This window comes from Podarcis raffonei, chromosome 3 (genome assembly GCF_027172205.1).
Source record: "Podarcis raffonei isolate rPodRaf1 chromosome 3, rPodRaf1.pri, whole genome shotgun sequence".
NCBI classification, from domain to species: domain Eukaryota; kingdom Metazoa; phylum Chordata; class Lepidosauria; order Squamata; family Lacertidae; genus Podarcis; species Podarcis raffonei.
The window spans coordinates 74,751,799-75,040,156 of NC_070604.1; the positions used below are offsets into that span (position 1 = coordinate 74,751,799).

The following is a 288,358-nucleotide window of genomic DNA, read 5'->3' on the forward strand; positions in this document are numbered from 1 at the left end:
GTGCCCAAGGATTAAGGTCTTCTGGGAAATGATCTATAATGAAATTAAGAAGGTTCTTAAGTGTACCTTTCATAAGAAACCAGAGGCTTTTCTCCTGGGCATGGTGGGCCAATTGGTGTCAAGGAAAGATAGGACGTTCTTTATGTATGCTACAACAGCAGCAAGAGTTCTTTTAGCAAAGTATTGGAAGACACAGGAACTACCCACGCTGGAAGAGTGGCAGACGAAGGTGATAGACTACATGGGACTGGCTGAGATGACTGGCAGAATCCGTGACCAAGGAAAAGAGACGGTGGAAGAAGATTGGAAGAAATATAAAGTTTATCTTAAGAACTGTTGTAAAATTAATGAGTGCTAAAATGTCATGGGTAATGTAAAACAGAATTGCAGTGGTAAATGATTGGGTAAGAGAAGAAGGATTAAAGAAAGTGAATTATAAGTTAATTGAAATCAGGGGTTGCTGGAAAATTTTAAAACAGGGATGCAGAAAAGGGAGGCATGGGGAAATCGGTGAAATAAGGCTTAAGAAAAAGAGGTTATGAAATTATACGTGTTTATATGTTTGTTTGTCTATGTATTGTGAGTTGTAATGTGTTTAATTCATGTTGGAAAACTAATAAAAAATTTATTAAAAAAAAAAAAGAAACCTCTTGCTTTCTCACAAATGAGTAATGGGGCAAAAAGCTCTGCACTGCAATATTAACCCACTGCAGTAGACAGGAAAATGAAACTTCAGTTGGTTATTATGGTTTCCTGTTGTGGCTTTCACTTGTGCATTGATTTATTCTTGTCTGAAAATTTCGAAGGCAATCTGGATTGCTTACTTGACGTTATCATTTACCTCTTCTTTTCAGTTGATTCAAAAGCGCCATGAACTAAATGGTTTTAATGGCAAATGGAAACAGAGAAGATGCCGTTCTCATTTAGTTATTCCTTATACACATGTGCACATATTACAATCCATAAACTTATTCTAATAGCATGATTGGGTAACCTTGCATTCCTTACTGTCAGAATTGCTGAAGACAGTGGTGGGCAAAGCTATATTATTCTGCACTAAGAAAATAAATTTTTAAGTCCACTTCATCTGTATTCTGACTCCTGTATAAATTGCAAATCTGCATATATTTCCATATTTTGCATAATTTATTCTCTGCTTATAAGAAGGAACACTGAGTTATGCAGGTTACTGAAGCCCCACTTCTGAACACTGCATAACTTGTTCAACTTCCCATGCAAGATTCTGAGATTCCATTGCCCATACACTCTCCCTCCAACCCTATGGGCTTGAAACAGATCTTTATAAAATGAAAGTGGATCTTTTTGGATGTTCAGTCCTGTGCCTGGAACCAAATTACAGTGGAACCTCTGGTTGCGGACGTAATCCATGACGGAGGCACGTCCGCAACCCGCAGTGTTCACATCCTGAAGCGCCACATCTGTGCAGGTGCCGGTGCAATTCGGCGCTTTGGCGCACGCAGCAAAACCCGGAAGTAACCTGTTCCGGTACTTCTGGGTTTCCCACGGTCCGTAACCCCAAAACACGTAACCTGAAGCGTCCGTAACATGAGGTATGACTGTATGTGATTATGTTTACATTGAATACATGGCATCTTAATGGCAGAAGTGTCTGGGCGCTGATGGCGCAGAAATTCTTTTTCATCTGTGTAATTTTGTCCCATGTATCCAATGGACAGCCTGGTCCTACAGCTGAAGTGAAGAGAGGTAGGTTTGTGCATAAGCATGGAGAGTCCTGAAAGAAAAGGAATTTGCATATTACTTTACAGGGAACACTTAGTTTTGCTTAGTTTTTTATGGGTTCAATGCCCGTTTTTACATTGAAATACTCAAAACAGAAAGTGAAGATTTGGAGAAGCTCGCAAAATGCACGATTCATTAATCATGTTTATTTAGAATTTGATTACCTTGGGTTACAGCCGCTTCAGGTTGCGTTTTTCGGGTTGTGGACTGCCAAAACCCGGAAGTACTGGAACGGGTTACATCTGGGTTTCGGTGTTCATGCATGTGAAGAAGCGCCGAATCGCAACCTGCGCGTGCGCAGACGTGGGTTGCGAACGTGCATCCCGCATGGATCACGTTCGCAACGCGAGCGTCCACTGTATTAAAAATTTTACATTAAAATTAGAAAGTTGATTTAAAATCTAAGAGCACATTTCTTAAGATTACAAATAATTTACTATTTTAATACAAAAGGAACTGACTATACAAGAGATTCCTCAGCCACATAAATTTGTATCTCATGCCAGCTTTATAGTCTGTCATGTTAATCCAGATAGCTAAATTCTGCTTCCTCAATGGTTCCTGGCAGATTTCAACACGTTGTGAACTATTGGTTTTATATATTCCAGATTTAGAAGACAGTGGGAAGGAGGACCACATCTAGGATGTCCTTATCAGGCTGCTGCTATTGATACTGTGAAGCAAGCCTTGCAAAAGGAAGTCCATTAGATGCTAGGAAACTTGGGAATATATGGATAGTAGCTTTATTAGCGCATAATCAAAGAACTGCAGTCTATTCTAAAAGACAATCTATCCTTCTCACATGACTTGAATATCCTTACTTAAAGACAATTGCCCAAACTGAAGAAACTATGTACCAGCAACAATGGCCCACTCAACAGGGATGCATATTTAGGCCCAGCAATTGCTCCTGTAATAAGGAGGTGGCAGCAGCGGGGGTAAGGAATGGAGATGGACCATTTTCTGTTCTGCCTCAAGTGTCAGAAACATCCTGGGCCAGCCCTGTATATGCCCACTTGAAACTATCAGATTTAGGATCAGTAGAGACTGGGAGGAGCAAGCTCAATATGGAAAGTAACTGTTCCTTGTTAATGTTTATATGTTAATCTGGGCTACCAGTTCAATACCAGTACTGAGTGATCAACTCTGCACATGCTCTGATCAGCGGCGGAGCATATGCCCTCGCTGCACAGGGTGGGCATGCTCCCGAGGGGGGTGGGGTGCTGAGGGTGCCCTCCCAGGCGCGGGATAGCCGCTCAGGTGCCCAGAGCAGTGCACTCACCCTGCAGCCAGAGGCAGAGCAAGCCACCCATGGGGCGGAGCCAGCCGCCAATGACGGACATTCGGCGCACCACCTGCCCGCGACTCCCAAGCCTCCCCCAGCTGTCAAAATGAAGGGGGAAGGGGGGAATGCCGCCGGCAAAGTGGCACAGCTCCCCCCTTCCTCCGACAGCTCGGGGTAGGCTTGGGAGTCGCGGGTGGGTGGTGCGCTGAATGTCCCCCCCCCCCCCAGGGCTGACACCTGGGGCGGACTGCTCCCACTGCACCTCCCTTCCTCCATCACTGGCTCTGATTGGATCTTTTGCCTCCTGGCAGTCCTCCTCTGCCCAGTCTCCTGTCTAGACATGTATGCGTAAAATTTGCCAATGGACAACAGGCACAAAAGCTGATGATAGAAATGTATTTGTTTTAAAGGTTCCATTAAGCTCTTTATTGTATTAGTAAATAAACAAGAGTTATGGTTTTTAGGAACTAAAAAGGCCAACATTTAAATTGAATGTACACATTTCCCTCCCCCCTTCAAAACTTTACAAATAAGTACATTAAAAAATAACCAAACCTTTTATATCATATGTGCTTGAGACAAACAGCCTGGTTCCAAATTTCTAGATTTCAAGCACATAGAAAAAGAAGGTGTACTTACAGGTCAGGCTGCACAATGTGGTGAAGCATGATTTTATTTTATGCTGACATGGCAGGGTCATCATAAAAGAATCACAACAGGATATGCTGAGGCAAAAGTCAGGAATTGAGATGCCACGGATGAATCCTGACATCAGCTTTTTGCAGGTGTTGTAAGCACTATGGTAGGTGAGTGTCTCGCAAACTGATTCAGACTAGTGAACACCAACAAACCAAGCAATCAAGGGGAAAGATGGGGTTGATCTGTTTCAATGTGGACTACTAACAGGGTAACATAGGGCAGAGGGAATTAGGAGAGCTACTGCATCTAAACAGAAATGGTAGCCCAAAATCCCTGCAACAGGGATTTGTTCAGTATTTTCTGTTTTAGACACTACTAGCTACTGCTGCTCCTAGTAGCAATGTTTGGAAGCTCCAGTGTCAGAAATTCTGTTCTATATCTTTGTTGCAGTGATGAGCAATCTCAGCTGGCATTAGAATGGAGGTGCAAGAGTTAAGTACACTGATTTTAAGTGGTACTGTGATTCCCAGATTAAATGGTGGGCTGCAAATTAATAGTGCCTGTGAAAGCCTTCTCACGAGCTGAATGTGTCATGCTGCCAGCAGAGGATACCGGCAATTTTGCAGCATAATGAGCTAAAGAAGTTTCACTTCTGGTCAAAGGTTTGAACGGGCAGGTATGTCAGGATCATCCAAAAATGTACATCATACCAAGACACTGGTGAGGTGCAAAATGAGGCCCTTAATGAACATAGCTACCAGTTGTTTTACAAATGGGAAAAATCAAACAGAAAACATATAGCTCTTTGGTTATGTCAATTCTTCATCTAGCTAATAATTTAACTTCGTTTTTTAAAAAAACCTTTTCTTTTAAAAGGAATTGCTTTTAACTGCACAAACACATATTTCATGAACTACTCCGAAACTGATATTTTAAACAGCAAAAATCAATAAAACTTGGAAGCATGCACTAGCAACAAAATACTTTCTGGCTATTTGTACTAATTGCCTAGTAAGGCATCCCCACCCTCTCATGGCTTGTTACCAGAAATAGACCTTACTATGCCTTAGTTGCTTTATAAAGGGGGGTGCAGGAAGAAGCAACATTTACATTTATTTGTCTCAGAGGGCTGCTGAGCCGTAATTAATTAATTCTTGGTGGGGACTTTTCGTTCTTCAAAAACCAGGTGCCTTACATATGCCTGCATATTTTGAAGATTTTCATATCAGCTAATTAGAACAGTGGGACACATACTATGCTACTGGTTCTAAATATCATTTTTTGATCATACATTACTGTCATTAAACTAAATGTTTAGCTTGAATCAATTTAGAAATCATCCTACATTTGGTGAAATAAAATTACTTTGGGTAGAGTATTTACTTTCCCAGTGTTATCAGTATCATAGAAATCCCAAATGGTATATTATATATCTGCAACTCTGTTGCAGGGTGCTTTATTTTTGAGCAGTTAATATACTTTTGAGTGAAGTGAAATGAGCTATTCACATACATCTGGGGCTGGTTCAACTAAATTGTTGAATGAGCAGAACAAGGTCCGCTCACACAACTGGCCTTTTTGTCCTGTCCTTCCCCCACGCCCCCTAAATCTCCTCTGGTGGGTTGAGGGAAAACCCAGAACAGGCAGGGTGGGGGGTGTGGAGTCCCACTGCATGAGCAGAACTTTTTGCTCCTGTACACTCCATTGAACATTATGCTGAGTTCCTCCCAGGGATATGCACAAGTAGCTTGATGAACTGAAGCCAAGGCTTGTCAGGAACATTTTGAAACCATAAAAACAGCATCTATGGCTGTGTACATATTACTGTACTGTCTTAAAATGCAGTGAAGTTGTTCATTTTTCTCAAAACACAGTATTTAATAAGAAAGAACAGGATATGGGGTGGATATGAATTGCTACTAACATCATGGGTTCACCATTTCTCAAACAAGTCATGGAAGTACACTGGAGGCAAAGTAGTATGTATTTTGAATCCCAGTTCACTTTTTTTGGGGGGGGGGGCTCTGGAAACTGACCTATACTGAGTCAGACTATTGGTCTGTCATCTTCAATTGCTATTTTATAATTTTGCTTTTTTTTGCAGTTGGTAAATAAATCTACTTGAATTAGGCTGGAATCCTAACTCCACTTAACTGAGAGTTAACTCCACTGGATTCAAAAGGACTTAATTCTGAGCATACATGGTTAGGATTGTGCTGTAAGTTGTGATTCTTTTGGCATACCATTATATAATTGTTTGCAACTCATGGGAATGGGCGTGAAATGAGAAATAACTAAATTTAAAACCCCAGGGCTTTTTATAGCTGGCCCATTAATTTCAACAGGCTTAGGCTGCAATCCAATACTCAATTTTAAGTGAAGGATGCTCTACTCAACTCAATGGCCCTTCTTATTACTCATGTCAGTGACTGCGCTTTAGGCATCTAACTTTGCATAGGATTTATATGGCTCTAAACACATACCGTATATAGGGTCTCAATGCAATTGATATGAATTACACGTGTAGAGTTAGGAAGCTGAAGGCCATCAAATATATTAGTTATATAATTCTCATTGGTGTAATAAAGCTCACCCCCCCCCATATTGGAAAACCACATGTTAAATCTAATTAGCTGGCTTAAATGATACTTTGATGCATGTAATCTACACAACAAAGGAGGATGGGTTAATTTTGCAAGGGCAAGTTTTTATTTCCTAGTTTGTGTTAACACTGTCCAAACATGTCAGTCTTTTACTTCAACAGGTGTTTTCCCTAGTACAGAGAGCAACAGCAGAATTAAATGTATTTTTCTCCCTTTCCTGAAAAATCTAACTTCTCTTTTAAACTGATTGAGGGGATGGAACGGGGAAAGTTCACAGAAGCTGAGGAGTATCTGGTTGGGAACAAACTATCCCCCAGATATGAGGATTTTTTTTTATGACTGACCAAATGAGAAAGGGAAAGACATTGGCAAAAGTGCAGGAGCACACCATAACAATTCAAAGTAGACAAAGCACTGAGGGTAAAAAATGAAAGTGACATATGGAGAGAAATACTGCGCATAGATGTATATATGCTAGTATAGCAACATCTGAAGCAAGATAGACAACTGTTTTTTTTAAAAAAAGTATATTGTGGGTACAACAGAAAACTGGTATAATTGAGAGAACTGTTATCTCTAGATACAAATGCTATGGGAAAAACAGGGAAGTTGTTGCTTCTTCATCCCAGAATCATAGTGTGTAACCTGGGAGGGATTTACTCAGCCTGCAATCTCCTTCTTGTAACTGTGTCTACAAGCTGACCTCATCAATACTGTATTTATGTAATACTGTTTTATGTAATATTTAGTCTGATGAGTTATGGAGAAAACAAAAGCTTGTCACACTTTAGTGACAATTTTGGTTGGTTCTAATAAAGATTATGTGGATTTTGGAGTTTTATTCTTTTCGTGAACCAACATGGCAACATTTGCTTTTTAGGTGCAGTGAGGACTATAAACAAAGCCCCCCCCCCATCTTACCCATTTACTATGCCCGACTGCAAGGGAGATCACAGGACATTGGCACAAAGCAAAACAGTAAGAGAGTTTGTAAGTTATTTCAGGTGTACTGCTGACTCTAATTCCAGAAAACCTGTTGAGTGAGTATCTATCTTTGAAAGGTACTTTCTGGCCTTTAAATTCAGTGACCCAGAAATCTGATCCTGATCCGAGTTCTGAAGTCATTTCATTGTACATGTTAACATTACAAATGTGCAACATTTATTCTGGTTGTAAGATTACTGAGAAATTATGCAGGCACTGAATAGCAGAGGAAAATTAGTTGTGACGACCAGTGAGAGCCAGTGGTAAGTTGAAGCTATATTACAGAATTATGGAAATGATTGGAAGTAGCTGACACATCCTTCAGGTGAGAGTAGGGTATGAAAAAATAGTTGAGGAGCAAAATTACTGACAATGCTGCAGACCCCGTAAGACCCAGTCATGTGTCTACTGAAGCTGTTAAGTTTCTGGATAAGCAGACGATCATTTTTTCAAGTTTATCTCTACACCAATGAGGACTAGGGCCTGACCTTTATATTTGGCACAAGATATTCTGTCACCACACCATGTACTAGAAAATAAGTTCCAGTACTGTATAGTGTTGGCAAAGGAATTCAATAAATTTTAGATATGAGCCTACCTCAGCTAAGCTTAAGTGGATCCTTTTAGAGCACTGTGGCAGTTGGTTAAATACATATATAAATAGCAAATAACTAAAAGGACAGGCCCTCAACTCATCCTTTCCTTGATTTTATATTGGCTTTCAGATACTTCTGATTATTTGAACTATCCCTTCCAGCCGTTATGGATTTTATGGTAATTTCTGCATCTTTTAGAAATGAAATTCCTTAAAAAGAAAACAAGGTATAACTTTACAGATTATAATAGTGCAATAAAATCTACATAAGCCTTAGAGTAGTGGTGGGAATCTGTGGCCCTTCAGATGTTGCTGGACAACAACTCTTGTTATCCCTGGCTAGTGGCTGGGGATGAAGTCCAGCAACATCTGCAGGGCCACAGATTTTCCTCCCCTTGGGTTAGAAGTATCCTACAAACATGCAACTTTCTTGCATAAAAGTTCAGGAGAAGCTTTGGATCAGATTAGTTATCTATTATAGGACGTCAGCAAGTAAGTGTAAGCTCTGGACTTTCTAACCACAGATGAATGCACATGGAACAGTGACTATAATAGGCTTTTGTGCATGGCTTTAAGAATGCTAAGGGCTTTGTTTATTTTTTGCTGTTACCACATTTGCAAAGCTGCAATCTGAGTACCCTTTCCCCACCTTATTTTACAAAAGTAAATGAGAAAAAAATGTAACCAAAAAAGTACAAAGATAAGGTCCACCCAACTGTTGAGATAGCTCACAGTTGGAACAAGTACCGGTAACTTGTACCAATGACAGGGTAGGTATTGTAGGAGGAAAATATAAAGCCCTGTGGCCCATGTGTATGGGGTAAATAACAAAAGAATCTGCTGGGCACCTGGATTCAAAACGTGGGGCTAAACAGACTCTCCAGCAGGAGAGAACCCTTGGTAACAGAGTTTAAATTCACATAAGTCAAACAGCAGTGTAGTATGGAAATGCAGACTGTTAAATCTTTTTATCCTGTTTAGTTCGATTGCAAAGTATTCCCCTCTTTCTATCCCTTGCAATGAACAGACCACACACTTTTAAGTAAATTTAAAATGCTTTACTTACAAAACGTTCAAAAGGTCAGATTCATGCATTTATCCAAGCAGCAGCAAGGAGAACACAGGCAAAATACCCTTGGCTAGAAAATACAGAAAGTTAGCTTCAAACATATGCTCTAAAGTTGCTGTTTGCTTAGACACGTCTTCCTTAATCAGTTACATGGCACGGAGAGAGATGTAACAGGAAGAGAATACTTCACTTCCTCCCTCATCAGAGAAGGGGGCCAAGTCTAGAAATCCAGCTCTATTATCTTAACCCCTTCTTGCACTAACTAGCACTCATGCATGGTTATGCTTGACAGCAATTTCCCAAAGGTATTACATGAGCTTGATACATTTGTGGTTTCTGATTCTTGACATGCATATGAGAATGCTAGCTAAATACCGTCTTGTGGCCTCTTCAGAGGCACATGAACATATCCAAAGCTTTTGTGCAAAACTCTCATGGAACGGGAGGCCCCCAATAACTGAATTATAAAGTTTATTAAAATAATTCTATTACGCCTTTTACATTGGCTGATGATACACATTTTTGAAACCCATATTTAAATACAACTAAAGCACTCAAGTAAAAAAACAGAAATCCAATCAAAACATGTACTGAATTATTAACTTTTGGATTTTCCTACCCCCAAAAAATAATGAATGGGTTATCTGGGGGAAAGGCCTGAATTTTCTTTGTGCAAAGATATCCCTGTAACAGAAACACAGATTTAAAAGACTACAAGAGGATAATGACCAAGAAAAGGAAGTAAAATTTATGTATTTTTACAGTTCAGTGATTGTATAATAAAGCTACAAGAAACAGACTAAAAATAGTGTTCCTGAAGAGTCAGTATTATTTTCCCCATTTTTAAAAACAAGGCTTTTCAAAGAGTTTCCTGGAATAACTACTTCATATACTTGCAAAGAGTGTGCAACTAAAAGGGTTGGCACTGCAAGAAAGATGAACAGAGAAAAACCAAGTGGCATAAAAAACCATATATACTCCTATGCCCTGACCCCTGCATTAAGAGGAGCACCAGTCACTAGAGGAAATTGGGTAAGCCTGGCTGCATGGAAGACAATGTTGGGGAACACACAGAGCTCACTGGATCCTGACCAGGGTTTTTTTAGGGATAGAAAACCCTCCTATACCCACAGCAGTTCTTTGCTAATCTTGACACTGGGGTCAAATAAAGCAATAGCTTTAAAAATGCCAATGTACTTGAGACATAAATGGGAGATAGTATGGATTGAACCCAAGAGGTTATGCACATGCTCTATTATGGAGTCCTTGATTAATGGAGGAACTTAAGTGACTAGAACTACAATCCCGTGGGAATACTCTTAGGGAAAGACCAACCATTAACAAACTGAGGCATACCTCTTATCTGAGTTGACAATCAATTTATTTAATTTACTAATTCCCTCCCACTTTTATTATGCTTTACTGTATTTCCTAGGGCTCAGCACAGCTCAACACTTAGAAACATGTTATCCAAACACTTAAATATACGTAGACTAAAAGTTATCCTCAAAAAATCCTCTAATACCCAGCCACAAAATGCTTGCCCTGAACACTGAAGGCTTATGGTACTCCCAGAAAATTGGCAAGCTTAGCATTTTTCTGGTATCTGGGAAAGCAAGTTCCAAAACTGGAGAGCTTTATTATGAAACAAATGAGAATGGAGAGAATGTGTATGAAAACATTGCCTAAGGACAGATGAATATTGTACAATGAGCAGAGATCTATTCTCCCCCCTACTTTTATCTACTTCCCTTGCTCCAAGAGATGACTCATTCCCCAAACCGGTCTGATGGGCATGGCCTCTCTTGCTTTTTCTCCATACCAATCACAGTCTCTCAGCTGCTCTGTAAAGTCTTTACATGCTTATCTTGTTTGCATGCATGTGCCCATGTACACCTCCACTCAGTTCCCTGCTTCAAGACACCTGCTATCTCTCCTAGCCTCTCACCACCAGACTAGTGTAAACCTAAGAGTAGTCCATGCATCTGGATAAACTAATTTATTTCAATCAGCTTAATACATTTTTAGCTGTCCTCTGGGGAAATGGTAAAATCTTCAATTTTAGACAGAAGCCAGGCTTATTCATTCTCACAAGCACATAATGTGAACAGGGAACTGCATTTTACAATATCCTGATGCCAACCCTCCCCCTTGTGTCACTCAACAGAGATTCTTACTGTGCAGTTTTCATCCTAAGTGCTGTTGGCGGATTCTGCAAGGAAGCAACAACTTTGGCAGGGCCTACTTTGCCAGGGCTGTGCCAGGTCCCTGTGCTTAGAAGTACTATCATTCCTTGGGAAGTATTTCCCTGTGGCACTTCCAGTCCTAGTGCAAGAGCTGCTGGAGGCAACTGTGCAGCACAACCCACCTGCGATCAATGGGCCTTACTCCTAATAAGTGATCTTGAACAAGGAAATACTATGCCCGTCTACAGAGAAGGCAGCCTCGCTGATTTCCATGGGACCAACTCTCAGTGCATAGGATTACTGCAAAGATGACCTATTTCAACACTACCTTCTCAAACCTTACCCAGTTAAATATTGTGGGTAACCCTACTCTCAAACTGCTGTCCTAAACATAATTTCTGAGGAGAAATTATACCTATTATACTTCCCAGCAAAACTTGCATAGCAATTCGCTGTGCATAGATTTCCCTATTATTCCAATTTTAAACATGAAGCATTGCAGGTGGGTGACCGGGACTTGCCAAAACTCTCGCAGGCAGAGAAGAGAGGGTTTATTTTAGCAAGTTCCACCCTGCTTTTATTTACATTTTTTTTGGGGGGGGGGAAGAAAATATAATTATATACACGCACACGCTTAGTAAGGCTGCAATCCTCCCTTCTGAGTCCCCAGAGAGCACCATGGCTAAACAACAATTAATCCCTTCACGCGATTGCCATCCTCCGCAGCCCGCCGCCACGCACAAACCCAGCCCCCTTTAGCCGCCACCCTTCATTGTTCTTGCCGCCACGGCAGGCTACCGCGCGGCTCTCTACCCGTCCTCGCTTAGTTCAAACCAAAACGCCCTCAACTGCTAATTTCCCCCTCACACACGGGGGGGGGGAGAGAGAGAATCGGGAGGAGGAGGAGGTGGCGCGAGCACTGTGCGCTCGGCCCTCTTTCCGCGCGCGCGCTCGCCGGGCTGTTGACCTGACACCCGAGCATTAGAAGCACAGAGGAGGCGCGCACGCGCGCAAGGAAGGATGGGTGGGGGGAGGAGGAGGAGAGCGGCGTTTGTGACGCGCTCGCGAAAGAACGGCTGAGCGGCCGCGCGCACGGAACGGTGTTTCTCCCTCCCTCTCTCTGTGTGTGTGTGTGTGTGAGAGAGAGAGAAAAGGCGGGGAGGGAGGAAAGGAGACAACCGGGGCGGGGAAGGAGGCGGCGGCGACGGCTTTCCGCGAGGCGGAGGACTGAGAGACGCTACCGAACAGGAAGCGCTGCCACCGAGCCAGGAGCCGCTCCGCGCTTCCCTCAGCAAGCGAGAAGAGGGCAAAGTCTAGGCTGGTGAGAGCGAGGAGGGGCGGCACCGGCGACCGGATTCCTCCCTCCTTCGGACCCCTCCGCCCCCTTACAAATCCGCCGGGAACTCCGCGCGGCCCTCCCGCCGTGTAGCTCCTGGCTCCGGGAGCCCCGGAGGGCTGCTGAGGAGGATGTCGGGCGGCGGCGGCGGCGGCAGCCGGGAAGAGGAGCGGCGCAAGCTGGCCGACATCATCAACCACTGGAACGCGAACCGGCTGGACCTGTTCGAGATCAGCCCCCCCACCGAGGTGAGCGCCCGCCCGGCCGGCATTCTCCCCTTTCTCCCTCCCCGGAGCCGAAAGCGGGCGGAGGGGGAGGGGATCAACGTCTGCACACGCAGCCCCACACGGACATATCTCCCGGCCAGCTACTGCCCCCCCTTCCCTTCCTTTCCTTACGGAGGTGAGGCCGGCGGTGGCGGTGCTTCCTACCGACGCCTCCATCCTCGCGGAGGGGAGGCTCCGCCCCTTTCCGAGGTGAGGGACCCGGCAGCCCCCCGCTCGCCCCCCTTCCGGGAAAAGAGATCCTTCATTACAGTATTGCCTTCCGACCTTCCTCGTGCCCACTTCACTGGCACGATCACATGGAGGGAGATTATGTCCAGCGCCCCCTAAAATCCCCTTTGGATGCGGAGCAGGCAGGCAGGCCGGCCGACCTGCACGGGCCCTCATTTGCTCTGGGCGACGAGATAAGCCTCCCGTACCTGCACCCGCCGTGTCTCCCTTTTGTAAAGGCAGTATCCCTCCCCCCGCCCCAATCTGACTATTTACACCCTACGAGGAAGAGGCGCTGCTCTCGTGTTTCTCTTTGATATGAGCTCCCCCCCATGCCTTGCAGCTCCTACGATTGCGCCCCCAGCCCGGCAAGGTACAGGGCTCGCCCACCCCGCCCCCTCCAGGGCTTGGCTCAGCCTTTCTTTCTAGTGATTGCTAATGTTTGCTGAACCCTCCCCGTCATCCTCACTATCACCGCTGGTCGTCGACCCCCCCCCCCAAAGTACTCCTTTGATTCGAAGTGGTCTCGCGGACTAGGGGCATTTATGGAAACAGGCTGCCCCTTTTGCCGTGCCCTGAAACATCGTGGCTTAGTTTAGGAGGAAATGTCGCAGGGGATCGTTTGTTTGTTTCTCTCTGTGTGTGTGTTTGGCGGGGAAAACATTGGCGTGTATCGAATAAGAATAGGCTTGTTGTGTAGGAATCCGGGGTGAAAGGAGAGGGAGGGTTATCAGGGAATTACTCTTAATTGAAAGGGATGGTGTGGTATAGAGATCAAGACCTGGAAAAGAGATGTAATTATTATCATCTAACCGAAATAAAGGAGTACAAAAATCGTCTACTTTATCCGAACCCGTTTTGGAAACTAACCTGTAAAAAGTGTTGCATCTGTCCACAAATAATTTTCTTAAAATGAGCCGCTGAGCTTTAAAAGGGGAGGGGAGCTTTCCTTTCCTATGATATTAGCAGAATAGTTTTGAAAATGCTCATAAAACTAGTATTATGAGCAAGTCTCACAATTATGGGAACAAGTTCTACAGGAAAAACTTAGATTTCCTACTAAAACTTTTTTAATGAAAAAGATTGGATACTTTTTTAAAATTTAAAAAGTTAAAGCCACACCCCATCAGGTTGTTGTCAACATTTTTTTTGGCTGGTCAGTCTGTATGCTTGAGTTAAGTATGAAAGGTGGTGTGGGGGAAGTTTTGATAGGTAGATTGTTCTCTGCTGGCAGAACAAGACTGTGCTCTCTGCTTATTGGGTGGAGGCTGATCATGTGCCTGTTCCCAAGGAAAAGAAGGAAATTTACACTTGATTTTGGCTCCGGTTTGTCTTTAGTTGTTAACAAAAGCCCAGTGATGAATAATTGATTTATTTTCTTTAGTGTTAAATAGTTAACATCTAGAGAGAATTATTTCAGATTTATTTTCAAAGATCCTGAACTCATTTTAGCTTTAAAAGAAATACCCTTATGTTCCCTTACACATTTGTGCAATGTTTAAATTTACATTTTATGTAATAATAAGGCTTCCGTGGTTTTCTGCTGAAACAAAAATGTATGTGATCTATCTCCATTTCAAAAAGTGTTAGCACTAATATAGTTGGAAGTGGCTTGTTATTAGAGTTCTTTTTATATCTGATCATTTGGCTCTCCTCATTTTATGACAGGTTAGAGTTGTGCAGTCACGTTGTTGATAGCTGCCAACATAGGAGCTTGAAGATCCAGTTGTCTTAGATTAGCTATTCAAATCTATTGTGATATTCCTGTTCAAGTCTGTTTTAGATAATGGGACTGGTAGAACTAGAAAAATGACCTGTCAAATGGGCCAGGGCTCAGTCATTTGTAGACTTATTTTGATTCTTATCTTACTACACATAATGCTAAAATATCTATGCTTCTGACTGGAGCATTGAGACCTACATGTTCCTCTGATGGCTTCTTAGTCTAATTTCATTATTTATTATTTTGGAGCTTGTTTTAAGCTTCATCTTTAATGCAATATAATGCCTTTTTATCAACCTTCCATGTTTAAATGAACACACACACACACAATTCCAGGTGCAGGCAGAACTTTGTTGTGGTTGTTGGGTGTGCCATGAGATGACTTCTGGTGAGCCTTTGTGCATGTTTGAACTATTTAAAAAAAGCTTTGCTTTGGCAATACAGAAATGTTTCTTGGATGAGTGTGTCCAGTAAGGCTTCCACCTGAGCCATGTTGTGACTTTCTTCTCATTTCCTCCAAACTGCCATTTACACACAAGCCTTGCACTTCCTTCACAGTGGTTCCACCATCTCCTCCTGTCTGACTGTGGTGCAGTAGTGTCTCCACCACTGTGGCAACTGGACTGCTCATTGTGTACCCCCTCTACCTCCTTCCCCACAGCTCTACTTTTTTATGCTCTACTACACTTTTATATGTCATGGGTGGTATAATTGCTGGTCTGCTACAGGCAAACATCATGTATCCAGTTAATTGGGCATAAGTTGTGAAAATGGGCATGTTGTGAAAGCATAGTTTAGCTGAAATATCCCAGATAGGTGTCGGAAAGGTGTTTCAGAGAAGACTTCACAATTACGCTCAGTGCTGAACTATTTTACAGAAACAACTAAGTTATAAACTGAAGTAGTAACAATTTAGTGATTCATACTGCATGCCACACTAAGGTGAATGGTGAATTGTTTACTTCGATTTCAACTAAGAGGTCAATTTAAATTCTTCCCTCTCCCCCTACCCCCCCCCCAAGTGCTGGAGGAAGCAAACCATAATCCCTGGATTTGTGTTATGTCCGAAACAGGAATTCACTCACAAGAAACAATGATATGTAGCCAAGGTTTGTTATTGGCGTACTGTTTGCAGTTTGTTGGCATGAAATAAATCATGATCCCAGGTATAGACATGGCACGAAGCCAGGGAATCATGCCCTGTTTTCTCTGTATACTAGTAAGAAGGAGTGAAAGAATATTCTTAGATGTCATCACTGTAAATTATTAACTGTGATGTGCAATCCGGGGCAGTGCTCTTCAAGTTTTCAAAGTATTTTACAAATACTACCTCAGTAATTCTTACAACAGTCTGAAAAAGCATAATTATCTGTATATTGCAGACGGGCTGAGACGGAAAGTGGCTTCCCTAATGCCTCTTAGTAAGTTCACAGCTGATGTATGGTTTGATGCTACTAGGAAGTACATTTGACTCACAATAATGACTAGATAATGTAGCCAGATTCCTTTTATGGGAATCACTTCTGTAATATATAGTTCATAAGGGCCCAAATTTTGCATTGCTTTTTATGCTATCTTTTCATGGACTTTCTTGTGAGAGTTATTCCTTGACTGGAAAATGAAGTGTGTTGATCTGTGTAAGTCAGGAGCAGAAAAATGACAATCCAAATTCAGAATGAGCAGAAGTTTTGCCCTCAGAAAACATGAGAGGCAAAATAAGTAGAATTTCTTGAACCCCAGTGAGTGTCATATGTTGCTACAGTTTGCAACCTGCCCTGCCCTGCTTCTACTTTAGTACAGTGGTACCTCGGGTTACATACGCTTCAGGTTACATATGCTTCAGGTTACAGACTCCGCTAACCCAGAAATAATACCTTGGGTTAAGAACTTTGCTTCAGGATGAGAACAGAACTTGTGCTCCGGCGGCGCAGCAGCAGCAGGAGGAGGCCCCATTAGCTAAAGTGGTGCTTCAGGTTAAGAACAGTTTCAGGTTAAGAACAGACCTCCAGAACGAATTAAGTACTTAACCCACGGTACCACTCTACCTTTTTTCTGTGGCTAGTCTTTTTTCTACCCCTGAGTGAGCCCAACCAATCAGGAATAGTTTGGGAGTGTGATAATGTCATAAAGCGAATCAGATCTGGACATGTAGTGATGTGCTTCCAGACCCAAAAAGGTTGTGGAGCCTGATATAAGCAAATAGTATATAACGGACTAAAGATGTCTACTGGGAGAATGCTGTTGTGTTCAGGTCTTGCTTGTGTGCTTCTTATGGGCATGTTGTTGGCCACTATGAGAACAGGATACTAGACAATAGGGGCCTTTGGTCTGATCCAGCAAGACTCTTGTGTTCTTATGATATGAATACTTCATTTATATGCCATAGCCTCTCATAATAGCTTGCCTTTCCCTTACTCTCATTTATTCTTCTGGAAAAATGTGCATGGCCAGTCAAGAAGAGAATGCTGGTAGTGCTATCAGATTGTGAGAATTGGGTCTATAGAATTTTCACCATTGTGTTACATTACATTTTTGATGTGGGCATGCTTGATCAAATAGTTCAAGCATATAAATTGAAAGTTTTTTGGGAGAGGGGAAATCACAAGTATATGGTTGCCTAAGGAGAAACAACTTTATTTCATAAATGTTATTCATTCATTTGATAACATTTATGTACCACTTGATTGTAAAAAAAATCCACAAGGTGGTTCACAAAAAGAACAAAACAATAAAATTATTGATAAAAGCTGTTAAAACAACTATTTGAATCCTTCAAAAAAATAAAACTTGCAACAAACTAAATCACACCCTATAAGTTTGTTCTTGGAAGTATACTTTTCTCTCTGCTTTGTTTAGGTCTGGCTTCTAATTATTTGAAAGATTCTTTTAGGTATGTTTGGTCATGTGGGCTATGCAATTTATTTGTCCTTCACATAAAGATTAATAGCAGTGGGGCTACTTTTTGTATGACCATAAAACTTGCATGTAAGTATTTTCAGGAGTTGTTGGGGACCTTTGTTTACTGGAATCTTTTTCACATTCCCAGAGCTATGTGTGTGATTTCACTAAGCTCTGAGCAGTGAAGCCATTGAGGAAAGCCCCTGTGGTTCAAGCCAGGGCTGATTTAAGCATGTAACAGCCATAATCAGGAAGTTCCAATTGCCCTAATTAGTTGCAGAACCCCAAGTCTTATCTAATGCAAGTTACATTTATAAGTTAGCTATTAATCAAATCACACCTTGTGAAGGAATGGTGTCAGCTGGTAAGCATACTCCACCATAATTGAACTCATTACTCTTTTTGCACATCTTGAAAAGTCCAAGCTCGCCACTCTTTTATCAAGAGCAAGACCACCTTATTAGAATAAGGTTTGAGGAGTGGAAATGCTCCTATGACTTGGCTTTTGCTGTGTGGCATAGCATGTAATGGATGTCACTTGGGATTGTCTCAGAAACACTACTATATAGGTAATGATATTCTGGTCCAAACCAGAGGAAAGGCTGTAGTTCCATGGTAGAACATCTGCTTTTTATGCAGAAGGCCACAGTTCCAGTCCCTGGCATCTCCAGGTACAGGTATGAGAGACCTCTTCAGGAAACCCTGGAGAGCTGCTGCCAGTCAGTGTAGGCAGTACTGAGCTATATGTACCAACAGTGATTTTTTATAAGGTGACTGCTTTTTATGTTGGATTTCTGTGAAAAGGCCTTTTTGAGAGTGAGGTAATATGATAGGTTTTTCCTATAACTGAGGGTGCACCACATCCTCATTTCTTTAGCTTTTTGGAACCATCCCTGAAGTCTTCTTTGTGCCATTCTTTCAAACAGTCTACACTGCAGGATTTGGCTTTTCTCCCTCATCTTGGTTAGACCCCTTCCTTGCCTCTACATCCCCTACCCACATTCTTTGTTTCTGAAACATGTACAGTGGTACCTCGGGTTAAGAACTTAATTCGTTCTGGAGGTCTGTTCTTAACCTGAAATGGTTCTTAACTTGAAGACCACTTTAGCTCATGGGGCCTCCTGCTGCTGCCGCGCAATTTCTGTTCTCATCCTGAAGCAAAGTTCTTAACCTGAGGTAATATTTCTGGGTTAGCGGAGTCTGTAACCTGAAGCGTATGTAACCCGAGGTACCACTGTACCTTGTTTTGCATCAGGAGTAGGCAGGACACTCACCAGTATCTTTCTAAAAAGGGGGGAAAATGTTTATTCTTGTGTTGCCACCCTTTGGACCTCTTGTGGGGCATCATGATGATCACAGGGTCTGGGTTGATGATCTTTATATGATTAGCACTGATTTTAAATATATTTTTATCTGTTGCACCTGAATTCTTTTATGTTTTGCTATTTAATGTTCTTTTAAAAAATATTGTAAGGTAGCCTGAGCGATTCAAATACATAGACATAAATTGAAAGAATGGGGTATACATTCCATAAATAATAATAAAATCATCTCTAAAAGTAAATACTTGAGATTGCCCGTGACATTTGCATCATGTAAGTGCTATATCAAAGATTGAAAGAGGAATGCTTTTATTGTATTCCATACAATAAGCAGTACATGATACAAAGAGCCTATCATTTAACAGTCTGATTATATGAATCTATGACCGCTTTTGAATATTGCATATGAAATAAGAGGATGTCTTGTATCCCTTGTTCTAGATCTAAAAGTGTGACTGTGACACAACAGTCCCATTTTCTGCTTTTGCCTCTTTCTATTGTGTCATTAGGGACGCGGGTGGCGCTGTGGGTAAAACCTCAGTGCCTAGGACTTGCCGATCGCATGGTCGGCGGTTCGAATCCCCGTGGCAGGGTGAACTCCCGTCTTTCGGTCCCAGCTCCTGCCCACCTAGCAGTTCGAAAGCACCCCTAAGTGCAAGTAGATAAATAGGTACCGCTTTATAGCAGGAAGGTAAACGGCGTTTCCGTGTGCTGTGCTGGTGCTGGCTTGCCAGAGCAGCTTCGTCACGCTGGCCACGTGACCCGGAAGTGTCTCCGGACAGCGCTGGCCCCCGGCCTCTTAAGTGAGATGGGCGCATAACCCTAGAGTCGGACACGACTGGCCCGTATGGGCAGGGGTACCTTTACCTTTATTGTGTCATTATATAGGCTCTGTGGCCAAAGAGATGGGCACAAGGCTGTTCTCACTAAAATTAATAAGAAGTTTTTGGAGAAACAGGTTGATTCCTGCACCCCTCTGACCTGGTTCACAGACATTGATTTGCTGTTTATCTGCAGTATCACAAGCTCATAATTGTGCTGCTACACATTATGCCCAAGATAACATTTCAATGCAAATATTATTAGTAACTAAGAAGTAAGAGTTTGGCTGATGCCTTAGTGATCTGTATTGCTTATATCACTCAGTTATTTCTAATATAGGGGATGGTACTTTGGCCTTTTAAACATGATTGGGGGGGTGAAAATTGGGTTTTTTGTGTTATGTATATTGTGCTCTCATTTTGTTTTTTTATTTTGTGAACTGCCCTGTGATCTTCGTATGAATTAAAATAAGTAAGTAAGTAAGTTCTACTGAGTTTGGCGGGATTTATTCTCTGAAATGTCTGTGTAGGATACATCTGTACAAGATTGCAGCGTTAATCAAGTAATCATTTTAAATGTGAATATGAAAGAAATTGTAGCTCCTCTGAAGTAAAAAAGGACATTTGTTATATTTTCAGATTGTGCATGCATGTTGTAGCAGCCGCCATAGGGGTGAATGCCTCTTTTAAGATGATGCTTGTCATTCATAGTGTTTATATGTAAGTCTAATAACAGCTTTTTAAAATAGGCAGCAGATGTTTATACATTGGGACTCCCCTGCATATCAATCAGATGTTGCTGTTTCTTTTAAAACTAGGCTAATCTAACTGATTAAACACTGCATACAGGGATAATGTGTGATTCAGAGATTCAGATACCTATTGTTACTGGCAAGCAGAAACTTCTACAATTGCCTGACCCTCCTGAAATTATTGGGCAGAACAATCCTAATGGAGTGGGGGAAGGAAAACCTGTGGCCAAAGCAACTGCCAAATCTGACTTGTAATTACTGGGTGGATGGTGAGGGAAGAGAAAATGAGGGCACCATCTCCAGGGCTGGCATATTTTCCCTCCTGTGTCAAGTGAATAGGAGCCCTCAGGTCCAAAGCCTCCCTAGATCTACTCTTGACGTACCCTTTTAATCTTGAGGAGGCCTCTGGAGGTGGACCTCCCTCTCTCCCTGTGGACAGGTAGATTTGTAATATCCTATGGCAGCTGCAAAGGGTCATAGGATTGTGTCCTGACTAATTTTTAGTAATTATTCATTGAAAGGATCACACTTTGAAAATGTTTATGGAGTGATGCTAACTGATGCTTCTTTTTAAGTAAATTGGTAATCTATGAAAACTAAGGTATGTTTCAAGTTTTCTGAACCTATAAGGATAGAGCTTGTGGTTAGAATAGTAAAAGTTTTGGGCTTAGAAATAAAGGAACTATTGTGTATCTTTGTTTATAAGATGGGAAACCTTAAGAGATTGTAAGATGCCAGTGTATCTGAAATGTTGTATGTGCTTTGCTGTAGTTTATCTATCAGAATAACAGTAGGGAATCAGTAGGGAGGGAATCAAATTGACTCAAAGCCAAAGGCCAGGCGGAACAACTCTTACAGGCCCTGCGGAAAGAAATCAGATCCTGCAGGGCCCTGGTCTCATGAGAGAGAGAGCGTTCCACCAGGCTGGAGCCAGTGTTGAAAAAGCCCTGGCTTTGGTTGAGGCTAATCTAATTTCCTTAGGGCCCGGGACCTCTAGGGTGTTGCTGTTTATGGACCTTAAGGTCTTTTGTGGGGCATACCGGGAGAGGCGGTCCCATAGGTACGAGGGTCCTAGGCTGTGAAGGGCTTTAAAGGTCAAAACCAGCACCTTAAATCTGACCCTGTACTCCACCGGGAGCCAGTGCAGCTGGAAAAGCACTGGGTGAATATGCTCCCATGGCAGAGACCCCGTGAAGAGCCTCACTGAGGCATTCTGCACCCGCTGGAGTTTCTGGGACAGCTTCAAGGGCAGCCCTGCGTAGAGCAAATTACAGTAGTCAAGCCAGGAGGTGACCATCGCATGGATCACTGTGGCCAGGTCGGGGAGGGAAAGGTAAGGGACCAACTGCTTGACGCAGCGAAGGTGGAAAAATGTCGCCTTGGCTGTTGCTGTAACCTGCGCCTCCATGGAAAGGGAGGTGTCAAGGATTACACCCAAACTCTTAACGGAAGGCAATGGCACTAATTGGGCCCCCGCAAGAGAAGGGAGTTGGTCCCTCATCCCCATACCATCCCAACCCAGCCAGAGGACCTCTGTCTTCTAAGGATTTAGTTTCATTCGGCTCCCACGAAACCATCCAGCCACAGCTTCCAAGCATCTGGTCAGTGTGTCTGGGGCCGAGTTGGTGTGGCCATCCATCAGCAGATAGAGCTGAGTGTCATCAGCATATTGGTGACAGCCCAGCCCAAAGCTCCGGACAATCCGGACAATCTGGGCAAGGGGGCGCATAAAGATGTTAAAAAGAATCGGGGAGAGGATTGCACCCTGCGGCACTCCACACACTAAGGAGTGGCGCGACGATATCTCCTTCCTTAGCGTCACCCTCTGTTCCTGATAAAAGAGCACAGCCATTTATGGGCTATGCCCAGTTATCCCCATTGTCAGTGAAGCTGTGGTCCAGAAGATCATGATCGACCATGTCAAAGGCTGCTGACAAATCTAAAAGAATCAGCAGTCCCGAACCGCCTCAATCCAGTTGTCTACGGAGATCATCTGTTAGGACAACCAGAGCCGTCTTGGATTGTGATTGAAATCTTGGCTGTATATTGTATTTATATCATAGCCTGTCCTGACACTAGATCTTAGAAGACAAGTACTGTAACAGCAATGTGACCAAGACAAAAGGATCCCTCATACTTCAGCACTGTGAAAATTCTTCAGCAGGTAGTAACCTATATCCTGCTCCACCTACCTGAGCTTCCTCCCACTTTGTTTTTTTCTGTTGCTGCTGCTAAGATGCATAAGAATCATCTTGAAAAATATACATTGGGTTTTTGTATTAGTTTATTATGTCAGTTAGAAAAAACTTTCACAATTCAGTCTAATATAAACAGGTTAAATTTCAAATTTATTAACTAAAATCCATTGTCCTCCTGTTAAACAGGAGTAAGACAGCTTTCTATGTAAAAGAATAAACAATGGGGGAAATATCTGACTTCAGGATCAAACAAAGGTGATTTATTAGTTCAAGGATGTGTTGTGAACTTTCTAGTGGAACCAGGGGCTGCACGTCATCAAAGGTATTAAATAAGATCCAAGATATGTCATTTTGGATCTCATTAGGGTCATCTGCTGACATCCTGCCCCCGGAAATCTTTTATTCCTATTTTATGGCATCCAACTACAATGGTACCTCGGGTTACATACGCTTCAGGTTACATATGCTTCAGGTTACAGACTCCGCTAACCCAGAAATATTACCTCGGGTTAAGAACTTTGCTTCAGGATGAGAACAGAAATCGTGCAGCGGCAGCAGGAGGCCCCGTTAGCTAAATTGGTCTTCAGGTTAAGAACCATTTCAGGTTAAGAACAGACCTCCAGAACGAATTAAGTTCTTAACCTGAGGAACCACTGTACCTGAGTTCTGTAGTATGTTGATTTCTCAAATTATAAATAAATACGGGTTAGTCACAGTATAGTCTTATTGACATTTTCAGTTAGTAAATGATCTTACTGCAGGGGTAGGGAACTTGTTCCAGCTCAGGGGCAAACTTCGCGGGGCCACCTGCCAGAGGTGCTGGTTTTGCCCGAAGCAAAAATGGGTGAAGCAACAAATAACAGTTTTTAAAATCTTTGTGCAGTAGGCTAGTTTCTCTCCGTCTCTATTAGAGGTTGAAAGGATAAGTGTGGGCCAGCTTCAAAGAACAGTACTGGGAGAAACAGTTTACTTTGAATGGAAACTGCTTTCCCAGCAATTAGGCTAAAAATGTGTTTTAGCTTTTTCAATCCTTTTTTGTCTTTTTGCAGGGTGGGGGAGTGGTCTTCAACAAGAGTTGCTGGGACAGGAAGGGTTGGACATTTCTGGATCTAGCCCTTAGACTCAAAATGGTATCCCACCCCCATTCTTATGCATTAATATTTTCTTGTGGCAAAATGCATCATAGCTGTTACCTTAATATTTTTGTTGAATATTTATGAAAGAAGAAAAACTTTTGAGAAAGCAGTTTTGTCCTGAATAACTTAATAGTTAGCTTCTCATTTGGGTTGATAATTTCAAAGTTTGCATTCTGTTTTGCCACAATAAACTGGCTTAGCAAATTCCCTATTAAAGGTGGCTACTGTGGTCTCTGATCTGAAGGAAAACATAGGTTCATTGAGTGTTATCTGTTTTAAATCTGAGCAGCTGTTTTGATTGTGTTATAAAAGGAAGTAAGATGATGACTCATACAACCCAGAGAGGTGTTATAAAAAATAGTTTCTGGTTTGGCCTGTGTAACTGAAGGTGGGGTAGGAAGCTGTGTAATGAAGTAATAACTTTGAGACTGGTATGCTGTGATGCTGTAGAGATCTAGAGAATTGAGAGACTGATGTATGGAGATGGTGTTAACTGGTTTTCATTATGATAATTTTAAGATTTCTTATCAGTAAAACATTTTATGAGTAATGCTCAAATAAACCCTCTCCCTGATTCTTGAGATTGAAAGTTTAATGTTTGCTCCTTTTTGATTCATTGGTACCTCCTCTTCCAAAATAAATTGAAGTGTTATCAATAGCATGCTGAGGATATCCATTCCATCTGAATAAGGAGAGGCAGTGCAGGTGCTGAATCAGTGTTAGGAGACAGTATTGCATTGTTGCCATTGGCATTTTGACCTGGCTTAAGGTGCTCATGATGACGTATAAAACCCTACATGATTTAAGTCACCAATACCTGAAAAAAACACCTTCTTCCCCTGTGCTTGCTTGCCTTGCCTGCCTGTTAAAATCTGCAGAGGAGGCGCTCTTCGTCCCCACCCCCCATTGCAGAGGTGTGGAGGAAGGTTTTCTCTTTTGAAAACTCTGTACCATTTTCAAGGGCAGCCCCTCATAGAATATATTACTGTAGTCTAGATTATCCTTCCTATTCTTGGTTCAGGCCTGGATATAGGATTGAATCAGCCTTTGTTGCCCTAATTTCTTGATTGAGGGTGGGACATGGGGAATGTTACTGTTCTTGATTTTTCTGTGGCTTTTGGTACCATTTACCATTGCATCTTCCCGGACCCACTCTGAGATTGCTATTGGAGACACTGTACTGTAGTGATTGTGATCCTCTCTGTAGGGGCAAGTCTTGAGAGTAGCATTGGGAGAGTGCTTATTGCTTATTGGCCACTGAAGCCATGTTGACTTTAAGTGACAAATATGGCTCATGCAGTACCCACAAGCTACACACTTATTTAGGGGAATGCAACATTATCTAGATCAGGCTGTTCCTTCAAACCCCAGAGAAAGAGTTGAGTGTCACCATTGTACTGACAACACATCACCCCAAGTTCTCTGATAACCCCTCCTGGTGGCTTCATATAGGTGTTAAAAAGTATGGGAGACAAAATCAAACTCTGTGGGACAACACATGTGCTCCTCTGGGGCATCATATGAACAGGTCATTATATGAACAGGATGCAACTTTAAATGTGCAGTAGTTGAAGTTTTTTTTTTAAAAAAAATTCCTGGGCTTCAGTAGGTTAGAAAGAATCACTCTCAGCCAGGATTTAATCTTGTATGTGTCCAAAAGTAAATAAGCTTTCATAATCCTTATGAGCATTCTGTGGTTTTGTGGCCTGCCTTTGTATACCACTGCACTTGAATTAATGATTGAATAAACTGTTACATTCAGTAGATAGTTGTATTGCTACTCCATGGAATTGCAGACATGTTATAGAACAATAGACTTCAGTTCAAGGCTGTAGAAATAAATCTGTTGCAAGCTTCAAAACGATGCTATTTGTGCTGCTTCTGGCCTTCTGGTCTGGAGTGGAAACAGGTATAAGAGAGGTTTGTGTGATTGGCCATCAAGAAGTGGCAGGTAAAGGGAAAGGAAGGGAGGCTCTCCCCGCTTCAGCAATTATGGGCAGATTTGGCCTTTGGCTTTCAGTCAGAATACCCTGACCTAGTGATCTGAAAATGAGATTGAAATTCTTGCATTGCATATTATTAGAATGGATGAAACATATTTAAGATGACCTGCATTATTACTGATATGTCATGGTATTTCTGCCTGTGGAATGTGGTATGGTAGAATGCTGTTCATTCAAATTTTATTTAAGGCAGCGTGCTGATTCATCTGAGGCAAGTGACAGCATTTCCTTCTGAGTATGTACCGGAGCTGACCAGAGTTGCCACACAAGTTTTCTTGTCATACACAGGATATGCATATATATTTATTCAGAGAAGTGTTGGTGAAAGGGTGTTGAGAGAAAGTGGCTTTTTCACCCCCTTATCCCTTCCTGAATCCCTAAATAGGATGGGCTATATCACAACAGGAGAAAGGGGGAGATGGTCAAAATTTGGGCAGAAACACCTTTCATTGAACATGCCATGGTGGTATTAATTATATGTGACTTAATTAGGTGAATCCCAACATGCTAGCCATAGTCATGAAGAAGTATTTCCTTGAGAAAATCTGATTTTGGTTCATTAGAACATTAAAAATCACATCCATGCAAATTGTGACAAGTTTGTTAGCTTGTACAACTGAATTACTGTCTAAGCAATAAAGCGCTCAGAGTGGTTTATGTATGTAATTCTCTTTGTATAGTAATATACTTGATTGCTTTTCTTTTTAGTTTTATTTATTTAAAACTTGCTGCCTTTCAGTTTAAATATTTTTCAGGCTAACTTATAAAATTAAAATTAAACAAATATAACGAGATTAAATAGCGAACTATGAACTCTCAAAATACCATTACAGCAGTGATTTTTTAAAGTTGTATTGTGGTGGTTTGCTTGTTTTTTGCAAGCCGCAATACAAATGGAACATGTTGTAGCCTGCAAATAATAAGCAAACAAAGCAGTATAGTAAGCATGAATATAAAAATTCAAAGGTGTGTTGATTTGTTCAAGCTCTGTCAAATAATCAGTGTGCATAAGAAGTTGACTTTGAATTCATGGGCTTTACAAGCACAATCCTGTTGTCATTCCCTCTGGGATCAATGTTCAGGTTGTGAGCGCAGTGTCTTGTGTAACCAACTTGACATAAAGAAAGGTGGATCAAAAGACAATTGGGCACAGTGGGCTCTTGTATCTCTTGCTCTTGACCAGGGTTTCCCCAACTTTGGTCTCCAGCTGTTTTTGGACTACAACTCGCACCATCCCTAGCTAGCATGACCAGTGGTCAGGGATGATGGGAATTGTAATTCAAAAACAGTTGGAGACTCAAGTTTTGGAAACCCTGCTCTAGAAAAAACACAAACTGTAACCGAGATTTGTTTTGTGGTTTGCAGCTCGTGGTTTGTTTGGAGAAGACAATGCACAAACCTGGGTTTGGATAACATGCTTGGCCAAACCATGGCTTAGTTCGCAGCAGTGCAGGAGGAGGTCTGGGCCAGGAATGCAACAGCTGCAGTCTCCTCTCTGGGATCCCTTACTGTCATATCAAACTGTTTCTTTCTTGCTCTTTTTTGTAATCAGATGGCAGGAATGTGTGTTCAAAGCAAACATGGATAAGCTTAGATTCTTATGATCCTTAACACATTTGTAGGGTTTTCATAACAACCAAAGCACTGAATAAATTATTGGTTTATGGAATATTTCATTGGCACTATTTCTCAACAATACAATGGATGCTCGGGTTGCGAACATGATCCTTTTGGGATGCATGTTCACAACCCGCAGCGTTCGCAACCCACAGTGGCGCGTCTGCTCACGCGCGGGTTGCGATTCAGCACTTCTGTGCATGCGTGACCGCCGAAACCCGGAAGTAACCTGTTCTGGTATTTCCAGGTTTCGGCGGTCTGTGACCCGAAAAAACGCAACCTGAAGCGCCTGTAACCTGAGGTATGACTGTACTGTTTTTTGTCTCTCTGCAGACTATTGTTGCTTTTACTTGAAATTAATTTTCAAATATTTTATCATTTCTCTCATTGCTGTTAGCCCTTCTGTAACTAAATCTGTACATACAGTAGACTTTTGGCATTTAATATGAATTTTATGTTTGTCCGATTTAAAAACTTAATGTTATAAAGCAATGTAACTGAACATGTCTTTGCTTTCAGCTTGATTAATGGGGGACAATGCAAGTTCTCACACATGCTTCTGTGATTCTGGGACATTTTCATGGAGTTTCCCATGTTGTGTCCTGTAATGATAAGAAATGCTTTTGTAAGAGATACCCACAATTCTTTGCTTTCCCCCTTGTCTGTTTTTGTTATATATTCAGTAGCATATATTTTGTCATTGTTACTCTTGTGTTCTGTTGGGCATAATATTAATATATGTTATTGTTTGATGGCAAGAAGAAAACAGAAACATCACCTTCTAGATGCTAGCATTTAGTAGGGGGAAAAGCTGGTCCAGTAATAAAATGGAATATAGTTAACCCAGGTTCTGAAGAAGGGTTAGGCAACAAGAAGATAAGTAGCCCAGGAAAACTGTAGGCTATCTCCCTAGTTAAAAGGTAGCTTTTATATAAGGCTGAATGTGAGGGCTACTGTATCCTTTCATAAGGAAATGGTAGACCTGCTGACTCTGACAATTCATTCTTGTCTTAAGTCTATATCAGACTACTTTTTAATGTATTAATACACTTTTGTAGGCTTTGGTAATAATTGTACCACTTACACTGAAGCTGAATTGCCAACAATATTGTGAGCACTCATTTTAAATTTGTGTTGAACAGAGTCTAATGTTATATGGGAGATAAAAATCTAGAGAAGATGGAGAAGGACTCTGAACTCCAAATGGGACCTGTGAAGTTAGGGCTTGGCTCAGTTCTATTTGTGTCCTGTTTAACTCTGCTTGGTGGTGGTGACTGGTAGTAATTCTGGTAGTGGTGAGTAAATTGTCTGGAACACAATCGAGAAGGTACATAAAACAATCTTTATCGCAAATAATGGGTTGGAAATGGGAGGTAACAGACTCATGAAGTTTTAAATGTGTGACACAGATGAATGTGTTGTGATTAACCCCTCACTTTACCTGAGATGTATTATTTGCATTTTAGGGGTCCTTGTACAGCCCAGCGATCACAGTGTTAAGTCGTTTTGCTTGTCTGTGTTTAATGGGAGATTAGACAACTTTATTGAAGATAAAGATATCAGTGACTACTAGGAACAAGTGGGAGAGGAATGTTGCCTTCATGTTCTGCTTTTGAGCTTCCCATATGCATTTGGTTGGTCGCCGAGAGCAGAGAGCAAAAGGGTGTTAGAGAAGAGAGTCTTTTTTATGATCTTCCATGGCTCTTCTTTATGTCTATCTACTCAATCTAAAAAGCCAGTTCCCAACATTTCATTGCACTCTACCAAAAAATAGAATTCAGAATAGTGCTGTCTAAATAGCAACAGGCATTTTTTTTATTATTGCTGTCCTTGGTGACCACTTCAGGTTTAGCCTAATGTACCCTTTCCCTTCCCCTTCATGGATCACTGCCTTGCCGTGGCAAAGGGGCTTGAAGAACTCAGAGAATCTATGAACTATGCCGAGCAGGGCACCCAAGATGAACAGGTCATAGTGGAGAGTTTTGATCAAACGTGATCCACCTGGAGGAGGAACCGGCAAGCCACTCCAGTATCCCTGCCAAGAAAACTCCATGGACAAAGAAAACAAGTTATGACGCTGGAAGATGAGCCCCTCAGGTCGGAAGGCGTCCAACATGCTACTGGGGAAGAGCGGAGGACAAGTACAAGTAGATCCAGAGCTGATGAAGCGGCTGGGCTAAAGCCGAAAGGACACTCAGTTGCGGATATGCCTGGAAGCGAAAGGAAAGTCCAATGCTGTAAAGAATTATGGTGCTGGAGGAGACTCTTGAGAGTTCCATGGACTGCAAGAAGATCAAATGTATCCATTCTTAAGGAAATCAGCCCTGAGTGCTCACTGGAAGGACAGATCATGAAGCTGAGGCTCCAATACTTTGGCCACCTCATGAGAAGAGAAGACTCCCTGGAAAAGACCCTGATGTTGGGAAAGATGGAGGACACAAGGAGAAGGGGACGACAGAGGATGAGATGGTTGGATAGCGTCTTCGAAGCTACAAACATGAGTCTGACCAAACTGCGGGCGGCAGTGGAAGACAGGAGTGTCTGGCGTGCTCTGGTTCATGGGGTCACGAAGAGTCGGACACGACTAAATGACTAAACAACAACAACAAACCCTTTCCCTTGCATGCCAATTAATGGTTGTCATACAATTTTATGATAAAGCATTGTATTTAGGACTGGAAAAAATTGTGATGAGAGCCCCTTCTTCCTAACAGTGGGTATTCAGCCTTCATTGACAGAGATTCCACAGGGGGATCTTTCTGCAGAAGGCCTGAGTAGCCTTTACAATATGCAGAAGTTCTTTGTGCATGCAACTTAGCTATTGAAACAATAGGCATTTTGGGTAGTCCTTAAGACATTCAAATTGGAACCTTTGCTCATAACTCTGCATTGTATATATAAACACAAAACTTTATAACAGTGATTCACACAATTCCTAATGCCAATGGAGAAAATAGAGCCATAATTTAAATGGAACTCCCTGCCACAGGAGGTTAGGTTATCGCCTCCTTTGCTGGTGTTCATTCAACTAGAAAGTTCTTTTATAAAAAGCTTTTGACTTTTGTGGTTTTAGGGGGTTTTATAGTCTGGCTCTCTTGTGTTCATTTCTTGGATGTTTTGTTGTGGTGGAGATTTTTTAAAATGAAATATCATTGCTATGTTGTTGGTGTATTGCTTTAGCTGTTTTGGGCATCTCTATTCAGAGAGGAAATGTGAGTTATAAATTATAAATGTTCAGCTTTTGCCACACCTTTTCTGTTGTGGAATGCTCTCCCCTGAGAGTCCTATGTGCCTAGATCTGTTCTTGCCTTTTAGAAAGTAGATGAAGACTAGGGCAGAGAGCCAATGAGTCTTCCTGCATTTGCGTATCTGAATTTGGTTTAGTGAATTGCAGGGAGAGAGATCAAGAGAAAGTACTTGCTTAGTTTCTGAAGAGCTGCTCACATACCACAACATTTTCTCTCTGACCCCTGAAAAAATGTTGGCATTCATAACTTGGATGGGGTGGTGAGGACTAGTGGGAGGGACTGCTGTGAGTACTGCACTGTAAAACAGCACAGTGTAAATCAGGGGTAGACAACCTAAGGCCCGTGGGCCAGATGCGGCCCAGTCACCTTCTCAATCCGGCCCGCGGACGGTCCGGGAATCAGCATGTTTTTACATGAGTACAATGTGTCCTTTATTTAAAATACATCTCTGGATTATTTGTGGGGCATAGGAATTTGTTCATTCCCCCCCCCAAAAAAATAATAATGGTTTGAGGGACGATGGACCGGCCCATGGCTGAAAAAGGTTGCTGACCCCCTGGTGTAAATGATGATTTCTCTTTTTACTCCTGGAAGTATGTGGGGTATGTGGTGAGCAAATGGGGTAAGTTATGGAGTGAGCAAATCACATGAGTAGATAGGTAGGTGGGGATCATTTCTTGATTATTATTTTTGCAAGGCTAACCAGTCTGTTTTTACATACAATTTATGAGTGGCTCCCATATTTATTTATTTAATTAGTTAGTTCTCACTTTGACCCTCCAGGTTTCACAAGTCTCAGGAGGACTTCTGCCCCCTCCCTTCTTCCGTGCTCCTTCCCCTGGCTAGGGCACTACTCCTCGGTGGAAGGGGGCATATATGTGAGTGCATATCTTGTTGCTGAGCTGCTGAGTTAGCACTTATGCATTAGTTTTGTACTGTGGAGAAAATGTGGAGGTTTCCATTGTACTCTAGCAAGTAAGACCTAGAGATTCCTGTCATGGCTTTTAGTATGTTGTTTGTTGCTTAGTGCTTGGATGTTCACAAGATGCTTGTGGATTTAAGTAGGATATCATTATCCTAGTTACGATAAACATTCCTGTGAAACCATGAAAGTCCTGTGTTGTGCATGTATATGAACTATCTCACATTCCCTTTATCAGATAATTCCCTAGAATTTCGCATGGCAACCACTTCGATAACTTGAATTTAGGGCTCTAAAGGTTAAAGCTAGCACTTTGAATTGAGCCCAGAAGTGGAGGGGGAGCAGTGCAGATGATGAAGCACTGGTGTAATGGGATGGTATTTATCGATCGTGCTCAAATAATGTGGCCACCTTAGTTTGGACCAACTGAAGAGATTCTGGACTGTTTTCAGAGGCAGACCCACACATTATAGTAATCGAACTGAGAGGTTACAAGAACTGGGTGAACTCCAACAAGCCTTTATTTGTCCATGTAGGGTCACAGTTGTTACATCAGCCCAAGTTGATAAATGCATAGTGCATTAATGTAGGAATGCAGCTATTGCAGATCATGTACCTTGGCTGTCTGAAGAAGATAGACTGTTTTGTGAGGGTAATGCTTCTTTAAGAGATGAGCTAGAAATAACCACTTGAAATATACTAGAAGTGAAGGGATGTTGCCAGTAGCAGTCCGAGTGTGTGAGAGAACTAAGATGGACTGATATTGTACTAAAGCATGTAACAAGTTTCTAGCATTGTGGAATAATGCAGGGATCTATTTTCATAACTACGATTTTTTTGGTGGACATTCTAAATATTTCAGGATACATAATTTTGAAAATATAAAAAATAACCCTGCTGCATTTGCCTGAAGTTTTTTCTCCTTTCTGTACTTACTCATGGTTTATGAAGCTTAGGATGATCACAATACAATTAACCTGTTGTAATAAAACCTGAAGCAGTGGTGCAGTTAATACACTGTGTTTAAACACCAGTCTATAAAGTCAATATATACCTTGTGTATTGTTTTCAAATAATTCAGATTTCATTCGTGAAATTTTATAGCACGGACTCCAGTTGAGTCTCCCTTGGGGGGGTGGATTCCATAAGTGGGGAATCATCACTAAGAAGGCCCTTTCTCTGGTTGACACCACTTCATGTCATGTGGGGAAACCTGAAAAAAGAGCCTCTGGTGAAAATCTCAAGGTAAAGGTAGATATATATGGCAGAAGACATAATTTGGAACTATTACGATACAGATCATCCAGTTGTGGAATCTTAATGTGATGCATATACCATGATAAATGTTGTTTTAGGATCAGTAAACATGCTCTTCATGAAAAGTGCTAAAATTTAAAACATTGCAGTAGTCAAGTTTCAAATGCAGCTCACTTGGAGTTATTTGTTTAAACTGTTTCTGATAAAGAACTAAGCATATTTAAAATCAAAGCACTCCAGTTTATATAGGTGTATGGGTATGAAGAAGAGTTATTTGCTATAGGCAGTTACCTGCTATTTCCAGTTGTAGGGAAAGTAAACATAAGAGACTATTTCTTCCACTCATACACTTTTTTTTCTTGGAGTGTGTTGAATATGTAAGAATAACTTGGTGTATTGGAGAGGCAAAATCATTGATAAATGTATAGAAATAAATTATTACATAAGAAAGCAAGTGAATTGACAAAATGTCATTGATTCTATTTTATTTCATTACAGGATCTGGAATTCCATGGAGTTATGAGATTTTATTTTCAAGACAAAGCAGCTGGGAATTTTGCAACAAAATGTATCCGTGTGTCTAGCACTGCTACAACTCAGGATGTGATAGAAACACTTGCGGAGAAATTTCGGCCGGATATGCGGATGTTATCATCCCCTAAATACTCACTTTATGAAGTGCACGTCAGTGGAGGTTAGTGTATTAAGTTTGAGACTACTCAAAACTTAAAACTGTATCTATATTAATTGCAGAGAGCGAGGGAGAAAAATTTGGCTTAGAAGATTAAGTAATTTCCAATCACTGCTTGGCAGTTACATTGCTTGGCAGTTTCCCTTGGCAGTTACATTGATTAGAGACAACAAAATTGTCAGTTAAAATGACATATTGAAAACTTGCAACATAAAAACATAACAAAGACACACACTCACAAATTACAATATAAGAAAATTCAGATTCAAAATGTAAGACCTCAAGATGTGGCCTCAAAAAAGTCTCCCAATGCCTTAATGAAGAGAAAGATCTTGCATTGGTTTTTGAAGGCTTGGAGACTTGTTCTGAGATTTATTTTTTAAAGAAGCATGTCCACAGTGCTGGGTTTACAGTAGTGTAGAATGATTTTTCATTAACTGATGCCAGCTATTAGTCCACACAGTAATGATAATATGAATTATTGTATTCTCAAGGATTGATTAATTAATAGAATGCTTTTGAACATGGATTGTAAATTTCAGCTGGCTCAGAATGTGGTACTTCACCTCTTAAAGAGAGTTGGTATTAAGCAATATACACAACTACTTTCTTTCATTTGCACTGGCTACTGATTTCTCTCTAGGGCCCTGCTTGCGAGAAACAATGTGTAATCTTAATATAATCATACAGGAAAATGGTTTCTACAGAAAGCTCAGAATTGCACATCTGAACAGAATAACCAATCATTGTCTTAGAAACAACAGTAGAATGATTGTTAAGCCAAACTCTGAAATAGTCCTTAATGCTCTCTTCCATTTACATCTTTTTCTTCAGGCTGTAATATACCAAGCAGTACATGTACATAAAGCGTACAGACATTGCCTTTCATAATTATTTTAAAGTATTTTACTCATTTGTGTATTTCTCTTTTGCAAATTATACAAATTTTCTAGAAAAGAAAAACTGAAGTTTTTCTTCAGGCTTCATGTCAGGATTTGATTCTAACATTGTATACCAGCTGATAGTTAGGAACTTCATTGGGTTTTCTAGGACTGCTTGTAATAAGTGTTTTTGTGTGTGCATATCTGCTTTTCTGTGGGTTCTGCTTATTCTTGACTGGTTGGAACTGTTAAGTGTCTACTGTTTCAGCTTTTAAGAAGTAACCGTGACATAAAATGCTTTGGGCTTCTGTCTTGTTAGTACTGTTTTTAATTTTTTTTATAATCTGTTAGATGTTGATGTCTGGATATCTGGAGTTTGGTATCATCACTGTGTTTATGACACTCCATTTTCTTTCATTCTTGACTGGTTTAGGAATGTGAATATTGACTATGAACTAGTTTGTGTTTTGATTTGGTAGTGGATTGGATATGTCTTGGTAAACTGAAGCTGAATTGAGAGTCAGCATGGTCTAGGGAAAGTGCTGTTTTGTTTTATTGATTTTAAAAGCTGTTTCAGGTTTACAAATTTATCTTAATCTCTTATGATAAAATTTTAATCCGCATTCCCCATTTCTTATAGAGATGTTCAAAAAGTGTCTTACAAAATTTAACAGAACATCCAGAATTTTAAAAAGCTATATCACATGTTCTTGAATTTAAATTGGATATTTCCTAAATATGTTTTTGTAACTATATCTTGAGAGGCTACTTCTTAGCAGAAGGATGACTTTAAAAATGAAGTAATGGCTAACTTGTCAGTTTCTAGCTTTGGCTGTGTGAGCAATATTTATCTGAAATGGTAGTGAGGATATGGCTTTAATAACTGTTGTTTAAAAAAATTAAAAATAGGAGCCATAGAGGAGCCCCCCCCCCTTTCACTTATGGAAGGAACTTTGAAATAAATAAATATTAGTATCGTCTGAGTAGCCTGTTGGCACAGTTTGCCAGTGGTTCATATTCTGCTCTGATTTTAAAACAGGGCAGCTAACCAGGTATCCTCCAAATGTTATGGACTGCTGCTCCCATCAGCTCCAACCCACATGACCAATGAGTAGGAATGATGGGAGCTGACATACAACATCTGGAGGGTACCATGTCAGCTACTACTGCTTTGAAAGATCTGATATGCTCTTCTGCTTTAGAAGTGCAATAAATTAAATCTTGTTGTTTGGCTAATAAGTTAACAGTCAATGTACTGCAATCGTTGATCTTGAAATAGTAAGTAACCACTAGTTATGCTTTATTTCATATTTTGAAGAAGAAAGAAGATTGGATATAGACGAGAAACCTTTAGTTGTACAATTAAATTGGAACAAAGATGATCGAGAAGGAAGATTTGTACTCAAGAATGAAAATGATGCACTTCCTCCAAAGGTAAAAGAAAGCAATATTACTGTATATTTTTGACACTACTGTAAATGCGTTTGAGTTTTCATAAATTGCCTTTGGGCTTGCAACAACAAATCTGGCAATGTATTATGGGTAGATATGACAGAGTTTTGGATAATCCTTCTCCGTTATATTCACATCCTACAGCCTATTAGTGTGTGTCATCAGACAGTCTGCTCTGATTTATTGTCACTGCTGGGCAGCCAGCAGGGATCACAACTCTGCTAGCTACAGACTTGACTGATGAGGCTAGGCAGTTGATTGCGAAATGGTTCTGGGGTATCTTCCATGGTCAACAAAGTAAGTTAAAATATCATAGTATTGCTCACAGTCAATGAATTTTCAACCGACACTTGCAGAGGTGGCCAGTTGTTCAGATTACTCCAGAGGTCCTGGTTGATGCAAGTGATTTTACCCTTAAAATTCTTTGCAAAGAAATTACAGTGAGCCACCATTAGTTCTGCCTATTGCTTTGGGTCAGGCTGTAAAAGAACCATGCTATGCGGAAAAGCTCTGGTGGACAGCACACTGAGGCTGCAATGGAGGCAGCTAAGTATGCCCTCTTTGCTGCTTTCACTGCCACTCAGTAGGCTTGATACTGAGCATTCAGCATTCCCTCCTCTTGCATTGAAGCTTGTTTTATTGCCTTAAGCTGTGGTGTACACCAAGGAGCCAAACTGGTGCTATCAAGCAGATAGGGCGCTCAGGGACACACATCAACAGCCTGAGCTATTTGCATATTCCACACTTCAGTTGGGGCTTCAATGGGAACACCAGTCATATCAGCCAGAAGATCACCCAGGCTGCCAGGAGACCAATTGGATCCATTGCCTCCAAGGGCAGACTATCCTAATACGTCGCCTGACTCTGCATCATGTTTCAAATAAGATAAAATAAGTTTTTATTTGGAAATTAATGTGGTCAGAGTTGCAGTAGATCATAATACTAAACACTGTTTGTTTCAGAAGGCTCAAAGCAATGGCCCTGAAAAACAAGAGAAAGAAGGAGTGATTCAGAACTTCAAACGGACTTTATCAAAAAAAGAAAAGAAGGAAAAAAAGAGGCGGGATAAAGAAGCATCACGGCAAGCTTTAGATGGTGATGGGCTGTTTCATGGGGATGATATGTGAGTATCAGTGCATCAAATAGTACAATGTCTAATCTGCACATAGATGAATACTTTAACTTGGGGAGACAAGTCTCTTAAAATATATGAATAGTTTTTGTATTGTACTTCCTTCAGGGTTGGTGTATACAAGTTCTTCAATACTGTCACATAACTTAAGGGTTATAAATTGCATCCAAAGGTAGTTTACATAATCAGAGAGAATGAGTTAACTATTCTCTTCCAGAGCTAGTGTGTGAGGGAAATGCAGATTGGCAGGCTAATGTGACCATTAATGCTTTTTTAAAAAAATGCGGCCAAACTACAGTGGTACCTCGCAAGACGAATGCCTCGCAAGACGGAAAACTCGCAAGAAGAAAGAGTTTTCCGTTTTTCGAGGTGCTTCGCCAGACGAATTTCCCTATGGGCTTGCTTCGCAAGAAGAAATGCTTTTAAAATGCTGGCGGTCGGGAGCAAAGACTTTCGCCCACCGCCGGCCTTCAGAAGAGGTCCTTCTCCGCTGTCCCGGGACGATCTTAAAATGCTGTCGGGCGGCAGCAAAGCCTTCGCTGCCGACCCCCAGCATTTTAAACGCCCCCGGGACAGTGGAGACTTCTCCGCTGTCCCGGGGGCTTTTAAAATGCTGGCGGTCGGCAGCAAAGCCCTCCTGTCCCCGGAGCTTGTGGGGCGGGAGGTGGGGAGAAGGGCTTTTCTTCCCACCGCCAGCCTTCAGAACAGCCTTCTGAAGGCTGGCGGTGGGAAGAAAAGCCCTTGTCCCCCCCCCCCAGCCTTCAGAAGAGGTCGGGGGACAGACTGTCCCCTGACCTGGTCTGAAGGCGGTTTCCATAGGAACGCATTGATTGATTTTCGATGCATTCCTATGGGAAGCCATGCTTCGCAAGACAAAAAACTTGCAAGAAGAAAAAACTCGCGGAACGAATTAATTTCGTCTTGCGAGGTACCACTGTACACATTGTATTAGACATGCACAGGTAAACAATCAGGCTTAACCTGGTCACTTCTATTTTGGGGGAATGCAGGCATAGGGTCCCAATCCAGAATGTGTTCCTGATCCTGGCAGTGTTTTTCACTGTAGATGCCAGTAAAAGCAAAAGCAGTCAAGAGAAAGTGATTTTCAGTAGAAACTAGTGTGGACTCCCAATCCAGACCAGGCCACCACACCAGGATAAGCATGCTTGTTTCACTACATATGAATGGGCCTGAATAACACAGTTTTCAGATTCTCAGGAATGTCTCTTTTCATTTTGACAAAATTCCTTTATCTGGTTCTGTAAATTGCCCGTTGAATGTATGCATGTCATCTGGTCAAATACAGTGGTGCCTCGCAAGACGAAAAGAATCCGTTCTGCGAGTCTCTTCGTTTTGCGGTTTCTTCGTCTTGCGAAGCAAGCCCATTAGCGGCTTAGCGGATTAGCGCTATTAGCGGCTTAGCGGATCAGCTGATAAGCGGCTTAGTGGATCAGCTGATAAGCGGCTTAGCGGATCAGCCATTAAGCGGCTTAGCGGATCAGCTGATAAGCGGCTTAGCGATCAGCTGTTAAGCGGCTTAGCGGATCAGCTGATAAGCGGCTTAGCGGCTTGGGAAAAAGGGGGGGAAGGAAAAAACCCCCGCAGGAACTCGGAAGACATTTTTGTCTTGCGAAGCAAGCCCATAGGAAATTCGTTTTGCGAAGCACCTCCAAAACGGAAAACCCTTTCGTCTAGCGGGTTTTCTGTCTTGCGAGGCATTCGTCTTGCGGGGCACCACTGTATGACTTCTCCCAAATGGGGAGATGCAGTTTAGTGTTACTTTTCTGTTTAAAGCCTATAGTTACAGCAACAAAGAAAAGATGATTCTATGTAGGTTCCCTTTTCTAGGTAGTATATGTATATTTGTGTGCATGAACATGCACAGGCAAAAATTGAATTTGGGACACTATGGGAAATCCATCTCAAGCTTTCTGAAGGAGGTTGGGAATATTAAATCTCCTTGATTATAATCAGCAGAGACTTTTTTCTTCTGTAGATGACAGATGCCTAACACTGTAAGCATGTCATCAATCCTCTGCTGGATAGAAATAGCCCTTTTGTTCATGGAAGACTTAAGTTTGGCTCTACCCCAATATGTAGATGTTTACTACAGGGTATAGAATTGTTGGAGGTTGTGTTTTATGTATGTTTTATGTTTCTTGTTTTGTACCTTTTAAGTGATGTGCACTTGTATGCTTCAAGAGCAGGTTCATTGTTTAGGGTTGCTCCTGGATCCATCTTTGTTACTGGAGGCTTGGTTAGCCTTAGTAACTAGGAGTACCTTTTACCAGCTACAGCTGGTATACCAACTATAGCTGTTTTGGGACAGGAAAAGCCTGACCACAGTGATTCATGTATGGGTCACCTCAAGATTCAATTATTGCAGTGCACTCTGTAGAGTAGGAATGACAAACTCCAGCCCTCCAGATGTTTGGGACTACAATTCCCATCATCCCTAGCTAATGGGACCAATGGTCAGGGATGATGGGAATTGTAGTCCCAAACATCTGGAGGGCCGGAGTTTGCCTATGCCTGCTGTAGAGCAAGTTGCAAGCCTGTTCTGGAAGCACCAGCTTGTGCAAACAAACTGTAGCTAGACTTTTGGTTCAAACTGACCATATGCTGCTAGGTCAAATTCAAGGCTCTTGTTTTAATTTACATGTTTTAACAGCTTTGATCTGGGAAACCTTAAGGAGTGCCTGACTCTCTATATCCCTGACCAGTCACTGAGGTCTCAAGGGGGTCACTGTTAGTGGTGCCCCATGGCTTGTATCCACGAAAAGTGTGCATTCAGTCTTGTGGGCCCAACTCTGTGGAACTCCCTCCTAGCTGAGATTAGAGAAACCACCCTCCCTTTTTGTTGAACTTGCAGCTCCTAGTAAAGACCTTTTTATTTCAGCAGTCATTTTAAGTATGTTAGATTTAACTGAATAATATTTATTGTACAGTAAGGTTATAAGGATACAGCCTATCTTAGACTATGGTGTTAGGCGGTATAAAAATTGCTGAAATAAATAAGCCATTTCATTTTTACCTTAAATTACTCTTGGCAGTGAGAATTCTCGCCTTGCCGCAGAGGTCTACAAAGATATGCCTGAGACCAGTTTCACACGAACAATATCTAATCCAGAGGTGGTAATGAAACGACGGAGACAGCAAAAGCTAGAAAAGAGAATGCAAGAGTTCCGGAGCTCTGATGGCAGACCAGATTCAGGTGGTAATTTAGAGTAAATCAATAATATTCATTGGATGGGTGGAACTTACAGAATGTGCGCTGGCTTCCATTAGTCTTCCTGGGGACACTTCAGGGGCTTTTGAAGTATAAATACGCAAATACCTAAGTTCCTTCTTTTTGCTGTTTTAGTGGATACTGAAAATCAGTTCAAGTGCTTAGGTTGTGTGACTTACGTTTCATTATTTTTTTAATTTAAGTTACAAATTATGTATTTTTCAGGTGGTACATTAAGGATTTATGCAGACAGTTTGAAACCAAATATACCATACAAGACAATCCTGCTATCTACCACAGATACAGCAGACTTTGCAGTTATTGAAGCACTGGAGAAGTATGGTCTCGAAAAGGAAAACCCCAAGGACTACTGTATTGCTCGTGTGAGTAAATTGGTTAAAGAAAATAGTTTTTGAAAAAATCCTGCTGCTTGGGTTTTTAAAATGATGATGTTCTGGTGGGGAGATTCCCCACTCAGCTTATTTATAATTTATTGTCTGTATCTACATAAGTTGGTTCCTCAGGCTCTTCAGATCTTAGGGTTGGTATGGTTGGGCTGTAATCTTAGTTTTAGCGTCATATAACTTTATTATCCTGTCAAGTGATTTTATCTGTTGGGTTCTTGGCTATCTTGGTTGGCGACTTGCCCTGAAGAAAGTAGCAGAAATTAGTGAAAGCTAACAGTGCTGAATAGTATTTGCCATCTGTTTTTAAAGCAAACTAAGCTTTTGATTAAAAGGCCTAAAGTTCCAGTCAGATGCCAACACAGCCTCAGACAGCTGTTATTGTTAGCACATGCTGACATTCAGCTGTAGTACCATGAGCAAAAGTGGTATAGTCCTGTTGACTGGCATGGATAGACATCTCTGTGGGCTTTATTTTGACGGTAGATTAAAGTTCTTGTTGCTTAACTCATTGCAGTATGGGCAAAAGCTAAAATGGGTGGTCAAGAGGAACTCTTGTTGCAATCTCAGACAATTCTAAGATTGAATACTTGAAGTACCTTACATACTATGAACATAGTTTATCAGACTTCTGGAAACATAGTACAAAAATTCCTGAGTATGGATTGACTTTTTTCACCAGATCATTGGCAGATATCTCTTTAAAGGTTTGTGTATGTAGCCAATTATTTTTCACTGTCAGTGCCATTTTCTCTAAAGTTTCTGGTTTTCCCATCTAGTAGATGCCCTGAATTGTAGTAGTACTGTTCTCTCTGTTAAAAGTTGCAAGGGCTGTTTCATTCCTATAAGAAGCCTGAATTTAGGCCTGTAGGCACTGGAGCTAGGGTTTTCCTTGATATCGATATCGACTATGGCAGGAAAGAGGAAAGTTTGCTGTCTAGCAGCATTCTGAATTGTTGCCTTTACGAAGTGAAGGTGGAAGGAAGATAGGGTGCCTATCGTTTATCAGAAAGAAGATGCACAGGTAAAAACTAATTTCACTGTAACCCTGAGTAACCTGAAGTGAGGTGACCGGTGTTAGAGTCTTCTGTATTGTGGTCACTTGGGTGCTGATTTCCTTTCCGTGCTAGTTAGTAAAATCTTTTTATTTATGGTTCGATTTATTATTTGGTGGTAGAATTCATATACCGTATATCTAGCCAAATCTTAGATTTGTGGAAGCATATTATTGTATTTGTGTACATCTTTTTCTGGCATATTGAAGCAGAAGTCATAAAGTTATTTGTGTCATTCCTAAATTGTCAGCCATGGTCTCCCCCACACCTTCTTGATCATGATACATAACTTGGCAGGTATTTCAGAGTTTAGTCTTGTTTAAATGTAAACATGAAACCATGGTTTTCTGTTCTGTGAATGTCTCACAGCAAGCCTGGGCATTCAGTCCTTCTTTCTTGTGATAGGGAGGAAAGCATTGAGAGCTTTTGCATTTGAATAAGTAACCCTTCCCCATTACATCTGAGTTTGGCAAACTATGATTAGTTAACATCAGATTATGGTTTCATAATCCTGGTTTGTTAACTAGTCACATTTATAACAGATTGCAGTTGATCAAATTAAGATGCAATGGGGAATGGTGATTGGTTAAAAAAATGAAAACTTTCCATCTTCTGTTGTACAAAGGATCATGGGAGCCCAAGGTTTCTGCAGTCTTGTTCCCACAACAGAAAAACCATGATTTCTCATTATGGCTGAACAGGGCCACTGTGATACTATCCTACCAGCCATGATTTCACTACGTACTTTGTAATATCAGAGTCATAAAACTTGAAAGCATGCATTCTTACTACCTTTTGGTTGAGCACAGGTAATATAATAATAATAATAATAATAATAATAATAATAATAATAATAATAATAATTAATAATTTATTTGTATTCCCCCCTCCCAAATAATATGGCATGGTATACTTTGTACCAACAGAATTATGTACTGCATATGTTTGGAGAAAGGAGAGGGTGGTTTGGCCTTTGAGTGTTTATCCTTGGGTAACTGCTCTGTTCAAACTCATAGTTTATCTTTTCTGTAGGTCATGCTTCCTCCTGGTGCTCAACATTCTGATGATAAAGGTGCTAAAGAATCTATTCTTGATGATGATGAGTGCCCACTTCAGATATTCAGGGAATGGCCAAGTGACAAAGGTAATTTTAGTTGTTCATAATATGTAATAAAACCCAATGGTCACATACTGGCAAGGCACTGTGAGCAAGCCAGGAGGAGGAGTGGGTTATTAGCCTTAAACCTAAAACGTGTGCACTTTGTTTCTCCCCTTGGGCATGGATGAGTCCCTGTTGTCCGATCCTGTTATGGTTTGCCTCAGTGTCTGAATGATCAGGCTATTGTTTGTATGATCTTGTCAATCAGGATTTGAAACAATTGTTTGTTGACAGGCAGTCATTATGCATGAGGGGAGAAAGGAGTCATGAGCCCAAGGCTCCTCCAGGTATATTCATGAAGCACCAAACAATGGCTGATGGAAAGTCATAAAACTTGGCTTACATTGCAGAAGTTAATCGCTTCCACTTTGCTCCTTTCTGCTCACCTGGGAGGAAACAAACCATGATCTCTGGCTTAGCATTACATTTGAACCAGGAGTTCATGGTTTGTTTTGCTCCAACAATCCATTATTTGTACCCAAGGCTTTGTATCCAGTAGTGTTGCTCAGTGAATGGTGTGGCTTCAGTCAGCAGGATGCAAAGGAAAGCAGGTTTTTCCCCCTGTGATCCTCTCTCCTGCCCCTGGGCTGCAAAGACTTGTTATTGGCTTACTGATTGTGGTTTGTTTAGAATGAAAAAGGCTATCCATTGAATATAAAATATGATCTAATGTACTCTAGAGCACTGGATTCTGGAGAACAGTAATAAATTATGTTGAATAGAAAATATTATAGTTCTTTAATCCTCATATTTAATCCTAATTTTCAATTTGATAATTACTGTTTAGGAGAGCACAGTCAAATCAGTATAGTTAATAATGTACAATTTAATATGAATTTAATTTATTCATACCTTGAGGACAGGACAGACCTCAGATGTTTTGTTTGTGGTTTTGTGTTTAGGGATACTGGTCTTTCAGTTGAAAAGGCGACCACCTGATTATGTTCCAAAGAAGTTGAAGAAACAATTTGATGGAAAGCCATTAAAGGGGAAGGAAAGAGTTGACGGGTCTGGTTATGGCTCTTCCCTTCCTCCAGAGAAGCTACCTTATCTGGTTGAACTAAGTCCCGGTAAGAATTTCTTTTACAATAATGTTCATCCATTTTTTGAATCACTTGCTTTCAGGTCAACCCTGATGGACTCTAATACTTTAGAGTTCACTATCCTCCATTTATTGTGCTTTATAGAATAGAATTGGTAGGGATGGGTTATTTTGATTGCAGTTTCCAACGAAGTTTTAAGATTTCGGGATCTTTAGTCTTGAGTAATTTTGGATAAGTTGGATAAAGCAGCTCCATCAGATAGTTTTTGAAGCAAGAAGAGGCTTCGTTTGATATAGTCATCCATGAAATCACTGAGGTAACAAAAACATACATAATAGTAAAGAAAATAACAGACTTATATTTCAATATTCCATTAGAATAAACCTGCATAGATTTTCACTTTTGAAGTCTTTTGTTTCAAATTGTATACATAGGGACCTAAAGATAAATGTATATGAAGATAGATTTGCACCACGGAAAAAAAGTTTGCACAAGGATTCACAGGGTGCTGTAATAAGTAGCTTCTGTGTTGGATCTCAGGCTTCTGCTTCCGTAACAACATCTTTTGGCTTTTGTTTCACATTTCTTACACAACACTTTAGAGTGAGGTATAATATTTCTGGGAGGGGTTGAGATTTTGACTCTCATGTTGTTATTGCCTGCTTAATATGTTATTGATGCTGTGCTTTTATTAATGTGGTATTTTATTATATAGCATTTGTATTTTTATGAGTTTTTATGATGTATTTGCCCTGAGACCAGATGATAAAGGGCAGGGCGAAAATAAGATGAGTAAGTTAAACAGAATAGTCCTTCCCAGAGTGGAGTGCACCTTTTACATAAATTTGGCCATATTTGTATCTAAACTGTTGTTTTTAGTAATGGGAGCATAGGAAGCTGCTTATACAGTGGTACCTCAGTTTAAGAACAGTCTTGTTTACAAATGATTCGGTTTACGAACTCTGCAAAACCGAAAGTAGTGTTCCAGTTTGAGAACTTTACCTCCGTCTAAGGACAGAATCTGAACGGTGGAAGGGCACCGGCAGCGGGAGGCCTCATTAGGGAAAGCGCACCTTGGTTTAAGAACAGTTTCGGTTTAAGAACGGACTACCAGAATGGATTAAGTTTGTAAACCAAGGTACCACTGTACTTAGTCAGTCCAATGGTCAGTATAGCTCAGAAATGTCTCCACTGACTGGCAACAGCTCTGCAAGGTTTTGGATCAGGAATCCCCCCCCCCCGTCCTACCTGGAAATGACAGGAATTGAACCTGGGACCCTCTGCATGCAAAGCAGGTGCTCAACCACTGATGCTACAATGCTTCCTATATATTACAGCCCTTTCTATAAGCTACTGTCCTTATTTCTCTATCTTATTTCTACCAAATGCTCACACTGTTCTCACAGACGCTAATATCAGTCTGTGAAAGCAAATCTTCTCTAACCAGTATTTGGAAAAAATAGCTTTTAACAGCATTTATAGGCAAATGCTTCATATTAAGGATTGCTGCAAGTTTTCCCCAGGTTTTTTAGGAATATGAACAGCCAAAGCCAGCTTCTCCACCCTTGCATTCTCACCTTTGCACCCCCACAAGTCCAAAAGCCACAAGAAGCATGGGGTTCCTTATGATCAAGGTATAAACTTATATGACCTTGCTAATATAGACTTGGCAACAGATAAGTGCGGGGCGCAGAAGAGTATATGACTTACAAAGCTGATACTATTTGATTTGAGGATTTTCAGATTGGGGGCACAAATCCACTCTTACATTTGCAAAGGTTTACTTTTGCAATGTGTAAGATAACTATTTGTCCTCAGAGGAGCTCACCCCTTATTTTAGTAATAATTGTAATAGTAATAATTGCTGATTAGAACAAGCCTTATAAGAAGGAGGGAATTCAGTGATTCATTCACAGTGTTAATGGGCAGCTACTTCTAAAGGCAGATAGTTTTGTGCATCAGGAGTGATTGATCCAGTTGCACCAAATGCAGAGATGTGGCAGAATGACTTGCTGTGGTGGAGGTAAAGCCAAAACAATGAATCCTGCAGGCATAGTGTTGACAGACTTTTCTGTGGGTGAGTAGTTTAGGTTCATGTAATTTAATTAATTCCTGTAATTTAATTAATTCCTGGTGACACAACACAGTAGTTGTTCTCTTGTGATGCACTAGTGTACAACTTACGGCTTATTGTTGCCTGAGGGCCAGTGTTGCATCAGGAATAATGTTGTTGTTAGACCTGGGTTCACATCCTTGTTCAAGCATAAGTCTCATTGGGTAAACCTTAAAAAAGGTAAAGGGACCCCTGACCATTAAGTCCAGTTGCGGACGACTCTGGGGTTGCGACGCTCATCTTGCTTTACTGGCCGAGGGAGCCGGCGTTTGTCCAGAGACAGCTTCCGGGTCATGTGGCCAGCATGACTAAGCCGCTTCTGGCGAACCAGAGCAGCACACAGATATTCCATTTACCTTCCTGTCGGAGCGGTACCTATTTATCTACTTGCCCTGTGTGCTTTTGAACTGCTAGGTTGGCAGGAGCTGGGACCAAACAATGGGAGCTCACCCCGTCGTGGGGATTTGAACTGCCGACCTTCTGATCAGCAAGCCCTAAGCTCAGTGGTTTAGACCACAGTGCCACCCGTGTCCCTTGCGTAAACCTTAGGCCGTCACTAATTCTTAGGCTTCCCTATGTCACATGATGCATGTTAAGTCAAAATGGTGCTATGCATGCTGCCCCTAGCTTGCTAACTGAGATTTCACTAAAATTATATTTCTAAATCAAGATTTTATTCTAATAACTTTCCTTGAATATGCTGACAAATACAGAGCACATAAACTGTTTAGTATATCAGTTTTTACTGTATGCTTGATTTCTGTTCTTTTAAAATAACACAAAGTTTGGTATAGCAGGGAAGCACAAAAAGAAAGCTTTTTTAAAAAATGAAATGCCAAGTTGTGTTCTGAAACTGTAGCTGCTTGGTTGCTAATTGCTGTCACACAATGGAAATGCATCATGCCAGTGCTACGTAAACAACTGAACTGGCTCCTGGTTTGTTTCCTGGGGCCTGTTTCTAAACCCCTAAATATCTTGGGGCCTGGATACTTAAAGGATTACCTTCTCCGATTGTAGCCTGGCCTGTACTCTTGAGATCATCTTCTGATGCCCCTTGGGAGGGGAGGGGAGGGGAGGTGGGGTGAGTGGGTGAGTGCTATTCACTGGTGTCACCCTGCATGTGGAATGCTCTCCCTAGGGAGACTTGCCTGGTTCCTATTCTGATAATTTGTCAGCACTAGGCAAAAATTTTTATTTCCTTTTCAATTCTCAGTCTTATCTGTACTGTTTTGTGCTGCTTTTACCTGCTGCTTTTTGCTGTTTTATCATGTGATTTATTTGTAAGCCAGCCTGAAAATATTATTATTAAGGGTGGCATATAAATAAGCATGCCACTATATATAAACCGCAGGTGGAAAATATATTCTGGGTTTACAGTGTGGAAAACAAAGCGCACAGAAATGTCTGCAGTGATGGGTCAATGGTGTAGTAATTGTGACTAGTAGACTTTTGGAGTCTCACCACCTATCAGCCATGTATGGAAATGTTCCGTTGTAGAACTGGATTCAGGTTATGCTGAAGGATGTAATCAGGAAATATTGAAACCAGCCTCTGTCATTGTAAACACATATAGTTTGGAGTTCTAGATTGTAGCTTGAATTTTATGATAATATGAAATGTGATCTTTATACTTGGAGTTATTTGTTATGTGGCTTTTGTGTCACAAGTAGAATACGGTAAATACAACAAAAGTAGTACCACTGTTCTAATCCTTTAAGAGTATGTGTCAAGTGTATTCTGATTTTCATATAGTTTGCCTCTGCTTGGGAACCATAGGGAGCAGTTTTTTATCCTTTGAAAACAAGTTTTGCTCCAACCTCCTGACAGTGAATATAGATTTCTTCCTAAAAGAGGATATTTTTTTCTTGTGGTTCTTTCACTATTATTCACTTTCATTTGTCTGAAATTAAGGTATGGGAGAGGAGGGTTGAGGCAGTCACAGTGTTTCCAACAAGAACTCTTCTTACCAGAAGGAATATGCAGTTTTGAATGTGCAAGATACTGAGGGCTGCTGCTTCATTTGCACTATCTTTCATATGGGGATAATACGTGTGGAGGTTTTGTACAGAAACCAGTTATAATGTGGGGTGCCCAGTTCATATACTGGCAACAAAATAAAACTTAACCTCCAGCATATGTGATAGTGCACATGATTGTATTTGCACACAGATTGTCTGGATATAGGGAAAATATTTCACATGACAGCATATTGGTGGACTGCTACTCTGCCATTTAATTCCAGCTTTACTTAATATTTGAAAGCAGAGTTGTGAGTGGACGTACCTTGGCATCATATTCTGTGCGTTTGTAATGGGTATGATGGTACCCCAGTACATCCACCCATAGACAGTGAATGAATAGAAGTCACAATATTTCTAAATTAAAATGGAAGTCTTATATGAATTAAGGTTTTAGTTTGTGTACAGCTAATGATGGCCTTTCCACTTTGCTTGGTGATTTTTCTGTGCTTTCTTCTAGCAGCTTGCTGCCAACTACTTAACAATCGTATTAATCCATCCACAACACCAATGTCTCTATATTCTGTGCAGTATTTAAAGTTGAAAGCGTTAAAAGCACTTCATCCTTTTAAATTGAGTAAGTGTTGTTGGCTTACAGTTTCACTCTTTCCTATCTTTTCTTTTCTCTGCCCTCCTCCGCATGTTCTGCATGGTATCTGTTCTGCTGATGCTGCCTTCACCTGGGTCCTGTGCATGTGTTTTCTAATCCCAGGGAGAAGGAATCACTTTGCCTACTTCAACTATCACACTTATGAAGGTAATGCTGTTATTTAATTCTGTTCTTTCTCACTAGTCACTAAAATCTGTGCTAGCAAAAAAGGCTTTTGTCAGTTTTGAAAACAGATCTTGCATTTTTCTTCCTTAATGAACAGAAGCTCAGATCTAACCTTATTTCTAGTCTATATCTTCAGGTGTGGAGGAAAGGAATAATTCAAAGTTAAACTTTTTAAAAATCCCTAGTATGCTCTAAACAATATCATCTTGGGGCCACATATATCAATATTCGTACTTCTGTAAAATTTGGGTACTCGTATATCTAGTAGGGCCATGTGAGGGTTTGGGATCACACATCTAAGTTCAATTTCTACATGCACATGTACCATCCACTGAGATAACTGACAGTTTATAATCTGAGACTGGACAGCGTGGGCTGGATTCAGCTTCCAGGAAGCTGCCTTCTCCCAAATAGATGGATGAGCATTGTTAAAAATCCTCTGATCAAGGTTATACACATGTAGCAGCCCACTACTGCATATTCATGCAGTTGGCTTGTGGCCAATAACTTGAACAATATGCTTTACATTTCTAATTGCAATTAGAAACCTCTTTCACAAATCAGAAGATGACATTGTTTTTCTTTGACTACCTAGAGTTTTAGTTTGAACAAGCGGCAGTGTATGTGTGTCTGTAGAGAATGAACACAATTTCTTTTGTAACAGTTGTTAATGAAAAATGTTTATGAATCCTTTGTTTCCCAGTTATGTTGGTAGCTAACCTGTTTTTGTTTTTTGCAAAAGAGAAACAGTGGTAATATACTTAGTTAAACATGGTGTTTGAAATATAGTAGTGTTGCATCTTCTTCTGAAATACCACCCATTTCTGTAAGTTGGCTGCCAGCTGCAGTGTTTTCATAAACTTGTTCTGTGGGCGGGCGGGGAGAGAATGTATTTGTGTACCAGCAGAAAATGTAAACTCTTAGGCTTAATCTCAGTTAAAGCAGCAGACTGTTTTCTTGCTGCTACTAAGGTATTCAATCCATTATGAAGCATACTTAATGCCTGTTCTGTCAATTCTTGCTTTTTTAAACCACTTTTAAAATAATGCATGAATCCTTTTTGGTGGTACAGGAAAAGCCCTAAAGCTCTTGAGTTCTCTTAAGTAGGTCACATAATTTTATATACATCTTTATAATGTGGAATTGTCAAGAGTTGTCTGTAGTTTCCAAGATGTCATTGCATTGGCAGTTCTATTAAGCTTTAATTCATGAGTGGGCAATTTACACCCCCCAACCCCATATCGTTGGGCTCCCAGCTCACATTGGTTCCAACCAGCATGTCACAAGTTTCCCCGGCCCTTATTTAGGCCATCTGTTCATAAGTAAAAATAAGAAAGCTACTGATAGTTCTCAGTTATTGTTGAGCTAGTAAAGAGTTTGCAGTAGATAATTCCTCTTCAGATCAGTTGTCAGGGCTATAACAGTTGTTACTTCTGGAGAGAAGGCTCATTTCTGGCTCAGCTTTTGTCCAGGAAGCAGGGCTGCTGCTATTCCTTAGCCTCTGTCTGGGAGCACAGCCTACATTTCAAATTTTATTTATTAACAACATTTGTAGCCATAATATAAAGCCCTCAGGGAGGCTTACAATAAATAAGTAATAAAAAATTAAATGAAAAATAAAAGGAACCTGAATATAAGGAAAAAGAAACTTGTCAGAACCCCAAAGTTAGAAATGCAGATTTAAAAACTGAGAGGGCCAGTGTATATAAAGGCCTAGGTGAACAAAGGTCTTCACCTGGTGTCAAAAAACCATAAGGATGGCACCAAGTGGATGTTCCTGGGAAGGCTGTTGGATATAGAATGAGAGAGACAAAGAGGAACCACGATGATAAGTGATTCTAGATCTTGTAACGCTCATCTTGTTGAGCATAGGGATGGGCTTCCCACGGCTAGACCTGCAGGACTGCTGGAGATAATAATTGGGTGCAGACAAACACATGGTCATGGTGAAGGAAATGCTCTGCTTCAATTTCATTGCGTTAATAAAGTAGATTGTAGTGCTTATTGAAAATGCAAGGCCTGCAGAAGAGGGAGCTTTTAGCTACTTCTAATGCCATCATCTAGCCTTTTTTAAAAAAGTAGAATGGCCAGAGGTGATGTGCTAGTGTATGGGAGGTATGCCTCTCCCATGTCCCTCTCTAGTTTCCACTTTACTGGCTGTGCTTGGGGAAGGGGTGTATGCTTGTATGTTCAGGTTGCTGAGAAGATGTGCATCTGCTGTGTGAACAGGTCAGCCTGTGTTGTCATCAGTTATAGGGCTGGCGTCAGGTATCTGCATGGTTGGACACATCCCAGCAGAATGCCCACTGGCAAGAGTCCCCTGGACCTGCTCCTTCTCTTCACCACTGCACCCTGCTTATTCAGCTGCTGCTTGCTTTTCTGCATGGTGCAGACTGAGGTCTTCTCTATTAAGACAGTTATTGTTAACTTTTACCTTTCTCCATGGTCTTAGTGGTCTTAGAGCCAATTTAGCATGATTAATTTAGAGATCAGAGTTTTGAGAAACTGAAAAATAAAGTGCGAGATAGGCTTCATTATTATCAGATAATGGAGGCATATAATTTGGACAAGAAAATTGGCTTCCAGGTGGAAAAATCAAAATTAGAAACAGAACTGTTAGAACCCAAAACTAAGATTTTGTCAAAGATGTATAACTTGCTGTTGAAATGGAATACTCAGGATGAGACGGTGAAATCTGCTATGATTAAATGGGCACAAGATGTTGGACATAACATTATGTTTGCTGACTGGGAACAGTTGTGGACCACCGGTATGAAATTTACGGCATGTAATGCCTCAAGAGAGAATATTATGAAAATGATATACAGGTGGTACATGACACCAGTCAAGCTTGCAAAAATTTATCACTTGCCCGATAATAAATGTTGGAAATGTAAAGAGAATGAAGGTACATTCTTTCACCTTTGGTGGACGTGCCCAAGGATTAAGGTTTTCTGGGAAATTATTTATAATGAAATGAAAAAGGTATTTAAATATACCTTCCTGAAGAAACCAGAGGCCTTTCTCCTGGGCATGGTCGGCCAATTGGTGCTAAAGAAGGATAGAACTTTCTTTATGTATGCTACAACAGCAGCAAGGATACTTATAGCAAAGTACTGGAAGACACAGGAACTACCCACTCTGGAAGAATGGCAGATGAAGATGATTGACTATATGGGATTGGCAGAAATGACTGGCAGAATCCGTGACCAGGGAGAAGAGTTGGCGGAAGAAGATTGGAGGAAATTTAAAGACTATTTACAGAAATATTGCAAAATTAATGAATGTTAGAATGATGTCGGATAGAAATTAAGTGGTTTCCAGCTGTATGATTTAAGAGAACTCGGGGGGGGGAAGGGTTTAGAAATAGGTTAAAATTTATTGATAAGGATTTGCTGAACTAATATTTGGAATTGGAATACAAAAAAGGGAGGTATGAGGAGGTCGGGGAAATATGTTAATGAAAATAAGCATTGGAAACTATGTGTGTTTTTAATTATTTTTTTTATTCTTGTATTTTTGTTATTCCTTTTTTCTTTTTTCTTTTTGATTCTCTTTTTGTATTAATATTGAAAACTTTAATAAATATCTTTTTTAAAAAAATAGCATGATTAATTTAGTACAAACAACTTTAATAATTAAAAAGCCATGTTAATATTTTGTGTCACTTACATATCTGAAGAGTTTTCCCAATAGCTAAGAGTAGTTTAGCTGTTAAATTTAAACAAATGCAAAGCTTTGGTTGAATGTTATTTGTACCTGAATACAAGTAAATAATTTAAGGCCTCTCAGTTCATTAGCATACTCTTCCCTTATGTTATTTACCTTTTTAAGGGAAAAAATGGAGGTCCAGAAAGCTGTTAACATACTAATCTTATCCTACCTGAAGAGTTGTGTGCATGAATATATATACTTCTTATAAAAAGACATTTTTTAAAAAACCAAAAGTTAATTGCAACCTTTTTTGTATTTGAGTAGCACTGTGTCAATCCCAGTTGGGCAATTTGACTTATGTTGTAATCATTCATTATGCTTCTAATTAATTTTATGCAGCAGTGCATTTCTAAAATTGGAGCATTACTGTGGCAAAATATAGCACTTCGCTGTTTAGAAGCTCTTTTCCAAAGAGTGTTGCGTAACAACACATCATAGGAATGGCTTTGTTTTTCTTTGCAGCATAATCTGGGGTAACCAACATGGTGCCTGCCAGATATTGTTGGACTACAGTTCTTATCAACCCAAGTCAGCATGACCAGTGGTCAGGTGGAGGACACAATGTTAACTACCCCTTTTGTAATCTTATGCCTGTCTGTTCTGGAGCAAGTCCTACTATTTTCTATAGGAGTAAATGTTTGTTTGTTTATTTTTTGTAATAAATTTATACTCCGCCTTTCACAAAAAATTCCTCACAAGGTGGGAAGCGTATATAGACTGAGCAACATACAACTGCAACATGTAAGCACATAATATTAAAACATTTAAGTTAAAAGCAACAAATAACATCACAATAGCCAGCACACCGAAGCAGCAAGCAGCCCAATAAGACCCTGCAATGCAGTATTCAATGGTTCCTTGGTACTCAAATGGCTTGGCTCCCGAACAAATCAGCTCCTGAAAGCTGCAAACCCAGAAGTAAGTGCTCCGGTTTGCAAACATTTTTCGGAAGCCAAATGTCCAACGCAGCTTCTGTGGCTTCCGATTGAGTGCAAGAAGCTCCTGCAGCTGATCGGAAGCTGCGCCTTGGTTTTTTGAACGGTTTTGGGAGTCGAACGGACTCCTGGAACGGATTAAGTTCGAGAACCCAAGGCACCACTGTAATAAGAATAAATGACCCTCTCTGCAACAGCGCCCTGTCTCTGGAATGCCCTCCCCTTAGAGGTATGTCCAACACCAGCACTGCTTGCTTTTTGTCGCTTGGTGAAGACATAGCTCTGTGCCCAGGCCTTTGTTGAGGGGTGAGAACTGTAATGAGCCACGCAATATGCAGCTCATTGTCACCTGCTGCTGGTTGATTTTCTGTACTATAAGGGTGTTTTATGATGAATGACTTATTCGTATTTTTGGTTATTGTTTTTCTGATGTCTTCGATGTTGTGTTGGGAATCATCTGTAACATTGTAGCATTTGGTGCTGGGGCTGCAGTGGGCAGGTGGGATGTGAAATGTGCAAAACAACAACAGACCTCCCTTTCTCCACTGTAATGATTAAATACACAGCTGGAAGAATGATTCACACACCCGACCGTCACCTAACTAGGAACTGCCTATTGAGGGATGATGAGGACCATGGCATGAACAAACCCTTCTCCCCACTTAGGCTGTTTCTTCAGTGTAAATTGTCCTTCCCCCTCATTTGCCCCAGGAAAGTTAGCATGAGCACAAATAGCAGTTATGGGGTGACTTTCATGGGTGAGGAAAAGTATGGAGAAAGGAGAGATAAACCTCCCTTTTTTCCTGTCCTCTGTCTCCAACCAGATCAGGTTGTCATTCACTGCTGTTTTTAAACAACATTTTCTTATTACATTCTCTCCTTTTAAAAAATCTCCTGCCACCAGCTGTCTCTGTTCCAGCTCCTCAGTTTGTTGTCTTTTGGTTTGCTCTTCCTTCAAACAATTGCATAGCACACCACAAGCTGACAGTAGATAAAAGCTTATTATAGCCCAGCTAAATGATTTAAAAATAATTTTCCCCATCTCTCATTTTCCTTCCTGTTTCTGTCATCCCTTCACCACCAAGAGCTTGCGAAATAGCTTTTGAAAGCCTGCCACATGACCTCTGGTCTGAACATTATAGGTAGCATTCAACTAAGTTTTACTCAGAGTAGACCTGTTGAAATTACCGGACAAACTCATGGACATTGATTTCAATGGGTCAGTTCTGAGTAAAACTTAGTTTAATAGCACCCTTATACAGTAAGGGAGCAGGGTACATCTGGCATGTGCTATATAGCACAGTTATATTTGAAACCTTTTAAAAAACGGAATTGTCTCCGTTGGTTCCCGCCCCTCATTTTTTTTGTACTAGTGCATACCTTGGGATTGATCCAAGCATGCTGTTATTTCCCTCTTATTGCTCAGTGAGCCTATTTTGGCTATAATGATGTTGGTGCACTGGGACTGAGTAATTCAGCATTAGAAGGAACAATGCTCCTTAGTTTTGCTGTTGCTCTTATAAGTAGAAATCACACACACACACACACACACACACACACACACACACACACACTGCCCTTCCTCCAAGTACCTAAAGTGTGTACATAAAATGATATTGAACTACCTTTTATATAATCAGGTTAAACGTGTTTGTTTCTCTTAAGGGAAATTCAGTATTTATATTAAAAGTTCTTCTTTTAATGTAGGTTTTATCTGGGCAGGTCTTTGTGGTCTCTCCACTGCCTCCTGTGACTGCTTAGTTAGTACATATTGTTGCTTATGCTTATGTATTGAATGCAGTAAGAGTGAGAACTCTGCTTAATAACTGAAACAAAGTCTCATGTTGAAGCAGCTACTTGTGTAAGTGCTTCAGCAAGAATAGATAAACATAAGAGCATCTTAATATTACTTCCCTAAACTGGAATTAATCAGGATTGTTCTTAATGAATACTGCTTTACTATGTAACTATATGGTTGGTGTGAATGTTCAGTGGAATCCAGTGAATGCTCAGTTGGGGAAAAGAAATTTAACATGTATGGGAAAATGCTACATCAGGGGTGGGGAACCTCTGGCCCACAGTAGCATTTGGAATGCCATGCTGTTTTCACCCAACCATCAGCTGGGATCACTGGTGGTGTCAGGCAGTGGGTGGAAGGACAGGATTTAATCTTGTATTGGCTGCACAGCATGGAGAAAAGTAAAGTATTTCTGCACAGCATATTTATCCCTTTTTCAAGGGCTTTCAGACACTGCCCCCCACCAGTTTGAGCTTCAAATGGGCATAGAGGGTGTTAAAAGCAGTGCCTTTTGCAAACAATGGCTACTTGCGCACAGGCAATGCTTTCAAAAGACAGCTTTCTTTTGAAATCATTGCCTGCACATGGGATTTCTAACTTTCACAAAGGGCTCTCTCTTTCTCTCATGAGCGCTCTCTCTCTCTCTCTCTCACACACACACACAGAGAGAGAGAGAGAGAGAGAGAGAGAGATGTTTGAGCTCTGTCAAATCTTGCTGCGCTAGCTTTGAAGTCCCAACAATCCTGATTTTAAAGCCCACTGTCAGTTGATTGCCCACCTGTCAAATTTGGCCTGCCAGGGGGGTAAGGAGATAAGGATCTGGCCTGTTGTGTCGCTAGAAGCACCCCTCTGCTACATTTCTTTTCACCTGTACCAGTAGCCTCAAAATACTTCTGACAGTCTCTCAGGATAATTGATCCATGAATTACACTTTTAGATATGTGTACAATTCTCCCCAGCAGCCAAGTTCGGAGGTATGGTGCACATCACCACTACTTATATGCAATTAGTGTGAGAACTGAGAAACCATGAACAGTAATATATTAAAATGTGAAGAACATTTTAAAAAAGAAAGAAAATCCACTAAATGGAATATTTTATTTGTTTATTTATGATATTTCTAACTTGCCCTTTATCCATAGATCCTAAGGAAGGGAAATATGCACATCAGCAGCTACTGAAAGATAAAATCAGGGATAATTTAGTGCACAAACCCAATGTTTCTTTTTTGAGGCAGTGGGAGGCAGCACTTATTAAAACATTTTGTTTGTACTCTTTAAATTCTATGTATGTATGTATGTATGTATGTATGTACATTCGTGCATTCTATACTGCCCTTCATTCAAAAATCACAGGGCGGTTTACAATATATATATAATATATTGTATATACCGTATTTTTCGCCCTATAGGACGCACTTTTCCCCCTCCAAAAATGAAGGGGGAAAGTGTGTGCGTCCTATGGGGCGAATGCAGGCTTTTGCTGAAGCCTGGAGAGCGAGAGGCATCGGTGCGCACCGACCCCTCTCGCTCTCCAGGCTTCAGGAAGCTATTCGCAAGGCTTGCGGGCAGCAGCCCGAAGCACGGGGCGCCCTCCGGAGGGCGCCCCGTGCTTCGCGCAGATGTCCGCAAGCCTTGCGAGCCCAGCAGGAGTTGCCGCCAGGCTCACAAGGCTTGCGGATAGCAGCCTGTTCTGGGGGCTGGGGTCGGGGGAAACTCAGGCTTCCCCAGCCCCGCGGCGGGGGGGGAATAATTTTTTTTAAAATTCATTTCCCCCCAAAAACCCGAGGTCCATCCTATGGGCCGGTGCGCCCTATAGGGCGAAAAATACGGTACAAATTGGAAATTGTGGTAAGGAAAACAATTGGATTCTATCATACCAACTTATACTCAGGGTAGACACGTTGAAATCAAGTCCATTGATTAAAATGGTATACTCCAAGCATCACTTAATTTGATACAACCAGGTAATGATATCTAGTTCAGAGTGGACCAGTTGAAATAAAGGGATTTAACTTAACTTGATTGATTTCATTGTATCTACTTTAAGTGTGACTTAGTCGGATGTCATCCAGTATATTTAATGTTTCTTCCTGTATTATCTCAAATTTCCCAGTGCTAGTTTGTCTTTATATGTTTTTAGTATTAGTTATTTGAAGACCTCCTGGATTTATGTATAATAACATAAACATAACTACTGAAATAAATACTTTTTTAAAGCTTAATTGAAATATGCTTTGGAATTCCAGCAATGGTATTTTGTTATGCAATGTCCTTGTGTATATTCATTTTTTTAAAAATTACATGCTTTAATTACTTTTGCAAACAAAATAACTTGTTCTTACTTGCAGATGGCTCTGACTCAAGAGATAAACCAAAGCTCTATCGTCTGCAGTTAAGTGTGACAGAAGTTGGTACAGAAAAATTTGATGACAACTCCATACAGGTAGGAAACGTTTATTGAGTCAAGAAAGAGAGTTTGGTTTATGCAAGCTGCAGTCTCCCATATTTGGATCAGACAAAAAAATTGGTTTATTATTAAGAGCAACTTTAGACCCCCGACCCCAGGGGGGAAGGAGAGTGCACAATCCTAAAGCCATTGGAACCATGATCATAGCCAAGGGGAGCAGGGAGGGGCAGCTGCCCCTCATCAATAAACATCAATAAAAATACATAGCAAACTGAGGTTCTGGGGCCCCCTCTAAACAAAATGTCTGTACCCCCTAATAAAAATCCTGGTTACCCCCATGAATTTGCAACACGTTATCATTGCAACAACCCATCATTTGTTTTGACATTGAATTGTGCTGAAACCTTTGTGTGACCGTGGGAAGAGGAATGGTATACTTTCCAGACTTTCAGAACCTAGACAGTTTGTTGATCTGGGTGGTTGACTGTATCCAGTTGCTTGTATTCAATGTTAGTCCCACTCAAAGTACATACAGGCAATGACCAATTTATGTGTGACGACCTGGAAGTAGCCGGAAAAGGAGGTGGGCCAGGGGCAGAACTGGGTGGAGAGGGCTTATGCTAATTCTTCCAAAGCGCGGGTGTCAGGAACGTAACCGCCATACAATTGGTAGTTGCCTGTGCTCCCATTTAAATTAATCGACATGACTACCTTATGTTAATTAATTTCAATGGGATCTTTTCTGAGCATGATACAGCCCAATATTTTTAAATGCTACTGGTCAACCCTTTCTATCATAACTACTTAGCTTCATGTTCAGTTGTGTACTGAAAAATATTAATGAAGTGGGAACCAGGAAAAATATAATAAAAAAGGCTTCAGTTTTGAAAGTTGTAAACGTATGTGTGTGGACTAGCACGGATGCTAGATGGTGTTGTATTTTTCTACAAGATAACATAGTTATTCTTCAGTTAATGTTGCTATTACCCAATCATTATACTCATCACCTTACATGCATTCACAGATGGCAGCTTTTGGTGGTTTCTGAAAGATACTTGATCCCATCACTCATGGTACATTTTGAGGAAACTGATGCTGAACTAATGCAATTAATATTGAAAAAAAGTACTTTGCTTATTTAAACCAAAACACATATGTACATATTAGCATAGGTTTTATTTTATTTTATTTTTTAAAAAACCTGGTATCAGTTTTGCTGCTTCTAAATTTTGGTTATTTATTTTCAGTTGTTTGGTCCAGGAATTCAGCCTCATCATTGTGACCTCACTAATATGGATGGAGTTGTTACAGTTACCCCAAGAAGCATTGATGCCGAGACTTATGTAGAAGGTCAGCGGATCTCAGAGACCACTATGCTGCAAAGTGGTATGAAGGTTCAGTTTGGGACCTCTCATGTATTTAAATTTGTGGATCCCATTCAAGATCACATTCCTAAAGGACGTCTAGATGCAGGACACATGGTGAAAAGTTCACGACTCAAAGCTGGGTAAATCACCATTTTCAAGCAATAATCCCAAACTCAGGAAATTATTTAAGATGGTGATGGCATAGCAGTGTTTCATTTTTCAAGTGGCAACTCTGATAAGAATAATACAATTATCTTCTTACTAATGTTTAATACTCTTGCTCCATCTTGTGAAATCTTTTGGAATTTCCAGTTGCTTAATTCATACTTAAAACTAATGTTGTGTTGTAGAGTTCCATTAATAAAAGAGCAAAGTCAACATAGCTAAAGGCACCATGCTATACTATAATAATTTTATAAATGTTATAATTATATAAAACCAAGGATACTTGGAAGAAAATGCTGCAAACCTTTCATATTACATGCATTTAAATGTATTCTTTATATGTCATGAGGTAAGGCATGATGGAAATCACAGTGGTCCCTGAACTGTAGTAGCATGAAGAAACAAGTGTTGAACTATCTTTGTATTTGCAAGAGAGAGAGAGAGAGAGAGAGAGAGAGAGAGAGAGTTTTGTTTATAACATTTCTGCACTGCCTTTCCATAAAATGACTATGAGAGCCAACAATAAGTACAACAAATAAAATAATGGCAAGAATATCAATGAGCAGAACAGATTAAAATGTGGAAGTTTTGAAGTAACTTCCTAAATTTCTTTTAGTGACCTTTCTATAGTGTCATTTCTATAGTGTCTCCTGCCAACCTAGCAGTTTGCCGCTCCCTAGGCCAATAAAGCGAGATGAGCACCGCAACCCCAGAGTCAGCCATGACTGGACCTAATGGTCAGGGTCCCTTTACCTTTACCTATAGTGTCATTCTTTGAAAATGAGATAAAATCTTTCTGTGTGTAAACATAATGTATATTTGCAGCTACTAACAAATTCCAGAAGCGATTAGTCGAAACATTGTTGTGCTGTGTGTCTGGATATTATATGTTGCTAATAATTAGTTCTTGAATGTATGTTGTCTTTTTAGAGCTGTACAGGAAACTACATTTGATTTGGAAGGAGATGTCCATAGTGGAACAGGATTGCCTGCAAGCAAGGTAACAAATTGTCACCAGACCTAGAAATGTGCTAAGTCATTTTACAACTGATAATTTAAAAACGTTTTAGTAATATATACTGAAAATCTGGCTGTGAAGTCAGTCAGTCAGTCAGTCAGTCAGTCAGTAAGCTTTCTTTAGAGAGTAGTAAGCCTCTACTCTTTGGAAGAAAGCTTACTGACTGACTTCATGGCCAGATTTTTAGTATATATTACTAAAACGTATTTAGGGCTTCATGTGTTATTATAGTTTTATTTTATATGCACAAGCCGTTCATATTTCCTCCTTTTTCTTTCCTCTTCGGATGTATATATACAAGAGAAGGAGATTGAAAGCTTCTGATGGGATATTATGACACTTCCCTGTGACATCCAAACTTGGAACTTTGGTCAGTTTAAACTATGGCTAGTCAGAACTAGGCAGGATCAGAACAAGGTTTCATAACTTCATTAATCATAGCTTACCAAACCACATTTCCCTAGGTTTAGCCATCATAGGAAGTTTTGCTTAATTTAAAGTATGGTTTCTCATTCTATATGAACTTCGCTTAGGTCTTGTAAAACAAAGCATTTTTTAACTGAAAATCAACCTTTTCAGATAGTTTTATCAAGGAACCTCTTTATTGAATTTCTGTACCTGTCAAAATAGTATTGGATCACTGTCCTGGAGTGCATTGTTGGAACTCACTTCTCACATGAATAGAGAGTACACTCTAAAATGTGTCCAACATTAACTTACAGTTGCAGAGAAAGGGTGGGCAAGGCAAATCTCTTATATGTTTTGTGATAAATGCTTCTAATCTTGTATGGAACAGAGTACCAACAGATTGGATAGTGACAGAATGTCGGCATCCAGCACAGCTGAACGAGGCATGGTCAAGCCCATGATCAGAATAGAACAGCAGGATTACCACAGGCAGGATGGCAGGTACCAAATAACATTTTTCAATTTCTAAGGTTGATATGGGTAGACTGTATATTTTGATAATCAACTTCATTTTACTACAAAAGCAGGACAGAATATGGTAGGATGTAGATGTAAGATGCAGAATTGTTTAATATATATATTTTTAAGGCAAAATATTTGATTTCAAAGGATTCCATGGGTGTTGGTTTTTTTGAATAAAGCAAGACATGGTGCATTTCATTTTTAGCAAAAGAGCATTAAAATATGTATAAATATCAGGCTGTCTGGCAAATCTTTAGATGCAGGTGTGGTAATAGGATAATACAACTTTTCAGAAACAAGTGGGCCTTTTGCATTATTTGGATTGGGGAAAGCCTTTGCACTTTCAGAACTACATTTGCCATAGATAGCATTACATGTTTTGAATAATGTACTGTATTAGGTTTCAAACCACTTCAGGAATTTCTCATGTAAAAGAGATAGCAAAACATGAATCACAATTTCATAGTCCTGCCAATAGTCATGATTCAGATTGTATTCAAGTTTACTGTGAAATCTGTCTGAGCTAAGGCAGTCATTATATTGCTTTAAAAGTGGGGGGTGGGGAGTTGTGCAACTCAGACATATATTTAAGTGTAACTGGCAGCAGAATAGCTGGGGAAGCCATTGCCATATTAAATTATGGTCAAAAGAGGGAATGAAGGCAGATCTAATTAAATGTTCCCAAGTACAAATTTAACTGAGTTGAAAGAGGTTAGTGAGCAGAGAGCATGATGATAAACGACTTGCTGCATCTATTTTCAAATGGGCATTTTCAGGTTGTCAGTTTCTTATGCAATGTCAAGAGAAATATATGCTTATTTCTGATTTAAACTCAGTACATATTTTGAAATGGCTGGCAATAGGCTTGTGTTACTGGAGAAAATGGGGCAACCTTTACTGGTAATGGAAAAGTATGACCACATAAGGTTTCAAGTTGCAGGGTAGTACTGTTGGATTGATTTTTTTAAAATAGTACAGTGGTGCCCCGCAAGACAAATGCCTTGCAAGACGCAAAACGCGCAAGACGAAAGGGTTTTTCGGTTTTTGCGTTGCTTTGCAAGACGATTTTCCCTATGGGCTTGCTTTGCAAGACGAAAACGTCTTGCGAGTTTGTTCGCTTTTTTCTTAAAGCCGCTTGAAGAGGCGCAGTTGCGACGGACCGTGCTTCGCAAGACGAAAAACATCGCAAGACGAAAAGACTCGCGGAACGAATTAATTTCGTCTTGCGAGGCACCACTGTAATTTTTATTAGTTTTCAATTACAAATCAATAATAGCCTCATTATAACAATACCAATTTATAATACAATTATTACCAATCATTTGAATACTGAATTATATAATTTAGATAAAGTTGCTTCCCGCATGCTTGGATTGATGGCTTGATTATTTACTTTATTTCTGTGTTCCAAAATCTTATTAATCTCCATGACATTCCAGTCATCATAATAATCCCTTATACAGCAACTGTAATATTAATAACTTCTGTTCATGTGGAGCTGTTCGATTGATTTGAAAAAAATGGCTTGCCCTCCAGTCAGTAGACCATAGTAAATGTCGCTTCCGTAATAGACACATACTTCATCTTGTAACCAGAGACTCTCTGGTTTACACATTTGAAAGTGATAACGGGCTGCTTAAAGTATAAAACCATAGTTAATTTTCCCTGTCACTTTATGTCACATTAGTTCACATATTAAGCTATTAGTCATTCATTAAGTGACCTACTTGCATATGACCCAGCCTTCCGGGTCTCATAAAAACATAGTTTTCGGAATGGTTGTATCTATTACATTGTAGTAGCACCTGTGGATTTAGTGTGGTGCTAGTAAGCTAACCTCTCGTTCTTCTTTTATGTAGCCTCATGCAGGGGTCTGTGTGTGTAACATGAGCTGTTTACAGCAGCTGACAGGCTGCCTTGTGCACTGCAAATTCATTAAAATTTCATATTCATCTATAATGCAGACCTTCAGTTCATGATCTATCTTGTTAATGATCAAGTAGAACTTGAGAGTGAATCTAACAAGAAGAGGGGAGAATCAATATTCCCCCCCCCGTACTGTATTTTTCAGTTCATGTGAACAAAAATGGTGTATAAAGTCCCAGAAGTGAAGCCTTTGGAAAAGTCTGTATCTTTTGATAGTGGAATTAATTTTCACTCTTTAAACTGGACTTTTAAAGATCTGCTTTCTGTCTGTAGACCTCAGGACGCACATGGACCTGAATTGATATTACCTGCAAGCATTGAATTCAGGGAAAGCTGTAAGTATTAACATTTCAAACAAAATCTGGTTAGGTGTGACATTTTTTTATTAACAATTTTTATTTCATTCTTATAGATAACTTCAAATATGCAAGCAGTTCAAAAAGTTACAGTGGTCACATTTTCCCCTCAGTCCCAGTCATACTCCTTACAAAAGCCAGTGAAATGCTACAAAGTGTAATAGTTGTTAAAGGTTATAGCTATCAATCCTATGCCTTTCCCACGGGACCACAAAGTAGAAGTAAGAGATGAAGTCAGAAATAGAAGCAGCTCTCGCGCTAAATAAAGGCACTGGTTTTATCAATAATTTTAAACTACTTTGGAAGTTTAACTGCTTAGGTATTACTAAGTAAACTTATAAACTACTTAGGTTTTACTAAAATCAACCGGTATATAAATTTTGTTGAAAATAATAATTAAAAAAAATTAAGAGAAAAAAATCCTGAAGTTGTATATTTGCAGAGCCATTTGTCGGAAGGTTCCTTTATGTACCTTCAAAATATTTCTACACCCTCCCCCAAAGGTTACAAGAATCACTCCCAGGTATTTTTCTTAGTTCAGATAAGTCACACTTTCTTTGGCATAAAGATCTCAACCTATTAAAAAGTTAGCCTCATGCAAATCAGTATACTGTAGTGGCCCATATTCTTCAGTGGCCTGCTCTGCAAATTACAGCAACATCTGGCCACTCTACACTTCGCAGTAGGCCAGTGTGTTCTATATGGACTGCCCTGCAAGACAATTTAAGATAATCAACTGATCCAAAATATAGCAGCCAGATTACTGGTTGGGGTTCATATAACCCCTGTTTTGAAATAGCTGCACTAGTTGCCAGTTTGTTTCCAAACCCAATTCAAGGTGTTCACATTGCAGTTTAAAGCAATAAACAACTTAGGCCCCAAGTATCTGCAAAACCATCTTCAGAGGTCTTTGGATATGCAGAGAGAGCTCTCAGAACTTCTTGCTACCCTTAGAAATGGAGGGTATGATGTCCCAGGAGAGTGCTTTCTCTGTAGCAGCCCCTGAATTGTGGACCTTCCTCCCCACAGAAATGTGTCCAGCATCTTCCTTGTACACCTTTTGCTGTATGTTGAAGATGCACCTCTTTACCTTGGCCTTTGACAGTTAAGGTATTTTGTACTGAGGGACCAACCTCTTTTGCTGAATCTATATTGTTCTGTTCCACTTGGAACAGTTTTATGTGTTTTATAATTGAAATGATTTAAGCTGTTTATATAATTGTATATTCTGTGACCCATCCTGGGACTTGGTGGTGAAGGGCATGGAATAAACCTTGCTTATAAATAGAACAAGTTAGAAATCATCTGATCTTGGTTTATCTTGTTTTTGCAGCTGAAGATTCCTTTTTGTCTGCCATTATAAATTACACCAATAGCTCAACAGTTCATTTTAAGCTGTCTCCTACATACGTTTTGTATATGGCATGTCGGTATGTATTGTCAAGCCAGTACAGACCTGACATCAGTCCTGCTGAACGTACTCACAAAGTCATTGCAATAGTCAACAAGATGGTGAGCATGATGGAAGGAGTTATACAGGTGAGCTGCAGTTTTAAGAGAATTTCTGTGAATACATTTTCATAGCTTAACTTTTTTTTATTACCAAAAATACTTCGCTTTTAGCAGGCTTGTTTAACTTGATAGCTGTGGCTGCAATCACATAGCCAATATGATAATGGATATCACAGGGCAGTTTATAAATGCCACACAAAATGATTTCAATTGTAGTGTAAAACAAACAAACAAAAAACTAATCAAGGTCCTCTAAAACAAAAATAGGATCAGTAACAGGATTCTCTTACTTGTGTATAGATCTTTATGTCAGATATTTTAGAAAACTAGAAAGCACCTGTATTTAAGCTTTTTAATTGGCATTTAGCTAGGTTCTACTCAGAGTAAATTAATAAACCTTAGTCTTTTCCATTAACTTCCATTGGTCTACTCTTGAGTAGGACTAGTGTTGTATACCAACCTTTAGGTTTCATTTGTTGCCTAAGTCCATTAATTTCAATAGGTTTAATCTGAGTAGGACTCAGATTGGGTAACCTTCTTTGCCAGCATGGGTCTTGAGCTCAAAATTTGGTTCCATGCTGTTGTCTACAGGAGGGGTAGTCAACATGATGCTTTCAGGTAGTGGTGGACTACAACTCCAGTCATCCCTGACCACCATACATACAGGCTAGAGTTGGAGTCCAGCAACATTTGGAAGGCCCCACATTGGCTACACCTCTTTTTTATGTATTGAATCCAGAATTCTCATGGATGGAGCTCTGTTGGAGGAAGACACTTTTTATGGAATCCTCCTTCCCCTTGCAGCCTTGTGTATGCCTTGTAAACTACTGTGAAGAGTTAAGAAAACCTCAGTGTGGGAAGTGGCATGTGGATTGTAGGGGAGCTCCTCTGGTTCGCAATTACTTTCAGGAACAGAAAGAGGGGGAATGGAGGGGGAACTGGATCCAACCCACTGTCTCCTATATATGCTCATTTATGCATTCATATTAAAAACAGTTGTTTTTTGAATGATTGGAAGTAATTATATTTAAAAGAAATTCAGGGGTTCAATTGCAAATAGCTTGCTCGTCACTCAGTTTTTATTTTTTATTTTTGGTACATGTGGTGCCAAAGTGAGCAGCAGCAGCAGCATCACTCAGGGTTTTTATTTTTTATTTTTTTGTGTCCAAGTCTTAATTTTTCAATTAAAACATACTTGTCTGTGAAAGCAATTCATTTATTATGGCTCCACTTGTATTTTCCTTTAAATGGTCCTATTTCTGTCTTCACCTGTCTCCCTGTTATGTTAGTAGTGCTATAGATTTGGCACGCAGTTCTGCCTGTCCTACACTCTCTGAATAATATGGAGATCTATCCCATTGAAGCCAGTAGAACCTTCCAGGCAGCAGCAGCGATTGAGGGTTGTATGGGGCGGTAGCAGCACCTTCCTGGTGGTGGTGGTCTTGTGCACTGGTATGCGGCAGGGCAGTGGTGAGGTCAGGGGAGCTCTGGGTTGGTGTCATCAGCATCTCACAGGTGCATGTACCTACAAGACACTAATGTCAACCTGGAATGCCCTCAGTCTATCCCTGTTGTGAGCGCAGTGCTGCTGGGAGTTAGGATTCCCTCTTCCAAGCAACATGCTACTGCTGCCTCCTGGCACTAGGCTATCACTCTTCCAGACAGTGTATTGTGCCACACCATGCATTTTGAGGCAGACAATTCCACACCTTCCTTTACAAGATTGTAGCATCTAGGTTTCTTGGAATGGCAGTCCCTACCATCATTTAGCAATTTTGAGTGCATATCTGCAAATCTCACAGTAGATTGTGGAATAGTTTGTGATAGATTGAATGTTATCAGTTTGGCTTTGATTGCAAAAATCTGATCAGCCCTTTATTTAACAGAAATGTAATACAAAACGTAATTATTTTTAAGTTCAAAAATATACACCTATCATATTCCCTTTGGCCTCTGTTAAATTTAGGCTGTAATTCTATATTCCTACATGGGAGTAAGCTCCAATGAATACAATAGTAATTATTTGTGAGGAAACATGCATAGGATTGTACTGTATAGTTTTCAAGCTGATCGTTGCATGGAAATTCTATAGTTTCCATGGAGCTTGAGCCAAACTTTTATTATAATTATGTTTATGCTTCTCTTCAATCATATTTCCAGGGTAGTAGGCAAAAAGTCAAATGTGAATCCATTCTTAAATATGAAGTACAGTCGTACCTCTACTTACGTATCCCTCTGGATATGGAATCTTCGGGTTACGGTTACAGCAAACCCGGTAGTGTATACTTGCATGTTTTGCTGCATGCGCAGAAGCGCTTAATTGCGCTGTGCGCATGCCCAAAAGCATGCCTCTAGCGAACAGACCCCCGGAACGAATTAAGTTCGTATTTGGAGGGTCCACTGTAAAATAGAAGGAAGAACTTCAGAATTTCAATTAATCACTGGAGTTCTGTTTGCAGAGACCCTCCTAGATAGTAATTCAAGTAATTAGATTCAAAGCATTTTTAAAATAAGCTATTGTACAAGCAGTATCTATCTCAGTGAAAATCCAGAAAAGACAGCCAATTTTATAGGTTTTTGTGGGTGATATAATAAAACACATATTGAGGGTATACATATGTCCAAACTTAGAAAGGAAATTCATGATACAACACTCCATGAGAGTCCATTAAGAAGCACTGTAAGATTATTTAACAAATTTTGTAAAAGGAGTGTAGGTATCAGATGGATTAATTGTCACTTAACAAATTCTAGTGGCGAAATTACTGGAAATAAAACACTCACAACCATAGAAGAGTGCTCTTAAACTGGCATTTCTACTAGTTCTGTTTAATATATGAAAACTGAACTGACCTGGCTACAGTGCTACATGTCTGGCAGTCTGGTATAAAGCTGCCTTCTCATGGAAAGGAAAGGCTCTGTTGTCTTCTGTGGAGCAGATCTCCATATTACTCTTTGCAGGATTGCACAAAGTTTTCTCAGTTGTATCACATCTGGTGGTGAAACGTTTTAATGTGACTGAGCATAAGTCTTGTGCCTTCATATTTAGTGTTTGATTTCGAAAACTACCATGAATGTTCACAAGTTTCTTTCTTCTGTTTGATTTCCTTCGTTTTTCTCCAGGAGGTAGACCAGGTTGATCAGGTAGGATATATTGCTGGGAACTGATCCTAGCTGTGTTGGCTTAGCTCAGTTTCTCATGCTGCTTCCATGTAAAAATACAGTATTTCTACAGCTGGATTGAACAGTTCATAACCCTCATTCAGCAGCTGGAACATGCAGTACTAAAATCCTTTTTTGACTGCGCAGCCTATCAGCATTCCATAATTTCTGCTTAACGCACTTCAGTATGGAGACATAATGACAAAAGTTCTTTTTCTTCCCTTTTTTTGTTTTGTCTGTGGTTCTGTTCTTTGGATCTCATCTGAGGTTGCCTGGCCTAGCATTTGTGGTCGGGAAATGGTGAGATAGATCAGTACTCGATACTGAGTTGCTTGGTGTCAAAGCCAGTGGCTAGCAGTATCTGGGTGACAATGGGCATTAGTCAACATGTGCTTGCGCACATACAGATTACCAGATAATGCATACATCTAAGCTTTCCGCATTTCATGACAACATGCTAACTCCATTTCACAAATGGCATTTGGAATATTTAATAATTTATCATTAAAATATCACTTGTAATTTTAAGCAATTGCAAGATGTCCAGCATATATTACTTACAGTTTCATAGAAATTCTTTGCAAATATCTGGTAACTGAGTTATATTTGGTAATATGGAGGGGGTACTGGTCTATCTAAACAGAGCCTTTTGATAATGAATGCAAGCTGAATTGCCAGAGGAAGACTTCCTTTTGATGTTTACACGACTTTTCGAAAAATATTTTCAGAAACAGAAGAATATTGCAGGGTCACTTGCTTTCTGGATGGCAAATGCATCTGAGCTGCTAAACTTCATTAAGCAGGATCGAGAGCTTAGCCGAATCACCTTAGATGCGCAAGATGTTTTGGCACACCTAGTTCAAATGGCATTCAAGTAAGATAATCAGATTTCTGTATATAGTACGTTCATCAAGTTTTTCTTTATTCAGGAAAAGTTATACATTCTTATTTCCAAATGTCTTTAAAAGCAGATATTGAGTGTTATCCAATGTTAGTCATACCCAGAGTAAGCTCATTGAAATCAATGAACTTTATTGCACTTATTTCAGTGGGTCTACTCAGAGTATAATTAATTGGCTATCACCAGTGTTTTCATTTTAAAAAAATTAAAGTTGGTTAATTCATTTGTTTATTATATCTGTTAGTTGCTCTATCTACTGGTGCAGTGTGCATCTTATTATGCTCTAAGTGAGGAGGAGTTTATCCTCATACTTGGGCACAGTAAAAATTCTGAAGATTCTTTATTAGAATTAATTTATATTAAGAGTGAAATGTACAAGCGACCTGTGTAATTAGAAATAAAAAAAAACTCCTTTTGGTGTTATTTTTCCAGATTCAAGCAATCTGCGTTGTGTAATTGAGCTAGTAGATTATATGTTAGTATTCCACTGGAAAGGGGGGGGGGAATGTGACACACCCCATCAAAACATGCATACCCCGCCTTTTTCCTTAACAGTTTTGGGTTGAATCTGGAGGAAGTCACGTTGTAGTCCCACTGAAATCTGTGGGACAAGTAATTCATCACTAGCTTAAGTCTCATTGTAACTATTTCCAGTGTCAGTTGCAACAAAACAATAAAGTGCCATAAGATTGTTGTTTATCTCTGTTCTTCTCCTAACATCCCCTGGGTACAATCCCATAAAAATCATAGTCAATTTCAAAATATAACAGGAATTGACTTGGCACAGTTTGGTTGTTTTAATTCAGTATTAGTGCAGCAATAGTTCTTAATGCATCTGTTTCTTGGGAAATTGCTCAGGAAACTTTGTGAATAATAGGTAGTGAGGATGCAGTCCTAAGCACACTGAGGAGTAAGGCCTGGTAAACTCTGGGACACTGAGATATGTGCAGGATTGTGCTGAGTGTTGAATTGTTGACACTTAGGTAAATTCATTTTTTCCATGGCTGCAGGTTTTCATCAGCCTAATTTCTATGTTCATGAATCTAAATATTCTTTAAATGGGTGGAAGCCTTAATATTAATATTTATACAAAATTTTATTTTTTTCAGATATTTGGTTCATTGTCTTCAGTCAGAGCTTAACAACTACATGCCTGCATTTCTTGATGATCCAGAAGAAAATAATCCTCAAAGGCCTAAAATAGGTTAGATCACTTTATGATGTAATGTACTAAGCATAAGGCCTACTGTCATGAGAGGAGCACGGTAGGAGACCTTATATATTGCAGGGAAATGCAGTGTGTTTTTGCCCGTACAATAAGACATACTGTACTTTGTGAGGAGTTCCTCATCAGCAAGCTGCATGGCAGCCATTGACATCTAATCCACCTTTCCCGATATTGTATGTTAGAATGTAACCGTGCGTGTATTTGTGTGTAATAATACACTATTTGTGTGTAATAATGCATGACCTTTCCCACTTGGATAACTCCAGTAACAGCCCTAGGCAGTTTCTTTAAGCCATGTTCTGTGGCAGTGCCCAACAATATAAATATAATATTTGTGCTAAAGACATTACCAATTATGCATATCTATTGGACCCATTAACCATTTACAGTGGTACCTTGGTTGTCAAACTTAATCCGTTCTGGGAGTTCGTTCAAAAACCAAGGCACGGCTTCTGATTGGCTTCAGGAGCTTCCTGCATTCAATCAGAAGCCGTGTCGGATGTTCGGCTTCTGATAAATGTTCACAAACTGGAACACTCACTTCCCGGTTTGCGGCGTTCAGGAGCTGATTTGTTCAGGAGCCAAGCTGTTTGACAACCAAGGTACCACTGTATAAAAATTCTAGAAAAGAAAGGTGCAGACAGGTAACCTTGAATTTATTGTAAATTTTCTATGTGCAGTCATGCTGCAAATAGGAAGAATGCTGCTGCTCCTATGCTTAAGGGCTGGCTTGTCTGGAAGGAATATGTGAAATAGCTCACATTATATAATACGCAAATTGTTATACCTCTTCCTGAACCTAAAAACAAGTCTGTCCATCCTCACATTCTCTTAATTTATTGATGAAGATTGACATTACCTTTGTTTCTCCTTTTTCTTTGGTTTTCCTATGACAGTTGCTGCTTTTTACTCTATGCATTGGGAAATTAAAAAAATAATGGAGCACAAGTATTACTTCATTATGCAGATAAATACATCATTCTTATTAATGTCTTCCAGTCATAATGTAATATTTAACACTGAGTAACTCAACCTGGAATGCATAGCAGAGTAAACTATTGTATTTTTTCTTCTAGATGATGTCTTGCATACGCTGACTGGCGCCATGTCCCTGCTGCGGCGATGTAGAGTGAACGCCGCACTGACCATACAGCTCTTTTCCCAGCTGTTCCACTTTATCAACATGTGGCTTTTCAACCGATTGGTTACTGATCCAGATTCAGGATTGTGTTCACATTACTGGGGAGCCATCATCCGGCAGCAGCTGGGGCACATTGAAGCTTGGGCAGAAAAACAGGGCTTGGAACTGGCTGCTGATTGTCATCTCAGTAGGATAGTACAAGTAGGTATTTGGTAGTAATAGGAAAAATAAGTGCTTACCTTGCATGATCTTGGAAGATTTTCCTCTACTAATTTAACAATGGAAATTCAGACTTAGCCACCTGTATGAAGTCATATGAAACCAGTGTCTGCAAAGTAGGGTTGGGGTGTACAGTTGCTTAATTGCTTCAATGTGGTTTTCCTCAGAGAGGTCTGTTTTCTTGCCATACTGAGGAGAGCTGTTTTGTACCAACTGCCTTATTTTTTAAAACCTGTGCTAAGAGTTTCAAACACAAAATGTGTACTCATTCAAGAGCAGGGTTCCACTCCCCAATTTGGTGTGTAGGGTCCACTGTAATGTTTCTTAATAAAATAAAGGTGATTCTACTAATTGTGCTTCTTTTTCAGGCAACTACTTTACTTACTATGGATAAGTATTCACGTGAAGACATTCCAAATATCAACAGTACCTGCTTTAAACTCAATTCTCTACAACTGCATGCCTTGCTACAAAATTATCATTGTGCCCCAGATGAGCCATTTATTCCAACAGTGAGTTAATCTTGACATTCATTCATTCATTCATTCATTCATTTATAACGTAATTTCCCTATAAATTTTTATATAGTGAATGTTACGGGGTAGCGTATGAAAAAAATAATGCTAACTCTATGAAATAATAAAAAGTTGGAGACATCTGAACCCCATTTTTTAAATAGTGATAGTAATTCTTTGCTTGAGTAGCCTATTCTGTCTCACATAGAAAAGGAAGAAAACACAGGCACCCCCCGTTTTTCATGGGGGTTGTGTTCCAGGTCATTGTGTATGACAGTGCTCTGCCCCATTACACCCCCTTTTCCATCCATTTCCAGGTTGCTGCAGTGCTCGCATGCACAATCACATATCAATTGGATGCACATAAATCTGCTTCATTGTTTTGAGTGCATTTTCAGTGCTCTTGGACTTATTTGTGTTTCCAATTTTGGGACACATTGCAGTATTCTATTTATGAAACTTTCTTATTTTTCTTAGGAATACATCTGTGGAGTAGCTTGCTAGAAGTTCTTGAATTGTAGGTGGGAGGGTGGCGAGAGCAAAAAAACTATTAGAGCTAAATAGTCAAACTGTAGGTTAAAAACCTAACGTTTCCCTTCATTATTTTTCCTGCTTTTCAAAATACAGATTTAATCAAATATGTAGCATCCAGTATAAATCAATTTCATCCTATTGCAAAAATGAATGCCTGCAATTCTTGTTTTGGTATCAGTATAATAATCCCCTTTGTATTACTCGTTGATCATAGATGTTTAATATATTTCTAATAATTTGAAGAATTTCATTTAAAGGGCACCTGCGGGTGGGGTGGGATGAAACTAAAGTTAAAGCTCACAGCTACAGTTGAACGAAAGCTTTTGCCTCTTGTATCTGCTTCAGACAACATCAACCTAAACATATCACATACATCTTTTGCATTTGCTAATTTGGGGTGGCTAAAGTATAAAATGAAAACTTTATATTATTGGATTCTCATGTACAGCATTATTTACTCTCTCTCCCCCCCCCCCCCCGCTAAACTAGGAGTTAATAGAAAATGTTGTAGCAGTGGCAGAAAACACCGCAGATGAGCTGGCTCGAAGTGATGGTAGAGAAGTACAGTTAGAAGAGGACCCTGATCTACAGCTACCCTTTCTTCTGCCAGAAGATGGTTACTCATGTGATGTTGTCAGAAACATCCCAAATGGGCTGCAAGAATTTTTAGATCCACTTTGCCAAAGAGGTTAGTCCTTTCAGTCTTGTACTGGGACAAAAAATGCTTCCTCTGCTGTAGTTCAGCTAAGAAAAATTCATTTTGTCTTTAGATGTTTGGAAATCTCTTCTTGCCATTATTTTTATGCAGGATTTCAGCAACTTTTGTTGCCATGGAGATTTTATTTGGGCATCCCTTAAATCAAGAAAAGGAGTGTCTTCTTTCCAGATTTGTATTATCATGTGATGCACATTCTGTGTTGCCTCCTTCATCTTTTAAAAGCACTTGTCACATTTATGATCAACACTGTTTTTAGTAATGAACCATTTGTTTGCATGGTTGTTGTTTTTTGTGGACTCTCAAATTACCTCTCAAATTGTCTCCCCCACCCTACCCCTTCTAGGTTTCTGCAGATTGACGCCTCATCCACGTTCACCAGGAACTTGGACAATATATTTTGAAGGTGCAGATTATGAAAGTCATCTGTTGCAAGATAATGCTGACCTGGCAAGTACTTATCTTCTGGACATTATGGTAGAGGACATAAACTGTAGTTTAACCATATGCAATTTGTTATTTAGGGTGGCATTAGAGAGTTAAAATGCAGATGATTGCATTTACTATATTTTTCCTGCAGCATAGCATATTAGTGCTTTACTTAAGCTATTCAAAGTGTTTTATTTTGCAACGTAGAAGTAAGCTAAGAGCAGAATTACCTGTAAGTGTATTAAAATACCCAGAAGGAATTCTTACTGCTGTGCTCAGTGTCGTGGAATACAGAGTTTAATCTGTGCTTTGTTTCTGTAGGCTCATCCCTTAAGGAAGGAACCTGAGATAATCACTGTGACACTAAAGAAACAAAATGGGATGGGTCTGAGCATTGTGGCTGCTAAGGTATGAATATATAAATATACTAGAAAGCTCTGTCCTCCTGCTTGCTCCACTCACCCCCCCCCCCAGCAAGGCACATTACTTGCTGAATTGTCTGCCCTATCAATATGTTTTGTAGCCCTTTTTTTACCTTCACCCCCATGCCCATGCCTTCTCTCTGTAACCCTTCTCGCACACAGACCACCCTCATCTTCCTCCACACGTTGCAACTACTAAGCACCCCTTTCACCTTCCACCCAATTTTGAAGTCGCTATTTCCTCCTGTTTTGCAGCCCCTTTCGTGCCCTCACTTTCATATTCATTCCTATTTTCGTACCTCCCCCCCCCTGCTTCTGCAGATAAATGTTACTGTACCTTTAAGAATAGAATTTTGAAGACTGCCAGCTGATTCAGTTAGGGATGGTTAAGTGATGGATGTTGTAAACATATATGGTGTTTGCTTGTTAATAAAATACTTGTACAGTACTAAATTACTGCATTGAATCTGTACATACATGGTACCAGGAGTGAAGTAATATTTGAGGGCTCCTTTATCTCATACATGAGGTAGCTGAGGAATGAAAGAGGGAGACAACAATGGAGAGACGTAGCGGGGGGAAAGTGGTGATTTAAAACAAGCCTTGAGTACTGTAAGAAGGGAGTTGTGAAAGGCTTTGTTGTGTTAGCTTTTTCATGTTGACCTCTGTGTTGTACCCATTTCCATTATTTCTCCTTGTTTTTTCCCCAATCCTCAGTGTTCCTCCCTTCACATATCCTCCCATTGTCTTAAACCATCCCTTTCCCCCCTCCCAGTGTCCCTCTCTTCTCGTTTTGATTTTGTCCACGATAGCCATAAAGTGAGTAACGGAATTGCATCTCATCCTATTGACTGAGGTGTGGGGAGTGAACAGGCAGCAGAGAGACTCACCCTGATGACTTTTCATTCTAATGTGAATTATTGTGCCACCAGTTTCCAACCACCAGATGGTGCACTCTACCAGTATTGTAAAGCTGCCACATATTTAACAAATGTAAAGAGCTAGTTGGTAGGTGGCAGTGTTCTAAAACAGCATTTATATTTCAGGGAAGAAATTTTAAGATCTGTACTGTTGAATTAAATAATGATCTTGCATCATTTAAGCCAGAAGCAAGTCATTCACTTTTGTGTTCTGCTATTAAGATACAAATGAACAGCTTGCTATGTCAGCACTGACCACTGTCATAAGTGACATTGCCTAGTTTGAAAGAGTCTCTGGCAGGAATACAGGTGTAGCAGCCTTCCCCGCCGCCTTCTGCAGTCATAATTCATCTTGAAAAGAATTAAACCTATTCAAGCTAGGTGGTTGCAAGAGGGAAATGACAATTTTTAATGGGAGTAATCTGCGACCTCAGTGGTGGTATTTTAAAGTCTCTTTAAATGTATATAGCATTTTTGACTATTAAGGTGCTTCTTGTTTCCAAAGTATTATATCTTTGCTTGGTTTCAGAAGGGAAGAAAGAACTGGCTCTTCTGAGTGGTTTATATGTATCGAGTGTAAAAGAATGAGAGTGATCTTCATAGCTTTATTATTAATCATATTTTAGAAGATGTGCAAATATCTGGCAATTTTAATTGGTGACTACTTCAGACTATTCTTATGCACCTTTAGTGATATTTTTGCTGATTGATTCATTTTTACTTTGGACATGGTTAGTTACCCCAGAGTATGAATGTGGGCAGGGCTGTTTCTGGCAGGTGCAAGACACAGGGCAAATTTGCACACTAGGAATCTCTAGAGGGGAGACTTTCAATTTTTTAAGGGCTCTGGACAGATTTAGATTTTTGAGCAAGTGCTGTGGACATCACACCCTCTGGCCACTTCTTTTCTACCTTCCCTGAATCAGGAAATCACACAATCTATCTCTCCGTAGAGAGAGTGAGTGCATGCACACACTTCACTTTTTCAGCGAATCTCTGTAAAAGTCATATTCAGTAGAAAATCACTTAGAGCAGAAAGAGGTGAGAAAATACACCATTTTTCTAACTTTCTCCTTTGGCTCTGTATACTTTTCAAGGGAGAAAAAGAAAATCTACCTCATGGTGAAAGGGTTGCTGAATGGGAGGAATGCCTCAGAGGCTTGGTGAGCCCTAGGGGAAGACCTCAAGGGCACCACTGTGCCCATGGTCACAATTCTGGCAACCTCCACTCAAGCGTTCCCTCTGGATGGTCATGGTTGCTACCACTACTATTCCCATGCCTCTTCCTCACCTCAACTCCCAAATTGCTTTGCCATTTTAACACAGCATCAGTGCTGGTGCACTTTCCTCCCCTTTATCTGAAGAAGGGGTTGCTTCCTCAGAAGCTAAGCAACCAGGGTAAGGTGGCCCAGGAAAGGGACTGTGTTGGTCATGTGTGTGGCCTTCCAAAGGATTGAGTTCCAGAGCAATTTGCTGGGGATGGTCCTGAATTCCTATGCATGTCCAAATTACACTCACAAATTATCCCAGTAGGAATGCGTTCTTAAGCCTGCTTCCACATAAAGGTTGTGTTCTCTGGATCCAGGCAAATAGAAAAGTTCTGGTCATCTCATCTGCAATGGAGAAAGCAAAAGCCCCAAATATAGACTTTTAAACTTGTATGAGTTTCAGCTTCACATTATTAATGATTTTCATTTTTTTGAGGTGATAAAATCTTATATTGTTGCTGTTAACATCTTATGGTGTTGTGAAATAGCCAGTTGTCTTATCAGTGGTAGTCTGGCCTCTTGACTAGAGTGCTGGCTTGACAGATCCCTGGAGCCATGACCCAGAATTAGTTCTAGGAACAGCCCGAGGTAAATCAGTATAAATTAGTTTCTAGAGGAATTTAGTGATTCCCTAGGAACTTCAAATTATCTGATAGGCATGGTTCCAGAGGGCAAACAGAAACCATTCACCTATTGCCAAGAGATTGGGACTTCCAGTTCAAATCTTGTCTGTGTTTTCCAGGAGGTGTAGTAATAATCCTTCTAGCTGTTAGCATGTAGTTAGGAACATGAGCTGTTCTCTGTCATAGTACCAGTGAGCATAGCCACACTGGCTTGAAAAGGCAATAGCCACGTTTCCAGTACCGCATTAGGAACAGAATAAATTACCTACCATTGATGTAATGGTTTCCAGTAGTGGTCTCGCTGATGCTTCATTTCTGTTGCAAGACTTTTCTATAGCAGGAGTACTTTTTTGGTGGTAGTGGCTGGATTGCTCAGGGGGTCAGGGGGCAGTAATACTAAGAGACTAAGGGCAGAATTTAGTGCTCTAAGCCTGAAAGATGTTTCGATGTTAAATGCTGCCTGACTTCCAACCACACTGTGGTTACATTTTATGAAATCCAGATGATTTGGAAGCAGTGTGTGCATGCAGTTTACTTTAAAAATATATCACGGGGTGGGATGGGGAGTGAGGGGAGGGGTTAGCATACGACTTCTTCCCATCTGTGGGCCAGCACTTACTTCCTGTTTAATTTGGATTTTCTGTATCTTACTGAAAAGGCCGCCTTGATTTTTCTAGGCAGTGCCTATAGTTTAATAAAGCTCTTAATGATAAACTAAAGGCAGAGTAGCATAACTGATTGTGCAAAGAGTTGGAATATTGTATTGGTTGTAACTAGTGTTGATAAATGCTATGCTATATCAGTGTCCAGTTCGGAGCTGTCTTGCTGGGTGTTTTGGAAAATCTGGCAGACTGATGTTTGGGTTGTAGTCGAAGGCTGAGAAAGGATTGAAGAGTTGTATTTCTGGAGTTAAAATGTGGTTTTCTGTCGTTGGAAGAACAGAATCCTCGGTAAGTCTGTTCAAAAAGTGCTTTTCTATAAACGTTTAAAGTTGTCGGTGACTACTTCATTTGGCACTACTTGTTGTTGCATGCAGCTAAGTGATGTGCTTTTTAAAGGCTAGCACAATAATTTTTTTACCTTAAGCCAGTTCCTTTTCTGTGCTTTTTAATGACAAACATAGTGAGAAGTTTTAATCTACTGTAGTCTGCCAAGTGAACAACTGCTTCATTTACTATTGAAAGATTATGAATAATGTAAGATGTGCGCTTTTCCTTTTATCCATAATCCAGAAATATCTTTATAAATCTTGTGATTTTGCTGTGTGAAGAATGCTAAAACATATTAAAATTGACATTCTAAATACTAAATAAGAATAAAATTAACTGACTTCAATATATTTATTTCTGTAGAGGTTCCTTTAGCTAATTTACATGTCATTTCAATTGCTCTAAGTATTGATATTGAACTACTTGATGGCATAATTGAGCTAAACACAATCATGGTTGAAACACACATTTTTCTCAGTGTCAGTCACCACTTTTCACAAGGAAAAGTCAAAACATTTGCTATAAAGCAGTGTTTTGTTTTTATGCCTGTACTTTGATATTGGAAAGGAAAGCTCAATAACTCTTTCAAGTAATGATGGAGAAAATATCTATTATCAATGACAATAGTAGAAAGAAAATCATTGCACTAGAAAAGGGCAATACAGCATTAAACCACTGATTTATGTAAAAATGGATTTTTCAACAAACGGCTTTCGTCTAACCTTTAATGTATTGTTGATGTTCACAGTCTAACAGTTCTGCATACTTACAAGCAATCCTATGCATGTTTACTTAAAAGTAATATGTTAAAGTAATGATAGTAATGTAAAGTAATGATAGCTGCATTTTGGATTGCAGCCTCAAGCACCTAATTCTTTTATGAATTGTAACTAATATAGCTACCGTTATTCTGGATTCCGAAGCTTATGTTAAGATGGGATAAAAGAAGAACGAAGCTTGAGTTGGAAGGGACCCTGAGGATCATCTAGTCCACCCCCTGCAGGAATATGCAGCTGTCCCATATGGGGAGCAAACCTGCAACCTTGGTGTTATCAGCACCATGCTCTCACCAACTCCAGCTTCCACTACTTCAGATTTTCAAATAAGATTAGTGGCTGATAATTGTCACATCATACTGTTTAGCAGTTTCTTGAAGAAGAATGTATAGAAAGAATGGGAAAAGCTTTATATCATTCTCACTTTCTGTTCTGCTATGTCTCAGAAACAAGCTTTTATGAGAGCTGCTATAGCCCAAATGGGAAAAGTAAATGGCCTGATTACAGTGTGAATTTGAGTGCCTTTGATCCAAAGATCTATGAGCAGTGTTACACTCACAGAAGAAAGGTGGTTTTCCCCAGTTCCCCTTTCCCTCACTGACTTTGAACATTTGTGTCAGGCCTGGTCGTTGTCCTCTTCAGATCACCACACAAACGCTTCTTGTTCTTTTATAACTTTTTATTGTGTATTAACAAAATAATCTTATAAACAGTTCTTAACTATTATTCCTCAGAGTCACTTCTTTCAGATACCTTCTGAGCTCTGCTTCTCCGTGACCAGCCACCCTCAAAATGGCGAAGGCGCCCTTCCCTTCGCTTTCCCGCTCTTTTTTCTAACCTCCTGGCTAGAGCTGGCCTGTATCCCCTCCTCCCAATCTGAGCTAGAACTTAACCCTTGCCTTTCCTGGGAACAGCCGGTCCCTCCCTGTTGTTCCTCTTGCTCCCTTCTATTAGATTCACTGCTCCCCTCCCCCCCCTTGGGGAATGCTTTCTCCCTCTGATAAACTGAAAACTTCTAACTCTTCCCTGACAATTTGTTCTGGAGAATAGCAGTGAGACAGGGAATTTGCAAAAAATCACAAACCACTTCCATGAGTGGGAGCCTCCACTGAATTGCAACTCCTTTCCATGAATGGAAGGATTTGTAACATTTACAGGACATCAGGCTACTCTTCTCTGACACTTGAGAGATCACTCAGAGTTCTATTTTCCACATGAAGATTTAAAAAATGGACAAAACATACAAGTGCCCCTCTGACAGTTAGATGCACAGTCCTTTCTACCTTCTATGTAGACAAAAGTTATGCAGCAAATTGAGCATGCATATATTGTGGAGGAAGGTTCCTAGCTAGGTAAAGTCAATAGTCCAGTGGTTGAGCACATGCTTTGCATGCAAATAATCCCACATTCAATCCCCAGCATTTCCAGGTAGGGCTGTGATGGAGTCTGCCTGAAGTTCCACTGACAGTTGGGTGTCTACAGTATTGTGCTAAAGAGACCAGTGGTCTGACATACATATAGTACATATGGAACTATATGTATATGTATGCCTATACTTATACCACATGTATACATGTATGTATGGAAATAAATTTGTTACAGATGAGTTCTCTTGCTTTAGAATCTATTTTAATACTTATAAAGTGTAAAAAGTGTTCTAAGTGCTGTATAGATATTAAAGATAAGATTGGTATATTGAGGGTTGGCGCTAATAATAATAATAATAATTTTATTATTTATACCCTGCCCATCTGTCTGGGTTTCCCCAGCCACTCTGGGTGGCTCCCAACTGAATGTTAAAAAACACAATACAGCATTAAACATTAAAAACTTCCCTAAACAAGGCTGCCTTCAGATGTCTTTTAAAAGTAAGATAGTTGCTTATTTCCTTGACATCTGATGGGAGGGCATTCCACAGGGTAGGCGCCACTACTGAGAAGGTCCTCTGTCTGGTTCCCTGTAACTTCACTTTTCGCAGTGAGGGAACCTTCATAACATATATTTTATTGAAATCACCTGGTGTGGCTAAAGTCTGTTTAGATAAGCAGACACACATCTACTTGGCTGCCCTATCATCAACTCACATTGTGTCTTCTGGAAGAAGGGCAGCATTGGTGTCCTGTCATGATTTTACAACTTCAAAGAATTAGGTTTGATCAAGAATGCTATGCAAGATGCAACTAGTTCAAATCAAGGCACTTTTTACCTCACCTTCCGCAACTTCTTCCTTCTGCTTCACATTTCTTAACAAAGCCTTTACTTCTGCCACACTTATTGCGGTTTATGAAATCAAAGGTTCTGTTAAGGAATTTGAAGCAAAAGGAAGAAGCTGTGGAAAGTTGGGATTAATACTGGTTGCAAATGTACCATTCACAGAAGTATATTCTTGCATTTCAGCTTTAGAAGCCATTGAACAATACACATGCTATGCAACTCACATAAATTCAGCAGGGCTTCTGTTTAAGAAATTGCAAGCTAACAAATAATCAGGGATTTAGTGTGATGTAGCTGTTGAAGAGTCTGAATTAAGAGTTGGCAGTACTTGTTCTCCTCACAGTTCAACTATGAACTTGCATTGTCTTGCCCTGGACCACCTAATATCTTCCCTTCAGTTCCTCTGCCCACCAGCCAATCAGTAATATAAGTATTGTGATACTGGCTGCCCTTACAGAGATGGTCATAGAGGTCAGTGAGATACTCCTATATTTCTATTTGTATAATAAAACAAAATGTAAAGAATGTCATCACACAGCCCCTGTTGGAGGATTTGTAGTTTTGCGTCCCAATCCTGAATGCGCATTAATTCGGGATGGGATAGGGGAGCAAATATGAAGTGGTGGTTTAAAGCAACAGAAGTTTGAGTAAAGCAAGGTAGGAGGGAGCTGACAGGAAAATGGGGTATTTAATCAAGCAAACACTCATATGTGTGCAATATCAATCAACTGAACTTAACATTCTCCATCTGACAGGCTTAAGATTCTGTTCATCTTAAAGGTACAGTAACATACATCATCATGGAGGAGGGGGAAACACAAAGGGGGCTGTTAACTAGGAGAATGCATGGAAATGGGGTGATCTATGTGCAAAGGAGAGTTGAGAAAAGGAGGAAGAGGGAGACAGGAAAAAGAAGATGAAGGTGAAAATGGGAATGCAGAGAGCTGCAAAAAGGGGAATAAGAGGTGTGGGAATGCAGGTGAAAGCATTTGCACGAAAGGTCTGTGGAATAGGAGGGGATGATGGCTTCATAATGGGGTGGGAAGCGAAAAGGGTGCTTAGTAGTTGCAATGTGTGGGAAGAGGAAGATGCAGGTTAGCAGGATGTGTTGCACTAATGGAGGGGGAAGAGGAGGATGCATGGATCTGGGAGTGAAGATGAAAATGGTTGCAAAGCAGAACTGCAGAACAGAAGAGAGTGGCTTCATAAGTGTGGTTGGGAAGGTGAAAAGCAAGCTTAGTAGTTGCATGGGGTGGGAAGGGATTAATGTGGGGAGAATTGCAGGATTTGCAACTTGTCAGAAAAAGCAACCTTTATTGTGCATTTGTAATAAGAATTGTTTTATCTCTTTCTAGGGCGCTGGTCAAGATAAACTTGGAATCTATGTCAAGTCTGTGGTCAAAGGTGGTGCTGCAGATGTGGTTAGTAGTACCTTTAATTATTAAATTACTAAAATTTCAGTGATTAATTTTGAATAGTTATCATCTACATAGCTTAGTTTGGCTAATCTCCTACTGTATACTGTACCTTTGTCTTATGAAACATTTAACAGGATGGCCGACTGGCTGCAGGGGATCAGTTACTTAGTGTGGATGGACGCAGTTTGGTTGGACTATCCCAAGAGAGGTATGTCATGCTTTTATGTGTTTGTAGAAGAGTGGTGTGGTTATAAATCACATAGGACTTTTCCTCTCATCTTTTACACCCCTTGATTTGATTGACATATATTCCATTCTCAACCTCCTCTGTCTTTAATCACTGGTCATGCCATAGATGTTGAGACACATTTGCTCACCCAAACTTGTGTAGTGTAGTGCTGTGACTTGCAATGGCTCTGGATTTTTTGAATTGTAGGAGGCATTTGGTGTTTCCTGAGAAAAGTGACTGCGCTTTTCATCTTTATGCTATCTGGTCTGCCAGACTGTTTCACAGACTTGTAGCACTTCTATTAGAGCCATACGGGGAAAATTGAGCCCTTTTGCCGCAGTTGCAGAAGTGGGATTGCACAGATTGGCAACCCAGCCAATCAAAACAACAATAACACTAGTGTACCCTTTTCTACTGCAGTACCACTGATAGTAGCTCAGAGTGTCTCATCAAAGAAAATTCTGATTCCCAAAGTCTGTGATTAAATCCTGTATTCGATTTAAAGCTTGCAGTCCTTGCAGTTTTAAAGACAGTCATTTGTGCCATTTCTACTTTAGAAAATAAACTGGCAGTTTTTTGTGTGGTGTGTGGGGTTTTTTTACTTAGAGAAAGTTTGGATGAGTTGTTTAGCGTGCAAGACATTAAATGAAATTTTATTCTACTCATGGTTCATAAAGAGGCCCTTTTTCCAAATATTACTATTTTAAACAAATTAGTTTTATCTTTTATCTGGAAAACTGTGTACTTTCTCTTTGATCTTTAGTACTATCTTGCTATTGTCAATTATAGTATTTTAAATTAATTTTATTTAACTCTCACCTCAGGGCAGCAGAGCTGATGACAAGAACAGGATCAGTAGTGACGCTGGAAGTAGCAAAACAAGGAGCAATTTATCATGGTTTAGCAACTTTGCTTAACCAGCCGTCTCCAATGATGCAAAGAGGTAAACAACTTGAAATATTTTTGTCCGCATACATTCCATGCTTTCTAGAAATTGTGTTTGAATAAACATAGTACAGCCTAATTCACTCATTATTCTTTCTCTGAAGGAGAGGCTTATAAAATCCTTAAAGTCTAGTACAATGCAGTCCTGTGGATGTCTACTCAGAAAGTCTCACTAATGGGGCTTACTGTTGGACGAATTTGCATTGGACTGCAGTGTTAAGTGTGTGGAAGGTTGTTCCCCAGAAGTAATGAGAGCACAGACTATTTCTTAATCTGTTTCCTTCTGTGTTAAATTTGAGGAATGATAGTAACCTGTTGAAAGGACAAAACAGTCAAGATTGTCAAGCGTTTTGAAGATTAGATTAAAACATTTTCTATGGGTTGGTACTGTTTGGCAAACGTATATTGAGTCTGACCTCTGATCCATCTGGCCTAGTACTGCCTGCTCTGACTGGCAGCAACTCTGCAGATACCCGCTGCATAATATCCTTTTAGCTGGAGATGCTGGGGTTGAACATAGAACACAATGCATGCAAAACCTGTGCTTTTGCCATGACTATGTACTTCCTCAACCTGGATAGGAGTGAGAATACTGCATTTCATTTCTTTTGGCCCAGTAAATACCGATTGTGTGGCAACTCTGTTCATTTGTTAATTTCACTGGCTTGGAAGGAGCTGTAATTCAAGTGATTCCTGATTCATCTCTCATTTAGAAGCCACTTTCATTTCGCGTGAGATACTACCACCTCAGTATTAATTCACCTTAAGAAGGAAGCAGGAGGTGCTTCATAGTTTAGCCTCTGTCTGAGCTTGTCTTCAAAGAACCTTCCTCCTAGTAATAGAAAGGAGAGTGTCCAGTGGCTAAAGCCCCATTTGACCAGCACACAGCAGGCAAATTCACAGTTAAGTCCAAATTCTCAATTCACTTCCCTTCACCCAATTTCATTCATCTGGGATTAGGGGAATGACTTCAAGATCACATACCAGGTTCCGGCAGCTTTGAATCCAAGCAGTAATCATATGAGAAGTTAAGCAATGATTGTTCTCATACAACTTCTCTCTCTTTCTGGAGTTTCAGACCGCCGTGGCTCAGGTAAACCCCGACCAAAGAGTGAAGGATTTGAGCTATATAACAACTCTGCTCAGAATGGATCCCCTGAGAGCCCCCAGTTGCCTTGGACAGAATATAATGAACCAAAGAAATTGCCAGGGGATGACAGACTGATGAAAAACCGAGCTGATCACCGATCTAGTCCCAATGTAGCAAGTAAGCAGGAAATGGTTTAAAGATGTTTATATGGACCATGTTTCTGTAGAGGACTGAAATGCTCTGAAAATGAATGGAATAAAAATTTGATAGTTAGCTACAGGGGCTAAATTCTAAAGAAGGTAGGCCTCCACAGATGTTATGAAACGCCCAACGCATTACATCAGATTGTGAGTCCTCACAGGCCATCATTCAGCTTGTAAGTGCCTGGGACAAGAGGTGAGCCAAAGAAGAAATCAGAGGTTTTCAGGAACCTGCTGTAGTGGGTATATGTTTATGTAAAATTATGTACAGTGGTACCTCAGGTTACAAACGCTTTGGGTTACAAATGCTTCAGGTTACAGACTCTGCTAACCCAGAAATAGTACCTCGGATTAAGAACTTTACTTCAGGATGAGAACAGAAATCGGGCAGCAGCGGGAGGCTCCATTAGCTAAAGTGGTACCTCAGGTTAAGAACAGTTTCAGGTTAAGAACAGACCTGAACAAATTAAGTTCTTAACCCGAGGTACCACTGTACTGAGTACATGCATACATCATTTGATTTGTATGTTGCTTTTCCATAGTTAAAACTATGCTCAAGGCAGCTTACAACATGAAGAAATATACATAATATAACAAAAATACAGTAGTCATAAATATGTACAGTAGGCTAGTTATTCCACCCCTGAATAGCTAGCTGTGAAACAAATTATATATACTATTTTTCTTACATTATTTAAGAGGAGCAAACAAGTTTATCAGCCTTGTTATTTCTCTTAGTTTGAATTAGTTCTCTTGTGTAGGCAACAAAGGTGGTTTAATTTTTTTCCCCCCTCAACAGACCAGCCTCCAAGTCCTGGGACCAAGAATGCATATGCAGCTGGAACCACTAACAAGATAACATCAGTGTCTACTGGAAATCTTTGCACAGAGGTTAGAAGTAGCAAGCAAAAAAATTTTTACCATATATATATATATATATATATATATATATATATATAAATAAAATCACAGTGTGGTGTGTTTTAATAGGTACAAAAGTGTAAATGATCTTTATATTTATACAGGAACAGATACTACCATCCAGACCTGAAGCATATCCTATCCCAACACAAACTTACACCAGAGAATATTTCACATTCCCAGCCTCCAAATCCCAGGATCGAATGGGTCCTGCTCAGAATCAGTGGTCGAGTTATGAAGAGAAACCCCAAATTCCACCTGAAAGTAATCATTATATCAGTGTTGCAATGCAGGTTAGAAATTTGCTTTTATCAACTAAGTTAACTGAATGGTTTTGGTGTTGTGGTATGGAATAATAAGATTATTGGTCCCCTAATATTTAGTACTTGTAAAAAATATCTCTGGTTCGTTACAGCTGCTATTTGTTATTTGGTTAGCTTTAAAATTAGAAATTAAAGGTTCACAGTATATCTAAATTGCTAAGAAAGGTTCCATACATACTGGCATCTTGTATGAAAACTTGACAATATATATTTAGAGTTGATGTTTGAAACATAGCAATAGTAAACAATATTGGGAACATTACTTTTGCCAAAGGTTTGTGTCTTAAGAGTGACTGTAAATGCAGTTTAGTATTCAAAGACTGCATTAACTATTGTCAAATCATAAAATGCCTGTTTAAGTTGTGTTCGCTTTTAAATACCCAAGTCATTAGCAATCTGCTAGTAGCGTTTTCACAGTGCATCTTACACAAGCTGCTTTGTGTTCAGTGCTTCTGGACTAATAGAGCATAAGAAATGCTTTCATTCCAAACAATGCATTCTTTCTAGGTCATGGTTAAGGTCATTGATAGAGAAGCACCAAATAAGTTGCCTTTGTTCATAGTTTCTAACTACGATTCTTTTGCATCTGGTCAACTTTGTGCCTAAAATAAATATTGGAAGGAACACTTAAGGAATTTTGAATTAAAATTAAAATTTATAGATGGTTTCATTGGAGCTTCTAAGGTATGTGGTGCCTTATTATCAAATGGTGTTACATGCTGTGCAGTGGTTGTGTTTTTCACTTAATGCTAGAGAACTTCACAGTGATCTAATCAAAATGCAGCATATCTGTGAAGATGGAATATTTTACCAGGGATTTAATGATCAGATGTTTTCCTGCCCTATATAACTATGAGAAGGAGTGGGGAAATAAAGTAAAGTGAACAGATGGTTCCACTTCCTGTGCTGCTCTTAGGGTTAATTGTGATTATAATAAAAGCTTGTCACAGCAGTTGGGGGCAGGACTAGATAAGTTACTGTGCTTCAGTTATTCTTGTAAGTTGCTAGCCCCACATCTTCTGTGGGAATACGTTTCAGAGCTGGAAGTAGTTTCAGTTTGGCATTGTTGTGAGTTCTGTGTGAGAATGGGTATACAGCCTAAATTAGGTTGCTGTTCTTTCTCCTCCCAAAGTATTTTCGTAATCGTGTATCAAAGCTCACAGACCTCTAGAGCTTGCATAACTTGTTTGGAATGAAAGCCTGTATGCAGTACTTGGAACTGTTGCAACATGCTGTTTATGAAAGTGTTGATTTTACAGGAAAGTGAGTAAGCATTTCATCATCACTCTAGAATGCTATAAACTGTCATTTAGTAATTTTTTTCTGTATATGAATTCTAACATGTGAAAACTTTTTTTCCTTCTTCAAGCGTGTAACACGTTCTCAGGAGGAACTACGAGATGATAAAGTTTATCAGCCAGAAAGGAGTCGACTAGAAGTTGCCATACGAAAAGATGTGGAATATATTGATCGCAAATCAGACAGTGATCCATGGATGAATTCTTCTGTGGATTCTAGCACATCAAGCCAAGAGCATCTAAACCATTCTTCTAAATCTATTCCCCCTGGTTCTTCTTTAACCAAAACTGGACCTGGTCGCTGGAAAACTCCTATTGTTTCTCAACCAGTATCACTAGTGACTTCCCAGTCCACCAGAACAGACCTCCCTCCCCCTCCCCCTCCTCCACCAGTGCACTATGCAACTGACTTTGATGGGCTGCAAATGGATTTGCCTCTTCCGCCCCCGCCGCCACCTCCAAGCCAGTTGGGGCCACAGTCATCATCTCAGGTTGCTGCTGCAGAACGCAAAAAGAGAGAAGAACATCAAAGGTGGTATGAAAAAGAGAAAGCCCGTTTAGAGGAAGAGCGAGACAGGAAGCGTCGGGAGCAGGAAAGAAAACTGGGGCAAATGCGTTCTCAGCCACTAATTCCTGCGCAGTCCCTACTTCCTCCAGTTTCAGTTCAGCAGGTGAAACCAGAAAAGCCTTCAACATTGCAGAGACCCCAGGAAACCGTCATTAGAGAATTACAGCCCCAGCAGCAACCCCGAACCATTGAGCGAAGAGATCTGCAGTACATCACTATCAGCAAAGAAGAGTTGTCCTCTACTGATAGTTTATCTCCTGACCCTTGGAAACGAGATGCGAAGGAGAAGCTGGAGAAGCAGCAGCAGATGCACATTGCAGACATGCTGAGCAAAGAGATTCAGGATCTTCAGAATAAGCCAGATAGAACAGCTGAAGAGAATGACCGCCTGCGCAAGCTTATGCTGGAGTGGCAGTTCCAGAAACGACTCCAAGAGTCAAAGCAAAAAGATGATGATGAGGACGATGAAGAAGATGATGATATTGATACTATGCTGATTATGCAGCGACTGGAAGCTGAGAGAAGAGCAAGGGTAAAATGAGAGAATCCTTTTAATAAGCTGTTTGTATTCTAAAATGTCTGTTAGCCTAAAAAAAACACCTTAGATATCACCACAGGATAAAGGAGGACTGGACTCTCTTATTGTCCCTGTCTTTCATTGTATATAATGAAGTTTGGTCTAATCTGTTTTGACTTTGTCCAAGTAAGTGGTGTATTATAAGCTACTAACTGGAAAGCTTGAGCTGAAGATAGCTCTATTTCCAGTTCCCTTCCTACCCCCAGCCCCCCAAATAGCAAGGGAATGACAGGAAAATTAGACATCCTTTCTAATAAATAGATGTTGATCCCTGCTTCGTTTAATTCTAGCATATGATTGCATACATATATAGTTGTCCATAAGGGCAAAAAGTGAAGGACTGTCACCTGTATTTTTTTTAAGTAAGCCTAGTTTTAATTCTGCTTGATTTTTGTACAATCATGAAGCCAATGCCACAACATATTTTATGTTCATGTTTCATCTGTCAAAATGCATAGCATGATTTGGATTTTTAATTCCACAAGAGTGATGATGTGGTTCTTTCATTGGTGAAAACACAAAACTACAGAAACTGATTAAAAACGTACAGAAACTTTTTTCATGCAGCAGCATATAAACTAACTCAAGGATTGTGTACTTGACAGTGATGAAAGTTAAAAGTGGCGCAATTCTTTAAAGATTTGTAAATAATTGGTCTATAAATTATGCTGCTTTTGCCACAGTGAAAAGCATTTGCTTTCCAAGGCAACCATTTTATGCATTTTCTCAATGAAAGCGTTCCTTTATTTTTATTTTTCTGCTGTGGCTCACTTTTCTACACTGCAACTTAAATCAGTTTCTTAAAGCTAAGTGTGTCCTCGACAGATTCATTATATGGTATCTTGTGGTTGCTGCCTCTTTTTTTGTCACACAGCTTTATTAACTACATTAATATATCATTTAAAAACAAAATTGTTTATTTTGGGTTATCTAACACATTAATCTTGTTCTTTTAAAATCTGCATTATAATTCTTTGTTAGGTGGTCATCTCTGTTGCATAACATCTGCTAAATCATTCCTTTCCACTAGGACTGATAAATTTACATTTTGTACGTTTTAGAAATATTATCCCCCATCTCTAATAACCAAATATTTTTAAAATGAGGTAACTAATTGGCTGGTTTTTTTGCAATAAAAATTGTATAGCTCTTTATCCACTTATAGATGGACTGTGTGTTCTATCTTAAAGGACACAGTTTACAGAAATAACTTGCTTTTTAAAACTATTTTTTACTGATTTATTTAGAAATGTTCACCAATTCCACATTAGCTTATCAAACAGTGCTTTTCATTTTTCCTTTTATACAGCTGTAGTAACAAATCAAAGTGCTTTTGGCATAGTGCAAATCTAAATTTATCTTTATTTTCACTGAGCATCTTTCTTTTTCCTTCTCTTATTACCTGCAGCAGACTGCTATGCCAGCAATCTCTGTTCTAGATTTGGTATGTTCTTATTTCTTTCTCTTCAATGCCTTTTTCTTACTGCTTTTTATCCTTTTCTTCTTTTTAATTAATAATGATCCAATATGCATTGGATATTGCTTTCTAAGTGCTTTATGGCAGGGTGTAATGTGTTAAAGGGCTGTAAGCAAGCACACAGCCGTTGCTTGAGGTATGTTCCTAGCTTTTCCCCACTCCTGCCTTTATTCTTTAAAAGTTGTGTTCTGTTTGCATCTTTGAATTGTTTGCAGCTGTGTCCGACCATTTATAGGAATAATATATCTAACATTTTCCAAAAATAACCCTTAGCTTTGACAAACATTATATGTAGCTGGGACTGAATGGCTCCCTTCTTTTTTATTGTTGTTACTCCCTTGTCCCGCAAACCATAGATTTAATTAAATTTATTCTAACCATTTCAATATTCAACTTCTAAACCATTTATCGTTTCTTGCTCCCATGATGGATAGTTTGGCATTCACATTAATTTCCTAGAAACTATTTGCTTTAGTGCTTTGCTTTTTGGAATGCTACCTTGAAGTAAAAAGTTTGGAACTCATTTATAGTTATTCTAAATATCTATATAAAAATAACCCCTTAGTTGATCAGTAAGGGATATGCTGCTAGTAAGTAACAATATTGTGTCAGAAGCTAACAGCATTATAATACAGACAGAATTATGCATCTCAGCAGGCTTTCCATGATATATAGCTGTTTTATGAGGCAGAAATGAGGTTCTCTGTACCCTGATCACCTGATCATTTCTTACTTCTGTTTGCCCTGTGATACAGCTTGTGATCTGGCTGGCACATTGTAGTTTCCTTTCACCAGCAATTTTATTTTTTATTTTTCCTCAAACAAAACCAGTGTATAGATGTTAAAATAACTCTCAAGCTATAGAAAATTTTCTGTTTCTGGATTTTTGAACACAATCTAACCTATGTCACTCCACATATTTAAAGGGAAGAGATGAAGGATATAAAATAGAATTATAGTTAAAAACTTTTGTCTCCCTATCCCATTTAATTTCTTTTGAAGCTTCTCTTTAGAGTAACACCACTATGACATTTTGGCATTCACAATTTGAGTCTCTTCAGCAGTGTGGGACATAGTCCAGTAGTTCTCCTTTATTCTTTCATGACATTTTCTGACAGGTTCTTAACTAGATAATATCCACATATCTCTTCAAGGACACTTTCTGAAATCATTTTACTTCTGTAAAATCTTCCCAGTAATGTAAGATGATCTGTTGTGCAGAAATAGGCCCTCCTTGAACATGAGTGAATACTTTTGCACTTACCATGCACTTTATTCACATGATTTTTTCCATGTTAAATGACTGCAAATGGTTCCTTCAGTATGGAAATCCTTATGCAATGTCAAGAAGAACCAAAGATATTACTCTAAATAGCTATTCACTTGGGCAGGCTGTCAAGGCCAGATCGATTCTAGTGCCATTTTTTAAAACTAAATGGGCAAAGGGATCTTTGCCTTTTGACTTGCATACCTGGTGGACAAACACATGTAATTCTTGTTTTTTAAACAAGTTTTTTTCCCCTAATTTACACTGTAAAGTACATAGCTGGGTTTTTTTTAGTAGGATTAGTGCCATTTTCAAAAGCTGAGTAGAGCTAGAAGCAAACCTTCCCTCCAACACTGTATGCCTGCTGACCCACAGACCAGTTGGAGAGGGGGGAGGCAAGTGAGAGGAAAGAGATAGATTTACCAAAATATTGTACACGTCTACATTTACACTATAAATGTATTTCACTGCTCATTCAGTTAGCTCATCAGCACTTTAGGAAAGGGGTTGCTAATCTTCTGTGCTCCAGATGTTGTTGAATTGCAGCTCCCATCATTTGTACCCATTAGCCACACTGGCCGAGGCTGATGGAGGTGTAATCCAGCAACATCTGGTAGACCATAGTCTAGCAATCCCTGGTTTAAATTGAGGTGAAATGAGGGGATGAAAAAGTTGAGAGGGAATTTTTTGAATTATTATATATAATAAATATATAGAGAGAATGGGCCTTTTCTGTGGTGGCTCCTCAGTTGTGGAATGCTCTCTCCAGAGAGGCTCTTCTAGTGCTATCTTTACATGTCTTTAGACACCAGGCAAATTCCTCTTTACCCAGGCCTATGGCTATTAAATAATCTGTGGCCTGTAAAAGTGTGGGGAAGAGGACTGTTAGTATTATGTTTATTTTACTATTAGGTGCCTGTCAGTATGCTTTTTACTATGTTTTATTATGTTTTTACCATTGGTGTTTTGTAATGTGTTTCTAATACTGTACACTGCCCTGAGATCTTTTGATGAAGGGTGGTATAGATATTGACATTATGATGATGATCACTACAGCATTTGTGTGCCTTTTGAACCTTCCAAATCCACATTGATTTAAAAGTCCTAAATTTCCCCTGTCCTTTGTTCTACTTTCAAGTGGACCAGCAATTTCACAAAGAGATGTTGATTTCGAACTGAGATTAGCTCTAAGAATTTCACCATTGCAAACGAGTAAAAAACAGCAAGTGCCTGGTTCTTCTTGTGTTTGTATCATTGTGCTCTCCAACATGGACCTTTGGTATCTTCTTTAGTGGGGAGCAGAAACTTGCCCCACATTAGATGTTTGTTTGGGTGGGGAGATGCTGCAAACATCCAGCCATCACAGCAATGTAATGGTATAGGTGTAAGTTGCTTGCATTCCCTTCCCACAGATGTAGCCAAAGTGCTGCTCTCCAGATGCTGTTGGACTTCAACTCCCATCATGCCTAATTGTGGCCATGCTGCCTGGGGTTGATGGCAATTGTAGTGTAATGACACCTGAAGGGCATCACATTAACAACCTTCACAAATGACTGAAGTTAAACTGTGGAGAAGAAACATGCATGTTCTCTAGGGACAGGGAGAAGAAAAGAAATTCCTCTGCACATTTCTTTTCTCTCAGTAAAAAACAGTAGTAATTTTCCAGAATTTTAAGATGAAATACTGATCCTCATCCCATGACCAAAATTTTCTGCTTTAGCAGTGACAAAATAACACCTGTGTTGGACTATGGGTTTTTTAAAAATGAACAAACCAACAGTTTCTCTTCAGAATTTCTGTCCTGAGGATTCATTTGCCCTTATTTGGGGGGAAAAAATTGAAGACAGATCTTTGTTAGCTACAGGATGAAGAGCGTAGACGGCAGCAGCAGTTGGAAGAAATGCGTAAAAGGGAAGCAGAAGACAGGGCCAGGCAAGAAGAAGAACGCCGGCGCCAAGAGGAGGAGCGGACAAAGCGAGAGGCTGAACAAAAGGTTATGACCCCCTTGAGTGAAGCAAAAAATATTTGTATGCTTGACTGCTAAGAATTCAATTTTTAATCAATGGTGGATGGACACCCTATTTTATGCTACTGTAGAACAGGTTAGCTCTGTGTGCACAAACCTTGAGAGTTACTGCATTGCTTGCTACTTTTATAGTGCTTAACAAGTATTGGATGCCGTATGCTAGCTAAAACCAGGAAGCAGACCCCATTGGCAGGCTTAATAAATGGCAAGATATATAGGACAAATGCAAAAATAAATATATTACGAGGTTGTTGAATATTTAGCACAATGAGAGAGATTCAAGATGAAATTCAGTCCAGGTGGTTAGAACAAAAGAATGAAAGTGGCAAAAAGGTTAAAGATGATTTAAAAATTAAGAGAAAAAATATTTTTAAGCTTTTCAAAGGAGGGAAGAGCCATCAGGCAAGGTATGAAGTTTTAGAATTCCATGCGAAGGGCACATAGGTGCTCTTTTCTTCACCGTTCACCTCCCTCTTGTGTGCAAGTTCTCCATAACCACCCACTGCCAATATGATTCAGAATCTTGTTGGTCCATTCTCACCATAGCTAACAGGATCCTTAACCATGTGGTTTCACTGATTAAAAGTTTTGAGCTGTTAGCAACAATCTCATAAGGAGCAGTGCAGATGTAACAACCATGATTTAGGGAGTAGGCTGAATTCCTATTTATATATGAACAGCTCTTTCCCATCTCAAAAAACGTTCACTGAATCGGCCTGTAGTTAACCATGATTAGCAATGAATTGACAAATGTAAAATTGAACCATGGTTGAATAGTACTGCTTCAATGGCTCCCTTTACTGTTCCAAAGAATGATTGAGAGAGATGGGGGATTTTTGTATTAGAAAGGAATGAATGGGTATGGGCTCTTGCCAGGTCCTCAGTCCATTGTGTGGATTGTCTCTTAAAAGAATGCAGGTAACAAAGCTCATTAAGTATAAAACTTCTCACTATCAGTTGAATGGTAAACTGAATCGTAATGTTTGTTTTCATTGGTCTGGTATGTATGTGCAAGTTAAAGTTTGGCATTAACTTTCACTCTATATTGAATATATGTTCAGTATGTTATTTGTCAATAGAGACAGGAAATACTATTTCCCTTCAGTATCAGCTTAAATAAGGGAGTAATATCTGTTCAATCATTTAAATTCAAAGAAGTTGTACTGTATATACAGTGCTTCAGACACCTTAGAATACAGTTCAAGAAGCTGTATAGAATTGGCAGGGTAGAGCGATACCTAATTTCTAGAGCAGTATACTGTCAAAACAATGAATGCCAATACAATTTTAAAGTGATAACTTGAAAAGGATGGGTAAACTTTAGTGAGCTACTGGTTTTCTTCTCATTAAAAGCAAGGTAGAATTCTACATCAGTTGTATTTAGCCTTATGTGTGCACCATTCCTTTAAACTCTATGCAATGTTTGGTAATGTTTAAGTTTAATTTTCTCCGTGAAAATATGTACCATGTCTTAAGTGCAAAGATTACTCAACATTTGACGAAGCTTGTAAATAATTTATAATAGTAAGCATTGAAAATTTACTGGGTATAAGAAACTGAGTTTTATTTTGTCGGTATAAAAATGGCCTTCTCCGACGTTTGTTTGACCATTTGTTTCCTTTGGGCCCACAGAGGCGACAAGAAGAAGAATATTACAATCGCTTGGAAGCTGAAAGGCGCCGTCAGCATGATGAGGCAGAACGGAGATTGCTGGAGCCCGATGAGCCTGGTCTGTACAGACCTCCGCTTCCACGGGAATATGAATTCCCACCCTTGCCCCCTTCATCTAATGCTCCTCCTCCCCCACCTCAGCGAAACACCTCTTACCTCAAAACACAGGTCCTCTCCCCAGATACGCTTTATACTGCCAAGTTTGTTTCATACAATGATGAGGAGGAGGAGGACTCCTGTCTAGCAGCAGGTCAGGATAAGTACTCCAGTACAAGAAAGTCTTATGGTGACCTTCCTCCTGCCAGCCTTAAGCCACAGCAGCCCTCACGCCAGCCACGCCCAGCCTCAGATGGCATATTTCTTTCCAACTCATTCCAGCCATCCTCGGTCAATGCCAACAGTACTGCTTTCAAAACGAGCCAGCCCCCTCCCCTACCAAACAAACCGAGTTTCATCAATCCCAGCAGCTCAAAAGGTAGACGCAAAATTTTAATTAAGAATCTTTTCTGTATGAAACTCTCTCCACATTTCACGCTATGGTGTTCTGAACAAAATCACTTCATGATTATATCTCACTTGATCACTGTCCTAAGCATGGTGGTCCGACTTCAGTGCTGATGTGCTACTGTAAATCCTATTTTTAAATGTGTGTGGTCTTTCCATTTTCTTACCAAACTCTCTGTAATTCCTACTTTCATATAATGAAAGAAAAGTGATTTTTTTTATTGAAAAAAATCCCCATCCAACCAGCTAAAAGTACTGTTGGTTTTGGCTTTTGTTCTGTATCTCTTTTCAGCTACTGTTTCTTATTTTCACTGGGTCCATGGTGCTTTCACATTTCTGAGCCACATGTTTCTCATGATAATAGGACATGTGTGTCTGGTTTGTTAGTAATGGGAAGATGTTTTCCTTCTGCTTATTTGGCATGTATCTCATGTGCAAATGGCTTTAAGAGTATACTACCCAACAACAGTATTTGAAATGTTAGGGGTGTGTATTTGAAGATTCAGGGGAGAGAGGTAAATTAACTTATAAACAATATCAATAAGCATATATTGATGCTTCTAGCACTGGCTGCCTAGAGTTGAAGCAGAAGCCTATTTTTCCATTTCTAGTGCTTCCTCCCTAACTTTCTTCCATAAGTTACTTTTCCTGACTTTATTCTCATTCACATAAATGAATAAACCTAATAACCTTGGCAGAAAATAGTTCCATTATCTGCAGAGCACGACAATTCTAGTGTAAAAGAATTGGGGTGCCACACTGACAGAAGGTTGTGGTTGGTTTAGCTTTTGATAATTTGGAAGATGAAAACCAATTTATTAAAACAGTTACTTTTCTAAGTATTCTCCCAATTTAATTTTGGTAAGCAGGGCTCTTTGAATGTTTTGCCCTTTAAACCACCATGTGTAGTGAGAAGCGGGAGGTCAGCAAGGCTTCTTCAGTTGCTCTTAATGTTATAATAGCAGTAACCCAAAATAGACACCCACCCACTGATGTTATGTACTTCTTTGAGTACCAATAGGAAACCTATTTTTGAACCTCCAATTTATGTGAACTGGTTACTAGATTGTGTTGCTATGTAGCCGCCACACCTGTCTCTATTTATGTTACACAGTGCTCACCTACTACATACACTGTAAGAGTTGAGTGCAAACTTAATTAACAAATAGGTAGCTATAATATTTGCTAAAATGAGGGATACAGTATTCCAGCCCTGATGCCATTTAATAAAAATGAATTATTAAAGTAGTTTTTTGTACTTCCTCTACTGATACTAATTTAACAGAAACTGAACACATCTGCTTGAGTAATTTAATTCATGCAAATGATCAGTTGCCAAGTTCCAGAATAAAATTTGTTTGAATATTATAGTGTACATATAAATACTTAATTTCAGCCTGAAAGTGGTCAGTTGGTGGCCATCTTTTTCTAATGGTCAGTTGGTGGCCATCTTTTTCTAATGGTCAGTTGGTGGCCATCTTTTTCTAATGGTTGACAGGGAGTCAGTGTAGCACAACATAATTAAACTGAGTTGTTTAAAAAAATACTGCCAATCTTAATCCTTACCCAACCCTTTTCATATTTGTGAGAGGCAGCTACAGCCTCCAATAAACTATTAGCATCACATTTTAAGATACAAATAAATGTGGGTACATTTTGGTAATATTGAGGAATGCTATGTAATATGATTCTTCACCTTCATTTCAGCACATTCTTAAAATCCTATAAAACAGGTCACACATTTCTCTGAAATGTTTAGTCAATACTGCCTGCATAAAATACAAAGCTCTTTGCACAAATGCAGAATTCACTATACAGCTTGTCATCTCACCATCTCACTAACACATTTCTGTCCTTTAATGAACACTACTAACATATGGCAAATTGTGCTTCTGCAAAACTCCAGTTCTTAAGCTCCTTCCACTGGATCATTTGGAATCACTTCAAACATTGGTGGTCACAAATTTGGGAATAAAGCTTGATCAGCCTTGACTAAATATACAAATGTAGGTTAGGTGCATTTTTCTGCTGTGCAGATCTTTCAACATTGAAAAAAATGTTTTTAGGCTTTAAAATTTGGCAGAGGACAGAATAATTGTTTGTTATAAATATTTAGTTAACATGCATGGTAGATTCTCTGCATTTTTATTCAAACTGCACTCTTAGTTTATTGGAGAATCTATAGAGTTGAATTAAAAATACTATTGGAAGGAGCATGCATTTGTTTTTGTGTAGATTAAGGCTCACAAGACACAACACAGATTATCAAGAGACTTAAAAAAATATCAGTGGAAAACGGACAAGGATTTGTGGGGACTCGAGTGTTTTTCTTAACAGAACAAAAAGCAAAAGTGAGGGGGACCTTAAAATGTGGGCATGGTGTTGATATTTCACATATAAATTATGTGTTTTGTCTTGTGGCCTTTGGAGAAGATCAGTCTACTTTGTGGGAATTTTATGTGTGAGAACTAAATATAAAGGTGCAGTGCTGTAAAACATATAGAAACTTAGAGAAAGATAGGACAAATTCCCCATCTCTGAATATATTCTATAAAATTACTAAATAATTTTGCAGCCTTAGAATACCAGAAAAGTGTCCACACCTTTACAATCCATATATTCTTACATGTCATAAAGCTGGTCAGTGGGTAATATTTAAGCACAAAAAAGCAATAATTCTAGTTCTTTGCCCTCCCTTGAAACTGGAGAGATAATAATCTTGCACCACAGGCTGCTTAAATTCGTAAGCTTAATTGGGGTTTAAGCAGTCTAACTGTATACTGAATTTCCACATTTCAATTTGGAATTCTTAGTTGATTTTGTTGCTTTGTGATGATCATTCAAATGTGCATTTGATTTGATTTTATCACAATCGTATTTAAAAAGTAAAGTCTTAAGGCAAAAGCATTTGACAATTATTTGTTTTAGTAGGATATGTCTTTCATTTTAGTAATCAAGACAGAAATGTATGCTTTGAATCATCTTAAAGGATAGAAAGCACAGATTGAGCCATCTTACTCTATCGAAAAAGCACTGCAGCTTTGTGTGTGTTTGTGGTGATGGAGAGTAATATTGCCTTGTGGCACTGAACAGAGATTTCATTTGGCCTTGTACTTTTTCTTGCATAAGGCTCAAACTACACTGGATCTACTGGAGCAATTGCAGGCCCACATGAACCCTTCCGGGACCTGAGAGAGAAAAAAGCAAAAAGGTGAAATGAAAAATGCCTTAAATAATAATGGTGAATGTATGTAAGCAGTTTATGTAATCTTGGTTTGAATATTAGATCCTTGAAGTCTCAAAAGCGTTTGAACATAAACTTGGTAGTCCCTCCTGTTAAAGGAAATTATTATTTGAAACTTAGAGAATGCCTGACATTTTCTAAATGCTATACATTTATGTGTAAGGACTAAATATAAAGTTGCATTGCCGTAAAACATAGAAACCCCTGCAGCTAAGCTGGTATTGCTCTGCTTTCCTTTGGACCACATCAGTGAGGCTGAAAGGGGGGTTCTTGTCATCTGGGCAGGCCAGGAACTCCATACACACTGCCCAGGTTTGCTCCCCCAAAGAGGTAATTTGAGTGCTGCTAATGTAGTGGTTTGACTTCACCCCCAGGGGCGCACTCCATTGTCTCTAAAGACAGGCAGATGTAAACAACCATACATTTGTCAAAAGATAAGACGGCCTGTGTCCACAGCCTCACTACAAAAGGAAAAAGGAGGCCGTGGTAAAATCATTCCTCAAGAAACCTTCCCTGAATTCAGAAAATCTTAAGTAATTACAAGCCAGTGGCAAGTCTCACCTTCTTGGGCCAAGATTCTTGATTGGGATAGTTGCAGACCAGATCCAGGCACTTTTGGCGGAAACTTATTTTCTAGATCCATTTCATTTGGGGTTTAGGCCCAGTTTTGGTCTCCCTGTATGATGATATCGGTTGGGAGAGTGACCTTTCAGCAGCTTTTGATACGATTGATCATGTTATCTTTCTGCAGCAGCTATCCCAGTTAGGGGTGGTGGCACCGCTTTGTGGTGGCTCTGGTCCTACTTGGATGGTCTCTTCCAGAGAGCAATACTTGCGTAGTGCGCTTCAGTCCTGTGGAGCCTTCAATGTGGGGTTACTCAGGGTTCCATTTTAACCCTCATGCTGTTTAACATCTATATGAAGCAACTGACTGGGGACATCTGGAGCTTTGGAGTACATTGTCAGCAATATGCTGATGAAACACAGCCCTATTTTACTACATCTGCAGATGTGGCAGTGGATGTGTTGGACCGTTGTCTTGCCTTGGTAATGGACTGGATGAGAGCCAACAAACTGAAGCTCAATCCGCATAATACTGAGGCAATGTTGCTTGGCCAGATGGATGGGAGATTGCCTGCTCTTAAAGGGGTTATACTCCCTTTGAAGTAGCGAGTTTCATAGCTTGGGAGTTCCATCTGTTCCATAGCTTCCACTTGAGGCTCTGGTGGCCTCAGTGGTGCTGAGTTCCTTCCACCAGCTTCAGCTGGTGGCCCAACTCTGTCCCTATCTGAACAGGGATATCTATGGACTTTTAAACTCTGGAGAGGGTCATTGGTTTGTTTGTTTTTGTTGCTATAGTATGTATTATTGTGTTTTATATTATAAACCACCCTGTGATCTTTGGATGAGGTGTGGTATAGAATTTTTAATAACAATAATAACAACAATAAAGTATGAACTAATTTTGTATAAAACATTGTAGCAGTCTTTACAACAGGACTGACATTTGTACATAATCTGATACAATGTGGACAAAATTGTCCATGCAAAAATAAAGACTTAACAACCCAATCCTAATCTGGTTTACTTGGAAATAGGCTTCTTTTATTTCTATGGGATTTACAAATACATATGCAAGTGATTGCAGACCCTAGCAAAAAAAATATGCAAAGCATCTAGATTTCTGGCAATGTAATACTTATGTAACATTGAGATATTTATTTCTTTGCAGTCAAGATGCAGATTTACCTGGTGCACCAGAAAACTTGACTTTTCGGGAACGTCAGAGACTCTTTTCCCAGGGTCAGGATGTGTCCAACAAAGTTAAGGCATCTAGGAAATTAATGGAATTGGAAAATGAATTAAACACAAAATAGGATTAAAGGCACCTTATGAAACATAATCCGAAGAATATCTGTGGGACTAGGGAAGGGGCTGTTCAAGAAGGAAGACGTGTCCTCTGACAATTGAGATGGAATCTCAACATCTGGATGGTTGAGATTTAGATATGTTGCAATAGCAAGAAAAACATTTTTTTCCCCAAGAGCTTGTGTTTATACAATGAAAGCACTGTAAAATGTATTTTAATTATATGAATCAAGTGTCATTATGTCCTTTCTCCACACCCTTTCCTTTCTTTGAGGGTTTAACTACTTCTGCAAAGGTCCTGGGTCACACTTACTGAAGAATTGTTGCTTCCTTCTCTTACAAAAAATACTTTGTTAGCTGCTAAACAGAAAAAAGTGGCTATAGCTTGAACTGCCTAAACTAAACTCTGCACTGGCTTGTTGCACTCTAGATTGTTTGATTCAAAGTATGAGGTGGTAAACAAACTGTTTACTAGCATATCACTGAAAACTTGTGGTTCGAGTCTGGGTTTCCTTGGATATTCTCTTGCAGTAAAAACAGAATTGAATACTCTGAACCTAAAAGGGCTGTGTTAGCACATTTAATCCTTAGACACAGAGTGATATCTATATTCATACAGTTATGGGGACATGAAATACTTGACTTGATTTATATTGGTGGCAGTCCAGTGATGTGATAAAACGTGCACCCTGGATTTTCCAGCTCTTCTTCCTTCACTACATTTGAGCTGTAAACCACTTTTAAAACTTGAGTTGTGAAATCCTTGGTAAGAGCTGAAGGAAGAGATTGGTAAAATATAGATGGACGCATAGGAATGGTGTGTGTGTGTGTGTGTGTGTGTGTGTGTGTGTGTGTACACGTGTAGATTGAGAATACAGTGTTTTAAAACTATGTAGAAATTCCAGACTTAAGCAATAGGGAATAAGTTTCTTCTGGTAGCTCCCGTTGTAGCTAAGACAAAACCAAAGTTAGATGTTAAAAGGACTAGAAGATTTCCAGTGCTAATAGATAGCATATTAACTACTACTTGCAGAGGGACATGGTTACTATTACTGTGATGAGAAACATGAAAGTATTGTCTGCCAAAAATAGTTTTACTGCAGTGGCCTGGCAGTGCATCACTTGGTCCTTCATGTTGAGAAGTGCTAGTCAAGCAGCCTTTGGTTTACTAGCATCCTCTTTCTATATATTGTAGAAAATATTGGCAGTTCAAGCTATCTTTCACACTATATTGCAGCATTATTTAATTTTTAAGCAGTTGAAATCTTTTTTTCTCCCACTGTTCCTGTATGGCTGATGTTGAGAATAAGGACCTCATTAGAGTTTGTTTCTCATTGTGTGATGTTTAAAACAATATATTATATTGTGATTCTAAGCAAATTTTCTATTTGATAAAGCCCTTAACTGGGTTTTAGATGATTTTTCTGTATAATATGTTATCTTATAAATATATATTTAGGGAATTATGCACACTTCCAAATGCAGAGGGTAGACTTTCACTGCCTTAGAAATCACTTTTAATAAGAGTTGTATGATAAATAAATGCAAGTTAATGATATTAAAATTGGAGTGTAAATATTTTTTTTACATATTTCAGGTTTCTTATTTGAAAGTGTGCTTTTACCGTTCACCTGTTAAATATGAAGTAGGAGATGAAATTGGTTGAAAGTGTTAATGAAGGATTTGCATGCTTGCTATATCTGTTAATCAGGAAAAGCAAGCCTCCCCCAATTTATCTTGAGAACACTAGATATTCTGTGGCTGGAATACTGTTGCTGCTAGAACCTAAGCAAAGAAATATCACTTACCGTGGAGTGGATTTGACTGCTACTGGGCATTCAGGCCACATGTGAATATGAGTAAAAGTGCTTTTCATAACTGTCTGTGCATTATTATGAAAAAAAAGAAACATCAAAACTGCTGTAGTTTCCCATTTCTACTGTATTTCACTTGCAACCTATTTTTAATAAACTTTGTATTGTATTTAACTTTGCACTGCATAATGTCTGTATCAAGAGTATTTGTTCAAATCACAAATGTCAATATCTAATTATTTTGTTACACATTTACCTAAAATATAATCAGAGACACAAAGTGTGTAATTGAACTTTAGCTTTTGATAACGCTATAGAATCTATAGCATAGTATAGATGAATGTCTGTTCAGTAAACTAGATTGGCAGTGAGCTGTTTTTGCCACTTAAAGGTAAAGAGTGACCGACTCTGGGGTTGCCGCACTCATCTCGCTTTATTGGCCGAGGGAGCCAGCATACAGCTTCCGGGTCATGTGGCCAGCATGACTAAGCCGCTTCTGGCGAACCAGAGCAACACACGGAAACGCCGTTTACCTTCCCGCCGGAGCAGTACCTATTTATCTACTTGCACTTTGATGTGCTTTCAAACTGCTAGGTTGGCAGGAGCAGGGACCGAGCAACGGGAGCTCACCCCGTCGCGGGGATTTGAACCGCCAACCTTCTGATCGGCAAGTCCTAGGCTCTGTGGTTTTTAACCCACAGTTCCACCTGCGTCCCTTTTTTTCTACTTAAGAACTTGTAAAATACCAAATTATTGGTTTACATATTAGAGCAGGGGTGGGGAACTGGGTAAAGCAAGTGGCCAGATCCTGGGTTCCTTAACTGTCTGCGGGCCATATTGGATGAGTGAGTTCTGCCCACCTGTCAATCCCCTGGTGTCACTATGTCATTTTTTTTCCCATTTGTAGCCTGACAAGCTGCACCACAAAGGAAAATCCAGGCCCAGCAAAGTGGGCTTAAAGTTACCACTGATAGGTGCAGACTTCAAGCTCTACTTTCTACTGGGATTGGCTGAACTGCAGAGTTTCTCATGGTGAACTCTATAGTGCAGCCAATCTCAGCTAGCGGGCTCACAGTGCCAGTCAGCTAATTGACAAGGGAGGCTTGCCAATGCATAATGAAGAGGGCACTTTAAGGCTTCTGATATGCATTGGCAGCCACATCTCCACCTGCCCCATCACCTGACATCATATAATGACATCAGGTGTGGTGTAGGTGGCCACAGTTGAAGAAATTGGCCTCACAGACCAAATTCTGCTGGACCTAATATGGCTCATGGGCTAAAGGTTTCCCACCTCTGAATTCAGAGGTGGGAAATTCTTATATACAGCAGATTTAATTGCAGTTTGGCTATAAACCAGGGGTGGAGACCAGGGAGCCTCCAACCTGCAGACCAAATTTGGCCTTCGAGGCCGTTTTTCCTGGTGATATCAGCTGAGGTACTTCGTCCTTCAAGCAAGCAAGGGACAAGCAAGTGGAGAGAATATTAAAGGAGCCAGTACAATATGCCTCAGTCTCTTTCTTTTCCCCCATCCAGTGCCTGGTTCAAAGAAGTATTTTAAGGAGGTCCGTGCTCAGATGGAAGAGTGGGGAATGAATTGAAGCTAACAGTGTTTGAGGCAATCTCTACCCACACATATACCTTAAAGATAGCTCTGAACTGGAGGTTCTAAGAATCGGCATGGGGCAGGCTTTGAAAGCAGGAGGGATTTGGGCAGGTGAGCAGGGTAACCCACATGTCATGTGATTGATAGGTGACTTGTTTGCATCCACCTGTCCAAGTTAAGTCCACCACTGAAAATTTTGCTTTCGAAAAATAAGTGTGTGCACATCTTTGGACAGAAAGTATGGGGGAAGCTATAGGGGCTTCAGGGCAGTTCTATCAAGCATTGGGAGTTGCCAAGAAAGTTCTACTCCTAGTTATCTAGTCTCAATAGAAGATAGAATCTGGGAGATCTCAAAGTGCTGGAGGATCTTAAGGCAGAAACAAACTCCAAGATCCACATAAAGTCATTTTCATGCACATTTAAATAACCCAGCAGGCATAAAAAAAAGCCTCTGGCAATCTAAAATGTGTAGATGACCTTAATCTCTGACAGGTTGTTTCATTCCTGGTTAGTTCTGTGATACAGATTAGTGCTTGCCTAACTACGATCTTGTTTTATGCAGAACTCAGTGCTACACTGTCTCATGCCTACCTGATCTAGGCTTTAGTAACGGGAGGTGTGAAACTAGCCCCCTGTGCCTCACATTCTACTCATTCCTTTTTTTATATAAGATATTTATTATGATTTTTTTAAATATTACAATAAAAATGAAAAAAATAACAAAAATACAAAATAAAAATAGTTAAAAACACACAAAGTTTCCATTGCTTATTTTCCTTTAGCTTGTTTCCCGGACCTCCTCATACCTTCCTTTTTTGTATTCCACTTCAAATTATTGGTTCAGCAAATCCTTACCATTAGATTTTTACCTATTTATATCCCTTTTTTCACATTCTCTTAAAGCCTTACAGCTGGAAATCACTTAATTTCTATCCAACATCATTCTAACATTCATTAATTTTACAATATTTCTGTAGATAGTCTTTAAATTTCTTCCAATCTTCCACCGACTCTTCTCCCTGGTCTCGGATTCTGCCAGTCATTTCTGCCAGTCCCATGTAGTCTATCACCTTCGTCTGCCATTCTTCCAAAGTGGGTAGATCTTGTGTCTTCCAATACTTTGCAATAAGTATTCTTGCTGCTGTAGTAGCGTACATAAAAAAAGTTCTGTCCTTCTTTAACACCAATTGGCCGACAATGCCCAGAAGAAAGGCCTCTGGTTTCTTCAGGAAGGTATATTTAAATACCTTTTTCATTTCATTATAGATCATTTCCCAGAAAGCCTTAATCCTTGGGCACGTCCACCAAAGGTGAAAGAATGTACCTTCAGTTTCTTTACATTTCCAACATTTATTATCGGGCGCACATTCTACTCATTCCTTTATCAACTTCCTGGCTGGGCTTAAGCTTTTGCTAGAACGAGGGGAAATCCGAACTGAACAAGCGTGGAGAAGAATCCTCTTCTCATTGTCCTGCTACCTGCCCACTGCCAGCTATTGCTCAAGGGGAGAAGGGTTGAAGCAGGCACAGGCAAACTTGGCCCTCCAGATGTTTTGAGACTACAACTCCCATCATGCCTGACCCCTGGTCCTGTTAGGGATGATGGGAGTTGTAGTCCCAAAACATCTGGCGGGCCGAGTTTGCCTATGCCTGGGTTAAAGGATTGAGAGCCTATTTTGCCTAGTTGAAAAAAAAATGAGGTAAAATGCAGGAGGCAGCTGCTTCCTCACGCTTTGCAGGCACCACCCTCCTCATTATATTTTAAACACAAGTATTGACAATATCCTTGAAATGCAAACGCTGCTCCGGCGCGGCCGATGCCTCTCTCTGTGCCTCCTGGGCAAAGGGTCTCCGCTGGAATCACCAGCAGAGAAATCACAAGCAGCTTCTTTAATCCCCACTCGGCTGAGTCCCTCCCATTTCCAAGCCCGGCCAATCGCGACGCTCTCCCTTCCTGGAAGCGGAGACGGGTAACCGTGGCAACCGCGGCGAAGCTATGTCCTTGGCTGCAATTGGTCGATTCAAACTGGCTTGCCAGAAAGAGTGCGGCAGGGTGAAGAGGCTTTCGCCTCTCTCCTGGACCAGCAAACTTGCAGGATGCGGCCCGGGGATGGGATAAGCCTGAGCTTTGCGTCGCAGCAGCGGATCCGGCAGCTGGAGCAGAAGCTGCGCGTGAGTCTCTGGGAAAGGGGTGCTTGGCAAGGGCGAAACTGCTCCGGCTTAGAGAGGGGGGTGACCAACTTGTCCTTGTGGCTAATACACCCTGGGTTTAGCTCCATCATCCCTTCCTTCCTTCTTTCCTTCCTTCCCTCCCTCCCTTCTTTTACATAATAAATATCGCAGTGAGATGAGAGAGGGCAAGAACTCCTGCAGCAGCTCCCTGCCTGCATAATGCCGGATTTACTTATAAGCTAAACAAGCTATAGTTTAGGGCCCCACTCTCTTGGGGGCCCCCAAAAAATGTAAAGGAAAAAACAACTGCATGTACGTTTCCAAAATATAAAAACAAACTTTTGTTATTGCCAAACGCCAATGTGTTTGCATTATTAAGTTTGTTATGAATAAAAAATCATTTTAAGTTAGGGATTAATAATTATTTCACTATTAATATACTTCTTCTTAATTGTATTTCAGTTCAACAATTACTTTGATAAAATACATATTTTGTTATATGCAAATGGCTTTAGATGCCAATAAGGTCCATAAATTACCATATAGCATATATTCAACACAAAAAACAGCGACAATTTGTTGTTGACAAAGAACAGCTGGACATATAAAGGGCCCCATTGCCTTCAGTAGCTTCGTGCCTTATCAAACCTAAATCTGGCCCTGCCTGCATTTGCTCATTTTTGAAGGGAAAATGAACCATAGCATGCTGATCTTTCAAATGGAGAGCTGAGTTCTGGATCCTGGTTAAGGCGCAAGTGTACTGAGGCTTGTGTGTCAGAGAAACAGAGTTTATATTGAAGAGTTTTGTCTGCTTCATTTTAGTACACCAATTATGACCTGCGACAAAATGTTGCAATGTGGATCGCTCCTGTTCGGCTTTCTAGCCTGCTATTCTTGCCCCATTCTAGGATATTCCATTTGCACCCCTGCTGCCAACACAGACACATTTTGTGGCCACTGAACAGGCTCAGTCCTTATTGGGTTAATGCCGTGGGGTGCCTCCTTAAAGGTCCCCCCTCCTAAATATTTTTTTTGTACCTCTGTCTCTTTGGGTCCCCCCTGGGCATTTTGATACTCCCTTCTTGCTTTCAAATGACCCTCTCTGGACTACACTGTTGCTGGCAGTCTCATAGAATCATAATGTTGGGAGGTACCCTGAGGATCATCTAGTCCAACCCCCTGCAATGCAAGAATATGCAGCTGATCGAACTTGTAACCTTGGCATTGTCAGCACCACGCTATCCAGTCAGTAGCTTAGTTCACGATTGGAAGAGGTATCGCTTTGAAGGGGTTCACGGTTCCTCTAGCTGTAGTTAGTGTGCTGCTCACACAACCGTTTCATATAACATATTGAGTGGAGAGTGAGTTTGCACTTGTTGGTAGCACCCTCTTCATGCTAATCTGAGCAAAGTTTGTGTTCATACAAGCTGTGTGCATAGACTCTCCTTGTGTGATCTGCACCCTGCTTGATGAAGATATTCAATATCTGCAGGTCAGGAAGCTGGGCATCAGATGCATTCCTCTTCCATATGTTAAGGGTATGTGGTATTGCTGTGCAGAAAGGACTCGTGGAAAGCTGCAACAAGACCCCAGTATCATGCCAAACACTTTTGGAACAATGACGTGCACATTTCAATGTGATTCTGACATCTTTTAGACAGAGACAATGAGGATGAACACACTTTTTCCTACCCCATCCATGTATGCTTTTGAAGTTGTTACATTTTAAATACACAAATGAGTGGATATTTCCTCTTTGGAGTAGAACTGAACAAATCTGCTGACAATCTAATCAATTCCCTTTTGTAATCCCTTCATATTTTCTGGGGCTACCATTCCAGAATCCTAAAGGGCAATGCAATTAAATAGATGGGGCCCATTGAGGCTATTTTCCACACTTCCTTCTCCAATATGTTGTACAGTTGCCAGTGGCAGTTCAGAAATAATATTACTGAAAAAGGGGAAAGCACAAAGAGGTGGATGCAGTGATTGCACACACATTTTTATGGGGAAAGATTTTTAATAATGATTTAGAGCTGTTGTGATTTTTGTTATTAAAATGTTCTGCGAAAGTAGTGACTTAAATCAATGCAGAATAATACTTGGCCCCTGTCTTAAATTGTTTCCATGTTACAGGTGTCAGTTAATGCCCCCCCCAATACTCCCTTCCCAAATTGTGTGATAAGAGCTGAGCTTTAAACTACATATCAAATAGCTGATTCTTAGTGTATACCAAAGGGTTCCTCATACAAATTGTCCCTGAGGCAAGGATGACCAGATAGTTTGGTGTATTGTAATGTGTGGCTTGGCTCTTAGAGTGAGAAACAGATACAGTTTGGGATCAGAGGAGTTGCTAGCAGTAAATTAAATTGGCTTCTTGTATAACTTACTCTATCCATTTAAGTTCAGGCTTACCATGTTTTCCCAGACAAAGCAAGAACGGATCATAGTGCTAGAAACAGAAAATGCCCTTCTGCATCTCAAGCTGGCAAAAGTAAGTACAGCATAATGTACTCCATTTCCCCATCCCACTGTAGTATATACATCCCCCCCCCAGCTTTCAATTTCAACTTATTAATGGGTCAGACCTATGTAAATAAACACACTGATCCAGGAAGCATAGTTCCACAATCTGAGTTCACTTTACAAATGACTTCCATCTGATATCCATTGACCAGGAAGATGTGCCAAAAGAGAGTTACTGACAGGTTGCTGGGGAATGGCCATATCTCCAGGTAGGGCTGGGAGACACCCCAGTCTGAAATTGTGAAAAGCTGCTGCCAGTTAGTGGAGACAATCCTGGACTAGATGAATGAGTGGTTTGATTCAGCATAAAGCACCTTCTGATGTTCCCAGGTTTCTGAAAAATGTGTATCCTGCATCTAGTTCCTGATATTAGATCAGGTATCCAGCTGATGGGGACTGAATGTGCTACAACAGGTGATCTGACTGGTGCAATTCAGCATAATACAACTTGAATGGAGATGTATCTTCTTATCCATCTTGCAGCATAGATTTGAAAGTATATTCTCATCAGTTCCCCTGGGTTGCTATGCATATGTGTGTGTATTACTACATCTTTCAGTTTAAGCAGAGTAAAAGCCATCTGTCAACCTACAGGCACAACTAAAACATTAATTACTGTAATTATCACCTGACACAGCTCTTCCTGAACAGTTGCTGCTACCTAGAATAGACAAGGGCCTAACTCACAAGTCTTTGGATTTATCTACGAACATTATAATACTGGCTGTTTCGTTTTCACTCCCTTCCTCATTATCTCCAGCGTAGAATAGGCATTTTTTTTCACTGCCAGTTCTGTGAGTTGTAATTTAAATAAATGCTTGTTAAGTGTTTTGGCAATCTAATCCAAATCAACCACCTTATTTTCAACATTATGCTCCCTTTTTCTCCTCATAAGGGCAAGACACCTACTTTTTACAGAAAGTGCTCCTGCCTTTTATAGATAGCTACCTTGAGCCTTCTCATTAACCATATTGGCATCCTCTTGAATTCATTTGTATGTTTTCTTACATGTGGAACACATTTTACCTGACATTCTATTAAAGAGAATTCAAGGCTACTGGAAATTATTTTATATTTGATCCTCCCCTTTAATTAATACTGTCATTTTTAGGAAGTGCAACATTTCAACATTTTCTGCTATGCTGGTGCAAATGAAAATCTGTGGAGCTACATGGGAAGACACTATTAATGCAAACATTTTGCCATGTGGCGTAGCTTCTTTGCAGCTGTGTTTCAAGTGATTGCTTGCAAGAATGAATAAGTGATGGGCCACATGTTACAGATTTTGCATGTACCCTCTTCTACCGGAAAACACATGAGGCAGATTATCCATGTTTATTTCGCTATGGAAAAACAATTTGGCTATGAAAACACATTGTAGTGCGCTGGTGCTAAGCATGGGTCTCTGCAGTAAAGTTTCTCTATGTTCGCATGATGTAATAAATACCTGCTTCCTAGGTTACCAGGTTCAGATTATATAACTATTATAATGGTAACTTATGCAGTGGTCCACTGATCTGAAGTAGTAATCTTAATTGTCTCATTCAGCATAGTATTTTTGCTGTTCTTGTTAAGTGGAAGAGGAAGAAAAGGTCTAGTGGAAACCACCAGTGTCTGAGAAACCTTTAAAAGATGACAATATGTTGCTTCTTTTTTATAGCTGCCTTAATTTAATTTTCAAGCCATTGTTGAGCATAGTTGACACTTATCCTTGCTGAGGGATTTTGCATCTTGCACTGCAACACTGCTAGAGATTTAGAAAACTTTGAACAGTTGGAGGCTGGGCCTGCATTAGGGCAGACTGCAGGGATTAGTGCTAATAGCAACTGCCAGCCAACAGGTTCTAATCTAATATGAGACTGTAAATTGCTGGGTGACCTCATGAAAGTCTCTTGCCCTTGTGGAGGCTTGGTTAACTCTTTAAGGATAAAAACGGGGATCAACTGAAACAAAATAGAACTTGACTGAAAACCAGATGTTGCCTTTTGAGCTCAGCTTCCCTGCGAGTACTTACCAGAATAACGTGCTGGAGAAATATGATGACTGCAGTGCTTCGAAGTCTTCACATGTATCTCTTCAGGAGCTTACAATTTTATCTCAGATGAAACCATTTGTGACATGGACTGCCTGCATCTTGATACTTAGCTTGCAAGAAACAACCATCAAAGGCAGGTTGCAGCTCTGGCGCACACCAAAGAGCACTGACTGGCCTAGCCAGAAAAGGATGGTGAGCAGCTGAAGAAATGACTTGTGCTTGTATCTGGATACTAAGAGGTTGCATTTAGCTGTCATGGCAATAGATCTAGTTTATTGGGGGGGTGATTTAAACCATAATTTCCCCCCCGCTGCCTTCTCTCATTACAACCTCTTGTTTTAATGCATATGTTGTGTAACATAATACTTCCTTTCTGTCCCTTTTGAACCTGCTGTCAATCATTTTCACCCAATTGCCTACAGCAGTGGTTCCCAACTGGTGGTGCACAGACCCCAGGGGGTCTGTGACACCATTCACAAAGCAAAAACTACCATAGAGGTATCAATCTTTTCAAAAGTAGGGGGCTTCATTTTTTAAAAACAGGAAGTCCGCAATACTTAGCTAATTGTGAACTACTGGCCTACAGCATTTACTCTGGTTTTGATCATAGCCAGTCACCTTACTGAAAAAACAAACACACACCAGAACCTTTTATTTGATCTTCAGCTGTAATCCACAGACCACTTCAGAAAAAGAACAATATCAGATCCGTTGGCCTTTTCAGCAGTAGGGTATGCAGGGGGTAGCAGAGGCTTACCATGGCTTACAGCTGTCATAAATGCCTGCATCTCATCAGATTTGTTACATGAAACTTAAAAAAGAAATTGTCAGGGGATTGACACAGATGCACCTCACAGAGGGCACGGGAGCTATGCAATAGAAACAATTTTGTGCGCAGCTGCATATATCTTGATGGAAATCTACCAGAAAAAATTAATGTATGTATTGAGCATGAGAGTTTCTACATATTGGGAAATATACCAACCTTCATTGTCCATGATAATGTGGAGTAAAAGATTAAATGACAACAGACACTTGGAAAGTGGCAAGAATGTTAGAGTTAAATGAACTCATCTGCTCTCAAAATTGATTTTCATTTCCCCTCTCTTATGAATAGAAATGGGATTTCAGAACTTTTTAATATAAGAAGTCAAATGTTAATCAATTCATTGTGTCTACAGCTATAATCTCCCACTGCTTACTTAAGTGGAAGACTGTCATTCATTCAAATAGACAACCTTTTGTGAGAACCTAGTTAGAAGCTGAAGGTGATCAAACATTTCATGCATAAAGGAAAATAGAAAAACTAGGGGTGGTAGAAAACCATTGCTTCATGTGAAAAATTTCAATTCCTCACATCCAGCCTTTGCATAAAAATACAGTGAACCTTTGTGGGTTATAACACTTGACTTTCTGAATGTTTACATTTTATGTTGTTGGGCTTTGTAGAAATTGCCAGTCTATTTGTCTTTTTGAACCATCTGGGTTTTTTATTTTTATTTTTAAACAGAATCAAGGAATTATTGGGAAAATCTCAGGCAAAGAAGCAAATGATAGCTTTGCTTATTACAAGCAGCAGAGGTGTCATGGAAGTGTCAGATCCGTTATAATCCAGCTGCATGAAGCCATACAGGTAAAAGCACTCAGACTGCAGTCCTAGCCCTACTTACAAGCAAGCTTGTTTTCTGCTGCTCCAGAGGGTAGTACCCAAACCAATGCATTCAAATTACAAGAAATGAGATTCTGACTAAACTTCAGGAAGAACTTTCTGGCAGTAGGAACTGTTCAACAAGGGAATGGACTTCCTCAGGAGGTGGTGGACTCTCCTTCCTTGGAGGTTTTTAAGCAGAATTTGGATGGCCATCTGTCATGGATGCTTTAGTTGAGATTCCTACATTGCAAGGGAGTTGGGCTAGATGACCCACAGTGTGTCTTCCAACTCAACAATTCTATTCCACTTGGGAGTAAGCCCCATGGAATTCAATAGAGCTTACCTTCTGAGTACACATACAAATGCTGCACCATCAGAATTTGAAAGACTCTGTACGCAGAGAATTTTTAAAATGTAACTTGACCTTTAGGAGCCTCTTATTATTTTGTTTTTCTTATTTTCTAAAGGTCTTGGGTTTGGGTGCAGGTGATTTAATTGATTGATTAGACATTTCTATACCACAAAGCAGTTTACATGAAACGTCAGTAAATTATTATTTAATCTGAACGTAGACCAAAATGGGTCCAGATAATTCTGCTGGAAGAAGCCCAGTGTAAATAGTCCCCAGTGGGAAATCATATTGCTTGTGAAACACCTGGACGGAGGATAGGTTACAGTTATAATAAATAATACATGCCCCCACAGCTTACCTTGGGAATCATTGGCATGCAGTTCCAATATATGCTCACGCTGGGAATCCTAGTGCAGTGATATTCTGTGAAAGGTCGTATAAATCCCATCTGAGTTAGTAGGAATTAAATTAGTGTAGAACTGCAGCCATAGGAAGGAATTAAAAGTTGCACCAAGGTAAGTGTTCTGTCAGTGCGGGAATTTCAGCTTGCCAGACAGAATGATCTCCCCTCTCCTCTCCATGTGCTGTTCTGGGGGCTATCCTACCCCATTCCTATATATATATATATATATATATATAATATATGGTGATGCTGATGATGCTGTGGTCTAAATCACTGAGCCTCTTGGGCTTGCTGATCAGAAGGTTGGCGGTTTGAATCCCCACAATGGAGTGAGCTCCTGTTGCTCTGTCCCAGCTCCTGCCAACCTAGCAGTTTGAAAGCACACCAGTGCAAGTAGATAAATAGGTACCACTGCGACGGGAAGGTAAACGGCGTTTCCGTGTGCTCTGGCTTCCATCATGGTGTTTCATTGTGCCAGAAGCGGTTTAGTCATGCTGGTCACATGACCCGGAAAGCTATCTGGACAAATGTCGGCTCCCTCGGCCTGAAAGCGAGATGAGCACTACAACCCCGTAGTCGCCTTTGACTGGACTTAACCATGCAGGGGTCCTTTACCTTAAATACTGTTCTTTCTGTTTCTTAAATAGAACTTAAAGCAAGAAGTGAAGAATCTCCGTTTGTCTGCCCTCACATTCTCCAGAGATGTCCAGCATCAGAGCAAAACTTACCTTGGTCAGATTTTGGCTGCTGTCCAAAGGCTTCAGATGCATAATGAGGCTATGCAAAGTAAGAGATGAGTACCTTTGAAAGCTTATCAGGCTGGCATCTAAGGTGCTTGAACCATATGAGCAGTGCCACCGTTGGTAGCAGCTCGCAGAATTTGCAATGAAAGTTCTGGCTTTGGGTTGAGAGGCAACTTTTTGCTGCTGCCAGGACTTCACACGAAGCAGATGTACTGCACCAAGAGCATACTACATCTCTGGTCCACTCAGAGAGTGGATGCGTTGTCTTCCTGTCCCCTTGGAATAAGAGTTACAGGGGTTAGGCAAAAGCACCTAGCCATAACTAAAAGTAGTGATAAGGTTAAAACTTACTGGGAAATGATATATAATGAAATAAAAAGGATGTTTAAAATAACCTTTGTAAAAAACCCAGAAGCTTTTCTTTTGGGAATTATAGGGGCAGAACTTCCTAAACTATATAGAAGCGTATTCATGTATGCTACTACAGCGGCAAGAAGGTTACTTGCCCCAAAATGGAAAGAGGCAGAAGTCCCAGCAAAGGAAGAATGGATACAAAAACTTATAGAATATGCAGAAATGGCAAAACTTAGCAGAAGAATAAGAAATCAAGATAACATTTTTTTTAATATAAAAAAATGGAAATGGTTTATTGAATATTTACAGATAAACAGATAAAAACATTGGCAGGATTATTGTAATAACCTGCAGTTTAATAAGAGTGTATATTTAAAGAAGATGAATAAATTAGCAAAGTAAGTTAATTTGGATATGTAGAAGATATTAAAAACAAATTTAAGGAACCGCAGGAAGGGGGAAGGAAGTCAGGTTTTGAAATGCCAAAATGATTGTAAAATTAGTGAAATGTATAAAATTAGTGAAATGTATAAACTTTAAAAGTAGGAATTTGAAAAAATTAATTTTTTTAATGAAGGTAGTGATGAGGTGGAGCATGTTTCTATGGAAACTGAGCAATGAAAATACAAGCACAGGTCTGGACAGCCTGTGGTTTTTGAAATGATGCTGGAGAACACTGTCTATGGCTGCCAGTCACAATGGCAATGGTCTTCCTTCACTGTCAGAGGCAGTAGGCCTCTGAAAACCAGTTGCACAAGTTGTCACAAGTGAGGAGAGGGCTGTTGCATTCTTGTCCTGCTTATGACCAGCTGCTGTGAGAACCGGATGCTAGCTAGATGGGCCTTTTGCCGGATTGAGCAGGGCTCTTTTTATGGCCTTCCATTAGACTCAAATTCCCAGTTGTCCCAATCAGAATTGCCAATAGTCTAGGATGATGGGAGTTGTAGTCCAGTGACATCTGAAGGACCACAGCTGCCCTACCTTTAATATAAACATTGCCCAGGTACTTCGGTTCAAGGTCCATCTTGCCCAGCACTCTGTTCCCAGCAGCAGCTGACTGAATACCCCTGGACGCTCCCAAGCAAGGCACAAAGCAGCAGCAAAGTGCAATTTGGGTAGAGCTATGGCATACCACCATGATGCACTCATGGCAGAGCTTCTCTACCCATGGACCATACAGATGTTTTCAGTGCAGAGAACAAAGTCTCAAATGAGAGTGCTGGACTTGAGGCTCTCTGTGATAATATTTGCATATTCCATTTTTATATGGCTTCTTGCTTGGAGGCATCAGTGTGCAGATGCTCTCAGGTCCATGCCTGAGGGGGAAATAGCCTAACAGTTCTGTGAACATTTGTGAAAATGTCTTTTCAGCCTTTCAGACCAGAGCCTTTGAACTTGAGCAGTCCTTGCATGAAGTAAACGAGCGATACCAGAAAGAAAAACAAAGGAGAAAAGTACTTCATAACAGTTTAATTGTAAGTGTCCTGGTAATTGAGTCTGCAATGTCTTTTAAAAGATCTGCATAAATATCATAGCTGCCAGTGTGCAACTTGAGATGACTTTCCAGTTCCTTTTTATCAGTTCCTGTATCTGCATGGGAGGCTGTGCTCATGGCTTCTCTTGTCTGCTCTTTCCAAGGCCTGTTGCCTTCCCTTTATTCCCAGCTGCCGTGGGACAAAATGAAACAGCCTCTTCAAACTGTGGGCCTTTTCCAAGAAACGGTTGGGTTGTCTGAATTGCAACCTTTTAAAATATGCCTTGACTTCATGTGCTGTGTAATAACATTTACTTTCACTACTGCATCAGTCAGATTACAGTGTCTTAAAAATGGGGAAAGAAAGGCAGACTAAGGAGATTAAGACCATCATCTTTCATCAAAATCCTGGTCTGGGGTAAAACTACCTTGGACACTTTTTCACTCTCTGTGGTAATTTAATGAGGCAGAGCTTCAATAGTCATGAGGCAAGATAGCAACACCACAACTTTCTGTATTTTCTTACCGCATCTGATTCACACCATTTCATTCACGAGTTTTTAAAACTGCTGACTATGTTTCTGCGTTGCATCCTCAGGAACTAAGGGGAAATATCAGAGTCCATTGCAGGATCCGCCCATTGTTACCATTTGATACACCTCCTGGAGAGTCAGACTTAAAAGACAGGTAATTTATTTCATGAATATAGTTATGTTAACTGACACTCGGATGTCTTTCCGGCGCCAGGAAAAGACCTTTTTATTTTCCTAGGCTTTTAAACTTTTGTTGGTCTGTTTTATTTGGGTGTTGCTTTAATAGAGTTGCTGTTTTTGGCTGAATTTATGAGTGTTAGATATTTATTGTAAGCCACGCAGATAATGTGTTTGAAAGCTTGGGTACAAATCTGAATCATAAACAGTCTAATTGTTCTCCTTCTATTTGAATATGTTGGTTAGATTCTGCATTTTTACATATTTTGGAAGATATTTTCACTTTACAAGTGGAATCTGCCACAAACTTGCATTGTATCCTACACCCTAACAAGAATGTTCCTGTTTAGAATTCCAGCCAGTCAGATATGTTCTCCTCCAAGGCTGTAGTGGGATCAAGCAAGCCAGTTTACTCCTCTGTCTTCTAGTTGTCCATGTTTCCTCGACCAACATTCAACATTCTTTAGCTCTTGCAAGCCATTGAGCACGATGAATCCTCTTTTGACTGAGGAGGGTTTTGGGGGGTGGAGGCGGATGTTGTCATGTCCCTTTTGGTTTTTTATAAATGTTTTGTATTTTTCTGCGCTCATGGGCTCATCCAGGCATATTAATGGTTCCCTCTTGCTTCTCCAATTCTGTTGGCACTCAACCATCTGAATTCTCTGTTAGAGGAAATTAGGGTGATTTTTACTCATGTCTCCTTTTATAGCCTTCCAGCTTCTTAGATCTGGAGGATTCTGACATCACCATTGTCGGGTTCAGATTACAGGAGGTAACAACGTGCTTGGGCCCTGACATGCACGCCCTGCCCCCAGCATCCCCATACCTGTGGCCCTCCCCACTCCATCCCCAACCTTCCTCAGGCTGAGCAAGGAAGCTGCAAGAGGGCTTTTATTTGCCTTTCCTTGGAATGCCATGCATGACTGGGGACCCTGTTTCATGCCCCTGTCTCCATTCATTGATTCAACGTTTTGTCTTTATCTTCTGATTAGCTTTCATGAAGGTGGACGCGCCTCTGAAACATCCTTTTGTATCCTCTGAGCTTGGCAGATCTTGTGCATAACTCAGTATGGAAGATGCTGTGAGGGCAGAAAAGAAAGCCGAGATGCTTTCTGCCTGGCTTGCTCGCATAATCCTCCCCGTACTCCAGGCATGGTGGGGCCCCAGGAAACAGTTTGGGGGCTAAACAAAGCCCTTTCCAGACTGCTAGCTATCCTTTTTCCTTTAAAGAAAGTAATGGGACTTTTCTTCCCAATGAATCTGTGAGTACACTATCAACACAGACAATGAAAGATGGAGCCACAAAAGTGATATTGAAAGTAGGCAATTCCCCTTCCTTATTGGCTCTTCCAGGTGACCTGCTTGTTGAGCATGTATCCTGATGTAAATGAAAGCTACATCATAACTGGTCTTTTGTTCTGATTTGTTTATGGTCTGGTTAGATGACAGTGATCAATCATCCCACATTCATCCTGATTTCCTTACAGGGTGCTTGTACATCTTCCATTAATCATGTCTTCCTTTCACACACCTTAATGCACATCCTTGTCACTTTGCAAACTGCAAGAAGTCCCATTCTTTTCAAAAGTGGATCTCTTGGGTGACAGAGCACTTTAATACACTTTAATTGTGCAAACTTGAATCCCTCCTGCAAAACATTGACAGTCTGGAGGCACCCAGAATGACTATTGAGTTTTTCTTACGTTGCTCACCAAACTGTCTTGCTGTTCAGGTTCCATTAACTCAGACACCCTTTTCCCATGTCACATCCTTCTCGAAGGCTGAAAGAAAAGAAAGGATAGGCTGATGTAGCAAGCCTATACTGCTACTTTATAATCTGTTGCTTTGTAATCAACCCTGATGTAGGGAAATCAATCCCAGAAAGCCACAAGAAGTGTCTCTTTATGTTTGCTTGTATATGGGTTTAAGAAGGTTGTATTTATTTCTGTTTGCTAAGGTTTGGGAAGGGGGGAGGAATAAAATACTGCTGCGATTTGAAAAGCAATTACAACTGTGTAATCTAGGATTTTTATGGCTCCAAGGAACACAATTGTTTTTCTGAGGCTCTCCAAATAGCGGTACATTTATCTACAAAACTGCAGAGCAAAGCAGAGTGGTCAGTGCTCCAGCACAGGTCTAAGCATCCTGTGTTTCTCTGCTCTCCCCATACATTTCTCAGCAAAACTTCCTTTTCTTCCAGCACTTACACAGGTAGGTCCACACAGCTACAGCTGCAAACTCACACGTCCATTTCCTTTAATATAGTGCTCTGTTCTTCATGTTGTCCAAGTTGCTAGCTCTCACACTGTGTTACGAGCTGAGGGTGGAATTCAGTGTGGCGCTAAGGGGTATGCATGTGAGGAACGAGGTCTGCTGGCACCACAGGATTGTCCCCTCTCTTCTCCCTGTGCCACCTAAACCTGTCCTGGGCATTCCCCCACATCTTCAGGAGCAGATTTAGGGGGGAAGGATAGGGGAGAGTGGACCTTGTTTTCCATATGCAACAATTAGTTGAATCCTGCCCATAGTTTGAGCCTGCATGTTTATTATTTTTCATTCGGAAATAGCAGCTGGGGGTGGGCATTGATCAGAATTGGGATCCCAATAGTAGAGGAGCTTTGTGAGTAAATTCTGAGACGGTTGCTGATGACCCAAATGGGTTGGGTAACGTCTCTCTTCACGTCATGGTGGCAGGAAAAAAACATCTATACCCCACACTTCAGCCTGAAAAGCTCTCAGGGTGGCTTGCATATCAATAAAAACAACACAGCCCCTGCCCTCTGTCTAAAAAGACACAGCACATAAGGAAAAAGGAATGGGGAAGGAAGAGGAAAACATGCATACTCCGGCACCAAATTCTTAATGTTGCAAGGTTCTTATAATGACTAGCTTGGATGGGAAGAGACTGCTTAGAGTACAAAAGCAGACCTTGGTGACCCCTAAGAAATACTCTTCCTAGAAGTGACTATAATGCTGGAAGTTGTTGACCTTATAGGGTGGGGTCTTCACTTGGCCTAGCTGGAATTGCTTCTTGTAAGTCGCATCATGACAGGGAGACTCATACTGGCCCAGCTGATGCCACCATTCTCAGAGGAGATGGTCCTCTCTTTCTCCTCAGAGGACAGCTGGACCTGATAGTCTCTGGGGGAAGCAGCAGCAAATGAAGGTGGCTGTTCTTGTTTGGATACCATCTGCGTATTTTATTACCAGGAATATGGCCTCTGCTTTCCTCTGTTCTGGCGAGGCAGTCACAGTATTCAGAGCTCTAGGGAATTTTATTATGTAAGGAACAGGAAAGGGTGGTGTTTGCACATGGTATCACAACTATTTGGCAATTTCCACACCTGGGGTCACAGTCTGAGCTCAAGACCATTCCTGCAGCTTGCTTATCTTTGTGGTTATTCTAGCCCTGACTGTGTCTCTGCCTCCTGGTTGTCAGGTTCACTCCAAGGGTGGGTAGCAGTCAACGTGAGCCTAGGAGAACAGTGGCGTAGCGTGGGTTGTCAGCACCCGGGGCAAGGCAAGTAATTTGCGCCCCCTAACCTATGGATTTTAGCAGGGGGCAGAGAGCTGCAAGTGCGAGCGTGCCCCCCCCCAGATGTTGCGCCCGGTGCGGCCGGCCCCCCCTGCACCCCCCACGCTACGCCACTGTAGGAGAATAATCAGAAAACTCTTCCCCATCTAGCCAGAAGGCCACATAGGTTCTACAGGGAGAAGCAAGGGGCACACATTTTGCCATTAACCTGTGGCATATCATTGGGTCTTAGGCCCCTAGGTTTCTTGGGCATTTGTGCAATTGGCTGTTTTGTTAAAGTTTATGCAAATTGCTGGTTGTGTTCTTCTTGAATGTTTTGTAAGTTAATACATTTTGTTGTCAAAAAGGCAGAGAAACATCCCAGAAAATGTGGTGTGTGAAGCTGATGATGTGAGTATATTTAAGTTTCTATTGCTTTTAATGCTTGTGTCCCTTGTGGGATAAGAATGAGTGGACCGTGATATCTTCACTTTCCAAGAGCTTTGCATCCTCACATGCAGCATTCACTTTATGACTGACTCCCCATCCCCATGTTACCCTCCCCATTTCTCCATCACACTGTATAGCCTCCTTAGTGACTGTGGCTAGGAAGTTATTTCTGGCACTGTGAAGTGAGTTCTGGCTGTCCCTTGTTAATCATTTTCTTCTAGCATATCAATGTGCAAAAGGCTTTGTTTGCCCTCACTGTAACTCTGCGTGTGCATCTGTGTAAGTGTAAGGGGTTACAGTCGTACCTTGGAAGTTGGAGGGAATCCATTCTGGAAGTCTGTTCGACTTCCAAAACGTTCAGAAACCAAGGTGCAGTTTCTGATTGGCTGCAGGAAGCTCTGTAAGCCCCGTCAGACATTCGGCTTCCAAAAATAGTTTGCAAACCAGAACAGGCACTTCTGGGTTTGTGGCGTTCGGGAGCCAAAACCTTTGAGAACTAACCTGTTCAAAAACCAAGGTACGACTGTATTCTTATTCCAGTTTTTCAGCTAGACCAAGCCTGACACAATGTGATGACACAATGATATGTGAGCATTCCCAGCATTCGAATCCAGCGCTTGGCCCACCAGATCACACGCCTGAGTTCTGTCAGTGGCACTTCAACTCCAATAATAAAGTTATTTCCTGCCTTAAACTACTTGTAGTTGCTTCACTGATGCCTTGCCAGAGGCTAGAAATACAGTGTCTAAAATATAGCTGCCTACCAAGCCTTGCTTTCAAGTGCATTAAAGGGAACCTGGCTTAAATCCACCAAAGCAGGGGGGCTTGAGAGCTGAGCTGCAAATCCAGATGGCATTCCAGTATTAATTAAGCCCATTACCAAGAAATAACATTTGGAAGGCATGGAGCTAAGATGGAGTTTAAAATTCAGGTTTTGCAGTAATTTTCTTGACTATTAGGGCTTTCCGTCAGATACTCTTCATTATTTACACTTCATGCAAGTGTGCAGCCAATTTTCCTTTTATGGTAGCATATAAAATGCAGCAAAAGAGCACATGAACATATGTAGCTGTGTTATATTTGCTCAGGCCTTCTGTCCACCTAGCCCAGTGCTGTCTGCCTGGCTTGGCAGCCTCTGTTACAGGATTTCAGATTGCAATCTTTCCCATCATTTCTTTCTTCCTTTTGTGTAAGTGATGATGCTGGGGATTGATCTTGGGGTCATCTGCAGGCAAAGCACCTTATCCACCACTGAGTTATGGTGCTTCCATGCATTAGATTTACTCTGTCCCCTATACAAACTAGGCATGTACTTGGATCTATTCAAACACAGGCTTAACGGACTGTTTTGGAGGAGGGTGTTCTCCTCTTATGTTTTTTAAAAATAATAATACTTTGCATACTTCTGCAGACCTAAGGCTTTCCCAAAGCATGTTGATACTTCATGCTTGTCTCTCATTTTGACTCCAACCACCCCTGTTGACACTCATCACCTGAATTTGCTATTTATCTTATGGAAATCTTCTGTGCAAATGCTTGATTTTGAAGATTGCATTTTAGAATATGTGCTTTTGACACTGACCAAACAGAAGGTTCTGGGTTTTGATTCACAGAGTTCAATTAATCTAGAGTCTAGATTCTAGACCAACTGCTGAAAAAAAACATGATAGCCTCTAGGGCTGAGCAATGTCTGGTTTATCACTAACTAAACATCACAATATATCACTGTGATGGGATGGTGAGCTGCTTGTGCGTAAAATCCTAGTCCCTCAGAGTTTGGCTAAGTCCACAAACCTCTGTCTGTGACGGAGCTCCTTAAGCATGGCTCCATCAGTCGCTCGTTGAATCGGACAGTGGGCGTTTACGGAACTTCTTCCAGCATAAAAGCTCCTTAACGGAAACGCGTCTTCTGGACTCTCGGCGTGACAGTTTCCGGCGAGGAGTGGGTGTCCCTACAGGAGGTCCTGAAACCTCCCCACTGTTCTCGCTTGAAGTGTCTCTGAGCCCTCCCTCCGACTCACTTTCCCTTGGAACTCCACTTCTCCCCCTGCTGGTCCCCTCCTCCGCTGAATGGTCTCTCTCACCCTCCGTGAGCCCCTTCACCTCCTGCGTCTCAGATGGCAGTTCCCTGACATCCACCTCCCCTCCAGGGCCCCCTTCACCCCCTTCCCTCCCCTCCTCTGCGGGAGGCGAGGGAGCAAAACCCCTGAAGGAACCTCCCTCATCTTCCGAAGTTTCGAACACTTCCCTCCACCTGTTGCTGTTTCCGGTTTCCAAGAACTCCTCCTCATCGGAGTCTGTTCCTTCTTCCAACTCCGATTCCCTGAATCCTTCCAGTTCCTCCTCATCGTCGGTGGTGCCAAAGTACTCCCTCCGGAACCTCGCTACTGGCTGAGGTTTCCTGGGGAACCTTTGGTGGAACGTTTCGATCAAGATCTCGTCACGGACCTCCTCTGCCGTCACCCAGGTGTTTTCCGACTCCGGCTCCCCTTCCCACGCGACCAAATACTCCACCTGATTACCCTTCCACCTGGAGTCGATGATTTCCGCCACATGGTTGCTGCTTTCCCTTTCTTCTATGGCTGGCCCCCGTGTGGATACCCCTTCACCTTCCCCCCTATATGGTGACAGTAATGACCTGTGGAATACTGGGTGCAGTTTCATGTGGTTCGGTAACCGGAGTCTGAAAGCCACTGGGTTGACCTGTTGGATGACCTCAAATGGTCCCAATCTTTTGGGTCTCAATTTCTTGCAACCCCCCTTGAACGGCAACCCTTGGGTTGATAGCCAGACCTGACTCCCCACCCTAATGGTTTCACCTTCCCTTCTGCTCTTGTCTGCCTGCCTCTTATATTCTTCTTTGGCCCTTTCTAAGTTGAGTTGGAGTTGACGATGGATCGCTTCCATCTCTTCTACAAAATGTTCAGCGGCCGGGACACTCCATCTCTCCCCTCCTCCCCCTGGAAACGCCCTGGGGTGGCACCCATAATTAGCCAAAAAGGGGCTCATCCCGGTGGACACATTCTCTGCATTATTGTAAGCAAATTCCGCTAGCGCCAACTTTTCGACCCAATCGTTCTCTCTGTCATTGACATAACACCTCAGGTATTGTTGGAGGATACCGTTTGCCCTCTCCGCCTGCCCATTGGTCTCAGGGTGCCTGGCAGTCGAAAAGTTGACCTCTACGTGCAACAAGCTCATAAGTTTCCTCCAGAATCTGGACGTGAACTGTTTCCCTCTGTCGGAGACCACCCTCAAGGGGGCGCCATGCAGCCTAAAAATATGTTCTACAAACAATTTCGCTGTCTCTTCCGCCGTGACTGCATGTGAGCAAGCTACAAAGTGACCCATCTTAGTTAACAGGTCTACTACGACTAGTATGGCGGTTTTCCCCTGGGATTTGGGCAGATCAGTCATAAAATCTATCGATACCGCCTCCCACGGTCGTTCTGGTGTGGGTAACGGTTCTAATAACCCCGCTGGCGCCCGCCTTTCTCCTTTGGCTCTCTGGCATTGGTCACACCTTCTCACATACTCCCGTACATCCTCCCTCACCTTGGGCCACCAAAACTCCCTGGTCACCAACCACATGGTCTTGTGTTGCCCAAAATGCCCCGCTGTGGGGTTGTCGTGCAGCTGTTTGAGTACTCTCCCCCTCAATTCCCCTTCGGGTATATATAGTGCCCCTTTGTAATACAATGCCCCGTTTCTTTCTTCAAAACCTCCGGGGTCTTCTCCCTCTCTCCTTAAACCTCTGAGCTTATCCTGGGCGTATTCATCATTTACCGTTCCCTCTACCAGTTCTCTTTGCCCCACCCAGGCCGCCCCACACACCCAGCGGTCCTCTGGGATAATATGTCTCTCTTCAGGCGCTCCCTCCCCCTCCAAATATTCAGGTTTGCGTGAGAGAGCGTCCGCTCTAATGTTTTCTGGACCTGGCACATAGCAGATTTCAAAATGGAATTTGGAGAACTCCTGGGCCCACCTCACTTGTCGTTGGTTGAGCACTCGTGCCGTTCTCCAATACTCCAAATTCTTGTGGTCCATACACACTTGCACCTTATGCTGTGCGCCAATTAGTAAATGTCTCCATCTCCGGAACGCTTCGTGAATGGCGAGTAGTTCTCGGTCATATACGGTGTAGTTCCTCTCGGATTTGTTCAGCTTACGCGAAAAGAAGGCACACGGTCTCCATTCCAACTTATTGCTCCCTGGCTGAAGCAGCACCGCCCCCACCGCCCGGTCTGAGGCATCAGTTTCCACTCTCATGGGTTTTTGTAAATCCACATGCAGGAGCTGTTCTTCCGAAGCGAATGCCCTTTTCAATTCCTCAAATGCTTGCTCCGCCTCCGCCGTCCAAACGAATTTCTTCTTGCTGCTTAGACAGTCCGTGATGGGAGCCGTTAAGTGGGCAAAGTTCTTGATGAATTTACGGTAAAAGTTCCCAAACCCTAAGAACCTTTGCACATCCTTTTTCGTTTTCGGTGTCTTCCATTCCAGCACCGCCTGGACCTTGCCTGGATCCATGGCTAATCCCTTGTCTGATAAGCGGTACCCCAGGAATTCCACCTCCTTGGTGTGAAACTGACACTTCTCCAATTTCACCCACAGCTGGTTTGCTTGCAGCTGGCTCAGCACTTCCCTGACATCCTTTACATGCTGCTCCTCATTCTCTGAATATATCAGCACGTCATCGAGGAAGGCCACGCAATTCTTGTAGAGCAAAGGTCCCAGGACATGGTTCATGAGCGATTGAAAACAGGCGGAGCCTGATTGCAATCCGAATGGCATAACGAGATATTCAAAAGCCCCCAAAGGGGTGAACATGGTGGTTTTCCATTCATCCCCTTTCCTTATTCGTATCAGGTTGTATGCCCCTCTCAGGTCCAGTTTCGTGAATATCTTTCCCTTCCTCACCCTGGTCAAAATGTCATCAATCCTGGGCATGGGGAAAGTCACTGGTTCTGACACGGCATTTAGCCGCCGGTAGTCCACTACAAGCCTGGGTTTATCCGTGTTTTTTTTGTCCACAAAAAACACTGGGCTCCCCCCCACCGCTCTGGACTCTCTGATGAAGCCCCTCTTCAGGTTTTTATCAATAAACTCCCTTAACTCCTGCATTTCCCTGTCTGACATGGCGTACAGCTTGCCCACGGGGAGCTGGGCCCCAGGGACCCGGTTAATTTGGCAGTCAAAGTCTCTATGCGGTGGTAGTTTATCTGCTTCCCTTTCGCTGAAGACCTTGCTCAGGTCAGCGTATTGTTTGGGCACCTCCCCTTTGTCCGCCACTTCCGTCCCTGCTAGAAAGGCTTTTGCCCCTTCTGGCACCTTTCCTTCTCTGCAGTGTTCCAGGCAATGTGCTGACCCAAAGGAGACCACTCTCTGATGCCAGCCCACTAGCGGGTCATGCAACGCTAGCCAGCTCATTCCCAAAATGACGGGAGCCCCTCCCAGGGTGGCCACATTGAACGCTATCCTTTCGGTGTGCCTGGCCACCCTCATAACCATTGGGACGGTCTGTAGGCTAACTTCTCCTCCCAACAGCTCCCTCCCATCGATCGTGGTCACCTGCAGGGGGTTGCTTAAAGGGAGTGTCTGTATCTGGTGTTCAGCTGCAAACTCCTTACTCATAAAATTACAGGAGCTGCCTGAGTCCAACAGCGCCTTTGTCTTTAGTGGGTATCCGTTTGCCAGCTCTAGCAACACCTCTATTACTAGGGCTGGTCTTGGAGGTTCCGGAGTGGGCACTTTTACTGCTCCTTGGCCTGGCTGCAGTGCCCTGACGGTGGCAGCCAGGCGTTGGCTTTTACTGGCTCCTGGACTCCCTCCTCCTTCCCCCCAACAGCTCCCGCCATCCCTTGCCATTCCTTTCTTTGCGGGCAGACTCTGGCAAAGTGACCTGGCTGCTGGCAGAGATAACATTTCTTGGCGCTCTTTCCCTCCTTCTTCCTCCCTTCACTGGGATTTGAAACTGCGCGCGCGCGCGCTGTTCCAACTTCCATCGGCTCTCCTGGCGGGAAACTTGGCTCTGGAATCTCTGGAATGCGGAAATCCCTCCAACGCTCTCCTTTCCCCTCCCGCTTCTCCAAGGCTCTTGCCTCCTGGCGCGCTCCAATGGTCAGCCCTGATTTGGTCAGCTGGTCCATAGACTCCGCCCTGGGCGCCCGGGAAAGTTCGTCTTTCACCGCCGAAGAAAGCCCCTCTTCAAAGAGCATTTGAATGGGTTCCGCCGATAGGTCCCACCCTAATTTATGTATCAACATTGTAAACTCAGTCCAGTACTCACGAACCGATCGGCTACCCTGTTTGCAAGCCATCAATTGTCTGCGCACCAGTCCCTGTTCAATCTCGCTGGAAAACATCAAATCCATGGCGCGAAAAAACTTCCTCGTGTCCTTCAGCATTTCACTATTCCCTGCCATCAGGGGTCTAACCCAGTCTCTCGCCCCCCCTTCGAGATGGCCAATCACAAACGCCACTCGCGATGCTTCGTCGGGAAAGTCGTTAAACTGCAGTTCGAGAGCATACTGCATCTCTGTCCTAAAGGCTTGGTAGTTCCTGGGGTCCCCCCCAAACTTCTGCACCAAACCTGGCATCTTTCTTGCTAGTGTAGCGCCTTTTGCCTTTTCTGCGTCCTGCGCCCTCCTTTCCTCTAGCCTCGCCGTTTGCAGTGCTAGCTGGACTTCCAACACCCTGTACCTTTCTTCCAGGCTTGGACCCTCTCCAGCTCCTCCTGCTCCCCCGGCTCCGGCTGGGTTGCTCATGATGCCTCTCTGCACAAGCTGCTTTCAGGGACTGTCCGATTGCTGTGATGGGATGGTGAGCTGCTTGTGCGTAAAATCCTAGTCCCTCAGAGTTTGGCTAAGTCCACAAACCTCTGTCTGTGACGGAGCTCCTTAAGCATGGCTCCATCAGTCGCTCGTTGAATCGGACAGTGGGCGTTTACGGAACTTCTTCCAGCATAAAAGCTCCTTAACGGAAACGCGTCTTCTGGACTCTCGGCGTGACAGTTTCCGGCGAGGAGTGGGTGTCCCTACAGGAGGTCCTGAAACCTCCCCACTGTTCTCGCTTGAAGTGTCTCTGAGCCCTCCCTCCGACTCACTTTCCCTTGGAACTCCACTTCTCCCCCTGCTGGTCCCCTCCTCCGCTGAATGGTCTCTCTCACCCTCCGTGAGCCCCTTCACCTCCTGCGTCTCAGATGGCAGTTCCCTGACAATCACAATGTACCAATATATCATGATGTCTGAAATAAGATGGAACTATGTAGAGGCAAACAGTAGGACAGGGTGATATCTGGTTTTCAACTTTGTGATATATCACCAACTAAACATCACAATATACTGATATATCACAACGTCTTTAATATGGATGGAACTATGTAGAGGGGAGCAGGGTAATGTCCTGGCAACTGCTACTACATTTTTTACTTACCTTTAACATATTGTTACAACTGTTATTTTATAGTAGAGTGCAACAGAGATGGCAAAAATCATGAGAGAAGCGATGACTGGCTTCACAGTTTTCCCATACAGTAGAACCTCGTGTTACGTACTGTCCTCCTTGTGAACACTTTGGGTTACGAGCTCCGCTAACCCAGAAGTAGATGCCCCTTGTTGCAAACTTTGCTCTGGGATGTGAGCAGAAGTCGCATGTGGCAGCAGCGGGAGGTGCCATTAGCGAAAGCGTGCCTCATGTCACAGCTTAAGAATGGACCTCCGGAACAAATTAAGTTAATAACCGGAGGTACCACTGTATTGCATTTTTTTTTACGTAGCGCACACACACGCTGTGATTTGTGATATACCACCATCTCAAATATTGTGAAACCGTTACCGCGATGTGGACCAATTTTGGATGATGTATTGATACATCTCCCAGCCCTAATAGCTTCCACCAAATACATACCTAGCAAATCCTTGACTAAGGAAGGAGATTTTTCAGTTAGAGTCAGAAACTAGCATCACTGGGACACATCCAGCACTTTGTTAGTTTGGACTCCTAATGGCATTTGCATCTGAATCAGCAGAATGTAGATGAGGGCTGGTTTGGTATAGTTAGTATTTTGGACCTAGGTTCAAGTCCTCATTTAGCCATAACACTCATTGAGTGACTTTCAGCAAGTCACCCTTTCAGCCCAACCTACCTCCCAGATTGTTGAGAAGATAAAATAGAGGAGAAACTATATACACCATCCTGAGCTCCATGGGTGGGGGGAAGGTGTGATATAAATGTAATAAACAGATGACAGATGCATAGCAGCTATAGCAATGGGACATGGCAAGCTGACCCTTTGGCTTGGCTTGCCCACCCACTCCTCTCCCTTAATGTGACCCTCCAACAAAGCTCGCTGCTGTGTTCTCCATGCTACTAGAAAAGCATTATGAACCCATTGTTTCCAGTTTGTTTCCAGTTCTATCTTCTCTCTTTCTGGCACTTTCCTATATAACCCTCCAATATCTCACTGCTACTTCAGTTTAAAGGTTTATGGAGTCTAGTACTTGAACCCTAACAAATACCATCACTAATCCTGATACTAACTCACCTCTGGCATTAGCGAACTGCCATTGTAATGGCAATTGATTTATTGCAGAAATCAGACTGGGTATATTCCAGTGGGATTTGTCAAGCATTTGTAGAACTGCAATTGCTGCATGATTTCAAATGGAATGTAATTTGAAAACAACAGCACTGGACCAAAATTACTTCAGATTTGGGGAGGCTTGAAAGCTGTCGAAAGACTGTGGTAAATAAAAAGTCTGTTTGTTTAGAGATTCTTGCCTTGAAATTTGCTAGATGGGCAAGTGATCTCCTTTTTCACCCCCTTTGAGTCTTGTAAATCTTGGCTTGAGAACTATCACTTCAGTTCCAAGGCCTAAAAAAGGTTTTAGGTTTTTATTGCAAGTAAAGCACAGTATTTCATTTCACCGTTTTGAGTTCCTTCGCCCTTATAAAGCCTTGGAATCTTTTTCATATGGAAGATTTTGGCTACTGGCATTGGAGATATGAGAGCGTGGTTATTGCATGGCAACTGCTTGCTTTACTAATTGGTTTGAAATGTGAAATTGGTTTTATCAGTTTAAAAGAGCAGATGTTTGGCTTTCCTTTCCACTTTTTCTAGTTCATAACATTTACTTTGCAGTTCTACATCTTGGTTTGCTAGTAACAGCCAACATATGTAGTTAATATTGCCACCTACCTGAGCCTTGAAGCAGATGGTGTGACTGCACTCATTATTTTCTGTAACCAAAATGTATCGTGTCAATCAAGCTTGGGATGGAAGAGGATGTTGGCAGTCTATCAAGTTGACTCGGCATATGCAGATAGGTCGGGAGATGTGTAGATGAAGAGTCTTCTACTGGTGGGTCAGGACACACTGCTGATCCACTACTGATTTACTGTTTGGGTAAAAGATTGAAGTCTACTGATCTAGCCCATTCCATATGAGAGAGCATCATTGTTCGTGGCAAGGATGGAAAAGAGCTGGTTTCATACTGATAGTAAACTGGAGGTCACAGAAACATGTGTGTGTTTTCATGTGGTATTTACAGTGCAATCTCATGCATGTTTACTCAGACATAACTTAGACATAACTCAGCACTTTAACTGGTATTGTGTGAATGTGACTCAATGGAAGTTCTAAGAATACGATGCCCAAGTGACAGCATGATGACTCAACTGCGATTACCTTGTTCAACATGCCAGCCAGCTAACCCATAGCATAATAATCTAGAGTCAAACTTACACTGCACAATTCAAAAATGTTGTTGGACTGGTCACATCTCTGTTAAAACAAGGATTGCCGTATCAGGACTGGAACTACAGCAGCATAGGGAAAGTGAGTTTAACACTTCTCTCCTGTGCCATTTTCAGCAATTAAAGTTACTCCCCTGTGCACGGCTTCTGTTGGTTGAGATGCTATATAATATAAGCAGTAGGACAAATACTTCCCCAAACAGCAGGTTTAATTCCATAGAATATAAGTCACAGAAGTGCCACGACAGCAATGCCTCTTACTTGAGGGGGTGCTCTTGTTTCTTGTTGTTGTCATCCCCACAACAAGTAGAAATGTATTTTCAGGCTTTCCTCTCTAATTGGCTTTCAAAAAAATTACTTAGGATTAAACTGATAGATTCCACAACACAAATTCAAAAGTTTGGATGAAACCCCCTGTCCTTTCTGAGTGCTGAGAAAGCATACTTTGGATATGGGTATAGATATTGGGCTATCTATTCATCTCTCTTGTTGCTATCCAGATTTCTGCTAGATGGACCAACTGCATACAGCTGTGTGTGTGGCAGCCCAAGTGCTCAGTTCACTGCACTCCCACCCCTCCAGATTGTGCCATTGAGGAACCATATATTAAAGGCAGGATATGGCTATGTGGTTTTTGCAGTTTGGAAGGTCTAAACATCCCACTTTGTGGTAAACCTTTAAGCATACATTTTCTTTTCGTTTAGACTTATATGATGTATACGTTTTAATTGTTACCACCCTTGTTTTCTGTTAGGAAACCGTCTTTGTAAAATGCAACCGTCCCGGTCATGCTTTGATAAACAAGACGTTCCAGTATGAAAGGTGGGTGGTCTTGAGAACCATTGTGGCTTTGACTTAAATATATATGATTTTTAATACAAGTTGATAATGGAACTCTTACTGTTCTGAAGATATCTTGCATTTGCTACTTCCTCATGAATCTTCAAGACTTACAACTATGAAACAAAATGAAATGCTGAATTCTCTCTGAAGGAAGAAATGTTTTATTCTTCTATATTTGAAAAGTAGAGTGTTGCCACTAGGGTTAATCTGGTGCTCAGATGAAGTTTCCCTTCACATGCATGCTGTTTCTCCATGATGTTTCCCCATGGAGCTATTACTATTGCAGTCACATAGTGGACAGTGATAATCTAAGTGGATTTAGGGAACAGTGTGGCTTAAAATACCAATACAGTGGTACCTTGGGTTAAGTACTTAATTCGTTCCGGAGGTCCGTTCTTAACCTGAAACTGTTCTTAACCTGAAGCACCACTTTAGCTAATGGGGCCTCCTGCTGCTGCCGTGCCACCAGAGCACAATTTCTGTTCTCATCCTGAAGCAAAGTTCTTACCCTGAGGTACTATTTCTGGGTTAGCAGAGTCTGTAACCTGAAACGTATGTAACCTGAAGTACCACTGTAGATCGATGCATGGGGATAACAACCAAAGGCACACATATTTTGCTATCTGCCCGCAGTTAATGGGTTAGAAATAGTTGTCCTTCTATTCAGCTTTCTTAGTGCTTTTTACCTGTGCTATTTACCAGTAAATAAATGTCTTCACACATTCTAAGTATCTCATTTTCTGATAATAACTGAAAAATATTACTATGCAAAGATCCAGCTGCCTTATATTCCTGTCATGGGCAGTGCCTCCCTGATCAGTTCATATGGATGAAGGACCCAGTTCTTTATATCTTAATACAGGAGGCTGTGTTACCAGTTCAAAATACAGTGGTACCTCGGGTTACATACGCTTCAGGTTACACACTCTGCTAACCCAGAAATAGTGCTTCAGGTTAAGAACTTTGCTTCAGGATAAGAACAGAAATCGGGCTCCGGTGGCGCTGCGGCAGCAGGAGGCCCCATTAGCTAAAGTGGTGCTTCAGGTTAAGAACAGTTTCAGGTTAAGAACGGACCTCCAGAACGAATTAAGTACTTAACCCAAGGTACCACTGTATTGTTACACGACGTTTCTGTGTGCTCTGGCACTCGTCATCATGTCCCATTCCTCCAGAAGTGGTTTAGTCATGCTGGCCACATGGCCTGGAAAGCTGTCTGTGGACAAACACTGGCTCTCTCGGCCTGAAAGTGAGATGAGCACCGCAACCCCATAGTCGCCTTTGACTGGACTAAACCAGGAGTCTTTTACCTTTTTACCCTTTTACCTTTACATATGCCATATGTGCAGCAGTGTGTGTTTAGTTCCTTCCCCACCACCCGCCAAAAAGATGAGGGTTAGAATAGTAAATCCTTTCAAAGAATGTAGCTCTTGGAAGTGTGTTTTTCAGTGTCCCCACGCAGCTTATTCTTATAAGCAGAAGAGCATATGGTTCTTATGAACTTCAAATGTCTATTTTTTAAGCAGCTTTTTAGTGGAACTAATAAATGTCGAAATGCTTGGTTCTATTTCAGCAGGAAAAAAAGATAGAGCTTTTCAGTATTTTATTTTTTCCCAGATACTTTTATTAGTGGATAGTAAATAAAACAATAATGAAACAAACTAAAAATGGCTTTCAATGTTCAGGATCAAATTAACATTAAAGAGCATGTGGCTGGAAGAGGGAGGCAGACCAATGTCATTTTGCACGAGCAAGTCGCTTGAGATTGCTTTGCGTTCATTAACTGGAGCAGGAAAGCAGATCTGAATTGTTCATTGACACAAAATGAAGCTAGTGTGCCTAATTACATCCCACTTAAACATCCATCAGACAGAACCTTAATGAAGCAAGTTCCATATCACCATGCAAGCATAACCCCTTAGAAAATGTACTGGTATTTAAGAAAGTAAAGTTTTATCCTGTGAATACTCTCAATAGTTTTGGGAAAACTTGCCCCCATTAAATATTGCACCAACCCTAAAACACATACTGCTGCTGTGTCCTATTACTGAGAGTTTTAAGTGGCAATCACTCATTTGAACCCATGGCATTCCTAGCAGAGATCAGCTCTTGAAGACTATGTTGTCTTATTACCTTGGGCAGCTACCTAATAATGGCATGGTGTTAAATTACCATTTTGTCTTTAGGGATGGGTGGCTGTCAGTTTAGGTTTCTCTCAAGTTGCTCATTTTTGCAGTATTAAGTTCAGTTCTCCACATCTGTTTGTAAGGGTTGTGTTTTTTTTAATCCTCATGAATTTTCATCAGCATTTTAGTACACATTTCTCCTAATATGCACGTTTTTGTAAGCACTTCTTCCTGATATATGCATTTTTCCCTAATAAAATGCATTTTTGGTTTTAGCTTTGTTAGTAAATGCATTTCATGTACACTTTACCCTTGGTACACATTTCTTGGCAGCAAAAGTCCATTGCAAAATTCAGAGGAGTGCCAATTTATAAAGTTGGCTGCGTTTCGGTTTGCTTATTGTTCGGGAAACTGTGGCATTAGATAGGTTCACCTTGAAATGCAAACTGAATTAAATTTCTCCCCCCTTCCTATTTGCCCCACCTCATCATGAGCTCTGCAGCAAGCCTCTGATGTTGTGTTGGCCCATAATCTGAATCCACATCGGTCTGTTTCCAGTGTGGTGTGGCGACCATATGATATGAAGCAGCCATATGATATTCCACTTATTTCCCCACCATGGAAGGCAAGCCAGGTGTTGATGAATACTGACTGATCCATATACATCATTTAGATTCTTGCAAAAGTACCAACTTGGTCATAACTATGGTACCTAACTGTAGGCCTCCCCGCCCCCAGCCACAGAATTCCTTCCAAAATCTCAGCAAAGCCACCACAGCACAGATGTTAAAAATGAAGCTAGAATCCAAGTAACATGCTTCTGTGTGCAGACATTAAAATAAAAACAATGGGGGGAGAGACTGAATGAAAACATATCACAGCCTGGTCTGTGTCTCTAGAAATAGCTAGGATTTGACAAGGTCCTCCTTGGCAATGTCCAGAACACTTTAGACTCCTTGCATCTGGCTACTGGAATAGAACTGTGGCTCAACTCTCTTTAATTTCCTGATGTCCAAACCAGCTTAAGAGTAGGCATGAGTAATTCCCTTCCATAGATCTTAGTGCTGCTGAAGAAATTGTTTCACAATATTGGAGATTTCAGTGAATAATGCTGCTCTGTTCTTTGTTCTTCTTTCTTCACTGCTAACATTCCCAGACCATTTTGCCACAATGACTGATTTGTATTTTATATCTACAGAGTTTACAGTGCTTCTGATTCTCAAGTGACAGTGTTTGCAGATGTAGCCCCTTTGCTAACATCTCTGTTGGATGGGTGAGTTGAAAAGGGAAGGGAAGTGCTTCTAACAGGGTATCAACAGTCTCAAAGATAGTCTGTTTCTTAAAGAGAGAGAGCGAACACAAAGGCGTAAACCCTACCAAGGAGTTAATGCACCTGCCACTAACGTAGGGATTCCTTCTTTTCTCCTAGACTTTGATATGGTACATTAAAACTATGATGAATTAAAGGCCATCAGAAGAAACAGCAAATCTGGTGTCTTGCTATAGGGATCCATAAGTTGCCTCTTTTAGGTCCATTTAGAAAACAACAGCACCATGTCCTAGAAGGGAGGGGAGGAGGTGTTAAATGTTCTTTCCAAACTTCCTACTACCAAGTTTTCTGCTAACTCCAGTGCAGTTCTGCACGCAGATTAGGGAAGCATCTTCCCCCTTAAGCCAGTTTCTGTTTAAAATAGGTTCCCTGAAACATGGCTTTTTTTCTTTGCTTCTCCCCCCTTCAGCCATTCAGGAAATGTTCTGTTATTGGAAACAAAAGTACTTCATGCCTTTTCAGGACACACCATTTAAACAAAAGCAGATTGTTTGTCTGGAAAAGATGAGGTCCCTCTACCATCCATGTTTTTGATCAATCTCCCATCTGTAAAATGTGGAACAGGCGCAGTGTTTTGACTTTGAGCTTGCTGCCTCTTCTGACCGTTTGTGGTATGAGCCATGAGTGATCTGTAACATCACCTTATGAGAAAGCTGGTGAACATTTCTGCACTAAAGGTGTAAGCGGGGGTGGGGGAAATTGTGTGGTTGATGCTGGATGTTTTAAATTTTGACAGTCACCTGGAACTAACCTGTTTGAAGTATAGTGGAATTGGATGTAGTGGTTCTCTACACATCTTAGATTAAATTCTGGATCCCTCTCTCTCAGTAGGCAGTCATGATTCACAAACTGGTCCAAATAAACAACGGCACATAAAAGGAGCTTACTATTTTTTTCTTCTTCAAGGAGTGCCTAGCCTTACTTTCAGAAAAGAGCTTGAATATGTGGTTTCTGCTTCCTGAGTTCACAATGCTGGATCTGCAATACCTTGTAGATTCTTATCCCTTTCCCAGGACCAGATCCACACATTTTCTTTCCTCTGTACGATATACCAGCATCCTCCTCATCTCTCATTTTAAGGGGCTATCTGGAACACCGCCAGGAGATATCTTAAAAAGGCAAAACTATCTAAATTAAATGTTCAGCTGAGTTTTGCAATCTGGGTTCAAAATAATGGGAAAAGGTGGAATCTTATATTGGGGCAGGGATGGCCTGTTAAATCTTGTGAGCTGTACAATACAGTTCTAGCTGTGCCATAAATGTTTTGCTCACAATGTCTGTTTCATTTGAAATGGTAAAAAACTGGTTTCAAAAGTTTATGAGGGATTGAGCAATGTAATGTTATGCGCTCTCTCTCTCTCTCTCTCTCTCTCTCTCTCTCTCTCTCTCTCTCTCGCACACACACACACACATTCTAGCTGTGTGAAAATCCTGGCTGCTAGGCATATCTAACTTCAAATGTACTGCTACTAGGCTTCCATTTAAAGAACAGAGAATGCTCCAGAGATTGCAGAGAGCTCTTGAAAAGTATCCCTTCCCAGCAACACTGATCATCTTAAACTGGCCCATATCACAAGCTGAAAACATCCTTCCAGATGATTCTGCAGAGTTCTGTGGCTGCTAAATTGTATTCTACAACTTGCCTCCATCAAAAGTAAACCAATGACTCTTGTTACAAAAGGAAACAGCCCTGTTCTGGAGCAATTGTCTGTCCTTGCTTCTGCCCTCCCTTGCTTCCCTCACCCCGCTCCCATTTTCCTGTTTTCTCCATAGAAGGAAAGGAAAAAAAGGATTTTGCCCATCCATTCCAAGTGGATTTCTTCTCCCCACTGTGGAATTTCCAGGAGGGGTGGAGGGAGAGAGAGAGAGAGCGTATATTGCAGTGTTTTGGAATTAGCAAGTTCTGTGAACTTTTGTGTGAAGTTATTAGAAAACTGGAAAATGAATTTTCTTCTCAACAGTTTCCAGCTTCAATCAATAGTAGCTGTTGGCTTTGAGAATCTTGCTTTTCTTCTTTGCAGGTACAATGTGTGCATTATGGCTTACGGACAGACTGGAAGCGGGAAAACGCACACAATGTTGGGTCCACAGTCTGAGAGTAATTTCACTTTCTCCATGGAAGACGAGCAAGACTTAGGAATTATACCTAGAGCTAGTGAAGAAGTATTCAGGTATGGATGACAGCAGATGACAGTGTTATATTTATTTATTTCATCTGTTTAGTCCATTTAGTACCTTCCTCTCAATTCAGAGTTTCTCAATGTGCAGTACAGCAGTTGCAGCCGGGGAGACAAGAAGCAGAAAAAAGCTAAATGCAGTCTTAATAGGTTCATCTCTCACACAGAGTGTTCCACAACTTCAGGAACATTATGGAGGATTCCTGCTCTCCTGTGGTCACCAACCCAATGACTGGTGGATCTCAGTACTCTGAGTAATCCATGGAATGGAAAGACAAAAAGGGCGGGACTTCATTTCCTGTAGCTCTTTAATTTTAAATAATTATGAAAGCCCGTTTAGAAAATGCCAGAGTAGACATTTAAGCCAATCATCAATATGCACAGATAAATCAGTTGAAGGCAAATTCTTTCTATTTTCAGTGTACAAAATTAATTACAATTCTTATTTCAGAGTATTTCTGCACAAGCCCATCTCTGTTGCAATGTCTGATATTTCCCCTCCTTCCTCATTGTTCTTTGTGGTTCTCAGTCAGGGCTTTGTGCATTTACTGTACATATGTTCTTCCTTCTCTTACAATTATGAGGCTGTTCTTTGAATTTTGGGGGCAGGCTTATTTAAAAAAATAAAAAAGCCAGATGTGCACACAGGAAGCCGCATGCCCCATCAGATATAGCCAGGAGCATGCAGGATTACTGGCAGTTAAAATGGAAATGAGTTTATGTCACTGAGGCCTGGTGAATCACGGCATTTGTGCATAAATAGGCTGAAATGTATGTTGAAAAGATAATGAGTTGCATCCAGAGATCCACCAACAGAATAAATTTTGGTAGTTGTGCTGTGCTGTAAACTATTGCACAAGAGCTAGTAGAAGACTTTGCGCAACACAGACTTAGCTCAAGCATACAACTTGAGCTCTTATGCAAGAGATTGCACAATACCTGGTTGCTAACAGACCCCGTATAAAATTTTACACTAGTATACACCTTGAGAAAACCCCTTCTGCTCGAGCCAGCGTGGTGTAGTGGTTAAGAGCGATAGACTCGTAATCTGGGGAACCGGGTTCGCATTTCCGCTCCTCCACATGCAGCTGCTGGGTGACCTTGGGCTACTCACACTTCTCTGAAGTCTCTCAGCCTCACTCACCTCACAGAGTGTTTGTTGTGGGGGAAGAAGGGAAAGGAGAATGATAGCCGCTTTGAGACTCCTTCGGGTAGTGATAAAGCGGGATATCAAATCCAAACTCCTCCTCTTCTTCTATTTCACTTACAAAAGGGCATGTTTGGATCCAACCCAATATGTTTTGATCAAAGTGAAGGTAACTGGTATCAAAAATCAGATTAACTGGACAGATTACAGCAAATTACATGGGCTACTGGTACTATAAAATACCATGCAAAAAATTGGTTAGTGTAAATATAACCTCATTTATCCTCACAGGATTCCTAAGAATGGTTTATTCTTGGTAATAAGTTCATCGTGAATATTCCCTTATGGTTGTCCCATACGTGAAATGGAGAGGGGGCAGGAACTGAAAGAACTCTAAGCCACCATACAGTCTGTTGTATGGGCAAACAAGTAAAGTCTGTGGCACAGAAAGGTTGCGTTACATATCTAGTGGTTGTTTGAATTTTTAAATGGCGTTTAGAGACATGGGGCTGTATCCAAATAAGTTCTAATTGGAGTAGACCCTTTGAAATTAATGGACCTAAGTAAGCCATGTCCATTAAGTGGATCTACGCTGAGTATGACTAACATGGGATACAGCCCATAATATGCTATCTTTTCAATCCCTTGCACATGTGCAGTAAGGCCTGCCTCTTTTACATCCATGTGTACCTAGGATAGATTTCCCATACACAGGACAGTGCAACTTTGCTTGTCATCTGTTGCTTCACTGCCTGCAGTAGCCTGATGACCCACCAATGCCATTTGGAAATGGCTGAGAACAGGGGAGGAGGAAAGGGGTGTGGTGGGTGTGGTCTGCCCCAGGTGTCACCACTCAGGGGGGTGACAGAATGCCGGCTGGCACTCACTGTGGGGCCTGCAGTGTGCCCGAGCCACGCGTCTCTCCTAAGAGAGACGTGGTGGCTTGGGTGCGCGCAGGCTCTGCGCTGCCCAAATGGTCCGCCCGCTGCCTCCCCCCCAGCTATAGGGTGGCTGAGTGGAAGGAGGCAGGCAGACTCCGGAGGCCCTGTGGTGCGCCCCGCCCCTATGGGCAGCTTGCCCCGCCCCTGGCACCCAAACAGCTTCTTCCACCGCTGGCTGGGAATGTAAACATTAAAGATCCTGCAGTCGTTGTTGGCATTGCTAATTTCATCAACAAATCTCTTTTCCTTTTCAAGTTGTACTTTTTGCACAGATATTGCAACTGTGGAGCCTGTGCAACAGAAGCGTATTGTCAACAGAGTTGTCCCAGTATATCACAGCCACAGCATAATGGGCTGGGTTTCTCATGCATGCTCATGGTTAGGAAGTTTGGGGTATTTAGATAAGCGCTTAAGTCAGGCTTTTAATAGTCCCCTAGATCACAAGCCTAGTTTATTCAGGGTTTTGTTTCAGTCGCTAAAGCTCTCCCCACTCCTTTTTCAGACTCCTTTCAGAAAAGCCGCTAGGAAGCCATTGGGTTGAGGTTTCTGTCGTGGAAGTATATAATAATGAAGTTTTTGATCTTCTGGCCAAAGACAGCTATGGAAGAATGAGTGGTGTCAAAAGGGACATAATCACAAATAAGGAAGGAAAAAGCGATATCCCACTCCTTACCCATGAGTGAGTACTCTTGTGCATCTGTGACCAAGAAGTCATGCAGCCTGTGTCGGTGACAAAAAATGCTAATCTGTATAACATTGTTAAGATCAACTTGCTTTTCATACTCATTTGTTACTCGTTAGCATCACTGCAATATGACTTTTTCTGCCCACCCCCTTTTTATTTGTGTTTGTGTGTTAAGACATATTTTCTGAATGTTCCCCCACCTGGGGATCTCTTGCCAGCTAATGTTTTTCAGGATTTGGAGTGTCTCAATCTTATTTGCTCTCTAGGCGGGGAGGGGAGGGGGACATATTGTAACTTTGCCTATACTTGGAAATTCATTATAGTTGAAAGCAGGAAAGGGTTTCAGGGTTTTGTTTTGTTTTTTTTGCTTTGAAAACAGTTTCAGATGGTAAAATTCCACAGAAAACCATAACTGTTTTTATTCCCAGTGGAAATGTGACCCCCCCTTCTTAAACTCCTGTAGTCACAATACACAACACAAACATTTCTTATGGGTTTTTTTTGGGGGGGGAGGCCTAGAAGGCAGACACAACAGACCTTTTATTTCCTTCATAAACTATAATATACTACACCCACAAAAGAGATAATTTAAGACAGTATTTTTGTCTGTGGGTTTCACTAACATAAGCAAACCACTCAAGCTTTGTTTATGTGGTTCTGTATTATTGCCAAAAATCCTTGATTAAAAATACACCAAATGTGCTGGAGGGATGAGCAGACATAATTCCCTCCGTTTGGTTTTGTATTCTGCATAAATTGATCACCCCACAAAAAATTGGGGACCACTGAGAATTTTTTTTAATGGCTCTTTTTGCAATCTGGGAACTGAACGTTTCTGAAGTCTAATATTCTGGTTCAGTGGATTTTCTTCATAATGTTTATACCTAAGGACAAAAAGTTTAGGATTCAATGTAATAAAAACAAATTTTAAAACAATAAATTCATGAATTATTTGGAAGGAGAACGGGGAAATCAGACTTTGTAGAGTTGGAAGGGACCCCAAGGTAACAGCTGAGCAGACCAAGTTATCACAATATTGAGAAAGCATAGCTGTTGTCATCAACTAATACCATAATTTCTAGTACCTGGTCACATGTTACATTTTTCCTTCTTGGTTTGCTTTGCCAAGAGATAACCCTTACATTTATTTCTTATTGGCTGAAAGGATCTGACTTGGTTTGAATGATCATATTTTGGCTTATTAAAGTGAAATCTGCTCAACCCTTTGGTTATGCATGGAGCCCCTTCACTCAAGCCATGTTTAAACCAAGAACCCTCCAATCAACCAAAGCATGGCTACCTACTTTGGAAAAAGGCAGACTATTATACCAACTTCAAGCTGTGGTTTAATATTTTAGTTTGTTCTGAAGCTGGGAACCATCATTTCCTAATTAAGATGAAACAGGAAACTGGTTAATTAGAGGCTTTTTGATCTAATCTGGTTCCTGGCAAAGGGAATAGTTCAAAAGCTCCTCTTGCATATCTCAGCTAAATAAGCTAAGATATGGTCATCCAAACATGGTCAGTGGCTAAGCACTGACTACAGAATTCACTAAAAGAATCTATACAGTGACTGTAGCCTATATTTTGTGTATTATGAGGAAAGATGGTAGTTGCCATTTGATAAAACAATTTACCAAAGTAATAGATTCCCAAAGTCTTATTTATCATCTTTCTCACCAAATTGACCTACCCCAGTTCCACACAGCCATAGGTCAATTAACTAAAGTATTCAACTTCTGTGATCCTCCTACAATCCATTGCCCATGCTTTCTCTCCAAGAAATTCATGGCTTGTATTTGAAATCTTGAGGCCTGTAGTATCACTCTTGAGTCATCCTTGTCCTGCGATTTAGCGAGGGAGAAATCTGCTGCAAGCTGGAATATGTGTCACGTGGTAGAAAACTGGCAAGCATAAGATCCCCTTTTTCTTCCCATTGTTTGGGAGGCTTTGCTTTTATTGCAGTTTTTTTATTATGCAGTTTTTAGAAATTTCAGGGAAGAGAAAGCTCCTTTTATAGAAACGTTTATGTGTCCAAGACACACACTCTCTCTATATATGTATATACACCATCCTGCTAGATGTATAAAAAATGTGTCTTAAATTCAATGCATTTAGGGAAAACATTAATAAACACATAATATTAAGTAGTTATACAAAAAAAGCTGGAAAATGAAAGACAAATCAAAACAAAATAAGGGAACCATGGTGATTGGCCACCCTTACTCTAAAGAGTCGAAAGTAAGTTATGGGGGTTTTGAGTAGTGTTTCATCTATAGCCAAGGAAGAATGGTTGTGCTTTTCCTCCGGAGACATCGCACACTGGGAATTTGCTCTTGAAACCTTCTGGTACATAGGCTACCATATTGGTTACATTCTCCTAACCTGATTATAGAAATAGCATGTTGATATCTGGTGGGAACCAAAGGTGCTGTTTGGGTTTTTTGGCTATGCAAAGCATGTGGGTGCTTTTCTTTGCGTTTAGCCTTTGAGTACATTCCCTCTGAGCGAACGTTTGCCACCATGGTGAAAGGGAGCTGCCTTTGAAATAAGAGCCAGTTCTTTCTTTTATAGATTGAGCAATCTGTAATACCAATCAATGGGTATTGAGTCCCATTTGACTCCCATGTGGACCCAGAATGTAACTCCTCAGAAACTAAACTTGCAGCCATCTCCCACCCCATGTGGCAGATGCTTTTCATGCTGTCTTCAAGCTGCTGATTTTGCATGCAGGCAACTGTATGCAGCACCCTTAAACTGAAGTGTCTGAGAGTTGAGGGGAGAGGCACCTCCTCCTCCAGAAATGAAAATAGGACACTGACTTCCTCAGAGGAGGGTCTTCCTTCCGTCTTCCTTCCCTTTAGAAAAATTGAAATTCTGTTAAAAACATAGAATTTCTCTTTCTAAATGTTGGTGTGCTGTCAGTTTCTCAATGGCATTTCTTCCTTCTTGGGTATTATTAGGTATTCAGATGATATTTGGGACATATGAATAGCTAAGTCTCACTACATAGGGAAAAATAAAATAAAAGAATTCATTCCAGTAGCACCTTAGAGACCAACTAAGTTTGTTATTCATATGAGCTTTCATGTGCATGCACACTTCTTCAGATACCATGCACATGAAAGCTCATACCAATAACAAACTTAGTTGGTCTCTAAGGTTCTACTGGAAGGAATTCTTTTATTTTGTTTTGACTATGGCATACCAATACAACTACCTACCTGTAACTAGTACTTAGGAAAAATTAGTTTAGAAAACAAATCTAACTAGGGTGAAGTCAGAAAAAGTGATGAGAAAAATCTGACCAGTTTTATTTGGGTTGGCATCCATGACAGAAGAGTGATGCTCTCTCCAGACTGAGATGCTAGTTTGTAGCTGGCAACACATCATACAATATTATATTTTTTTAACAGCCGACAGTCTCCATATAATTAGGTTGTTTCACAATTCCTGTTAAACCCTGCATTTCAGTTGGAGGTGCTGTGCATAATTCAAAGCAGGGAGGAAACAAGATGCAATTGTTTTTGCATGTTTAGCGACGTCTGTTTCACCTTTAATCTCTCTCTGCGCCAGGTTCCCAGGACGAACAGAAATCCTGAGATTTCTTTTGAATGCATACATTCATTCATCTTAGATTCAGAAATGGTTTTTTTGTGTGGCATGTTCTTCCTTTTGAGCTTCTCAGATCTGGATTTCCTCATCCTGTTCTTGGTTAAATTAAATGAAGACTCTTGCAGGAATGTCCTCAGAATTTGTGTTGCAAAAGATGGTTCCACTGTTATTAATCTAAATCACAGTTGTACAAAACTATAGTGTCTTGATGGACAATGAAAGTATTCAAGATTGACACCTAAAACTGTCAAAATGTTATTCATAGTTACCCAGATGTTGTTTTTCATTGACCTTGATTGTTACAATTTAAATCAAAGCATCAAGGTATAAAATTGACCCCTTGTATCTTAATAACTTAGTTGTTTTACAAATGCACCATATAAAACATGCAGTTTTAGTACAGATGCTTTAGGTGGTGGTGGGGAAATGGAAACAATATTTAGGACAATATGAGACCCCTGGGGAAGTGAGCAGATCTGTACTCATGCTTAAATTGCAGCATTTTTAAAAATCCTGCAAAAATGTTTATTTTGTAAGGCCTGTTGAAGATGCTGTGGAGTTTTTGGAACTAGTTAATAAGGGCTTACAACTGAGAGTCAAACATCCGACACTTGTCCATGCTCACTCCTCTCGTTCTCATCTTGTGATAACCTTGACAGTAACCACAAAGGCTGACTCAGAGGATAACTTGGGTAAGTTGCCTGTTTCTAGAATACCTCTAGGATTGTCACGGAAGCCACTACCCATACAAAGTATTTGCTTTGCTTTTATTTAATATCTAGCCTTTAAACCAGATCAGAAATGTAATTGGCTAGTCTGCTTTAATGCTGACATTGAATTCCAAGCTGAAACTCGCTGAAACCACTTCCTATTATTTAAATTCAAGCTGGAGAAAAACCTGAGAGCCACTGGCTAGGAGAAATTCTGGGACTAACATGTGGGTGCTCCTTCCTAGCTATACACTACATTGTATAGTGTACATCTCATGACTCCTGCTTTTCCAGTTTTAAGTTAGGTTTATTAAATTTATACCCCTCCTCTTCTAGTCAAAGGCCTAGACAGCTCATTTCTATAGAATTCCATCACAAAAATGGAACTATAATAAAATAATATTATAAACTGTTATAATTACTGGATCCACCCTTAGTCCTAACCCAGAAACTGAACTGAACAGATTCCCCACCCCTCCTGCATGTCTTACTTTGCTTCTACGGGGTCAGAAATAAACTTTTCTCATTATTTTCCTTTCCTTCACCCAGCAACTCCTTGGGCAGGTGACCGTTCGAGTCCAAAGATGGGTAGAAAACATTTCCTCACTTCTCCTTGCTCAGTGAAAGATGACAAGCCTTCCCTTCCTTCTAGAGCTTCTTCTCCGACACTGTTTTTCAATGAATCTACAGAAAAACTTAAGCGAATGAGAACGAAACTGCAGCTGGTGGATTTGGCTGGCAGTGAATGTGCTGGTAAAGTAGCCTTTGGGACAAAACATTTCCACACTTGTGAAGGTGGAAACCTACCTTGGGATCGGTTTGCATTGAGTAAATTTAGCTAGTTCATGTAGAAGCTGTGGACAACATATTCCGCTCCAAGGACCACATCTGAAATGGATCTGGTTAAACTGTTACTGTCAGGTCCGTGTGCCTGTTGAGTGTGGACTGGTCACTTGAGATCCATAAAGTGCTTAGCCTGCAAAGAACAGCTACAGAGCTCCCAAGCAGGGCTCCAAAACTTTATTGACATACCTTTAAGGTTTTATTTAGTTACAATCTTTCTGATCTTTTGCTAAATTACCGTTGTGTTTTGGTGCATCCCATATCACACCAGAGTCATCCATTTGCCTTTTAACTCCCCCTCTTTCATTTTTCCTAGAATCCACTGGTGCCCTCTTTCCTGATCTTTAAATGCTGGTCTGGGTAGAGGCCCTAGTACCAAATATTCCTTGAGTGCTCCCCACCCCTCCTAAATTGAGTATTTAGTTAGTAATTTACCAAATACCAGTGACGTGTTGCATGAAAATTTGTAGCAGTTTCTGTCTCTAGAGGAAGTGTTTTGTATTCAAACAATGGAGGAGGAAATAATCCATTTTTAAGATGGAGTCTCCCCTCTCCATGGACTTCAAGGCATCTTTGAAGCTTTGCCCCCAACACCAATAAGCTAATTGGCACTGAAATCACATATTCAGAAGATGTTGATTCTCCTGGGCATAGTAGGCCAATTGGTGTCAAAGAAAGACAGGACGTTCTTTATGTATGCTACAACAGCAGCAAGAGTTCTACTAGCAAAGTATTGGAAGATACAAGAACTACCCACGCTGGAAGAGTGGCAGACGAAGGTGATTGAATATATGGGACTAGCAGAGATGACGAGCAGAATCCATGACCAAGGGAAAGAGACGGTGGAGGAAGACTGGAAGAAATTTAAATTTTATCTTAAAAACTCTTGCAAAATTACTGAGTGTTAAAATGTCATGGGTAAAGCATAGCAGATTTGCAGCGATAAATGATCGGACAAGAGGAAAGAAAAGGGTTAAAGAAAGGAATTTATAAGTAATTTAGACCAGGGGTTGCTGAAAAAAGTTTAAAACAGGGATGCAGAAAAGGGAGGCATGGGGAAGTCCTTGAAATTGGGTATACGAAAAAAAAAATTATGAAACTATACATGTTTATATGTTTGTTTGTCAGTGTTTGTTGTTTGTATTGTCTTATCTTATATGTGGAAAAACCAATAAAAATTTTATATAAAAAAGAAGATGTTGCTCTTAGCACTGTTCAACTGACAGGTGCAACCACACACCTGTCAGATTTGATCCTCGGGGCAGCTAAGTATCTGGCCCACAGTCAGATTCAGTTCCCAACCCCTGCAATACAATGAGCTTTCTTGGGTAGTTTTGGAGCAAAGTGGCATTTACCTTGTCCATTAGCAATAATGCACGCCACCTGTCAGTTGAACAGTGCTAAGAGCATAAGCAAAGGGGGCACTCGGTGACATAGCTGTTAAGATGGGCCTGAATTCCCCAGTTCCTCTCCTACCTTGATGCACAGTCACAGTTCAGCACAAAGTTTGTTCAGGCTGCTGCTTAATAGGTATTATCTTTCTGGTGCTAAACCACCTAGGAATGCCTGCAATTTAAAGCTCACAAATGATTTAAATACATCAAATATTTGTCCAGATCAACATAATTCAGTGTGGCTTCTTCAGCCTCCTTATGAAAAACAATACCAGGAGGGATGTTGATGCATCCTGTAAGCAATTTCCTGTTTTCTTTGGCTCCCTCCCCCCTCCCCCCATGCTTTCTTCCTCTTCAAACGCAGTCCTTTCAGAAACCTGATTATTTATTTCCTAAAGGACAAGCTTCCTTACCAAGAAAAGCCTCTCAGTCAAATGCAACATTCCAGAAATAATGTTTTGAAAACTGAACCTATGTTATGAAAGAGCTCTTTACGTTGCTGCCAAGAGTTCTTTTCACTGGTCACATTTTTTTAAAAAAAAACTATTAAAAGATACACATATTATTTGTTGTGGGTGTTAAAGCTTTCTTCTACTTCCCCCCCTTTTAGCCAATATAGAGTTGAGCAATCCTGTGATGTTTCCACTGCTTCTTGAGGGCAACCATTTGTTGGTCTGTTCTTTTGAAAGACCAGATCTCCAGGTGGCACCACTCGGCATCATTAATGAACTGCAGTGATTATCGCCAATTTGTCTCCGCTAATATTTTACATAATAAATAGGTTAACACCACAATCCTAAGAATGTTTATTCAAAATTAAATCCATCTGTGTTCAGTGGGACTCACTCCCAAGTAAATGGGTTTAGAATTGTAGCCTAAACTCTGCTCAATTTCTGGAAGGCATTTTTTTGTTTGGATAAAATCACATCAGCTTTTCCATTTAGTCTACAGTGGTACCTCGGGTTAAGAACTTAATTCATTCTGGAGGTCCGTTCTTAACCTGAAACTGTTCTTAACCTGAAGCACCACTTTAGCTAATGGGGCCTCCTGCTGCTGCCACGCCGCCGGAGCACAATTTCTGTTCTCATCCTGAAGCAAAGTTCTTAACCCAAGGTACTATTTCTGGGTTAGTGGAGTCTGTAACCTGAAGCGAATGTAACCTGAAGCATCTGTAACCCGAGGTACCACTGTAACCCGAGGTACCACTGTATTTAATTTTAATGGGTCATCATCAACAACTTTTGAGACTGGTATATATGTCTTATCAGAGTCAACATTGGTTTATTATTTATTTAAGATGTATACATGACACTTTTCAGGTGAACATCATAAGGCGACTTATAAAAAAGCGTTTAAAAATATTAATTAAAATTTCATAATAAAACAGCAAAAAAATGCAATGACTACAAAACCTTTTTTTAAAAAAAGAAGGGAAAGTTTATTGATTTGTAGTGTATTTTTTGAAAGCTAGATCTCCTCCTTCAGTAGGGGAGGGAAAGACCTCGGCAGAAACACTATAAGCTAGATTAGGCTTCCTCAAACTCGTCCCTCCAGATGTTTTTGGCCTACAACTCCCATGATCCCTAGCTAGCAGGACCAGTGGTCAGGGATGATGGGAATTGTAGTCTCAAAACATCTGGAGGGCCGAGTTTGAGGAAGCCTGAGCTAGATGGTGAGTGGCTCTCTAAACTTGTCTGTCTTTTCTTTCCATAGCTGTAATTCCTCCCCTCAGGAAAAATGGTCCTCAGGTATCCCTGTAGGTTGTGGGAGGGAAAGGTCAATTCAGCTGAAACAGGTTTTGTGTTTTTTTAAGAGGGTTTGTCCCATGTTGTCAGTGCCAACTTTCACCCCTTGTGAATGTATTAAAATAAAATGAAGTTGACCTGGTAGAATCACTTCAAAAAGTAATGAGAACCTCTGTATGAGAAGTGTACTGTATATCCAGGTGTCTGGAAGCATGGTTCTCACTGCTCTGTTTTCTTTTCCTGTGCACTAGGCATGTCTGGTGTGACCGGGTCAGTCCTGAGAGAGACATCCTTCATTAACCGCAGCTTGTCTGCTTTGGCTGATGTGCTTGGAGCCATATCAGAACAGCGCTCTCATGTGCCATATAGAAACAGCAAACTTACCCATTTACTTCAGGATTCCATAGGTGAGGAGAGCTGGCTTTAGTAAGCCCTGCGTTCAGCCTTTCTTCCATTCAGTTTGAAATTCATCTGTGTGAGATATTTATCACCTTGATCTTAAATTCAAGAAACCCAGATGGTGATAAAACAGGATGCTGAGTCAGAAGTCTTCTGGCTTTGGGGTGTGCTTTCCTCCCTGCTTAAGCATGACTCTTCAAACTTTGGCAGCTATGCAGCAAGCATGCATTCACCAGGTAAAGATTTGTCCACCACTGCATTGCATTGGTGAGGAAAGCTGCACCTGTTGAAGGTTTACCTGTTTGGTACCTACTAAAGACATGGAAGCCTTTCCACACATGCCAAAAATTAGCATATGCATATTCTATCTATTTGGCTGGTTCTTTATCTTGTGCACAAGCCCTTAATTAGGCAAAAGAAGTTGAACTGAGAAAAGGACTGAAGTATACTCAGGTTGAAACAAGCCCAAAACAGTGCTTGTGTGAACTGAGATGTGCATGTGTAACCACCTTTCATTACTAGGCATACATGTTTTTCTATCCTGCTCCTGGAAAATGTGAAATTATGAATAAATTTATAATTTCATGAGGTGAGAACACAATGAAAAGCGTCCTCTCAAATTTAAAATGTGATTATCAGGAAACCTGGGTTCACTCAAACTTTTGAAAGAGTGTCGCCTTTGGCATGTTCCTTAAATCCAGCAAAGTTCTTTATTTAACTTTATACTTAAGCTGCTATTTCCCCTGCCCACATCATTTGTGGGACCAGCCTTATTAAAAGACACAACCCAGCAATTTCCACTAGGTCTACGGCTTCCATTACGAGGCCCCTGGAATTTAATCTTTGCACTCTGATTCGGAGGTGTACAATTTTCTCACAAACCTTACTATCTCTTCTGCCAACACTCCCCTGCAGATGCAGACACCTACAAATACAGTCATATAGATATGAAAGAGCTGCCTTTGTTTCTGCATACGCCGATATTGTTCTGCCCCTGGAATCTTCTTCCTCAAAGGCAGTCGTTTTCTGTGCATGCCATTGTGGCTGGCCTGCTAGCCATTTCAGTCATCTTCCAACTAGAAACACGTAAAAATAAAAGGGTGGGTGCACTTCTTACATTGGGATTCACATAGATAATCATGCCAGAGTTAGATTATGGCCTTGCACAGCAGCTTACTTAAAATTAGTGTTTATTTAGCCCTTCCAACCCTACTCTAAATAAATGCTTTGCCTTGTGAAATGGACAAGATTCACTTTGCAATTTATTGGGAAAAAAATCTGTGAATATGTATGTCTTGTTTGTTCTTCTTAGGGGGTGATGCGAAGTTGCTGGTGGTGCTGTGTGTCTCCCCCAGCCAAAAGTATATCACAGAGTCACTGCAAACCCTGGGGTTCGGATCTCGTGCACGGCAAGTTCAGAGAGGGCATGCAAAGAAAAGAAACCAACCAGCGCTGAGCAAGTCCAAATAAGAAACACGACTCCTGTGGATTGAAGCATTATTAATGAGTTCCTCAGACTGAAATGTATCTTGTTGTCATAAAGCTGAAAACTGCCAGTTAAAATAAGCACTCCATATTGGCAAGCCCTAAAATTGCTTGGCAGTGTGTCTTTGTTCCAAGAATAATTGCATGAGTTAACAAACAGCTACCACTAAGGGTAGATGAGCATGTCTATCATTCCTTTTTTGGGAGAGCAGTGGGATGATAATGTTTTACAAGGCAAATCATTTTGGAATAGCAAAACAAGGGCAGAACCCCCCACGGCTGAAATCTCTGTTACTTAGTGCTGCTAGCTAACAGAGCAGAGCGACAAGAGAATGCCAGACACATTGCGGTGCACAGTGGGTGGCATCTACCATGAAGAATTCAATCAGGCTAGCTGCTACAACTCCTAGATCTCTTTCCTGCTCAGCACCTTCCTGTTTGGACCCCAAATGTATATATGTGAAGTTGGGATTTTTTGTCTCTGTGTACACTTGAAAATTGCTTATGCTGAATCACACCTGCCATTCTAATTACAATTCACCCAGGTTGGAGATATCCTTTTGGAGCTCCTCACAATGTCTTTTTGTTTTAAACACCCCAAACAGATTGATATTATCAGCAAACTTGGTTACTTCACTGCTCACTGCCAATGCAAGTAAGGAAATCTGTTGTGTAATTTCCCTTGGCAGTGAGCACAGGGGAGTAAACATTTGCTTGGATATTTTTATTAAGGAGAAAACACTTAATTAAAATTCACCTTCAGAAGAGAGAATATTCCTGCTCAGAGCTTTACAACATATCAGAGTCTCAAGTGATTTTTAAAAATATTTTGGTCACAAAATAAATTGGCTGTAATTTCCTCATGTCTAATTTCCTTAATCTGATTTAAGGATACTGTGACATCTTGGATAATAAGGACATTGTTGCTGAGTTGCCACAAGGGGCTAGTCCAGGGATGAGGAAACTCGGGCCCTTCCAGACCTCGCTGTATGACCTCTGGGAGGTTTCCCAGGTCATGTTTTTTGTTTGCTTGCTTGCTTAAATTTCTATCCTGCCCTTCTTCCAAGAATCACAGGGTAGTTTACAATATAAAAACACAAAAATACATAACATAGTAGTCAGCAAAAACAATAACAACCACACCACCTTTTTGTGTGTGTGTGTGTGTGTTTTTGCCTGTCTGAAACATGTCCTTGAACTCTTGCTTTTCTGTAAGAAAGATGGGAGTCTGCATGGAAACCTCTGGCTGCTTTCGTGTAGCTGTAATGTAACCTACTGTGCAAAGGTAAAAGTTACATCCATTGTTATGTCCACTGCTGTTATGCGGTTCTCTACCCCTGGGACGCGGGTGGCGCTGTGGGTAAAACTTCAGTGCCTAGGACTTGCTGATTGTATGGTCGGCGGTTCGAATCCCCGCGGCAGGATGAGTTCCCGTCGTTCGGTCCCAGCTCCTGCCCACCTAGCAGTTCGAAAGCACGTCCAAGTGCAAGTAGATAAATAGGTACCACTTTATAGCGGGAAGGTAAACGGCGTTTCCATGTGCTGCGCTGGTGCTGGCTCGCCAGAGCAGCTTCGTCACGCTGGCCACGTGACCCGGAAGTGTCTTCGGACAGCACCGGCTCATGGCCTCTAGAGCGAGATGAGCACGCAACCCTAGAGTCGGACACGACTGGCCCGTACGGGCAGAGGTACCTTTACCTTTTTACCCCTGGATTAGTTCATATCACATACCATTTCTCTCCATATGGAGTCACATGGACAAAAATAAATGATGTTGGCCATATATGACCATCCGATTCACAGGTTGCATTTGGTGACATGACAGTCAATGAACCAAAGACTGTATCAGGTTGGTTAGATGAAGGGTGGGGATTGGCCTAAGGCAAGTATCACAGCTATATGTTCAGTTCACACGGTGCTCAAAGCAGAACATCACCTAATACCATTTTAACATTTCTGTAGCAACTTTCAGCAAGAGAACCACCAAATCCTTCTGTATGTTGGGTTGCACATTTGTGGCAAGGAGAGAATTGGCAGAAGCAGGCAATAAGCTCTCCCTGCCTAAGTACCTTCTGCTGCCATCTTTTCTGCACATGGTGATTTAGAGCATGTGGACAATATGACGGCAGGGAAGCAGTACTAAGCAACTTTAAAGATCAAGAGATTCGGTGGTATGTGGTGGGACTTTAATAACATCTCATTTGTTTTATGTTCTGTTTTAATGCTCTATGGAGGCCCATGATTCATTCTTTTAAAAAAATATTTTAAAAACGCCTCAAGTGATCACAACTGCCTCCAGACTTGGGATAGAGGTCATTGGCGGGTCGCTGCAAGGAGACTTAAATTGCAGTTTGCCGACCCAGAAGGCTGGAGCTTATAGCACTCCAAGTCACTTAACCTTCTTGAGCATAAATATTTACCCAGAAATTTTATAGCATGCTCCAATTGGAATTTCACCCTTCAACATGTACCAGCTGCTGCATTATGCAGGGAGCTGTATGTGGTATGGTCTCTGACCTTTTGGAGTGTTTGAATTGCGGTGACATGAATGTACACCGCAATGTAAGGAATGGCTGCCTACATTTGCCTTTACCTCAAATACAAGTATACATGTACACATACCTGTAGTCTCAAGAAAGTGTACAAAGGTTGCTATTTCCCCATAATTCCAATGAACGTAGCATACATAGCACTGAAGAGGAATAGACAACATTTTGGCAGTTTGTCTGGATCACAAACGAGCACATTTCACTACTTAAGAGTTTTTATTTTTGTCTAATGGTGATAAATGGATTTATCCATTTGACTCCTTTGTTATGCCCTGGGTGGAAAGCATTCCTCCTCCCCTCAGTCTATTTCTAGCCAGTAAGATATTTCAAGAGAAAAGTTTCAAAATATGGGCATTGCCTGCTTAAATCTCAGGAGCGTTATAACTCTCTCATTCACACTCTGGGCTGCTGATATGCCCACTTTGCTTGTGGTTGCTCCAAGAGATGCAGCAACCCTCTAGACCACGTGGCTGTCTCAGGCAGTCTTTGTGTGGCTTTGATGTCTTGGTGTGAACGGCCCAGCTAAGTGTGAGTTTTCCCCCTCCTCCTTTAGCCCTGCTGATGGTGTACCTATTTTTATCCTGGGATGAAAGGCTTAATCTTTCTTCCACTAGATTATCACCTCCAGCATCTGTTCTACTTCACTTGCTTCTTCTGACAATGGGACTGGGATACCTACAATCGTCTGCTAGCACTCTGCTGTGTGCAAGATTTCTTCAGAGCAACAATGCAAGCTGCCATTTCTGCCTCCTCCCATCACTGATTCAGCCATTCGCAAAGGAATGCAAAAGGCCAAAATGAGATATTGGGGGGGAAATGAAGCATCTTGAGAAGTTTGAGCCTCTATTAATAGCTCTTCTAAATGAAACGATGCAGGCAGTGTCTGATGGAATGTCAGAAGTGACAGGACTCCAGGGTTGATTGGTACTATGCACCCCATAATATGCAAATGTGTTATATTTGCATACTGTAGTTGCTTTACGCATAGAACATAAATTTCAAGGGCATAGATTGTACAGTGTGTTTATGTGTAGGGTATAAACTGACCTGAAGGCAGAACTCCAGAAACAGAAGAGCAGTAACATAGTATTTCACCAAGCGACATTTCTACTTAAATTGTAGCTTACAAAGATCAGTGTATTTTAGGCTTGCGGTGAAATCTGAGCCAAGGTTACATGGGGGACCCAGAAGTGATGGGATGTCTCCAGTGATTTCTGGAGCCAGTGTGGTGTCCTGGTCAGAGTGTTGCACTAGGACCTGGAAGGCCAGGGTCCAACTCTCCACTCAGCTGTGAAGCTCACTGGATGATACTTTCAGCGGAATTTACCTCACGGGGTTGTTCTGAGGATAAAATAGGGAAGGCAAGAACTATATATGCCACCTTGAGCTTCTTGGAGGAAAGGAGGAATATAGATGCATCATGACTTAACTAGTGGGCCAGTTTTGACTGGGCAGGAGCAAAGCAGACATATAGGATTCCCTATTTTCCACAGACTCCTGTTGAAGATGGGGTACATGCTTGAGCAGAACTGCCTACACTTGTGTCTTAAGTCCATAAAAGATCCCAGTGTGGACGGATGGCTGAATCTTTAGCAAAATGAGGTGGAACTCAACTAGCGTAGATGTGACTGAATGGACATATGCATAAAGTCAAAGAAAAATGTCAGGGCAGAATTTTCTGGTTGTGTTGGAGTGTAGTCTGAGTCTAAATGATGCTGGCACATGCTATATGTGGAAAGGGTCATATACCATGGCTCACTATTTATCCAATAGCACCCTGGAATTCTGATAAGGAAAAAGGTTTTACCAATACCCGAAATGGGCTGGAGTTTTAAGGTGCTTGTCGGTGCTGCTCCAAACCATTAATTCACATGGATGTGCTTCTATCAACTCTGTGCACATGTGTTGTCCATCTGTCTTCTATGGGAAGGGGGTTCTAATCCTACATTCATTCATACCAAGGTATCACTAGAGCACTGTACAACAACAAAAATTTGAAGAGTTGCTGTCACTCAGAATAGATCGCATCAGGTTTGATGGAGCAGTGGTCTGATTCCATGGGTCTATTTGGAACCTACTGTTGCCTGTTTGGATTAAATAGTCTCTTGGTCCTTACAAGTTTTGGTGTTCAGGAAACTACTGCAGCTGTAGCAGGTTTTGTACACTATTTTACTGCCTCTGTCCTTCAGGCAGCATCTCCTTCCAATATCCCAGCTCTGAATTTACTGTCCTATTATTACTTGTCAGCTACTGCTAAACGGCTCGTGGTTTGAAGAGCTTTACACCTCTTGCCTGTTTTCTGTTGCTCCTCTTTCCATCCTCCCATTCTGACTCTTTGTTCAGAGTTACTAGCACTAAGAAAAAGAAAAAGCCCTTAGACATTGGAACTTGTGCCAGATGCTTTGAAGATGGAATGGAACAAGTAGTTAAAAGGAAGTTTCCTTTTCAGAGAATATTTTTAAATGATCATAGGTCTTTCTGGTGGATTTCTTCACTAGGCAACACAGTTGCCTGATCCCAGAGTATAAGTGTTTGCAATTGTGGTGTCGACAGTTGTCCTCCAGTCCACCCTACCGTTACATATTAATTATGCCCCAGGCCCTCATTATGACCCTTCTGGATGCAGTAAGCTGGCCTACACAATCTGCTTTGGATGTGCATCAAACTGCTCTAGTGGCTTTCATCTTTGCCTGCAATCCAATTGTCTGACAACGCTCCAAGCATTATGTTGAGCAGAAGGCCGGTTGCCCTCGAGAAGATTCTCTGGGGGAGGGTAAACCCTACATGAAAAGTAAGTCCTCTTTAGGGGATGGTTAATGCACGTGAATGTATGTAGCAGAGGGGCTCTCTGCCACTCTGTAAAATAATAAAAGGAAAAGCTAGAAACAGAATACTTTGCTAATGGACTTTGGAGTGATCTAGCTTTAAGAAGTGCTTTGTGTTCAAGAGAAGTATATTAAACTTGCATTTGTCTTCCATCAACATAATAAGTGTTGGAATAAAATCCCACTGATGTGTTTACAAATTCTGATATTTTGAAACATTGGGGATTCTTTTTGTGTATTTTATACGAGCCTTTCAAATCAACCATAAGCATTTCGTTTAGCTTTTCTCTACTTTCATGAGGGCTAGAGTCTTTGGAAGCATAAGCTGCACGTCTGATCCTTCCAACAGAAGCTCATCTGGCCAGCTTGTGACCACCCTTGTTGAGGGGATCGCATAAGCACTTCTAGGTGTTCAGTCAAGATCAAGACCGAGGAAGCCGACCGGTTGGTGCTTAATGAACGCAGAGCCCTCTCTTCATGGGCCAGTAACAATACTTTATTTTTCAGCACTAATTTAGCTTGAGCTGTGGAAGTGGGTTGCTTTGAAGTAAATTAGAAAGAGCTGTTTTATGTACTGGGGATTATTTGTAGTGCAAATGTTTAAGCAAGATTGGATCCAGCTGCTGAAGCCACATTGCATTCTGCTGTTAATCAGAGGACAGAGCGAAGCTGCCTCCACGAAAGCCAAGCGCATTGAGAAGCATCAACAGAAGCAGAAAGTGATTCCCAAACCCTCAAATGATATATTCAAGCAAAATACAGGCAAGACTGGCATCAGAAATGGATAGAGTTGTCACTCTCCCCTTTTTTACTGGCTCTGCTGCAGGTGATGCTAGGAAAAGCACTGCCTGCTTTCCCCCCAATCTTTTGTTAAAGGCACAAGATTGGGGCAATTAAAAAAATTGCAGTTAGCATGAAATAAGCTGTATTTCTGGAGTCACAACATCCAATGAAAACAAAATAGCCTTGATGAACTTACTAGCTATAAACTCAACTAGCCATGTCTATTTAGAAGTAAGTCCTATTGAATTCAGTGGGGTTAACTCTCAGATAGTATGGTTAAAGGTAAAGGGACCCCTGACCATTAGGTCCAGTCGTGACCGACTGGGGTTGCGGTGCTCATCTCGCTTTATTGGCCGAGGGAGCCGGCGTACAGCTTCCGGGTCATGTGGCCAGCATGACTAAGTCACTTCTGGCAAACCAGAGCAGCTCACGGAAACGCCGTTTACCTTCCCACCGGAGCGGTACCTATTTATCTACTTGCACTTTGATGTGCTTTTGAACTGCTAGGTTGGCAGGAGCTGGGACCGAGCAATGGGAGCTCACCCCGTCACAGGGATTCGAACCACCAACCTTCTGATCGACAAGCCCTAGGCTCTGTGGTTTAACCCACAGCGCCACCCGCATCCCTATAAGTATGGTTAGGATTGCAATTTTAATGTTCGAATGCCAGTGAATGAATTTATTTCCCTGACTATCTAGGATTGGAAAATAGGGCTTGGTACCCACACTGGCCAAAAATACCTGCTCCCAGCAGGACCATTAATTGATTGTCATAGCTAGTCACAAATTTTAGCTAACAGAGAAGTAAGTATGACCATAAGTAAAGATGAAAGTTTCTGCAGCCTGCCAACACAACTAGTCATGCCTCTCCTTTTTGGCCACTCAGTCAGAATGAAACAAAGCCACCACATAAGAAAGTTTAACAACAAATTTGGAGGGGGTGGGGAGTGAAAACAAAAGCCAGTGGAGAAGCAGCAGCTCTGACTAAAAGCTTTAGGAGGAGTCACAGATCATTTGGAAAAAATGGACCCTTCTAGTTTAGAATAGGAATCATTTATGCATAGATAATAGAACACTTGGCTGCAGAGTCACAGAGGATCTCGGAAATTTGCCCTGGACCTGAGGCAACAAGGGACTCCATCCAACATACAATCTTCCCTTCAAAAATTCCCTTCAACCACTTTAACACTAGGAGGGATGAGGGAAGGGAAAGCTCACAGAGATTGTGTGTGATGACTGATCTCCCTGGTGCAGATATTTTCAAAAGGGTAGCCCACAAATGCTCCTTCAGTGAGATTTGGGAGAATTAAGTTGTGGGACTGTAAGTCTTGTGCAAACTGAATTAGCATTGCCTGGTCTTTCTCTTCTGCATATCAAAAACCCGATTTAAGATTCATTTCAAGCTGAATTTTTGACCAAGTGTTAAGCAGCAAGTGGCATGCACACAGCCCAGTCGAGTCAAACTGCATATCGCTCAAGGCTGGCCAAGTTACATTGACACCTGAAGCCCAAAATCCAGCAAGTGCTTCCCTCTCGGTCAGTAAAAACACAACAATGAATCAAATAACTCACAATTAGCTGCCCTGCCAATGATTACACTCAAAACGAGCCACCTTGTTCCTGACACAGAGATCATCTCTGGAATGTAGCAGACATTTGCAGAAGGGGACCTTACTGCAGATAGGGATGTATCTTAACTTCCATGGAAGAAACTGCAGTTTGGGGAGAAGGAGGAAGCATGTTCAGGCATGCGTCTGAACATGTGAATGTTGTATCCCTGGATGGGAGGCAGGAGTTTGACATGCAAGCCCCATCTCCCAGCTCTCCCATCAGCATTGCCTCACATGTTCAGTCCCCAACCTTCACTGTGTGCTCATGGTAGGTTTGAACTGGGAGGGGTGTGTGATCATATTTGCTTGGAAGTGAATAGACTTCTGTTTGTGACTGGGGATGCCAATAAGGAGGCTCTGCATGTGTTCAAGTGAACACACAGACAAACCTCCTGCAGCTTGTGGAAAGCTGGGGCTTGCAGGCGCACCTCTGCCTCCTGTCTACAGATACAGAGTTCATGTTCAGAGGCTGACTTGGATGAAAATCCCACTGAGCTCAGTGAGACTTACTTCTGAGTAATTCTACAGAGATTATAGGATGGTTCTCCACAGATTTAAAAATGATACAGATAAATTAAGATATAGAGATTAGGAACCACATAGGGTTAGAAGGAAGTCATCAAATTAATCAGGGTATCAAACCAGAAATCAGGTACAGAGAAGAAAGTGAGAAATACAAGAGAGAGAAAAGAGGAAAAGACAAAGAGTTCTTACTGGAAATAAGTGTTTATAATATTATCAATGATGGTTTGCATTCCCTAAATAGTTGTATGTACTGGACAAGGTTTTTCGTGAGTTTTTCTTTGTTTCTATTTTCTCTTTTTCATTTAGTTTTTTCATTATTATTTTATTAGTTTTTTTCTTTTTCTTCTTTTTAAAATTAAGAATAATGTGTTTTTATTGCATCGATCAAATTGTAAATAAAGTTTAAAAATAAAGAATACTTGCAGCACAACACAATTCATTTCCATTGATTTTTCAGTGGGTTTTAGGCATAACTAGCCTTGTGCTGATCAGACCATTGTATGGCACATAACCATGTTGTTATTACCAAGCTTCCAGCTCAAAGTATATCACTGTTTCTGTTTTATAGGTTATATTGTTGTGTGATGTCTTGAGAGGACTTTGTCCACAAAGGTAGTCTTAAAAATGCTTAATAGAAATAAATAAATGTGTGCTGCCTTGTCTGAGTCCCAGAATGTTTCCTAAACTTTTATGACTGTTCATGTGCTGCTTGTGTAACCAGGAAAGCTCATGAAGAAAGACGAAGGCTTCTATCTCATCATGGTAAAGCTAATGGCATATCATTTGAATTGCACCCGAGTGCTGGCAGTGAAAGGGTTACATCACCACGGCTACCAATAAAAGACGCCATTTTTCTAAGGGACTTTCAGAGGTCAGCACTGGGGTGCTAGACTCTAAGAAGTTACAAGAGAAAGTTATTGGCACAGGAAGCAGACGGCATTAAACAATTTAAAGGCATTCTTGTGCCTCTGTGTTCTCTAATGAGGATTGATAACGGATGCCAGAAAGAGAGCCGTCTGTCTGTGTGAAGGGAGGACAAATACTGAAGTCAGCCCAAATCACAACTGAGAAACTGTCAGGATCGAGGGAGTCTGGCATTGCCTTCCAGAACATCTCAGAGATGAAAGGAGAGAACAATCTTTCCACTGGGAAACTTTTGATGTGGAATACAATATATTTCTAGGGTACAGGGTGCTTTTTTTTTAAGGGATAGCCTTTAAAAAGTATATTAAATCATCTAAAATTACCATTATTTATTTGCTTTTAAAATTTTTGAACTCTTTTTCTTTAAAAAGGTCAGACAATGTTATTAATAGGGTCAGCTCAAAAATATTTTGCTGCCTAAAGTGAAGGATGAAATGCTGCTCCCCCTCCATGTACAGAAACTAGCCAGGCTGGCAATTTAATTTTATTTCAGCACTAGCAGCTATGCAGCTGCCACCACAGGATAATAGCTTGGGCACTGAAATATACTCAGAGTCGCAAAGTGATTTCATGCTCTTTATTCAGCTCATAGTGGTGAGGAGGAATGAATGAATGAAAGTCCCCTCAAAGTATCTGCTTTATATACATTATTTACAAAATGGGCTGCACATGATTGGCTAATTCCAGAATTCTACTGTAAGCCAATCAAGTTGTGGATTCACTTCTATCTGGAGCATGATTGGGTGGTTCCTGCCAACCAATCATACTGCTGCATTGTTCTAGGACCAATCAGACTGCTGCATTCTAAATCCTATTGTTCTAGGGCCAATCAGACTGCTGCCTTTTGGATCCTATTGTTCTAGGACCAATCAGACTGCTGCAGTTTGGATCCTATTCAACTCAGTACATAACACCGGCACAGAATAGGCTATACGAAATCTGTCTTTGCCAGAGCCAGCTGCCTGGGACAAAGGACAAAATGGTGCATGCCAAAATGAAGGTTGCCGTATTGGGTAAGAGGGTTTCCAAATCCATGTGGACATTAGATGGTCATACCCTCAAACGAGTACATAGATTTAAATACCTAGGGTTACTTACGGATGAAAAGCTTTCATGGAAACCCCACCTGGATGAAACCAAGTTATTATCTGCCTGCTCTACTGGACAGCTACTCAGGTTCTTCCATTTGAAGTTGGGGGGGGGGGCAGTTAATCAATCCAGCCATCAAGATATATGTGTCAAAAGATCATTGCACAAATGCTTTGCAGGGCTGAGATTTGGGGAAGTGGTATCAAATCTGAACTAGAAGTCCAACAAAACAAATTCATGTGGCAAATATTGGCAAATATTCCATCGGGGACACCGGCAGTCCACCTCAGAGATGAATTGGGTCTCCCCTCAATAAGAGCCAAAATTGATCTAGCCTACCTCAGATACTGGCACAGACTAAATGCCTACAAGGACCATATTCCTACTCAGCTCTGCTGGTGAGAACAACTAAGGACAGGTGGCTGGGCGCGAAAGTGTCATGATAGTCTTAGGGCTTTACAATCTCCAAATGGAGACATATTTAGCCCACAATCCACGTGATCTAAGAAATGGGATAGTATTATTATTAGGCTAAGCACAGACTAGGGACGCGGGTGGCGCTGTGGGTTAAACCACAGAGCCTAGGACTTGCCAATCAGAAGGTTGGCGGTTCAAATCCCCGCGATGGGGTGAGCTCCTGTTGCTCAGTCCCTGCTCCTGCCAACCTAGCAGTTCGAAAGCACATCAAAGTGCAAGTAGATAAATAGGTACCGCTCCGGCAGGAAGGTAAATGGCATTTCCGTGCGCTGCTCTGGTTAGCCAGAAGTGGCTTAGTCATGCTAAGCTGTACGCTGGGTCCCTCGGCCAATAAAGCGAGATGAGCACCGCAACCCCAGAGTTGGTCATGACTGGACCTAATGATCAGAGGTCCATTCACCTTTACTAAGCACAGACTAAATGGCAAACAACTCAGTGCCACTCCATGCCCCTCACTGCAGGGGTTGCCAGAGGTAGGTGCTTCACTTTGTCTAATGGCTGTGCCAGCCCTTGTTGTTGCACTTCTGATAGGGTGAGCCCTTCTGTTCCTGTTCTGCATGCACAGAGGAAGCCTTATCCTTCATAGTTTTCCTTTATATTTGTATGTGTGAGTGAGGATGTGCAAAAACCACCAGCATCTGAATTTGGGGAGTGGAAAGCTGCTGCTTGCCTGAATTTATGTGTGGTGGGTGGACATTGGCCATGCCTACTGCCAGCATGTGGCCCTCAGAGTGGCAGCTGTCAATGCAGCCCTCATTGCCCCTGCCCTGGGAATTTAATACATGGTTTAATACTGCATGGTCCCCCTGCCCACAAGCCAAGGATAAAATCAGAGCTGCAAAGAGCTCAGCAAGAAAAATAGGGAGCCTCTCACTTTAGAAAATAACTACGGTACACACTGGAATGCTGTTTTCAGTCACTGACTTGAATGAAGGTGATTTTAAATGGCCTTGATGAAAGCTAATTAAATTATAGCTTAGCCGTCAGGATCGCTAGTAGAGAATATATTTAAGATAAGATGGGGAGAATGCTCTAGACAGCTATTATGTAATTCAAATATTCTGTACAGCACATGGTTTTTATAACAATGCTTTTCTCTCTCTCGTAAGGCTGTCTTCGATTACTTTTCAGACAGCCTAATTGCGTAACACAAAGCTTTGGATGTAACTTAGCATATTTCAGCTAGGGGTAGACAGATCAGTCTATTTGCAGTCCATGTGTTATTTTGTATAACTGTGTGATTGTTCATCTTTGAACTGCTATTCAGACTAGAGAAAGGTCAGGATATAGGAATCTCAAAGAAATAAAATGAAATGTCACTTTCACTCACTCAAAAGTCCGTTTTAGGATTATTTGCTATTTAAAACAGCAACAAATCCTCATGGAAAACCACATTCAAATGCTATTCAAATAGATATTAGTGAGCATATTTTCTATAACAATACACCTTACCGAATGATGTATTTTTTTCTAAAAATATGCCTTTAAAATGTATTTTTTATTTTTTGAGGAATGAGTAGCACCACAAAATTAGGAGAAGTGCAAATATCCTAAGGAAAATCATTTTCCAATCCGCACATTAGTTTGGGAAGTGTGCATCAGGATCTGTTTGTATCAGAATTCACACAGATCGAATTCCTCAAATGCCCCTAATGTCATCTGAGAACCTTACTGCTCCTGGCAAGGTTGCATTTGTAGAGAGGCTGAAGAGGATTTTAAAGATAAATGGGAGCTGTTCTAAGCAAAAGCAATTGCCCTTTCAAGCGAGAGCTACGCCTGATTATGCTCAGTGATAAACAGACAATACCATAATGCAAGCAACCAGGGATCAGCAAACTTTTTCAGCAGGGGGCTGGTCCACTGTCCCTCAGACCTTGGGGGGGGGGGCAGACTATGCTTTGGAAAGAAAAAAATGAACAAATTCCTATGCCCCACAAATAACCCAGAGAAGCATTTTAAATAAAAGGACACATTCTGCTCATGTAAAAACGCGCTGATTCCCGCCCAGACTGTCTGCTGGCTGGATTTAGAAGGCGATTGGGCCGGATCCAGCCCCTGGGCCTTAGTTTGCCTACCCATGAACTAATCTATAGCAGGCTCCCTTGTCTCACCCAAACGGCAGCCTGCCCCACAAGAATGATGAGCAACATGACAAGAATGGAGCCCAACTACCATCACCCAAAGATGGCAGAAGGGCCATTGGGTTGAGTCAAGCTACATTTCGAAGCAACACCAAATTTAAGGCAAGAGCAGCCAATGTGAAGCCTCCGAGTTGCTGTTGGACTCCAAAACTTCCATCATCAGCCCCTGCCAACATGGTCAATGGTCAAGGACAGGCGCCCCCAAACTTGGCCCTCCAGCTGTTTTGGGACTACAACTCCCATCATCCCTAGCTAACAGGACCAGTGGTCAGAGATGATGGGAATTGTAGTCCCAAAACAGCTGGAGGGCCAAGTTTGGGGATGCCTGGTCAAGGATGATGGGGGTTGCAACACTTTTGCTACCCTGATCTTAGTGCTATAAGAGCAAGCCTCTTACACATTCTCCCTTCCTCTCTTCTCCTCTGGGGCAGCCTTGAGGTTGGAAGCAATTGCTTCTGTTTGCAATGGACTTTGGTTTGCTATTCTGTCCAAGCAGGGACACATTGTGGTTTGTTTTATATATTGTTTGTCTTGACTGTTATTTTTGAACCTATGCTGAATTGACTGGATAAACCCAAGTTGAAACTATCGGCATTTCCGAGATTGGGCAGAAAGGCAAACTTTGGTTAGCTGAAAAAAACAATAGGATGTTTCCTGTCACCCCCTCAGAGCCATGCCAGACATGAAGACAGGGGGAAGGAGCAGCCTTGTGCAGGTAACCCTAAACTGTAGTTTAATATTACACCCAAACACATTCTGGGAATGTAGCTTAATAAGTAGAGGAGCTACAGAAGCTCAGCGGTTTTGCCCAAATTGTGAGGGGGATCACTGATGAGTTGTAGCTGATACTTACAAGGGAGCAGTGCTGATAGTAGAGAGGGATGGGGTGGGATGCCATCCCAATTCTTTACAGGTGGACCAGTCTAGCCTAACCATTCCACTTTAGTTTTCTCCCACTTTGGAACCATTCCGTTTTCTTCCAAGCTTAGGGTACTGCTTGGGAGCAAACCTTGTAGTACTAAATGGGGCTTACTTCTGACTAAACATGCTTAGGACTGGTTGCACAGTTCATCAACAAATGATCTGCTGCTCCTGTATATTTAAAATTCCGGTGACTGCAAAATCAAAGGTCTAAGTCCCTGTTGAAATTTGCAGTGCGAAAGCAACTGCCTGTGGAGACAGATATTCTGAATTTGAATATTCTGAATATTTGGCTTATTGTGGCTGAAGTGTGTTAGCTGAGTTGAAACGAGCATCTGCTTCACTCACTCCCTGCTTTTTTTCCACCTCCTGCAGCTTCTGGTAATCTTGTTCCACACAGAACATAATGGTAAGCAGCTTCAATGGGGCGTGAGAGCAGGGGATGGCCCACTGTCATGAACTAGCAGGAAGACAGGGAGGAGGAAGAGAATTCCATTGAGGGGTGTAGCTGGGACTGGGACACATGGGGAGAAGCAGGAGAAGGAAGTACTCACAGGCTGATGGAGGGCACAGGAACCAGAGTAGCAGGACCCATAATCAGAGTCAGAGGGGCCCCTGTCTCCACAAACACGGCAGGCTCTGAGGCATAGGAAGCAGTAGGCAGGGCGCTCCAGGAGGCTGAGGCAAGCAAGGGCACACAGCCCAGATCCCTAGCTGGCCAGGTGGGGCTGTGGGAGGAAGTTGTGATTCCTCAGCTGGAGTAGGCTCAGGCCAGGTGAGGGTCACATGGCTAATCAAGCCCAGGTGTTGCAATCAGCATGCAAAATACAAAAGGGAAGCAGAGCTGAGGTGCTGGGTCTGCTCAAGAGCCCATGTTGGTGGACCTTGGCTTGGATGCTCCTGGACCTCTATGGGTCTGTGCTTTGGACTGTATCCTGACTGCCGCGCTTCAGACTTGGTCAACTTGGATTGACCCGGCACTGTGTTTCCTGACCTCAGACTGAACTTTGGGCTTGACATACTGACTTGCTGCCAGGTAAGCCAGGGGTTCAGGACACCAACTATAGATCTCTAGCCGATCATTTACATACCCAATAGCTACACTGTGAGCTCAGCAGATTCCAGCTCATCAGGACATTTGTTCCCTATGATGTCGGAATCTGATTTTTTCGTGTGATGGCACCTACCCTTTAGAAATCCTCCCCAATATACTTTAGACAGGTGCGGTCTTCATTATCTTTCAGCACTTATCAAATACAATTTATTCCTTTGCGTGTCTCTCACAAGTGAATGGTCCCTGTTACGTTTATACAGCTGTGCAATTTACCATGGCATGGAGCAATGTAAGGCATGAGTAGGCAAACTAAGGCCCAGTCGCCTTCTAAATCCAGCCAGCAGATGGTCTGGGAATCAGCGTGTTTTTACATGAGTAGAATGTTTCCTTTTATTTAAAATGCATCTCTGGGTTATTTGTGGGGCATAGGAATTTGTTCTTTTTTTCTTTCTTTTCAAAATATAGTCCAGCCCCCCACAAGGTCTGAGGGATAGTGGACCGGCCCCCTGCTGAAAAAGTTTGCTGACCCCTGATGTAAGGAGAGGGGAAATAGTGGATGAGCAAATACCCACATTAATGATGTGGGGTGAAAAGTTACATGCATCACTGTGGGCGCAAGTGTTTGGGCAGGGGTTGAACTGCTGCTGCGTGGAAATGGAGCTTGCTTTGTATTTGGCAGCACCTAAAAATGTGTCTGTTGGGAAACAAAAGGCACCCGAATGCCATACCAACATTAGTGAGGTTTTGAGCAGCAAGGCAGACGAGTCCTAAGTAAGTTGCCAAACAGCACTTGAGAGCCCAGCCCAGAATGCTATTTGGTTGTTTAGTTAGGCTTTTGGGGCCTTGCCAGGCACTGTGGTTTGCTGGAGTGTGTGCGTGCGTCTCTGTGCAACTGCCACTAATCCATCCCTGTTGTCTGGGGAGATGACGAGGATGTCCCAGGATGCATTGCTGTTCTTGGCGTGCCACTTGCCCAGCTAAATGGGGTGGCTCGTAAACAGCAGTTCTTATCCTTGCAACAGGCTTGTGCCCAAGAGACTGATCTGCGAACCAGAAAATCTCTGGTTCCAATTTCATTTTAGTCAGGAAATCCACAGCCCTGGATCAACAGAGATGTCTTTCTCGATCTGGCCTAATGCCTCTTGGGAGTCAGCGTGCACAACCTATCCCAGCCTGACTGGCGCATGAGCCTCTGCCATCCCCCAAATGGGACAAAACATCAAAATGTACACGTGTACAGTTCAGCTCACAAAGGTGGAAATTGTGGGCTTTGATGCACTACCTCATTGTAATGATATTTTTCTTCCTACGCTTGTGGAACTATATGTGCATCAATGTCCCGTTTCTGTGCAAACATACAAGGCTGATGGAGGTGGAGATGTGGGCTGTTGTGCAGTGTGGGCTGCATGAATTTGGTTCTCCTCACTGCTTCAGTCGGGACTGTTGAACTGTTGGGATGTCAACAGTAGCAATTTTGTCATAATAAGAGAGGAGCTGCATCTTTAAATGACTCCTTTTAGGCTGTGCATTGTCATTCTGTAAACTGAGCTGCACATAGTGGAGAGCTGTGGGTTTTCAATGTTTGCTTTTTATTTTTATTTATTTTGCTATTGTTGGAAGCTGCCCATAGTGCCCAGTCAGATAGGCAGGGTATAAGAAATATAGTATTATTATTATTTGTCTTGCCTCCTGCTTGTTCTTTGCATTTTCTGTCTTCAGATGAACTTAGTTTGAAACCTCCTGAAGTCTCCTACTGGAAACATTTTTTTAACTCCGTGTGCTCCTGTGTGTTTTAACAGCGTTATAGAGCTTGGGGCTGGTGCAACAGAATCATTCTGATGTTATGTTGCTGCAATTTTCACAGGAGTAACTGTGCACTGACATAGACTCCCCAAAAAAAGAGCGAGAAAGAGAAAGAAAGAAAGAAAGAGAGAGAGAGAGAGAGAGAGAGAGAGAGAGAGAGAGAAGGATTCAAGGTAGATCATGCACTTAAAGTTGGTTTAGGTGTTAACAGAGCTGACATGGTACCTTCCTTTATTTAAAGTAAATTAGCAGAAACCTGCAACACAGTTTGATTTTTCAGGAGAAATGTTACAGGGAAGAGTAAAGGTTTGACCCTATGAGCTGCTTATGGTACCATGTTTCAGACTAGGTTTTCAACTTTTTTTTTTTAATGAACAGAATTTCTGTGCCTTTTTATTATGAAAAAAAGCAGACAAAAATCAGCTGATGATGTACTCCCCTGCCCGTTACTGCTTCTCCATATTGAGAAAGGATCTGTGTCTATATTTCCGGCTACTATTCATCTACTGAAGGTACAGAGCTTCATAAGAGCCTATGAAGGGCCCTGCTGGATCAGACCAAAGGCCCATCTCATCCAGCATCCTGTTTTCCACACTGGCCAACCGAATGCCTCTGTGGGGAAGGCCACATGCAGGGCTTGAAGGCAGCAGCTGTCTCCTGTTTTGAATCTCCAGCGATAATCTCCAGTGGCCGGTGATAAGTGATGCTGGAGGTTGCGTACAAGCCCAGACCCTTCAAATGTCCTGATTTTCCTGGAACATTACTGGAATTACAGAAGCCACCCCAGCTTCTGATTTGATCCCAGAATGTCTCATTTTCCCCTCCAGAGCCATCACTGTCAAACTTGGGGAGGAGGTTGAGCCAGCGCTTTTGCCAACACTTGTGTTTGCAGTGTTGCCCCAAGGGTATGTTACAGTAGGCTCCGGGGGCCTTCTGGTGGTTCCCTCACTGAGAGAGGTGAGGTTGCAGGGAACCAGGCAGAGGGCCTTCTCGGTGGTGGCGCCCGCCCTGTGGAACGCCCTCCCATCAGATGTCAAGGAAATAAACAACTATTGGACTTTTAGAAGACAGCTGAAGGCAGCCCTGTTTAGGGAAGTTTTTAATGTTTGATCTTTTATTGTGTTTTTAATGTCTTATTGGGAGCCACCCAGAGTGGCTGGGGAAACCCAGACAGATGGGCAGGGTATAAATAATAAGTTGTTGTTGCTATTGGAAGCAGGCCAAGGTGTGTAGTGGTGGCAAGGCAAGCACGGGCCTCTTCTCACCACCTTCTTGGGCCCATCCCCACTTGAAGCAGAACCCTGGGGGGGGGGAGGCAGTTTGCTGCTGGAGCAGAGGCAACTGACGCTCTTGCTGGCCCCTCTCTGCTGCTGCCACCACTGTCATGGCGGCCTGAGGTGCAGAATGAGAGGAAAAAGTAAGTAAGGAGGGAAGGGAGCAAGCAGCTGCCAGGTAGGGGCTGTGGCAAGTGAGGTGGCCAACTGACTCGTGCCACAGCACAACACCAAGAAACACGCCACTCAACTTTCATCTCAGGAATGTTGGAGGGTATGCAAGCATAGGAGCCAACTCCTAGGGGCTGAGGTGGCTTCAGCCCCCCAATAAAATATTTGAGGGGGCCAGCCCCCCCAAGTTGATGGTCATTGCCATTCAAATAATAACTTCTTCTTCTTCTTCTTCTTCTTCTTCTTCTTCTTCTTCTTCTTCTTCTTCTTCTTCTTCTTCTTCTTCTTATTTATACCCCGCCCATCTGGCTGGGTCCCCCCAGCCACTCTGGGCGGCTTCCAACAAAACACTAAAATACAATAACCTATTAAACATTAAAAGCTTCCCTAAACAGGGCTGCCTTTAGATGTCTTCTAAAAGTTTGGTAGTTATTTTTCTCTTTAACATCTGGTGGGAGGGCATTCCACAGGGCGGGCGCCACTACTGAGAAGGCCCTCTGCCTGGTTCCCTGTAACTTGGCTTCTCGCAGCGAGGGAACCACCAGAAAGCCTCAGTGTCCAGGCAGAACGATGGAGGTGGAGACGCTCCTTCAGGTATACTGGACCGAGGCCGTTGCACCGCATTATACGACTGATAATGTGGGACAGAGCTTATCTGGGGCCCCCAATAATTTATTCAGGTTGGCACCCCTGTATGCAAGCCATCATAACTAGTAGCTGTTGATAGCCTCACGCTTCATGAATTTGTCTTGTCCCATTTAAAAACCATCCGAGCTGTAGAGACAATCACTGCAACTTATGGCAGCAAGTGTCATAAACCAAATATACCTGGTTGTCAAGAAATGCTCCCTTTTGTATTTCACAAATCTAATTTGTACCAGCAGACACCTCTAAAACATGTGCTAGCCCGATTTGAGATGCAAAGCATGAGGGTGCGACTCCTCAACACCCTCCAGTGTGTCTCACCTGCCTCTCACTTTGCTACGTATGTTCAGCGAATCCCTGTACCAGTGCTATCATGCCACATTGGTAAGGAGAGTCTCTGCACAGGTGTGGCACAATGGGAAATACTTCTGTGCGTGTGTGCTGAGGGGTATGCTGTGCCCCAAGGAATTTTTGGGTCCAGGACAGGCCCATAGTGGAATCTAGACAATTCCCGCTTTGTTGCCTTGTGCAGCTGCAGCCCAGCCAGAACAACAGATTGTATTCTTGATGCTGCAACCAAAAGGTCATTGTGGCAGTTAGGAAGGAGACATTATAATGGCAGATCACTCTTTGTGTGTGATTCTTGAACAGAACTGCACAGCTCTACACCACTTTCCATGCTTACATTCTAACTATGCCCAATTCCAAAGTTTAATTCCATCTGCTAGTCTATCTGAAATGGCTAATAAGAAATAAAGGAATAAGCCCCCAAACAAATAACCTTGGAAAAACTATATTGGACAACTTGTTGTCATGCTGATGCTCAGAACTGACTAATGAACAGATCCCACATTCTTTTGGCTGACAGGATGTGCTACATAACTCCTCCAGTGCCCTCTACTGTCAAGAAAGGGCCACGCATACCACCCCTTGCAATGCAACTCGCTTTGGAAACAATTCCTATTAATGTGTTGGACTCAGAGAACCTAATAAAGAGTCGAGTATATAAAACACAGTTTAGGGTCCTGAATCAGCAGTCAAATAGTTATTCTGATTGCCCCATCTAAGAACCTTGCAACCTTTGCTGTCATCTGCTCCTCTTGATCTGCCAGGAGAAAAGACACTGTAGCAGTGGGTGACCCGGAATGGACAATAAAAGAGGAGCGAAAATCTCATTCCTCAGGTCTTTAGAAAGAGTGCACGCCAGAAGGGTGTGCGCCACTGATCCGTCGCTTCCATCTCTGCAGGGACATAAGCGTTTTTCGTGTGGAATCTTTTGGAATCATTCCTCAAGTACAGCCAAGGGCAATACATTCAGCCTTGCGAGGGTAAAAGTATGTCTATATTTTGTAATTGCTAGGTTGTACAGGTAGGGTGCCAGAGAATCAAAGTGGGAAGATGGAAAATGGTCATACTACAGGCAAAATTTCCTTATTGAGGCCAGGTTGTTCTGACGCTCAAATTAAACTGTTTGCTTTACTATAACCCACAGTGAGTAGCTGTTGTGGGGATAAACCACAAGAGTGAAGTTTTTGATTGGCAAATTTAGACCAGGCAATGCAACTCGCTTTGGAAACAATTCCTATTAATGTATAAATGTGTTGCGCTCAGATACAACTTGAAGTCCCTTCTGTAGCCATGGCAGTGCCCATGTGTACTGTCAGGATTGTGGGAATTCCTGCAGATAATGCTGGGAATTGTAGTTCTGCGGGAGGTAAACTACGTCTCCCATCATTCTTCGGAGGAAGCCATATGCTTCAAATGTACAGCATGTACATTAAATACACATTAAATAAATGAAACCATGTTAAAGCTATTAATCCTATTAAAGGTCTAAAGACAGGGGGGAAATCAGCCAAACACTGTCCAGCTGCTGTGGCTCACTGCTTTTAAGTTGTGATAATGGCTCTGAAATTGCTCATGGATTCTGGGTGATGGTTGAACACATGCCTTGCATGCAGAAGGTCCCCTGATTCAATCCCCACCATCTCCAGTTAAAAGTTGGAAGCCAAAAACTTCAATAAAATGTGCAACGGCTCATTAACCTCTCAGGTGCTCAAAGGCTAGCAGGAAATGCATGTGCCAAAGAATAGCAAAGATGGTAAAGTGCTTTTCAAATGTACCCCTAGACCTTAAAAGGCTGGTGACCACTGTAATAATTTATTGGACTTGCAAATGGAAAGCAGTTTCAGTTCAAACCCCTACAGTGCACTGCCATTCAGACACCAAACCCACAAAATTGTTATGAAAATTATATTTTTGAAGACAAATGACACACTGAATAAATTAACTATGCAACTTGCATATGTTCCAGGAAACTATAGTGAAATCCTAGCTGTCACATGCATTAGTCACACGTGACAATGTAATAATAATACTGATCTTTTTTTATAGAGGCAGGGGTCTTGTGGCCCTCCAGATGTTCAGGGATGATGGGAGTCATAATCCAACAATATCTGGAGGACCACAGGTTCCCCACCCCAGCACAATGCTTCCAAGGGCTCAAAGCATTTCACATGCATGTTCTAGTTGTACTTCTTACAACAAGCTGGTAAGGGAAGGCAGTATAAAAATCTTCCCTATCACAGGGACTGAGAAATAATACCTTGCTTAAGGTCACCTAGGGAGTGCATGACATTTGAACTCGAGGCTTCCAGATTCATAACTCTAGTCTCTTTGCCATGATGCTATCCCAGTTCACAAGTGCAACCCGCTGCTCCCTACACAAGCCTTTTCTGTTTAATCGGAGATACAGTTAGCAGTTAATGGACTAATGTGAGAGCCAACAGCATTCTGGGGGAAGGGTTATATTGGAAAAGGAGATGGTGATTGTTGACTGGCAGAGTTAGAAACTCCTGAGTCTTGATTTTAAGAGTGGAAGCACTTCATACACTATACCTGATCCTTCAAATTATGGCCACTTGGAAGTGCTCTAAGAATATTAAGGAAATATTAATTAGGAACAATTAGGAATGAGGTGGCATCAGAGGGCACGTTACCCAAATCTACATCCAACGTGCCACCAGCCCTGGTGAAGCAAGCACACATTCACTGGCTATTGAAAAGCATTTCCCTAACTAGAATAATTTGCAGTCTCCAAAACACCTCAGAAATACTTAGTCTTCAAACGCAAAGTCTCATTGCCTCCCAAAACTTACAAAGCTGTTTACTGGTTTTACGTATTCACACTGTGCCTTTGGGCCTGTCAAGAGTGGCTTATCTTGGCAATAGGAGTAGTGACATAAAAGCTATGAGGAAGAATACAGTTGGCAAATACTTTATTTCCCTCTCTCTGAACTTCATCTCTCTGAGGTGACCATTTTCACATTTCTCTTCCACACTCAAGTAGCACAAGCTCAAGGCTGCTTTTCTAGCAAGCTTTTATTACATGTGTGTATATGTAGGAGTGGGAGTTAGATGGATCTGTCTGTGTGCAAGTCCACCCCCCCAATACAAAAGTTTTCCTTTCATGGAAAGGAGGAACATTGACCATTAAAAAAACAGAGGCTGCAACAAGTAACTTACAGCTGAACAAATATTGACAGCTGGTTTCCATATCTTCAGCAGATTAAAAGGCCCTTTTCTTTAATCGCATACCGCAGCTAAGCTAAACATGAAACAGAACCTCAATATTAAAAACAATACACATATATATCAGAACTCATAAGTTTACATGAACCAAAAGGAGGCTGCACAGCCATCATAGTGGCTGAAGAGGTTTCAAGACAAGGGGAATGAAACACTTAGCCCTGGTTCTCATGTTACCTTTTCAGCAGATGGAAGTAAAAAAAGGGGGAGTACAATCCCTCAGAAGGTAAGAAGGGACCCATCTGTGATCCTGCCCAGTTTAGGCACTTTCCATTCTATCATTTCATGTTGGGCTCTTCCCTTTTGAAATAATCAGTGGGCCTTAATGAGGGGAGTTAAACTATGATGCAATGGAATATGAAAGGGCTTAAATTTGGCAGCTGGCTCCCCATGAGAACTGGTCCTCACACCCTGAACACAATTTGGGTACTCCTTCATTTCCATCTCATCTATTTAAAGCAATCAAGACATGTGAAAGTCTGCTGTTCCCTCCCCCATTTTTGCTCACTACAAATAAATATGATGATACAAACAGAAATACAAAGTAGAGAGAGAATCTATGAACATCTTAAGCAGTGGGCAATGAACAAATGGACTAATTCAAGGGATTGGCACCAATTCTTCATATGTGAACTATGGAAAGTTAACTTCTTTTTTAAAAGCAATAAAGCCTGCAATACAATAAGTATTGCTGGTCTAAAAATGCCTACAGGGTGACTAATTGGCTCATGGGGGTCAGGAGATGTCAAACCAGAAGGTGGTGACAGAGGCCACAAACTCTACAGGACAGCAGCTTCCATTCATTCCCATCAGGCTCCTGCAAGGGAACTTCTTACTGGGAAGTGTCCAGGATTTGAAGCTGATTTCACACCTCTCGAAGAGGAAGCACCCAGGAGAGTAGAAACTGCTACAGCAGCTGCCTTTCTGTCTCTTCACTGCCCTCCCTATTCCTGATCGTTAAATGTGTGCGAAAGGATCAACAGCACCAAATTGGGATCTCACTAATCTTTCTAGCCCTATAATTTTGTGGAAACTTTCTTTCTTTTTAACCTTTAGTTTTGTTTGCTGACAACAGCTGGTCCAGAAAGAGGCATTCCACAGAATTGGTTTGGAAAATCCAATGGGCTCTTGCCAAACAGAAGGCAGTTAGGTTAATGCACACTGTCTTAATCGCATCCCCTGATTCTAACATTTGACAGAATCTAATGCTACCCTGAAGCACGCAAAAGTGAGCCTAGAAATATTCAACACATGAGAACGAAAGAAAAGCCTTGCCATCTAGTCCAGCAGTCAGTTCTCTCAGATGCCTGTGGGAAGCCTGCAATAAGGTTAAGTGTAGCAGAGCTCTTCCCACTTGTGATTGCCTCTGACTACTGGTTTCTGGGATAGTGCCTCCAACAGTGGAGGTAGGTACCTTCCATCATGGCAAGTAGCTGCCTCATCCCCCTTTAAAGCCATGCAAGTTGGTGGCCAGCCCTAGTTGAACACAACTGTGTGTGCTTCCTTGGGCCTTCTCTAAATTTCCCAACATCCGGCTTCATTGGAATGGGCCGGGTTCTCGTTACTGAGACAGGGAGAAGAACGTCTGACACTCCACTTTTTCCACACCACGCAAAATTGTACCCCCCCCCTTGAGGAGGTCTTCATTACTCAGCACTTATTAGCACTCCATCAAATGGGCCAACTATTTCTTTCCTTTCATTCAAAACCATCCAAAGTTTAAGCTGACCTGTCTCATTGTCTGTGACCTGCATATGAACATGGACCTGCATGGGAACTTCAACCATGCCTGTACAATTCTGGGAAATTCCTGTCCCTACAGAACTTACTGATCAATGACCTCTATGCCATTTCCACAAATCGTGTGACATCTTGCCTCCATTTTTCACACTGTTGTTTGTGGCACAATTCAGCACCCTGTGAGCAATACTGTACCAATGCTACTTGTCCCCAAGAATGATGCACAGTGAGCTAACCAGGCAGTTTTCAAGAAATGGTTGCAAAAGAAATAAGGAAAGGCATAGTCTGGAAGTGACATTACACCCTCCAAAACATTTATTGGTGATATAAATATGTCCGATGGATATGAGTAAATATACATGTTTGGGCAAAGAGCATTGACCTTGATCTAGCAAAGCTGCTATGGTCCTTTACTAGATGAAGGCATAAGAGGTTTTTTTATTCAAACGTGTTGGGCAAATTTACATTCTGAGGTAGTGCTTTGAGACTTTGCCTCTCCTCTGGGTCTGCCCCTCTTTCTGAAAGAAACAGTTGGAGGGGCACGTGTCACAGATATGTTTCAGATATGATATCTGACTCTTTCCAATACTGCTACTTGACAAGTGGCATGTCTGGGAGAGGAAAACTGCATTTAAGAGAAGACAAGATTCTGCTCCTTATGATGCCAAATGGCAGTAGAGGCTTGAGCATGGCAGACAGTTGATGGAGACACATTTTAGGAAAACATACATCCCTAAGGATTACACATACTGAAGCAGTGTGAAGAAAAAGTGGTGAAAATTGGACCAGAGTTTGGAAAACAGGAGGCAAATATTTCCGGGTCCTGAGAATATGTTCAGTTTTTTGCCCACTTCTGGTCTTCATTTTTTCTTTTCAGTAAGAAAATTGTTCCTGAACAATTATCCTGAAGCGTTCCTCAGTTATCCAGTCTGGAATCATAGCATTTTAAATGCTATGCAGTTTGATCAGATCTGCTGGATCAAACAACAATGACAAACCAGAGAGGGCAACAATAAGGAAAGGATCCCACACGATGAGGTAAAATCAGTATCCATTTCCCATCAGAACAGCAGTCACTCCTTTTTTTCTTTTGTTGTAGGTGACCTTTGGCAAGATGGTCCGAAAGCTTCTCCAGTGTGTCTACACCACAAATTCCTCCGGGAGCTGATCTTCCCCCAAGAGATCCAGAGACAGGCAGTTCATGGACCTCTTCCCATAGAGGGCAGACTTGGTTTTGCAGTCGGCTGTTGAATAAACACATCCATAGCTGGCCAGCTTATCCTCTAAGGCGCAACCAAACGTATAGCTGTGTGAGGTATCTGAAGATAATGTGGCACTTAGTGGAGGATGAAGACACTTGTGAAGGCGGATGTCATCTAGACTATGGCTGTGCTGGTCCGGGCACTTCATAGCTTTGGGCTGTGCAAGCTGCCAGTTTAAGACAAGCATATATTAAAGCAAACAACTTTAAAACAAACAAGCAAGACAAAAGAAAAAGATTGCATGCGTGCAAGCTCCCATCTCGTCTCAAATTGTTAACATTCCTCTCATTCTCTTTAAGGAAAATTGTCTTAATGAAGAAGCTGTGAAGCATTATGGAATTGTGAAGTCATTCAACTATTAACGCCTAGATTCTGAGCTTCAGAACACAGTGTCCCCCTGGCATGTACAATGAACTGAGTGCTGGAAGGGAAGAGTTTGGCTGAAACTAGGGTGCTTGTCTAGGTTGGAAAAAGGAGGGGAGAGCCAAGAGGGGTGTTGCTTCTTATAGTTAAAAGGTTTGATCATGGTAAGCAGAAGATTAATTTGTCTTCCTTTTAGAATCACTACAGTATATTTTGATTGGTCCTTCAATGTCAAAGGAAGGAAGGAAGGAAGGAAGGAAGGAAGGAAGGAAGGAAGGAAGGAAGGAAGAATAAGCCACATGGAAGTGGTATAGGAGGAAGAACTCCAAAACTTATGAAGAACTTCAATTTCTGACAAGTTCTTATCCCTGAGGATGTACTGAAATAGAAAGGCAATAGGAAGTGCCTTCCTGGGTCAGACGAAAGATCCCTCTTATCCAGCACTCTGTTATTTTCAGTGGTCAGCCAGAGGAGCAAGGAGCCATTGTGGTGTTTTGATTATAGACTGTTGGACTAGGAGGGCTGAGGAGATATGAGTTCAAATCCCCACTCAGCTTTGAAACTCACAGGTTGACCTTTGGCCACTCATTCTCTCTCATTATAACCTACCTCACAGGATGTGAGGAGAAATGGGTTGGGGGGCATTTATGCTGCCCCATAAGAGGGGAAAGTGGGCAATATCTGGTATTCAGAGATAGGAAGCCTCTGAGTATCAAAGTTCCCTCTAGCTATTAAGGCTAGGAGTTGTGCTTATGTTTTTCGACATAAGCACACAATAGAATCCCTGTTAACCAAATTTTGGAAATTTCCTGAATGTTATATGTATGATACGGGTGTGCATATTCTGATTTAGTGCTTTGGGAAACAGCCCATTTTAGACCAAGGGGGCTTCTAGGCTGCCCAAGCCAGCTTCATTTCTCTCCCTCGCCATTTCATTTCTCCCTCACCCTCTCAGAAAAATCAAAGAACAGCGATAACTTTCCCTCCTTTTTGACAGAAGTGGAAAAAATTATGTACCTAAAATGGTATGTATGATGGGGCATGGTATGAAAAAAGGATGACTGCTACCATCAGCACAATAAATATTCAGTTATACAGCAAGCAACGTGCTTCCCTGAACATTTTTTTTAAAGCAGTCCTTGGACCATCTTGTAACTTTTATTTAATTTCCAATGGTTTATGCAATGAATATTCAGTTATACAGCAAGCAACGTGCTTCCCTGAACATTTTTTTTAAAGCAGTCCTTGGACCATCTTGTAACTTTTATTTAATTTCCAATGGTTTATGCAGATATTTAAAGGATTTTCTGGAATTATCCTAAAAAATCTGCACAGGAACAGGATAGGGAAGTCTTTAATTTTTCATAGCTGGTCTTTCTGCCTCCCTTCTGTGTGGACACTATTATAGATACAACACTTCATGCATTTAACTGAGGGCTCTGTGCCACAATAATTTTCATAGTCTTTACAGGTGTCACCAGACATTTCTTTGTTTCTACTACAACAGACTAGCATGAGTACCAGTCTGGAACCTGCGTAGAGAACCTGTGGCTCTCCAAATGTTGTTGGCACTCTAACCCTGTCAACACAACCAATAGTCAGGAAAAGGGATGGGGAAGAGTTTCCATTCTGTTTGCCTTTAAAGGCAAATCTATCAAATTCACACTTTCTGAAACAATAGGAGAAACAAAGCACAACCATCCTTCAAAATTCATACTTGTCTGAATTTTGCAATGTTTACAAAAAAAGTATATATTCATGGGGAATGTGCATAAATCTAACGTATTAGTGAAACCAGCATACAAAATGCAGCATCCTTTTGAGAGGAATTTGCACTAAAATGTTGGTGAATTCTCATGGGCACTCTTACGACTCAGCTTGTGATGTATACCAGCCTCATCCTATACACTGAATTCAGTGGGTTATATTTCCAAGTAAATGCTTTTAGTCTGCAGCCCTTAATCACATGCTTAGCTCTCCTACTGAAATAAGAGAGACTTAAAAGTGCATAACTCTGGCTGGGTTGTGCCCACTAGTTAATCAGAATCAGCCCTGCAGGCTGTCTCAGTTTTAGGCGTATAAACCATCTTGTTGAGCACCCTGGATTATGGCAAAGTCTACTGAATTAATTCAAGCTAGGCTTCCTTTGGTGCTGTTGACAGAGTGAGTCTGATTTTACTTTCAGATCTTTGCTGTTACGCTGTGCTGACAAACGAAACGTTAGATACATTCTTAGCGGAGCAATTTGTGCACTAACCACAGACCGAGAATAAACAGCGGTCCCACAATGCTGAAGTCTACAGTCAAGGGGTCTTTTCCCCCCTTTCCTGATGATGGCAACCACATTTGGAACATAGAAACATTAACATTAAAATGTAAAGATAGAATTATTCTTTACAGACCAGAACGTGATTGCTTAAGAAACAGCATCTGATTACACCACTAGAAACAAAATCCATGAGCTAAACCCAACCCTGTGCATTCTTTATTTTGAGTTGGATCCAGTTTCCCAAGTGATTGATGCTATCTTTTAGGCTTAGAAATAGATGCTTCAAAAGAAAATGTCCTGGGAGTTTAAACCCAGAACTCATCCTAATGTGGCATATGATATTTGCCAAATTTCTTATTACAGAGTGTAAATGAGACAAGAGTTTGGTATGGCTCATAGCAACCTGCCTTATACTATCTAGCTCATTGATTCATCCAGCTCATTATTGCTTATATTGATGGACAGCGGCTGTCCGTCTCCTACCAGGAGATGCTGCGGGTTGAACCTGGAACCTTGTAGCTGCTCTGCCACTGAGCTACACCCTTCCCACACCAGCCAACATCTTACCTGGCGAAGCGATTCCTCACTCTGGCCTCTGACCTTTATTAACGTGACTTGCACTACTGAAAGATGGTTCGGATTTGTGTCTGTTGTGGGGGTGGGGAGAGAGAGAGACAAAATCAAAATGATAAGATTCAAACTGAAAACAAAAATGTGGATCGAAACTTGTAGAGATACTAGTCATGTTCACGTGGTCAAATCTCAGCTTATTAAGCCATGATATATGCACAAGTATTTTGTCCACGCATGCCATGCCTCTTTGCTCCTTCCTTGGATATGAGCTGCAATTAAACCAGGGAGGCTTTAATTAGTCATAGTTTTCCATTTCATCTGAATTGGGAAAATATGGCTGCCAGTTTCTGAAAAAGCCAGGATATCAAACCATGGTTTGAAGTGGGTTTAATGCCCTGGCTTGTTCCTGGTTGCCATCATCTTCCATGGCATAAAACCATAAATTATGATTGACTAAATATTTCCTGGTTTAAACGTAGCTAGTGGCAAAGGGTGTCTGTAAGTGAATGAAAGGATTGTCCAAGCTGGCTCTGTATATTGAGAAATGTGATATGGCAGAAGTGTCAGAAGGAGAATCCTCAGGTTGCAAATTCCTTGAATTTGAAAGGCATTAATAGTTGGTATCCGCTGTTTCTCTTTCTTCCTCAAAATATTCCTTACTCCTGGCTTATATTAAGATTCTATACATAACACCAGGCAATAGTGTTCAATTCACCAGTTACTGCACCCAGTCCTGTCCATGGCCAACAGTTGAAATTGTCCATCTTTTGTACCAGTAGATGTTAACAGATTATTCAAATTATTTTCTTAAGCAGGTTGGGGAGAGAGCAACAAGATGCAAGTTTAAGGATTACAATTCTATATATGACAGTAGGTTCTCACTTCCAGAGATACTTGGTTCAAGCAAGTTCCTAGCTCATTGTTACAAAAAAAAAGTCATCGTGGGGACATGTATATTAACTAAAGCTTTGCACAGGAAATTGGGAATTCCAGTGCTTGAAGGAACTCTGCTTATTTCACAATTCTTTGTGGCTTTCAGTCTCCACATTTTTGTGCCCCTATGACCTTTTTAAATGATGATACTCTGAAATACCTTCCCATGTTCCACATACCCCTTCACTCCACAAACAGATTTTCTTCAAATTTAGTAAAAGAAATGACACATCGGAATATTTTATGCAAGCCAGAAACTTAAAACACCATGAAACAGGATGCAACACTGACAAATTTCAAAGAGTTGCGCAAATATCAGCTCACCCTGGCAGCAAACACCATCTTTTGCAAACGAATCTACAGGTTTTCCATGTATGACGTCCTCTAACTGAGGCTCATCCACAGGCACCTCTTCCGACTCGTCCACTGTCAATTCAACTTCTGGAAATTACGAGAGATAAGGTGGCACAGTGATATATCTTTCTCTAAAGTCATCTGCTCGCCCATTCATCCTACCCACCACTGCTCTTAATTTTGTTCCCACAGAAAAGAAATACCTGCTGGCCATTCCTTCCAAGCCTTACCATCATCCTGAGAGTCCTCTTCGACTCTCTCTTTGCCACCGCTATCAATGCCAGAGCTTCCATAGCTGATGTTTGAGCTGCAGGACTTCTCCTTCCGATGAACCCGATCCATCCCAAAGGGCTCATCCACCGACATCTCCACTGAAATCCGATGCCTTGAGTCGGCCTCAATGCCCGACGTGTGAGAGCTGCCATGGCTGTCGGTCGACTGTCGAGACAGACGGTTGTTCTTCTCACTTCCTCTGCTGCTTCCACTGCCGTGCGAATGCTTGTCGGATGGGTCAAGGTCCATCTCCAACGTGTCGCTGATGTAGGATTCCCGATATCGTTTCTTCTCTGCAACAAGTGAGATGGGTGGGGGGAAAAGTTTGGAAAAAGAGAAACTTAAATCTCTTGCCACCTGTGCTGGCCTGATCACATGACGACAATGCATACAAATAGCAATACATGTATTTAATAATTATTATAGTGGAAGGAAGCACTTCACTGGTCAGACTAGCACATGTGGTGGAAGGCTCAACACCACCAGAGTCTGTGCATGGAGCAAGTGCTCTTGGGAGCGGCCCTCACAATCTATCCAGCAACCATCACTCTTACCTGGAAGTGAAGCAAAAGGAAGAAGGGCCATGGAGACAAAATGGCTATAGTGGTTTCTCATTCATTAATCCACCCATTCATTACATTTCCATGTGGCCTGATTATAATAAAACTTTCAAACCTCCAACTCTGTCCATTTTCCATTTTTAATTGACACACCTCATTGGTGGTTAAGAGGATTTTTAATATTTGTTTTTGAATTCTGAAATCATATGTTTTATGACTTTTAAAAATCTTGCTGAAATTTGGAATGATACAAGCTAGCTAAATATTTTTTTTAAATTGTCATGCTTAAGGAATTGGAAGGGTCCCAGGTGCCTTCAAAAATAGTGGGTTAAGTTCTTCTGTAACAACTGAGGTTAGAATGCAAGGGAGGCTGGAGCCACGTTCTCCTTGCATGGTGGATTGTAGCAAACAAGCCATGCCTTTGAAGGGTGGCATGACATCAGTGCCAGGTTTTTGTGAACCCTACAGACAGCATACATGACCTCCTCTTCCCCACCACAGCTGTCTCTGTCTTGAGCAAGCAGGCCACCAGTCAGCAAACAGTTGCCAGCCATTCCTCCTCCTCAACTCTCATCTGCCCACACATCACCTCTGGGCCAAAGAGTTGGCAATCAGCCCCTTGGTGCTGGTGAGTGGCAGCAATCAAGAGGCCTTCAGTGCTGGACCTCATGCAAAGTGTGGGCCTTGGAAGGTGTCTGGTCATGGCAGCCACTGACGTTGGCCCTGCCTGCCTCACACCTTTTGAACTCAACACAACTTTCTGACCTTGCAGATATCTTTAAGCTTTTGTGAAAACCAATGTCTTTGCATCTGCCCTGTGTTTGCCAGAGGCCTTGGCCCTTCTCAAATGCAAACCCTCACCCTCATTTACCTTCTGCATCTTCCAGCATCTGGATCTGCTTAAGGATGGGTTGGATGTTAAGAAACACACGGTGGCTGTTGCTGAGCAGCTGCAGCAAATGCCGAGACCGGAAAGGGCACCCTGTGTAGTAGACTAGCTTCCGGGCTGAAGGCAAACCATCAGGCTGGATTACAAACTTCTTCCCCTAAATTACAGAGAGGGGGAAAGGAAAGTGCTTTTGGTAAACAGAATTGCACGTTTTATTATCTCTTTATATTAACCCCCCCAAACCCTATTATGCATTTGTCAGCTCTGAGCCTTTAAGAAATCATGTGATTCAAACTGCAAGTAATCCAAATAACACTGTCACGTTCTGCAACACTTACCAGAAATGCTAGTTTCCCAATGTGTGACCAGGGGAAGTCATAGAGCAGCTGGCGAACATGGTTCACCTCCTACAACAATGAAAACAAATGGCAAAACGACATTGTGAGATACACAGGAACAATAATCTGATTTGTAAAGTCTAGGACACAGGAAGAAGTTGGAAGTGCTGGCAGAGGAACTGTGTGTGAGACAGAAAGAGAGTGGGGTGTTAATGCCAGATTTAAAATCTTTCAACTTCTTACCTGATAGATGTGCATCCCTTTAAGAGTCAGGCCCAAAATGATGGTTGGGCGATCCTCCTTCTTGTCCTGGGAAGACACAAAGGTGCAAGGTGAAAAGACAGACTTTGCTTTGGTGAGAGTCAAGGAGGCTAGGAGCCTACCAGAACAGGACTGTAGCCTGGACTACTCCTGAAACTGATGCTGCACATATACAAGCTGTGACCAGGATCACTTGTATAAACTACACCTGTTTCTTGCATGAGATGGATCTTGCCACCCTCACGCATGCCTTTAGGCAGACCACTGAAACACCCTATGATCTATTTGCAGGTCACACTAAGCCAAACCATGTCCAAGTGTAGGGATTTGAAGGCCCAGAACCACCACCCAAATGAAAACATTTTCCCTCCTGCTTTTTCTCTGCCCAATTTTTCTGATTTTCCCCTGGGCCTTCACACCTATGAGCAAGAATACAAATCCAGTTCCAGACTTCTCTTTCGCCCAGCTACATGGCCTACAGAAACCTATGCATTTGCAAAGCGGTTGCTGTGGACATACATCTGAAGGGCCCTTGGTTAGCCACACTTGCCCTACTACACAGAAATGGATGCTGATATAATCATAATAATATAAAGTGGAAACGAAAAACAAATTCCTATCAGCATATGAAAAAACAAAACCACACACATACTCTCACACCAGTATTTCAGGTCAGACGGGAATTCAAGTATTAAAGTGACTATTTCAGATCTTCGGCATCCCTAGGCACAAAGCGTGTCAGATCTTGCCCCATATAACCCTTCCAGCTTGTACTTGCGCAGTCTCAATCAGCAAACAGCTTAGACTGGAAGAAATTGCAGGAGTGGGTAAGTCTTATAAGTGGTAGGCACAAGCAGGGCTTTCCTTTTTCATATTGTCATTTATTTGCTTTTCTGATAACCTTCCACATCAACAAAGCATGAACCAAAACGATGCAACAAAGAAAAAGCTTTCCTTTCAAAGAATTGACCAAAAATCAGGAAAAATTCCTTGACTTACTATCATGGTTCCTTTTAACCCCTCTTTTCCTCATGTTTTCTAAGTTCACCCTATTTAGTTTAGTTTAGAACCTGCTAAGTTACCAAACTCTTTTATTTCTTCCAAAACCGCTGGTACACTGTCTACTGGGTTTTTCAACGTCAAAACAACATCATCCGCATAAGCTTTTAACTTATACTTTTGTTGGTCCACTTTTATACCCCTTATTTTGTCATTATTCCTTATCTTTTGTGTCAGTACCTCCAAAATCAAAATAAGCAGCATCGGGGACAACAGACACCCTTGCCTGGTTCCTTTCATAACTTTGCATCCTTCAGAGATAATGTTATTTACAATCATATTTGCTTGTTTTTCAGTATATATAACTTCTATAGCCTTTAAGAATGTTTTCCCCAAATCCATTTTCCTCAGAACTCTTTTCATAGATAGCCAAGACATATTGTCAAACACTTTCTCTGCATCCAGAAATATCAATGCTGACAAGCAGTTCTTTCCTATTGTCTGCTACAGAAAGGGAATGACCTTGTACACTCACAAATCATCATATTCCACAGAGGGCAATGGAAACCCCTGAACATAGTAAACTATAGTCTGCTGTCTGCAATCCTACTGGAATGACTCTAAGTTTTGAAGAATCATTTGCACTTAAGTGGAGGCCTTTGCTGTAATATTATGCATACTATTGTGAGCTGGGTCAGGGTTGATGGTGGGGGGAATACAGGCTTTGTCTGAGTCAGGTGGAGACATCCCTGGATTGGGTCTGGCCACCCAGTGTGATCTGAAGGTGCCACAGGGTGGAGCATCAGGTGGGAGAAAGGGGCAAACTTCTGGTGGGAAGGGTGGATGGGAAGAAGCTGCAGAGGGTCTACCTGGCAAGCACCTTCCTCCCAACCATTATTTCCATTTGTTTGCTTGCTTGCTTGCTTGCTTGCTTGAGAAAAGAACTCAAAAAGGCTGTCTGCATTTCAAACACAGCATTTCCATGCTTGAAGCAAGAATCTGCCCAGTTTCACCTTCTGCAGTCTGTAGAAGTGGACAGGCACATCTTCCAGCAAGCAGGACTCCTTGACGTACTTCAGAATGGCTTCCCTCGTAGACAGGCCTTGCTGTTCCCGGTGCATCTCTGGAGCATGCTTCAGGATATAGTCACTCCCTCGCCTTGCAATAATCTGCCATGGGGGAAGGAAAGAGACAACGTCAGCAGCTTCCTCAGTCTCTCTTAAATAGGTCTGCAAGACAAGGTGGCTGAGATCCATGGCATGGTTCATGAGACTCAGGCGAGGGTACTCCCCCCGCCCCACATCAGAAGCTCATTGAATGGTGCATCATTTAAATATTCTTAAAAAGAAGAATCCTGCTATAAGCCACTAAGTGTGTACTAGGAAATTTCTCAGTGTGTTCCTCTTTAATTACAAGGCAACAACAAAGGGGGGGAGACCCTACTAATACTTGTGACAATTGTATTCATAACCTAAGAACATAAGACTAGGCCAGTGGATCTGGCCAAAGGGCCTTCTCCTTCAGCATCCTGTTCCCTCAGTGGCCATGGAAACCTGCAAGCAAGACCCAAGGACAAAAGCACTTTCCCCTCCTGTGGTTTCAAGCAACTGGTATTCAAAGGCAGTACTGCCTCCAACCGTGGAGGCAAAGCATAGCCTTCATGGCTGGTAGATATTAATAGTCTTGTTCTCCATGATTTTGACTAATTGTATTTTAAAGCTTTCCAAGTTAGTGGCCATCACTGCCTTCTGTGGGAGCAAGTTCCATAGTTTAACTATGCCCTTTTAAGTATGGTTCTCAGCTAGGTTTACAAGATTCAATGCAGAACAGGGGAATTTCAGCTGTTGCAAATTTTCCCATCCTAGGCAGTATGAGAGAAGTTTAATCTTACAAAAATATTGCTGCACACCTACTAAAGGGTAAAGAGGAACACGCTGTCATTCCTCTGTTTCCCCATCCAAGTGGTGCTAATCATTCAAAATCACTAGAGAAATAATTTTCACAGGGAATCAATCTCTTTGGGTCAATATTGCAATATGCACCTGAAGTTAATAGCCCAAATTAGGACAGAGTATCCATGTCTTTAATTGTGATGGCAAGCTCCTTCTTTCACAGTGCTACAGTGAGATAAGAAACTACACTTCCATGCAAAATTTTTAGAAGACATCTGAAGGCAGCCCTGGAAGTTTTTTATGTTTGACATTTCATTATGTTTTTATATGTGCTGGAATCCACCCAGAGTGGCTGGGAAAACCCAGCCAGATGGGTGGGGTATAAATAATAAAACCACTATTATTATTATTATTATTATTATTATTATTATTAGTACATCAGTAGCATTCCAAGGCAAGCAGTAGGCAACCCTTCTGAGCAAAGTGACCAGAGAAGATTGAAATAGTATAGCAATGGGAAAAACACAGTGACTTTCTCTTGCTTAGAAGAAGAAAAAACAACAACAGGCAGGTGAACAGGGGGGCCCACCAGGTGGCAGCGTTGAGAGAGGTTTGAAAAAGCAGCAAGTGCCTGTAGTGGATGTCAGAGCTGATACCTGCTACAGTCACCGGGAGACTTCTCACCATGCAAATTCTGTGTGCAAGACTGATCGCTTGCCCAAGCAGGAGAAATTCCTTCCAGGCTTCGTCTAAACTGTGTGTAATAAGAGCTCATTGCAGTTTAGGTTATATATCTTATTTCTCCCTTTCCTGAATATCACTCAACACTTAAGAGGCACTTAAACCCAGTCTTTACAAGGGAACAGTAAGCCCTCGAAGGGGATGTTCTTGCCTGAATGTCTTCTATTCCCTTAATTACAGGGAGGCTCCCTCAGGTCGCCGTACCACGGTCTCCCTTTGTCAGACTTCACATGACTTTAATTATCCTGCTGCCACGAAGCCTGATCTTTCTTAACTCCACTCTGCCTCATCAGCCAGGTGCCATGGGTCTCATAAGCAGACTCCAAAAACAAGGCTGCCCGCCTGCCAGCTCTTGCCAACATCCTTATCTCGCTTCCGTGCACGATGCAGCAATCCTGAGCCGTGGAACTGAACCAGAAGCATTTCATACATTATCTCGCTGCAGTGCCCCGGGGACAGGGAGAGACACATCCTACCGGGTGCCAGGTCCCATCTCTGGCAGCCAATTCTATCAACATGTTTACTTGCATATGTGAGCTAGTGTGGACTTGGGTGCTGCGAGGTCACAAACTTGCAGGGATAAGAAAAGATATAAGTCCCTTTTCCAACTACAAAACAACCCATGCCATACTCCTCACAGAATGGCAATTCCAAGAGTGATGCAAGTTTTGGCTGGGACTTTCTATGCCAAACAGAGAGCTTGCCAGTGTGTGGAGTCTCAACTTGCCCAGCCTCTTAAAAGTTGCCTCTCTGATGCACACTCACTTCAGCTCTTCATGTGGAGGGTGGGGAGGGAAAGCAATATTCATTGATTCCCCCCGCAGTCTGAACATCTGCTCCAGAGGATTGGGCTGTCCCTTGGAACAACAGTGATAACTTCAGTGCTGCGGATTGCAAGGGGAGTTGATGCAAACTGCTCCCTCCAACAGCAGCCTCTAATGGATCTCAACTGAATGGGGTTTTCATTCACAGTGCTCAGGACGATGGGTTGTACCTAATGTAGAGCCAGGTAAATTCTCACTGTGGCCTCCTCTCTGAAGGCAGTAGCTTTCTGAAGATCATTGGGGTGGGTAAACTGCAATGAGATGGGGTCTCCTGCTTATGCAAGATGCCTCCACCTGATTTGCCCCCTCCCACTTTACATCCCAGACTTTTCCTGGGGGTCTCCTAACCCCCAGAGGCGGCAGTGGTAAGTAGGAGGTAAGGAATTCTCCTTGCATGAATATCTTTACATTCATGCTTCACTGGATATAACCCCACATATTAAGAAAGAGCATGAGTAAGTAATGGGGTGAATTCAGATAGCCCACTAAGCCTTTCATGCAAAGTCAGGTACAGGAGGAATTGGGGGGGGGGAGCTTAAAAAAGAAAAGCTTCTTTACATTTCATTCAACTTGAAACTCCTTAGTGATTTTGCTTCCCTCTCATAATGCAAGACTTACCCACTGTGGGAAGTAAGTCTGAGGTTCAAAGTAGTTCCCTCGGTGGAAGTTCTCCTGGAAGTCCCCCACGTCAACCTGCAGGCCGTAAGCAGCCAGCAGGAAGTAGACTTCTTCTTTGTCAGTGCACCGGGACTGCAACACTTGCTCCCGAAGATGGCAGTAGTAGTAATGGCGTGCTACCTTGTCACTGCAGGATAAGGAACAGCATTGGGTTAGAAAACAACAAGAACGGAAGCAGGTAAAGGAAGCACTGCAGACAGTTACCAGACAATTATCATTCTGATAGAAAAGACTGTATGTGAGGCACATTATTTTTGTCACCATCAATCATTATGTAAATTGTTTCCAGAATGTTCTAGAGGGTCCTTTCAGGCTGAGTAGGATTTGTTAGGAGCTAAGTCTTTTGCTCTCAGGTCTGACCCTACCATTAGGCAGAGTGGGGCAGCTGCCTCAGGCGGCTGGTTTTGGGGGTCCTAAAAGGCTCATTATTGTACATTGACTGCCAGGGGTGTTTTGGAGAGCCACTTGTGGGATTTTACTTGATGTTATTTATTACATGATTTAAAAGCCACCTTTCAGGGCACAATTGTCCTCTTAAGGCATAGCACAAAACTCCATATGACATGAAACACAGTATGCATCATAACGTTTTCTGTTGAAAGGGCTGTCACAATTAACTTGAATGGCCACAAAATACTTTAACTTCAGCAGGGCAGAGCATTTGTTGTTCTGCCTCAGGCAGCAAAATGTCTTGAGTCAGCCCCGCTCCCTCCGAAGCACAAAATGGGCTGCTTTTAATGAAGGGAGGCAGAAATATTCATCTTGTGCTGACTAAGGTTTGAATGACATGTTGACAGGTGTGTTATAAAGGAGGACAAAGAGACTATCACAAAACCAAGGTGCTTTTCCAGGATTGTAGCCTGGATATATACTTTGAGGAGGGCTCGTAATTACATGGTTTTTGTTTTAATTTAGAAGTTTTAAAAAACAGCGAAAGGGAGGCTGAGGAAATAAAGAGTTCAGTGATCCAGGATCAATGAATGAACAAGTAATACAGTTCTGCCCAAGATCTGATGGCCCCCCAAACCTGTGTGGAAAAGAGATTAGCTATCACACACAATTTCAGACAAGTGGATCAACTGATATTATACCAAAACCCTTTTCCAAGAGCTACTATAGAGTGGCAGTAAGCAGAAAGAGTACAAAAAGAGAAACATGTATAATTCTCTAAGAATTGGGCAACTTTACCTTATAACCCGTCCATTTTCAACATAGTACTGTACTCTGAAGAAAGCAACCAAAGGAGGGCTGAACTTCTCTGTTGCCTTCAAAAGAAAGATAGTAGGGAAAGGAGGGATTACATGATGTCCTTAAGCACATGTACACGCAACACTAAAACATGCTTTAGCTTTACATGTGCGAGCCTCTGCTAATCCAGACAGGGCCTTAGGCTTGAACATCCCCTGTTCCAACTCATAGCACAGCAGCTTCAAGGAAAGCACAACTTAAGTCACTCCAAAAGAAGACAGTGGAGAACTCCAAATCTTGCCCATGTACTTGCACAATAACCAGTAGATCTAGCTGAAAGGTAATACATGAGGATCTGTATCGATCATTGCAATGCATCCCTAATTATTATTATTATTGTATAATAATATTATTGTATAATCATGGAAGGGGTATGGCTGTGACTACCATGAAGAGACCTTGCACAACTAAGCCACAGACTTCCTCCTTGATTTATAAACCAATAAACAACAGCAACAACAACAATAATAATAATTCATACCCCACTCATCTGACTGCGTTTTCCCAGCCACTCTGGGCGGCTCCCAAGAAAATATTAAAAACATGATAAAACATCAAACATTAAAAACTTCCCTAAACAGGGCTGCCTTCAGATGTCTTCTAAAAGTCAGATAGTTGCTTATTTCCTTGACATCTGCTGGGAGGGCGTTCCACAGGGCGGGCACCACTACTGAGAAGGCCCTCTGCCTGGTTCCCTGTAACCTCACTTCTTGCAGGGAGGGAACCACCAGAAGGCCCTTGGCACTGGACCTGTGTCCGGGCTGAACAATGGGGGTGGAGGCGCTTCTTCAGGTATACTGGGCCGAGGCCATTTAGGGCGTTAAAGGTCAGCACCAACACTTTGAATTGTGCTAGGAAATGTACTGAGAGCCAATGTAGGTCTTTCAGGACCGGTGTTCTGTGGTCCCGGCGACCACTCCCAATCACCAGTCTAGCTGCCGCATTCTGGATTAATTGTAGTTTCTGGGTCACCTTCAAAGGTAGCCCCACGTAGAGCGCATTGCAGTAGTCCAAGGCATGCTTACCCAAGAGCAAGCCCCATTGAACACTGTGGCGTGTCCTTCTGAGTACATTGCACTGCGCTATCAGAATCTCAGATCTCAAAATACATTTGAAAGCAGGTAAAAAAAGTGGTTTGAGCAACAAAACCAACGTTGGGCTAAAAAATATCCAGTAGTTTCAGCTTCCCACAGGAGGAGCCTCACCACACAAGCATGTCAAGAATTCAGTGTCAGGAATTTACACTGGCAGGACTCACTTTGCTTGCTTCTTTCTTCCACTCCTTTGGGAAATATTTGCAAAGCTTCTGCTCCAGGTCAATGAATACATATTCATTGTCTGAAAAGGAGACAGGAGAACTGATAGTAAATAGAAGGCTTCAGGGACAAACTGTGACATTTTCAACAGCGTGACACACAGTTCTAATGTTAGTAATTATATATAGGCATAAAATTAAATACGCAATTAAATCATTTAAATTTGAAACCTGTTCTTTCTTTTAAAAGAATTTTCCCACTTACCAAATCTTGGAAATCATGTCGACTGGGCAAAAATTAGAGGAGCTACTTCATCCAGGCCTCTGTTGCCTGAATACAAGCAACCTCTGCTATGTGGCAGAGAGAAATAAGGATTGTTCCTACATGGGGCCTCTTTACTCCCGGGGTGTAGGGTTTGGGGGCACAGAGTGGCAATTTCTCAAGGCACGCTTCATATCCTATAGCAGCACACTAGAATTAATATTCACACTTTTTATGAATGAAACATTTGGGAATCACTGCTCTAAACTATACGGCTAGCTGAGTTTAGTGGTGTCGTGCTTCTGCTGTTAGAGAACATGGATTGGGTCAACATATAGTTAAGCTCACAGTTATAATTCTGATTTTTTTAAATTAAAAAACAGCAAGTAAAGACAAGGCTATAACTGAAGAGTACATTCTGAAAAGGATCTAAAATGTCAGGCAAACTCTATATATAAACACAAAATACCACACACCCCTCTCCAAAAAGTGCTAGTTTTGTGTTATGAGCTTCTGTAGGCAAGGGGTTGGGGTCAAAGGCAGCCCACTAGACCTCTCTGTCTGGCCCTTGAGACTTTCCCCAGGGCATGTCCCTCCTCAAGCCAGACCTGAGATGTAAAAACGTGTACGTGTATGTGTGTGATATTTTTGTGTGGTTAAATGTACAAGAGTAAAAATAACATCCACTGCTCCTCCCACTTTTCCCTCTGGCCCTGGCCACTAATGGAATATGGCCCCTGGAAGGTTGTCCATGAGGGATTGTGGCCCTTAGACTGAAAAAGGTTTCCCACCCCAGCCCATGGCCTCCAACACATGAAGGGGCCGACAAGTACCGTATTTTACGCACTATAGGACGCACTTTCCCCCCTCCAAAAATGAAGGGGAAATGTGTGTGCGTCCTATGGTGCGAATGCAGGCTTTCGCTGAAGCCTGGAGAGTGAGAGGGGTCGGTGCGCACCGACCCCTCTCGCTCTCCAGGCTTCAGGAGAGCCCCACCGCCAGCCCCACAAGCTCGGGGGACAGCGGGGAGGCGGAACGCCACCATCCCGCTGTCCCCCGACTTGGCTAGAAGGCTGGCGGGGGGGAGAAGCCTGCTCCTCCCCGTCGCCAGCCCCGCAAACTCGGGAGACAGCGGGAGAGGCGCAGCGCGCCCTTCCCGCTGTCCCCCGACTTGGCTAGAAGGCTGGCGACGGGGAGAAGCCTGCTCCTCCCCGTCGCCAGCCCCGCAAACTCGGGGGACAGCGGGAGAGGCGCAGCGCGCCCTTCCCGCTGTCCCCCGACTTGGCTAGAAGGCTGGCGACGGGGAGAAGCCTGCTCCTCCCCGTCGCCAGCCCCGCAAACTCGGGGGACAGCGGGAGAGGCGCAGCGCGCCATCCCGCTGTCCCCAGACTTGGCTAGAAGGCTGGCAGGGGGGGGGGAGAGGGGAGAAGCCTGCTCCTCCCCGTTGCCAGCCCCGCAAACTCGTGGGACAGCGGGAGAGGCGCAGCGCGCCATCCCGCTGTCTCCCGACATGGTTTGGAGGCTGGCGGAGGGCTTCCTCCTCCCCCAGCCCCGCAAGCTCCCAGAGCGATGCCAAAGCTGCGCGCAGCTTCGGCATGGCTCTGGGTCCCATTCTGGGGGAGGGGGAAGCTCGGGCTTCCCCCGCCCCAGCCCCGCGCCTGGGGGGGGGGATAAATTTTTTCCCCTTTATTTCCCCCCCCAAAATCTAGGTGCGTCCTATGGACCGGTGCGTCCTATAGTGCGAAAAATACGGTAAATGTTCTGCGTAGGGGAAAGGGGAAGAGAGGCACATGTGTATGGAGGAAGCCAGAGTACCGCTTCCCTTGAGGCAATCCTAACTCACTAGAAGAGACCACACATTTGATGTTCTCTATCAACAAACCTCCCCTCCCCCAAGAAAACTCCCAAGAAATTAATAGTGTGATGTTCTGGCGCCAGCTGAAACCTTATTTATTTGCCTAGGCTTTTATTTAATGATGGCTGTGTTTTTCTGCTGGCTATGTGGTTTTCCCCCCTGCCCATTTTGTCTTAATGTATATTATGTATTGGGTTTAAATATAATGCCGTTCAGGATTGCTTTGGCAATGAAGAGTGAGGAAAAAAGGTTTTGAATAAATAAATAAAATAAAAAGTCACCCCGGCAGCAGGCTGAGAGTAGTAGTGGTTACAGATATTCTATGACCATATGGAAAAGCAAATTTATTCATATGTTTGCATAAAATTTGATGATCAATATTATTTGGGAAGGGGGTGGAAGCAAGGGAAGGTACCGATCAGGAAAGCAGGATATCAAATTGTGGCATAAATTAATAACATAGACACACATAAGCCAAGCTGAAGACAGTTTTCTTTTTTCCAAGCCAAATTCCTGGCGTAGAGGTTAACCAAAGGAGATGTTGATATGTATTATATGGCAAATCAGTATGGCTCACAGTCTTCCAGCTGTTCACTGGAATACGCCAAGCCACACTGATATATGGCCAAGGCAAAGGGCTAAACCAGACTTAAATAACGTGTATGTTTTTATAAATGCAAATAGCATTAGCTGGTGGGGTGAAGCGGCTGACTCACACCTCGTGAGGAATATTTTTTGGTCAGAATTTGCATTGGGAGAAAAATCTCCCATGGACCCCCTTATGGGGAATTTCACCCCAGCTTCAGGAAAGGAATTTTACCTCAGGACCAAAGCTGGGAGAAGAAGGGGTTAAGCCCTCCTTCTAAGCCACTGTGATTGCGATAATAAAAATGCTATTGGCATTTAAAACCCCCACAAAAAAACCACCCTACAGTTCAATGCAAATATCCACAGGCCCCAAGAATGAGCTACTGCTTCTCAGCTGCTCCAGTCTAGTCTGAGAGACCTTACTCATGAGTAAAGCCAGCCAGGACCGGGTACACATTCTCTTCCTCAGCAGCACTAGGTGCTGGGCTTCCCTTTGTGAAGAATGAGCACAAATCCCCCTCACATGCTTCGCAACTTTGCGCATGAGTCCGTAGTGGCGTTTGCAAAGTGTTATAGACTATTTGTACCCTGAAAAGCACACCACTTTATTATTGTTTCAGCAGCATTTCTGGGAAAGGGGACATAGAAACCAAGAATTATTTGTATATGGGGGTGGGGGGGTGGCAAACCTACATGACTTGCTAAGCTGCTTTAGGATTTTATCAACAGTGCGTGATCTCCCTGCCTCCCTCAGCCAAGAAACAGCCCTTCTTTCTTTCTACCTCCTCTCTCCTCAGACGCAGCCTGCAGTTGTGGCCGTCCTCCCATCATGTGCAGGAATGCAGCAATACATTCCGACTCTAATGAGGCTAATATTGTCAAAATGCCAACCTGCAGTGTAATCCTTAAGCTACAAAAACAAAAAGTCCTTCCCACCCCCTCCAGCTTTCTCACATAAAAGCAGAGGGTCCGGTCTGCTCAACCCCCCCCCCCCCGTTAAGTGGATTAAAGGTTAAGTTTACAGAGCCTTGTCATGTGTTCCAAGTTGCCTCTTTTTTTTTTAAAGTGTGTTCCTTTGATTACATGAAATTTGGGAACAATTTCAAGCTGATTACAGCGGAGGTGTTTGCGTGGGGTGGGGGGAGGACTTGGATAGGCACACAAATTGGCCAGTTTAAGTGTCGCTCGCAAAACACGCCAACGCAAAGGCCAAGTTTCACTGGTGCCAAGGCTCAGCCCCCAAACATTCATATTCATGCTCAGCTCTGGAATCGAAAGCAGTAACAAGAGTGTTTTTGAGAATGTACAGAGCGCATTTTCTGCTCCACTGAGTAAGCACAGCTGGGCAGCACGCATCTGACACTGGGGAGAAAGGATGATAACAGCATAGGATCGCCAGGTTGACTTGAGTACTGACATTACGTATTTCAGATTGCAATCCTATACGCACCTGGGAGAAAGTCCCATTGAAATCAATGGTACTTACTACTGAGTGAATGTTTGTGTATGATGTGCCTTTGCAGGTGTACCCATAAACATTCAGGATCACCGCTGGCAAGCTGTTTACTTGATTTCTGTAGGATGCCATGACATATAAGGGAGCCTATGTGCCCTGAAGTGTATGCATATGCAAATGAGGACCACGGAAGACAGCAGACGGTGGGAGGTCCAGTGGGCTGGATCCCAATTCTGCCCTCTACGTGTTCATTCCTACTTGGAATGATCACTAGCACAGGATTTGTGAATGCAAATTATGTCATCCAATTCGTGGTCATTATCTTGATTACAAAGATAGGGGCTGGATTTCATTTCTGCTTGCCAGATGGAATGATTTCCCTTCTCTCCCCCCTGCATGCTCTTCTAGGGGTTCTCCTGACACCCCAGAGCCCATCTGGGATGGGGTTCAGGGGCCTCTGAAGAGGAGAGGAGTGGATTAAAGCCCCATTGATCTAATGGGACTTGTGGCTCTTGTCTCTTGTTAGTGAAAACTATTTAGTTAAATGTGGCTCAAGGAGTCATACTCAGAGAAGACCCATTAATTAACCCAATTAGTCACATTCAATAGGTCTACTCTGAGTAGGACTAGCCATGAATACCACCCAAGGGGGCTAAATATGGGTGCAATATGAGTTTTCTTCAGTATAAAGACAAGGAACCTGTGGTCCTCCAGATGTTAGCCTGCAACTCCCATCAGCCTTGACCATGCTGACTGGAGTTGATGGACTGAGATCCCAGCAACATCTGGAAAGTCACAGGGTCACCACCTCTGATAGAAAAAGGCAGCTGAATTTTATTTCATCTTGAAAACTGTAAATGTGCATCAGTCCATGCATTGCTGCTGCCATCAATTCACACAGTACATTTTAGGGGTAAACAGTACATTTTAGGGGTAAACTAAGCTTTAAGGCTTGCCTCTGTCTAATGAGTGAAATGGCCCTAAGCAAAGGTGGATAGTGAAAACATCCTTTGTGTAAGGAGTGGTTGTTGATTCAGAGCAACACCTGTAAGTCTCCAAACGTGCTTATCCCCGATTGTGCAACACCTGGGAGAGCAGCATTAGCGTATTAAGGCAACCTTGTAGGGAGGACTGGGAAACCAAGACCAGTTTCTCCTCTCCCATTAGATCCTGGCGAGCATCAATACAGTCAATGTTTGTTCTATCTAATAGGTTTTCCAAGTTCTGAGAGATTCCACTTGTGAGTCATATTATATACAGTACTGGTATCAAAGTGACCTGGATTATCGAAAAGAATGCTCTGGCCTACTGGTATGCTTCTTCAGCCTTCTCTGTAGAATAATTTAATCACGTTCAAACTCCTGCAAATGTCAGTAAAAACAACATTCCTCACAAATTATGGCTTTGAAATCCACTGAATACATCCAGTCCCAGACATTCTAGATATATTCTCTCACCATACAACCAATATTTTAGAATTCTATCTAATGGAGAGGGAGAGAGATAGAAAGAGAGAGAGGGAGAGAAAGAAAGAAAGAAAGAAAGAAAGAAAGAAAGAAAGAAAGAAAAGAATAGCTCTGGGGCGGGTGGGCTAAGACTAAATTTAAAAGCTCAAACCCCTCCTTTTTCTAATAGACATGTTCACAGGCCAATGATCAAAGGGCTTTGACACGATGCTCCTGACTAGTGACCACACTACACTGAACGCCTCAGACCTACATCCAATCCCATGTTTACTTCTGAAACAATTTCTCTCTGTGCTTACTTTTTACAACACTGATGCCAAAGAAGTGAGGATCTTTAATTCTCAGTGCGTCACAAACTTGCTCGAAGAGTTCCTGTCCAGTGGCTTTTACCTACAAAGGAAAAGATAATGGTAAATAGTTTACCGTTTGAACAAGATAGGATAGTTTCCCCTTGCCTAAGAAAACTTAGCAGGTATTTGGACAATAAAAAACCTGAAGGAGCAAAGTCCGTGCCTGAGCAAACCTTCGTAGTGAGGGAATTTGCGCTGCCTCGTGGCTTCATGCTCCATTGCATCATTGCATCTGACAGCGTGAACCGAACATACTGCCATAAAGCACATCCACAGCTGGATGGAAACAATTAAGATTGCTCTAGAATCCAATCTCTATTGCTAACATGTATATTGCTGCACAGTCAGTGAACTTAAGCCAGCTTAATGCTGTGTTAGATAGAGAGTGGCCAGTATTTCATAGTGATGAATTAGAGGCAATATTATTACACATGTAAAACAGTGCCATGTTGCATGATATCCTGTTGTGCACTGGAATCACAGGGCAATGTAGAATAGTAGATAGCATGGATGGATCTGAACACTGCAGATCAAGGTGAAAACCTGCTCAGACATATAAAATCATTGCATGGTTCCCCCCATCCCCCCATTAAGTGGATTAAAGGTTAAGTTTACAGAGCCTTGAATGTTCTTCAGCAAGTCGCAAGTTGGGATTTCAGGCACAACATGATGCCATGGTTTGTTTATCACAAGCTAACAACTTGCCCGGTAGCCATAAGCAACCAGGAATTCCATGCAGGCAAATGTGTAGGCTTGTGAAGGAGACACAGACCTCTCCATTTTTCCTTGGCCAGTTCGCTTGGTGTTCCCATCCAGCTGCTTATTCTAGATGCTAGTATTCTGTGTTTCCAAGCTGGCTACAGAAGACCTTCTCCTCTGCCAGACTGGGAACACACTCAGGAGGCCAGTAAAAAACAAAAGAACTACAGGCTAGTAACTTTTATGGCCTGATTTTCAAGACTGGGCTAGTACAACCAGGAGTGGGGAGCCACAGGCTCAATTGTTGTATGTGGCCCTTCCATCTTCTCTATGTGGCCCTTGTCATTCTTAATGTATTATTACTGTATTTTTACTTCCAGGGAAAGCAACTTGCAGGATTTTCTGCCTGGCGTGTCAAAATAACCTGCACAGCCTGGAGTACTCCCTCTCTTTATAAAGGTCATCCATCAAGGTGACTGAGGCTGAGTCAATCCTAAACTCAGGCCTGAACCCAGACTGGCATGGATCCAGATAATCAGTCACATCAAGGAACGTCTGCGGTTGTTCTGCCACAGATGCTGCAAGAACCACTTTCAAGAACAAAATGAAATAGGTATATGGCACTGAGGGAGCACGGGAGAGGAAATTCAGAGACTGGCTTCATCATTTGAGACCCTGTTGCAGATCTCTCAACACCATGAGGCACACTTGGCAGTGGCCAAAGGGGTGGGGTGGGGTGTCTGTAGTGGCACTCACATTATGCCAGCGCTTTGTGCCAAGCAAGCTGGACCAGGCCCCCTCACTGTACTGTTTCTGATGGCCACAAATACACTGCTGTTTAAAAAGGGCTTTGGCTTAACATCCCCCCATTCTGGCATTCAATTCTGACGACTCTTTTGTAGTTGTTATTGTTTTCTTCATTTTTATGCTGATATTTTGATTTAAAATTTGGTTGAATTGTGTAATGTTTTATATTTTGTATTATTGTTGGCTGCCTCGATATATGGGATATATAGCTTTTAAGGAATTAAATAATTGAATAATTCTTTAAAAACATTTTAAAGCAGTCGCATGCTTGTGCAAGGAGGAAGGGGGGTGTGGGGAAGCATATAGGTTTGAAAAATGCCGAGAGATGCGTGGTTACTTGGATCTAAAGACCACTGCATAAAGCCAAGTGACAGAATTTCAATTTGGTAGAATACAGTCCCACAAAACCTCCTGCAGCGTTAGGAAAGAGAATGGGAATATCACACAAAGTCCCTTCCTTATCAAGATGTGGATCTATTCATGAGCTTCTTGCATCCTAGTCAGTTAATTTCCCTTCCAGGAATTCTGCAAGTATTAATATGGATCTTCACACACTCTGAAATGCAAAGTGTGATGCAAGCCCGCTTCCTTATTCCTGGAGTAGAGGCAGAGCTAAGAAAACAACTCTGGCCACAACAAGCCTCTGAAAGAAGCACTTTCTATGTGTTGGGATGCACTGCAAAGCCTTCTTGGTCCTGCATGCTGACCCTTCCTAGTTTATTTATGGACAAATAAACGATGCACAAAGTAGAGCCTTTTCTTTTCAGCTGGAACTTGCCAGAACTCAGTTCCGGCACCTCTCAGGTGGGTACCATTGCCATTCTAAGAGAATGAGGGAGGTGTTCATGATGAGTTCCAGCACCTCTTTTTCTAGAAAAATAGCACTGGCACAAAGTATTTTAATCCTTCTGGAGACACTAAACCAATTCTGCTCCATGGGAAGAGGGAGTTGAGGAGGGAATGAATCGGATAAAGAAAATGGTTCTATTTTAAGTAGCCTTTCAAAGGCCAAATTTAATGCTACAAAGATGGGGCATGCAGATAAAAGAACTCATTTGAGAAATCTAGATTACCTTTTTTACTGGTACCACCCTCTGAAAGAAGAGCTACTGGGACACAGATAATCAACCAGGGACTTATTTGATGGAAGTTCTGGTTCCAGTACTAGTAACTTGTGTGCATACCAGGACATAGACAGCTACTGCCACAAGGAGAAATATTCAAGCCACTTCTTATCGTGGCTGCCTCCCTGCCACAAACTGTGATGTGCACAGCAACTCGCGATAAAGAATGAAAGTGACTTTCACCATACTATGGCTATCTCCCTCACAAAGGAACAAAGAAAGCTCTCTTATCCAGAGTCAGACCTTTGCTATCAACACCAACCTTCCCCGCCTGGTACACCCTCCAGATGTTGCTGACCCATGCTCAGAAGCTGTAATGTTTCTGAATACCAGTTGCTAGAAACCACAGGAGGGGAGAGGGCACTAGTGCTCAAATCCTGCTTGAGGGTTTCCCACAGGAATCTGGTTGGCCATTGTGAGAACAGGATGCTGGACTGCATGGCCCATTGGCCTAATCCAGCAGGCTCTCCTTATGTTCTCATTAACTCCCATCATTCTATCTACTGGCCAAGCTGGCTGGGGCTGATGGGAGTTGTAGTCTAAAACATCAGGAGAGCACCAGATTGGGCCATACAGATTGGCAGTGGCTCTCCAGCGTTTCAGACTTTCCTAGCCTTCCCTGGTAATGCGAGGGACTGGACCTGCAATCTTATACACACAAAGCATTTGCACCACCTTTAAGCCCAGGGAAAAGAGGAAATTTTATGTGAAGCCCATGATCAGCTGCTGACCATGAATGGCTAACTGCAGGAAGACCACGGACATGGCCAGCAAGCAGATGAAAGGGGCCTCTCCCTGCCTTTTTGCACGTACCACACTTGATCGAAATTGCCAACAATCCACGGAATTCAAGCCCATTTGAGCTGCTGATAGCACATAAGCTCTTAGCAGCATGGTCTGGGTCATTGGTATGCTCATTACGTAACAGACTGTTCTGAAATATTATAGACCACTGTATTGATGCCAGAAAACTAGAGCATCCTAATTCACCACTCACTACCCCAAACTGGATTGTCTTGTTTTAAGGAAGACACTTCGCAGCAATATTTTGGTAACAACATATGCATTGAAAAAATGACACTCTACAGGGGAAAAGAGTAGGGTTGCCATATTTCCAAAACTGAAAACCCAGACAGAGGTGCATTTCCCCCCTCCTCTGAAACCTGCCTGTTCCCTCAGTGCCTTTGCCCTTATCTTCTCTGCTGCCCCTCCACCTCACGAAATCCTCCCTCCAATATCACAAGTGAGATTTCTCCCTCCCTCCTTGCCTCCCTCCCTCCAGTCTACCTGGCCTGTCCCCTGCTTCCTCCAGCCTCGTGAAGCCACCACCCTCCTCATGGAAGCAGTGCCTGTGCATTCCATGCCCCACTCTTGCCCGCAAACCACCACCACTGCCTTTTCGGTTTGCCAGTCCATGGGGGGCGCCCTGGTCCTCCCTTGGATACCCAGGCCTCTGGGCGACAGCATGCAGCTGGCCTCAGCATCACTGTGGGGGCTGCTGCTGCTGCCGGCAATGTATCCCACCCCCATTGCCATACATCCCGGTTTCCCCACACATTTTGCCAATTCCAGAAATTTCCCCCCGTTTTTAAGTGCAGAATCCCAGATTTGTCCGGGAGACCCCGGATGTGGGCAGTCCTAGGAAAGAGAAGAACCTAAAAGAAGCCCTTAAGTCCCAGCAGGTGAATAAACAGACTAATCCAAGGGACAGGTTATTATAAATAACCTTATTTTATTTTATTTTATTATTTTATTATTATTTTATATATTTATATTTATATTTTATATTATTATTTTATTTTATTTTATTATAAATAACTTTCTATACAGAGTTCCATTTTTAAAAGACTGCCCTTTGGCAAAGTGTCATCTGTATACCAAGTGACTCTCCCACCACTTAGATCTTTGGATGGAGTGCTGTACTTGCTACGTATAATCAGCTCTGCAGTATGTCAGTCTGTGCGCAAGTTCAGGATCATCCCCTTCCTATCACTCACGGAATCTTTCAAGAGCTCAGAAAGCTCCTGCTCTTTAATCCGAAATGGGTTGTTTTGACAAAGTGTCCAACCATCAGGCAAGTATAAGCTTAAAAGTTTAAAATGTGAGTGTTTTTCCAATTAACGGGTTTCTTCAAGCTACTGCCACAGCAGCGTGGGAACCATATTTCTTGAACTCTGTGGGTGCCCTTTAATTTGGGGGTGGGGGTGGGGGTGGGGAACCACCAGGCACCTGCCCTCCCGAGGTCAGCTGCGTTGTGGTGCTTACTGGGAGGGGTGCGGTGGTGGATAAGTTGGAAAGGTTCGGGTGTTGTAGCAGAGTCAGCCTGCCATTGTTCCCACCCCACCCCAGCCTCCTTGCTACCTTGCCTCTTCCAGTAAGCAGAGAAATGTGACTGACAGCAGAGCAGGTGCATGGTACCACCGCTCCCTGCTTAAAACCTTCTCCTAGTCATGTGGGGGAACAAATCCCCAAGTGGCTTGCAAATTGTGCTAGGCACTGTCAGTTATATTCGCCTTTATCATGGATTTAGCATCCTTGCTGGGAAGAGATACTGGGTTCAAGACACAGACGCACATGATCAACCCTGCCAACATGGTTGGGTCATTTAAATTTTACCCCAGCCCCATAGGATCTGCTCCTGCAGAAATTGCTCATATCTATTAGGAGCTTGTCCACACATCTGCTTGTACCATGCCTAGAAAACATGGGTCCGAGTGGTTTCCCCCTTGCCCCACTCCTTTCCCAGGGTAAACTTGCTCTTTAGCTTTGAATTGGAACAAATGGCAATCCGTGGAGAACCTGATTGCTGTTTGCTCTGATTGAGCACTAAAGAGTAGTTTCCCCCAAGGGACAAGAGGAAGTATGGATAAGCCCTAGGAGAACATTTAAAGAATGCTAGGTGTAAGGTTGTTTGTGTGAGTGTCACACACACAAGGACTGCCCAGTTAGAAATAAACAGATGCTAGACAACTTCCTATTTGTCTATCTATCTTAGTCATGTCTACTCTGACTGGCACTGACTATTCAGACCTTAAGCAGAGGTGTTCCCCATTATCTGCTACCTGATCCTTTTAACTCAGGATGCCATGGACCTTCTGCATGAAAAACATGTGCTCTACCACTGAGCCATGGTCCCTCATCTTGAAGTAGACTGGCCCCAACCAGGGCAGTTCCAGAGCACAGATGCTTACTGAATCAGTACTGGATCTCACCATGGAGAAATAATTCCTATGCTGGTAAAGTGAGGTGTAAAGGTGGATCAAAACATCCATGGAAGCGGATGAGACCAGCTCATGGTTAAATTGATCTGTTGCAGGCAAAAAGAGATTTTTGTGGCAGTGGTGACAATGATGATTCTGTCACTGCTCTTATGACTAATAAAGAAGAATGCGCCGGTGATGCATCCCTCAGTTTGCTAGCTAATAGGTTTCAAACTGTACACTGAAGGGCAATATAGTCATGCACATTTAACTGATGCACATGGACTTTGAGGCTTCATACACATGACTACTTTCCATGTGATCATTGCAGCATGTATGACAGAACAGATGAGCTATCCCAGTATCTATCCCAGACAGATCCCTTCAGAAATAATGGGAGCTCAATTGCAAGGAGAGTCTTACATAATGGCTGTCACGTCAGAGGATTGCAGGAATCTACCCCAATCTGTTAATCCCCATTAGTTCACTATTGGGGTCTACATGGGACCTGGTACACTACACCCAAACAAAGCTCAAGGGCCGAAATAATTGGATATTTGCTGAATCCATTCAAGACTGTGGCTGCATACACACCAGACATTTAAAACACATTTAAAGCTTTCTTTTTTCTTCCAAAGAATCATGGGAACTGTAGTTTACCCATCACAGAACTTCAGCTCCCAGGATTCTTTGAGAGGGGAGGGAATGTGCTCTAAATAAGCTTTAAATTTATGGCATGTATGCAGCCTGACTTTTCTTTTCCCTCTATTTCTGATGTTCAGGCTGTGCATGCCATTGCTGATGTATGCAGAACAGCCTACCCATAGCTGTCAACTTACAGATTTGAAAATAAGGGACAAGCAGCCTTGAAAATAAGGGACCAGCAGCCAAAATAAGGGACCTGCAGCCTCACCTGTTCCAGGCACTCCAGTCTTCCTGTCCTCCTGCAGTATGGTCAAACATAAGGCCTATGCAGCCTCAACTTAAGATGGCTCCCCAGCCTGGCTTTGCACTGCAAAGTTTGCAGTAGCACGTGCAACAAAATGGCGTCCAGCATTCAAAAAACCCCTCAGCTTGCATTAACTAGCCACACACAAGACATGCAAGCTCCACCCCCCAGTCGTTCTTAGACTTCTTATTGGGTGAGCAACACAGCCAAGCAACACAGTTGGAGCCTCCCTCCTCCCTGGCCGGCAGGGAGGGAGGGAGAGGAGCTGCTTCCTTTGAAATTTAAGGGACATCATTTAAGGGACATTTAAGGGACATCCATCAATAAGGGACAGCAGTGGGACATGATGCTGGAATAAGGGACTGTCCCTTCAAATAAGGGACACTTGCCATGACAGCTATGAGCCTACCCATGCACAAGAAAGGGGCATCAGCAGGCTTGGCGGGAATCCTGAGGTTTGCAGAAGTACAAAAAATCATTAGAAGTATGGAAAAAACACCTAACCGGGGGGCGGGGATAGTCCCATGGGAACTGTGTGATCTCAATGGGCATGGAATTCTGGGTGAGCATGGCTGAAATTCTGGACAGGAGCACTGCAGACTGAAGGATTTTGTTGCATTTCCAGTGTGCGCTCCTTTGGCCTGAAGCGAGATGAGTGCTGCACCCCATAGTCGCCTTTGACTGGACTTAACGGTCCAGGGGTCCTTTACCTCTACCTTTTTTTACTATTCCAATGTGTTACTATTCATAAAGATCGCCTATGCTAGACTGGGAAGAAGGTAGACCGAGATCTACTAGCAGGTCTCTGGGTGATTTGATCAGCAAGGATTTCTGACCCTCTGTTATCTATCACAAGCAACTCCCCCACCCCTGGAAAACAGGACGACAGCCAAATAATACCCCTTTAAAAGGCCATGTTACTGAAAAACTGAGTGGGATAACACAGAATAACCCCTTTGATCATTTACTTTGAACATATACTGTTCTATTTCCCTCCAGAGGGGACTTGAAAGTGATGGAAACTTTATACCTATCAACAACAAAAGGCTTTCTAATAAGCTTTCTCTTCTTTATAGGTTGTTGTCACTGTTGTTATTATTGCAAGCCCGGTTTTATTGGCCAAACACATGAAAAGGAAAACAGGCAGTTCTATGCATGGAAATAAATAGCTGGCCTTTTCAAATACACCCCCCCCCCAGTAAACAGGTGCATGTTGCATCAAAAATGTGAATCTTGAAATAAATCTGAGGCTAGTAACAAGACTACTTTTTGTTCATTGATACATGGATTGTGAAAATCAGGAAACTGCCCTTTTCTCTTTCTTAAAACAGATAAATAAATAATGCAGCCCTGAAACTAATTCCCATTAACATTTTTAGTGTATAAAAGCTACCACAGACAGTGAAATATATCATTCTTTACTTTAAATACTGGGGCTAATAATTAACATTTAATAGTCACATTTCTGTAAGGGTCTGTTTTAGGGAGACTTTGCATAATATAGCACCACTTATATTTTGTCCCATATTATACTAGGAGACAATACTGTGCAAAATATGTTTCCTAAATGTCTTCTGCAGACAGATGTGTGTCTTTACTCATATGCAAGTGGACCTTTGGTTTTCAAATGCTGTAAAACCATTAGGGAAGATGAAAAAGAATTTAAGAAAAACAGTCTCTGGTCATCAAATGTAACAGAGTTCCTAAATCCACAGAAACAGATCTTTCAGCTAATCTGGTCCTCTTCTTTTGGGAAGTAGGTACTGACTAGGGTAAATGGGATGATGTTTATAGATAGCTTCTCGTTGGTAAGCTTTCTGTAAACAAAAGACTTCTGAGGCTCCGTTTTACCACTCTCACAAGCTACTCAAATACATTCTTTTGCGTCATTGATGCTGGGTTCTCAGAAGGCGGCAAGAATAGACTTACCCCAACCATCACATTGACCTGGTCTCGGTTTGGCAGGAGGACGCACATGCTTCTAAACTCCGGTGGCATCTTGTTTTGCAGAGCTTGCTTGCTCATTGCAGAACCGGTTGCAAACTTCTCATACCCACTCCACCACGTAACGATGCAGCAGCCAGAGTCTCAGGAACCAAGCCAACTCCTCTCTCTCTCTCCTCCGAACCTGAGAAACACAAATCCTTAAGAGTTTGTTGTTCAGGAAAATAAAGGTGGACGTCGCGAGCGGCAAGAAGCCGATATGTTAAAGCGATCTCTTGAGCTTCATTCTAATAACCAGCGCTAACAGCCAAGCGTCTCCCAAGGCTGCATTCACTGGGGCAGAGTCATAAGTAATTCCAGCATTAGTCAGCTCTTTCGACAATTAACGGCTGGTTACACTGGGCTCGGGAGAGTGGCACACATTCCCTTCTCCTGAGTCATTAGCCTTGTCCCCCTCATGCCAAGTATCACAGTCCAGGGTTTTGTTTTGCTTTGTGGATTTGTCTCACCTACGTGGGCAATCAGCCCTCAAAAGCACATTCTCCCTCATCTGAGTCACTGGGAAGTAATGCAAAGAGCAAGTAAGAATGGGGAGAGGGATCTGTAGAACACCAGGCGCAAGATTATGAAGTCAACAGTAAACAGTACCACAGGATGGGCAGCTTTCCAAAAGGTGAATCAGGGGGGAAAAACCACATTCACGTGCCTTTGTGAGTTAAGGAGTATTAGTAAAAGCATGTAGGGAGGAATTTGTTTTTTTTAATGTCAGCACAGAATGATTGTAGATGACACTGGATCTTGGTGGAAGTGAGACACAGAGAAGGTATACACCATGCTGTCTAATAAGCCATTGCTGCATTGCTGCATTGATGCCAAAGGGGCCATTAAGTGGAGAAGAATTATTACCCACACACCTTGCTTGCATCTGGCTGGCTACATCTAGAAACAGGATGTGAGGCTAAAAGGACCTTTGGTCAGTTGGGTGGCCAATGTTTCCCATGTTACAGAGGAGAGCCCTGTCTGTCAAGGACTGTCCAGTCCCAGCCCAGTCTAAAGATACAAAGAACCCTAAGAAACCAGAGCAGGAGAAATCTTGAAGTTGCCCACCAGCTGTTAGCATTTGGGCGGCAGACTGAGAAGCCACACAGGTCAGTCTTTCTCACTCCAGTGTGATGTACTGTATTCAATTTAAGGTAACTGTTTCAAAATTTGCATCTATACATCCACATTAGCATACGCTCCTTTAATTTATTCATTTATGTTGAATAAGAGTCCACAACACCTTTCAGGAATGAAACCCTTCTCCAGGCAGTTGGCGTAACACTGGGGTAGCCCGGGTGGTGATCTCCAAATGCTTTGGACCTCAGCTCCCATCACTCCTGGCTACTGGCCAGGCTGGGACAGGTGGGAGTTGTGGTCCACAATGTATGAAGACCACCACATGGGCTGGCGCTGGTAGAATATCTCAAAGTACAACAGTAAAGTGCAATAGATATTACAGTGGTACCTTGGGTTATATACGCTTCATTTTACAGACTCCGCTAACCCAGAAATAGTGCTTCAGGTTAAGAACTTTGCTTCAGGATGAGAACAGAAATCGTGCTCCAGTGGCAGCAGGAGGCCCCATTAGCTAAAGTGGTGCTTCAGGTTAATAACAGTTTCAGGTTAAGAACGGACTTTCGGAATGAATTAAGTACTTAACCTGAGGTACCACTGTACATGAAAACATTCCATATTATTAAAGCTAGTGACCAAGAGCAGCCCAGTGTTAGAAAACACAACAAAATACACCACTATACTAGCAAATCCTCACACATAGTCTGTTCATGTAAGCCAAGGTAAAAGGTACAAGTTTTTCAATACAGTTGGAAAATATCCAGGGATGGGGACTAGCGTCATGGGGCAACTCTATTCCACAATTGTGGGGCCACCACCAAAAAAAGCCGTAGCCCATGTGCTTGCTAGGCCAACTTCCTTTGTGAGTGGGCATTTCAACAAGGCTTTATTTGCTTTAATGTAAATCTGTCCTGGCTGCTGAGTTTGTTTTTTGGTGATGCGGAAGTGGTTACCTTTTTGGTGTGATAGAGCAGGGCCCAGGCAACTCCATGCTAAAGGCTAACCAGTGAACGTCTTTCTGGTAGTGGAGAAGGGGAGGAATTATGTCAGATCCGCAGAGATGCAAGGACCTTCTAATAAAGGAAAAGCAAAACTCCAGGTTCAAAGCAAGCTAAAGGATGACTATTTTGGAATGAGACATTATGTAATCATGCATTTTTTTGGCTTCACCTAGCTGCCATTCAACAGTTGTTAGGACAAAACAAACTCTGAGCAAACCGTGCTTACGGGCTCAGTAAACTAGCACATTGAAGCTCATTTTCACCATGCCACCTCTTGATGTGCCCAATACTCAGACACAAAGAACAAAATTCTTAATATTGTAGGTGGGCATGTCATCAATGCTTTTTTTACAGCAAATGCAAACACATGCCCATCACTTCTGTGGCTCAGATTTATAGGTCCTCTCTACATAACAAAAATAGGCCTTGGAAGCTCCCATACCACAGCAAGCCCTGAGTTGATTTGGTAGTATTGGGGAAGCTGTGCTCTTTTGACTGTAAATAAACAAAGAAAAATTCTGCTAACCTAAGGACAGAAGGATTCTGTGCTCTGGAGTTAAATAATTTTGCAGGTGATTTCCTTTGCTTTTGTAATGTATCTTGCTAGACCTGGGAAATTTCAATAAAAGTATGGAGGCCACTAGGGCAATGGAATTTCTTTTTCCAGACACCCCTTTCCACCCAAGTAAGAACAGTCTCAAATTGCTATGAGTAAAAATAGAAACATAGTAATAAAAACCTAGTTCTGTTATATTTTAAGTGATCTGATTATAGTGTTATCAGCCACATGATATTAGGAGAGTCTAGCCAACGTGTGGCATGAATCATTAAGGGCTAGCCACAACAGTTAAGGGAAGAAGGAAAGTAGGAATAATGTCATTTAGTAGGGGATGAAAAATGGAATTATAACTCACCAAGGTTCCTAGACTTCTCTTACAGAGAATCAAATTATAGGGCTATTAAATATATGGAAATCCTATTCCTACGGCTTTCGTGAATAATAAAATATTGTTGAGATTGATTTGTGAGGATTCTCACTAAAATCAGCAGGGCATTCTAGATGAGCAACATCTAGAGAACACTATAAAGAGCTGAGGTGTCTCAAAGTTGTTTATCCAGACTACAATGGAAAGAGGCCACTGGCTTTTTTGTTATTCCTAGTGCTATTTTTCTAGAAAAGGATGTGCCAGCACTCACCATGAGCACCTCTTGTTCTCTTATAATGGCAATGATGCCCACCTGACAGGTGCCAGAACTGAGTTCTGGCTGAAAAAAAGCCCTGGTTATCCCTTATTCCAAAGCATTACAACCCTCCAACTCCTAAAGAACATAATGGACATCAGATTCCAATGTTGTGAAATGTCTCCTATTTCTGTAAGGTGGCTCTGGTAACAGTGTGTGTGTGTGTGTGTGTGTGTGTGTGTGTGTGTGTAGCATTTATATATCAATTTAACAAAAATTATACACCACTTGATTGTATCAAAACCTCTAAGTGGTTTACAAAAACTGATCAGGGAACCTTGTTCCCTCCCTCCATCAAGCTGAATGGCACTAGGAGCAACAGTCATTCTGGCAATATAGAAACTCTAAATAGGTGGCAGGGTAGGGGGGGTGCCACTTCTGCTGGGCTCTTCTTGTCCCTGCTGGTTCTTGTAATGAGTGTGACTTTGCTGCATCTTGAATTTCCAGGCTGACAGCAATCAAATCAAAGAAGGCGGAGGAGGGGAACCCAATAAGGAGCTAAAAGAGAAAGGAAGCTTCTCATGCCCTGTTATATATTGAAGGAAGCAACCACTGCCGTTACTGGGCTGTATGTGCACCTTGATGGTAGCTATTCCTGCGATTAAGAGAGAATTTCACAGTATTGATGCAATACCACAGAGTAGCTAATTCATGTTAGCCATGGGCAAACATGCATAGAGATTAAGGTTCTCAGTGTTCTCAAATCTGATGGTGTAGCTGTACCATATAGTTATAGTGTGGGTGTGTCATCTAAAGTGTATACTATGCCATAGTGGAGCTGAGGCACATTGGTCATGGACAAATATCTCCGTGTGAACATGAAGGTGATCTATGTACTTAGATCCTGGGGAGATCAGAGGCCCTGGTCCCCTTCAAAACATGCTGTCTACTTCCAAAAGGGCGGCATCAGAAAAGATGGGTGTGGAGGAGACAGATAGTAGCTCCAATCTCCCCTCAAAATTCAGCTATTTTATGTTCTGCCAGAGCTCCAAGATAGTGGAGAGTAGGGAGATCTCTCTAGTTCCCTTTTCCTATGGGATTGTCTTAGAAGATTGACAGGTTGGGAAAGTGCAGCACAGAAGCTGCCTTATACCATATCAGAGCGTTGATCCTGCTAGCTCAGTACTGTGGTTTGGGAGGATTTCAAACAAGGGTCTCCCCTACCTGGAGATGCTTGGGATTGAACCAGGATGTTCTGCATGCAAAACAGGGGCTCAGGACCTGGCCTCCATGCTTCTGACTTTGATGGAGCTCTGAAGATAAACAATGGAGGGGGCGTATCACTGCATTTATTTTACCCTTCCTCTAATCCACTTGGATGAAAAGTTTAGAATCACATTTCCCTATGCAATCAACACCCCTGCTTCCTCCAAGAAGATGAAGAAGATGAAACTCTTGATGAAGTGGTTCAGAAATCTTTTTTCCAAAAAAATGAAATAAATTATAAACAGGTGTGTGCAAATGAAATTGCACCCCTGTGCTTTCCTCTACCAAACTGGAATGCAACTTTGACCGTCAGGTGTCTGTGTCCAATTCTGAGCAATTTCCACTTCCTGCCGCAGCCACCTCTGTCCATCCCATGATTTTCTGGATGGTGCCCCAATCTTCCAGAGTGACTTTTGGGGTGTGCAAAGGGACAGGAAATCTCCCTTCTGGAAAACCTCCTTCTTAGGATCCAATACATTACCGTGCAGCCTAACGCACCTCAAAGGGTTGCTATCAAATGGGATAATTCAATATGCATCATCGTGGGATCATGTGTTGGATACAGACATAGAGTAACAAAAACAATGGGTTGCTGGATTAACTGATGTGATGCAGTAGCATTAAAGAAGCTAACACAGGGGTGGGGAAACTGGCCCTCCAGAAGTTGTCCCATCTGTCTCAGCCAGTGTGGTCCATGAGCAGGAATGATGGAAATCATAGTCCAACAATATCTGAGGACCAAAGGTTCCTCATCCCTGTGCTAAGAGAAGGTACAAATATCCTTCTCTCTCAGCATGGTATACAATATAATCTATAGAGTTCATTAAAAGCAAATATCTAAGTTAATACCACAGTATGCTGAAGCACAGGCAACCAACCAAAGAGCAGTGCAGGTTTGCACAATTGGATTGTGAACTTGGAGACAAAGCACACATACTTATTATATGCAGATGGTGTTAAGACTGTCCATATGCCATGCTTTTGTTTATCACCGATGCTGACCTCTAAACCTCAATTAAACTACAAAAGCCCAGTGAATGCATTGCAGAAGAATTAAGAAAAGCTGAAGTCGGTCATGTGTCTCTTAGGCTGTTACTTTGCCTGTGTTTTAAAAATGGCTTGGTGTTTTAAATTCCATGAAAGTGTGTGTTAAAAATATAATTGCTCCAACTGGGACCAATTTAATTTTCCTCAGAAGGAGAAAGAATCACCCCGCCACACACTTTTTTGGTGTGGGCAATTGCCTTTAGATAGAAGTTGATAGTATATGGTAAACATATCATACTAACAGGACAATCCTATTTTTATGTGGACTCAGAAGCAAGTCCCACAGTTATTTAAAACATGAAGGGTGCAAGTCATCCTTGTGCTGTTCCTGTTCCGTCTGCACAAGCATTTCGGCTGGTTGGATGGAACGATTCCCCGGTCTCCTCCCACTGTGTTGTGCTGTTCTGGTGGTTCTCCCAAGCCCCTCAGAGCCAATTTTGTGGGACACACAGGTGAAGGAGAGCAGGGGAAAGTGCAGTTGCACAAGTGGAAGTCTTTGCACAGGACATACACTGACAGAGTGAGTTAGGTGAAAGATATTCTACTCCCCACCTCCTGCTCCAAAAGAAATTTAAAGTGGCCTACAACAACAACATCAAAACCAAATCCACAAAATGCATTAAACCACCACCAGAACTTACTGACATCATTGGAACTATGTCAGTAGATGAATGGTTGAGACTGAGTGAGTGATGGGCAGAGAGTATGGGTTGGAAAATGGTGGGTGGAGTGGAAGGAGAGTGGTTGTGAAGGCCAGAGAAAAAGGGAGAATGAGATGAAAGATATAATGGAGTTAGGATTGCTGTTAGGACAGCAAGCATATCATTAAAACACATTCTAAAAGCCATTCAAAACATTTTAAAAACAGTTTTAAATTGTCCCATCCTCTCAGCCAACAGTTTCAAGGTTGTCAGGAACAGTATTTTTCAGCCATCAAATGTCTGAGTAAACAGGAATGTTTTAAAATTCCTCCTGAAAATCAATAATAATAATGCACCTCATCAGGGAGGGCATTCCACAAATAGGCAACCACCACTAAGAAGGCCCTGTCATGGGTCAACAGTAACCGGACAACCCTCATTGGCAGCACCACCAACACAGCCTTTCACTTGCTGGTTAATCTCAACAAAGAGGGCATTCCACAAGATGGGTGTCATAACCAAAACAGTCATTTGTTGTTCACTAAGCATCAAATGACTAAGGAGTATTGAGCAGGGCCTCAGATACTGAAGACAGCATGGAAGGAAAAACATATGGGAAAAGCTGGTCCTTGCAAAACCACTCATGGAACTTACTCCCAAGTGTGTATAGTACTGCAATATTAAACTTGTTTCACAAAACATAGTATAGGGCTATTGTCTGGGACTGCACAAAACAGAGCATATTACGTCAGTTCTTTTGGACTCACATTTGCCTATCCATTTGTGAGGCCAATTTAAAATGCTGCTTCTTACCTTTAAAGTCCTAGATTTAGGAAGGTCCTGAAGCCAATCAGAAGCTGTGGAACCCACATCGGACATTTGGGTTCCAAAAGAATATTTGAAGACCAGAACACTCACTTCTGGGTTTCAATCGTTTGGGAGCCAACTTGTTTGGGAGCCAATACGTTTGAGATCCAAGGTACGACTGTATAAATCTTGTTAAATTAAAAACAAACTTAACAGATGGTGTGGAAACTGGCTCCCTTAAGGGCTGCCTTCTGCCACATGTGCCTCCTCACACATTCTGCTGGAACACCTGAGGTCCAGCTCCAAGTTGCCCTGTCAGCTGAGGTTCAGCAGATGGGCAGAAGGGCCAGGGCCAACTTTTTGGATTGCCCTCGTCACTTTTTGCTTTCCAGCAGCAGATGAGAATCTGTCTCTTTCAAGAGGCCTTTGATGGAAGCTGAAGCAATCATTGGCTCTGACGGCTGATTTTTTATTACTGTATTTTACTGTATTGTTTCCACTGCCTTGATCATTTTGTATTCTTGTACTGTTAGCGGTTTTGAGCTCCCTGGCAGAGGAAAAGCAGGGCAGAATTTTTCCTGATGTGAAATAACAACAATACCAACAAATTTCCTCCTGTTTTCATCAATAAAAGATGTTGGGTACAATTCACTTTCAGTAGCTTTACGTGCATTATTTAAAATGTGCAATATTTCACGATAATCCTCAAGGTAATGCTTCACTCTGCACAATAATATTTGGCTCCTGGAGCTGAAGAGTATCACATCCAAATGTCACGCTCCCAGAAATTTATTTAAGGTTTGCCCTCACATGAGCAGAAAAGCAATTTCCCTTTCCACAGCGAATCTAACTTGCCACTGACTGTGAACTGTTTCAGGCCTATACCCATGAACCAGGGAACAGCTCAAAGTAGACACGTACAGAATTGAACAGTTAATGGCTTTTTTCTCCTGAAATGTTCAATACTTTCTGCTTTGGTACAAGAAAATGCTCTTTTTCAAAGCAATAAATTGTGCTAAAATTGAGATTCAGTTCATGGACTTGGGGGCTAAACAACTGCCTTATGAGAGAGGTATTCAGCTATGGTTTGTGCAGAGCAGACCTACTGAAACTAATGGAGCTAACTTAGTTTATTAACTTCAATGGGTCTACTCTGAGGAAGACATAGTTGAATACCAGTTTCAGGTTATACAGAGGGTCTTTGAAATTTCTCTTCAGTAACTTGATAAGTAAGGCATTCCCCAAACTCCCAGGAATTTTGGAAACTGCTTTGATGCGGTGCAAAGGTCAGTAATGGTGATGTGGGGGGGGGGGAGATAAGCAGGGGAGCTGGTACTTGTATGTGAATGTTTGCACTCACCTAAGGGGAACTTTAAGTAACCTCACTGAGGCCTGAGGGACTAAGACTACTATTGCACTTTAAAGACCTATGGTTTAAAGTATTTAGAATACCACCTTCTCCCACCATAAGCAAGTTGTACAATTATCCCTCATAGGTCTTATCCATGCAAAAGTTCTGACATGCACAGACGTTCCTAGTATCCATATGAACAGCCGCATGGATTTTTGAGGGCCACTATTTATCTGGATGCTAGAAACCAGAGCGGTAGCCGGGGGGGGGGGGGGCTAGCCAGGTTTTTTGCCCCAGGTGAAGGGGGGGAGGGTTGTCAAACTGGGTCTTTGACCTGGGTGAAATAAAGCCTACTTGCGCCCCCCTGTAGAAAGCTAGATGCAGGAGAAGATTACTCTGGAAATGTGTTACTCTTAGGGGAATTCTTTCGCTGAGGGCAGAAGGGTCACACTAGTCTAGCAGCTGGCAACATAAACTTTGCACATTAAGTCTACCCATCCCATTTTGTGATGTCATAGTACCTAGGAATGAGGAATATTATTTATTTAGATCTCAGAGCAGTTCACAAGGTGCAACAATAGCAGGCTGGCATGCGATCATCCGAGAGATAGAAAGCCATGTTTCAGCATGTGAATGGCTGCTGCATAACTAAGTGGTCTTTTGCCAACTATGCACTGAACTGCCCTAAGGCCTACAAAGCAATCGGTCTTAAATGTCAATTCAAAGCAGGCTGCTAAATCTTCTGCACAGGGACATGCGGCAATTTAACGATGGTCCCAGAGGGAAGTAACTTATTAGGCATTCCTGGTTCATGAAGCGTCTTTAACTTTAGGGCTGCACATTCTTCAGGACAACAAAGCTCTGTTCTGGGGTGCACTCTGAGCTCTTTGAAGAAATAGTGGGACAGAAATATGATTTTATTTTATTTTTAAAGATGGCTCCCTGGATCCTTTTTGACAAATTGCTTTTAGCCTTGTAAATTGAAGTTCAACAGGTAAGACACTCCCACTTCACTCAACTAAGCCCCATATTTCTTCCCCTGGTCATTTTTTGACAAGTTTTAAAGGAAATTATAAGTAAGTATGGGAGAAAGGTCCATAATAATACATTTTCGCTGCTGAGCAAGCCTGGGAGAGGAAATACTCCTCCCACTTAAAGGTACAATTAAAACCTAAGGGAAAATACCAGCATTTCTGGATTTCAATTCTGACAGGCCTGCTCATTGCTAACACAGGAAGAGCACATGTTTTATTGTTTATTCTAGAAATTGCATGGTGACTGAGAACTTCCATTAAAACAATGACTGACAGGAAATGAATGGGCAGCACATGACACAGGCAAAGCATGTTAGATGTTAAGGTTGCAATCCTATACACACTTACAAGTAGGGAAGAACTACTGAATAACATGGGGCTTACGTCTAAGAAAACAGGTATGGGTTTGCGCCGTTCAGTGGGTCAGACCCACATCTAGCCATGCTTGGAGCAGACTCACGGGCCTCAAGCTAGAGCCAGACAAAGGCTGAACACCTAACCATGTCTACTCATAAGTAAGTTCTATTGAATCCAGTGACTAAGTGTGCTTCAGTTAAAAACCTTCAGCCCAGAAATTTTGTGTGCTTCAGCATTTCACAAGCGGGATACCAAATGTGCTGCCAAAATCCATTTTAGCAAAGTGCCGAACGACAAATGACTCACCATCATCATCAACAAAAGGAACACATTCCTGGCCACTCCACAACAGGTATGCCTATTTTCTGGAGGCAAGTCAGCAGAAATACAGGACTGGAAAATGATGGGTAAATTATTACCGTATTTTTCGCTCGATAACACGCACCTGACCATAACACGCACATAGTTTTTAGAGGAGGAAAACAAGAAAAAAAAATTCTGAATGAAACAGTGGATGTATCATTTTTGTGCTTCATGCTGCGGCCACAGACATGTGATTTGACGGTGAGTTTGGGGTAGCCCAATGCAAAGATCCTGAGGATCCATGTGGATCCATGCTTTGTAACCACGTTTTTGCACCATTGCAGCCCTAGGCAACAGTGGGTGCGTGATTTTTTTGGTGCAGGCTGTAGCCATGGACATGCTATGTGATCTGATGGTGAATTTGGGGTGACCCAATGCAAAGATCCTGAGGATCCATGTGGATCCATGCTTTGTAACCACGTTTTTGCACCATTGCAGCCCCAGGCAACAGTGGGTGCGTGATTTTTTTGGTGCAGGCTGTAGCCATGGACATGCTATGTGATCTGATGGTGAATTTGGGGTGACCCAATGCAAACATCCTGAGGATCCATGTGGATCCGTGCTTTGTAACCATGTTTTTGCACCATTGCAGCCCTGTTTTTGCATCAGATCATTGCTATGTGATCTGATGGTGAATTTGGGGTGACTCAATGCAAAGATCCTGAGGATCCATGTGGATCCGTGATTGGAACCACGTTTTAAGTAGGGAGGGAAGGAAAAACATAGAAGCGACAAGGAGAGGGGTGTGCAGAGAAGCAGCTGGCTAAGAATGCAGGAGAGGGGTTTTACCGGAGGGAGGAAAGGAAGGCAAAAGTCCCCCCCCCACACAAGCCAACCAGCTCTCTCTCTCCCCCCCCCCCAACCTGCATGTTGCCTTCGAGTCCCAGACGCACGGAGAGGAATTAGAAGGACGCTCTGCTTTCCACTCTGCTTGCCTGGAGGGGAGGGGTTTTCTCTGCTCTTTGTTCCGTTTGAGCAAACACAGTAAGGAAACAGAAGCGGGTGGGCAGTAAGACCCTGAGGCAGAATGCAGGAAAGCAGCAGCTTCCTCTTTCCTCCCTTCTCCGGACGATTTGATATTTGCCTGATTTTTGCCTTCACTCGCGCTTGTCAGCTCCAGGGACCACACATTCGCTCAATAACATGCACAGACATTTCCCCTTACTTTTTAGGAGAAAAATTCTGCGTGTAATAGAGGGAAAAATACGGTACGTATGAAGCTGCCTTGGGTTTATCCAGCTCCACAATGACCGGGAGGCACCCTCCAGCATTTTAAGGCAGGAGTCTTATGCTAGCGCTGGGGATTGATCCCAAGTCCTTCTGCATACAAAACAGATGCTCTGCACAATTCAAAGTGTTGGTGCTGACCTTTAAAGACCTAAACAGCCTCAGCCCTGTATACCTGAAGGAGAGTCTCCACCCCCATCGTTCTGCCCGGACACTGAGGTCCAGCGCCGAGGGCCTTCTGGCAGTTCTCACACCATGAAAAGTGAAGTTACAGGGAACCAGGCAGGGAAAGAAGCAGAGGGCCTTCTTGGTAGTGGCGTCCGTGCTGTGGAACACCCTCCCATCAGATGTCAAGGAGATGAGTAACTATATAATCTTTCGAAGACATCTGAAGGCAGCCCTGTATAGGAAAGCATTCATGTTTTATTATATTTTTATATATGTTGGAAGCTGCTAAGAGTGGCTGGGGGAACCCAGTCGGATGGGCGGGGTACTGCTACTACTACTATTACTACTACCACCACCATATTTTTCCATGTATAAGCTCAACAAATCTGGGCAATCACCCCCCCTTTTTTGTTGCAGTCCAAAAAAAATAGGGGTCATCTTATACAGGGAAAAATATGGTAGTAGTAGTAGTAATAATAATAATAATAATAATAATAATTATATATATATATATATATATATATATATATATATATATATATATATATACAACTGTTTTCCATGGCTGATTGTTTCCCATGTGTGAGCTCCTCCAACCCTCATTTCCTGATGTAGATCTTTATTTCACCCTTGTTGCTGGTGTAGATCTTCAGTCATTCCTTCTTCTTTGGTTGTGGCAGGGTGCCATTCTGTTTTTACCTCAGGTGCCAAAATGTCTTGGGCTGGTCCTGTATCCAGGCATTCTAACTTGATATTTCAGTTATTCTAATAATTTTTAGGGGTTTTTTATTGTTGTAGCGATACACCTCTGAAATCCTAAAAAGAATGAAGGGTGGTATACGAATGCTTTAGTTATGTAAAACAAGCAAAAATAATCATGGTAGGGAGAGAGTGGTGTAAGATTTTAATGTATAAAAACCACTTGCTAAAAGATCCTTTGGGGGGAAACTTAATAAAAAGAAAGGGGGAAAATGACACTTTGAAATGCTGACATAGCATACCAGAACTGGAGTAGAAAAATTAATTAAGAAAATGTTCAGAGGGAGACACCAAATGTAAAGAAAGTCCAGAATTTTTTTAATTTGTTACTGAGCTATTGAGTTAGTTTATCATTGGCATTGTTAAGGAAATATATTTAATGTTAGATTCTTGGCTTTATAGCTTTTTGGATTTCAGCTGTGCTCTAATATATGATACCTTTTTACAAAAGCATTTTCATTAAGTATTTTGAACAATACAATGTAACAGACATGTACAAACATTTAGAAATTAAAATCAAACTGCTCTGCTATTGAATATGGAGTGAATTGTTACACTTTATTTAAGCAAGTCAACTTGGCTACAGTAGCACATATTTAAGATTACTTGAAAAAGTATTTAAAACCAGGCTTTCTCTTGTTACTGATTTTGTGATGTTATTTTGTTTTGTTTTGTTCTGTTACTGGTTTCTTCCTTTTATTATGACTTTGTTAATAAAATAAAAAGGCAGAGCCTTTTGTCTTTTATTCCAACAGCTCTACAAGACACAATTGTTGCTTCTTCTTGACTCTGTAGCCTCAGGAGTACGATTTATTGTTAAATAATGATTTGGATAATCCTACTTTTTAAAGATATATAGACAAATCCTAAGCATTTTTAAATGGAGCTATGTCTGACTTTCTTGTGCTGTGCATGTGCCTGGAGCTTACTCTCAGGTAAGTGTGCTTAAGGAATGTTACCTATATATCTGGATATGTTCAAAGACACCACAATTGCTTACTGAAAACTAAAGCTACAATCACAACAACTTGAATTAACGCTTAGTCTGGTACGACTTTATTGCTGTCAATAAGTTTAAATTTTATTGATAAAAATCAAACTATCTCCACTCTTCCTCCTTCACAGTCTTCCACTGGACATTTCATTTCAGCTCAATGTCTCAAAGCACTGCCAGTGAAAACAAATGACACACAATGACACACAAAATATCATTTCTATCATGGCTTCCAGAACAGTCAATTCCTATCCAGAATAATGTTTCCAGTGGATAGTTTCCCACATACTCCAACTCTGTTAAGTGTCCAGATTCCAGCATGGAACAACATGAGAAGTCAGTATTATACCCAAAGGTGATCAGAACACTCATAAATTGCCACCAATGGCTGTTTATAATTCTCTATGTACCATATTGGCCTGAATATAAGCAGCACCCTAATATAAACTGCACTTTCATTCAAGGGGGGGGGGGAGAGAGAAAAATACAATACCCGAATATAAGCTGTTCCCTTAAAATTCAGCAGGTGCAAACAAAGTAACAACAAAATAAATAGATAAGTAACATAATATTTATTTTCTCTTTAGTTTATGCATACATGTCAAATGTTGGAATGTTCATTGTGTCCAATTGTTTATTGTGAATATTGACATGTATAAAAAGGATGGCTGTAAACTAACTGAAAAACCAATAAAGGTGTCTATAAATTTAAAAAAATAATTCAGCAGGCACTCACACCCGTTCAGTTTTACCATATGTGTGTCTAAGCAGTGATATTGTAAAAGCCAATATTTGTAAGGTCGTGAATTTAAGCCGCACTTTAACTTTTCACAGTCAGAATTTGGAAAAAAAAAGTGTGGCTTATGTTTGGGCCAATACGGTATATATGGGGCATAAGATGTTTGCCATGGGAACAAAACCCCAGACTTGACCATGACCACCATTTTATCTGGCTTGGGCTTTAGTTGGTGAAGTTTCATGCACTGCTTCACCAGTTCAGACACTGTTTGACAGATAAACCAACAATATTAATCATTGCATTTCAATTCTGCTTCTCCCTTCCACCTTTAAATTACATTCAACCAGTTCTGTAGAATTCGAACAGCAGCATTTGGAGTTGAGACCATTTCTCAAAATATGTCAATCGTGCGTTTTTTACAAAAAGAAAATGTGCGGATGACCAGCACATGACCCCTGAGCACACCTAATCTACCAACCGCCTGCTGGACCTTCCCTACCAGTGTGCAGGTCAGGTCAGGTCAGAGAGCAGAGATAATGTTGATGGGTGCCACTTGGGTTTCCAGATACATAAGGGTATCCACAATTGCGAAGCCAAACCTGCCTACATTACAACAGTGAATCCCAAATGATGGATTAGAATGTCTGTTCTGGGCAGTCTCTGGAATGGCACAGTCGATCCAAAGAGGTAGGTAATTTCAGGGTCAGAGTTTGGCACTTGCAGATCTGTTCTGAACAGACTCAAACCCACTGTCACTCCACAAAGGGCATGGGATTGTCTTTAGGAAAATATCTAGAGCCAGGCATTATTAGAAATTTCAATTCAGAAGAAGCAGGGATTTGAGAGAGATATTTTAGGTGCTTTCCCATTTTACTTTTTCGGATGCCATCAGGAAATAGAAATAGGCAGTGGACATTCTGGCTCTGGTATTTTGCATCAAATGACAAGAAGAGCCTTGTTGGACCAGACAAAACACCTATTTTCTCTTTTCTCACAGTGACCAATCTATGGGAGGCCAACGGAACCCATGACAAATGATGAGTTTACAACTGGTATATATGATTCATCCACAAAGAGCTTGAAGGCTAAATGCTGGTCCCACTGCACTTACCTACAGGCTTCTGTTGGAATCCTGAGATTCCCAGCCATCTTTGCTCTTTTTTGAAAGGACATTTCTATCTTCAGACATACACTTAAAACATATGACGACAGTATGTATTAAAACGGTCCAGCACCAAAAGATAAGTAAGTATGGCATTCCTGTTAACACAAATAAGATACAAATTGTTTCATTTGCCTTGGACTACAATAGAAGATTCATTTCAGGTTCCTATCATCTGTGGTCTGTTTCCATTACAGTCCTTATTGTGAAATAAGCCAAACATCCTTACTTTTAAGTACTGCTTGGCAAATATTTGCCACGGCAGCATTGATTAAAAAGCTTTAGAGAAGATGAAGGCTAAACCTCCAGGACATATCTTTCTAGAAAAATTCTGCCTTGTTTAACTCTCATTACTATACATATTTACCTATGGAACAATGGACCGATTGCCTGACCTCCTGCTCTGACCTTTCGGCTGCAATTCACTTTGTTGCATAATGAACTGGATTCCTCACATGGGAATAGATTCCCAGTAAAATTCATTGGTTTGTTTCTGTGAGGCACCTGGATGTCATTGCTAGCCAATAAATATAGATCATGAACATCAGTATGATTTATAAGGTTGCATGTACCATAAGAAGCTGCCTTATCCTGAGCCAGAAAATTGGTTCATCTAGGTCAGTATTGCCCATTTTGACTAGCAAGAACTCTCCCAGGATTCAGACAGGAATCTTTCCCTGGAGATCCCAAGGATTTAACCTGGGAGCATTTGAATGCAAAGTATGCATGCCACATCACTGCACTGTGCTCTCTTCTTATTCATCTAAAGCTATTGCAGGTGTAACAGTGGTTGCCAACACAGCAGCTGTGGGTTCAATAGCACCCTTAAGGTCTTCCCTGATACCTATGAATTCTCTGAGCCTCCCCACACACTGCCCCTTTGATCTTGAGTTGGTGAGAGTGGTTACCTTCTTCTTCCTTGAAAATACATGGAGCTGAAAGGGGAAGCTGAAAGAATGATACTCTTTCCCACTTCCTCTTCCAACTCTATGGATTTTCCAAGACTCAGGTCGATTCTACTGGATCTCTCTTTTAACCAGAGGTACTTGGGAAATGCATGCACATTCTATTTTTCTGTTTCTCCAGGGAAGAGAGAGAAAAGTGACGAGAGGGATGGCATCCATAGAACTTACTCAAAAATCCAAATCTGCTCACGGTAATAAAAAGACTGGAGATTGCTGAGCTGTAAGAACTGACCAGTTCCAGCAGGGAATTATCTGGTACAGAAAGTGATCGCCTATAGTATGGAAGAAGTGGAATGCGAAGCCTCTCCTTTCCTGTCTCACTGTTCTGTATAATCATATCTTACCCATAAGCAGCCAGTTTAAGTCTGTTTGGCAGACCACTTTGCTAATATAGGTGGGTGCATTGTAACTTAAAAGCACTTGAGCGCATTGCAGCCAAGCACTTTCCAACGTAACAAAGACCCACGGTGGCATTGGAAGTCCAGAAATAAATGATCAGGTGACAAGAATGGTACAAGAGGAGATGGTGCCAATTGTGATGAAGCCCTAAATAGATAGCTTCCAATTCTAAACAATGTTGAGTAGCTGTGGTATGTTAAAAGCAAAGGGTTAAGGATTACTTCTTGAAAATTTGAGCATTTAATCAAGTGCAATAATTGTGAATAATCCCTTTGTTATGACAAAGACTCTTTGTTTTGGTGCTGTGGATTTCAAAAGTCATGAGATCTGCTGAAGAGAAGCAGACAGAACAGAGGTAAAAGGTGGATAGTACAGTCAATTCAGTACTTATAACTTGCTCTAGCAGCAGCCTAGGAGGTGATAACCATATTACTTTCACAATCTTAGGCAATCTTTGTGGAAAACACAACGGCAGGAAATTTTCCCTGCTTCAGACCCTTGGTCCACATAGCTTAGTACTGCCCACAGTGACTAGCAGCCTGTCTCCAGCTGTTTCCAGGCAGTGGTGTTTACCAGATGCCAGGGACTGAAACCAAGAAATTCTACACAAGAGATAAACAATGTAGTATCCTCTGGAAGTTGTGGACTAGAACTCCCATCAGCCCCCAGTCAACCGTCAATGGTCAGTTAAGGTCAAAACTGTGGTCCACAACATCTGGAGTGGAAGGTACCATTTTTGCTACATGAAAAGTCCTACCACTGAGCCGTTGCACAGGTGGCTCATTTGGGAACAGCTTGGATGGCGAGGAAGGTTCTTCCTCAGCTCCCCACAAAGACAGCCCAAGCAAGCATTCTTTGCTAAAGTCTGTGAAAAGTTGAAGAATACCTGGTGCTCCTGTCAAAACACAATGGTGACTTGGGGGCTGCTACAGAGAGGGAACTTCCACACATTTCATCTGCTCAGCTAAGAACAAAGACATGAATGTCAAGTTGCTTTGGAAAAAGAAAGTGCACTGTGAGCTGGCAGGTCTTCCTGCTTGTTTGCTCAGATAACCTGCCTCCACAATCGGCTTGAGCAAGGGGAGAAGGGGAGAAATTAAACCTTCCAAATGTTGGCAGGCTTCACAGATAAGCCACTTCTCAGCTCAGTTTCCTGGTTTTACTGTACTGTCTAATCGCAAGGATGAAAATGACAAGGAATACTGGTATTCAGCTTGAGCCTAATGAACAGGCAATGCTAGATACGTAAGCTAGAAAGTCAGGGAGGAAGTCAGGCTACAACCTCTCCTCCTCATACTTGCATTCCATGTGCAAGCTTTTTTTTTTAATGTGATGGCAAATAGCCTCCCTTACCTACATGCCACTACTGTGTATCTTTTCCAGAATACAGTGGTACCTCAGGTTAAAGACGCTTCAGGTTACAGACGCTTCAGGTTACAGACCCCACTAACCCAGAAATTGTACCTTGGGTTAAGAACTTTGCCCCAGGATGAGAACAGAAATCGGACAACGGTGGTGCGGAGGCAGTGGGAGGCCCCATTAGTAAAGTGGTGCTTCAGGTTAAGAACAGTTTCAGGTTAAGAATGGACCTACGGAATGAAGTTTCTTAACCCGAGGTACCACTGTATTTTGACTTCGCTCTTATGACTGAGGTATGTCTGAATGTGTCATAAAGGGGAGAAAAGGGAAAACTCAACAATGTGTGGAAAAGGTTGAATATTAGAGACGGAGAGAGGAAGTGGAGATGCTGTATAGAGGGGCCTTTGCCAACTTGGTGCCCTCCAGAGGTTTTGAGCTGAAACTCCCATCAGTCCCAGCACAAGCCTGATGGGAGTTGTGGTCCAAAACCCCTGGAAAGCACTATGTTGGGGAAAGCTGGTCTAGATTCACTCAGTGTTGGAAATGTGCTTTTTGGCTATGCTGAGTTCCACCCCCTTTTCCTCCTCTGCCCCCCTTAAGCGCTAGCACAGCAGGGAGAAAAAACAATGCAGATTATAATCAAGTGGTTCAATTGACCAATAAAAATTAGTAGGAAGACCAATAACAGGCCCAATGAACAGATGCTAACCTATAATCCATTTTACGTAAGATGCTCTGGACATACAGTGGCAGCAGCATTTGTACTCAGAAAACTTGGCTTTCGGAGAGGCTGGAAAAATGTTTTCAGAAGATTGCTCAGCATCCCTTTATGAATGCCTAGGAACAAAATTATTGCACCCCAGCCAGACCAAGCTTTCCAAATGCAAAAAAAAGAGAAAGAAAAAGCTTAAAGCTACTTAGCAAAGAAGGCAATGTCTAGAATTATCTTGAACAAATGCCAGTCTCTGGGGGACAATACTAGTTAGAGGGATGAGATTGGCCACTTTGGAGAAAGAGAATGCTGAACTAGATGGACCTTCAGTCTGATCCATCAGGGCTACTCTTGATTTTTTTTGTTGCCTTTCACAGAAATCATTGAGTCTTCATCCCCAACCATAATAAAGGCTACATACATTCATACTTTGTTACCCTTGCCCCCCCCCACTTTCTTGTGTCCTCATCCTCCTGGCCCATGTCTAAATTTGAAATGTATGTGCTTCACACCAGGGGACCACCTTTTATTTATATTATTCTGCAGAACAATAAAGGTATATGAATGAAATGTCAACAGCGACAGGGCCTACAGACCTTCTGAGCTCTAAGCTGGTGTTGCTCAGCGATTAAGATCATAAGCTATGATAGAGGCACCCCTAGTTTAAACCCCAGTTCAACCATGAACTCACAAAGGCATACCCTTATGCCTACAAAAGGTGAAGAGCGAGGTAAACCTCAAACAAGTGCCAAGAGGAGAAAATAATGAATTGCCCACAGCATTCCAATTAAAACTTTATCAGGGTAATAACTACAAAATGGAAGATCTTATCAAAACACCTCGAGCAACTCTGTAAATTCTTCTCTGTTACTCCCCCCTCTTTGCTGCTTTGTTAGTTCAGTCATAATTGTCTCCTGCACTTTACAGAAGTCGCTTTGTCTCCTCAGCTCTTTCCATGCCTTTATTTCCATGTGAGGCAATTGTGGGTTGACTGGGAAGCAGCCCCACCTGCAACTTCACATCCACTTCCTGGAACAGTCACACACTGTGAGCTGTCGTCCGTATGAAACACACAACACGTAAGCTTCTGCTGTATGTAAGAGCATCACACATTCAGGATACCTGCACAATCGGGTGAGCCAATTGTGTAGAGCCCCTACTGTATGTGTCAGCAGGGATTTGTGGCTTGGGGTTTTTATTACAGAGAAGCAGGCGTGATGTTGTGAGCAGGGCTAAATGTGCAGTCTCACTTTTAGGTCAACACACAATTGCCCTACACCAGCCTTTCTCAAACTTGGGTCCACATATGTTAGGTCCGCATCATCCCTGACCATTGGTCCTGGTAGCTAGGGATTATGGGAGTTCTAGGTTCCAGACAACCAGGCAGAGGTGGTGCCTGCCCTCCCATCAGATGTCAAGGAAATAAACAACTATCTGACTTTTAGACGACATCTTAAGGCAGCCTTGTTTAGGGAAGTTTTTAATGTTTGATGTTTTATCGTGTTTTTAATATTTTGTTGGGAGCAGCCCAGAGAGGCTGGGGAAACCCAACCAGATGGGCAGGGTATGTACGTACGTACATACGAACGAATGAATGAATAAATAAAATTATTTAGTTTAACAACATATGGGCACCCAACACACAAGGCTGCCCTACACACAAGTAACACATGAATGGGTTTTTAATTTTCAACCAGCTTTCCCACCCATTGAATACATGGGGGCAATAATATCAGCCTACCTCACAAGGTGTTAGAAGGATAATTGAGTTAATGTATGTGATGCACTTTGAGCAGGTGGGGCAAGGGCTGCAATCTGAGAAGCATGCACTAGTAGAACTTGGAATGCCTAGAAGATTCTGGTGCTCAGCAGGACAATGGACACCTCCTTTCCTATCAAGCTATGATCGACCATTCCCTGGGGTAGCTCAGGTGGTACAGCAGGAGACTCTTATCCTCAGGGTTGTGGGTTTGAGCCCCACGTTGGGCAAAAGATTCCTGCATTGCAGGGGGTTGAACTAGATGACTCACATGGTCCCTTCCAACTCTACAATTCTATGGTTCCATGATTCTCAGGGCCACAACAGGTGTGTTGGGAAGGACTTTCACCCAACCCCAGAAAAATAGGAGTAGCAGACGAGCAGTCTGGTTGGGTACAGAAGGGGGTTTCCCTACTCACCAAGTCCAAATCCCCTTCTTCCACTGTCACACTTTCCCCCATTTGACTTTGCTGCTCACAGGCAAGATGCAAATCTCTGTCAACATTCAGATGAGAACAGAAGAAAAATGTGCCGCATGTGCAGTTCAGCTTATCTGCCTCGAGAGATATGTATTTTAGCAAAGATAAAAGTGTCGCTGAAAACATTCTAAGAAAACCGAGACTGATCACCAGACAGATTATGCCAAGGATGAGACTAAACACAGTCTGTCAGCTTCTGTGCAGGTACCTGGAGCCAGATACCAAGGGAAGGTTACAAGTCTTTGGTTGTTTTTTTTTTTAATGAGATAAAATTATGGTGAAGATTATCTCTCTTTTGCATAGCTGCAGCCCAGTTTCCTAAACTGCGGGAGGAAGTGAACCAAGAAATTTTCGCATCACTAGAAATGAAGCACAGTTATATGTGCACCCCTGCCCTCTTCTACACTTTGGCATTTGTGAGCTCAGTGCAACAAGACCAGCACCAGGTGCTGGAGTTGCCAGGAGGCTGGGAAAGAGCACTCGCCATCTTTGCCCTCGCCAGCACTCACCTTTACCTGAGGGTAGTTGAGAGAGCCAATTGTAAATCATCTAGCCTGGTGAGAAGACCTATCCCACTCCCTCTGCACTGTATGACTTTCATTTTGCTCTGTATTTATATATTAAACTCAGATTATATCCTGGTAATATTGGTTTATTCTATATTCATTGATTTGGCTGTATTTGAATTTATTGCTGTTTTGTATACTGTACAGTGGTACCTCAGGTTAAGTACTTAATTCGTTCCGGAGGTCCATACTTAACCTGAAACTGTTCTTAACCTGAAGCACCACTTTAGCTAATGGGGCCTCTTGCTGCCGCCGCGCCGCCGGAGCACGATTTTTGTTCTCATACTGAAGCAAAGTTCTTAACCCGAGGTACTATTTCTGGGTTAGCGGAGTCTGTAACCTGAAGCATATGTAACCTGAAGCGTATGTAACCCAAGGTACCACTGTACTGGTCTCTCTCTCTCTTTCTCTTACAAACACAGACATACACATTTTTTGATAACTGGATGTTAGTTGCAAATCACTTTGGGCACAGTTCACTGTGAAAAAGCAGAATATATAAAAAATAAACTAATGACTTGTTGAGATAGTGGATTACTGGGCCATACCAGGTGGGGATATCATTTCTGAATGTTTTCCTTTGCAAAACAACAACAACATGTTGTGTACCAGAAATCCAGAAAAGTTTTTCGTAGTCCTATTCAGAGCTTTTAAAAGGAAATATGGGTCAACGTTCGAGAGAATGACACCCATCTGAAGTCTAAAATAGCATAGTCCAGAATCCCATCACCTCTGTCTCCCTCCCACCTCATTTGGCATAATGGGTACAGTCATAAATACAAATAGCAAACTCATTCTCAGAGTGCTGATCTGTATAAGGCAAAAAGGGGACCATCCATGCACAAGTGCGGGGGATCAGCTGAGGAACCCCAACTTTTTCAGGAAGTACAAAAAACTTTAGAGTGGGAATGTGGGGGGTGAGAACCAAAAACAGCCCAATCACCACTGAACGTACTCAATGCTCAGTCAATGCTGATTGGCTGATGTGGGAGAACACAAACACAGTAGGATGGAAGAGGGCATGGCTGGCTGGAATCTAGAAGAAGAGAACTTCCCGTTGCAATATTTTGTTGCATGTTTCCATTGTGGCCCTTATTTCAGACTGCCCAAACCTCTGTCGATATTAGTGATGGAAGAATAGTTGAGCAGATGAGTCAGAACTATTTCATATCACAATCAAGAATTTTCCTACATGGGTCAAGGCAGAAAATACATAAACCTTTGTGTGTGAATATCATTCCATTGTTTACTGTGCTACCTGGACCTATTAGGAAGATGCTGCTTCCAGGAAGGTGTACAGGTGGCAAAACAAGCACTCCTCACATACCATTGCCCCATATCATGTAGGAAAAATGTGTGCGATGCAGTCTGCAAATACAGGCCCTGACAGTTTCAGAACTGCAAAGAGGACCTCTGTTAAAAACACCCATCTTTGATTTGAAACAAATTCCCTTGAAAAGTATGATTTCCTGGAACACGTGAAATTCTAAAGGGTTTTTTCTTTCATTAAAAAAAGTCACTTCCTATTTTGATCTGGACAAGTGAGGAAGTTTGGCATAATTAAAAAGTTTAAATATTTAGATTGAACCAAAATGAACAGACAAGAACTGTTGCAAGAGTGTTGTCTAAAGTGACCTATATTCGACCACACACACAAAAAAACAAAGACAGAAAAACAGAGAGTGGGGGGAGAAGGGGGAGGAATTACTCCAAGGCTGTGTTTGAAATTCATTCATTCACATTAGTGATACAGTCGACATCTAAATTAATTGGATCAGAACGCTCAGGCGGATTCATTAAGCCTAGAAATCAGATCAAAGTCTGCACGCGAAATTAAACAATACTCTTCGGAAAGGGAGCCCGAAGGGACTCTCCTACCCAGCTGATCTTTTCGTGTGTGCAGAGCTAAGGAGTGCTAGAAAAGCGTCATCTGTAGGAAAGGCAATAATGATTCTAGGCTGCGCAGCGGGGTATCCAAGAAGTGAAAATGCAAGAATAGTCCTATGGAGTCCGGCGCCTGTTAAACCTGTTGCTCGTTACGCTGCTCTGAAAATTAGCACCGCGCAATAAACATCTGGGGACATAAAGCGAAGCAAATGCAAGAGAAGGCGCCAAAACAGCAGATAATCGCGTAAGCAAATTAATGATCCATCTCAAGAGCATAACTCCAGCCTGTCGCCATCGGCGGATAAAGAAAGTTGTGTCAGGTGTGGAGGTGGTGAGGAGAGGTTAGATGTGCAGATCCGACATAACAAGCAGTACTTCATATTTTATTGGTCAACCAAATACAGTTTATCGCCAAGTAGTACTTACAGCCAGGTTCTGCTTGCAGCAAGCAGCAAACGTGAGGAGTAAAGGCTGTTGGGTCCGGATCCTGACAAGTGCAGCGCGGCTCCTTCACAGCTCAGTCAGATTCACCAGCTTCCCTCCACCACCACGCCAGAAAGAGGCGCCTAACAGAAGACGGAAATTAGGAACCCGGAGGTTGCCTTTCGAAGAACTCGCCCCCTGGGAAGAAGGGGCAGCGGGGCAGCCGAGCCCTGCCTTGCGAAGAGCCCGCCAATCCCCAGCGCCTCCTCCCACGATCCCGCCCCCTGAGGTCGCTTTCGGATCCTTCCCAGCGCGGCTGCTTGTAAACAGTGCGAGAGAGACGCTTTGTCGCCTTCTCAATGGAAGCCCACGTGGAGAGGCGGGGCGCCGAGCGCGTAGGATGAACCCGGCGGGCGGCGGGGGCGGCGGAAACGGAGCAGCCGCCCATTTCCCATCGCTGCGATGCAATTGGCCGAACCAGGAGACGCCCTTTTCACTGATCGGTGGCACACTCAGGTAGTGCTCCTTCATTGGGGCGGCGCCCCCATAGCTATCCCACTTAATATCCAAGTTGGTGACCATCACTGCCTCTTATGGGAGCAAATGCCATAGTTTAACCACAGCGACTGTGTTAAGATACATTATTTTGCCCGTCCTGAATCTTCCAATATTGAGCGTCATTGGATAACCATGAGTTATGGCAGAGGGAGAAAAACTGCCCCGTCTGCTTTCTCCCATGCTTTACACCTTTTACTCACCTATTCTTGAAACCAAAAAGCCTCAAATGTTGTAACTTTGCCTCCTGGTGCTTCAAGACAAGTGGTCATGGATAATGGGAGATGTAGTCCAAAAACAGCTGGAAACCAAAGTTTGGGAAACACTGCTATACTTCTTCCAAGCACTGGAACGTTTTGCTTGATGCAATGTTATATAACCTCCTTGCACAGGAATCATAATGAATGCTCAGTAGATAGCCAATGTCATCTAGGCTGCCTCTGTAATCTTTGTGCCAACGTATCAGCTCAAGGAACAGGTCATATGGCAGTGGCTTAAGAATTTGTTGTGTTACTGCTTGCAGAAAGTTTTTGGGGAGGCCTTATGACATCCCATCAATCAATTGTTAATCTGGAATTGGTGCTCTTACACAATAAACCTGCTAGACACGGAACATCGAAATATGACGGGCAGTGGACAGTACTTTTCCAAACCAGACAAACTGGGAATTGGTAGCATGAAACACTTTGGGAGATGCAGTGGATCTTGGCTTTCCTGGATTATATGAGATTAAAAAGAGTTTGTATCATGAGCTTGAAATGCTATAAATTCAAGGAGTCACACAATGCTCATCTGTAATTTATACCTGTTTAGATCTGGTGGACCTCAGTCATTTTCTTCCAAAGGCTCCTTTTCTACATTTACTGTGTTTAGCAACCAGAGGATATAATTCATTTCCTGCAGCATCCAGGAATTTCATAAATGAATCATGTGTTAATCTAACCACACCTTGGGGAAGAGGTGTGGTCTAGCTTGCTATAGCGACAACTGTCTTAGTAGGAGATCTGCACTGTAATATATGGGCTCTTAGGAACGCAGGTGGTGCTTTGGTCTAAACCACCAAGCCTCTTGGGCTTGCCAATCATAAGGTAATCCACGCGACGAAACTCCAGCTCCCTCAGTGGAATTCGACTGGACTTAACCATTCAGGAGTCCTTTACCTTTTACATATGCTCTCTTAGCAATGGACACCAATTTTTCTGTGGCTTGCCATTTCTTCAGCTGTATATTAGAGATGACTACATCTCAATTGGAAGATGTTATTATTATTACAGGTGTCATTCAAGGGCTAGCCATTGTGAAATTGCAATTAAAACAAACTGTAATTAAAGCACTGAAGAAAAAAGTCATCATATTGAACAGTGTTGCCAGTTAGCCTGAATTACATAGGCAATATTGGTCTTCTATACTTTTGAAAAACATGGCCACTATTGCCAATGGAGTCATACCATGAATTATAACCATATTTCAGCAAGTGTGATTTATCTTGGAATCATGCCCAGCATGGTTATGGTCTTGAACAGCTCCCATTCATTTCAACAGAGCTTATGCAGGAGAACATCCCAGTGGGTGGTGCTGTTTGGGTCAGATCTGTCTGCCTCCCATTTTGTGGTGCTCCAAATCTACTTCAACTCATGTGATGATAAGTGAGATTAAAGAAGTATATATCGTATTTGTATTATTATTTAGAGAAGTACATTATCATCATCAGATTTAGAGAAAATGTTTACATTTTACATGCTTTTGGCATTGAGAGATAATGGAGCGGGCCTCCGGGGGTGAAATCAAACTGTTGAACTAGCAGCACCAAAGTGACCTCCTGGGGCACAAGCCTGGGCATTGTGTATGGAGGTCCTGGGCTGCCCAGACGCCTCGCTGGTGTGGACGAAAGGAAAGCAGAGCAATATGTTTGGCACCAGCTTGGCTGCAGGAGTTGCCGGAAGGAGGCGTACAAAGCACCATCCAACTATCTTAGGGACTCCGCTCTGGATTGGTGTAGGGTTTGCTCCTTAGCCTTTTCTTCTCCCCAAGAAGAAATTGTACTTGCAGAACAGATTATTGGTGCAGGGTGGAGGCAGGATAGAGTAAGGTAACTTCAGAACAGGGGCTAAGTTTAAAAAGGGACCCCTGCTTCTTTTCATGCTGAATTAGCTGCACATCAGACAGATGGTGGCGAGCACAGCTCTATAGCTCTGGATATTAAAAGCAGACACACATTAAAAACCCATGACTTCCCCCCAAGAATCCTGGGCACTGTAGTTTGTTAAGGATGATGGAAATGGTAGCTCTGCAGGGGAGGGGGGATTACAGATCTCAGGTTTTTTTGGGGGGGGAGTCCTATGCTTTGAATATGTGCTGAATATGCTTTAAATCAGGCTTCCTCAAAGTCGGCCCTCCAGATGTTTTTTGTTATGTACTGAAGTTCTCACCCTGGGCCAGCAGGGGGATACTGTAGATAGTTATGCAAATAAATGATCGAAAGTGACGTTCACTGATTGGATAGTTTTAGAAAATTGTTACAGTTACGTTGTACTGGAGCTCTGTATAAGCAGGCTGACTAAACCCTTCAGTTCAGTTCTGTTCTGGCCTGTGAATAAACAAGAACTGTTTGAAGAATAACTGTGTCGTCTGATATGTTCACCCACAACTTAACATTTTTGGGCTACAACTCCCATGATCCCTAGCTAGCAGGACCAGTGGTCAGGGATGATGGAAATTGTAGTCTCAAAACACCTGGAGGGCCGAGTGAGGAAGCCTGCTTTAAATGTATAGTGTGAATCTTTATCAGAAGTGGTACACCTCTGAATGCCTGTTGCTGAGGATCACATGCAGGAGAGTGCTACAGTGGTACCACGGGTTAAGAACTTAATTCATTCTGGAGGTCCGTTCTTAACCTAAGCTTAACCATAGCTAATGGGGCTTCCTGCTGCCACTGCCCCGCCGCCGCACAATTTCTGTTCTCATCCTGAAGCAAAGTTCTTAACCTGAGGTACTATTTCTGGGTTAGCGGAGTCTGTAACCTGAAGTGTCTGTAACCTGATGTACCACTGTACATGGCCTGCTTGTGGCTTTCCCATAGGCATCTGGTTGGCACTGTGAGAACAGAACAGTGGCCTAGGTGGGATTTTTGTCTGATACAGCAGGGCTGTCCTTAAATAATAAAAATAATAATAATTTATTATTTATACCCCGCCCATCTGGCTGGGCCTCCCCAGCCATTCTGGGCGGCTTCCATAGGAACCGAAAATACAGTAAAATATCACACGTTAAAAACTTCCCTGAACAGGGCTGCCTTAAGATGTCTTCTGAATGTCAGGTAGTTGTTTATCGCTTTGACATCTGCTGGAAGGGCGTTCCACAGGGCGGGCGCCACTACCGAGAAGGCCCTCTGCCTGGTTCCCTGTAGCTTTGCTTCTCGCAATGAGGGAACCGCCAGAAGGCCCTCGGCGCTGGACCTCAGCGTCCGGGCAGAATGATGGGGGTGGAGACGCTCCTTCAGGTATACTGGACCGAGGCCGTTTAGGGCTTTAAAGGTCCTTTAAACACTTTGAATTGTGCTCGGAAACGTACTGGGAGCCAATGTAGGTCTTTCAAGACCGGTGTTATATGGTCTCGGCGGCCGCCCCCAGTCACCAGTCTAGCTGCCGCATTCTGGATTAGTTGTAGTTTCCGAGTCACCTTCAAAGGTAGCCCCACGTAGAGTGCAACCCCTGTGCCCATTGCTGTAAATTACTCTTTTGCACCAGGGCAGGCCTACCACCCTCACTGTCTACATACCCTCCAACATTTATCTATTGAAAACAGGGATGTCCCATTCCATAATTCTACTATTTATACCCTACACATCTAACTGGGTTGCCCCAGCCACTCTGAGCAGCTTCCAACATATATAAAAACATAACAAAACTTTAAACATTAAAACAAAACTTCCTCATACAGGATTGCCTTCGGATGGCTCGGGGATCAGAAAACTCCATACCCTCCAACATTTATCCAATGAAAATAGGGACGTCCTAGGGAAAAGTGGGACATTCCGGGATCAAATCAGAAACTGGGACGGCTTCTCTAATTCAGGGACGTCCCTGGAAAATAGGGGCACTTGGAGGGTCTGTGGCTACCAACCATAGCTGTTTGAAGATACATATAAAGTTTTCGTTTCTAACATAGAACTATTGCTGGTGATGACAGACTTCTCCCTTGATGGTGTCATAGCCCATAAAATAGCGTCTTAACTATAATCTTTTGCCAACTGCTAACACTTATTCAGTAGAAACAAGGAGAATTTCCCTGCTGAGGTTTCTGAAAGCTCTGGCCTGTTCCAGCCAAGGCAGGATGACTCAGAAGTAAGAAATCTGGGGTATTTGTCCCCCACAAATTTTGTAAACAGAGGACCAACAGGAGGTATGCCGTGGGAATCAATAGGAAAAAATAACTCAAAAGGAATAATAGGTCATTCATTCGAGAAACTCTTAATCTTGATAGGGATAGAAAAGGGCACAGACAGCACAATCCAATACATGCTTACTCAGAAGAAAGTCTCATTGCTTTCAATGGGTCTTACTCCCAGGTACGTTTGCACAGGATAGTGTGTAGCCTTAATAGCTGACATAGCTGAAAATAATTTCCCACTTTAAAATATTATTCACTGGTTATATGGACTGTCATTACCGTCAAACTGCATGGCGATGCTCAGAATTGGAAAAGAATTTCACCTGGTGGGATTCAACTTTTACACAGAGTTGACCTAATGAAATTAATTTACTTAACATAGTCACATTCATTAATTTCAATGGGTCTGACCTAGGTTAATAATAAAAATAATAAGTTCTCTTGGTAAGTTTAAAACAGATGAATAATTTATTCTTGTAAAGTACATCAGCAATGAATTTTGTTAATCAAAATAAGTAAATAAGTGTGTTTACAGAAATGCCATAAGCAATAAAAGCAATTTACAGTTGGCAAAGCTTATTAAAAAAATCTATATTTTAAATTTCAGACTAAGGACACGTCTAGGCAGTTGCTGTTTTACAGTGGGATTCAATTATATACCCACAAACTTAGGTTCTGCGATTACAGTTGATTTGGAGTTCTTCTGGAAAAAACCCACTTCCTCCCAAAGTTGAACTTTTTGGAATAAGGAAAACAATGGCAAAATCCACTGGAAAGTGTGGGATTACATTTATTTGACACAGATTTATCTAACCCACCTGCAAACAAATCAGAATGAATGCTCAATAAACAGGTCACCGGGAAGTGACCTAATGATGTTCTGGTTGCAGTGATGAATGAATGAATGCTTACTGTCTTATTTTTTGGCAGGGGGATCCTGCAATTAAATCAGTGGTCCCCAAACAAGACATATGAGCAATACCTGTAGATGAGAGAGCTAGGTATCCAACCTGGATAAGAGCCTGGAGAAGAGAAGACTGAAAGCCATTTTCAAATATCTGAAGGGATGTCACGTGGAAGATGTTGTTGTCTTCTGCTCGGTAAGGTAGGACCCAAACCAATGTGTGATTTTTTGGTTTTTGCTGTTGTTAGGTTTTTTCCTCCTATTTCTCTGACATTCTTTTATGACTGAGAGCTGTTTTGAACTTTTTCCTGAAGAAAAGTAGGAGGGGGGAAAGCACGTTAAATTAAAACAACAAATAAGAAGTCTAGGCTGTATGCCATCAAAGCCCCTATCCATCAATTACAATTTACATGGGAAATTCAAAGAAAGGGAATGCAGAAGAGGTTAACTGCATTGAATTAAAATATTCAAGTTAAACGTGACCTTGTTTTTGTCCTGAGACTTGTTTATAGAGCATGGCTTGAGTAGTGGCCAAATTGCCTATTACTGGTTTGTGACTGACACTGCCGTAATGAGCTGGAAGGCACCAAAATACCTCTCTCAGACTAAAAGAGTTTTAATTGTAGAGCAATATATGGAATTACACTGATGAGCTTCTGAAATCATGCTGAAATTATGGCTTCAGTTTATAGGGAATCCCTCCTGGATGTGTTGGCCTAAAGTCGGAGCTAATTCACATTCCCACTTTTCGGAATGCCATCCACTTGCTACATTTCAGCCCAAATTCAACAATTCATGAAGTAAATACGGTCATCTAAATACCAATTTGTCATGTGCAAAAAACAGATTTTTAGTCATGCTGCTGTAAATCTCCCTAATGTGATTTGAACAGACATAATTCTACATTTCTCTCCATGCTTGTGATATTTGAATCACATGGCTTGAACAGTTTAATCCAGGGTTATGCGGAGTGTGTTAGCGCTGAAACACTAACAGGAGCTGAACTGAATAATGAATTCCCGCTAAAGGAGCGCACTGTACGTGAGGGCTTTTTTAAAAAGAAATTTTCACGAGGTGGGTACGTGCGTGGAATAAACTCAAAGGGGCATCCTGCAAATCATGCAAAAAGGCATTTTTAATCTTCATATTATATTGTTAAATGCAGATTTAAATAAAATAACAGGTGGGTGTCCTGCCCACATCTGACACAAATCCCAGCTACGCCCATGCCTGTGTGTTCAATCTTGAGAAAGCAGTGTTCCAAATGAGTTTGATTAAAGTGGGTAAAGGTAACACAGTGGTCTAAACCACTGAGCCTCTTGGGCTTGCCGATCAGAAAGTCGGCAGTTCGAATCCCCGCAACAGAGTGAGCTCCCGTTGCTCTGTCCCAGCTCCTGCCAACCTAGCAGTTCGAAAGCATACCAGTGCAAGTAGATAAATAGGTACCGCTGTGGCGGGAAGGTAAACAGTGTTTCTGTGCACTCTGGTTTCTGTCACAGTGTACTGTTGTGCCAGAAGCGGTTTAGTAATGCTGGCCACATGACCCGGAAAGCTGCCTGTGGACAAACGCCGGCTCCCTCGGCCTGAAAGCGAGATCAGCACTGCAACCCCATAGTCGCCTTTGACTGGACTTAACTGTCCAGGGGTTGCTTACCTTTACCTTTTACCTTGATTAAAGCGGGAATTGAACAAGCACTACATTCTTGATTTAGTAAACGGATTTCAATTTGTTGCTCTTGATTGTCTGCTCTCCCCATCCCCACCCAGCAGAATTTATTCAGAATTGCATTCTGGGAGCAGAATAGAATAGAGGCCCTGGAAGAGACAATCTTGGGAAACAGCCTTGCCTACTAGTCCCTTGCCTATTTAAACTGAAAGAAGAGAGTTGGTGCTCAGAGCGGAGGAATTGAGAGAGCACATCAGGAGGCAGACGTGACTAAAACCAGCTCTACATGGGCAAATCCTTGAAACAAAAGCAATTGGCTGGAAGCAATTGTCTCAGCAGAAACTGCCATTTACAAATTCCTCTTCATTTCTCTGTTTCTCGGCAAGCCAGAGTGAGATGGGATCAAGTCTTCAGGTCCCAGCCTTTTCAAAAAATGTTGCTTAGAGGCAAATGACATGAAAGTTTTCTTCCTGAAAAGCAAGGGGAGGGGTTACTGCACACAACAGAGGAAGATTCTTAAAAACAACAAAAACAGCGTCACAATTTGGCATTTTCCCACCATATAAAAATGTAATTAATATAAAAACCTGCATGCATTTGCACAAATCCTTCCCAAGAATCATTCCACAATGCTGGGGAGCTGACTTTAATTACAGAAGGGATGCATTTTGTTCCTTGTGTAAAACCCATCAGCCCAATTAATAATGTTTTAAAGGTACTGATGTCTGATTCTGCCTGCTTCATTGCTCGCTGGAGTCCATCAATGGGAAATGAAATAAAAATGAAGTGTGAAACAGTTTGGTCCTGTGCCCAGAAGAATTTTATGGTGAGACTGAGAGCTGATTCTCAAGCTATGATTTAACAGCCCTTTTCCAGTTTGCCAGACTATAAGTGCAACAAATGGGAAGTTGTTTTGCTTTGTGTGTGTAAGACCCATAAGATCCTTTGCTTTGGGTGCAATGTTTTTTCTCCAGAACTCAAACTATTCTACATTTTAGTTACATTTTTCATTTGTATTGTCGTAGATCTAGGGTACCAGAGTCTGTTAATGAATGGCAGAAATTAATAGATGGTAGTATATTTGGGATAGGAAGGGAAAATACAAGCTGCAGAACTGGTCTGGCCATGAAATTCCTGGGTTAGTTTGTGCAAACCAGCCTGCCTAGGCCAGCTAAGTGCAGAGCCATTAAGGAACAATGGGGAGTCAGGTACTGGACCATTAAAGCCAATTGGCAATGCAAAAAGCTATTCTCCCCTGCTCAAGTTGACAGGAGATTTGGAAGGTTGCCAAGGTGATGGGGGAGCATGATGTCACAGGAAAAATGTGTCCTTTTTGAAATCTAAAGGTGTTCTGGGAACAAGGCAGAACTCCATGTGACGTTGGCTGGAGGAGGCAGCCCCGAGAGACCAGGAGCCATAACTGATTGCTGCTATAACCAAGCAAGTATTAGAAATCACCCCAGAATTGGCCCTACTAAACATCTTCCAAGACAATAATGCCCACTTACACCACAAAAAACTCATAACCCACCTACTTTCAGCAGCCAGAAACATCATAACCAGACACTGGAGAGACCTGTCAGGAGTAAGCATGGACCAATGGTACTAAACAGTATGGGAAACAGCCTTACTAGAAAAGTGAATCAATAAACTTAAACTGACATGGGGACAAATAGAAGAAGACACCTTCACCCCAGTATGGCTCCCCTTTATCACATACACAGCCCAACAAGACAATGGCAAAAATCCACCAACAGCATACAAATCAATATGGCTAACCTGATCAAAACACCCACCCACCCCACTCACACATGAAAACAAAGACCACCACAGCCAACCACAAATGAACAACCACACCCTAGGCCAACCCCAACCTCTCTCACCACCAAAGGAACACAAGTGAACAGCAGAGAACCTACACAAGCAATGCTGACACAAAACCCCACATATATTAAGTAAAATAGAAACATCGCCACCCGACCCCACCGCCACCCATCTTCCCTCACCTCCACCTCTTTCCCCCTTTTCTTCCTAATGTCTCAACAAACGAAACCAATTTGTAAAAAATGTTACATGGAGGGGGGGGGAAATAAGAGAGGGAGACATTGCACATACTTTTGTAAATCAAGAAAATCTTTAATAAAAATATATTTTTTAAAAAAATAACTGATTGCTGCTTTGGATCCAAGCTTGCTAAATGAGAGGAGCAAAGGGGACACTCTTAAGGCGTAATGTTCTATGCTCCCTCCATTGAAAGCTTTAGCTGTAAATATATGTAAAATAAATCAAATTTCTTAAAGGCATTAGGTTCCACCGTATCTCGATTTTTGCAATAGCACAGCCCTGGGTAAGCGCCTGGAACCCCCTGGAATCTTGCTAATGCTCAGCAGAGATTGGAAGTGGTGCGCAGCCTTCATAACAGTATTTTATCATTCCGCCAAGGAAACCAGAGCAGTGTTTTAGCTTCAAAGCAACTATGTGGGGTAGGTTAGGCTGACAGGGAGTGACTTCAACAAGGCCCTACAGCTTTGCAACTGACTGGGGATTTGGATCTGGGTTTTCAGCACTGAAACCCATGAAGCCAAACACTCTGCTCAGGCCAATCATGCGCAGTTGCTAATGGAGTCAAGTGGTTCTTTGCCTGATCAAGAGAGCCATTGAAATAGTGCATGGTTTCTTGACTGACAAGGAATCCAAGAATTCTCAGCCCCTCCCTGCTTGTACCATACAGTGACCTAAACATCATTAGTCAGGATGGAAGAAGGAAGTTCTGGGGGAAGGGAAACCTGCCTGGTTCCAAGGCAGAGGTAGGAGAAGTTCCTGCTTAATTTCATTTTTGGCAGCAAGCTGTAGTTTAGATTTGCGTCTAGGTTGGAGGGCTGCCATACAGATGATGGGGCTCAGGGGTGAACCTGAAACAAGAGGTTTGGATTACATGGAAGGGGCAACTAAACAATAGGAATAAGTTCCTGGTGGGACGAGCTGCTCAACAGTGGAACAAGCTGCCTCAGGAAGTGGTGGATTCTCCATTAGAAGTTTTAAAATAGAGGTTGGACGGCCACCTATGGATGCTGTAAACATCAACAAAGGGTTAGACTAGAAAACCAACGAGTCCCTTCCAACTCTCCAATTCCACGATACTCATGAAAAGATTTCTCCGTACTTTGCCTTCAAATTCAGCGAATCTTCTATTTTGCTGTCTAAACAGTCTCTCTGCTACCCCACTGACTGCTACTGTTTGTCACCCTCCTCTTTCACCGTCTTCTCCTCCAGCTGGAAAAAATGAGAGACTGGCTTTGAGCTCCTGTCCTGGTTACCACCTAGTAGGCTGGAACCTTTTCTCTTTATGCACCTGGGATGCTTGAGCAGGTGAGAGGTGTTTTTATTTTTTTGTGGAGCAAACAGGAGGGAGAAATTAAAGCTCTGGTTACCCACACAAGCTGTGCAGGCCTGATCTAGTGTGGTTTTCTTTGTTGATCTTCATGTGGTTGATTTTCTGTGGTGTTATTGTTTTGTTCTAAATGTTCTACCCTTGAGTATTTTATTAGAAAGGTGGGATTTTTTTATTGCAAACAAGTTAAAAGCTGCCTCTAGACAGATTGCTCCTAGTGCTAATACTCATTGCTCTTCCTGCAGCAAGAAAAAAGAATGGAAGCAGATCAGGGAAAACACACAAGGACAATGAACATGTGGACACCCTGTAAAATATAAGTATCCAAAGTAATAAACAATAGGCTATTTGTCCACTTAGAACTGGAGACCCTAACTAACACACGTGGTGGACCTGTGCTGTGGCTAAGCCTATGGGGATTGGTTGATTTCAATTCTTTTGATTCCTCACTTTTCCAATCTTAAATTCAGTTCTTTACATTTCTGCATATATTGTGATTTTTTTATTTAAAAAAACCTTAATGAAAATTCATCAACATTTTTGTGGAAATTTCTCCTAATGAACATTTTCACTACTATATTAATATAAGCATTTTAATAATTAATTTTTGTGATTATCTCAGTGAGTTTCAGTGAGATTCAGTGAGATTCAGTGAGTATCTGAAGAAGTGTGCATGCACACGAAAGCTCATACCAAGAACTAACTTAGTTGGTCTTTAAGGTGCTACTGGAAGGAAATTTTTGTTTTGTTTTGACTATGGCAGACCAACACGGCTACCTATCTGTAACTGTTAATAAACATTGTATGTTTGGAGAACCGTATCGCAGAATTCAGAAGGGTAAGAATTCCAAAGGATGGCTATGTTTCAGTTCTCATTGTTTCAAAAACTAAGAATTTGATAGATTTGCCTTTAAATGTGAGATGAAACACATTTCTCCCCCAACTCAAGCTCTCGTTTAGCATGTAGATCATGTACCCCCATTGGTTTGATCATTTCTATCTCCCATTAACACTTCGTAGTGCTTCTGAAAATGATGTTGGAAGACCAAGTTACATGTGGATCTTACCAGGATGCAATAGTACAAATGATTGTACAGTGGAGGAAAACAGGTTGTGTGAATCTACCCCTAATTGCCTTAATTAAAACTGAGCTGTCAAGGCAAAGGGTCACACTGTTCCCAGCCTGCAACTCACTGCTTGAATGTGTTGACATATCAGCTAGTGGTGCTTTTCACTTTAAAGGGTTTCAGAGGATTAACTCACCTTGTTAAGTTATAAAATTTTATGTCTGCTTGTAAAGGGAGAAAAATAATGATGGCAGTTATTTTTTAAACACCAAAAAATGGACTGGACCACCAATACTCTTGCAAATTAGGAATGTGGCTCTAAAAATCTAATCTCTGCAGGGGATCAACTTGTAGCCTTTCATCTCCAAAATGGAACACATCGACTCATCGAGCCCAGAAAAGTGCAGGCAGGGCAACAAGAAAGCTTTGTGTAATAAAATGTGAACTTGCGTGCTTAAGTATTTGGCGGTGGTTGAGTGTTTCAAACTGTCTTCACTACAACATAAATAATCCCATCAACTTTGAAGGGAATGCAAGGTTAACTCTCTTGCTACCCTGTAATTTATCATACTGATATATCAGAAAGAGCTCAGTTAGGGTCACCAAAGTTGTATCAACAGGTTGTTCAGGATCCCTTAAGCCAGGGATCAGCAAACTTTTTCAGCAGGGGGCTGTCCACTGTCCCTCAGACCTTGTGGGGGGCTGGACTATATTTTTTGGGGGGGAAATGAACGAATTAAATAAAAGGACACATTCTACTCATGTAAAAACACCAGGCAGGCCCCACAAATAACCCAGAGATGCATTTTAAATAAAAGTACACATTCTACTCATGTAAAAACACGCTGATTCCCAGACCGTCCATGGGCCGGATTTAGAAGGTAATTGGACTGGATCCGGCCCCTGGGCCTTAGTTTGCCTACCCATGCTTTAAGAAATCAAAGAAGATTTCCCTACTACTTTTTTCATCCTTTGGCCTAACACTGAACTGATTCTCCAAGTGCAGATCCTTATGCAACCAAAATGGCACCATCCATGGACAAGGAAGAGGTACCAGGAGGCTTGAGGCAACCCCAAGGTTTGCAGAAGCAGGAAAAAACAAAGGCAGAGAACTCAGAACAGTGAGCTTAGACCAGCCCGTCAAGTGTGTTATGCTATGAGGTGGTCGTCTGTCTTCTTTATTAAAACCCAGTTCTGTTTCCTTATTTCCCTGGCCTCTCTCAGGATTGCTGGTTGTCTGTAGCACCACCTGTAGGAATTTATGGGGAGCTTAATTATTAACAGCATGATTCTTTGAGAGGAAATGGGAAGCCCATCCACCACAAAGCAGATGACTAGTTTTCTGAAAGAAATTGCACAAAAGTGGGGAGGGGGAGGGGGAACGGGGCCATTTGGCAGATCTTTGTTTTTGCTTCTCCCCCCCCGCCCCCCCCCCCCAATGCTGTGAGTGTTCAATTTAAAGTTGCTGGAGTGGAACACCTTGCAGACACACTTTTCAGACAAACCAGCCTATGCTTGCTTATTTGGAAATATTTTTATTTTAGCTATTTATTTATACAGTCTATCGCATCCACATATTGACCAGGCTCAGCCTTGCTGAACTTCAGCAAAGCTACTGCACCAGGTGTCTTAAACTGAAACCATGCCCAGAGATTAAAGTCCCAGTAAGATCGAAGAGGCTTGCTCCATGGGGGCAGGAGCTGGAGTTTTCTGACTTTGGTGACTTTCGGGGGAATTTGGGACTGCGTTCTAGAAACTCATGGCACTCCCTATACGTAAACTGAACTCCCAATGTCTTTCTATGCAAAATCCACACCTGTGCATGCCTTTCTCAGTAATCTTCCCTGGCAACAGCTACAGGCATGTGTGCATGTGTCTGTGACAGATTTTTGAAATATTCCCAAACCAGTTCACTATGTTAACATTCCCTTGGCTCCACAAGCCACCTTGTCAAGTAGAAAACTGGCATGTGACAAGAAACTCAAAGTTTGGATGTGTCTCAAAAGAAATCTGCCACATCCTTTGTTTATTGTACTCGCCTCCCTTTCGCCTTGCTCTTTCTATTGTCTCCCCACTGTTTACATTTAGATTGTAAATCCCACTGGAGAGGGGCTTTGGCTTACGCCACCCAGTAAGCAATTTGTCACATGTTTGGTTGAGGGAAAACAGAAGAGAAGTCATCTAGGCCAGGAAAGCATATAACCACTAGCTTCAGAAGGGGCCTGAGAGACCTGTTGGGGCAGCTCCTTCCCTGCACCTTCCCAGGGTCTACTTAAAACCTGTTTGCCCCAAGGGAAGTGTGGAAGGCCAGGGAGTGTGTGCCCTCAGCTCATGCCATCACCTCCTGAGAGGAAGCCTATCAGTCACCTGAGAGGATTCTGCTTTTTAGACCAGCTGTTTCTTTTAGTACAGTGGTACCTCGGGTTACAGACACTTCAGGTTACAGACGGTTCAGGTTACAGACTCCGCTAACCCAGAAATAGTACCTTGGGTTAAGAACTTTACTTCAGGATGAGAACAGAAATTGTGCGGTGGTGGCAGCAGGAGGCCACATTAGCTAAAGTGGTACCTCAGGTTAAGAACACTTTCAGGTTAAGAACGGACCTCCAGAACGAATTAAGTTCTTAACCCGAGGTACCACTGTATTGTAAAATCGTAAACCACCTTGAGTGCCTTGGTAGAGAGACAGTATAAAAATAACATTATCATTAAATAAACAAATTGCACCATCAGTAGAGGTCACACTAGACTGATAACAACCATGTTACATGCTCCACACTTCTTCAAGTGAGGAGAAACTGTGGGGGCGGCATACCCTGCTTTTAACTTTCCTTGGGCGAAAGAGCATTAGAGTGTATGGTTTAAAAAAAAAAAGTGGTTTGGACGCAGGTAGTGCTGTGGGTTAAACTACAGAGCCTAGAGCTTGCCGATCAGAAAGTTGGCAGTTCAAATCCCTGCGACGGGGTAAGTTCCTGTTGCTCGGTCCCTGCTCCTGCCAACCTAGCAGTTCAAAAGCACGAAGTGCAAGTAGATAAATAGGTACCACTCTCTCGGGAAGGTAAACTGCTTTTCCATGCACTGCTCTGGTTTCTCCAGAACCGGCTTAGTCATGCTGGCCTCATGACTTGGAAGCTGTATGCTTGCTCCCTCGGCCAATAAAGCAAGGTGAGTGCCACAACCCCAGAGTCATCTGCAACTGGACCTAATGGTCAGGGGTTCCTTTACCTTTACTATGTGGTTTATCTGAAAATATACAAGTAGAAGCTTGTGTGTGATCGTGCCATGCAACAGATCTGCTTTCAAACATCAGATCTTCAGACACAGATATGGCATCTTCAAGGTGACTTCAGCTGACAGGTAATGTTCTCCTCCTCCTTTACAGAGGAAGATTGCCCAGTCATTGTAACAACCATGACCATACTGTTGACCTGTATCTGAGGTAGGACAAAGCCTTTTTCATACTCCGTGTTTATGAATGCACTTTTTAGAACAAATATCAGTGTCATTTTTTTTTAATGCTGAGGTGCATTCAAACATCATGTATGAATCATTCCCAGGGCATATGCTTCAGAAGAAATAAAGAGCTGATTGGCTAAATACCTTATGAGTTGGGGTGGGGGATTGAAGCAAAAGTTGTGCTGAATAGTTTCAAGGGAAGACTATAGAGAGCCAGACAGAACAATTTATTTAACAAAATTCATATGACAACTTGATTGTAGAAAAACCTAAGCAATTTCCATGAAATACTAAAATTATAAATAAAGCCAGTTAAAAACAATCACAAACATTTAAAGATAACAGTAATTAGCAGTATATATATTTAAAATATTTTTTAAAATGGGAGCACCTGCATGTCTGATCCACCTACTCAGAACCCAACATGGTATTTTACAGCTCACATTTTTTCCAGTGTAATCTTGTGCTAAAATTCTCACCCTTCTTACCACCAGGAATTCAGCTATGATGGATGATTTCTAGAAAACACACACATCCCCATGAGCCCCCTCCATGCTTTGGTAGCTATTGCCTCCCTACTCGAGGCTATTGTTGTGAGCCACCCACATCCCCCTGCTCAAAGTCACTGAACAATTTCCAAGTGCCATTTGAGCCCCTCGCTTAGTTTGCATACATGGCATTACATCACCCCACAAAGCATCTATCACTCAAGCTCCACACAATGGGAAGGGGTTGTCCGTTCTCAATTTGGGGTTAATAGTTGCCAAGGGAATGCTTCATTCCAGCGTCAGCTGCTTATGCCCGGAGCATGCTGTTTGGAGTGGGCCAGGAGCAGGCCATGGGAAAATTCATGCATACTTTGGGAGACTGAAAGCAAGCCTGCTTTCTCCAAAACAACACACAGTGCACAATAGGGCCTCTGCAAAAGTGCCAGGCCTTCAAGTTGGGGAGAGGAGGGCCACAGGGTTTCCCTCCTGCTTTTTCTGCCCGTGCAATATTTCAATACAATGTGCTATTTTTGGTATCTATACAAACATGAACACAGACAGAAGTGGGTTAGAACAGTTGTTCTTGCATGTTGTTCTGACCAATGCTCAAAGACAGCTGTTGCTGAAAGCACCTTTGTAGAACGGTTAATGCTTAACAAACACCTGAGATGAGCAAAGCTCTGAAACCCTTCAGAAGGGGAACTATGAGGTCTTTTTTCTCCTTCCTCTCCTTTCTCTGTGGGCAGCTCGGCATCTTAACAGGAATAGCACAGCATCCTCTGGCTTAGAAGGCCCCGTTTCACTCTAAAACCCATCTATTTACTGACAGGGAAGGCACAGAACATATGGCATATCTTAAGCAACACTTGCTGTTGTGGAAAATTGGTTGTATTTTTTTTTTTAACGATACCAGGCAGCAATGTGAGCATGTGTGCATATGCATGTCTCCTCCAGCTTTTGGCTCTTCACACAAACAGACAAAACAGACAAACTGGGGAAATAGCTAGGTTCCACACACACACCTTTTTGCTATTGTTTGCTTCAGTTCAAGAAAAAAAGAAGAGAGCCTAACCTTTAGTTAAGGAGAGTGTGAGACAGTAAATAGTAACATTGCAAGCCAAGAGGTCTTCAAAGGCCAGAATCAAGACAATGGCACTTGGAAATTCACAGGATTTGTTGTGGGGAACACCTCCATTCAAATCCCTCATATCTTGATCTCAAGCGTATTGTTCTTGTTAACAGTAGGCAGTGTACAGTGGTACCTCCATTTACGAACTTAATTCGTTGCAGAGGTGCGTTCTTAACCCGAAACCGTTCTTAACCTGAGGCTAATGGGGCCTCCTGCTGCCGCCACCGCATGACTTCCACTCACATCCCGGGGCAAAGTTCACTACTCGGAACACCTACTTTCAGGTTAGTGGAGCTCATAACCAAAAGTGTTTGCAAGGAGGACGGTACATAATCCAAGGTTCCACTGTACTCTGTGAGTTTTCCATTTCAGATGTTCAGACTGTGGCAGGTTAGCCATGGTCTCTACTTTGCAGAGGACAGCTCTCTATTTAACAGTGTCCTCTTCTAAGTGGCTGCTGCTGCCCATTGGGACTGGAGGGGTAGAAGATGTGGAGTTTGACAGGAGGTGGATCTGTAGCTAATGAAAGGCAGAGCCAAATTATTCTTCCTTTGCCCCCACCCAAGCTGAAATGGTTTTAAGTAAGGAGGTAGGAAAGTGAGGGCTGGTTGAGGTTGGTGGGGCAGTGGCCCTGTAACCCTAATGGACCATTCTCCATTGCAAACCAAGTGTTTCTACCCTGGCTCTAATCTGGCATTACACTTGTCTCCATTGAAGAGGCATCACCACCCTGGCAGAAGCTTGGAGCCGGGAGATTTCCCCATAGACCTATCCCCACACGCAGCAAACTGCATGCATACAACTGCACCCGAGAATCAAGGAACGCATGGAAAGGTGGAGTCAGAACAGTTGTAGAAAGGGATACACAGTTAAACTGGAGGCCACAAATCCAAAACCACAACAGGATATAAACTTCTGTGCTGCATGTAATTGTATGTCTTGCCTGCAGCCGCAGGGTGTGGCTGGAGTCGGGAGAAATGCTTGGACAAGATGGGGGTCGAATGGCTAAGAAGCACAATTCAGATCTGTGCCTGTCAAACAAGGAGGGACATAAAAATACATGTAAGGGTTAAGCCAAGCTCTAAGTACCGGGGTCGGGTTGAAATTAAAGTGCATTCCTTTCAGGGATGTAAAGCTGGCTGAACTTCCATGGCCACACTATTAAAAATAGAAGGAGGAACTGTAATTTCTAAACCACTAAATGATCTTGGCTCTGGAGTGTGTACAGGAGGGCAGCTACATATTGGTTTGTTGTGCACTAAAAAGATGGAGATTGCAATGTTAGTATTTTTAGTATTTGCATTGTTTAAATAGAGGTGCAGCAGGATAAGACAGGCAGGATAATAATTGCTGAGATTTAGGGGCAGGTTGATATTTTTGTCCTAGTCTATATTCTTGTGAGTCCATGGGACGCCTCTGCTATTGAGTGAAAGGGCTTCATTTTTGTTATGTAATGAAGTTCTCACCCTGGTTATAGGATTGGAGTGTCAAACCCACTGCTTTGTTGATTCAATGGTGCTAGCCAAACCTGATAAGCATCCTTTTTATTAAAGGTTGACTAAGGAGTTGACTGCATTGTCTTAGAAACAAGTAGCTAGAGATGCTTTCCTCCCATCACCTAACTGGAGGTAACGTCATCCTAAGTGTGGGAGAATAATAGGCTAGGGGTCAGTCTTTGCCAAATCTCATCCAGAGCTGGGTAGAGTCTTCCCCTCTATGCTGAACCCAAAGCTATGACTTTAGGACTCCCCTCCACCCCGAAACTTAACTGAAGAGTTTTGTTGCAGTATTAGTGCTGTTGTTCCTTATTAAGCTCAGCCTCGTGTGTGTGTGTGTGTGTGTGTGTAAATAAAACTATATATCTAAACAACAACAGTCCCCAGTAACCTTCATTCCAAGGAAACCAAACATTAGGTGGTATCACCACCACCATCATCGCCAGCTGGCCTTCACTAGAAGGTGCTATGGAGAGTTACAGCAATATAAAATACAGTGTTAAAAGCGGCTGAAAACAAATTATAATCACAACTAGAGTGGGTCCTTAAAATATCTCTCTTGGGTGTGTAAGGTGCTGGTAAAGAGGTGCTTCTTCAGCATATGGTGAAAGCTGTACAGTGAAGGTGCCAGATGTACCTATGTGAGGAGGGAATTCCACAGTTTAGGGGCTGCCACGGGAAATGCCCTTTTCTGGGTCACCACCCCCTGAGCTTCTGAGAGTAGTGGAATGACCACAACGTCTGTTTGCTGATCCTAACACCTGAGGAGGTCTGTAGGGAAGCCACTATGGTCACTGATCCCAACTGGCTCAACAGCACTTACACCTGTTGCCAGGTCCTGGGTGCCACTCAATATTAGGTCCAGGGTTGCCACCCCTCTAGTCAGTTCCATGACTAACTGTTCTGGGGAGCAGTTATTTAAGGCATCTAGAAATGCTACCTCTTTGTCCAGACTGGAATGCAAAAGTAGCCAGTCTGTGTGAGATTAGTTGAAGCCATCTATAGCTACAACATTTTTTCTTTTGGATGCTTCCTTGATTTCATCCCTCACCTCAAGATCTCAAGAACATATTTATGAATAGACTCATGCAGAGCTGACATGGACAAGGAAATGACTGATCTGTACCTCCTGAGGACTGACAAGCATTTATAAAGCCAGAGAATGGGTGCAGAAACCTTGCAGACAGTGCAAAATAAGCAATTATTTGCAAACGTAGATGCATTTTACATACCAGACTCACAATTTTCTTAGCAGAAAATGTGTGTCACCTTAATACATACTTATAATTTTTATTTTAAAAACAAACTGTGAACAGTCCTGCCGATACAGGGGGAATTTATGGAAACTTTGTCAGCCTGGACTGCTACTGTAATTGCATTATTCTATATAATCTTCTATAGCATCTCATGCTGCCCACTGTCAGAGACCAAATCCACATTATTGTGAATGTTGATCTATTTTTGCATCAACGTGGCCATCTTCATATCCTTGTCATTTCCTACATTCTGAATTTGCTCATAAACCTGGAATGTTTCTCTCCCCGCTCCACCTCTGTTGAACAGATTGCCCTGCCTTTGCCAAGACGTGGGACTATAATCAATGTTTTGAAGCAAAGGACTATTTCACAATGCTTTTTAAATGAACAACTGTTTCACAAATATTTACCTTTCTCTGAAGTGTCATAGCTGTTAAATCTAAAAAGCTCGAAGCACTGTGGTAGAATACAAAGGACAGTTATTGGAAAAATAGTAGTGGGAGCTTATTTGTATTACTAACATTGATGCAATAAAGAATAGTTGCAGTCATAAATGTGAAACAATGCTGTCTGTTGTCTCATAGAAAAAAAGACTTGGAACAAGCCACAAAGACTTGGAAATAAGCCACAAACTAGATGTGTCCTGCAGCTTCTTCTTAGGAAAGGTGAATGTACGTGTGGGAGAGAGCCAGAAAATCTATTTTATTTTCTCCAGTGTTTTGCTACACAACGTTTTGTGGGTTTTTCTTTTCTCCCCTCACCCAGCCCCTTTTAAATTGCCTTTTTACACCAATAACTTATTCAGGTATTCAAGCTGCCTCCTTGCAATTAACACTTGGCTGATGCAGATGGTTTGCTTCCTATCCCAAATCCTCTCAGGAATGATAAGAAAAACAAACCTCTTGGCATTGTGTCCCCAGATACCACAATGGGGGAAGTCACAAGTCACATTATGACAAAGTCTCTGCACCACAATAGCAGCATCTTACCAGGAAGGAAGGAACTGCATGGCAAGGCCCCAAGCCCTCCCCATTTCATGGGTAATAAAACACACGGACACCAATATTTTGGGTTAATGGGAGAATTAAGGCCACAACTTTATTGGTTACAGATGTGAGTGGTACTGGCTTAGGCACTGGAACTGAATCGACTATATCTGACTCCTCCCCACATGCAGCTAGTCTCATAAGGGTGGGCCACCAGTAGGGGAAGTCCTGTAGATGTACATGAACTGAGAGCTCCCCCAGGGTCCCCGATAGGGTCGTGGCATGGCCTTAGCCGCCACCCAGGCTTCGGACAAGATCCACACCCCCAGATCCCTTTAACGGAATACACTTAAAGCGGAGGGGCAGGTGAAGACCACAACCTTCCTTCCCATAAACCAGGTTTAACAATGCCTAACCACCAAACCTTACAAAGCTGTGACGATTGCTACAAGGCAGGCAAAAACCAAATGGCTGCTGCCAATTTGCCAAGTAGGGAAATTCCTACCTGGCCCCCTCAACAGGCGACCAACTGTGGTCCATAGAAAGGCCAAGATGGCGAACGCATGAAAATAGGGTGGGAGGGTGGGAGATCCGACGAAGGAGTAGGTAAGTAGAAGGAGCTCCCCGGCTGCGCGGAGGTTTAAATTGGGGTGAGCCATGCCCCCGTTCGACTGGATTGGTTAGCCGTGGTCCGTGATGCGGCCGAGACTCCCAGTGATGCGGGCGGTGTCACCACGCCCCTGCTGTACACGGGGAGTGCACATGGCCTGCCTGCAACCTTGCCCCCCTGGGGAGGGGAGGGGCCTTCTTTGCTGAAACCAAGGCCTAATCCTCATCATTGAGGGAACAAGCCATGGCCTAGGCTACACCAATTCCATTTGCTTACACGGCAGAGGGCTTTTCCACATTTACCTTTTGCCCCACTCTTTGCAGGCTCAGCTCCATGCTAAAAAGACCTTCCAACGCTTGAATACATGGAACTAGCATATATGATGGAAAAGATCTTAGATTGTTCAACCCAAAAGTTCAAAAGGGGATGGGAAATCTATAGAGAATATTTAAAAGAACAGTGTCCCCATATAAAAACTTTAGAATGTTTTGAATAGCTCTTGGAACTGACTAAGGTATAATGAAGTCAAGCAAGATTTAACAAGGATAAAGTTTATTGGAAAAGTAATTAAGGCAAGTAATTAGAAAACAAAGAACCCATATCGAGGAAGTTGGAAGTTGATGGAACATTTTTGCGAATTTTTGATGTATTGTTCTATTGTTGTTTTTTGTTTGTAAGAGATGTATTGTGCTTCTTTTGTTAGGTTTTCATTTTCTTTTTTACTTTTTTCAAGCTTCTGTTGTGTGTGTTAGTGTTGATTTTAAAGCAATAAAGATTTTATATTTTTTTTTAGAAAAAGCTCCATGACCGAGTGCTTTGTGGGTTTTCTTTTTGTCTCAGAGCTCTCCCCATGAAAATCTGCTCTTGAGTGCTCAATAGGAGCAAACATCAGTTCAGGGTTTCTGAGGACTGCTGTTTGCGCTGATTGAGCTTTAAATAAAAGCAGGTTTTCATAGGGAAAGCTCTGGAGTATATAAAAAAATGGTGATTTAGACATGGAGGTGTACTGTGCCCTGACGACTTCTCCACACAAATCCAATTTTATATGCATAGAAAAGGCTGTAGATGAGAGAGAAAAGAATTCTACCCCAGCTTATTCCCTGATATGGACTTTCTGGAAGCATCTCAACTGGCTTCCGTTTGGGGCCTCTATAATTATAAAAAGCATACACCTACCATATCTTTTTTAGTAGATATGAGAACAGATGTTTCTCCCCAGTACTATGAAGTCATATCTGCCCTTTCATAGTTTGATTTAATTATTTTTAGACATTGTCATCAACCAATCTTTCAAGAACGCAGCTCCTCTACAAGCAAACTTAATTTACACAACTAGGCTGGAGTTAATAGTTTATATATTTGCAGAATATTTAGAAATTTCTTCACAAAGATTTCCAATACAAATATCAAGCAAACTACATGTCCCATATGGTTATCGGTGTGCATTATGGAGCAGTGTTTTAACAAATATTTGTCTGCTGCTGTAAGTTTTTTTTGTTATTTAAACATTTTTAAGTTGATACTGTGTGCTATTTTATTGTTATTTTAAGAATTTGGAAGCTTTGTCAAAGTACAATTTGTTATTGTATTTATGCAGGCAGTCTTGTGAAGGTGGATACCCTGAAAGCAGGGCAGAAAATAAAAATAAAACCAATATATTATTTCTATACCACCCATCATCTGCAGATCACGAGGTGGTTTACAATATAAAAACACAAAAATACATACTATACTAACAACCAAAGCAATGCCCCCACAACAGTTTAAAAGGCCATAGACCGTTTAATTGGACAAAGGCCTTGGAGAAAAGGATTGTTTTAGCTTGTTCCTTTTCACTGAGTTTCCCCCCACAGGGCCATTTCCTCTCCTGTCATAGTTAGTTATTTACTCATTTCCCAAAGTTTTCAATTATTTGACCTGGCCTTCCAGTGTGCAGGGATCCTTCACCTTCAGCGACCAGCTTTTTCCCATTTATCCACCTGTTTATACTTCCATGGAGTCAAATGCTTGTGAGATGGAAGTTGATGTACTGATTTTCAGCAGACTTGGCACAAGGTGACAACTTTATATTTTTGTTCCAGATATATCCTCAAAACTTTATTCCAGCTGTACACATATCCAACTGTTCCATTATTAACCATTCTGGCACCATTCTCAAAATAATGAATCTTGGGGCTCCTAAACAATAACTCTTCACACTAAATTTAGCATAGGTCCCAGTACATTTAGGGCCCCTATATAAATTGCTAAAAGGTTTATTCCGATCTGTTCTCTCCAGCATGCTTCACCTGCGCCAGGCCATATGTTTTCCATAAAGGCTCAGTCAGGGATACTATTTCATCTGTTTTGAAAGATTCTACAGGTGGAATCCTCGGGCTCTAGATTTTAAGCTATCCCAAACTTTAATAATGCAGATCACTATTATATTCTCATTACCCTTAACTTACTTCTGCCATTTTTTACTCCAGGGGAGGAATTTCAATAAATATTTGGAACATTCTAGTTCTGACGTAGACCAGCCCCCCTCACTATGATGGTGCTTTTTTAAGCTAGTTATCCTGCTATCCTGACCCATCAGTACAGAGGAAATTTTCTCCCTGCTATTCAAGAAAGAACCTCTCTGATGAAATTCCTTTGAGAAATATATCCCTAGGAGAATTATATGAGGTGAACTACAGTATGTGATGAATAATATTTTCTACTTCTCTGTGGCTGCAGATAATAAACAACAATTTACAGGTATTCTGGCATACCTCTCATCTAAATATGTTGCGGACATAGTTTGTAAATCCCTTCCCCATTGCTTCAACCGATAATTCACAAAAGTAATCTGGAAGACTATAATCAGTGCTTTTTTTCTTTTAAAAAATTGTTTAGGGGTACTCTCATTTTCACTCAAGAAAATCACTGGGAAAGGAAATGAAGCTGTCATCAGATTCACAAAATGTTTAGGGGTATGCGTACCCCTGCATTCCCCTAGAAAAAAAGGACTGACCATAATCACTCAGATTTCACAGAGTAATACAACTGTGAAAATTGCATTATTTGGACATAATATCTAGGTATCGGAAGGTCCCATCTTAGTTTTTAACACACTGCTTTGCCATCTTGAGGGCACCGACAATCAGACCATACTTGATTAGAAAGATTTCACATTTGTTGGCCCAGCTTTGTACAGATCTATTAGAAATTTGCTCCAAATAACATTTTGGGGGGCAATCTTGTGTCAGGCTCTAAATTCAGCCAAGACAGATGCAAAGCAACATGAACTCTGGATGATATGGAAAATAACCCGACCTCAGATCTTATTGTGACAGTGGGAGAGTAACATGGGACACCCAAGAGTGAGCTCAAAAATAAATTATGAAGAGATTTCAGTTTAATAGTATTTCTCCAGCCCCATAAATCTGCAACATAACTACTTGTGGGATTCACCGCCCCCCCTAAAACCCCCCACTTAAATGCAAGGGCTACTAAAGTTAAAAATGGCCTTAATCAGTTTTAAATGGCCTTAGTTAGTTGTGAGGCTGAGAGGCTTGTAGGTTTCAAATGCCTCGCCCAAGTACAATTCTGGTTGAATTTAATTCCTAGATACTTAAAATCCTCATCTGCATTTATATGCTATATTTTATCTTAGTTTCAGCATAAATTCATGGTAAGAAATTCCTTTTTTACAAAACAAACCAGGGTCTCTGAGAAGATGCTTTTTACCTCTCATAGTTGTAGAAAGAAGAGGTACACCATGTGCATAGAACAACATAGGCTTACGATCTGTAGGCCAAAAAATACTGTGTCTTTTGGACATCCTGGATCCTTGGAGATCCTGGATTCTATTTATATTGAAATGAAACAAGAAAGGAACTAGTAAATAGCCTGGTCCTAAACCCCTTGAGGTTGGAATCACATTGGTAAGATGCCCATTTAAACACACCCTAATACCAGTTTTCCCCTTCATGGATCACTGCCTTGCCGTGGCGAAGGGGCTTGAAGAACTCAGAGAAGCTATGAACTACGCCAAGCAGGGCACACAAGATGAACAGGTCATAGTGGAGAGTTTTGACCAAATGTGATCCACCTGGAGGAGGAACCGGCAAGCCACTCCAGTATCCTTGCCAAGAAAACTCCATGGACAAAGACAACAGGCATATAAAAGTTATGACGCTGGAAGATGAGCCCCTCAGGTCGGAAGGCGTCCAACATGCTACTGGGGAAGAGCGGAGGACAAGTACAAGTAGATCCAGAGCTGATGAAGCGGCTGGGCCAAAGCTGAAAGGACGCTCAGTTGTGGATATGCCTGGAAGTGAAAGGAAAGTCCAATGCTGTAAAGAAAAATATTGCATAGGAACCTGGAATGTAAGAACCATGAACCTGGGTAAGTTGGAGGTGGTCAAAAATGAGATGGCAAGAATAAATATTGACATCCTGGGCATCAGTGAACTAAAATGGACGGGAATGGGTGAATTCAGTTCGGATGACCATCACATCTACTACTGTGGGCAAGAAACCCGTAAAAGAAATGGAGTGGCCCTCACAGTCAACAAAAGAGTGGCAAAAGCTGTACTGGGATGCAATCTCAAAAATGATAGAATGATCTCGATACGAATCCAAGGCAGACCTTTTAACATCACAGTAATCCAAGTTTATGCACCAACTACTGGTGCTGAAGAAACTGAAATTGACCAATTCTATGAAGACTTACAACACCTTATAGAATTGACACCAAAGAAGGATGTTCTTCTCATTATAGGGGATTGGAATGCTAAAGTAGGGAATCAAGAGATAAAAGGAACAACTGGCAAGTTTGGCCTTGGAGATCAAAACGAAGCAGGGCAAAGGCTAATAGAGTTCTGTCAAGAGAACAAGCTGGTCATCACAAACACGCTTTTCCAACAACACAAGAGACAACTCTACACATGGACATCAACAGATGGGCAGCATCGAAATCAGATTGATTATATTCTCTGCAGCCAAAGATGGAGAAGCTCTATACAGTCAGCAAAAACAAGACCTGGAGCTGACTGTGGCTCAGATCATCAGCTTCTTATAGCAAAATTCAAGCTTAAACTGAAGAAAGTAGGAAAAACCACTGGGCCGGTAAGATACAATCTAAGTCAAATCCCTTATGAATACACAGTGGAAGTGAGGAACAGGTTTAAGGATTTAGATTTGGTGGACAGAGTGCCTGAAGAACTATGGATGGAGGCTCGTAACATTGTACAGGAGGCAGCAACGAAAATCATCCCAATGAAAAGGAAATGCAAGAAAGCAAAGTGGCTGTCCAACGAGGCCTTACAATTAGTGGGAAGAGAGAAGGCAAGCAAAATGCGAGGGAGATAGTGAAAGATACAGGAAATTGAATGCAGATTTCCAAAGGATAGCAAGGAGAGACAAGAAGGCCTTCTTAAACGAGCAATGGAAAGAAATAGAGGAAAACAACAGAATGGAAAGAACCAGAGATCTGTTCAAGAAAATTGGAGATATGAAAGGAACATTTCGTACAAAGATTACCATAATAAAGGACAAAAGTGGTAAGGACCTAACAGAAGCAGAAGACATCAAGAAGAGGTGGCAAGAATACACAGAGGAATTATACCAGAAAGATATGGATGTCTCATACACCCCAGGTAGTGTGGTTGCTGACCTTGAGCCAGACATCCTGGAAAGTGAAGTCAAATGGGCCTTAGAAAGCACTGCAAATAACAAGGCCAGTGGAAGTGATGGTATTCCAGCTGAACTATTTAAAATTTTAAAAGATGATGCTGTTAAGGTGCTACACTCAATATGCCAGCAAATTTGGAAAACTCAGAAGTGGCCAGAAGATTGGAGAAGATCAGTCTACATCCCAATCCCAAAGAAGGGCAGTGCCAAAGAATGCTCCAACTACCGCACAATTGCACTCATTTCACACGCTAGCAAGGTTATGCTTAAAATTCTACAAGGAAGGCTCAAGCAGTATGTGGATCGAGAACTCCCAGAAGTGCAAGCTGGATTTAGAAGAGGCAGAGGAACCAGAGACCAAATTGCAAACATGCGCTGGATTATGGAGAAAGCTAGAGAGTTCCAGAAAGACATCTACTTCTGCTTCATTGACTATGCAAAAGCCTTTGACTGTGTCGACCACAGCAAACTATGGCAAGTTCTTAAAGAAATGGGAGTGCCTGATCACCTCATCTGTCTCCTGAGAAATCTCTATGTGGGACAAGAAGCTACAGTTAGAACTGGATATGGAACAACTGATTGGTTCAAAATTGGGAAAGGAGTACGACAAGGCTGTATTTTGTCTCCCTGCTTATTTAACTTATATGCAGAATACATCATGCGAAAGGCTGGGCTGGATGAATCCCAAGCTGGAATTAAGATTGCCGGAAGAAATATCAACAACCTCAGATATGCAGATGACACAACCTTGATGGCAGAAAGTGAGGAGGAATTAAAGAACCTTTTAATGAGGGTGAAAGAGGAGAGCGCAAAATATGGTCTGAAGCTCAACATCAAAAAAACGAAGATCATGGCCACTGGTCCCATCACCTCCTGGCAAATAGAAGGGGAAGAAATGGAGGCAGTGAGAGATTTTACTTTCTTGGGCTCCATGACCACTGCAGATGGTGACAGCAGCCACGAAATTAAAAGACGCCTGCTTCTTGGGAGAAGGGCAATGATAGGCCTAGACAGCATCTTGAGAAGTAGAGACGTCACCTTGCCAACAAAGGTCCGTATAGTTAAAGCCATGGTTTTCCCAGTAGTGATGTATGGAAGTGAGAGCTGGACCATCAAGAAGGCTGATCGCCAAAGAATTGATGCTTTTGAATTATGGTGCTGGAGAAGACTCTTGAGAGTCCCATGGACTGCAAGAAGATCAAAAGCATTCATTCTTAAGGCCTGAGTGCTCACTGGAAGGACAGATCGTGAAGCTGAGGCTCCAATACTTTGGCCACCTCATGAGAAGAGAAGACTCCCTGGAGAAGACACTGATGCTGGGAAAGATGGAGGGCACAAGGAGAAGGGGGCGACAGAGGACGAGATGGTTGGATAGTGTTTTCGAGGTTACCAGCATGAGTTTGACCAAACTGCGGGAGGTAGTGGAGGACAGAGGTGCCTGGCGTGCTCTGGTCCATGGGGTCACGAAGAGTCGGGTACGACTAAACGACTAAACAACAACAACAATACCAGTTTGTGAATAAAGGTTTCTAATATAAATCAGTAATCTCTTGTCAACACTCATATTAAGAAATGTGAACCCCAGTTTCTCTCTGTTTATCAAGTCAAAGGAAAAGGCTTTTATCACTTCAAAGGCTGAGGCAAAACCAGATGTGAAAGTGGAATAAGCGTATATACTCCAAGCAGTGATTCTTTTTTTTTATAATATTTTTTATTAAGGATTTTCTTGTTTTACAGAAGTGTAGTGCCTCGTATTTTTCTTCTTCTTCCATGTAACATTTTTACAAATCCGTTTCATTTGTTGAGGCATAAGGGGGAAAAGAAAAAAGAAAGAAAAAAGAAAGGGGGTGGAGAGAGGGAAGATGGATGGGGGTGGGGTCGGGTGGCGGTGTTTCTATTATGTTTAATGTATGTAGAGTTTGGTGTCAGCGTTGCTTGTGTTGTTCACTTGTGTTCCTTTGGTGGTGAGAGAGGTTGGGGTTGGCCTAGGGTGTGATTGTTTGCTTGTGATTGGCTGGGTGATCTTTGTTTTCGTGTGTGAGTGAGGTGTGTGTGTGTGTTTTGGATCAGGTTAGCCATATTGATTTGTATGCTGTTGGTGGATTATTGTCATTGTCCTGTTGGGCTGTGTATGTGATAAAGGGGAGCCATACCGGGGTGAAGGCATCTTCTTCTGTTTGTCCCCGTGTCAGTTTCAGTTTATTAGTTAATTTTTCTAGTAGGGCTGTTTCCCATACTATTTGGTATCATTGGTCCATGCTTACTCCTGACAGGTCTCTCCAGTGTCTGGTTATGGTGTTTCTGGCTGCTGAGAGCAGGTGGGTTATGAGTTCTTTGTGGTGTAAATGGGCATTGTTGTCTTGGAAGATGTTTAGTAGGGCCAATTCTGGGGTGATGTCTATTACTTGCTTAGTTATTTTACATATTTCTTGTATGGCTGTTGTCCAGAATAGTTGAATTTTGGGACACTCCCACCACATGTGGAGGTATGTGCCTGTGGAGGTGCACCCTCTCCAGCATTTTGGTGATGTTCCTGGGTGTATTAGCGCTAGTTTCCTTGGTGTTAGGTACCACCTGTAGGTGAGTTTCAGTGTGAGTTCTTTTCTTTTCGTTGATATGGATTTAAAGGGGGGTTTAGACCACATTCTGGTCCATTGAGTGGGGTTAATCTCATAGCCTATGTCATTCTCCCATTGTTTTTTGATTGCGTCTAGGGGATTTGCGGGGTTTTGGAGTAGTATTTTGTATATTGCGGATACCGTCCCTTTACCGTTTCCCTTTGTTGTTAGGAGGAGGTTTTCGAAGATTGTCAGGGGCCTAGTTGCTGCTGATTTTATTGTTGGGTTGTTTAAGAGGGCATGTAGTTGGTGTTGTGTTAACCAGGTCATTTGGGTGTCTTCTAGTTTGTCTTGTATTTCTTGTGTTGACAAGAGTTTGTTATTTTTATAAAAGTCTATTAGGCGATATAAGCCTTTGGTTCGCCAGGTTTTTATCTGGAGGTTTTGTGCTGCATGGTGGAATAATGGGTGGTACGCCAGGGGGATTAGTGGGGATGGGGTTGGGGATAGTTTGCCTATTTGTGTTTTCCATGCTTTGAGCATGGTCTCTGTGTACCTGTTGAGTGTTGTGGGAATTTTCTTTAGTTTGTTTGGGAGGAGTGGGTATGTTGTGGTGCAGGTGTTTTCAATTGTGTCCCTCTCTAGGTGTACCCATTGTTTTGTCTCATCTTCTAGTATATATGGGATTATATGGCGTATTTGGTTGGCATTGTAATATGTTTCTATGTTGGGGATTCCTCCTTCTGAGGTGGGGAGGTGCAGGTATTTGGGGCTTATTCTTGGTTTTTTATGTGAGAAGATGAAAGAGCGTAGTTTTCTCTGCCAACTGCGAAGTTGGGTTGAGGGGATCCAGGTTGGGAGGGTTTGGAATAGGTAGGTTAGTTTTGGGAGTGTGATCATTTTGATCATGGTTATTTTGTCTGAGAGAGTGAAATTCATGTTATTCCATCTCTTTAGGTCTTTGTTAATTTGTCGCCACAGGGGCTTGTAGTTGTGGAGGTACAATTTATTGAGGTTTCTGGTTATTTGTACCCCTAGGTATCTGAACTTGGTGTGGCAAAGTTTTATTTTGGTGACCTTCGTGAGTTCTTTTTGGGTGTGAGGAGGGGTGTTGAAGCACATAGCTTCTGACTTTGTAAAATTTACCTGTAGGCCCAACACCATTGCAAATGTGTTGAGTTCTCTGATTAGGGAGGTTGCTGTGCTTATGGGGTCTGGTGTTGTGACCATTAGGTCATCTGCAAAGAGCCCTAATTTATAAGTTCTGCCTTTTATTTCCACTCCCTTGATGTCTGTGGCTGCTCGGATGCGGATTGCTAGGGGTTCCAGAGCCAGGATAAATAAGAAGGGAGACAGTGGGCACCCTTGTTTCGTGCCTCTTTGGATAGCTATAGTATTAGAATCCATATTGTTAGTTCTGCATTTTGCTGAGGCTTGGGAGTATATTTGTTTGAGGATTTGTAGGAAGTTGGGGCCAAATTTCATGTTAGTTAGTACTGCTAATATGTATTTCCACTCCAAGCAATCAAAGGCTTTGAGGATGTCTAGGGACATAATTGTCAATGGGAGTTTGGTTGCCTTGCTGTGTTCGATCAGGTTCAGTAGTTTCCTGATGGGGTCTGTTATATTGCGGCCAGGGACAAAGCCAGTCTGGTCAGGGGCTATTAACTTGTGTAGGAAGATTTTTAGGCGGTTGGCCAAGATTGATGTGAATATCTTGTAGTCTTGGTTTATTAATGAGATTGGGCGGTATGATTCTACTTTGAGGCTATCTTTTAGTGGTTTTGGGATGGAGACTATTTTGGAGTGGGTCCAGGTTTTGGGGATGGGGCCCCCTTTTATGATGTCGTTGAATAGGCGGGTCATGTAGGGCATCAAGGGTTCTTTGAATTTCCTATAGAATTCTGCTGTGAAGCCATCTGGGCCTGGGGCTTTGTGTGGTTTCAGGTTTTTGAGGACCGCATCTATTTCCTCTGGGGTGATAGGGCTGTCCATGAATTCCTGTTCCTCATCAGTTAGGGTAGGCATGGTCAGTCCTGCTAGAAATGTTCTGATTTCCTTCTCTGGTGGGTTATGGGAGGTGTATAGGTTGGAGTAGAATTCTGCAAATTCTGAGGTTATTTCTTCGGGGGAGAATGTTATGTTGCCGTCTTTTTTGGTGATGCAGTGTATTCTTGTTTTGAGTGCTTTTTTCCTACATCTATTTGCTAGTAATCTGGAGTTTTTCCCTCCATATTCGTAGAAACGTTGTTTAGAGTATAGAATGTTGATCATTGTTTTGTTAATTTCTAGGGAGTCTAGTTCTCTCCTTTTTTGTTCTATAAGTTTGAGGAGTTTTTTAGATCCTGTTTGTTTGTAGCGTGATGAGAGGGCTGTGATGTCTTGTTCTATTTTGCTAATTTTTGAGGAGGTTTGTTTTTTAAGGAATGTTTTCTCTTTTATGCAAGCTCCTCTGGTGACCGCTTTCATTGCGTCCCATAGGAGGGGGGTTGTTATATTGTTTACATCGTTTTCCTTGAAGTAGTTTTGGAGGGTTTTTGTGAGACTCTCTCTAATTTGTTTGTTTGTAGTTAGGATGGGACTGAAGGACCATGATGGGGTCTGGCCGATATATAAAATAAAAATAAAAATAAAGATTCAAATAAAGGGTGGCTGCAGCAGCAGTGGCCCCTCTTTTAAAAAGAAAAATGATAAAAGTAGGTATAGGGGGGGGAATAAAAAAGAATTTCTTTTAAAAAAGGGGGGGAAAGGAGAGGGGTAGGAAGGGGTTAAAAAAGGATTTTTTTTGTAAAAGAAAAGAAAAGAAGGGGGTAGTTTCTTCCTTTCTGCGATCTCCTTTGTCATGCGGCTTTGCATGGAGGGGTAGGCTCCGGTCGGCTCAGCCACGTGTTTTTTCGGAGCCTCTTTTGCCTCCCCGTCCTCACCTACCTCCCCTCTTCTTTGTCGGCAGAGATGGGGGCAGCAGTGGTAAAGTAAAGTTAGGGCTCCTTTTTCTTTCTTTTTCTTCTTCTTTCCCCCTTTTCTTTTTCTCCCTCTCTGCGTTAGCTCCACTGTCTTCCTGGATTTGGAGCTCCTCTTGGCTGTTGGGGGGGTGTGGTCAGGTGCCTTTCCGGCTCAATCAAGGTCATGGGGGGGTGTTTTGGCTCCTTTGAAAGACGCCCCGGGCACCCCCGATTCCTCTCCGTTGGCAGTGTTGGCAGCAGCAGTCCTGGGAGCCCGGGAATCGGCCAGACAGAGCCTTTTACTCTGGCTGGCTTCAGGAGCTCTTTTCTGCTGTTGCAGCCGCCATGCTGCCTCGCCGGAAGTCCTCCAAGCAGTGATTCTGTTTTAAACTGCATTCAGCTCTCTGGGGAGAAACCAAACAGTTGCTACCTCCAGGCTTAGCTTTGCCAGAAGCCTTTTTCATGTTGTTTAAGGTTAGAACTTGCAAACAAAGTGGAAAGAAATCCCTTTAAGCAGCACATTCCTATGCATGTTACTCAGAAGCAAGTCAACTTTGTTTAATGGTGCTTATTTGAGCGGTTTAGTGTGTGTATGGTTACAGCTTTTTATTTTATTTCCATTTGTTGGTCTGTATGATAAAATATGCCATCTGGCTGCATTTTCTTTTATTTTTATTTTTCTTATATAACATCGTCCCTATAACATCATGCATTCCAGACTGCATGTGAATTAAAATGCTATTTTTATTACCGTATTTTTCGCTCTATAAGACGCACCAGACCACAAGATGCACCTAGTTTTTGGAGGAGGAAAGCAAGGGAAAAAAATATTCTGAATCTCAGAAGCCAGAACAAGAGGGATCACTGCGTAGCGAAAGCAGCAATCCCTCTTGCTGTTCTGGCTTTTGGGATAGCTGCGCAGCCTGCATTCACTCCATAAGACGCACACACATTTTCCCTTACTTTTTAGGAGGGAAAAAGTGAGTCTTATAGAGCAAAAAATACGGTAACTTTATTTTCAGTCTGGGTCAATAGGTGGAGAGTTCAGACCCAAATTTAGATTTTACAGGTATGCAAAGACCTTATTTAAGCGACTCAGGATACAGCTTCTTGAAGTCAATACTGCATTTCCATTAGTCAGCAAAACTCCCCTGAAATACCCAGCGTCAAGCTGATGTTCACCAGCTGTGGATCTGGACTAAAGCCTAGCTAATGAAACATTCCAAGGAGGACAACTTTTGCAAGAGTGGCAATTCTCTAGCCACAGCGTCTTGGAGAAATTCCAGTTTTGGTAACGGTGAACTTTCAACATAATATAATATTTCTGTTTGCTTTTTTTTCAAACTCTGTTGTTGTGTGCACATCTGTTTGGGGCATGTATGGATAATGTCATTGTATAGTATAGTCACTAGATGGCATTGGACTTGTGTTTGGGCAGAGTCAGGCATTTCCTGTGTCTGTTGCTCTTCTGATGTTTCTGGGGAGAGTCAAAACAGTCTCTACCTAGTTTCTGGATGAATGTGTCCTGTAAGCCTTCCACGATCAGGTCACAGAAGATAAATAAATGTTAGAAACTAATATGTAAGAAACTGAGAGCTGTTTCCCATCAATTTTACATTGCCATTAGAGATTATACATGCCTTTTTGGGGTGGGGTGGGGGGGGTAGCAATAGCTATCATGGAGACTTACTGACAGCTAATAAGACCTTATGGTGGAGCCCATTTTAGGGGGGCGGGGTGTGACAAGAACTGCAAGAATATTGTGCCAGATCAAAGAGTGGGTGTTCCCTCAAGAAAGGGAATGAAAACCATGGGAATAACGATGAGAGTTCATTCTGACTGTCTCCATTTATTTAATCTCTCTTGTTTATCCTGGTTCTATGGAAACAAACTAAGGATGACATGTAGGTTTTATCTACAAAGGCAAATAATACTAGGATGTGCCAGTCAATAAAAACCTGCAAAAGCTTAGATGATCCACATTCACCACTGTTTTAGGTAAAGCAGTTTGATCTAATTATGATTTAATGGCAAGAAAGCAATTAGTATTGCCAAAATGTAGTGGAAGCTGATAGTAGAGACCTAAACATCTTGGTATATTGGAAGTGGGTGCAATAACTGCCCTCCACAGCAAGAGACTAGAGGACTGTTTGGAGGCAAAAGGTCAAACATTCCAAGAATTTCTCACAAAACGGAGGGGCTTTATATATCCTTTTTGAGAAGAACAAAACCCACCAGCCTCAGCAGATCTCTCTTTCCTTGGCTCATAAATAGCTGATGTCTCTTCCCACTTCAATGCTTGTTGCTTGCCCCTCAGTTTGTGCTCAATGCCCCACCCCTTGGTATTTCTTCAGTGAGACATCCTCACCCAAATAATTACTTCTGTTGATTAAGATAAGAACATACCTTCTTTATCAAAACAGAACTCCTGGCAAGAGTTCAGCTATTCTGAGATAAGATTTGAGAGTTAGTTGTAAAGCTGTTGAGATCTGACCTGACTGGCACAAAAAACCAAAAAAAGGGGGTTGTGTCTACTTTTCAGCCTTAAAAAAAAGAGAATCAAAGACTTCTTCATGTTTTGTATTGTTAGGGAGAAGATCAACCTATCAGGAAATTTGCAAATTCAGCTGTTGTTGATTTTGATAAATGATAATATATAAAGGGTGTATGGCCATGCCTGTGTGAGTGTCCTCTTCCTTTGTAGGACAGTGATAGAAAGGATTCAGGGATAAGGGGTGTTTGCATTGGCAGTCTTGAAGTGCAGGAGTGAGATCCAGGTGGACCTTCTTCATGATGGAGACTCTAGGAAATCCAGTCACTCAGATAGCAGCTGGAGACTGTCTGAAGGGACACTTGATTAAACTTGTGACCCACCAAGCTTAATGCAGTTCATCAGACACATATGATGGCCCATCAGAGACTCAATAAACCTCTTGATTTTGCTGGGAGTGACAAATTCCACTATGAATCAGGTAGTTAGTCAGTACTGTGGGTTCACCACTGTTGTGTTTTATTGCTTTTGTTAATGACATAAAGATGTCATAGAAAACAAAATATTCTTAGAAATTCAAGTTTGATTTCTTATAAAGGATCATTGTGCCTGGCAGCAATAATAATAATAATAATAATAATAATAATAATAATAATAATAGAGCAAGGGTGTGGCTGAATGTCAATTCACAACAGGGCTTATTGGTGGCCCAAGAAATTACTCCAAACGCAAGTCATTTGTTGACAATCAGTTCCTGAGGCATGTGTAGCCATCACTACACCCACAATTAATCTTTTAGTGTGGCATCATAAAAGGCCTGTGACGATCATAGTCCTTCCTTAGAGGACAAAAACATTAGGCATGCTGCATTTGGTTGATTGACCAGCTGTGCAAAGGTTTAAAACCTGAATGGGGGGAACTGAAAGCCAAGCCAGACCTGTCCAGGGGTCCTAATGTGTCCCAGCAGGTTGTGTCCTCCCCAGTTCCACTTACCTCACACCTGATGCTCATTGTAGGGCAGGTAAAACAATGGCTGTAAAGAAACAAGCAGGAACCTTAGAGTGCACTCCTAATCACTTCTCTGCAAGTGGGGCTTGCTTTTGGCACTTTTAAAAAAAATTCCACCTAATACAAGCCCTGCTAGGATTGGTTCCACTCGGGAGCTGCTGGTTTGCTGTCCTAGTTGGAGCCCATCCCTGCCCAAAGTGAGAAGAATCTTTGCAGCCAGACACTGAATGCAAGGCAGGGGTGCAAAGGAAGGAAGGAAGACTCTGGAGCATGCTCAGAGTGTGCTTCTGATTCTTCCTTTGAAGTCCTTTGCAGGCTGAGGACTTTTCTTCATTGGAGGTTTATAAGCAGAGGTCGGGTGGCCTTCTGCCATTGTTGCTTTAGCTGAGATTCCTGCATTACAGGTTGTTGAACTAGATGACCCTTGGGGTCCTGTCCGTCACTATGAATTCTATGAATTGCCTGTCATTATATTGCATCAAGTGCCCACCTGTCAAAAATACCCTGCAGAAAGGGGGCGATTTCTGGAGCCAGTTCCCCACCCCTGGTTTAAAACCTCCACCATAGACCAAATGGCTGTGGGAACTGGCGTAAGTCAAAAACCTGTCTGCTAAATTTAGACTATAAGTCACCATCTCTGCAGGGTCCCCCAAACAAACTGGGATGCTAGACTTAAAAGTGAGCAGGCATTTGCGGCGGCGGGGGCGGGGGGGAGTAACAGCAGCAGATAAGATCCTTAAACTGATTGTGATTGCCCAATTTCTTCATAGGTGTCTTATGTAAAATTTGGAGAAGGTTCCCTTGCTGATTGGCTGACTCTAGGTGGCACCATCAGACTGAGCCAATTTGGTGGGAACAGCTGAATTCCGCAGGCTATATGGGCAGGTTCTCCTACATTAGGGTTGGCATGAAAATACCACGCTCACTCCCAGAAGAGTAAACCTGAATCCAAAAGAGAGTCTTTCATGCTAATATCTTTATGCAGCATTAGGAAGTAAGAAAAGATGTTGAGATCTGCCCGGGCCTGTGGATTAGGGCAGGGCCAGCCCAAGACATTTTGGCACTTGAGGCAGACTTCAAAATTCCCCACCTCTCCACCAGGGGAGAAGGAGTGAGAAAAGATCTACATCAGAAACAAGGGAGGGAGGAAGATTGACATCAGGATCCGCTGAATGAATTGAGATTTGTTGCCTCTGTGGTTCTTGCGACCTGAGGCAGCCGTCTCACCTCTGCACTGGGGACAAGGTGCACCCAGAAATGTAACTTCAAGGAAAGAAGGATAACTCTAACAATTCCCACTAGCAACATTTTAACAAAGCAACACCTCCAGAAGGTGGTGGTAGACAAAATAGGGATCTTTGAGGGACTGGTACCTAAAATAGGGACTCTCTGGCAAATTGAGACAGTTGCGATCTAAGAAGATGCAACAGACATGTTCTCTGCTGCTCCAGTAGGTAGAGATTGCAGGGAAGCAGATTTCAGCTAAATACAAGGGGAAACTTCCTGACAGGAAAAGCTGATTGACAGCAGGACCGACCACCTCAAGCAGTTGTCAGCTCTAGGTTGCTTCATGTATTTAAGTTGAAGCTGGTCAGCCATCTGTCAGGGATGCTGCAGGAGCATTCTGCATTCCTAGTCAGCTGCATTAAACAGGAAGTTGGGATGCATGCCTCTAAAATGCCCTTCAGTTGTGTGTCATGTGTAACTCACACATCACCAAACTGAGTTGGAAATGTATAGCTTGAATATAAATCCAAATAAATAGTGTAGGGAGCTTCCGCGAAATGAATTGGAGAAGAATGGCTTTGTTTCATGAAATTTGCAGAGCTGTACAAAAGGAGAATTCGAACACTGAAGCTAACAGATCCCAAAATAAAATGCCACAAGGGACACTCTTTTTTTTGTTCTTTTTGCTTGGCTGTTAAGGTAGATACAGTGTGTTAAATGAACGGGGACAAGTGTGTTTTTCACATCCCAAAATTGCAAAGTGATTTTTAAAAACGCCGTCTGCAATAATGAAATAAAACAGTTGGAAACACTTAGTTAATGTAAGGTAAAGGTAAAGGTACCCCTGCCCGTACGGGCCAGTCTTGACAGACTCTGGGGTTGTGCGCCCATCTCACTTAAGAGGCCAGGGGCCAGCGCTGTCCGGAGACACTTCCGGTTCACGTGGCCAGCGTGACAAAGCTGCATCTGGCGAGCCAGCGCAGCACACGGAAACGCCGTTTACCTTCCCGCCAGTAAGCGGTCCCTATTTATCTACTTGCACCTGGGGGTGCTTTCAAACTGCTAGGTTGGCAGGCGCTGGGACCGAGCAACGGGAGCGCACCCCGCCGCAGGGATTCGAACCGCCGACCTTTCGATCGGCAAGGCCTAGGCGCTGTGGTTTAACCCACAGCGCCACCCGCGTCCCTCAGCGCCACCCGCGTCCCTCAGCGCCACCCGCGTTCATTAACTATTATTAGTTAATGAAGTTAGTGCAAATATTTATCAAAAACCATTATCAATTTATTGAATTAGCCCTCTTGGTTGCAGCACAAACTGATGGGAAATTCATTTTTCTGCAGAACAACAGCGCTCCCTAGTGTCCTTTTATTTTTCTAAACAATTTTTCCCCCCCTTCCAGTAGCACCTTAAAGACCAACTAAGTTAGTTCTTGGTATGAGCTTTCGTGTGCATGCACACTTCTTCAGATATTTCTTCTTTATTTTTCTTTATTACACTTCTTTATTACACTTCTTTATTTTTCTACTTTGTCTTGGTATTCATTCAATACCATAAGATGAAGTAAAGAGATTTCACTGAAAACAAGGAGTTCTAGATAACACTTCATGTCATGTTTCAGCCTGGGAAATAGAAAATGACTACAAAGTGCTATAAATCAATTTGACAGGCTAGATTTCCCTTATCTTGTAGCAGATCTTGGTAAGATGCATATTTATTATCTTTTGGGTGCTAAAGGGACATGGTTGTCTAGCATATCAAAGATGATGATGATAATTAATTCGCCACATATATCATCACAATAATAATTACGAATAGCCTGTCAGTATTGTTATGAAGTCCTTGAATGCGTACAACCCTTTCCTTTTCACTCTGTGTCGCAGCTAAGCTACCTATAATAGAATTAGGCTCTAACTTGGGTCAGCAACGTGCGGCCCATGGACTGAATGTGGCCCACAAAGAATGTTTTACTGGCCCCCGCCCCCGAACTGAGCCGCCCACTCGGCTTGTCCCCTGCGCGCTGCACTAAACTGATGCAGTGCGGTGCAGGAAATGGCCAAGCAGTGCCGGAAATCGCGTCTGCGCACGCGCAGATACTGGAAATTGCGTCTGCACATGTCCAGATGCCGGAAATCGCTTCTGCGCAGGTGCAGTTTTTGGCGTCTGGGCATGCGCAGAAGCGATTTCCAGTGCTGTGGACATGCACAGACATGATTTCTGGTGTCACACTGCGCGAGTCTAGCCCACAGACGATCTCTATGGGAGTGATCTGTCCCATGGCCGGTAAATGTTGCTGACCCCTGCTCTAACTCTAAACGGCCACAGTATCAGAACACCAATGATACATTTGAGCAAACTGTTACACATACCTCCAAACTGTTACAGTTAAGTAGGTGGATTTTGAACCCTTCTAGTTCCTGGAAGTCTGCCTAAGTCATTTTACACTTCTAACTTCTTCGGGCTCATCCACACTGTCTCAAAATCCACCTTGCCGGTTATGTGGTCCTTCATTATTATTATTTTCACAGGAACCACGTGACATTTTTACTAACCTGGCTATATGTCAGTTTATTTGAAGCTAAAATCAACTTTTCCATTAACTGATGGAAACATGAAAAGGTAATGCTTGTGCATTACTGAGGGAAGCTGTTGTGAGGCAGCAATGACACACACACCCGTAGCTTTCAAACAACACACACTATAGCGTGCCAACAAGCCCAAAGCCCTTTCTTCTTTTCCTACTCTTTCAACTTGCAGAAGCTTTCCTTACTTCTTTTACTCCTGTTCTTTCGCTCCTGTATGTGCTCATCATAAGGCATTTAAAGCAGCAATGTGTGACATCATCTAGTAATAACAAAAAGCAATATGATGAAACCCTGGAAATACAATAGCCAGTTGTCTTGCATTCCATGAACTGAAGAGGAACTGCAGACAGATGGAGCAGAATAAAAATTCCCAGAACAGAAGCAAATGGTGAAGTGGTGAATAAAATTGGAAAGGGTTAAGGAAGTAGGTTTGCACTAGTGACACCTGATGGCAGATATAAGGCACTGAAGTGCTGAACAGTAAATCTTTAATCTGGGTCCTGGTGTTGGTTTCTAGCAATGAATTGCACTCCACCAACAGACATGATTCCCCCACAAGCATCACAAAGACAATATCTAATATAGGAAGCTGTTCCTGTCCACTGTTTTAGTTCTGTGCTGTTATTTTGACTCCAAGCTAAAATGGAGGTGGCGCAAGACAAGATCACAGGCAGAGCAGAGGGTGTTGGGTGAGCAAGTCACAAGAAAACAGGGGTGAAAGGTCACATGGGGGTCACAGCAAAGGGTGGGGGATTCCAATGGGATTAAATTTCCCCAAGACGTATTATAACCTTCTTCCTTCAAATCTGCTGGGCCTTGTGGGCATCACAGGATATGCCCCAGCTGCTGTTTATTGCACGGTGAGTGGGCATGCCTCTATCACTGTCTCTGAACTCTCCACTTCAGTGTTTTCCCAGCTGTCTTTTTTTGGTTGCTCACGCTCTGGCTCTTGCAATGTGGGGACCAAGGCTGAGTGATTGACAACATGCTCGAGCAGGAATTGGGCCACTCTCGAAAAAAACAGAGAAGCTTCCTTAAAGGCTGTGCGGCTTCCTTAAGGAACACATCAAAGTTTGCCACAACAAATGCCCCTTAGTCAAGACACTGAGAGGCTGAGCCTCTGGATAGCCTTCCAACATGGGACAAAGGACTGAGTCACATGTTCATTGCTGAGCTGGGGAAATCATCCTGAGATTGTTTTTTATTTTCTGAAGTGGTGAACATCTCTTCAGAATACACCTCTGTGACAGGAGTGGGAAATCTGTGATCCCCTGGATGTTCTTGGACTGCAGTTCCCATCAGCTCCAGCCAGCACAGCCAATGGTCAGGGATGATGGGAGTTGTAGTCCAGCAATATCTGGTGGACCACAGTTTCCTCACCCCTGCTCGGTGTGGTGAGGTCTGAAATTCAATCAGAAATTAAAGTCAGTTTCTTTATATGTTATCTGTTTGAAAAAGTAATACAAAGGTTTAGGATATGACAGTTACTTGTGCATGACCAACAAACGTAATCCCAGAATGGGACTATTCATATTGGAAGCTAGAGTGATTGTTAAAGGTTAGAGCCATCAGAGGCAGTGAACAGGTTTAGCTCCAGAAATACCTTTTTCATATCCCCTATACACTGGTACCTCAGGTTAAGTACTTAATTCGTTCCGGAGGTCCATTCTTAACCTGAAACTGTTCTTAATCTGAAGCACCACTTTAGCTAATGGGGCCTCCTGCTGCCGCCGCGCCGCCGTAGCACGATTTCTGATCTCATCCTGAAGCAAAGTTCTTAACCCGAGGTACTATTTCTGGGTTAGCGGAGTCTGTAACCTGAAGCATATGTAACCTGAAGCGTATGTAACCCGAGGTACCAAGTGTCAATCATCATTTGGAGGGAAAGTAAAGTTCTGCAACTGGAGGCAATGTTGTTGCAGGGACAAAACTGGCTAACTACTCCTGATGCTGTGTGACCCAATGGCCACTGACAGAAACACTTCAAGTACTAGATGTGAATGGGGGGAAGAGGAAAGCAGAGCATGCTAGTCATTGGTGAGTGGGATTGGCGAAAGGATTGGAATTCTCTATTTAACTTGAAGGACATCTAGCTGGCAGAAATAGACAAAATGGGTGATATATGTCTATCATTGAAATTAATAAGGCTAACTTAGTCATGTTCATTCATTTCAGTGGCTCTACTCTGAGTAAAACCTAACTGAACACCAACCAATGAGCTGGATTCAGAGGCCTCTTCAGCAGGTAGAACAGATGGTTTTTTGTTTTGTTTAGCACAAGAGCCTTAAATGAGAAAAGATAACTGAAATCTAAAGATGTGCTTCTGTTTGCACAAGACACTGCAAAATGGTTTGCACAACATCTTGGACAGTGAATATCACAAAAGTGCCATAGCATTGAGGTGGGGGAACCTGCTCCAAGATGAATGTGTGACGGATAGATCGCAGGGACTGTGGTGGATTTGGTATGAATGTTCAGAACAGAAATTTCCCAAGACCCTGTACATGACCTAAGTTAATTAGTAGTGAATGGAACAGTGGGCAGGGAGGGGGGAAGCCCCACTACTTTTTCAACAGCAGGGATGATGACATCATCTTCCAGTGACACTAGGAATGGAAAGAAACTGGCCAAGTAAGCTGAATAGAGAAAGGGAGGCAGGGAATTGTCCAGTAGCACCTTAGAGACCAACTAAGTTTGTTCTAGGTGTAAGCTTTCGTGTGCATGCACACTTCTGAAGAAGTGTATCTGAAGAAGTGTGCATGCACATGAAAGCTTTTACCCAGAACAAACTTAGTTGGTCTCTAAGGTGCTACTGGACAATCCCTCCCCCCCACCGATTGCGTCAGACAAGCACAGGTACCTACCTGAATCTAGAGAAAGGGAGATACTTAGGTGAAAATGGAAGCACACTGTAGGAGTATCAATAGTCCCTCTTTTGTTTTGCCAAGTCTATAACTCTGCCAGGAATAGCCTTGGTGCAACCCAGATAGCCCTACTACTGAAATCTGGGGGGCGCGTGTGGCTCAGTGGTTTGGACTTGCTGATCAGAAGGTTGGTGGTTTGAATCCCCGCGATGGAGTGAGCTCCCGTTGCTCGGTCCCAGCTCCTGCCAACCTAGCAGTTCGAAAGCATGCCAAAAAGTGCAAGTAGATACATAGGTACTGCTCCGGCAGGAAGGTAAATGGCATTTCTGTGTGCTGCTCTGGTTTTGGTGTTCTGTTGCACCAGAAGTGGCTTAGTCATGCTGGCCACATGACCCAGAAAAACTGTCTGCAGACAAACGCCAGCTCCCTCGGCCAGTAAAGCAAGATGAGCACCGCAACCCCAGAGTCGTCTGCGACTGGACTTAACTGTCAGGGGTCCTTTACCTTTACCAAAATCTGAGAAACCTATCACATCATTCCCCAATCTTGTTTGCCCAGATGAGGTCCAGATTGTTTACAAGCATAACAGAAATTATGCCAGTTGCAAGGAAATGCCATGAAAAGTGGGCTTTCTTTTTTCATTCAGCACTGCTAGAGTGCCTATGCTTTACAACAGCATCAGGACCCTGCCCCAAGGTGGTTCTGATCTGAAATTCAATACACTTACAAGTTGTTTCTTTTATGTCCCGCATTTAGACGTGCACACAATTTGCCTTTCAAGATCAGGTGTTCAAAAGCAAAACAAAACATTGGTAACCAAGCTGCCCGACAGATGTTTAATTGGTCCTGCAGAGTAACAAAACGGACTGACTTGCACATTAGCTGAAGCAGCCACGTTTGATACTGTGTCTCAAAAAAGAAGTAGAGTTTGCCTTTGCCTGGATGTTAAATATTGTGCACTGGAGCCTGACTAACAGCTAAAGCGAGAGCCAAACAGCCGGCAAAATACCCCGTAGTTAATGGGCATGTAATCCAAAGACCCATTACACGATTAAGTATCAGTTCCTATTTGCTCCCATTGAGATGAGTTTTTTGCTTCAAAGGCCAGCTTTATCCTTTTTAAAGAGGATGGTATGGGAGGCTGTGAATGAAGACATTCTCCCTGCACCAAAGGGGCCATCCCCCCCACCCTGCCTTGTGGATACAGAGGCTAAATAGTGCCCTTTCTTGGCTCTTTGGCTCATCTCCTCGCAGTGTTTTTCCTCAAGGAAAGAACTGACTGTCTGAAACCGAGGAGCCATCAATGTAACCGTCATTTGTACTTCAGCTCCAGTTAAACGTAACCTCCGTCTCCTTTGTGCCACTTGTCACTGCTCCTTGTGGCGCTGAGGTTTGAAGTGTGCTCCGAACAAAAGCTGGGGCTCATCTCCAAATTGCTGGCCTGAGGCGCACTTGAGATGCTCTGTTTGATCCCTCTGCACACAAAAATCCACTTGTAAAGCTTCACAGAAAGCACTTGTAAAAGCTTTGGCCATATGGACTCTGTGATTGAAATGTGTTGTGTTTTGTGTTAGTTAAGGAGGCTGCTGAATTGCTATTCTTTGTCCTTTTAGAAACGAGGCAAGGAAAACTAGAATTGTGTCTCTTGTAGAGTCAATGATAAAACCCCCACAGAAATCAGTTACAGAGCATATAGGTCAGGGGCAGAACATCTGCTTTGCATGCAGAAGGTCCCAGATTCAATTCCTGGCACCTCCAGTCAGGGTTGGGAGGGATCTTTTCTGAAATCTTGGGGTCAGTGTTGACAGAACTGGACACAGCGGTCTGACTAAGGCACAATGGAGTGGTGCAAGTACTTCCCTTGATTGGAATACTAGATTTATGTTGATGCAGCCTACAATAACATTAGCCTTTTTTTGCTGCTGCATCACACTGTTGACTCATGTTAAGCTTGTGGTTTACTAAGATGCCTAGATCCTTTATACATGTACTACTGGCAAGCCAGGTGCCCGCCATCTTATATTTGTGCAGCTGGTTCTTCCTGCCTAATGTAGAACCTTACATTTGTCCCTATTGAAATTCATTTTGTTAGTTTTGGACCACTCCTTCTACAGAACCCCAATTCTGTATTTTGCAGAATAGGCTACCCCCCCCCCCCCAGTTTGGCGTCATCTGAAAATTTGTTGAGCATCCCCTCAATTCCTTCATCCAAGTCATTTATAAAGATGTCAAACAACAATGGGCCCAGGACAGAACCCTGCGGCACCCCACTTGTCACTTTTTCCGGGATGATGAGGAACCATTAATGAGTACTCTTTGGGTTCGGTCAGTCAACCATCTACAAATCCACCTAACAGTTACCTCATCCAGTCCACATTTTACCAGCTTCTCTGCAAGAATATCATGGGCACTGGGGGGCGGGGAAGGGCAAAGCCAGCAGAGATGGCTTAACACATGTGAAGTATGTGAAGCAATGTGCATTACCGGTACCTTCTCAGGAGTCCCCCTTCCCTTCACATATGGCCATTATTCCAGAGTTTAAAATTACCTAAATGCACCACTGACCAATTATTCTGCTTTGGGACGCAGTATCCAGTTTTGCCTTTTGGTTCAGAAATGGAAAACTTCTTGAGTTTCTACTTCCAGACACTTTTCGATGTTCCCTGAAGACACCCTCCATAACTAAATGCTGGAATGTAAGATAGGGGTTGCATGGTTGAGATGACTGCAGGACGCCGACTCTTAAAATTAAAATGTTATGCTACTATAAAATGTAAGAGATAAAGAAGCAGACACAATGCAGAAAAGGGTGCTTCATGAAGGCTGCATTCCTATGCACACTTACCTGGGAGTTGAACATAATGGGACCAAGTTCCAAAAAAAACATACATAGGATTGCAAGTGACATAGGGAACACCTTTTAGACTGAAAAATATCACTGTGCATAACTGCTAATGCAGGATGGAATTCAGAAAAGGTCCATGTAAAAACTGAATGCACATTCTAGTAAGCTTTGCCATGTTTGTAATTACATTTTAAGAGGGAGAGGGAGAGGGAGAGAGAGAGAGAGATTATGGGTGATTTGTAAATTTTCAAATTGTAAAAATGAAATATCACTGTCTGCCAATAGATGGCAGGATAGCGCTGCAATTCTAAATGACTTGAGCTCCTCTGCAGGTTCTTTTTACACACTGACTGACTCCCTAGAACTCCTATAGTAAAAATGAAGCAGATGATATATATTCATAGGCAAGAGATGATCAATCAGGATTGTACTAAATTATTTAAATCACCGCAGATAGAATGAGTTGGTTGCCCAGAGTTCATCTATCGTATATCACCCAACTCCTGAAGTCAGGCCATTTGGAATTTCGAATACTGCTGCCTAATTATTCAAGTCCTTCTGACTCAGGTGGCAATGCAGTCATTGTATGTACTCCAGTGAAACTGGGTTATGTATTCCAGTTAGGTTTCCTTCTCCACTGGCTTTATTTCTCATATTTAGATCTTGGTTTAGTATATAATAACAACAATAATAATAATTTATTATTTATACCCCGCCCCATCTGGCTGGGATTCCCCAGCCACTCTGGGTGGCTCCCAACTGAATATTAAAAACACAGCACAGCATTAAACATTAAAAACTTCCCTAAACAGGGCTGCCTTCAGATGTCTTTTCAAAGTAAGATAGTTGCTTATTGCCTTGACATCTGATGGGAGGGTGTTCCACAGGGCAGGCACCACTGCAGAGAAGGCCCTCTGCCTGGTTCCCTGTAACCTCACTTCTCACAGTGTGAGAAGGCCCTCAGAGCTGGACCTCAGTGTCCGGGCTGAACGATGGGGGTGGAGACGCTCTTTCAGGTATACTGGGCCGAGGCTGTTTAGGACTTTAAAGGTCAGCACTGACACTTGGAATTGTGCTCGGAAACATACTGGGAGCCAATGCAGGCCTCTCAGGACCCGTGTTATATGGTCTCGGTGGCCATATAACTTTCCATTCATTATACTTCCCTAAGCGCTTGTGTAAGTTCATCCCTCAGTCTCACAAATTGTTTCTATCCCATTTAGAACCCATGCAGCCATAGGTGTCCCACCTATGAGGTAAGGTGAGATGACTGCCTTGGGCGGCAGAATCCACAGGGGCAGCAGATCCTTTCAACCAGCAGTCTTACCAGACTAGCACTTTCTGCACACCACTGATATACATTTACCAAACACAAATAACATTTTTGGAGCCATTCTAGGACCTTCCTCTTTGCTGCAGGATTTTTCCTCCCACAGCGCTGCCTGTTGTCACGATTTGTGGAAGAGACGTGTTGATGATCAACACAAACTAACAATCCTGGTGGAATTTTCCTCTCGCCTGACCTCAGAGCAGTGCTAAGCCAGCTGCTGGGATGGCACCCTACCAAGACCATTCAGCAATACCTCCTTTTGTGAGAGGGATTGCTGGTATTAGCACCCTAAATGCTGTGGTTCTTACAAGGTTTATGATGAGCTGAACATTCATTCCCGTGTGCTTCGCGTGCTTTATAGCTGGTGCTTTTTATGACACCCTGTCTTTGAATATACAGGCCTGCTTCTAGGGCAATGTTAGACATAATTGACCCTGCAGAAGGCTGTGCTAAATTGCTGTGCTGTATGACCGATAGCAAGAGCTGAACAAAGGGAGAGAGGACTGTGGGTGCCATAAAACAGAAAAGATTCCCTCAGACTGTGTCATGCCTTAAATTTTGGCCAGTTAATCAACCAGTCCCTGCATGGCTGTAGCAAACGTATAATAACGAATAATTGTGTTTATACAGAGTCCTACCACAACCAATTCATATAATAGTTCCATAAAATCATATACAATTTGATTTACAATCCTGTCCGATGGCTGCGTATTTGGAAGTTCTTCCCATTTTGCTCAGTCATAAGTGTGTATAGGAGGACTATAGCCTAAAATAGATTTAAGAAAAATGAGTGTGTCCTGTGGGGAGGGGGTGGAGTGTATCTCTTCAAAGTAGTCTGGCAAATGTAAAGGGTAATGAGCCAGACTGGTGTAGTGGTTAGAGCACTGGACTAAGATCTGGGAGACAAGGGTTCAAATCGCCACTCAGACATGAAACTCGTGAGGTGACACTGGGCCAGTCACAGCCTAACTTACCTCACAGTTATTGTGAGGATAAAATGCAGAGACTAATTTATCCCACCTTCAGATCCTTGGAGGAAAGAAAGGAGAAAAGCTGAGACAGAAGCAAATATTTGAAGGAAGTGGTGTGCACACTTGCTGTCTAAAGTTGTGCCAGAGACTCTCCGCTACAGATGGAGTTTTCTGAAAATCTCGATGTTGAGCTTATCCACATCCCCCCCAATTCCTATCTCACTCATTAATCAAAATGAGAAGCAATATAAACAATTTGCACATGTTATATGTATTATTATTCACATTGTGTATTCTTTCTCACATTGTTGTACATATAATATTAAACACATATCCACTCCAGGTTTCCTAAAGCAACCTGCACATAAACAGATAAATACAACAACGTGTACCGTTGCATCAAAATATGTATATATTAGTGTGTTTATAAAGTTATGCTCCAGAAATATAATATAGCAAAAGGCTTGATTCTTTCATCTGAACATGGGAAGGAAGAAGTGAATGGGAAAGGCAGGCAAAGACAGTGCTAGGGTCAATGCCTGTTGGACTGTCCCCTCTGCTTTCCTCACAGGACCAACATTACATTTTATATAATTTATATGTTTTAGAATCTTAAAATGGTATGCAGAAAGGCAGTGAGTGTGTGTGTGTGCGTGCGCGTGCGTGCGCACACGCACACTAATACCTGTATTTGGATACCTTATTTGAGATCTAGATATCACTAGAAAGGTTGAAAGATGAAACATAGTGACAGAAGAGGGAAGGCTAGTGGGGCTAGAAGCAGCAGTGCCAGTTGTTTATGGAGCCCAAGATTGGGTCAAGGAGTTCAGAACTGCTTGAAAGCAGTGGAATTGTCCCAACGGGTTGGTACACCCATCAGTCAGGCTTTTAAAGAGTTTATTTGAGAGACTCTTGTGCTTTTGCAAGACTGTTAAGCATGTAGATGTTCACTGCACTGAGGGAGTTTCTCTTTCCAGCAGCAGAAGCACCACCAGGTTCTGGGCAACAGAGCTGTGCCCCTTTCTAACTCAGGGTTCTCCAACTCCAGTAGTTGCTTGATGGCCTCCCTGGTTTCCACTGCTGTGCTCCTCTTCCCGAGAGAGAAGTAGGAAGTTAGGCCCCCTCTTCACCATCCAGGGCTGCCATATATTGGGTAAGAAAATTATCCACTTCCTCTAGTCTCTGTTCCATTACCTCAGCCCCCACCCCATGCCACCCTCTTGTTCCCCTCACCCACCTGAGCCCATCACTTCATGCCTGAGCCCAATGATGCCTCCAGACTTGGGACACTCACCTTACAGAGTCTTGTAACCTTGCCCTGCAAGCACCTAAACTCTAGTACTAAAGAGCATATGTCACCACGTCTCCCAAATGCTAATTTCATGGGTTGAACGTTAAGGATTTTTAACAGCACAACTTAAAATGTAATGAGAAAACCACAAATGTTTTGCTGTTTCACTCGTATTGTCTTCCAGATCCTCAGCCACTAAGTGAAAAGGGCCATTTGTTTCCAGTTGTTTTCTCTTAATAAGGTGGAACCACACAGTGAATATTTAAAAGATTTCAGATAAATCCCTCCTTTTGTGTTTCCTTTCAGGCAGCAGCCACAGAGATATTCATGGAAAGATTATGGCTCTTTCCTTGCCTCATGTAATAGTTTCACTTTATGAATATATCATTTGTTACAGAGAGCTTAATGCTTAAGGAGCTGCAGACAAAGGCTTTGAAAGTGCTGCATGTGTTTTACAGCCCATGGAAGAATCCTGCTTTCTAGCCCTGCTAGCCAATGGTCCAATGAGACTCACTGCTATAAACCCCCAATTTGGATATTTATTGTTAACATGACTGTCAGGACGAGCTCCTTATTGTTTTCTGGGTTCTAGCCAAACTCCACAGGGTCCAACCTATTTATGGACCACCTTGCCTGATACATTCCACCATAATCTCTTATGATCTTCTCAGTGGGCCCCCATGAGTTTACCACTACCCAGTGTGTCAAGCTAGGACAGGAAAGCTACACTGAGAAACAGTCTCGGTAGCTGAGGCTCATCTACAAACTTTTATCCATTTGCTGTGTCGTCAAAGCCTGAGCTCCAGAAGCATCTGTGGTACAATATATTGTGCATATCTACTCAGAGGTACAGTAATTCCCATTCAATGCAATGGGATTCACTCCTAGGTAATTGTGTGTCCACCATGGATAAGGAACCTATGGTTCTCCTGATGTTGTTGGACCACAGCTCCATCATCTATGACCACTGGACCAACTGCTGTATCTGATTGGAGCTAGAGACCAACAACATCTTGGTTCCCCATGCTTGCTATGTACCCTTATCTGGAGAACATCCCATTGAACCCACTGACTTTGAGTAGACATGTGTAGAATTGCACTGCATGACCAATTTCTCTTCAGGCAAGCTATCAGGGGCCACAATGAAACCAGGGTAAGGCTGGACGGGGTGCGTGCATGTGAACAAAATTCAGAGATACATACAGGAGGAGAGATTACTGAGTTGTTTAGTCATGAAATCCTTGGAACTGTACCCCTGGAGTATCTGAGTAATGCGAAGATTCACATTGGAAACAATGAGATATCATGTTGTACAGAAATTATCAGGGTTGACCATATTTTGTGACAACTATGATTCATTTTTCCAATAACAGAACATCTCATATACTGGTACCACCTTTCAAAATAAAATAAAATAAAATAAGAAATTGCTGACCTCATAGTCTTTCCAGCGTTGTGTAATCTTTAAGCAAGATTGCAACCGTCAAGAAGATTATCAGGTATTTATGAATACAATTTTTATGCTCGTCAGCAAATAGCACTAGCAGCACAAATTTAGGATTAGACTCAATTGTTTGCTTGGTAATCCAAGGTATCTTCTCCCCAGAATCTTGATACATTTTCACATCCCAACCATGCGTGCAAATAAGTCTCATGAGCCTCACCCCCCACATCACTATAGCAGAGACATCTTTTGGTTCATCACATGGAGGCTGGCAGGAGTTCCAAAGATGATGCAGAACCCACTGGCTCTGAAAGGAAGTTCCATCAATCTTTAAACAGGCTTACTGAGATCAACTTCCCAGGCTATTTCCAGACCACCCAGTTTTAATTGTACTGTGAATGCAAAGGGCATCCATGGGAATACTGATGCCCTGCTAGCCTTCCCTTCCACCTTTGGCAAGGGCCAAATCAAACATCACATTAATTGCATCAAAGCCGTTAACATGCAGTTGCAAAACACATACCCTGTAAATAGCAAACATATAGGGGTTTAAGTAAGATTGTGACTGGAGAGGGATGGGACTAAACCCTTTCCTTCTCTGACAAGGTCTAGACAAAAATTGCCCCCTGAAGCTGCTATTGGAGCTGAGAAGGAATCTCTTATTGGCACCAATAGAAGCCTTTGCCCCAGGGAAGAATTTTCATTGGGGCCATGGCACAAATGCTGACCCCCTTCCCCACTTGCTGTAGTCCCATTCTTGATTACCTCCCTCTCTACAGAGACTTTTAAAGAACTTCTTTAAAAGCACACATTAATTGTTTTCACATCTAGTTTGGTCCTGCATTAGTGCAGGCAGTAAGACGGATCTGAATTGTGTGAGGACAACTGTAGGGTCTGAGATTTGTAGACCTTGGCCAAAGATGATGCTATCATAAAGATCATCTTGCATCTTGTATTGCCCAGGAGACTGATGTGGATTCATTTCAGTTTGGGCACAAACTCTAAAGGGTCTGAAATCTGATATGGTCCAAGAGAAGCCGATACCCAGTTTATTGGAGGGGGGGGGGAGGCAGCAACTTTTCATATTATGGATAGAAATGTTTCTGTAACCTATAAAACATGTGCAGCAAGGTTGTAAACAATGGAAGCTGTTTTCACTCCTTAGCCAGTTCCCTTGGGTCCTTTTCACATTTGATGTTATGCTTGTTTAATTTTATAGTTACACAGACTGTTTAATTAATTTGGCAGCTTCAGCTCAGAAATCTATCCAATTTGGAAGCTATTTTCATCCAGAGTTCCAGGAGGCTGGGTGTGTAACCACTCTAAGACTTCCTCTCTTCTTGCTCTCATGACAGAAAAGCCAAGGCAAGAAAGGCAGGGAGTGCCTTTTGTCTGAAGGAGGTGCTTTTGCTGCTGAAGATACCCATCTATTGGTCTGAGGATTTATGCAGCTCTCCTGCAGCTAGTTTTAAAGTACTGAGTTATTCCGCAGTAGTAACACACATGCAGAGCCACATTTGGGATAATTTATTTCTTGCGGCGAACGTTCCTCAAGTCATCTAATGCAGGTACCTAGATGAAAAACATTAAGCAGGAAGCTTTCAAACTCTTAAAAGCAGTGAATGGAAACATGTTATTTAGAGTTAGTATGGAGGAAATAAAGGGAAGTAATGAGCTGGATTTTAGAGAATTAGAGAGCCTTAAACCTCTTTCCTTCTGATTGCAGTAGGGAACTCTGTGCCAGAGGGGCTCACATAATTCAAAGAAGTGATAGTCACAGTCCAGATGTCTGAACAATTGAGACAAACCACACACAAGCAGCACAGCAGCTCTCCCTCCCCCCACCCCGATATTACTAGCCACTCTTTCTCCCCACTTCTGACCTCATACATAGGGTGGCTACTTCCACATTACAAAAAAAAAGAAAAAGAGGACAAATGAGAACACAGGTTTGCAAAAATAAATAAATAAACGCATATGCTAATTTGCATGTAGAGAGGAACATTTAGACATCATTTAGACATTTAGACATCACTCCCTAGTGGGGAAGACTGTGACCAGGTGGTCTGTGTGCCTCCTCAGTCTGCTGTGCAGGCACTAACTTGATGGTCAACTTCAGGGCCTCTGCTCTCTCTTCTTAGGGGTCTTTAGAGCTTTAATCTGAACTTGAACTTAACAGCCCTTCAAATAGAGGAATGACAGCCATTCAGATGTTCAATGGGGGTCACTTCTTGGTGAACACTGTCCACTTTGCTTCACCAAACGTTGAACCACAGCTTCAAACATAATGTGGAACCCAATTGGTGTCTTTGTGCTCACAACAGGGCTTTTGCTGTTATTTACTTTTAAATAATGGCTAGATATTTGCTTTTTTATTTGCTGGTTTAAACATTTTTAAAACTCTATCTAAATGTGTGATAGTTTATAAGAAAATTACATAAACTAACACAATTCTTTCTTCTTTCTTTCCTTCTTTCCTTCTTTCTTTCTTTCTTTCTTTCTTTCTTTCTTTCTTTCTTTCTTCTAAACATCCTATAATTAGAAATACTCATTCAGAACCACTTAAAGGCCAGTATCTGGATATCTGAACAACAATTAACCAGAAGGACTCTTAAATAATGTTTTCTTTATAACCACATGAACAGGCCAAATAGCAGCAGGGAAATTGAGAGATATAATTAATCTGGATGAATGACTAAGTGATTCAGTTTATGGGGCAGGGTTATATGGGATGTGATTAGATTTCAAACAATCTCTCTCTCTCTCTTTAATGAAACATGAAAGTGGAAGAACATTGAGAGGGCAAACTGCACTCTTTCAGACACATCCAAGGACTCCTAAAATGTGTGAGACACCCAATGCAAAAACAAGAAGATTCTGGTTGACTTAACTGTTGGGGTGGGTGGGTTTTTCAGTTTCCTATTCCCCAGCAGCTTGTTACTGCAGACACTCAGCTCAGCTGCTCCTGACAGATATTGTAGTCCGCAAGGGCACTTATTTTGGAACTCTTATGCACCACTAACTGAAACTAACAACTTTTTCTTAGAGCTGTGTTCTTTAGTGTTCAGGGTGTCAGTGTATTAACAAGGGGATGGTAACCTAATTGCAGTGCCAGGGGTCTGTTCTTGGGCGACTCCACTCATTTCCCTCTGTTTACAACCCCCCACCCACGTGCATATATAACCTGTGACTTGGGATAACACTACATGTGCCTGAGGAAGTGGACTGTAGTCCAGGATGGCTCATGCCTTAATGACAGTGTTAGACTATAAGATACTGTAAGACTTGTACATCACCAGTAGCAATGTATGGAAGTGAGAGCTTGACCACAAAGAAGGCTGATCACTGGAAAACTGATGCTTTTCAATTGTGGTGGAGGAGATGCTTGAGAGTCCCATGGACTGCAAGAAGATCAAACCTATCCATTCTGAAGGAAATCAACCCTGAGTGCTCACTGGTAGGGGAGATCCTGAAGCTGAGACGCCGATACTTTGGCCACCTCATGAGAAGAGAAGACTTCCTGGAAAAGACCCTGATGTTGGGAAAGATGGAGGGCACAAGGAGAAGGGGACGACAGAGGACGAGATGGTTGGACAGTGTTATAGAAGCGACCAACATGAATTTGACGAAACTGCAGGAGGCAGTGGAAGATAGGAGTGCCTGGCGTGCTCTGACTAATCAACTAAACAACAACAAAGACCTGCAACAGGCTAACACTGCTCACCCTCTGGAAATGCAGGTCTCATAGAGTGGTGATTGGTGATTACCTGCCCTGGGCTCCTTTGGAGGAAAGTGCAGGACATACATTGGGAGAGATCTCTCTCTGTGTGTGTGTGTGACAGGGGTAAATAAAACTGGCTTTGACTGGGAGGGAGGTGCCAGTGCTGTGGCACTATTGAGGCAGGCGGTCACTCAGTGCAGGGCATTTCTACAGGCCTCTCCAAAGGTGTGGGAGCCCTCCCAGTAGAGGTTTGATAAGCTCTCTCTGCTTTCTTTCCACAATGGTTGCAACGCCTATTTTTCTCAGGTTAGTTTGTGACTGTAACCACTCTATCTGCACCTGAATGATCTTCAGATATTGTTGATGTTCTAATTTGTGGTTAATATTTTCTGTTATTGCTTTGTAAGTCACTCTGAACAATGTAAAAGTGACGTATAAATATTTCAGTGAAGGGGATGATTATTTTAGGAGTGGGGTGTCATCAACAATTTAGGCTGTTGATTAATCCCTGGGCTAAATTGAGAGTGACCATGTGTCCTGTTTTACAGATGGCAGTTTTCTATTTGAAGTGCTGCCAGACGGGAGTCCTCTCTCTGAAAGGCTGTTGGGGCAAGTACAGGTTAAAGATAAAGTACCCTATGAAATGACAGCAGCGGCCCTGAAGTTGCCTGTCAACTATTAGCATCTGGACAGCAGAATGAGCAGGTACAGCATAGGCCATTTGCCCACAGTCTTCCCCACAATGCTGAGATGTATTTCTATTTAAAGGTAAAGGGACCCCTGACCATTAGGTCCAGTCGTGACCAACTCGGGTTGGGGCGCTCATCTCACTTTACTGGCCGAGGGAGCCGGCGTACAGCTTCCGGGTCATGTGGCCAGCATGACTAAGCCGCTTCTGGTGAACCAGAGCAGCGCACGGAAACGCCGTTTACCTTCCCGCCAGAGCGGTACCTATTTATCTACTTGCACTTTGACGTGCTTTCAAACTGCTAGGTTGGCAGGAGCTGGGACCGAGCAGCGGGAGCTCACCCCGTCGCGGGGATTTGAACCATCGACCTTCTGATCAGCAAGTCCTAGGCTCTGTGGTTTAACCCACAGTACCACCCGTGTCCCACCCATTTCTATTTAAATCATGGTAAATATTTATAAACATGTCCCCCTACAAATTAGCATATAGAGATACAATGGAAATGTGTGCCCTCTTTTTTGGTCATGCATCTCCTCTGTTTTTTGATGTTTAAGAAGCAGGTGAACTGGTTGAAGCAATGGAACGTTGTTGCCAAGCTCCCAGGCCACATTCTGCCACCTGGTGAATCTTGATCACTGAATTTGTGCTCCAGGTCACTGAACTGGTTAGTTATACATCTCCCTGGCAGAGCTCTCAATTCGCCCTCCTGCATGATGTCTCCTATTAGACCACAGGAAGGAGGTGGAGTCTAGATTTCTTAGATGTATCATTTGAGATTGCACCGTGAATTCATTGTGCCAGAATGCAACACAGCATTAGCACCCCTCAGTCTGCAGTGGACTGCTGTTGTCTTCTGGGAAGGACTCAAGATGAAACGTTGGATCCCTCCCGTGCCCACCATTTTGATATTCTTCTGGCATTCTACTCAAGCTAGGGTATCCTTATGGGGTGACAAGTCACTTGATGAGAGCATTTATTTCTCAGATGGTTTGAGGAGAGACATTTGAGTTCCTCTTCTTGCTTGTTGTCACTGGGAAGTGCAGCAGCAGCAGCAGCAGCAGCAGCAGCAGCAAGGAAACACAGAAGCATCTAAAGTGGCCGCTTTCTGCTTAATCAGCCTTTTCCCTAGGTTATAGGCTATGAGCCAAAGTCTTGCACAGGTGCTCTGGGTCATCACAAGTATTGTCTCTCACCTGCATGGAATGCCCTCTTGCAGAAAGAAAGAAAGAAAGAAAGAAAGAAAGAAAGAAAGAAAGAAAGAAAGAAAGACCCCTCGTATGTGGTGCACAGACCCATGTTCATTTCTTCTGCTACGTCACTAAGACTACAAATCCTTTCAGAAATGGCTTCCTTGTGGACTAAAGACAGTTCTGTACAGAGCTCTCTGCTAGCAGCAGAACCCTGCACGTAATCCATGCACTTCACTTGGCCCATACGGTAGAATTCCTACGAAATTACATAGTACATCCTCATTAACACCCAAAAAAGTGAGCCTATGATTCATGTTATTGCAGTGCCTATGAAGGCAGTTAATTATTAAGCCAATAGCAGATGAAGCAGCTGGGGTGTGGAGATGGCGTCTAACAATGCCAGTTTTCTAAAGGGATCCAGTGACGCACTCGCCAGGATCAGACTTGCTTTAAACAGCTTCTTGAGTGTTTGGCTAACACACACCTTATGGGGCACGACAATCCAAAGAGGAGGAGGGTCTTCTTGTGGTAGCTTTAAGCTCAAATGTGTTTAGCTTCATCTAATAATCTAAGCTAGGACATCAACAGCTTCTATAGTGGGAAGGGCTGGAAGGGGGAAACCTCTCATATTGAACTGGTGATCACACACTAGACATTCAAAGTACATTCTTCCCTCAAAGAATCCTGGGAACCCTCACAGAGCTAGAGAGTGCATGTGATTTAAATGTATGTTGTGTGTTCTGCCTCCATGGTAGTACTGAGCCAAAACTGAACTAGTACAGAATTTGTAATGTGTGGATTCTTTAAATGTCGCTCTTCTGCTGTCCCCTTGCAAAAATGACAGATCTCTGCTATCATGTACAATATTACTCAGATTATTTACTGAAGTGAATTGTAATTTGGACATTCAATCCTGTGTCCCTCAAAGCATATGAACCTTTCTATAGAATTTAGTCTTCAGGGCAAAACGTTAAGTCATTTGCTTCATTTAGTAAAATCATTTTAGTTGTAAATAAATATGTGGGTTTACGGGGCAGGAGAGTCTACCCACATGGCTGGTTCAATCTAGTTCTATATCTATCTGTCTATTTAATCTATCATCTATCTTTCATCTATCTATCTATCTATCTATCTATCTATCTATCTATCTATCATCTGTTGATATCCTGATTTGGATTAGAAAGGGTATGTTGAAACCAACAAGACAGTTGAGATCAACCTCTTATTCCATACATTTTATTGGGACTAGATTTATGAATTCCTAGATTTAAAAAACCAAGCACATTGTCAATAATGGCACATTTAGATTTCTTGTTTTATTCTATTTTTTTAAAAAATAAATGTTTATTAGCATTTTCAATGATAAAACAAAAACAAAAATAAACAAAAAATAACCAACATACAAAAATAAAAACACATAAAATTTCCATTACTTATTTTCTTTTACCTTATTTCTCTGACCTCCTCACACCTCCTCTTCTTGTATTCCAATTTAAATTGTTAGCTCAGCAAATCCTTATTACTTATTTCTCAACCTTAACTTAATAATTTATTTTAACATATTATTATTTTACCTTTTCTCTTTAATCCATTTCCTCAATTTATTTTTGCTAACCTTATTTTCATTTAATTTAGTTCATTTTAAAAACCAATTTTGCCTTATCCAAACTTAAACATCAATACTTATACATCAATACTCATTCTTAAAACATTTTTCTAAGATCGACCAATATTCCCTTCCACGAATTTCCCAATTTTCATACCAATAACAAAACAGAATAAAAACAGAACAAATTATAATTATGTCCCCTTTGGATTCCCAAACTCCACCCCCCCTTTCCCGGTTTCAGTCCCCAACAAATATCCATCAGTCTCAATCTACTATCAGCCTGGAGATCTCAAATCCGAGACTCTTAATTCTCTCTCAGTTCCTCTCTGCCGGTCTTTTTGATAGTCCTTAATATTGAACACCAAATCTCGGAGAGGCTCCGGTCCAACAGGATCCATGTTTCTTCCAGCCAGGCCTCCATACTTAAAAGTGGAGCCTATGGGGTACTCCAAATCTTGTTTCTTACTCCTTTCAAAACCAAATGTCCCCAAAGCTCCGACTTCCACAATCAAATTTATAATCCTTGGGTCTTCAGATCTCCACATAAGGAGATCTTTCCATTTTTCAGTCTCCAATTCAGGCCAGACTTTCCACATCAAATTTTTATCTTCCTTTGTTGTCATCATGTCTGGCCTCAAGCTGTCCTTTGAGACCTGCAGAATTACAGCTCCTTCTTCTTTTTCTTCAAAAACAACATCTGTCTCCTTCTCCAAATTCTCAAAGCTCTTGAGATTCTCTGTTTGCCCAGTTGAATAGGCTTCCTGATTCAAATCCTTATCAAACTCAATGATGTTGTTTACTGTTAAGTCCAGAGTTGTAACACTTGTAGCCAAAACATCAAGTTGCCCTTGTATCTTTCCCAAGAGAACAAATGCTCTGTCCAATTCCATCTGGATTTTCCCTCCTCCAGCCATTCTTGTAATGTCCCAAAACCCCCTCTAGAGGGATTTTGGTTCCTTAATATTCCTTTCAGCTCAAATCCAAAAGTCAAGTTAGTTTGTATCAGCTCTTCCTTATTTTCAAATTGTATCAAGTATTTCCAAATTGTAACCAGCAGAAACAAGAAAAACAAAGTTCTCTTTTTCCGTCTTGACAGCTAATTTGACAGCTGTCAAACTCTTCAATACCTCATCAACAGGCTCTCTCGCGGGGCGCTCCCGGGTCCGGGAGGGTGACACTTCAGCTCCCAAAATTTGTTCATTATCTTCCAATAAGATTTCTTATACTGCCAAACCGTGAAATTAAAATCCTTAACCAAAAAAAAGAGAGTTCTCTCGACCCTAGTTAGCAGGTCCTTTACTTTAAATTATTTACAAGACAGGGAGGCGGACTTCCTGTTTAAGCCTTCCCCGATCGTGCTTAATTCATAAAAATTCTTTAAAGATCCAATTTCCGTATTACTCACGGGTTGTTACTTTACAGTCCGATTGCTCACAAGAAGAAGTCAGCGCTCTCCGACAATGGCAATGCGGCTTCACTCCGCAGAAGACGCAGTCTACTCTCAGCACCGCGCCGCTCACCCCTTCCCTGTTCCGGAGCCTTTAAAAAGGCTCCTTCGCAGCTTGGGGGGGCGCAAATGGTGCCCGCCGAGTCACCACGCTCACAGGCTTCACCGCCTGTGATTTTTAAGGGTCCCCGCTTCGCCGCAGCGGCAAGACCCGATCCTGCGGAGCCGATTCCCTCCGGAGCTCAGAGGGAATCCGCCATTAGTCGATCGTGCTAACCCGGAAGTCTCTAGATTTCTTGTTTTATTCTATATAACATATTTTGAAAGGAAAAGGGTTTGAAAGGAAATTGAATAAGAATGTGTCTCTGTGTATGTTTGAGCCTTGAATCTATGGAAGTGGGACTTTCACTTCTCTTCACAGCTATGAAATTTCTAATCAAATTAAATTACCTTGCTGAGGAACCCAGATGTAGTCTCATTTGCTGTTAGTTTTCAAAAACTGCAGGATGGCTAAGGAGGATCATAGGTTAACAAGTATTACTCCTGTGAGTTGCACATGGATTTAAATGAGGGTTGCAATGACAGGTTTTCGAAATGTAATTAACACATCAGGCATGAAAGGAAAGTGTCAGCTCAGGCTGTTAACAACCGAAAAGTGCATCGTCGGTAGCAGAGTCAAAGAAGCCGTCCCATTATTTTAATACACAAACATACATAATGTACATAACATTGAGCATGATGCAGCAAAGCTACTTACGCACACTGTTTGGTTATGCAACATTTAGGCATTTGATGTTTTCATTCGTTTTTTACCTCAGTAGCTTTTCCCTTATCAAACTGCTTTACAAGCTCCCCTAAGCTCTGGATCACAGCCACTGAGCCATGAATATTGGTTCCTTATCCAAATGAGTAAGGTCTTAAAGTGAATTTCTGTCTAATAAATCCATTTATATGCTCTTTGGAGAGCTGGGCAAGAACTTCCAATGGTAGGAATATGTCCTTTCCAGAATCATATATGGATATTCATGAGTACACAGCTGATGCCAAATGAGGGAATGTCAGACTTGGAAATTCTTTTTTCTTTTTCTTTTTGAAATCGTTTTTATTTGCTTTTACAAATGTAAAGTTATAACAATACCAAACACATATCTGTATACAGAGATTTCTCTGAATCTTGAGACTTCCCACGATCCCCTC

At 42.0% G+C, this 288,358-nt stretch overlaps 3 protein-coding genes and 1 long non-coding RNA gene across 13 annotated transcripts in view; 2 read left to right on the forward strand and 2 right to left on the reverse strand.

Annotated features, from left to right (window-relative positions):
- Positions 1 to 1,413, reverse strand: part of LOC128410756 (uncharacterized) — a 1,927-nt gene extending 514 nt beyond the window's left edge. The window contains exon 1 of the long non-coding RNA XR_008329602.1: positions 648 to 1,413. This is a non-coding gene — a long non-coding RNA (uncharacterized LOC128410756). The remainder of the gene's footprint in view (positions 1 to 647) is intronic.
- A 10,712-nt stretch (positions 1,414 to 12,125) lies between these two features.
- AFDN (afadin, adherens junction formation factor) lies at positions 12,126 to 102,602 on the forward strand. 6 transcript variants are annotated; one of them, XM_053382404.1, is made up of 34 exons: positions 12,126 to 12,706; positions 33,348 to 33,543; positions 35,743 to 35,855; positions 36,836 to 36,996; positions 40,059 to 40,219; positions 40,460 to 40,617; positions 42,726 to 42,837; positions 43,755 to 43,922; positions 48,739 to 48,783; positions 57,599 to 57,693; positions 58,905 to 59,164; positions 60,120 to 60,189; positions 61,004 to 61,116; positions 63,337 to 63,398; positions 64,753 to 64,958; positions 68,055 to 68,075; positions 68,822 to 68,967; positions 70,104 to 70,198; positions 71,299 to 71,564; positions 71,951 to 72,094; positions 73,121 to 73,319; positions 73,693 to 73,796; positions 74,097 to 74,183; positions 82,343 to 82,408; positions 82,540 to 82,613; positions 83,459 to 83,577; positions 84,652 to 84,846; positions 85,669 to 85,760; positions 85,895 to 86,083; positions 87,483 to 88,511; positions 93,159 to 93,293; positions 94,959 to 95,247; positions 98,631 to 98,712; positions 100,478 to 102,602. In XM_053382404.1, the coding sequence occupies exons 1-34, from the start codon at positions 12,590 to 12,592 to the stop codon at positions 100,620 to 100,622; spliced, it is 5,514 nt and encodes a 1,837-aa protein (XP_053238379.1). In that variant the 5' UTR covers positions 12,126 to 12,589; the 3' UTR covers positions 100,623 to 102,602. The 6 variants fall into 6 exon arrangements, with proteins under 6 accessions (XP_053238379.1, XP_053238382.1, XP_053238380.1 ...); XM_053382407.1 differs by lacking the exon at positions 48,739 to 48,783 and having other exon boundaries at positions 12,131 to 12,706; positions 35,740 to 35,855; XM_053382405.1 differs by lacking the exon at positions 68,055 to 68,075 and having other exon boundaries at positions 12,131 to 12,706.
- Positions 102,603 to 106,051: 3,449 nt separating this feature from the next.
- Positions 106,052 to 150,467, forward strand: KIF25 (kinesin family member 25). 4 transcript variants are annotated; one of them, XM_053382411.1, is made up of 16 exons: positions 106,089 to 106,206; positions 108,635 to 108,700; positions 110,728 to 110,959; positions 112,278 to 112,400; positions 113,821 to 113,959; positions 115,642 to 115,745; positions 116,343 to 116,431; positions 120,337 to 120,379; positions 130,926 to 130,993; positions 134,336 to 134,410; positions 136,489 to 136,638; positions 139,235 to 139,411; positions 143,570 to 143,724; positions 144,292 to 144,495; positions 147,976 to 148,131; positions 149,436 to 150,467. In XM_053382411.1, exons 2-16 carry the CDS (start codon positions 108,672 to 108,674, stop codon positions 149,591 to 149,593), a joined length of 1,902 nt encoding a protein of 633 aa, XP_053238386.1. In that variant the 5' UTR covers positions 106,089 to 106,206; positions 108,635 to 108,671; the 3' UTR covers positions 149,594 to 150,467. The 4 variants fall into 4 exon arrangements, with proteins under 4 accessions (XP_053238389.1, XP_053238388.1, XP_053238386.1 ...); XM_053382414.1 differs by lacking the exon at positions 110,728 to 110,959 and having other exon boundaries at positions 106,052 to 106,206; XM_053382412.1 differs by lacking the exon at positions 139,235 to 139,411.
- A 23,552-nt stretch (positions 150,468 to 174,019) lies between these two features.
- Positions 174,020 to 228,256, reverse strand: FRMD1 (FERM domain containing 1). 2 transcript variants are annotated; one of them, XM_053382415.1, is made up of 14 exons: positions 227,906 to 228,254; positions 204,125 to 204,323; positions 195,366 to 195,456; positions 189,443 to 189,522; positions 188,125 to 188,201; positions 186,877 to 187,063; positions 183,815 to 183,970; positions 181,785 to 181,850; positions 181,542 to 181,610; positions 181,186 to 181,360; positions 179,712 to 180,047; positions 179,452 to 179,568; positions 178,189 to 178,268; positions 174,020 to 175,155 (listed from the first exon to the last, which is right to left on the reverse strand). In XM_053382415.1, exons 2-14 carry the CDS (start codon positions 204,218 to 204,220, stop codon positions 174,868 to 174,870), a joined length of 1,818 nt encoding a protein of 605 aa, XP_053238390.1. In that variant the 5' UTR covers positions 204,221 to 204,323; positions 227,906 to 228,254; the 3' UTR covers positions 174,020 to 174,867. The 2 variants fall into 2 exon arrangements, with proteins under 2 accessions (XP_053238390.1, XP_053238391.1); XM_053382416.1 differs by having other exon boundaries at positions 175,049 to 175,155; positions 179,448 to 179,568; positions 227,906 to 228,256.
- Between the last annotated feature and the right edge of the window lie 60,102 nt (positions 228,257 to 288,358).

Excerpts from the sequence above, each read along its gene's own strand:
- AFDN (XM_053382404.1), top strand. The coding sequence starts at position 12,590 with ATGTCGGGCGGCGGCGGCGGCGGCAGCCGGGAAGAGGAGCGGCGCAAG. Across the intron at positions 64,959-68,054 it reads TGATGGAAGGAGTTATACAG|GAGGTAGACCAGGTTGATCA; the intron begins GTGAGCTGCAGT and ends GTTTTTCTCCAG. Across the intron at positions 88,512-93,158 it reads AAGCTGAGAGAAGAGCAAGG|CTACAGGATGAAGAGCGTAG; the intron begins GTAAAATGAGAG and ends GATCTTTGTTAG.
- KIF25 (XM_053382411.1), top strand. The coding sequence starts at position 108,672 with ATGCCCTTCTGCATCTCAAGCTGGCAAAA. Across the intron at positions 130,994-134,335 it reads AAGACGTTCCAGTATGAAAG|AGTTTACAGTGCTTCTGATT; the intron begins GTGGGTGGTCTT and ends TTATATCTACAG. Across the intron at positions 144,496-147,975 it reads GGCTGGCAGTGAATGTGCTG|GCATGTCTGGTGTGACCGGG; the intron begins GTAAAGTAGCCT and ends CCTGTGCACTAG.
- FRMD1 (XM_053382415.1), bottom strand. The coding sequence starts at position 204,220 with ATGAGCAAGCAAGCTCTGCAAAACAAGATGCCACCGGAGTTTAGAAGC. Across the intron at positions 183,971-186,876 it reads AGACTTACTTCCCACAGTGG|ATTATTGCAAGGCGAGGGAG; the intron begins GTAAGTCTTGCA and ends CCCCCATGGCAG. Across the intron at positions 178,269-179,451 it reads AGATGGTGTTTGCTGCCAGG|ACACAAATCCGAACCATCTT; the intron begins GTGAGCTGATAT and ends CCCCCACAACAG.